This window comes from Aulonocara sp. 'chitande type north' Nkhata Bay, linkage group LG18 (assembly GCF_057382095.1).
Source record: "Aulonocara sp. 'chitande type north' Nkhata Bay isolate Kocher_YH1m ecotype deep benthic linkage group LG18, A_spYH_male_GT1.1, whole genome shotgun sequence".
NCBI classification, from domain to species: domain Eukaryota; kingdom Metazoa; phylum Chordata; class Actinopteri; order Cichliformes; family Cichlidae; genus Aulonocara; species Aulonocara sp. 'chitande type north' Nkhata Bay.
This window is the reverse complement of record NC_141361.1, coordinates 17,888,822-18,102,724: the sequence shown is the minus strand read 5'-3', so window position 1 is coordinate 18,102,724 and position 213,903 is coordinate 17,888,822. Positions and strand designations below refer to the sequence as shown.

Sequence of the window (213,903 nt, the reverse complement as noted above, 5' to 3'; positions counted from 1 at the left end):
TGAACCCAAATAGAGCAGCTGGAAGAAGAAGAAGAGAAAAAGGCTAGATAATAACGTCTGGCTTTGCTTATTTATCTGTGCTGTGAACTAGCAGAATGGTTGGAGAATCTGATCCAAGCTTTGCAGTTTACCTCAGGCCTACATCAGCTTCAAATCCACACTGGGTATTCAGTCTGACAGACTAACTGTATGGTGATGTTCCTATTTAGATGCGTATCTGTGTGCATCTTTGAAAGTCGGTCTGCTTGGAGTTTGGATCATTTCCTGTGGCTTGTTCACAGTTCAGATTTCCTGGTTTTCAAACACGCGACCTGGATCAGTGTCTTGCATCTTAGGAACAAGCCTGTTGTCTCGTGCTTTAATCTTTGGTAAGCGATAGCTTTCTTTAAATAATTATGGCAGCGCTGCCAAGAATGTCACAACTACAGCATGCAGGAAGATTATTAGAGGAAGTGAGGAAGTAATCCATGCCTTTGGAGTGATGACCAGCGAAGCAGAGCATTTGGTATCCAGCCTTGCTGTCATATGACATCATGGGTGTCTGATGATTGCTATCAAACATTGGCTGGTCAGTTATTTTGAGGGCAGAAGCTGAAAAAGCATTTTATTCGACATATATTCTGACACAGGAAGAAGAAAAGATCAAAATGTTTTTAGGTGTTTATTTCAGGCTAGTGGTTTGCCTCCGTAGATTAAAAAAATATTTTATACTTCCATTCTTCCAAAACACAAGGAATATGTTTACATTGTCCTTCAAGGACAAGCATATCGCCTTGCTGTCCTTCATTTTAGTCTGTCATAGGCAAACTACGTCTTTACAAGATGCATGAGCACTAAGGAGATTGTTCCTGAGGAGTGCAAATATCCCTTACTTGGAAGACTGACTCATTTGCACCCCTTTACCTCAGGAAGCAGAAGGAAGAGAAAATCCATCCTCATCAAGGTATCAGGCAACTCTGCGAAGGGCAAGAGGTCTTTTGACCCAACCCACCTGTCCATGTTTGTTTGTTTTGTATCACTGGATTCAGTGGAAATGTTAGCCTTTTCTCACTTTCTTGGGGGCAAGTTTGTGTTTATTGTCACACTAGAGGTGGATCTCTAGGGAAGAGGGGATACAGATGATTTGGCATTGTTATGGGAAAGCCCAGCCCTTTGTTTCACACACAAAGATTGCTCTATGTTGTTTTCTCTGGCAGAGACCAGCATTCCTCAGGGGATGGATGGCTTTTCCAACAACTGCCTGAAGGGTCTTCTCTTCTATGCATTTTCTTCACTCTCCTAACAGCATCTCACTTGGCGAGATCATCTTCTCACACGAAATCCCCTGAAGGCCCCCAGGTAGCCATCAATATGATTGTTGGACAGAAATCACCTGGAAGCCTCCAATCAGGATAGAGCTTTGGGTGTGGCCACCAAAAGCTTATAAAAGGGGTTAGTGACATTTAGGTGTCCTTCAGTCTTGAATTTAGCAGACTTTCCGTTACCCAATGGCGCCAAAAGAGCTGTTTACTGTAACAGACACCAGACTACAGATCCAAAATGACTGCTCTTTACAGCACATGCAGTAGCTTTAAAGAATTTTTGAACTTAAATATAAATTACTTTATGCAACCCTGAAGAATAACCTCGGAGGTGGTTGATTAAAACCTTCTGCAAAAAATGTCAAAGAAAAGCAAAGTAAGCTCCGAGGAAAGTTCAAGGATTGCTTGTCTGCACACTATTATTCAAATCATATGCAAAGCAAATCAGTCCTCCATCACATTTACTAATCCTGATCAAAATTCATAAATGGAGGACTTCTGTCGAGAACAGAAGGCAAACAGGAGGAGCCAAAAGGGCACAGCAGTAAACTGAGCCATATAACTGTGCGTAAAGTCAAGACGATGACACACAGAGATCACAGAGAATTATCAGTTCACCAGTGTTAGGCCCAAAATTCATCAAAAGCCCAAAGAGTAAGAAATTTTCCTTTGCAAAAGAAAAACAGCAGCTTTTAGAGACTTCTGCATTCCACCTGCGCGTCTCTGGCAGCAGAGATGTGACGTATTTATGTTAGGGTCCCTGGGTCGTTGACCCAGTGTTTTTGTGTTTTTGGTTCTTTGATTTTGTTATTTCATTATATTCTAGCTTTGCTTTATGGGTTTTAGGATTATTCTTAGTTTAGGTTCTCTGGGTGGGGTTTGGTTAGTTTTAGTGTTCTGGTTTTCTGTCTGTGTTCCATGTTGCTGTCTCCCCTTTCTGCTGTATCCCCACATCCAGTCAGTGTCTCTGTTCCCTTTGTTATAGTGCCTGCCCGTGAGTCTGTTATGTTTCCTGTTTTACTTTGAAAGTCCAGATTGCTCCCTCTGTGTATTTTAGCCCTGTGTTTCTTAGTGTCTGTGTCGCGATCTACCATTTACTTTGCTGTGTGTTTTGTCATTTTTCTAGTTTAAGTTTGTTTTGAGTTTTTTCAGTCATGTTATATTTTGAGTCTTAAATTAAAGCCTTTTTGAGTTCACGTCTGTCTCCGGAGTCTGCACCTTGGGTCCTATTCCTGCTTGCACACAGCCTCACCTAACAATTTAAAGCTTTACAAGTCACCTTTTATACGCTGTGATACTGTATGTGCAATATTACTTTTTTCCACTTCTGCAGTGTTGCTTACTGTTCTAATGATCACATCCCAAAACCCTGCCCGCCCTGTTGTTTTTAAGACCAATAGCAGAGGTGGTTGAGATAGCAGAACTCACTGCTTGGCTTAGTGCAGATATCAAGGGTCTTATTATCGCCAGCATGTGGGGTGGGAGGTTCCCCCCTTCACTGACAGACTCAGCCAGCTGTCATATTTTGATAAGGTGTCTGATGATTGGCTTTTCCTGTTCGACTGCAGCCTTCCTGCATACTGTAACCAGATATCCCCACCATTTGTTGTCGCTGCACTGATCCACAGTTAGGTTTACATGTATTCACCTTTGGATTGCATTTCAGGGGGCTGTTATGCAACTTATAGCATATGTTAAAATGCTGAAAAACCTACAAACCAATTTTATTCTGGCATTTTAATGAAATCAATTATTGCTAGCTAAGTGATTAAGACAGGTGATTTTTGCTATTAACAACACTACTTATTTTATTACTGACAACTAAAAGATTAGTTTGAACTCTTATCCCTGTGTGGAATTTATCCTGTTTACATTTACACTGAAATATTTGTGCCGTCTTTGGCATTTCAAATGCAAATTTCATCCATCTATTTTCTTACGCTTATCCGATTCAGGGTCACGAGGAGTTTGGAGACCAGCTGCTGTAGGGCAAAAAAGTGCGGTAAATTTTGGACATGTTGCCAGTCTACTGCAAAGGTAGACCTATAACCATTCACACCAACATTCACATCTATCACCAATTTAGAATCACCAGTTCTTCTAATGGGTTTACTGAGCTTGGACTGTGGGAGGAAGCATAAGTACCTGGGTGAAACCCAGGCAAACACAGGGAGAGTGTAAAATTCCACACAAAAACACACACACAGCCAGCTGGCTGGTGGATTCAAATCCAAGACCTTGCTGCCTGAATTGTTTGATTTTAAATATATCTTGGACACCTGGAAATGTGAACATGTGCATTATTTTTGCAAGATGAAAACCAGATTTATGTGCTTTATCTCGCAAATGTGTTCAAAGTCGCTAAAGACAACAGAATGACTGACATAAGAATACTGATAATACTGTGTGAGTGGCTCCTAGGGCGGTGTATTGCACGTTTGCCCATTGAGTGAAAGATCCTTGCTTTGATCCTGGGAGGGGACACAAATCCCTTGGGGTTTGTTGCAGGAACAGCAAAATAATGGGAGCTACCTGCTGGGGTGACCCCTTGTGAATGAGGGGAGCAGCCAACAGTAGCTTTTACTGTGTGACATTAAATACAGCTTTTTCTGTGCTCCCTCTCTCTCTCTCGGTATTGCATCAGGCCAAACTTTGAGCTGTAGTTATCTTTCACTACACAAGAGGGCAGCAGACCTCTGCCGCATAACCTGTGATAAACACCCGAACCAATTCTCTGTGCACTCATGTTTTGCCTTGACCGCAGTCAGAGGGAGTTGATTTAATTTTTTGATTTTAGTTCATTGCGGTCAGCTTTGCAAACTCGGTTCAGTGAGTCTGCTTATATTGCATTTGGCTGATGTAAAGTTTGGTGCTTGTCTGCTGTGTGAATTTAAGACTTACAAACAAGGCTTTCTCTTGTGGCCAAAGTAAGTTGCACTTTCTGCAACAAACATGTGACAGTGTGTCCTTACAGAGCTGTGGCGTGTCTGAAGGTTAAAAAAAGAAGTGTTTTTTGTGGATTGATAGCTATCCAAGAGTTTTTCTCTCTGAAAATGTGGTGCCTCATCGTGTTTTTCACAGAAATTGCGTGCAAGCACGTAAAGAGATATTTTGGTTATTGAATGGAACATTCATCTGTTTTCACTCTTTTACCCTCGTTTTTTCCCTTTCTTTCTCTTTTCTTCTCAGCAAACAGCAGGTCATATTCATCTCGATTGACCAGCTGCTCTCCATATTGGCTTTCTTATGTTTCTTGCAAACAGTCTCGGCTGCGCTTCAAAGGGAATGATTTATGCCCTTAAATGAATGAATGAAAAGCCATATCTTCCATGTTTTCAGATTTGATCGCCTCAGACCTGTGACTGGAGAGTATGCTGCATTCTTTCAGCCTTCTTTTATCTTAATCACAACAATAGCCACAATGATTATTGTAATTATACTGTAACCGCGACTCTCGACTCATTTGATGACATTGTAAAACAATGATAATTCTATTCTAGGTGCTTATTTGTCCAAGCAATTGAAATATTGGGTAGAGTGGCTGTATTTCAGACACGCCCTGCTACACATTCACACAGGAGCTGCCTAGTACAACCACAGATTTCCTCTGTTGGCAACCGACCAGCTCTACTCCAGTGGTTGAGGCTTGAGTGCCTTCATCCACAGCACATCAGCTGAATTTATAGGGAGTAGGGTGTGTGATATTTGCAGCTCTCCAGCTCCTGGTTGTCACTGAATCCCTAAATTTCCTTCCACTTGCTGGGATTCAAACCAACAACATTGGAATACCACATTCACTGCAATCATTTTGTGGCCGCTAAAACCTAGGGAGTGAAGTTATTGGACCCATTTTGCTTAAAAATCGCCTATTCTTCTTTAGGCAGGGGGCGTGAGTGGTGAGCTTGGGAGTGATTGTATGAATATTGCTACTATTAAGCCTCACATGAAACGAGGGCAAACTGATCAACGTGTATGCTTAAATATGTTCAAATCTGCATTATTCTAACATTGTGAGCTGGTTAAAGGGAGAAAGAAAAAGGTCACAGGTAGCAGACAGACACGGATGTTCTGGTTATCTCCCTCTTATCAGTCACCAGCTCCTATTAGGATGTTGCATGTGGTTCCAGGACATTACCCATTTCCTCCTCTGTATATCAAAGCCTCGAGGTGCCCCTCCCTCTAACCCCCTAATTTACTCCAGATGAGCACAATGGGACATTTGATTTAGTGTGCAAAGACACATGTATACAGCTGTGTCAGCTTGCCTCAAACAGCTGGCGCAGAGCTTCGGTACAACTTTTAATCATGCATTTGTTTATGTAATTAAGATTTAAAAAAAAAAAAAAACAGCGCCAAAGACTGTGTCGTATTGTGCTCAGCTGCGGTCCGATCAGATATTTCAGTATGATGTAGGTCCTGTCTCTACTGTAGCTCACATTGCTAGCAAATGCTCATGGTTTAATGACATGCAGGTGATACAAATCAAGTGCAAACTGCCGAAGGTCTTCCAAGAGTGTGTCAACAAACGTGACAGCTCTCCCACTGAATATATTTTTGCTGAATATGTACTTTGGACCCCAAACAAGAGGCTTAAATAACCTGTTGCAAAGACCGCTTGTGAGCTAACATGTGGTCCTTTTTTTTTATCAGCCTTTATTTAACATTTTTATTACAGTGATAAAATGTCAGACATGAGCTGCAAGAATGCAGGACACATTTTGTATATTCACTTCCCGTTTTAGTTTTACAGCCATCAAGTATTGATGCTTGAATTTGCTGCTTGGCACCCTAGTCCTGTGTTAGCTCCAAGCAGGGTGAGCACTGGGCATGAAGAGATATCATATATTTACAACACGTCTGTCTGGGAATGTTGATCTGAAAACCATAAGGGCTTTTCTCTATTGGTTCTCTGTTCACTGTGCTAAGTCTCCTTTGTGTCTTTATGTGGGAAATATTCAAGTTTTTTGTCCTTTAGCAGCCTTCATGGTGCACTACTACACAAATGCCTGTAATTTCCCAACCGCAAGATAATGTATTCTTACCAACAGAGGATGGTCTCAAAGTGCTCAGACAGTTGCAAAGGCAGCTAATTTGGGATAGATGCACAATATCCCTTTGAAGTTCTGCTTTAGCGCTAGCGCTCTAAAATTTCCCCCTTAGAAAGCAGCACATAAGAGCTCCTCTGTTGTGCACTGTTTTAGTTGCTGAAGGGAAAGCAATGTTGCATTTGATTAAGTGGAAGGTTTATTCATTAACAAAACAGGGCGTGCACGTGGAAGTCCAAGTGCAAAGTAAGAAAGTGTTCTGGGTCACCTTGCCAGAATCCTGCTTGTTTCATTTCAAATAACTGCAATATTTTCTTCTTCAGATGAATAAACTATATATTTTTTTTCCAAGATGTATCCAGGGTTTCCTCAGAACTGTTTCTTCCCTGAGCTTTTATTAATAGATAAGGTGTTTCATGCTTACTGTGCGGGGTGAAAATATTGCCCAGCGCAGAGACACAGAAACCCTGTCAGTGTTTTTTTCCACTGCAGTGTTTCAGCGATGGCAGAGATTATGGGAGGATAACACTGCACAACATGGCCGCCCCAAAACCAGATCAAAGCAAAGACAATCAAAGCCAGAGTGAAAGCTACAGCAGTAAGCTCTTTTAAATGTCTGGCTCCCCCCACTCCGCCCCGACTGAGCAAAAGTGTTACCCTCGACTCAACTGTTTCCATCCCCAATCTTTCCTCTTCTGGGGCAGACATAAGCCCCTTTGACTGAAAACTGGACAGTGAGTAGGCCGGACGTAAATCCTTCAAAGCAATGCAAACAACACAGTAAATGACCTATGATAATATTAAACCTGAGCTGTCGCGCTGTAAAGCCTGTGTAATGCCAATACTGATAAGACATGACACTGGTCATAATCATTTATGGTTCAGGATTTGGCTGTACAAGATTGTCATGACAAACGATTTATCATGACTCATGTATGGTTTTACATGAAAGAGTGTAACCATGGGGCTCGTGCAGGCTCCATCATAGCAGAGTTGTCTTGACCCACTTTCCCACAGAACAGATTACGCTATAGAGGATTGGGTTACTTCTCAAATGTAATAAGTCACCCTTTAAAAGTGTAATAACTAATTAAAATATTTTAAGTTCATTTCTAATTTCCTTTCTTCTTTCAAACTGGTATAAAAGTATAAAAGTCCTCTACAGGCTGCAGATGTTGGACATTGAGCATTTTGTGAACTTTTATGTTATTCGGTGTTTTAGCCCTTTTCAGATTTTAGAAGGAAAATAGTGAACAGATACCCACCTTAGTGTGGTCAGCTAGTACAAGTGTAGTAGTCATATTATAAGGAAAGGTTTTTTAAAAAGTTTTTTAAATAATATATGTTTTTAAGCCATAAATACATATGAAAGAGTTCAAATATGTCACAAAATCTAAATATTTAAATAAAAATAGAAAAAAGTCAATATGTTGAAATTAAAGACGGATAAAAGAAAAAGACTCAAAATTCTGAGCTTAAGGTTTTGTTCATTTTATTTATTTATTTCTATCTTAAAAGGGGCTACATAAATAAATCTACTTACTTTTTTTTTTTTCGCAGAACACTGAAAAAATCAGGATTCAGAGATTAAAGTCTTGTTTTCTCCACACTCTGAAAAGTCACAGCAAAGTCAGAATTCACCTTTTCTAAGATAAAAGTCAAAAAAAATTTTTTTTTAAAAAAGGTCAGAATTGGGAGATTAAATTTATATAGATAATAAAATAGATAAATGTACATTTTGTCAGAAATGTGTCTTTTTCTCAGAATTCAAAAAAAGAAAAAATTCACAGCCCCCAAGTTGTTTTTTTTTTTTAAAGTGGCCTTAATCCTTCTCAATAAAGTAAAGTAATGCATTTGAAATATTTAAAATGCATTACTAAACTGCGAAAGTTGCGCTTAAACATTTGTGAGAAACATGTGTTTGCATTTTCCTGTGCTTTGTCATTATGAGCAGCAGGGAGGCGACCGCAGTGATCTCTTTTCCAGACACAGTCTTTTTCATTGCTTTGTTTTGATCGGTTATTACAGAAAAGGAGGCCTTACATAAATAAGTGGGTTGCTATTTTTCTCCGTGTTTTGAGTCGCACTGCTACAGTGAAGCCATTACATGAATCCGTTTTGAATACAGATATGAAGGAATTACATTTGTTGCTTTCTCTTTTTGTGCGGTTTTATTGCAGTTGAATTGCTTTGACAAGTAGAGACTGCATCAAAAGTGGTTACATGTGGTTTGTTGAACTTGCAGAATTGAATTAATTATTGTTTCGGTATTTTTAGGAATTATGCAGGACTGATATCATTTTTCAATTAACTTTTCTTTTCTTTTTTAAATTGAGCACGAACTGTATTACTCCAAATTTCCTCTAGTGGTGCTGCTACCTCCATATGAGAAATGCAGACAAGAGCCAGTGCACATTCAAACAAGAGAATCAATCAATCAGTCAATCCCCACTGATACTATATAACGGTGGCTACAGAAATCTATTGATGCATCACCATATTTCAAAAGTCAGGCCTCCTTAACTTTTCAGCCTTTGACATTTGACCTCCTTGACATTTGCCCATGTGGTTTTAGATTGATGGATGCATTTTTTCTTCCTCGCAGACAGCTACTGGTTTCAGTTTATTTCAGTGTGGTATGAAAATCTATATCAGAGCACAGAGCCTTGCTTGAGAAATTTAATCCGCCACCCTGGGCATTCAGCTTTCTTTTTAGTAGCGGTTGCATTAATGATAATGTATTCTATAAACCTGAATTGTTTTTGGGATGTGTTGAATTGGATGTTACATTAACGAATATTGTATTTTTCTTCTTTTTCATTTCGAATCAAAGGTTCCTGCCAGCATCGCCTAACCCTCACCGATCCGCAGGTAAATAATCTGTATTATCGCACCGCGATACAGTACAATGGGTCAATATTCATAAATATCTAAGAGTATTTGCTCCTATGGATTAACTGTCCAGAGCAAGATTTTAAGCTCTGCAAGTTCATTTTCAAACTGCACTCGACAGTAAACAGTGGCTCCACGGAAAGAATGAAACACATTGATCGGTGTTTCATTCAAGAGTTAGGCATTCACCTTGTAATCGGAAGGTTGCCGGTTCGAGCCCCGGCTTGGACAGTCTCGGTCGTTGTGTCCTTGGGCAAGACACTTCACCCGTTGCCTACTGGTGGTGGTCAGAGGGCCCGGTGGCGCCAGTGTCCGTGCGCCCCAGGGTGACTGTGGCTACAATGTAGCTTGCCATCACCAGTGTGTGAATGGGTGGATGACTGGATATGTAAAGCGCTTTGGGGTCCTTAGGGACTAGTAAAGTGCTATATAAATAAAATACAGGCCAGAAAGATATAGACTCTGCATATGACCTCAGCCTCACCCGTTTCCATTTGCCTCAGAGATAGAGGTGACAGGTACACCGGGAGACCTCTCAGGGAGAGATTTACCGTGTGGATCAAATGTTTTAAGTGGACTTGCAGCAGCAAGGGACAAACTTGTATCAATTAGGAGCATCGCAATGATTACGAGTGAGATCAAACAGCCGACCTGGCCCTGCTTGTCAATTCCACAGACAGCATCTTTTCGAGTGCTTATAATGTCTGTGAGAGCAGAGATGAGCCCGCTGAGGGGGAACTTTCATTTTGATGATGTTTCATCAATCTGTTTGAAGTTTTTTTTTTGGTCCCTTTTTTCTTTTTGGCTGCACTCTTGCTTGGTTTGCAAAAGCTTTCACTCCAGGTGACTCATAGCAGTATTTTGCTATTTTTGCTGTCCTTGAATATCTCCATGGTATCTAAATCTACAATTTAATTAGACCAAACTATGTTTTGGGGGGAGGGTTGGTTGGTTTGTTCCGAAAAGATAGGTCAAACTGAAAATGACAGTGCAGCTGATAATGGTCTTATCAGGTCCATACTGCGGGAAGATTTCTAACTCGAATTTAACTCTCCCAGTAATGCACAAGTTGCTGCTTATTTTTATCTTCAGCCTAGTCTTGTATTATTTTTACTATTAGTCTTATCAATAGAGCTTCTTCAGTTATGACAGTTCAGTTTATAACTTTTCTATTGTTCTATTTTCCTCTTCTTAGTTTCCTGAGTACTGAATAAATTACTTTTTGGCATGAGCACAACAGACTGTGCTTGTGTGTTTCAAGCAAATAAAATGTCTGCTGCCGCTGCTCTAAATATTTAGCCATTGCAAACACGCAGTTCATGCTCTGTGTCTGCTTTAATAAGATGTGACTGTTTCTGGATCTAGCTCCGTTCACATTATTGCAGTTTTCAAATAGCTCTACATTTTTTTTGTCTTGGACATGAAAGAGAGGACACGAGTTCTGGCCCGCGATGCGAGTGTTCAGCAGGGAATGTGTTGTTAAATTGCTTAAAAATCAGAACTGAGAAGTCTGCACAGGCTTCCTCACACATAGCGCTGAAGACATGGTTGATTCCAGGAGGGCTTTCTGATCTCACCATATTCAACTTGACTCCAACTTTCCCTTTATAAATCAAGAATGTGGGAGCGGTATTCTTAGCTCATCTCAGGGGCTTTTTTTTATAACCCTCTTGATAGTTCTGATTCCTATGTTCAACATCTTTTTCCAGCTAAGGTCTGCCTCATACCATTGTAATTAAGACCAAGAATTATCAGACCGGAATCAGATGAAAGGCTCATAAAGCACTGCTGAATTCAGACGTATGCCAGGGGCCAGCTCGGTTACAGACTTAATTCATATTCCCTTTGTTCCTCTCCAGTCTCACAGAGGGCTTGGGGCAGCTGAAGGACTGGTGGGTCTAGTGACAATATAACAGGTATTAAATAGACCATTTCCAGTGTCACCATGTGGTAACCGGAGGCTTCAAAGAGCCACCAATTTGCTATGAAATTAAACCTGGGATCTGTCTGACCCACATGATGCCTTAGTATATCTTTAGCGATCCACGAGTGAAATGTTGTGATTCAGGCACTTAGCATGCACTCAGCAGCGGCTTCTAAACAACATCATTTTCTTGTAGATATTAGTCCAATGTGGCATTCATGTGAAAGACTTCTGTTCACTCACCGTGTGTATAAATCACGATGTGTTTCTAGAGGATGTGGCATGAACTGGAGTGTGCTACATCATCCGTTTTGCTTTCCACTTTTGGCTCAAACCCTCTAATAGGCTGTTTCAAGTCTATTTCTGTAAACATGGCAGAAATTATGCAGCCTAACCTTGCAAGTAAAATGATTCTGTTTGTAAAGCCTGTTTGGTATTCCGGTCATTCCCAACCAAACCATCTGGTGGCGGTCTTTGCACTCTCCCCGTGGAACATTACTCTTAGTGATCTTGTTACCCTATCAGTTGCTACCTCATTAAAATGAGTGATGATAATAAATTCCATAGGCCACGTTCAATGAAATCATATTTATCTGCAAATATGCACACTCGTATCCCTCGTGTCATACATATGAGAGCACAAACAAGCCCGGTGCAAAAGCATAAGGAACCACTCCACTATTAAAATAATTCATTTGAAACCCAGTCTCACTGTGCAGCACCTTGCAGGGACACGCTATAGACACACTATAGACACATAGGAAAGGCTGCTTTTTCTCTCTCTCTTCTGAATCCAAACCAGAGAGGAATGTTTAATCAGCCAAGGTCACTGTGTATGTTGCTATGCTGTGTTGTTGAAGGAGGTTCTGGGAGAACAGAGGGACCATCTCTCATCTGTATTCTCTTCAGATGGCTTGCGTTAGTAGGATCATGCAGATATGGGATTTTTCTCTGAGAATTAAAACCCAGATGTCACGCTAACAGACACACACATCCGCACCACAGTAAAATATTATTTATGGCTCCGCAGTCAGCATAACTAATGCCTCACACTCAGCAATCACTCACAGTGAACAATGCAAAAATAGTCTTCAATTTGAACTTGTTGGCAATAATCCAGTTCCACCCATGTACCAGAATTTATCTGCCCTACTAGCTCCGCTCACACACACACACACACACACACACACACACACACACACACACACACACACACACACACACACACACACACACACACACGCACAGGCGCACTTGAATGTTAAACATTAAATTATTTCACAGAAAGGAAAACAAAACAATGCTGTTTCTTCGATTTTAATCTCACAGCGGCCCGAGTTATTTCTGAAAGTTAGTGTGAGTGTCAGAAACACCGAGCAAAGGGACGTTTGCTGCACCCTGCATAAACACACTTGGTTAGGCTGTTTCTGCAGCACATCCTGTGGCGGTCGTATAATCGCAATGCTGAATGCAAAGGGAGCACACCTCTTTTGATGTTTGAATGTTTTATGTAATGCATGAAAGTGTGAATGCTGTCAATAATAGCGTAATAGTCTGTGCAATATCAGCTTGCCTATTTGATATGCAGGAACACTCGCACACAGAGGCTGGTTACATGTCAGAAGCCTTCCGCACAGAGATATTTAATTTAACATTATGATGAGTTCATATTTGTAGAGCATCACTGTATCTGCAGATAAATGTGACACTATGACATGTCCGTATCTGCTGTTGTTGTGGAATAAATTCCATCCTGGAGTGGCGGCAATTGACTGAGCTACAGATACGAAGTCTCTGAGAGCCTTCTGCTGTTCTACATGAAAAAAACGAGGCTTTGATGTCCCCCGCCGAATTGCGCCGCAATAACAACAGAAGACATCTCAACACATCACAGGTAAAGCAAATGCAACAATATGACAACTGGGTTTCATGCAGTGTTTGGGTATGCTAATGCACTAAACAAATAAGATCCGGCATGAATGTAGGCGCCAAAGAGCAGTTTAATATGTCTGTTCGTTGCCTTTGAGACAAACTACAAGCTACAGAAGTGATTATTGTGATTTTTGATTTACTAACATAGAAGAATATCCCTCATCTTTACCCAACGGAAGCCTGAGAGCCCTTCTTTTAAGACCCCTGATGGGATACGAGCTGCAGCAATGAGAAAAGATAGCACAGATTCACTGTGTGCTGAGAAAAGGGATCAGAGTTTAAGGTGGGCTAGTCTTTAATTATTGAGCTGATAATAAAACATGGAACCTACACAAATAGGGGCACTAGTTTAGCTTACTGAATGGTTTCAGCTGTTTTATGACTATTAAGGTGGTTAAAACAAAAATTATTTTAATTACAGCAGATTAATTCTTTTTACAGATGTCGATAAAACTATTGAAATAAATATATTTAATATTCAACATCGTAACAACCAATTAATTTTATACCAGTATAACATATTCTAATTTCTCTCTTTCTTTCTTTTTCACTGGAGTTGCATTTTAGTTTCTTATTTTGTCATTCATGAAGATAATTTCTTTTTCATTTCCACTCAAAAATAAAAAAGAAAGAAAGAAAGAAAAAAGAACACTGAAGACATTTGGCTTTAACAAAAGTTATCTCGGGTGATCTCACATGCACAATCAATTCCAGGCTGGAAAAAAAGTAGGTGAACCTCTCGGCTAATGACTTTTCCAAAAGCTACTTGGAGTCAAGTGTTCCAGTTAAGGAGCTGACACTGTAAGTGTGGGCTGTGAATACAGACATACAGAGTCTGTTCTTCTCACCAAAGATAGGTCATAACCGTGCCTCACACCAACTTTTAGGGCGCTGTTAAAGAAGCATTACAGAGATGCAAGAAGCTGGAAAAAGATGCATTTCTCATGGCCAGAGAGGTATAGTGCAACCGTTCTTTGTCTTAGATGGTTCTGCACAACCTAAAATCCAAGTCAGAGATAACAGGTGTCACCAACATCCTCTGTTAAGCCAGGCTTTCTGTTTCAGACTTTGGACATGCTCACATTAAAAAAGGAACATTTCACGCATCATATGGCTTTTCTTTTGCAGAAAATAAACCTACTCCAACCAGAGATGTTATCAGATGATAATGACTATGAAAAGGTGATAAAAATCTATTTTAAAAAAATGTATTACCATTTTAATTTCAGACCAGTATGTAAATTGATGGCAGCTAAATTCAGCCAGCGTGTAAAGTTATAAAAGTAAAATGCAACACTGCTGCAAATTAGATAGACAATTAATGCAGCAGAAATAATCTCTGGGTTTAGCGCACAGAGCAGAAAAATAAACATTTTTAACTTGAGTTAATTTTTTAATGCTGCTGGGGTTTTTATTCTAATGCGACAAGTTGCAGATTACAGCTCTGAAAATGTTCTTGATACATTTAAACATTGCAGGTTAGTGTCCCATAATCTAATAGAGGAGACTTAGAAATAGATTTTGTTTGTTGACAAATCAAAGTGAAAGTAATTGTACTGATCAGTTTTTCTAATCTGTGCATTTCCACCTGTAAAACAGACTTAACAGCACATTAGAAGCCCTATATATATATTTTTTTTTTTGCATCACTAGCTGAATGTGACATTGCCACGCACAGTTAATTCACTTTACAGTCAATTATTTGGGGGATGTACATCTTAACAACTTCCACATATATAACATATTCTTACAATGGAGAATCTACATAGTGCTTAAAACCTGCTGGGAAAAAAGGATCCGTGAGTGGCACTGTGCGCAGCATCAGTTACCACGGTGATTTAACCAGGTAAAAAGAGAGCCACTTTCATAAGACATAAAACTCTGACTTTAAGTTAAACAACATAGCTCACTAACCCATCAATCTCATTTTCAGTACACCTTTCTGGTTCACAGAAATACATTTCATGTCAAATAGAGAAAAATCAGGAATTTCGCTGCTCTCCCCAGGTGTGGGCACCTCTGAACGATCACAGAGCACACAACCTGCGGTGTGCAAAGGAGGCGATAGAAGCAAAACACCTTCAGAAATCTTTGGGACAATATTTATGCCTCGCTGAGACAAAGGTTGAACTTTTTTGGCAAAGATCTTCAACGCTTTATTAAATTTGTATCAAGAAATTTTACAGAAAATGTCAGGGTAATGGTCCATGACCTGAGCTTAGGAGCTCTTGGATGGTGTAACCACACGAGCGCCCAAACAACACAACAAAATCAGTCACAGGATGTGAAAAGGGAAAAAAAAGTCAGGTTCAGACAGACTGGTGACCTTAAATAAATAAAGATACTGTGGCATGACCTGAACAGGCTTAGGGTAAATAAAGACAAGCCAAAAATACTGAGAAAGAGACAGAGTTTAGCAGGGAGAAATCTTAAAAATGTTCCTTATCATCATGGTGCAGGAAATATCTAATGGGAGGCTGCTGCTGCTGCTGAAGCAGGTTCTGCTAGATTGATGAGTCAACCCAAAATGTGAATGATTAGTCAGTGGATTTGATTAGGACCTGATATGTACAATTGTCAGTTTAGTGAGGCTGGGTTTTTTTTTTTAATTTAAATGTGGAATTGACTTAGATGAAGAATGAATGAAGGCAGGCTACATGTTGTGAGTAATCAGTGCAAAAATCCTTTTTCCATTTGTTTTAACCACAATAACTACAACTGGTTTGCTTCTATGCAAAATGTGTATTGCAATATAAATGATTGTTTGTTCAAAAATAAATATTTTAATAACTTAATAGGGTTTTATATAAAAAGGTAAAATATTAATATTCAGGTTTCTTATCCTTTGTTTTGCAGGCTGTATGTTGGATGGAAATGCTAATGTAAAAGAGGCGAGGGTATAATTTTAATGTTTTCATTCTTTTTTTGGCAAAACACACACATGCTCTTTGGGAACCCTTTGAGTGAAACCTTTTTGAGTCTGTGCCCACATTATTGCCTTTTCTGTCCCGTCATTATAATTCCACACAACGGAAAAGCGCTCAGAGCCAGCACCAGCCGCGCATACTTAGAGCGGAAGACATTAAATGGAGACATACCTGAAGTGACACAAACTTGGCTGGGCCGAAATAGTTTCCAGATAGTTAATTAACCTCGGTGGCTGGTGCAGCAGTCTTACGTGGCTGGTCAGTCGCAGGCTGTTCGGGGATAAATGCAACCAGTCATGTTGACATGTCAAAGTTCATACATGTCATGTGTGTACTGCCAGCCTTTACACTTTGTTTAGAGCTGAGTTCACAGGGGATTTTCACCATGGAGGAGGGGGGTGAATTTGTGCACAGCCATAATGTTATGCAAACACGCCAGAAGTCTCTGTGTCTGTCCGTAATTAACTCAAGAAGTTTGTAAAATGGTATTTCTACAACCCTTTGTTGAAAATATTATATTATTCATTAGAATTAAACAAAGGTTTTTGACATGAGAGAGGAAAAGAAAAAGCAGTCTTGTCATGTCCCGGCAATGTGAATAGTTTTTGGTTTTATTGCCCCAAACCCCAAAAGAAGGTTAAGTGAATTTTGTTGGTCCTTCAATAAAAAATTGATTTGAAACATTTTAAATGTTTCTAATAATTCAAACAATGTGGACCTGAATATGAGTTCAGACCAAGGTCAGAAAATTAATCTGCAACAATAGTTGACATGTACTATATATATATGTATATATATATATATATATATATATATATATATATATACACATGTATATATATGTATGTATATATATACAGTATATATATACAGTATATATATACAGTATATATATATAGTATATATATATATACAGTATATATATATATGCAATGGAAAGCATGTGGGGCATTTTAAATTTGGTGTAGTTGACTTTTGACCTTTTGGTCGTAAAAGAAATTATTTCACCCTCAACCGGAGGCAGCGGATGGCTGCCCCTCGCCAACCCTGATTCTGCTGGAAGTTTCTTCCTGTTAAAAGTGAGTTTTTCCTTCCCACTTTCACCAAGTGCTTGCTCATGATTGTTGGGGATTCTCTTTACCATATTTTTCGGACCATAAGGTGCACTGTCGATGAACGGGTCTGTTTTCACAAGGTGCACTGGATTATAAGGCGCATTAAGTGAAACAAAACAGTCAGATAACTCAAACTTTACTCAACTGATTCTTCTTGCTTCCTCCACTTCTGTACCATTGATTCATTAATGTTGAATTCTCTAGTTAACTTTTATCAAGTGGAAAAAAGTTAGCATTCATCCTTCAGCTTTACTCTGTTTATGTTATGCTAACATAGCTGTGTCACTAGCGATCATGTAGCACATCATTATGTGCTAGTCCAACTTCAGTAACTCGACAAAAGTCACTACTGTTTATTTTTCTGTCTTCATTTATGTTGGAAGTGATAGCAGAGCTGTCCGTTTAAATTTTTTCAGAAATCTCTCAGTCAGAACATGCTAGGTGGAAACTCGCGAGCTAACTTCCTGCTAATTTCTAACTCTGTTAAATTTAATAAATTCTGTTTTCATGAATACCTGGATTTTAAACTTAATTGTTACACCTGGTAAAGCAGCAACGCTGATCATTTTATTAAAGATAAAAGAATTTAGACAGTTTTTAACTCTTAGTGATGTCACAGTGTTCGTTTGACATTGGGACGGAGTTTTGGACCCAGATTACTCCGTGAGGCTCCTGACTACGGCAGCCATAATGCTCCAACAATCCATCAAGCGGTGCGGCTTCGTAGCTTACCAAAGTCGTGCTAAAACATTTTTTGACAGATTTTTGTGAACCATGTACCACATAAAATCGGTTCGAGGTCTGTAAGCACAACAGAATTCATACATAAGGCGCACTGGATTTGTCGATTTTTGTGAAATTTAAAGGATTTTAAGTGCGCTTTATAGTGCGGAAAATACGGTATTTTCCCTAGCTTTCTAATTTTGAAAAACATATGAGTAGATTTTGAAGACAATTGTCATTTGCAGCCTTACTGGGGACATTTTCTCACTGGAATGGCTAGCGAGTGAATACGTTATTGAGTTTTAAAGCAGATAGGTAGTGAAAACCATCCCGATGCCTGAAGTATTAAATCAGTGTGCTGCATGAGATCCAGATGTCACTCTGCTGCGATTTTTATGGAGAGAAAATGTCAGGCTAGGAGGTGGCAGCCCCAAGTAACTATTAAGTCTATGGAGTGACATAAACATTTATGTGCATCGCTCTCCCGATTCTTTAACGTTTCCATATTTCTCACCGCCATCTCACACGTAGCTACATTTCAGCTAGATCTTTAAAAGCTATGTCCTAATCAGAACGCCTATGACTGAACTGAGGCTGAAACATCTGGACGGTAACACCTCACAGCTTCTGGAGAGAGAAAAAAGGCATTAAAGTTTGCTGAAAGAGATCGCATGTGTCAGAAAAATGGATAAAGAGTCGGTGGTGGAGTCGGTTGAAATGAGGGAACAATGACATGCACATGGCTGCGATTACACAAAAAGAATAGAAAACGGGTGGAATCGGCATGCACCCACTAGGGACACAATTTTATAGTGTTAATTTTTTCAGGCTTTCTCCCTCGGTGAGGAGAATTGTTCTTTTAGACTTGTTCACAGTCTCAGAGCCTCCACGCGGCCTTTCCAGACTCATCCTGTTAGTTCAAACACCAAGGACTGAGACATTTCTATCTCAGGCTCGAGCAAGCCCAGTCACATCAGTGGAAACTTCGCCTCACAACTTTATTCAATTACTCAAAGAGATACTTGAAGACTTTTGTCCAGGCAAACGAAATGAACGCAGTGTTTTGTAGCAATTTGTTGAGCAAACCCTGTCAGTTTGAAGAGATAGATTTGCATGATATTACTGCCAAAAGCAATCATGGTTGACATGTAGGATATCCCAACTTTTTCCCTATATAAGCCTCGCAAACGTCATACCTCAGCGCCTACCGCCTGATTCGTCCCCCGTCAAATTCTACCCTTATATTTTGTTTTAACAGAGCTTAGGTGATTTAAGAAACCCTAACAGAAGAAGACATGCGGTTTGTATTCTCATGGCTGTCTCAGCTTAAATGTCTCCAGATTTTTTATGGAACAGCTTGTAGGGGGTGATTTGCTGACGTTATTTACATGGAGAAGGTTTTGTAGCCTCCCTGTTGGCCAGAACATCAGGATTTTGGAATTTTTTGGCAGTGACCTACATCTGGATTTCTGCACTAGAGGGTGCCCCACCCCCTGACTGCCTCTCACAGAGCCACAAGCCAGATTTTTTTTTTCTCCCTTTCTCCGCGGTTCCACTGCGAGACACTCAATTGTGAATACAACCCTTAAATGTTCTCTGTCACACATATCACAGCAGAGTCCGGTTAAGTCTTAAAACAACACTTCCTCGCTGCATCTCTCTTACAAATGTGAAGCGAAGGAGAAAGAGACACAGAGCGTCCTTCGGGTCTTATTCTTCATGCTGTATGTGGAACAGTATGTGGAGCACCCAATCTGGTTTTCATCCTCCGCGCCCCACCCTGGCTGAAATACAATGGACTGGGAGCAGGCCTGTGACTTTTAACTCACTCTGCAGATTCTATGCTCTGCCGCCAGTCTGGCCAATCTGCAGCCCAGAAAAGCCCCTTGATGTGAGGGCCAAAGCAGCTTTGAATCTAATCATAAGGCCGTAGGTTCCCTTGTAATAGTACGTCCATGTTCCCTCACTTGGACACAATAGAATTGCGTTTGTTCGAAGCGATGTGGAAAAAAGATGAATTGATTTTTTAGTCATCAATCTCTGCTATTGCATGTCAGCAATAGTTTAGTAAACACTTAAAATAGTTTTCCATTTTTTTTTGTCAGTTGTTGAAATTTCAACATAACTTTTACATGCAGTCGAACAGAGCGGTTGGCACTTTGCCCAAGGGCGTGCAATCAAATCTATATTTGTCTTTGTTACTTCCAGCCGTTTATTGAAGCACTGTTTTCCATAATAGGCAAGAATGGGCACTTTAATTAAAGAAAGCTGGGATAAATGAGTGAATGACAGTCTTTGAAATCCCAGTTGTTCATTCGTCAAACTTTGAACCGCCGTACTACAGACTTCTGTGTCTCCGCAGTGGGTTTTGAATGATTTTCTTGTTGTAGCCACCGTACAAACAAAGGCACCCCTGTAGATTTATGTCTCATCCCTCTCTCTCATATTGGACTCTGAGGGCTTTAAGGCTGTAATTAAATTCCAATCCCCACTCTCACTTCTCCACTGACTGTCCCTGTCTCTGTGGGAGGCTGAGAAGCTGGGTCTTACTGTCTGTTGTGGTTTGTTTGAAAGATCCAGAGTTCTCTGGAAACCCCAGCCATTACGATAGAATTCACACATGTGGTGCAGAGAGAGGGAGAAAGAAAAGGCCTTTGCTCTCGCACAGACGCGGGAACTGGTGTGACATCCGGTCTGGTCGAGAAGTTGAGACACTGCAGCATGTGTGCGTGTTTTACCCACATCACCACCTCTGCCTGTGAACTGCAGGATTTGAGCATTCTCACGTCAAAGTCAGGGATTGTCATTCCAACACGTTGCTATTTCATGCATATGATAGTGCTTTCGAGGGGTGTTAAGATGCCCATATGAATAACTCCATCATTGTACCTATCAAAGCCTCGCCTTAGCAGACGGCCACCCACTGCCAAAGCACAGATTGCTGGCATCAGCCCATAGCAGGGCCAACAAACTGGAATCAGCTGCAGCAGCAGGCTGTCAGTTGGGACCCCTGACAGCGATATGAGGGGCTAGGCTGAGCAAGTCCAGTCCGGCGGGGACCAGCGGGAGAGGAAGGATGAGTTCTGCACCACTGATCCAGAGTGACAGTGATGGACAGGTTCAGAGAGGAGAGCTGATGGCCAAGGTTTTTCTCCTGTCTGGACAGTGTTTGAAAAGATGGACATGACGGTCGCAAGGCTTCTGAGTCCAACAGGGCATGTGTGCCTGCGTGTGTGCATGTGCATGAGTGACTGTTCCAGAGTGTTGACGCGCGTGCACACGCTTGTCAAACGGTCAAGCAGAGCAATAAATGTGAAAAGTGACACTCAAAATCTGACATCAAAAACTTGTTTGTGTACAGTTTTAGCTCCATTTCAGGCAGAGCAGTCTATTAAATTATAGAACGTCTTTATTTTTAACTAATTATGTTTGCCTGAGTCTGAAAATGATTCTTGCTGCGTTTGTTTGACTTTCTTGAAGCAGCAGTAAGGACGGGTGCTGCTATTTATTGTATTCTTTTCATAGGCAATAAAGCCCTCCATTAGCTCTTGTTCTCATAGTCCCATATTTATCACTTGGTTCTTTTAATTATTTTAGGTTGATTGGACTCATTTTAAACATTTTTTTAGAGACATCACCCTTGAGTAGAAGTCCAGTTTCATATCTTCGGGCTCCTAAAACCTCCAAAAGAAAGAGAAGCAACAAATATTCAGAAATGAACATATTTGGCATTCGTAGTAAAAAAAAAGAAAAAAGAAACATATCCAAATATCTGTTCATCAGCTAATGAGCTGGTTTATAAAATCACCTCATTTCTGGCCCGGTCTTTGCTCGAGCTGCCATTACTGTAAGCACCACTAGCAGAGGAGCAAATTCCCTCTTTTTCTCTCTTTCTCTTGTTTTATAGAGCAGGGAATCGACTCTGTCTTGTTAAAAACCTGAATTATTTGTCACAAAAGACGCTCCTCTGCAGCTCACGCTTCATCGAAAGTCAAGGTTCCCCCTCTGACAAGTAATTACGTCAAGAACAAACATTCCCAAAGGCAGCAATTAATGCTGAACTCATAACGCACAATGATACTCCGGGGTCCCGGATCTAATATGAACGATGGCACCCCTGGTTGGCGTGTTTACCACATTGTCTGCATCTCACAGTTTGATTTTCTTTTACTCACTTTAAAGTTTTGCTCATCACGTCGAGTGCGTGCTTCAGTCACTCTAAATATTTCCTCTTTGCCTTTTAGATTGTGCATGCTACCATACACAAAGACAAGCAACGGAAATCATTGCTTCCCTCCCCAGGTGAGCTGATTCATTTTTCAGACAGATATATTATCAAATGGTACAACTTAAGGATGCAGCCCAGCTATCCATTGTCTTTATGATGATTTTTTTTTTAACTTCTCCTACAGGACAGATCACTCCCCCATCCTCCCCTCTTCCCCCCGTGGAAATAAACTAAAACGCAACCCCTGTCCTCCCCATTTCTCCTGGATGTCTTCAAGGTCTTCACCATATCTCACAGAACCCTTGTCCAAACTTGAATTATGTCAGTACATTTCTTCCATGGTCAGGAGAAGCTTTCAGAATAAATAGTTGATAGGCTCGGTCAGAGAAATGAAAGTGAAATGACCACTGCCTCTCCGCGCCGAGGAAGATTGACATGCAGCATTTGGAGCCTGGCGGTTTGAGGGACGGCTTCCTCTTTTGCGTGAGGTGGTCAGAGACAGCTCTGGGTTTAGGCTTTAGGGGCTTTGTGAGGTTGTTAAAAATGTTCCTGTTCACTTTTCCAGCTGCAGCCTTTTAACGGTGCATTAAACGACAGTTAACCCAGCCCCCCACCCCCCTCAAAAAAAAGAAAATCCACCAGGGAAAACAAGCAATGCTGTCTGAAAATCAAGGAAGGGTCAAGTACAATCCTCTGGCAACACAGACGTGCAAAGAGAAAAAGCAGATATAGTTTTAAGGTCACTTTAGATGGGAAAAAAAGACATATTAAACCCCTAAGTCACCAACAAAGAGGCCGCAAACAAGCGCCAGTAACACTTTAAGCTATCTGAGGAATTTTTCATCACTTGTATTTTCTCATATGTGAAGATAATTACTCTTATATGAGCAAATGTTTCATATTATTGCACCAGGGTTTAAAGATTACAGCAGGCATGTTTGGAAAATTGTAGTCGGCGCGCTGCAGTGACTTAATGCTAATGCCAGCAGGCTAACTTACCCAGAGTGACAGTGACAACATGTTGACGTTTAGCGAGGACGATGCCGACCATATTTACTATCTTAGCTCAGAGTGTTAGCAGATGTTTGCTAATTAGTCAGGCTGACAATATTTGATTCGCTTTATTAGAATTTAGCAAATCTAATGCAGCTTTACGATGAAGCTGAGCCGAAGTATAAAGAGATCACTGTAACAGCTGATCACAAGGGGGGCAATTATGGGGGAAAAAACAAATCCAAGTTCAAAAGTACCAGGGGTAAAATCATGAATTTCATAACAATGTAGTAGTTATTAAGATATTTTACTAAAAACAGATGCCAGCCGCATGGCGCAGCAAGGGGGAAAGCCAGGGGATCACAGAAATACATAGTTAGAGCTAAAGCGCAGCAACTAAATGTTTGGCGAAGCCAGAGTATGTCATGTTGACATGTATTTTGGCATTTGATTTTTATGCCACAGCAATACAAAAATCAAAGGAAACCACATGTGAAGTTACAGCAAAACACAGCTGGAAACCAAACCAAACCGCCGGCTCAGTCCAGCTCAGTCCAAATCCAGAATCCAAGTCCAGACAGCAGCTTGATCCAGTCATGAGGAATATAAATAAAATGAAAAAAACACAAAATAAGAGTGGTTCTGAAAAAAAAAAACCTAAACCATCATCACTACATACACACAAACACACACAAATAAATACATAAATGGGATAAACTTCAAGCAAAGTAAAAACTTTTAAATTCCACAATGAAGTCTGTTAAACTGCTGTTTTTAAATAAAATGTGAACGTTCATTTCCCATTGTGGTTTTATTGTTACTGGACTTTTTAGACACATTATGTTGCTCGGAAAATTTATTTTTGATTTTTTTTTTTATCAAAAGGCCGATGACCTCAGTATTTGCTGACTGCTGTTAGATCAAGGTAAAGTTTTCTTAAGGTTTTTTAGCAGTATATTTCATAAAGGCATCCTTCAAAATAAAAGTCTAACGGATAAAACACAGGAAAACTTCAAATGAAGGCGTTACATTCTGTTATAATATGAAAACTTCCCATCAACCTGGTAACTTCCCATTTTTCTGCAGTAACATTCAGTAGTTTCTGGGCTATTTCAATCACATAGCCACACTAGCAGCAAAAACTCATCATGTGTGATATTTCCTGTTTTTGAGATACTGGTCAGGTTTGCAGCAGGTAGAAAAATGGGTCACTATCAGGGCAACATGCTGTTTATTAATCTTTCTTTTTTATGAGAGGAGAGAAAACTTTTGCCACCGCCGTGTACTCTTCTTATTCCCACCATCATCTTTTTTCCCTCTCTAAACGTCTCAATACAGAGTATTCACATTCTCGGCACTCTCGAAGCAGACTCGAGTCAAGACCTTTCAGGGTGTAGACGAAGCAAAGCGATAAGGAAAGGAACAGAGGGTTCACTGCAGAGGCCCTGAGCGCAGTGTGGGATTTTCCTTTATGCATTTACTGAAAAGACCCTTCCTGCCCTTTCTTTTTGACTGTGCTGAACAAGATGTGAGTTCTTGAAATGCAGCTAATGTGCTAAAATGCACGTCCATGAAAAAGTTTATTTATGGATAGTAAGGGGGGGGGGCTAGAAAAAAAGAAGGAGTAATGTGACCAAGGCAGGAACAAGTGTTGCTCTGCGCTTTACAAAGACTGAAATGTGAAAGACATGTGGAGGGTGAAAACTTGGGAGATTTTTTTGGGCTGCCTGGAGCTTTTTTGAGTGTGAGCTCACACAGAACAGAGAACACAGAGCAGCAGCTCAGAGTGACTTTCCATAATGGTTTTTTTGCTGTCGGCTTCTGAATGTTTTTTTCTTTCTTGCATTGCACAAATGGAAAAGAAAAAAATAGAGAGATGAAGGAAATGCTTCAGAACAACAGAGAGGATATTTGCCCCTGTATTTATTATTTATTTAGCAGTGTTATATGTCTTACATTTTTAAATCATTCCTCTTCAGGAAAACCAGCAAGACTAGTGAGTCAACTGAGGATACTTGCTTTTCACTAAGAGCTCTGGGTCTCTCTTCTTTTTTTCACACAGTCATTCACCACATGGAGAAACCGTGGAGCCACTGGAGGAGACGTCAAGTGGACTGAACTGCAGGCCTCTTGTCGGGGTGCCCATAGTATGCGAGCAACCTTTCAACGCAACGCTTTTGTCGGGTAAAAATGCAGAATGAATAGTTATTCATGTAGCGTGTTAGGTGGGAAAGAAATACAGCCTGGTTATTTTGCATTAAGGGCTTTGGTATTTATAGTGGTGTGAAATAATGTGAAACACAGTCTAATATCCTCGGGGATTTAGCATAAGAAATACATGAGAAATAAACCTTTTCTTGTGTTTCGTGCACAGAAACTACTTGCTTCAAAACAGCAAAATATTTAGAAATGAAAAAACTGTGGATCCTAATTGTCACTCGTGTCTCTTATTCTTATTGCCTTCTATTGTCAGATATAAAAGACTCAAGCTAAAGTCATATCAGCCCAGCGGTACCAGCAGATTTTCTATGGCTTATTTTACTTAAAAAGTCATCTTTTTACACAAGTTATCCTCTCATTCTGAGCAAATCAGGGTTAAAGACCGTGAAACTAATAGCCTCTCCGCTTTTGTACTCTTGTGCCAGAAAAGAAAAAGTCCCCCCACGTCTGGGGACATGCTTTCTTCTAATTGGCTCGGAGATCTGGGGCTCCTTAGAAGCGAGGCTCACAGCTCTGCATCTTCCTCGCCTTGCTCTGGGGCACGCTGATAGTAGGAAGCTGCAACAACTGAGGAGCTTCCTTCTGAAATTTGATCTGTACCTCCATAAAAGTGTCAGGACGTTTTCCCTGAGCATCAAACCGTGCGCCCAAACTGACTCTGACAGGAAGTTTAGATAACAAAATATTTCCAAAACAAATGTCACAATGAAGCATTTTTATTACTCTGTCCTCATTTTTCTTTTGTTTTAATGCGTTTGCGGGTGGTTTGGAGCATGTGTGTCTGTCTTAACTCCTAAACCAAATATTTTGCTGGAATATGAACCCTTGTTGATGTAGTCTGCATAAAAGGTCATTTAGTGGCTACAAGAAGGCAATAATAAAGCATTTCACCGTGTGTAGTAGCTCAGTTCATCGCAGCTCGGTATAGTTTCAAAGCCAGGGCCAAGCTTTCTTTTTCTTTTCTTTTCTTTCTTTTTTTAAACCCATCACTTTGATTTTCAAACTGGTGGCTCAAGAAAACATTGCTTTAGGCATCTATGTAACTTCAAGCATGACATTGATTATCTTAGCTTCATAATTATCTCCACATGTTACTGTACCACTGTATTTCACATCCAGACTAGGCTGGGCACAATCCTGGGTGGGAATGAAAGCCTTTTTTAAATAAAGGCACCCTGCAGTTTAATGCTATAAAACGTCTCAGTATTCCAACTGCGAAGTTGGCGCCAAACAAAAGCAGGGCACGCTTTCAGTCAGAAAATGACTAGAAATGGCTGCCATACATGAGAAATATATGTGATTTCAAATGAGAACAAGGCTTTAAATGATATGATGAGGAAACAAAAGTTTCTATATGGAGGCTTATATTTGCCACTGGGAAAAAAAAGAAATTAAAAAAAGGTAAGTTGAAATTTCAAATTAGTATTTAAAAATTTTGAGTTTTGAAGTTGACATTTTGAGATAATAAGCTGTTAATTTTGACTTAAACATGATGTAAAAAAAATTTATTAATTAAACAAATGAATGTTGAAATTATTACATGGATTAATTATATTTATTATTTAATAATTAAAAATGAATCTATTTTAAAATAACTGTATGCATTAATTTTCCTGCATTTTTCCATTTTATTTATTTTTTCAGTTCTCCTACTCTGTTATTTTTTCTTTACACTTTCACCTATACAGGGAGTGCAGAATTATTAGGCAAGTTGTATTTTTGAGGAATAATTTTATTATTGAACAACAACCATGTTCTCAATGAACCCAAAAAACTCATTAATATCAAAGCGGAATGTTTTTCGAAGTAGTTTTTAGTTTGTTTTTAGTTTTAGCTATTTTAGGGGGATATCTGTGTGTGCAGGTGACTATTACTGTGCATAATTATTAGGCAACTTAACAAAAAACAAATATATACCCATTTCAATTATTTATTTTTACCAGTGAAACCAATATAACATCTCCACATTCACAAATATACACAGCAAAATCTCCAGTGTTAAATTAACACTGGAGAGTGTCTATATGGGTCCACACCTCTGAGTGTTAATTTAACACTTTTGACAGTGTTATATGTTTAAAAGTAACCTAGTCAGTTTTGAAGATTAACAATGGCTAACACTGAGCAGTGCTGATTTTCTAATACTGGAATATTTCTAACATTTTGAGTTATTTTCCAGTGTAAATAATTGAAATAATTCCATTTCAATTATTTATTTTTACCAGTGAAACCAATATAACATCTCCACATTCACAAATATACATTTCTGACATTCAAAAACAAAACAAAAACAAATCAGCGACCAATATAGCCACCTTTCTTTGCAAGGACACTCAAAAGCCTGCCATCCATGGATTCTGTCAGTGTTTTGATCTGTTCACCATCAACATTGTGTGCAGCAGCAACCACAGCCTCCCAGACACTGTTCAGAGAGGTGTACTGTTTTCCCTCCTTGTAAATCTCACATTTGATGATGGACCACAGGTTCTCAATGGGGTTCAGATCAGGTGAACAAGGAGGCCATGTCATTAGTTTTTCTTCTTTTATACCCTTTCTTGCCAGCCATGCTGTGGAGTACTTGGACGCGTGTGATGGAGCATTGTCCTGCATGAAAATCATGTTTTTCTTGAAGGATGCAGACTTCTTCCTGTACCACTGCTTGAAGAAGGTGTCTTCCAGAAACTGGCAGTAGGACTGGGAGTTGAGCTTGACTCCATCCTCAACCCGAAAAGGCCCCACAAGCTTATCTTTGATGATACCAGCCCAAACCAGTACTCCACCTCCACCTTGCTGGCGTCTGAGTCGGACTGGAGCTCTCTGCCCTTTACCAATCCAGCCACGGGCCCATCCATCTGGCCCATCAAGACTCGCTCTCATTTCATCAGTCCATAAAACCTTAGAAAAACCAGTCTTGAGATATTTCTTGGCCCAGTCTTGACGTTTCAGCTTGTGTGTCTTGTTCAGTGGTGGTCGTCTTTCAGCCTTTCTTACCTTGGCCATGTCTCTGAGTATTGCACACCTTGTGCTTTTGGGCACTCCAGTGATGTTGCAGCTCTGAAATATGGCCAAACTGGTGGCAAGTGGCATCTTGGCAGCTGCACGCTTGACTTTTCTCTGTTCATGGGCAGTTATTTTGCGCCTTGGTTTTTCCACACGCTTCTTGCGACCCTGTTGACTATTTTGAATGAAACGCTTGATTGTTCGATGATCACGCTTCAGAAGCTTTGCAATTTTGAGACTGCTGCATCCCTCTGCAAGATATCTCACTATTTTTGACTTTTCTGAGCCTGTCAAGTCCTTCTTTTGACCCATTTTGCCAAAGGAAAGAACGTTGCCTAATAACCCTGATATAGGGTGTTGATGTCATTAGACCACACCCCTTCTCATTACAGAGATGCACATCACCTAATATGCTTAATTGGTAGTAGGCTTTCGAGCCTATACAGCTTGGAGTAAGACAACATGCATGAAGAGGATGATGTGGACAAAATACTTATTTGCCTAATAATTCTGCACACCCTGTATGGTTTCCCTCGGACCTATTCATGCACGGTTGTCCTTCACAGTGCATTAAAGGGTCAACCTTGTGCCAGTTGCTCCCAAACTCACACTCGCATTTTTATTTTTCAAGGATTTTATTTGGTTGAGATTTTGGCAGATTTGGTCCTCCATACTCTCTGTGCTGTCTTTTGAGAATACTGTTTCTCTGAATTGCCAAATCAAACAACACTTTGAACTGGGACACACAGCAGAATCGACTACATTTTATCTTCACAAATGTATTTATTTTTTCCACGTCTAGACTCCAGTGAGATATGCTTTCTCACACATTCACCTTTCTAGTCCTAGATTTAAAAAAGAAAAAAACAGAAAGAGAAAAAATAATTACAATCATTATGTTTTGTCTCAAATGGCCAAAAAATGTGGGACCAATTGCTTAAATATGGGAAAATTCCTTTCTTGACCGTTTGATTAATGGCAGTCGTGTGTTGTGTTTGTGCCTCCCGGGAATGTATTGATATTACTTTAAGGGAGACAACCCAACCAAAACACAGCCCTCTACAGAGTGTTTACTGTATAATGGGTGTGACAGGCTACCTTAGCCCAATTCTGAGGTCACTGCTGGTGTTTCCTACGAGGTATGACAGTTTTACAACTGCGGGGCTCAGACTCAGATTGTTTCTGACATGTTAGACTGCTGCTGCTCGCCGTCTGTCTCACCATCTTTCCCCTTCGCTTTCTCCTCTTCAGCCTCCCTGACTCGGTCTGAAACACACTCCATTTCTTTCTTTCCCTGCAAATTATATACAGGCTTTCTGAGCCAGCCAGCCAGCCAGCCAGGAAAAGGGACTCTTGAGCATATTTTAAGCCAAAAGTCTTAATCTCTCATAATAGCTTTTATTTGTTAAAGTTGAGTGAAAGCCCATATTTCATTTAAATGGGCCTCTGCTGGGACCGATGAGGGCTAGTTGTGGTAATTTTCTAACAAGCTTTAAAACAACAAACTAGAAATGTCAAGGGGCTAAAATAAAAATAAAAAATTAAAAGAGAATCACAGTATGGTTAAAGTGCCATAAACTGCACAGGAAAAACAGATTTTTCTTTTCCCCACTCCTATTCAACACACCTTTCACATCTATTCTCCACCAGCATAAAAATGCAAGGCAGCTTGATTTCGCCTTGTTTTGCAGGCAGGTTTGTGTCACACAGAGAAGCCGAGTGAGCCAAGGCAGTGCGGCGCTGTTCGGTGGGATGGGTGGCAGCAGATGCAGGAGCGGTTCAGATATTCTTTATCTTCATGCTGCAGAGCAGTGAAATATGGAGGAATGCAAGCTTTACATTTACAGAGGCCCCGAGGACACACAACTCTCCCCCTGCATTGTGGTTGTGATAATATAATCATGCATAGTTTCTGCACTAGCTAAAGAATAAAGATTGCTATCCAAGAATATAAATATTGTCTGCAAGAATGTGTTTTAATTTTAATAATAATGCTCCTCCCTCCTTTCCAAAAGACAGACTTTGGTGGAGTGGGTCAAAAAGCTGTCTCTGTAAACATCCTGTTCATGTTAGCTTTGAGAAAGCTTTGGGGGGGAATTTGTTAAGAAAAAAAATGTACCTCCTTTCTAAGTACTCACACAGTATACAGTATATAGGCAGTCATTGCACACACACACACAAGCACACCACATTTGGCCGAGGCTCTGTGATCTGATTTTGAATGCAGCATCTTGTTTGATGTCTTTTTGATGATGGACATGAAATAATGTCCAAATCACCAGAGGCTGGAACATCAAACAGTTCCAAATGAAAACACGGTAATGTCTTCTCGGACTGAGCCTTATTGCGCCTTCATTTGCCACTGCCCCATGGAAGCTGGGCTTTGACTACGAACAGATAAAAGATGAATTGATAAATGAAGCACTTTCATCTCCAACAAACTTTGACAACTTTTTCATTTGCAACACAAACACTGCATGGCTAATACGCTGCATCATAATATAATCAGATAATGAGAGACGGTAATGTCAGCAGCTCAATGAAAAGTCAAAGGTGGAAGGAATATCTTTGAAGAGGATGAATGGTCGGAAATCATCGCAGCAGGATAAGGAGTGCCCGGGATCTTTGTATGAAGAACCCCACACACGCACACCCCACTCCAACACACGCAGGCAGACAAGCACAAACAGTACAGGATCATTTATATATTGTTCTATTTCAAAATCCAATGTTCTTTAAGATAATGGGGTGAGAGAGCTAATGCAGAGCACAGGTGACTTAGTGATAATGAACCAATATATATGCATCATGCAAAACTGAGCCTTATGCTTGGCAAAGAGAGCTCAGCACATCCATTCATCTCAATTTCGCCTGTTATGAATCACAGGCGGGGAAGCCATCCTCGCAGTTGCATCACGCGTGCCTGTCCCGAAGGGTTCGTCTCGTGTGAAGTCCCGCTGCGAGCTCGTCACGTCCGGCGTTTATCATAAGACGGCTTTCGCAGAGGGTGCGGGCTCATTCCCGGTGAACCGCGAGCAGGTCATCAACTTTGCATTTAATTCGAGTCTTAAGTGAAAGGAAGCAGAGTTTCTGGATGACTTGCAGATGGGTTCGGTGTCTCCCGCGGGGCTTTTTGGATGGCCCTGTGTAAACCGAGAGGCCGATGTTCAAACAACAAGACAGAAAGCCACGGTGGACTCAGAGCTTTGCTTTGGCCTCCGTGTTAGTTCCCGACAGCCTACTGGCACCCAGCTCCAGTTAATAAAGTGCACCACCCAGATCCTGCTGCGACCGTATGTCTGCTGAGTGGGTGTATGTGTGTGGTCAGTACAAGCTGAAAAAGCCACGGATGAAAGACAAACTGCATGCCACATTTGCTAAGTCTGTGATGGGAGTCTCATCCACTCTGTCTTCTCCTCAGATGATGCGCAGCAGCTCAGCACATGGAATGATTTAGACACAGAGGATGATCAAAAATGATTATGGCACGTCTTGTTAAACTTGCATAATTACTGTCACAGCGTATTCTTGCAGTGGCAGTCAGAAGCTCGAGCTGATTATTTTTTTTTGTTTCTTTTTGGTCAATAAAGCCCACAAAAAGAACTACACAGGCCACGAAGCTTCAACTGCTTTGGCGCGATCATTAAATGGCCGCGATAGTGGGCGCAGCTTTTTTAAATCCGCAGTTCATTCCTGCAGCACAGCTCATTAAGTAGTGGAATTTAAAGAGAAGAAAATAATCTAGTGACGTATTGCTTTAGGATGGTCCTGGCAGATTAAACCTCTTCTTTAATGACGATCTCAGATGTATCCACGTCAACAAGCTCAGTGGATAACCTCCAACCCGTTCGAGCCAACTGTCAGGAGCTTCCCAAACGCAAATGTTTCATTTTGTCTAACCGAGTTGGTGTTGCTATAAAAAGAAGCGATAACAGATGGATCTCAATTAGTTCTGAGTTGTGACTGCAATTTATCACACGCTGTCAACTTTAGATTACACCTGCAACTCTTTAGCTGAGTTCTTTTCCTTCTTCCCCAAAACGGATTTACACCACTGGGGGACTTTTTACGAAGCTTCTGCCGCCGCCGATGCTGCTGCTGGACACGGAGCAGACAGGCATTACGGTGAGACAACAAACGTCCCGTACAAAGCTGCGAGATGCAAGCGCAGATGCAAGAAGAGACAGAATGAGGACAGAAACAACATCTTGCTGTGAGAACATCATGGCTGACACACATAAAGGAGATGTTTTTCTCTTTTTTTGTGCACTGGAAGGCTAAAATCAGACAACATGCAGTCTCTGGGTAGAAAGACAACCATCAGACTGTTAGAACGATGCCGATTGAATGTTGCACTCACACTATTTGCACATTTACAAATGATTTTGATAAAATGCAAAACATTTGTCTAGTCTTTTGTCGATGCGCCTTCTTGCCAACAGAGCATGTCTGTGTTGAACGCGGGAGCTCCAGGGTGTCTCCTGTGGTGTCTGGCAGCGTGTCCTTTGGGTGTTTGGGTTTTGCAGGGTTTGGGCCACGGCTGCTCGATCTGATTGGGATTTGGAGGATTTTTTTCTTTTGGATGCTGGGTTAAGACTTTTGGCACTTTGCAGTGTTTCACGTTCCAGTGTTGTCTGGGGTTCAACTGAGGGCACTATCCTGCTGTGTGTGAGGATGCTGCCATCAGGGAGCATCAACACAAAGTGTATTAAAGAGATAATTAATTCAGTTAACATACAGAATATTTGATTCTTTATGTAGTGAAAAAGGGGGATAGTGTGATAGCTTGGCAACCTGTTCAAATGGGCAGCTGGGACAGATTTGAGCCCTCCCCTGCAACCCTGAATTGGTTAAGCAGCTGAGAAAATGCCTGTGTGAATGGAAAAATGTCATGAATTATAAAGTTATCCATGAATTTATTTATATTTGAAACACAATATGACGTCACTAGCAAATCACGTGTGCATTAATCCACCCAAGAAAATACTTCCACACAAATCCACAATTTATTCCCATTTACGCGAAGAAGAAAATTGATAAATGTGTCCACATGTTTATGTAAAAATGCTTGGTTTTTTTCACCAACGATTCTGTAGTTTGGGTCTATTTGTGGGTTTTACCTTCAATAAAAGTGTGAAATATGTCTGTGATTTATTATTCCGAATGCGAATAAGCAACCAAACATCTGCGAACAAGAAAAAATTTCACATTTATTTGATATCAAACAGGAATTGAATTAAATACCAGCTGATGATGGGCTCTTACAAAAAGAAATAAAATGAACCTAATCAGTGCTGCAACAACTTTTCACACTTCCCAACCATGTTCTTTTTTTGTTTTTTAACATTTTTCTTGGAATAATTAATAAATTAATTCGTGTCAAAGGATGAAATGTCCTCAAAAACTGCAATATCGCATCTACGTCGCATTAAAAAAGTCTCAGAAACCCGACAATTTCTTTCAAGTAAAATAAATTACACGAGGATCCAATTTTACTCCAAATCTGTGCATGGCCCGGTGTTAACAAATATTAACTACTGGCGAAAACTCATCATTCATGAAAGCAAAAAGCACTTCACAAGCAGAGACGTGAGCATGATGATTTCATATGGATTTTGCATCTCCCAAAAACTTTTTTTTAAATGATTTTCTCATATTCAAACATACTACAACAAGTCAAGTGTGAGAGGAAAAGCACATTTCCACCATTTTTGATTAGCCTTGTCTGAAGAATCTTATTAACATTGAAAGGGCAAGAACTACTGAATGGTTGCCTTTCTTCTTCTTCTTTTTTCCTTTTTTAATTTCACTTTTTACACTAGTGGTACAGCAAAATATATTTTTTTCAGCTGTTACTTTGACAACAGTTAAATGTGCAATAGAGAAAATATAAGGCCTGAGTCTGAATTAGTGGTTTCTTAACTTTACAGTCCTGACTGTGTAGTGGAGCCACACTAGTTCTAGCTCTGCACTTCTTGACTAAAAAGACCCCGGTTCTTCAAAGCCCCCCCAGGAATACGTCAGGAGTTTCATAGTTCTTAGAGTACTTTCCCCCCTTTTTTTTCTCTGTTTTTTTAACTCTTATTCTTCGATTTTTCTCGCAGTACAACAGAAATGCCAGATTTATCTCGGCCTACGTGTCATTCTCTGCTCCTCTTTAGTCCAACAGCAGAGCCTTCACAGTCCACATTTGTCTGGCCTCAGATGGGATGTGTTTTGTGTGTTAATGAGATCTGTGTGCAAAAGTCATGTATTCATTCATTCCTTTTTCCACCCAACAACTTTTCACTTCTTGTCCTGACACAAAGAACAGAAAGAGCGTGTGAAGTGCGGAGCCAGGCTCGCCGGCTCTCTCCGATGCACCCGTCCTGCTAAAACCTGTGCAAACAAAGCGTCGCCCGCTCAGAGGCTGGTGATGAGCTGCATTTGTCCGTCGGCGGGCGCCTCTCCGTCATGCGCACAGTCTTCGTTGTTGGGTGGGATGATGCACCCGTCGCTGGTGCCCCGGTTTATGTGGTAGTAGGACAGCGGCTGCGGCGCATCGCCGAGCTCAGGCATGCTTTTGTGATACGCGTCCTCGCTCTCGCTTTGAGGTGAGGGGGAGAGCTCCTCCTCCTCTTCTTCCGGAGGGTATGGGGAAGCTGAAGGCGAGGGGGAGTCTCTCAAGTTTGGCATGCTGGTATAAAGGGAGTCTCTATTGTTGCTGGGTGAATGGGAGCCCATGTCCTCCTCTGCGGTAACAGTCTCAGAGCCATGGCCGCTCTGGCCCTCCAGGCACCTGGGGGCCTTCTGGGAGCTGTACAGCAAGGAATGAGTCCTCTGGGGCAGGAGAGGGGCTTCCAGCACCTCCTTGTGGTGGGGGTGCAGGAGCAGCTCCAGGGTGGCGTGGCCTCCTCTTCCGCTCCCTCTCTGCGGGGATGAGGCATCGGCGTGATCTGCCACGATGGCGTCATCCTCGCTCCCGCTCCCACCCCCGCCCCCTCCCCGGTCCACCGTCACCCTGGTCTGCGGAGGCAAGACTCTGTCCCTCTCCCGTGGAGCATCGCGACCTTTGGGAGCCCCGCGGGGCCTGAGGTTGTTGTGGACAATCTCGGATATGATCAACTTCTCAAAAGCGGCATCGTCCAGGTTGAGGCCCCCCAGGTCACCCGGGGCTCGAACGCCCACGGCCTCATAGTCGTCGTCTCGCAGGGAGTAGCTGTTGTTGAAATTGCCGTTGAGGGGGAGGGTGTCCATGGCACTGATGTCCCTGCTGTTGCTCAGAGACTGCTGTCCTGCAAAGAAAGGCGGAAATGAGCAGGTGAGACGCAACGTTTCAGCTTTTCACAGAACAAGGCGGTCTCCACTACATCATCCACATGTGCTTGATACTGCTCAGGACACTTTACTCTTGTACTCTTTGATCTCTTGATTCATTTTAATTTTAAACAAATATCCAAAAAAAAAGAGAAAAGAAAACTTTTAAAATTCAAAGGAGAACCCAATTAGCTTCCCACCACGTCTAAGCTCATTACTGCTGAATATCATTAAAGCCAATCTAAGAGATTATCCTGAACAATATTGAAGAAATGAGAACAAAAGATGGCTTAGAAATCAAAAATATAGTACAGCAACATGTAATTAGGTAGCTCATGACCAGGTAACAAAGCAGCAGGAAAACAGAAGAAAACTGGAATAAAAGAAAGAAAGAAGTACAAGCTGATGAGGAAGTGCAGTGATGTTAACAATGAATAAAACATTCCAGCAAAACTATAAAAAAAAAAAAATAAAATAAAGAAACGAGGGCATAACAAAAGAGTAATGTCAAACACAGATGGCAAACCACCTCTCTGCACTGGGGCCCCACAAGCACAGCAACAAGCCCCAAACACCACAACACACAGGCAGGGTGCAATGACTCACTTTGCCACCACTCACATCAAGTGTGTCTGCTCAGGCTACCTGGCCTAAGAACAGCTGATTTGCAAAGAAAGCAAAACAGATGCTTTTTTTCAATTGAAGCAGAAACAATAAAATCACTCAAATAGGAAAAAAGTGGAAGCTCGTAACATCCATCCCGGATTCAGTTGACCCAGCTGGGATTGTGTCCTTGCGCTTAACTCGAGTTTAGTGCAGAGGCTTTGCTTAAATCGCTGGACGTAGATGGAGAAATTATTTTGTTTACCAATTTGAGCGAGCTAAAGGACAAATCATGGACAACTGAATCCTGGACTCAGCAGGTGAAAGGGTTCAGCAGCAAGCAGTCTTTAAAAAAAGAAAACAGAAAGAAAGTTGACAGAAAAAAAAGAAAAAGAAGAAGTCAAAGAAAATATTTCCTGATGAAACTATTTCTTTCTGAGAAACACAAAATTTTTCCGCCTTTTTCAAGTGTACATCTATCAATTTTACACGAGCGAAACACGCACACAGACGTACACACAACAGATTACTCCTATTCTGTGCAGCCCTCTGACTAAGCTCAAGTAGCAGGATGGATGTGGGGAAAAACAGAGGGAGGGAGGAGGCTGACGGCTGTGTCGTCACGAGCACACATAAAAAGGGGAAAAGGGGGAAACTGCACTCTTTCAAACTTGTCAGAATATGATGATGGTACCTGAAAAAAAAGCTCTGAAAACAACATCAAAGAGATTTCCTTTAAAAAAAAAAAAAAACCCGCAAAAAGAGTGCAGGGTGCAAAAGGACACAAAAAGGCAGTGGTGGTAATGGTGGAGGGATTATTAGACAGTTCTCTCAAAAGGCCCGACTTCCAGATTTGCATTTGTTTATGCTCAGCTGGGCGATTTTGTTGCAGACAGGTATTGTCTACCGGGAGAGTGGGTGAGGGAGGGAAATGATGTGAACAGAATTCAACTGGACACAGAGACAGCTGCACTCTGGGAAGCTTTCCAGCAGAGATTCATCCAAGATGTTCTCCTTACCAATTTTACAGCACCGGATGAGCATCTGTGGAGTATTACTGAGTATTAATACACTTTATAGTAAAAGACATGCTCATCTTTTTCGCAGGAGCTAAGTGTAATGACTCTAGCAGGGGAAATTTAGAATAAGCTTGAGTTAAACGTGACATTCTCTCGGCACTTATTTCATCCTTGGATGGTGATCTTCACACCGGGATTTGACATTTGTGTGTCGCAGTGCTGTCTTCTCTCCTCAAACTAGTTTCCATATGTAGATCCTTACATCCTTTTACTATTATATTTTTGTCTTTTTACTTTCTGCTGCCCTCCTGTTTAAACGCAGCTCAGCAAAGCGGTCCTCTGCAGTGGGATATAAACTGTTTCTACAGGTAAAGTGGAGATTTAAGCTTGGACCCAAAATGATCTGCTAATTAAATATTGCCATTTTTACCTGCCTGCTCTGTTCTGGTGTTAACCTGCAATTATCCAACAACGATTAAGCAGGTAAACATTTTAGGCCAATAAAGCAAATGCTGTCTACACACACACACACACACACACACACACACACACACACACACACACACACACACACACACACACACACACACACGCGCACACAGTTTTGTGTTGAGCTGCTTCGCTGCTGCAGAGCTCTAGAGAGCAGGGCAAAAATATATATCGCAAAAATGTCTTTGAGTTCCTGAACAGACATTTTATGGTCCCAACCCTGCTTCATTATCTCTAAGTGTGAAGTGCACTCATTGTGCTGCAAGCCAGTTTGCAGCACAAAACGAGAGCAGCAGCCGCAACATGTTAAAGCTATATGTTACTGCAAATCTTGCTCCTTATACACTTTTGCCATAGGGCTTGTATTTTTTTAAATATTCTCTTTTATCATCAAATGCGTGTGTATATCTGAGAGCTGTGACTCTGCCCGCATTGCGTCATGTGCTTCTGCTTTCTCCCCTTTGATTAGGTTTCCTTTGCTTTGCCAGTGAGGAACTAGGTCACCATAAACACTAACACAATTTACGCTCGGGTTTTTCTTTAAGTTAGCTAAACAGAATGCAAAGATCTCGTGTAAATACGTCGCTCGTAAATGGTATAAACGATCCGAATCGTCACCAAAAACCTTGCATTCAAGAGAGGGCAATTCTCTTATGACTGCTAAGTGGACGAGATAAGATAGCATTGACGTCTCGGAGTTTATCTCCCTCTGTGTTTACAAAGGAGAAAATTGCCTCGATAAGAACAAACAAAAATACAGAGAAGGTGTGAATGAAGAAGAACAAAGCGAAACCTTGTGTAATTATTCTCAACATTTCCATTCATGCTGTGTCACAACCGCAACCTCAACAGTTTCCATGTTTTTGGTGAATTTAGTAAACAGACTTAATGGAACAGTTCGACATTTTGAGAAATCGTTTCTGGCAGAGGCTTAAATGAGATGACTGGTACCACTCTCGGTATCTGTCTCTCAAATATGAAGCTGCAGTCGGGAGAGGGCAAGCTTAGAATAGCATAAAGACGGGAAGCAGGGGTAAACAATTAAGACAGATCTGTTAAAAGAAAACAAACTCTGGCTACAGGCAACCCTAAAGCTCTCTGATAGACATGTGATATCTGAAATTATTATAATACATGCAAGAACTTTTGCTTAACTCTCTCTTAACCGGTAACTTCCTTTCTCCGCTCGTTGCCTGGGAACTGCTCAGATCAAAGAAAGAGCCGGCAGATGACCTGCCCGGAAGTGGCAAATTGTTGTTCTTGTATGGATTAAACAAATGAGATGGATTAATTAGCGTTAATTAGTGTGCTTTCCAAGTGCTGATAGATCGATGTTGTCACTGAAGGAACTCAGGCTGACTGTTTTGCCACAAAGACTGAAACCTGTTGTTCTTACACGTTTGCTTTTGCACAAATTCAACAGACAGGATAAAACCTGTTAATTAGTAAGTCTTGCACTTGCTGGTTGGCGGATTTTCTTATCATTTTGTGAGGCTAAGCTAGCCATTTCCATCTGTTTAAACCACAGACTGTAGTTAAAAGATGGATGCAACCTCAGGGCTGTCCTGTCAAGTCTGTCCTGTAAAAAGTTCCGTGCATTGAATTTCATTGACTAATAATGTGCAAATATCAAAGAAAATACCAGATGTAGCAAATATGATATCAATGAAATATATATTCATGTATGCAAATTCATTTTTTGCACTTCTCCCGCTGTTGATTAAAGCTGCTGTCGCTCCCTTCAATCCCCCGCCCCCCTTTCAACAAATTAGCTTTTAACCTAAGCCTAGCGTCATCCATGTCGAACTATGTGATGTTGGGAGGACACGAGTATGTTTGCTCTGGTTACAGATCCGTTTGCGTAGCCAAATACAAACATGGTACTGTAAAACAAGCCCTATGGAGGCTGCTGCCTTATTTTGGAGTGAAAAGTGATCATATGGGGCTAAGTTTTAGCTAACGCTAACTTAGCTGGGACAGCGCCGCCATAGGCTATATAAGTATAGATTCTACATTTATGGTTAAACCAAACTCGTGTGCTGACATCCACCCATCAGCCATGGCAGTCGTATCCGCAGTGTAAATAAAATTAATTTTGCACAGTAGTTACAAAGGGTAGTTTTTTATGCTAGAGTGTAAGCTTTTTTTCTCCTGCTCTTCATGCTAAGCTAAGCTAACCTGTTGGTTTTCCAATTATAAGAGATAAAACATTAAAATTAGCAGGCTTTCTAGTTGCAAGCTGGAGGGGTTTCTTTTCTTCTTTTTTTTTACAATGCCAAGCTGTCTATTTATCTCTAGTTTCACTCTTTTTGCTAAACTAAGCTAGCTTTGGGGTTGACTGGCAGAAATGAAAGCCGTTACAATCCTTTTGTTTGTCATTCATCTAAAAATGAGCAACTGAATGAAACATAATGTTGCTTTAAACATAAAAGGAAAAGCAAAAACAAAACAAAGAAGCAGATAAAATGCATAAGAAAAAAGGTGGAGGGCGGATGTGCACCTGGGGAGTGAAAAGCCGGTGGAGAGGGGGTGTTGCACACCACGGTTTCTGCCAGAAGGTTGTTATAAGGGTTAGTGTCGTGGGTTCGAAGGAGAGGGTTAGTTAGGAGGTAGTTGCCAGTCATCCCTGAAATAACAGGAAGAGAAAGACAGAGAGGGAGAAAAATTAGGAGGGGTGGAAAAAGCAGCTGAAGAAGAGAGCCTGAGTCATTGTATCTCATGGTCTGTGGTTATATGTTGGTTAGCTGTCCACATAAACAACGGAGCTGACGTTCACTGTCCAGAATCTCACACTGCAGAAGATTTACAGCCTGCGATCCGTCTGCCTTCTATTATGGACAAGGCAGCCATAGAAACGCCGGTCAAAGCAAACCATTATCCAAACAGTCATCTGCTCTAACTGACAAACAGTATTACTGCGACAAGTGTCAACCAAAAAAGCATAGCTGCACAATCAGCTGCTGTGTTTATATGGAACTAATTCATCTAAACAAACTCGTTCGGTTGAGACAAAAAACGAAACACGTCTAAGTGGCGCGTTGTGACCATGTCACAGCATCCCCATCATCCTCAGCATGCTTGTGTATATCTTTAGGAATGCAATAACCATCCCCTAAAAAAAATAAAAAATAAAAAATAAAAATAAATCCAAACTAATTGAGAATTAGAGCCAAATCTGTGCTGGCGCTGTCTGCAGCCTGAGCTTCATGATGCTGGGATCAGTCCAAAACCTGCTCTGACCTCAGCCTGACTTTGCTCGTCTCCCTCCCCTGCTTTCATGCTGACAATCACCCCAGGATGAAGATGATTTAGAGGGCTGCTGCGCAGTCAGTCTCTCCGCTCAGGGTCGTTATTTGAACTCAAGTCCTCGTCTATAACTTTTTATGCCAGACTAAATATCGCACCTCCTTTCTGTCACTATTTTTTCCCCTCCGTTCAGAGGATCCCGGCGAGCAGGAGCGTAGCGGAAAAAGCTCTGAACTTAAGATACACAAGTAACATTTAATGCTATTTTTTGATTGCTTGGCGCTAAGAGAACGGAGGCATTAAATCGGGTCTTATCTTACTCCTTTCTGAGCTGCCACATAGCCAGGTGGGTCGCATCCATTGATGTGTTTATTGTGAATTCAGAGCTTCATCACAAAGAGAATGGCGTATGTGTCTCGTCTGGCGGTGGCGAAGGAGAGATGGCTGCTTACCCTGGTTGAGTGTGGAGGTGCTGTTTATGTCTCCTGAGATGAAGGAGGACTCTGACTGCTTCCTCACAGTGTCGTTCCACATCCGCCTGATGCGGCTCTGGGTTGAGAAAAAAGGCAGCCACTGATCAGGACTCAACACGGCGCGACTTTTATTGAAGGTTTTTTTGCCCCAAAGGGTTGAGTGGCTATGCGAGTTTGTGCTTCAAACCTGCACTTGTACACAAAAAAAAAATCCAGCTCATTCACCGCTTGATGACATGTTTGTGTTCAGGTACAACAAAGCCCTTCACGTGCTATTGATCCAACCAAAAATGGATACGCTGAGAGTCTTACGGTTTGTAATTTGAGAGATCGGCCCTGAGCAGCATTTTTTTTTCTTTTTTCTTCAGATGCTAAGAGCAGGAGCATCTGCCAAATTCCCAGAGGTGCTCTTAAGATAGCTCTCACAAAGACAAGAAAGAAGATATTACCACATGCATGTATCTGGGTTTTTTTTTTTTTTTACAATTTTCAAATAGGGTCTACCTGTGGCCACGATAACACACATATGAAAGAAGCACTGGCCTTTTCGGGATTTTAAAAAAGGAAAGATTTCTTAACACAAGTGACAAGAAAACTTCAAGTCCATCCTTTGATCACTAACATTTAACATTACACAGCCAAACAATCTGAAAACTACACTTAAGCTACAATGTGAAGGCTGAAATGTGACATAACGCACTGCACTCTGTGACATTTCTATTTCAATGCCCAACCTCTGTAGAGAAGCTTGGCTTTACGGAAGAAAGTGCAAATTTAGCGTTTAAGAATCCTTTTCAACACTTTTATATTTTCAATCAAAAGATAAGAGTGTGTTACTTTGTCTCTCAAACTTCACACCTTGTCTGTACTCATGGAAAAGCACTCAGCCTGAAGGCCATTTGTAGCTCAGTCTTAAAAATGGCTTAGAGTCTATATATGTTTAAGAAAACAGGGCTAAATACTTTGTTTTATTTTGGCCTTCAAAAGTGCAAGAAGGTAGCGAAAAATACTTTATGAAAAGCCCGTAAAATGTTCAGTAATTAATGAATTACTCATTCTCTGCGGTGCAGTCTATTTTAAGGTACAGTTCTCTAAATCCTAAACCTTGATATGCCAGATTCTCTGGTGTGTACCTGAGTAGCGGACGAATAGCGGGCCGTGGATCGAGACGTGGCTGTCTTGGCTGAGCTGTGGGAACCCTCAGACGGCAGCGCCCCGCAGCACTGGGACTGACGGAAACATTTGCTGTACTCTTTGCGTACCTGCAGAGGAATAAAAGATCAGGACAAACTCAGCATACAGACACAGACAGCAGCCCCCCCCTGAGAGATGCAAATCCCAAATCTTTATCAAATGCCATCCAGCTGACAGCAGTTTAAATGTCATATGTGTAAGGGCAGGAATAACAAACAGTGTGCAGCATATTGCAATATTGTAACAAGAAAGCATTTTGACATGAGTGTTGCTACATATGAATATATGAAATACCAGTTAAAAAAAACAAAACAAAAAAAATAAACTGGAAATGCTCCTATAAAGAGATACAAATAGCCACACCTGGAATCTTCTTTAGATTCAGTGACAAGCAGGCAAATCATAGCTTAAATCTTTAGAAAATTCCCCCTTTTAGAAAAGGTGAAACAATTACTGAATGTTTCCTCTATTTAAAAAAAAGACAATTATAGATAGCAGTTAACACACATATTGTTCTGTCTCTACAGCAGTTTAAAATGAAATTAATTTATTACCATAGAGGACAAAGAAAGGCAAAAAAATATCCTGACATTTAAAAACCTGCAACAAGCTGTTCATATTTGTCCTAAAAAGTAACTATAAACCAACTGGGCAATTAGTTAACTAGTTAATATCTCCTCGCTAATTTCCTGCCAATCAACTAATCACTTAGAGTGATTAATTATTAATAAAACTTATTAAACTTGTTTAAGTAATTCTCTTCCTTTAGTTTACAAAATGAGAGAAGACAACTCAAATCATAGCTGTCACAATGTTGGATAATTAAAAGCTACTTTCAGCTGCTCCCTTATTCACAGCAGGTAACTGAACATGTTTGATTTGGCAGTTTTACACTGGATGCCCTTTCTGACTCAATCGCAAAGGCCATTTGTCTCTATGGTTGGAAATGAGTAAACCGCAACATAACGAAGCCACAAAATGTGGAGATACCGGGGACTGAACCCAGGGCCTAATACACTCTATCACTGAGCTACATACACAGATGCCGGGAGTGCAATTATCGTGACTAAACAAATTCCCGCATAAATATTGCATATTTGTCACATGTTCATGTTTCAGATCATCAAAGAAATTAGACAAAGATAACTAAAGTAAATACAAACGGTGATTTAATTTATTAGAAAGCCATCCAAACCGCCCTAGTCTTCTGTAAAAAAGTATTTTTCGGCAGTTCATAGAATATCTTCCCTTGGTTATTTTTTGACGAATGTGAGACGAGCCTTTGTCCTCTTTTTGGTCAGCGGTGATTTTCTTCTTGGAACTCTCCAACTGTAAAATCATGAACTCTGACCTTTACTGAGACAATTGAGGCCTGAAGTTCTTCAGATGTTGCTCTGGGGTCTTTTGTGACCTCCTGGATGAGCCGTCGATGCACTCTTGGAGTAGTTTTGATAGCCTGCTGTTCCGCGTTTTCTCCATTTGTGGATAATAATGGCTCTCACTGTGGTTCACTGGCATCCCAAAGCCTTAGAAGTGGCTTCGTAATCCTTGGCAGACTGATAGATGTAAGTGCCTTTGCTTGTCTGCTGTTTCTTTAGATCTGACCGTAATGTTTGGCTTTCTAAGATCTTTTAGCTTACTTCACTTTGTCAGGCAGGTTCTATTTAAGCGATTTCTTGATTCAACAGGTCTGGCTTTCCAAAACATTTTGGTAAATCAGAGTTAATTCATGATTTAATAAGGGGGACAATTACTTTTTCCACATAGGCCCAGCTAGGTGTGGATAGCTTTTTTCCACTTAATAAATGAAATCATCATTTAAGTGCATTTTGTATCAACTCGGGTTGTCTTTGTCTAATATTAAAATTTGTTTGACAATCTAAAGCATGTAAATGTGACAAATACGCAAAAAACTAAGAAAACAGTTTTTCACCTTACTGTTAATCTATTTTACAGCATATCTGAGACACAGAAGGACAAATCTTACTTTTTTCTGCAGCAGGCAGTGAAAGATGAAGATGAACATCCCTTGCAGAGTGTTGAAGATGGTAAAGAGGTAAGCCATCACTATTGAGGACTCATTGAGAAAGAACAAGCCAAAGGACCACGTCAGCCCCAAAAGACAAAGTAGAGCAAAGGCTCCTAACACCCATGACCTGCAAAAGACAGGAAAGAGCAACATTAAAACAGCAAAAAATCTTAAATTCCCTGCTTCTCCACTCCTGGACAACACCTTTTTGAAACACCGGTTTTTTTGCTTGACAATTTGCACTAGTGGTGGCAAAGTGTAAAAATGCTGATACAAATTTTGCAGACAGCGCACGTTCACTGTCTGACAGTTAGGAAATTTCCTTGGTCTTCCTCTGAATTGTTGTCTAACAAGACTGCAAACACAGCAGGATTTTCCTTGGTGGTTTCCAGAATATAAGATAACTCGACAGTCAGTTTCAGTGGCGATGCCTGGTCGTTACTGACACACAAGAGAGAAGTAAGGCATCCCCAGAGAGATACCACGAGCCTGGAAATAAATGGGACAACAGCATGTTGTCGGTGGGAGAAAAATCACAGTGAACAATGTTGAAAATGACGCCTAATTCTGCTTGCTGTCTAGTGCAGCGAAGATGTTATTTCATTGTTTAACAAGTTCCTAAATTTGAGTCAGAGACCAAATTCATAGCAGATTCAAGTTGGACCATAACAGTTAATGACTACTGAGTACTTATTATAATGTGAGAAATCCAGCATCCATAAATGTGAGTTTTGTCTGTGCAAAAAAATCCAAAAACCAGTTCAATGCCTTATCTTGGGTTTGGACCAAAATCAGAGTGAATGTCTTTGAATCAGACACCCACATAACATATGTTGGCCTGCCCTCAAACATATTGTTGAGCAAGAATCCAGGCATAGAAACGGTCAGAGGCTTTCGTCTTTTCACAACCAAACGCAGCAGACAGAAAACGAAAACACTGAGGCCCCCCTGTTTTTGTTTTAAAACTTCAAATCTGCAAAGATTGCGGTTGAATCCGCCTTTCAAAGAAGCCTATAAACTATGCCAACACAGGAGCAAAAAGATACAAAGGTCAGAATTGCAGTTATGAAGAAATAAAAAAAAAAAAAAGGCAATATACCCCAGCGTAGCGCAAATACAGAAATCATAAAATGAACTAAAAAGGCACCACCTACGGACTGAAATAAAATCTAAAGGGAAAATTACTGGTCTGGTCGGGTTTAAGAGAGGAGAAAATCAAATAAACGTGTAGGTCAGAAGCTGCTTTTGAAATTTCAGGAGGTAGGCAAAAGCAGTAATGGTGCATATTATTTTTCTTCCCACTCCCCCCGCTCAGCAAACACACACACACTCTAACAGCAAGCAGCCACAGCTCAGCCTCCTTATCGACTAGAGTGACACCCCCCCGCCTCCCTCACCTTATACCCCCGATCCTGGACGAGTCAGGTTTCATGGAGGTGGAATGCTTCACCATCTTGTACATGGTCACCACCAGGAAGATGACATTGACCTGTCAAAACAGATGCCACATAAGGGTTAACAGAACGCATTTAGGTAGTCACGTGATTCCTGCTGTTACCACCAACGAATGGAGCAAGTGCTCCGATCCTTTACTGTCACGCTGACCTTGTGTTTGATTTCTTTAATTCTATATATGCAAATAGAAATCTTGAAATTAAAAAGTAGTCAGTGCAGAAAACAGCTCCCTTAACGTTTTACATTTTCAACCAGAATATTTTTTGAAGCTATTCTCTCGCTGGCTCCGTGGCGTGTGTCAACACAAACACACCTTTACCGAGAGGAATATGAAAATTTAATGCCTCTGTGCAGATCACAAAGTACATTGACTTTCAAAGAGGAAAAACAACTGTGAGAGGTTATCGCCTTGGTCTGCTTCACACAGCTTCGATATTCAACATCGGCTACATTCGAAATTTCTCCCTCATGTTTGTCATTACAGCTGATTCCAAACACAGAGTACAAATCCACAAAATAAGGGACGTCTATCTGATGAAACAGATCTAATAAAGTGCAGGCAAGAGCGCCGGGAGAGAGAAAAAAAGTTAAATCTAGTGGGGAAAGTATAGAGTTTGAATGTCATGTTTTAAAAACAAGCTTCACCGAGACCAGGAAAAAAACACTTAAGTGATTCAAGCCATACATCCAGAAAGGTTTCGATGCTTTCAGGATGTCTCTATCTCTAACTCTCTAAGCACTGCAGGCCTGTAGCCACAAAGGGAAAGGGAGGAGATGCACTTCAATTTGGCACGATACCACATTCAACCTTTGAAATGTACTTCTGTTAATATTCAACGAAAAACAAAAAAGAAAAAAATGGATCCGGAGTCTTATCACATGAAAAACTTCTACCCTCAAAAACCTGCTCCGGGCGTGCATTTTTCAAGCCCACCCAAGCGCTTCGAGCGTGAACGGGGGATAATAAAAGGCACGAGTTGGCATAAAAACGGACCCCTAATGATCGAGATGTAGTGCTCTCCAGTTTATCAAATATTTCAGTTTCAATTCTCATTCACAAATCAGCGGCAAGATCCCCGGCATTATCCCGCGTGAACGCATCCCGAGAACACAGGCGGCAACAAAAGCAGGGTCCTAAATGGAAACAAAGAGGCTGTGAGTGGAACGCAGATGGAAACCAACAACAGCGGCGTTGAGAAAGATGGAAGAAAAAGGAGTGGCTAAAAAGACAGAAAGAGGCTTTTAGATCACAGCTTAGAGTAATGCCGTGTTTTGTCTCCCAGCCACAGGGGCCGATTTACGTCTGCTTGAGTCGAGAGGCTGGAGATGCATTTAACACAGCTGTAAGTGGTGACACAGATACGATGAGACAGACAGTGAGGAATGGAGTAAAGGGGGCACTCTGCAGAAAGATGAGGCGAACTGCATGTGCCATCTAAAATTTGTACTTCCCTGCGAAATCAAGAGCATATAACAGGGGCTGCCTACACGGGGTCTGGCGTCCATCTACAGCCTATGGATAGATTTACATACGTGTTACTATATACGCCTATATGGATAAGTGCTCTGGGTCTGCTTAGGTCATGCTGAATGCGTGCATGAGATGCGCACACGTTGTGCGTGTGTCTATGCGCATGGCGAACACCCAGCGCCGTGCATGAAATATTAAAAGGTGAAGATGGAGATGTCTGCGCTCTAGGATTGGCTGGGGATACGTCATAATCCTCAGCAGGGCTATGAGCTGTGGTAATAGTTGTCTGGCCCAACCACTCATTACTTCCATGTTCACCACCCCATCCCCACCCCCCGCCACCATCACCCTTGTTTTCCCACTGAGCAAATGACCTTCATGCCTGAAACGATTTCTCCTCCTGATTGCAGCAGGGGAGTATTCTCTAGATGTACAGCAAGGACCAAACAGCTTCAAGTTGTTGCCGCTCACCAATTCTGATTTCAGAGGATTTCATAGCTGAGTGGACACTGATGTCCTCGTGTCAGCTATAATGGGACCACTTTCCTTTCATGCAAATTGATCTGAGAAAGCAGAGCTAAGAGGCTGCCAGCACAGACGGAGAGAGAGAAATCTATAAACTATTCTCTGAGCTTTTCTTTCAAAGAACAAAAAGTTATCACACGCGTGCACAAATTTACAACTTACCACAATTATGAAGGTTACAGGTCCGATGAAGCTCCAGATGAAATGGTTGTCGACTCTTAACCAGCACCTATAGGGTGTAAAAGGTGGTGTTCAGTTCATTAAATCGTCTCTTTGTGAAAACAAAGTTGCTTCTCATTGATCGGAGCCCAGCAGAGCCGGCTGCATGATAGGCCGCAGCAACAGAATAGAAACTCCTTTGACCGCAAAGAAGAAAACCCGACCTTAAGGGAGTGCTGGCCTCGTGCCATGAGAAGCTGCAGTGTAAAAGCCAGTGGTTACTGGACTCATGACTTCACAGTCTGCAAATGTCTACAAATGTGGGATATCTGTGTGTATGTACAGTACAGTAAACATTGTAATGTAGACAGTTTAAGAATGAATTGCACCTCAGCCCACGTTTATCACCGGGAAACAGAATGGAAAATAGAGTCTGAAAAAGGCGGTTTACTTAAATTCCATAAATTAGAGAGGACTCGCCGTTTTACAAATCATAAAGCTTGCTGCTTGGATGAAGACCAGCAGAGGAGTGCATAAACTTTTAACTGACATGGGTGGCAATTATCCACATCCACAAGACTAAAAACCCAGCGAGCGAGTGCAGCTAGCCAGCACATTCATTAATGCAGCTACTTTGCTCACAGCCTCTTCTTTTAGCAATGACAGGCTGTAAATTTGCCAAGGGGCCAGAGGTGGACTACTCTTTGTGATATTACTATCATTAGCACATACAGTACATGCTGTGTGGGTGTGTCGTAGTGGGGAGAAGGGAGGACTAAAGCTTGTGATATTTATCCCGGGAAGAAGAGCCTCTGCAAAGATCCCACACTTACGCCCGCTGAGTGCCGTAGCTTCTGTAGTCAATGGCCGCTGAGATGCCCACCACCACGGCTGGGATGAGGTACCCAGACATGTAGTAATACTTCCTGCGTGAAAACTCGCTCTCAAACACCTCGACCAGCATGAGGTACAGCTGCACACCCTCCAAACACATCCACACGAACGCGGCCAGGAAGCAGAAGTGGAGAACTCCAGCGATGATGGAGCAGACCAGCTGATGAGAAAATACAAGCAGACGTTACACGCAGAGGTAAAAGGACAGTGAAAGAGCTTATTTTACTAAACCCTGCGCCTTGGATGAACACGCTTCCCTCCCTGCTGCTTTGGAAAGGTTTATTCATGCGGTCAGCTTTCTGCTGTCTGGGCTGAGAGGAATTCAGAGTGTCATAACACCAATCAAAGCAACCATAATAAATGTGTAATTCTATGCTACAAAACAACACTCCTGACCCGGATGACCTTACCCTGCGAAACCTGTGGAACCCCCTGATGGTGACCTTACCTTGTGCTTTTGCCAGCACTTTCCACACACCCTCCATGTTTTTATCATTATTTTTCTATACTGAAAATAAAAGTCAAAAGATAAATAAATAGAAAGATTTTTTTTCCCTTTTTCATTATTACCAAAAATGACTTGTCTATAGTATTTAACACAAATCTGTATGTTTTTGCTTTAGAACGGTGGTTAGTTTAAGTTAGTCTAGTTATTTATTTTTATTAAGACAGGACTAGATGTTTGCAGATGTATGCTAGCAGATTTCTGCATCTTTTAGCTGAAAATGTTTGTTTTTTAGTCCACAGCTTTGTTGTTGTCATTTGTGGGATCAGAAATGTGCCTTAGTAAGACCAAATACATGCTGCACACTCCTAGAAATGATGAAGCGACGCTTTTAGCAGCTTAATAACACTTTCACTGGGAGTCATTGGACACCAAACCAGAGCTAAAAGCATAGCAATGATTGATAATTATTACCTTTATCTTTTAGATGGATGTTAACTGATGCAAAGATTAAGCTTTTTAACATGTTTTGAGATACACATTTCTGTCAAAGTTTGAAATTAAGAAGCTACATATTCAGTGAGTAAAGATGTATTTTAGTCTTTTTATATAAAAAAATATCTAGCAACAAATCAGCTTCATAAATATCAGAATCAGATGTTTGGAGGTACTTTCATTTTTCTATTGATCAAATAGTTCAAACACTCATTTTTCACACTTTATTAGAATTTAAAAATCTGCATCTTCCTCCTATAAATGTAACAGATTCCACAGATCTCAAAGTAGTAAGGTTTCTCGCATGATGTCACGTGCACATTTCTGAAGAGTGTAACATGTGTGGTTGCTGGCTGTCAGGTGAAATCGATCACAAAGAGGATGCTGCACCAAAAATCTCCTTGTGTTAGCTGAGGTATGACTGAGGCAAACGTTCTCCATTTCAAGTTCGTGTCGAGCTTCTTCCAAGTCTCACTGCTGCTCAGCTTTTAGTTAATGAGTGTTTGCAGACAAGTTGGCATCTCCCATGAAAACTACAGGCAACCGCAGCAATGTGAGACCAGAGCAAACACAGACCAGGAAGGAAACATAACTTTTTCCCCCCCAAGCAACCAGTTTCTTTATTCCCCTTTTAAGCTAGTAAACAAAACAGAAATCTTTTACATAAATTTAAATACTTCTGAGATAGGTGAGTGTGAGAGAGAGAGATTAAGCTGTACCTGACTGTGGACCTGATTCAGTGTAAATCTGCAGGCCAACTGCAGCTAGCCAAGTCAAACTGCTCCTCACTCATGAAAGCAGATTTTTCAACTGCAAACTTGGTTTAAATTGAATATTCTGGAGGAATCTTACAGCAGACTAAATTTTTACATCCTCTTAAAATGATATGAAGAGTTATGTTCCAAAACCCAAACCGTAAAATTATAAAATGGTTAAATAATTCCTAAACAAAGCCTTTTATTTACTTTAAAGCTTCTATATTTATATTTTGGAGTTTAAGCCCTTTAACCTCTTGTGTTAGTTTTGCTCTCAACGCAAAGGAAGGCAAAGTTTCAACAACCAGTTTCCTCACAGCCGGGGGCAGGTCATTAACCAGCCTCCAGGCCTGTGTAACTGGATCTTTAGCAACCGACTTTCCCAGTGACTGTCAGCAGCGTCCATTAACCACTCGCCAAAAAGTTGCGAATACACATTTTTGCCTCACGCTCGGTGTTTCCCAGATGGCCCCGGACTGTTCTCTAGGCCGGTGAAACTGGGGGACACTGTCAACATGATTGTCACACGCCCAAAGTGTTGCAAAAGTTAACATCCCATTGTTAGCAGTTACATGTTTGCAAAACCTCAGCAAAAACATAAATAATTTCAGACATCTGTGATTAAATTACAGGAAGAATATTTGATTTCAAATAAATACAGTGGGGCAAAAAAGTATTTAGTCAGCCACCGATTGTGCAAGTTCCCCCACCTAAAATGATGACAGAGGTCAGTAATTTGCACCAGAGGTACACTTCAACTGTGAGAGACAGAATGTGAAAAAAAAATCCATGAATTCACATGGTAGGATTTGTAAAGAATTTATTCGTAAATCAGGGTGGAAAATAAGTATTTGGTCACCTCAAACAAGGAAAATCTCTGGCTCTCACAGACCTGTAACGTCTTCTGTAAGAAGCTTTTCTGTCCCCCACTCGTTACCTGTATGAATGGCACCTGTTTGAACTCATCATCTGTATAAAAGACACCTGTCCACAGCCTCAAACAGTCAGACTCCAAACTCCGCCATGGCCAAGACCAAAGAGCTTTCGAAGGACACCAGGAAAAGTATTGTAGACCTGCACCAGACTGGGAAGAGTGAATCTACAATAGGCAAGCAGCTTGGTGTGAAAAAATCAACTGTGGGAGCAATCATCAGAAAATGGAAGACATACAAGACCACTGATAATCTCCCTCGATCTGGGGCTCCACGCAAGATCTCATCCCGTGGGGTCAAAATGATCATGAGAACGGTGAGCAAAGATCCCAGAACCACACGGGGGGACCTGGTGAATGACCTGCAGAGAGCTGGGACCAAAGTAACAAAGGTCACCATCAGTAACACACTACAACGGCAGGGAATCAAATCCCGCAGTGCCAGACGTGTTCCGCTGCTGAAGCCAGTGCATGTCCAGGCCCGTCTGAAGTTTGCCAGAGAGCACATGGATGATACAGCAGAGGATTGGGAGAATGTCATGTGGTCAGATGAAACCAAAGTAGAACTTTTTGGTATAAACTCAACTCGTCGTGTTTGGAGGAAGAAGAATACTGAGTTGCATCCCAAGAACACCATACCTACTGTGAAGCATGGGGGTGGAAACATCATGCTATGGGGCTGTTTTTCTGCCAAGGGGACAGGACGACTGATCCGTGTTAAGGACAGAATGAATGGGGCCATGTATCGTGAGATTTTGAGCCAAAACCTCCTTCCATCAGTGAGAACTTTGAAGATGAAACGAGGCTGGGTCTTCCAACATGACAATGATCCAAAACACAGCGTCCGGGCAACAAAGGAGAGCCTCCGTAAGAAGCATTTGAAAGTCCTGGAGTGGCCTAGCCAGTCTCCAGACCTCAACCCCATAGAAAATCTGTGGCAGGAGTTGAAAGTCCGTGTTGCTCGGCGACAGCCCCAAAACATCACTGCTCTCGAGAAGATCTGCATGGAGGAATGGGCCAAAATACCAGCTACTGTGTGTGCAAACCTGGTAAAGACCTATAGTAAACGTTTGACCTCTGTTATTGCCAACAAAGGTTATGTTACAAAGTATTGAGTTGTATTTTTGTTATTGACCAAATACTTATTTTCCACCCTGATTTACGAATAAATTCTTTACAAATCCTACCATGTGGATTCATGGATTTTTTTTTCACATTCTGTCTCTCACAGTTGAAGTGTACCTCTGGTGCAAATTACTGACCTCTGTCATCATTTTAGGTGGGGGAACTTGCACAATCGGTGGCTGACTAAATACTTTTTTGCCCCACTGTACGTTGCTGCCATAAAACTCCTGCTTTTAATATCTGCATTAAATTCTACCACTGGCAGACTCCTAATAGAAATATGATATTTTAATCTAATGTGGATTTTTTTTTTGGTTTGCCACTTCAAAGGAAAACTGAAGGGAAAATTCAGGCGTACAAAAGGTTAATTACAGCAGATGAGACTATTAATCAGTAGTGTGAAATTAAAACCTTCTGCAGAGTCACTTCCACGGTACCTTTGGTTCTGTCATGTTGATGCCCACAAGAAAGAGAAGCTCGCCGATGAACAGGTTGAGGCACAGGTTTTTGTGAATGGTGTTGCGGTCACTCTGCAGACCTCTGAAGAAGCAGAAAGTGAAGAGGCTGATGGCCAGGCAGACCAGAGACACAGCAATGCCCATCCTGGTGATGACGGTGAGGAGAACCTCGTGCACGCTCCCGTCCCTCTGCAGACAAATAGAGAAAGCACGGACTGACTTTAAACTTTGCACCTCTCATTATAATGGGCAGCGTTTGAGCACGTAATGAGTGAAGCTGTGCTGGCCTAATGGGGACACACACGCACCCTGTATGTTGTCACTGAATCGAAATCTCTGGAGTGTTTAATCCTCGCTTATTACTGGGAAAGTCGCATCACCTTGCTGATATTAATGATTAGAGCCTCCACAACATGTTTTGGTATTCATATGACAACTTGACTTATTAAAACTCATGAAGTTTCACGAGAAAGTGTTGCAGAAAGTGACATCAACAGAAAAATGCTGCAAAAAGAGCTGTGAACATGTGGCATCCGAGTTCTCGCTTTGCGGTTGAATCACGCTGCGTTTCAGGAGGTCCAAAACTGAGCGTATTTCAAGACGGCCACCTGGCAAAAGTGAAAATAGCAGACACGACCATAAAAAAATATCACTCAAGGACATGGTGGCCTCAAAGTGAGCCAATTCCTCCTGTGATATTTGTAATTTTATTGAGGGCAGGAGTTACAGTTGAGGTGATGTGTAGGGGATTGGTGGGGCTAAGCCTAGCCTCAGGGCTCTGGTTTCAAGCTGTGGTTAAAGTTGAGGTTAAGACAGATGACAGGCATAGAGTTCATGAGTTGGGACGTATTATTAGACGAACCACAAACTTATCCTCTACATTTATTACTGGCTAGGTCCTCGCTGCACATGCTATTTATCATGTAATTGGATTGTAATTGCATTTCGCGACCAAATGGGTCCAACACCACTTCAAGAGGGGTGGAGACACAAGTTAAAGCTGAAGTTATGTTGTTTCCCATGATTCTCTGAGACATATGCACAGAGGGATATTAGACATGGATCACAGGTAGAACATAATTACTTCTGATAATGGTATGGCACTTCCTGACACAAACTCGCACTTTTAAAGCGACAGCCCTGCTGCCTTTTCTCCACTTCTCCCTTTCTTCCCTGCCCTTACCTTCTCCTCCAGCTATAATCTAATTATCTCCACTGAAATGCCATTCTTGTTCTTGCCGCGTGTGCACAAATCTTTAAGTGAGATGGAAGAACGAGTAATTGAGACTGAAAAATAGCTTGAGCGAGCCACAAGGCGAGGGCCACTTACCACATTTCCCCGATGAGCCATGAGGATGGCAAAGTTGGTCAAGTGACTGCACGAGCAAGTGGTGTGGCTCTTATTGGTTTCCAGCAGTTTACAACCCTGAGTGGACCAGTATCCCATCATGCTCCTCTCTGAGTAATTCCAGAAGGAACAGTTGGGATTGTAATAATGTTCTTTCTGCAAAACACAAAAGCAGAGAGGGGGAAAAAATTAAACATTTATGAATATGCGCAGTTAAAGCACGTCAGTCATGTGTTTACTTCTCCTTTTTTTCGATTTTAAAAAAACGTACTCAATTATTTGTGAAGGAGAAAGATCAAAATGGTGCTAATCATCAATAACGGCACACGGTTTCTCCTTTACTGTAAAAGGTATTGCAGTCTATCCTGTTTTTTGACAGCCTGGCTCTATAGTGTGGTCAGGGTAAATCTCAGAGGGAGGCTTACATCCAGGTGCTCCAGTGTGAAGATCACGGGGTCTGCCACAAACACACGGCTCGACTCCTTTGTAATAGAGGCTGACAGGATGTGGGAGTTGACAGTGAGAGAGAGGTTGTGTTTGTTCAGGTCTCCCATTCCCCGCAATGTGGCATTTTCTGTGCTGAGGAACTGACCCAGGTGCTTGTAGAGTACAAATACCAGCTTGGCTACACCTATAGCAAACAATAAGAAGTACAGCATTAGACATAATTTACAGTTATCTACCAAACAGTAATAATTCACTCCCCCAAAATAACACGGCTCACTGCATTTTATATAAAATATATAGATTGTTAAAACTGGTGCCTCTGCCAATGAACACACAGGATGTCGAGCCAGTTAGACAGATGAGGTGCACAACTCATCTGTCTGACTGCTGCAAAGCGCACTATGCTTTACTCATTACAGTGATAATTAAGATTAATTTTAAAATATGAAACATCTGATCCATGTTCTTCATGTTTTGCATGTTTTTAAAACTATTTTTAATGGCAACCTTAAGACTCTTCATTGCAAAATGATGTGCTTTCGCTGCGTTGCTCCAGCAACATCATAATTAATGTCCATTGTTGCCACTAACCGACCATGTCACTGGGAAAAGATAAAAAAGATTAAAAGCCAGGTGCACATGGGAGACATTTGCCTTTGTGGCTTTTTGACCAAAACCATGATCTTTATCTAGACCAGGTAGTTTGGTTCAGCCTAACAATACTCCAACTGAAAGCCTCAACATTAACGCAAACATCAAACAAAGACTAAAACTAATGAGCAGTGAGTTATGGTTATGCGTACAAGCGTCCCAATCTCCTGGGTGAAAGTCCTCTATTTAGTATTCCACCTCACCAGAAACTTCTGAAACATTTTGAGCAGAAGTTCTGTTTTCTGCAAAAGTGATCGTTACACTTTTTCCCCCCTTCCTCGAAATATCAAAATGTTAAGATTAGATCACTAATCTCAGATCTACGTGTGTTTGTTTGTTCACAAACTCCTCCTAAGATCATCAGGAACATCTTAGGCCCCTGTAAGTCTTTTACGTAGTCACTGGTTCTTATCTATATCAGATATTATGATGTTATCATGCTTCCAAGCAACCACCGAGCAACAGGTTTTTTTAAGCCTTTATGCATCGTTAAAACCTTATGAAAGCAACCGATAGTTTTCATTTCAGGACAATAACATCCCATTTATGTCCACAAAACCTGAATTATACATGAATATATAGCTAAAATGCCCAGTGTTTAAGCTTTTAGCATGTGACTGGACAGCGGAAGTAAGACAGAGAAACTGGCAGAAAGACACACAGTAAAAACCCTTGGGGCAGATTTGAACCCAGGCCTCTGCATGAGCCTTGCAGCACACAAGTCAACCGCTCAACCCAGTAAGCTAAACCAGCAGTCCTAGATAACACATATAATTAAAAAAACAAAACAAAAAAAAAAAAACTTTGAGAACAAACAGGTCAAGCAATACTTCAGCATAGACATGCACAAACACATGAAACCTAAACAACGGTTGTTTTTGTTGACCCATATCCAAGGAGCATTGCCTTTTAGCATCGCTAATTCGTTCCAGGATTTATGCTAAGCTAAGCTAATAACCTCCTGATTATATTACCCCATACAGTGCAGTGTATGAGACTCATATTGTAACTCCCGGCAAAAAATAAATAAATCAATGAGCATATTTCACAAATGTCTTACTAATCCGATTCAAAATGCCTTAGCACGTAAAATCACTTTAAGGCATTATCCCAACTTAATTACCCAAATGAAAACAACTATGTGAATTAGGATATGGTTATGAACTACCATCGAACCATCTGATCAGCTAGGTGTTTCTTCTGCAGTGACGTTCTCTCACCGTTTTTGCTGTTGACTTTCACCGTGTTGGAAGACAGCTGAAGAGTCATTCCGCTCTTGCTCGTCTGTGGAAATCTGAAGTCTTGCACCTGCCCGTCGGTGCTTAGCACACACACCTCCAACACTGAGAGATGGCCGAGGTAAAAGGGAAAGCGACAGAGAGATTGAGAGAGGGGGAGATGTATTACTCATAGGCAACATTTGAGAAGCATTACATGGTGTTTAATAGAACTCTATCGCTCAGGCCCAGTGGGGTATGTGTAAAGACTCGAGGTTCATTGTACCAGTAACAGAATCCAGTCTTATTGGCAAAACCCCGTCGAGTGTCATTTACTTAAAAAACCATGTCACTAAGCTGTTGGCTGGCATTGTGAAAGCCTTGGAGGCAGGAGCGGAAGAAAAAATAACAACAAGGGCAACGATAGAAGATGAGCAAATTCAAGCACGCAGCCTACTGCGGCATGAATGTCAAATATTCATAGGATCAAAAATATCATTGAGCTTTTACTTTACTTTTTCTTTCCCCTGTGGGTTCAGATAACTCTGGGCCTCGACGAGCAAATCTCTGAAAATCCTCCAAATTCCTGCAGCCCCTCTCTCTGGTATGCCAGCTGCCGGGTGGTGCTCCCTTTGATGTGTGAAATTATTAAAGGGTCAGGAGGACACACGTATCAGCACACTCCCTCCCATCAGAAACGGCCTCACTTCCTCAGATAGGTGGCTTCTGACAGACGGAGATGAGGAATTGTTCTCTAGCTGCTCCCCCCACCACCACTACCACCCGCCATCTACCTTTTAGCTCCCTTTCTCCCTTTTTTCCCTCGCCCTGCCCTTGATACTCGCCCGGAGATGCCATTTGAGCTTCGAGGAAACTGCTAATTAGAATCAACAATCATTTTCGGCTTTTTTCGACTCTTTTAAGAGAGGTCAGGTAGGCTGTTCTCTGAGGTTTCGTCATATTTAGTTATGTTTTTTTCATTATCTATATTGTGCAGATAAGCAAGCACTTGACAAGCTCATAAAAACTGTCTGAATGCGGTGATTAAATGGCTAATGTGAAACATATTACACAATGTGTTAATCAGTGCTTTTGGTAAAGACAGAGCAACTAGTCCTTATCAGTTTGGCTAACTACTTATTAATGGGAAAGGCTTAGAGGGAACAGATAGAGTGCCATGTGAATGGAGCAGTGCCATTCAATTGGTTTCTTTGTTTCCCCCCCAAGAGGTCTGGACAGTTCATCTGGCAGCACCCATTCAGTGAGGTGACTTTACAATGCGAGAAAAAGATTAAAAATCAATGAGGTATAAGACAAAAAGGGTAAGTGGAGGACCATAACCATAGAAACAAAGAGATACGAGTAGAAATATGACAGTTCACTGCACACAGCTGACTTATATGAATGAGATCATGTTGATAATAAAGTGCCTGCCTTTGAGGGCAAATTAGCTTTTTTTTCTCCCCACTTTTTTTGAGTCAAATCTTTTCTTATGACGTCAGTGAAACGAGATGAGATGTGGCTATTTTCAAAATGACGCTCTTCTTAAAGAATAGCTGCCTGAATGTGAGACAATTTTTACCGCTGTGTTTAAAACTATCTCCCTGAGACTGAAAAGAAAGAAAGAAAAGAAAAGCCATCAACATCACAGACTGTGAATGATGGATGTGCACATGTGGTTTTCTCAGTTACTGGAGAGGAACTTACGGATATTCTCTGCGGGAACTTTCACGATGGCGGGCTCAATGAGGTTTTCCGCGAGGACAAACGCCCCTTCCTCCAGGGTATCCAGCAGCATCGTGGCGGCGTGCGTTTGTTCCGTGGAATTCATGTCTTTCCAGGATTTTAGAGCTTCTGGCCTCAAGAGGTTGTCAACAGTGTCCACAATCGCCTGTATCCATGGAGACAAGACAAATTTGTCAGCTTGCACTCCCTCCACCCCCAAATCATAACTTGAGTTTAATGACAAAGAGCAGGGACTGGAAAACAAATAATAATAATAATTATTTAAAAAAAAGATCACAAAAGCAAAATCATTCCAACTGAAGACATGAAGGTCAGAGAAAGCCATGGGTAGCTAAAATAATAATGACGATGGAATATTTAGTGTGTATTATTTAATATTCTGTTTAAAAAGAATAAAGCTAATCTGGGGAAGTCTCTCGTGGGCCAGAGTCTTTATTGAATGATAATGCAAACATCCTTGAGGGTAAAAAGAAATACAAACCAAATGTTTTGGGATTTTGTTCCCCCTTCATTGAATGCTGCATTTGCCCTTCCTGCTTTAAGCAGCTATTTTTCAAAAAACAAACCAAAAAAAAGAAGAAGAAAGCAATCGTATCCATGGACAATACTCTTATTTCCATAACAGGATCTGACCATAATGACTTGGATACAATTTTCCTTGAGGAAAGAGGGCATTATCGTGAAATCCGTGTTCGGCGTAGTAGTGCAAGTGAAAACAGCAGAGAGAGGGGAGGGTGGTGGGATTTCTGCTTGTTTTAAATGGCAATCCTTTCATTTCCTGCTTTCTGATAAGCAGTATGCGAGCAAAACATTCCACAAAACCTACACAAGTATCATATGTTGATAAAACAAGAGTTTCCTTTGACCCTGGCAGGGTGAGTTCATGACTCCTGGCTGGCACAATTAAGAAACAACATCATTAACTTTCTTAACCCCCCTCGAAAAAAAGACAGACATTTGTACACAGATCTAGACGAGCCCTGGGTGTGATAAATCAGAGTGACAATTTAACCATAGGTGCCATTACCCACAGCAAGACCCACCACAATAACGGTAATTAACCAAAACAAGCCCTTGCTCACTGTACCAATTAGTCACAGCTGTGATTATCCAAAACACTAATTGACCAAGGACAGGATTATCCATTTGCTCGGAATAACAAGAAAGGGAATGAACCAAAGTCTGCACCAATATATGATTAACCGCAACGTTTTAACCACCGAGCTGATGTTAACCGCAGCAGTGATGGCTGCATCCAGACAGAGTGCTCAGCATGTCTTTATATCTTGGGTCCAAGCACAAAAAATCAATCTCTGTGGCCCTAACCTTGCAGGCAACTGTGACTATGACAGGAGTTAAGTGTGTGTGTGGTGTCTGTGTGTGTGTGTGTGTGTGTGTGTGTGTGAGTGAGAGAGAGTGAGAGAGAGAGAGTGAGCAAGAGAGAGAGAAGTGGCGATTATGGGGTTGGAGCCATTACAACCAGACAGACACTAAATGGTCTTCTCCTGCCCCCTGGTAAGCCATCCTCAAAGGACCCATGAAATCCAAAAGAAGGGGGGAAAAAGTCTGTCTCCAATTTGTGTAGCACAGAAAGAATCTGTCTTCTGATTTAATTCATGCCTGGGTGGTGGTCAATTTACAAATCACAAGAGTGCAACCACCAGGGGAGCCCCTGTGGCTGCCCATATCAGCTGCTCTGACTTAAACAGCAATGGACGATGATCAGTGACACTGAAAAATAAAATAACAGCCACATTAGCTTTAAGCTAATTGCTAATGCCGGGATGCCAATGTGCTCAATATGGCAATGTTAGGTTCTGGATATTTAGGAGTTAGTTGTAGGTTCCTCATCTTTCATTAGCATGAGGCTTCTGCACAGAGCTCAGACTTTGGTTTTAAGATATTTAATGAAAAACCAGAAACATAACTTATAACAGTGCAGCCGGTTCAATGCCCCAGGGCCCAGAAGGTAGAGGGGACCAGTCAACATCACTATCAAGTAGTCCCCCCCCCCGGCTTTACACAGCATGCACATATTCACTGTGTTTAGATAAAGGTGGACAGATGTTGCAATATATTGCTTTTATTTCCTGCCCTTCTCTCTTGTCATTTGTGGAAAATGCTTGCAAACCTCCTGACGTCAACTGTGAAACAATTTGTTTGGCAGAGAGTTTCTTACAGAGTAGTTTGTCAGCACAGCCCAGGGGACGACATGGTGGTAAGGGCCCAAAGAAAAATCTGTACGGGGCCAAACATGGTCAGAAGTGTCTGTGACACAATTATGGAAAAAAACAAAATGCTTCGAAATCCAGCATTTATACAGCATGTTGCTCAATTAAATAGTAAATTCTTGCATAAAAGGCTTTTCTACTCTACAATGCCTCATTCGCCCATTAACACAAGCACTTTTTTCTACACTCAGGTGCTTTCTATCTAACGTTCTCACATATTTATACTTCAATGAATGCAACAACTTGAGGTTCAGTATCTTGGCCGAGGATACTTTGGCATGTAGACAGGAGATTGGAGCAACCAGGGATAAAACCACAAAGTTTCTGTTTAGATGACCCTCTCTACCTCCAGAGCTACAGCCCTGCGTTATCCCAAGTCCAATCTCTGTACATTTTCTAAGGTACAGACTTGATGATTTCTCAATATCTCTGTTCTCTATACCTGCAAAATACATCTGCTGAGAACAAAAACGATCCTCCTTGTATTCAGAAGTTTTCTTCAGCAGCAATGTTCAGTGTTTCAGTCACAGGATCTCCTACTAACCAATTCCAGGTACCTCTGAACTCAGATTTCTGGAATTGGGACGACTTAGCGCATTCCAGAAAAAGTGAAAACTAAAACAACAACAACAACAACAACAACAACAACAACAACAACAGGTGATTCAAGTACCACTAGCAACACAATATAACACTTTTTTTATGCTTAAAAACACCGCTGCAGCAGATTCATGGACAGAGCCTGGTCTGCAACTGGCTTGTTCGTTCAGTAAGTCATAAATACACAACAGTGGCAGTGCTGATTAAAGGTTTTACTACTGTTTATGTTCACTGCCGCCATTTTGGATTGTTAACTCTGGGAGGCTGGGGCTGCTTTAACTTTTGGAGGAGGATATTCGAGTATATGGGGAGAACAGACCATAATAATGCATACTTTCAAGCTGCTAAATCTAAACCAAATACGGGCAGGAGGTGTATGGGAGGAACTGCATAAGGAGAGGCCCATCTTTACAAACCATTGTACTTCCAGCAAAGCTAGAGTCTGGGATACAACCACTGGGCACCATGAATATTTGTGTCAATCCACCACTGACACAAAATCTAAACACCATGCAGTGCATCTTCTCCCATGTGTCTACATCACGGCCTTGTCTTCCAGCAGACCCAAGCCCGGGAAAATAAACAGTACTGCACTCCACTAAGTAAAATGTCTGGTGGACAGCCTGCAAAGATCAGACTGGAACACAAACATATTTAATGGGGTTGGAAATTAATCCCACAGATAAATCAAAAAGGGGCCAAGAGGTTTTTTTGTTTTTTTTTTAAAATTTTATTATTCTTATTATTTGCAATGGCGACAGTAGAATTTGTACAATATAAGCAAGTGAAAATTGAGCACATTGCCACTTTGATCACACTTCTGCCTGACAGGGAGGTGCAATTACAACCGTGGGAAGGCAATTATTCACACGACGTGTAAAGAGCCGACAACAGAAGAGATGGAGGGAGGCAAAAAAAAGAGTGGCGGAGGCAGAGGAGGAGGAGAAAGTTTAAAAGAAAAAACGAAGGGAAGATTTACGAGTGAAGAAGAATATGGATGGCGGCATCCTCAGATGGACAGAATGACAGGGCAGCAGACAGCCGAATCTGAGGAAGTGGCCGCATTTTGTACAAACACATCAGCAGGCACACGCTGTAACAAAATAATCAAAGACATAAAGACAGACAGTGCGGCATGCTGCAAGTCAGACGTTAGGGATCGGGGTGAAAAAGGAATGCAGAAAGCCTGGCAGTTATACCTTCATGTACGCTCTGCATGTCTTCTCCCTTTTTTGAAGCTTTTCCGCACAACCAGACGATCAAGTGCAAGAAACGGATTGAAGAAAGAGGAGGTAAGAAAACAGGAAGCATTAAATCATGCCACTTACCATCAATTACAGAGTTAATGAAAAGAAGAAAAGGCACAGGTCTATTAACTATAACCCAAAGAGTAATAAGTGCTTTTCAGGGGAGCTGTGTTTTTTTTTTTCTTTTTTCTAAATGACATCAGAAACAGCAGTATGCGACATTACGTGATGGCAGAGCTTCAGTTCATCCTTTGTCTTTTTTTTTTTTTTTTTTTTTTTTTAATAAATAGGACAGGGGAATGAATGAATGAGAGAGAGAGGGGGAGAGAAAGAAAGAAAACCAAAGGGGAGAAGAGACGGTGAGAAGGGGGGGGAAGAGAGAGAGAAAAAAAAGAACTCCTGGGTCACCTGTATGGAGAAAAAAAACCAAACAAACAAAAAAAACAAACAGAGGAGACAGCAAACAACAAAGAGCAACATAATAATAGAGAAAACAAAGCACCATCACAATAAACTAGCTAGTCATAGATATCAATAGTTACTAAATAATAAACGATATTGTGCAGCACGCAAGATAGACAGCGCACAGTGTGCTTTGAGGCAGCAGCCAAGAAAGCTTTAGTCCGCGTCTGTGAATACCCATGTGTGCATACCTGTGTGGATCAGCATGCTTGCATTCCAAAGGTTTCTCCATGTAATGATCTGCTAGGGAGTGTGGGGGGGCCACAGCCCCGTCCTCCAGGGTGTGAAGCGGGTATGGAGGAGATCAAAACTCCAGACATCCAGAGGCCCCCAGAACACAAGAGACCATGGAAGACCAACAGAGGGGCAGCCGCGCCACTGTTCCAGTAAGAGCTGAGGAGAGTCCCAGATGAGGGCTCGCCCAGCAGCCGCGGAGCAGAAGTCAGGGGGAGTTGCAGTGACGCGCCCGTGAGCTCCGCCGGCCCCCAGCTGCGCCTGAGTGACCGAGCCCTAGGCCGAGAGGCCGGGGGCACCCCACCTCCAAAGGGGCCCGAGCGAGCCCCAGGCCCCAGGCCCCGACAAGCGGCCGCCAAGGAGTGAGCCGGTGTGTACCCGGACGCCCACCCCCAGAAGGGGAGCTGTGTTTGAATACTAAGTATAAATTTGGATCAAGTCAAAGTGAGGGGAGAGAGACGAGAAACGCAAAGCAGCAGTGAGGAAAAAACGCTGAGACCAGATTCTGAAGCTTCCCCATTAGTGATGCTTTAAAATACATTCGGAAGACAAACAATGTGGGATGAGGTCATTTGTATTTCTTGTCATGGAGAAAATAATACAGCGCTAGCTCTCTTTAAAACCCCTTTGTTAGGCTCTTGGCTTTAAATAAGTTGGTGTCTCTTCCTAATTGAGTCAAACCAGAGAAACTCACATATCGTTGCATCAGAATTTGGAAACAAAGAGATAAAAATGTTCCTTGTGTCCAAATTACAACCATACTTAAAGGGAAAAAAAAAAGCACACACAGGAAACCAGAAATGGTTCTTCAACGCAGTCCAGATTGCACCCGTGGACGCCGGCATTTACTTGTTTATTTGGAGGAAAGGGCTGCGTGAAGCTGAAAGCACCGCGTTCTGTTTTTGTTGGGGGGTGTTCTCAGTTCAGCTTTCTTGAATGCAAATCATGTATGCAATACATTTCTTCTAAACATTTTCAAACCCATGTGTGTAGGCTCGGATGTTCAGGCTTCTTCTTTTTTTCTTCTTCTTTTACTGGCACCCATTGGTGTCTATTTATTCCAGTATGGCATGGAAATCATTTGGCAGACAGGTTTCAGTCTGCCTTCTGCATTAACCTGATTTCTTTAATCATAAGAAAGCCAGATTCTATAAATCAGGGCAAGGAATTTAAAAAAGATCTTGATTTTGAGTTTTCTTGGTCTTGCAAATACATGTGTGCATGGCTGAAGTGCTCAGACGGGGGGAAACTGTTGGTGGAGAAGCGCAACGAGATCAAAGGAAGGATAACTAAATTATTATATTCACAATTCCAAGCAGGCTGTTTAAAGAGTGACTTTAAAATCAGGCACGGTAGTAGTATTTCTCTGTCAGATTCACCCCTGGTGTGCTCGAGAGTGAAAGTGTGTTTCATTGCAGCTGCAGAACTGCAGGTACAAACAACAGCTCTGTGACAGGATGTCACAATTTTCAAGTAGTTTTAAGTTGAATGTTGTTGTTGTTGTTGTTGCCTTTGAATTGTTCCAATCACCGCAACAATATTGGCATTGCAGTAAGAAACCTGTTAGCTCTTATCTTCAAATAATAGCGGTGCAGCTGTCTGAACACATGGGCGCAAACAATGGGCGTCATTTTTGGTTGTTTTGGGGTTTTTTTTGTTCAAAATCACTTTGTTTACACAGCAACTGCTCCAAAGTCTGAATAACAATGTAATTTTTCAAAACCGTCACTCAAATCGCCACGGGACTGCCAGCAGCTACGAGATGTAGTTTTGTCTCAGGCCTGCTTTCTTTCCACTGAGCACCTGCATGAGCTCCAGGAGGGGGCACCTCCACACTTGTCAGCAATGAAGAGTTATTCTTTGTGCTGGTTGGGGGCTCGTGGCCATTAGCTCCTTAAAGGTGGAGCTGCCAGGTGCGCCTGTGTTTTCCAACGCTGGTAATTACCAAGGAACTCTAGAGGAATGAGCTTCCCCCGCAGGGTTAGACCTGCCTCCCTAGCCCCCTCACCTCAGACTGCGTGTGTTTGGATGATGCATACGTGCATGTAAGAAAAGCGCAGAGCGGCTTGTGTGCATCTGTGTGTGTGTTTTGCTAATGAATGTCCTGAGTCATGCTGACACAGAACCAGGGCAAAACAGGGACAACGTTTAACGAGAGGTCAGAAAAGGAAAGGGCCAGGGAGGATTTTCACAGCACCTTGTTGAAGCTGCGTCCAGCTGAGTCCTTCTCGTTGGGCTTGAGCTCCTGCAGCTGAGCATCGAGGATGTCCACGAGCTGCTCCATCAGGCGCACCGATGAGCTGACGTCGCCGGCAAACACCGGGCCCTGTGTGTGACGTGCCAGCTCATTGGCTAAATTTGCAGCGTTTTCGCCGCTTCGGATCTAAAAAAAACAACAACAAAAAACAACCACGGGGAGAAACACGGGGGTGTCAGTAAAGTGTCAGTGATGCAGCGCTCAGATCAGAGTCATGCAATATGAACCTGGACTAATATCTCTCACACACATCTGAAAATTCACAGCAAGTCTAGAAGGAATTTGTCTTTGTGTGCAGACGGAATGCACTCATGGTGACTGTATGATTAACCAGGGACGTTATAACATAACTATGTCTTATTAAATGCACAGCAGTACTCTCTCCAAACAGAGAACCACTACAATACTGTGTACATATTTTATATAAAATGTTCAAGGTGTCTTTTGCCACAAACGAATCAATTTTTTGCACTAAAATGCGGCAACAACGACATCAATCAAAATGTGACTTTGAAGTGCCGCTGCCAATTAAACTTCAAATAGAGGAAGCTAATGCAAAACCAACATACCATTAATCCTTGAGCCATTCAGCCTCCAAAAAAATAATTCAGGGCTATCAGAAGTATCTTGTAGCTACATTACAATATCTCCCCACTTACTAAAAAGTACTACAGTGGTGTCAACAAACCAGAAGCATTGCAGCTCTAAGGCCCACCATCGCTGGCAATTATATCTTAATAAAATCTAACATCAGGACTTATACAGCCAATTCAGCCAATTAAACGCTGTTCATATTAGTTTCACTTTTTAATGAGCAAATATGCAAAGCTTAGAACAGATAACTAAAGCTCCTGCTTATTATATGTCATAGCAAGGCTAGCAGTGTGTATAATCGCCTGAGAGTAATGGGGTTGTGTGAGTTTTTCGACTTGGCAACAGTGCGTAAGATGCAAAATGTTTTGTTGGGTTTTTTGTTTTTTTCCCCCCTATCTCTGTGCGTTACTTTGAGGGAAAATACTGTTAACTGAATGCTTCTAAAAATATGCAAAAACATGTTGCATTAAAACTTGAATGACGAAAATTCTGGAAGAAGCAGAAACTGTAAGTGTTGCTAACTTTTGTCCAAACACGGGATTCGGACCTCACTTTCCCAGCTGAAATTCCTCTTTTCTTCCTTTTTAAAGCCTATTACACCTCTGCATTTGACTTCCATTTGTAACTGCTTAGTATTCCTCATCCAATGAGGTCTCCAAGGACTCCACACAGATGAGGAACATGAGTCTAGCTCCCTCTCTAAACTAGAGTATGCTGAAAGGTAATTATGGATTTTAGTCCAGTGATGCCGAAAACATATTGCATACCCCAGTTTTAATGCAGTGTGCATACTTTCTCTATTACACTTCATTTTGCTGTGTTTCTAGCGTAAAAACTGAGCGTATCCAACACTTTTTCACTTACTACTGTTTTTTTGTTTTTGATTTTTTAAACACACAGCTGTTCATTAGCCAAGATGTCTTTCAACAATAGACTGAAACCCTGCCTGAACCTGCAGCATTCTGTAGGTGTTTTTATTTTTTCAAGAGAAACAATAATCTCTTCTTTAGGGTTTGCTATGTTTTACATTCCTGTGCATCTAAGCAACTGTTATCTGCACATCTACATTACATTTCTACCTGCATGACATCAAAGCATAAATGTCACCGCAGAAAGAAACCGTGGCTCTTTGATTCTCACTAACAGACTGCAGTTCTTGGCATTTACTCCTGATGCTTTAGCTCATTTCTTTCTGCTGCCAAACAGCATTTTAGTTACCCTTGAAAGTTTCGTGTACACTTGAAAAGTTCTGTGCTGGAAAAATAAACCAAGCTAGGGAACGAGGTCAGAAATTACCGCTGTATGTTGGATCGCAGCCATTTTACGTGGTTGTTTGCTGCTATATTTTTGTGATCGACAAATTCTCCTTTTACCTTTTGTGCCACTTGAGTCACCCAGTGGGAGGTGCAGTTGCTGAGGTCTGGCCCTTTGGAGCACCATGTCCCTGCCATGGTGCAGAGGAAAGAGGCGATGCCTGCAGTACCACAGAATAAAAACAACAGTTGGAGGGGAGCCAGAATGTTGCTCAGATACAGTTTCTCCTGCTTATCCTTCATTCATGCAGACTCTTCACCCGGAACAAAGATTTCTAAATGATTGAAAACCTAAAAGCTTTGTAGACTGTACAAAAAAGTACAGAAAGGACACTAAAAGACTATTAGAGTTCTACAAAGCTTGGGGGAAAATACACAGAAAAAAAGAAAAGGTGGACGCAGTGGTTTGTTATTGATCGTAAACAAATATTTTAAAGACCTCTTGCTATGCATGTACAAATAAAACACGAATCCTCCAGATAACATGCAGCTTGACTAGTAAAAGCTAAATCTTTTTCCTTTCTCAATATCATCTCCTTTCCCACTTTCTTTTGAGTCTTTTCAGTTGCCAATCTTTGCAACGGGATGTTTAGATGGATTTTGTGAGATTACGGCAGATGATCACCTGCAAAATTAATGGCCAAATTTCTTCATTTGTAGGAGGATTTTTAATCTGGCTATCTAATAGAAGCAGTCCAACATCTTTTTTACTTTTACTTTTGGTCTGTTACAGATAGTTTTTCCCCCCTCTGTGTGATTTCCTTTCAAGGAGAAATGGGCTTCAAAATTACAGTAACTAGGTACATTTCGAAATCTTATTTTTGTCAAAAAGGCTCAAATCCTGCTATAATACATTTTTAGACTGACATGTCCATTTTATGAAGTTTTACAAAAAACAAAAAAAAAAGACAAGTAAACCAAGATGGAAGCGAGACCTAAATAAGTACAGCTAAATAACTCTGCAATTTTAACATGTTTAATTGGGAGCTTTGCTTTTTTTTGCTAAACTGTGATTTGTGATCATTCTGAGGTTTGGTTTATACCTGATTGTTAATGGCACTAATTATTTGGCACTAACCTCCTAGAGAGTAAGGACCAATTAAGGAAATTCAAAGCAGTTGGAATAAGACGCAAAATAAACATTTATGAATTAGTGTTTCAACAGAAACAGTATTTCTGTAAGCTGTAAACTTTTGCAAACTGTCAGAGAAATGTATATTTTAATATATGAAAATATTGTGTATTGTTCCTGTGCCATTGTTTTAATTGACCATTTAAATGAATATTTTCACATTTGTGTTCAAATATCTTTTTGTCTTTATGGTGAATGTTAGACACCATTAATGTCAAAATGTAACTGTTAATACATATCTTTAGACGTGTCATAAAACTAGACCTAAACCCTAGAAACAATTACTTTAGCTTAGCTTAAACTCGGACAAATTGATAGGCAGAAAAAAAGCTAGCATAAAATTACCAAATGATTTTTGTAAGAAGTCATAACAGAAGAAAACACACATTTTTCACAAAACCAGCAGTATATGTCTTAAATAAAACAAAATATAAAATGTTGATTATTAAACTTTAGAGGCAATACGAGACATCTTTAGGCTAGTAAGCTTAGCACTGTTTCCAGTTTAAGCTAAGCTAATAAGCGCCTAGCTCTTGCTCTATACTTAGTTCTTCAGATAAGATAAGAGATGACAGTTTCATTTATTTTGGATTTTCTGTAATGCATACAAGATTACAATCATGCACACAAGCTCAAATATATACATACTGTATACCCCCACTAATATTTGGTCAACTGTCCCTTAGCTAGCTGCACATTGACAAAATGCAACCAATTAACAGGTTTCTGGCATAATTCTGGCTGAATATTTGACTACTCTTCTTGGTAGAGTTGATTTAAATAGGTTAATTCCCTGGCACCGACCCAGCTGTAACGTCCTAGGACCTGGCGTCCACATATGTGGACATCACATTTTGGGTTGTCTAGACCAAAATTCTAAATTTTGTTCTACAGGGGCCTTATATCCACGTACGAGGACATTATACTGTCACTGTTCTCTCGAAATTTAAAACAAATGTCTTCATATGTGGATCTTATTTTTCTCAGAAACAAAAATCAGGTAAAAAAAAAAAAAAATTACGGTAATTCTTTGTTTTTACATTCATCAGGTTCCAATCAGCCCAAATAGCATAGAGAAATTAAAATTGCATGCCATGAAAGAGTTTGGGTCTTAGGAGGTTAAGTCTAGTCCAGAACAGGGCTGAGGTCGGGGCTTCTGAAAGGTCATTCAAAAGCTTGATGTTAGCTCGCTTTATCCATTCAAAAACCAACTTTGATGTGCGTTTGGGATCATTGCCTTTCACGAACACACAATAGTCCAATTTTCACCCATCAAGTTTCACCACCCTCCTTCCACAAGACATTTGGCTTGCCCGTGAGGGCAGCTGCAAATTTTTGTGAAGCTTGAAGGTGTTAATTCTGGAGCTGGGGCTTCCATCAGCCGGTGTTTAATCAGTTTCCAGTTCATGGCAGGCTTCAGCCTTTGTGGTTACTGGTTTGTTTTTGAACATCCTAACCAATTTCCTCTTACAAAGGTGGTGAAACATCCTAATAACTCATAGTTGTATACAATAGTTTGAACCTGCAGTTTTCTAATCTGCAGTTGTCCTGCATATTTGAGTTGGCCAAGACTTTACGCCAGGTACCCTTCCTGACGCAGCTCTCCCCAGTTATCCAGGCCTGGAGCTGGAACTATAGCAGTACACTGGCTGGTTCCAAGACACCTTCCAAACTTATATAAATCTAAAACTCTTTCCCAGTGCTTTGATATTGATTAATCCAATTAGTGCTGCCAAACAAATCCTTTTGATGCTGGCAAAGAGAAATTACAAGTTGTAATCAATTATGACCACTTACAAGAAGTTACTAGACCTTGGTTTTGTCAAGTTAAAATATATTGTAGAACTTTAAGCATCAAAAACTGTAAATGCATGTATATTTTTGACCCTGTGTTGATTAGGAAAATTCAAAATAAATTCAAACTTTTTGAACTGTCTTGTCTTGTTTTTTTCTTAACTTGTTAAAAGTGTATGCTGTATAGTCACTGCACCCAGGAAAAACAACAGTATAAAGAAATAACTAAAAGCCCAGAATTACAGCAACATTCATGCCTATGAGGACTGTATATAGACACACACACACACACACACACACACACACACACACACACACACAGGCAATGGTTTTCTTGTCCACACTTCAGAGGGTGAATAAGTATTTCTTTAAATGTCAGACTGTTCCTCTGTTAAAACCCTATGGTCACAGGGCTGCTAAAAGCTTCAGTGGAATACTTTTACAGAAAAAGAAAAAGAACGTCTACCTCTAGCAGGCACACAGTAGACAAAATGTTGAATTTTCATGTTTCAAGAAAAGTGGAGGAAATACCTCTGGTCCCCTTGGGGCAGGGCCTCTCCACAGTAGTCCCAGTGTGGGTCTGGGGCCAGTCAATGGCTCTCCTCCTAGTCGCCTCGCAGAAGCGTCTGGGTGTTGGAGGCAGCTCTGGGATAGTGGGCTCAGCGGTACTCAAGCCTCGGCTGTCCTCAAACGGATCTCTGCCATCTCTTGGATCTGCTCCTGCCACTGTGGTGTCACCGCGCCCCTTCACAGTGGACGCGGCAGTGGTGGTGGTAATTGTTGTGGTCTTAGGCATGGCAGACGAGACAGAGGCGTCTTCGGTGGTTGGCACTAGAGAGAGAGAGGGAGGGAGAGAGCAGTGACGCTGTTAGAGCTCGAGACATAAACGTCCTCGCCTTGAACCCCTGCTGTTTCTCGCAGTTGGGGGGACTGCATCTGCTTTGAGCCTCATGGTTTGTTGGTATTACTAGAGTTACTGCTTCCCATATTATCTGGAAATAAAAGCATTGTGCGGCTTTCACTCTTTATTTCCACTTTCTCCCCCCCCCAGCTCATTTACTAAAAGAAATCAAGATAAACATGCAAACACAACAGTATCACTTACTATTTTATACTTTACTTAAGCCCATAAATAACAACAACAAAATGGTAAATGGCCTGTATTTATATAGCGCTTTACTAGTCCCTAAGGACCCCAAAGCGCTTTACATATCCAGTCATCCACCCATTCACACACTGGTGATGGCAAGCTACATTGTAGCCACAGCCGCCCTGGGGCGCACTGACAGAGGCGAGGCTGCCGGACACTGGCGCCACCGGGCCCTCCGACCACCACCAGTAGGCAACGGGTGAAGTGTCTTGCCCAAGGACACAACAACCGAGACTGTCCGAGCCGGGGCTCGAACCGGCAACCTTCCGATTACAAGGCGAACTCCCAACTCTTGAGCCACGATCGCCCCTTAAGGCAATGGCAGTCAGGCATCCTTTGACATAGCAGTTTCTTCCCAGCAGAGTCAGTACCTTGGACTGATTAAATATCAACAATGAAGACAAAGCCTGTCTGCATTTTACCTTTTTTCTGCCTTGTTCATCTCTCTTTCACTCAGATAAAGCTGGTGTGCGGAAGGAGAATTGCACTGCTCTGGGCAAAAACCATACATCAGCAATAATGCGATTCCACTGTATTCAGTCCACGGTTACCCTGCGAAGCAAATCTTTGCGTGAATGTGCACGTGTGCACGTGTGCTTGTGTTTGCTCGATTAGTCAGGTGTGTCTCTGTTTAAAACCACTGTGTGCACACAGATGGATATCTGCTGCACAGAGCCTGGAGATAACTGGGAAATGGGTTCAGAAATGGGAAATCTATAAATTTTATACAGTATGAATAGCCAATAAGAATAAAAGGAAAACACATTGTGTGTATGTGCACAGGTCTACGTGTATATACTGGGCTACTTGTCTCCTGCATGAATGATCATACATTTCTGCCCACAACCACTTGATTGTATTTTGAGATAAAAGCAGATTCCCAAAATGAGGTCTGCCGCTGTGAAAGGCACCATAGGGTTGTCTTCAGTTTCCCTGGGAGCTGATGGGAAAACGCAATATCATCCTGTCTGACAGTCCATCATCAGACACATTTCTCCATTTCCTGAGAATGGTGACTGTCTCCACTTTAATCAGCCAGTCAGGTGAATATGTACGTTTTCACTGGACAAAAAAAATATTTAAATATATTAAATAAGTTATATGTGGTGATGCAGGGAGTGGAGAAAAGCATTAGTGTGACAGTGGGTGGAGTGGGGTGTTACTCATTTGTGCCGGAATTGTGACAATTCTCTCAATGACCTTTCCTCCAGACAGGAGCTCTGGGTAATTACCTTACACTCATTTGGTCCTGGTGTGTTTGACACCTGCACATGCACAACCATCAGCTAAGGTGCAGTTAGCAGTTAGCATAGCCTTCAGTTATCAGGACAATGTGCAGAATAAGCTAAAAAATGACGGCCAAAACATACCAAAGCAATCAAAAAGAAAAGTGGACAGACATCCGATTTCCCCCCCCCCCCTCTCTCTACCTTTTGGGAAGATGCATTAAACAAACTTTTATTTATTCCTTTACAGATAAATAACTTTGAGGCTATCAGATAATAAAAAACAATGCTACAGAAAAAACAACAACAAAACAAAACAAAAAAAATGGTGTTTCAAATATATTATATATTGCAGATGAGGATTTTTTATTGACTCAGGAGAAGTGAGATGATTCATAGGCTGACTTGGTTGATTCAATATACGCATATAATGCAATACAAGGGCAAGTGTAATTAGGTTTCAGAATATTAAACCTCTCCATACCTGAGCAAACTTGTGCTTTTCCACAGGCTGATATAAGCTCTAATATGCATCTGGCTGTAACAGCATGCTTGCTTCACCTGATTAACCTGCTCCTGAGACGCTGTTTCTCCAACTCAAGAGACCAAAGCACCAAACTTATTACCCTGTACTGAGAACTATTTAGTTTGCTTTTCGGTATTTATATTCTGTTTGTTTTCCATTTTCATAAACGTTGTTTGTTTTCAATTGTATGATTTAATCAATTTAGATCTGCAGCAAAAAAAAAAAAAGAAAAGGAAAAACCATGATGAGGTTAGGAGAAAATCATTGACAGAATTAATCTGTCAACGATTATTTTAAGCAATGGTTAAGCTTTAAGATGTGATTAAATGTTATGTATTCAAACTGATGGCTCCGATGCTTTTACGTATTCACATCGTGAACCAAAACAGCTCAATTATTTATTTAATACTATTTTATTTTAGCATTTTTACCATATTTTAACATAGCTTTTTTTAAATTAATGCCAATCAGATTTTGTAACAAATCAAACACAATCAATTAGCTCCAACACAGTCTGAAGCAGACTAGCTGAGATTTAAATGTGCAAAAATTCAATACAAATACTCATTTAGTCATGAATATTTAATAATAAGTGCTTCAGACTTATTTCTGTTAATCACTTAATTGATTATATGACTCATCACACAATGCCATTTCAAATATATGAGTCAAAACCCTCGCATAACAATAAAGCATTCCCAGTTCAGTATTCCAACACAGAGCTGTAACTTGATTATTCTTATTAGTGATTAAATTGCTTATAGCTTCCCTAATATAAAAGAAAAATGCCCAAGGTTTTTAAAAAAAGAGAAGATCATCACATCTGTAACGTTGAGAAATTATAAAAAAGGATTCAGAGTTTGTGGGTCGTCATATTCGTTTATGTTCATGTGCATTTTAAATTGATTATCCGGGCACAGGGTGCAAATTTCGACAGCTCTATAGCAGCCGGCATCCCTAAATATTTTTCATACTATTAGATCATATACATCATTTACTATTAGATGGTCATTGTCTCTTGTAAGAGACTGTCAGGGAGAGTCATGGACTCGTATCACTGTAATTAGGAGTGGTACTCTGATGTCAAGAGCGATTTTTATTCTAATCAAAGACGTGATACCATCTTTGTAGCTGCTTATAGTCATCATGTCTTGGGTTTCATATCACAATGTGACTGAGAATAACACCAAGAACATCAAATATCTATTCAGTAGTACATCCAGTAATGTGCTTATCAGATGTCGATGCATCTGAGGGGTTATTTTGATGTCTGTGCACCATGCTCGCTACAATTTTCCTTTGATTGCAAAGAGCAAATTCCCCTCCAGTAAGAGCCCTGTGTCCTCTGATAGCACTCAACCAAGAGAGGGCTGCACCAATTAGCTACCATTTCTCTCGAGAGGCAGCGAAGTCGCTCTTTATGGGCAATCTGACACCAAAGGCATACTGTTGACATATGGTGAATAATACCTCTTGTAAATAATGGAAGAGTTTGAGATTGAATGCTTGAAAAATGACTGTCACCAGTGTCAAAACAGAGTGTGTAAATTAAAACAGAGCTAAAAGGAAGGAAAACCATTATGCAAGATCATCCATCAAGACACTGGAGATGGAACAGAATTAGTTTTATCACTTTATAGCCCCCCAGAGTCATTTACGTATCCGAGAGGAAGATGACAAAAAATATTAAACCATAATCAGATGATCAGAGGTCTAGACACTCTGTTTGTCCTTGCTTTTATAGCTGACACGGCTGTACTAAAACAGCGTGTTTTTGGGTTTTTGTTTTTTTTTTCCATATCAAATTACACACATCGAGCGAGAGCAGTAAAAACTATGTACCTGTCCAGATAGACACCAGAATAAATGCATCATAAGCTGCCTAATACTTGCTATTAAGGGAAAAGCAATGACAGCTGCAGTCAAATCAAGCTGTTTTAATTGCTTTCAGTTTTGAAGCTGAATCACTTACAAGGCTAATCCTCACAGTAGACGAACAAACAGACCCACACAGCTGAAAGGAAATCATTGCCATCGGTTAGAAATCATCCTTGCATTACCAGGATTCCTTTTCGGAGCTATATGAGTTGATAGATTTGTAATGAATGGAAGAAGGAAGCACGGTAAATAATGTACAGTCTGATGGGTAAAAATAAGACTGCAGCCAGCAGCTGGTAGCTTAGCCCACCGTGACTCCATGTGGGGGTCCTCGTGTATCCATGTGTGGTTTGATTGGCCTGACTCCACAGCGAGGGGGAGGAAAAGAGCCACGCAGAAGCTACAGTTGGTTTTTTGCCTCTTTACCTAAAGCCACTGCTGGTAATTAATGACAGAAACAAATCCCAGAAGTCATGAATTTTGCATTAGGCTGTTTATATGCACTAATGCTCTTCTGCCTGATTCAAGCTTTCGTGACTTGAGCTTGGCATGCAGGGTACAAAAAAAACCGCAAAACAATCCATGTGTACTTTCTGATCCGATGCCAAAGTTCATGTCATTATTCCTCCTAAAAGCACAAAAAGTGGAGTTATTATGAAATTGTTGCAGGGCTGACTGCTTTATTGACACTTATTCTTTAAAGAACAGAAGACAGAAAAAGGCTCTGCCCGACATATCCTATGTCTGTGTGGGGTAATTTATGAGGCCTGAAACTGAATACCGTGGAGCAGCAGACATAGCACAGTCACAACCTGACAGTCTGAGTCAGAAGGATGGCAGAGCGGCTCACAATACAGACACATGCATGCAGACAGGAAGATATATGCGCAGACAGAAATACACTCTGAGCAAAACACCCCAAAACCCTCTGTCATATAGGCCTATAAGGTCCACTGAAAAAAGTTTTCCTGTCATAATCCACCAAGCAGAACAATTAGAGCTGTTCCAAATCCCCGACTCATTCTCTGGAGCCCCTATTTCTGTTGCCAAACATCATGCATCAGAGGGTGGAACACAGGCTTAGTGCATGACACATCTATAAATGTCCTCCGTCTTGAAGGCACACCTGGAGGCGTCGTTCTGAGATATGAAAGCAAACCAAAGTGCAGCATGGCGCACAGCTGGATTTAGCCGACAGATATGCGCCGCATGCAGGATATGATAATAATTGTTTTGTAATTTAGCAGAGAGCCCACTTATTGCTCACTGCTACCATGCTATTCCAAGGAGCTAAGCGTTTCGGATAAAGCCAATAATTTTATGCCTCTTGTCTTTAAGACCTCAAATCGATGCTACCTAAAAGACAAATTAATTTTCTGTTTTCTCTCCTTGTTCGCATGAAAAGCTTTCTGCAATTACTGGTCCTTTTGATTGACTTCTGAGCTGTTCGGACTGAAATCCGCTAATGTCTCTGCACATCACAGAGAATACATTACCGCTGTCCCTCTTGGTTCTGTAACTACGGGCACTGAGAAGGTAGACTCTCCAGATATTGACCAGAGCTTTTCGTGTTCTCAACGCATTAGCAGAGCATAGAAGTTTCCTCTAAACTTGCGCAAATTATTTAGAGCAATAGGCGATAGCGATCGATTTGGGGAATGATCCGAGCTAATCACCTCAACCCGGGGCCCGAATTAAGAAACCTGCACTGTTACCAACACAAGGTAAAGGAAATATAGACAAGTTGCTAAGGTCAATTATTTTCTGCTTTGATCAGTTTGCTAAAAAAAAACAAAAAAAACAACTTAATATAAACCCCTAATCCTGCTAGCGTTTCAGCGCCTCTGTAGGATGAGCACTACGGCCAAGGTTGATGCTTCTGACAGAAAAGGACACCGACGTTCATTGTATTACACGAGCTCTAAAAAGGAGAGAGATACATTGGGTTTGGTGTTCGAGGTAACTTCACTCTGTGGTCGATGAATCTTAATGGGCACAATTAATTTCCTTTACGCCTCAAGTGCCCCACAGTTTCAGAGAGAGAGAGAGAGACATTATTTCAGCACCATTAGATTACCCTGCAGAATAGGTTGTTTAATTCAACGGCATATCATGGGCAGCAATAAATCCTAATAGCTACACAGTAAAGAAGTTAAAGGTGTAAATCTGAAAAAAACCTAATAAACAAGAACCAATTATTTTCAAGTGCCATTCACGGGATCTGGCATGCTGCTGCTGCTGGCCTTGGCATCTACAGATGCCTCCTCTCTCCTACTCGAGCTCGCAACATTTCATAATGTTCTCATAAGGCGCACTTAATGAACCACACTGACAAGTTCTGCTGCAAAGACACATTTCTGATTGGATCCCAATAACGGAACAGTGGCAGGAAGCCCGCACTTCGAATAATGAGTGAAATCAACAGCTATGTTCTTTGGGGTTTCTTGATTAAATGCACTGTTGCTGCAGCAAGTGGCAACACCAGGCCTCAGTGGCATTTATGTTTACCGAGCCATTGCAGTAGCTGAGGGAGCACATTAGGCCCTTCATTGAAAATGCTCTGTGATGGCCACTTTTCTCCTCTCCCCAAGACTCCTTTTGAGACAAGGAGGGTAATTATGATAATTCAGTTGTTAATTACATTTACATACATCAGGACGTGAGGAGTTGAGCAGGCAGTTTGCATGCATGACGAACTCATTAAAGTTGGGAGTATTTTTCATATCTTCTCCAACATACTCTTAATTGAGGCTTTGGTTGTTCCGCGACTCAGACACAAACCCGGAGCCTCCCTTGGGTGTCGAGTTATCATGCCGGGGGAGATTCCAGGGAACAGCGGGAAAACAAACAGACGTGTTGACAAGAGGCCAGAGTTCAGGAGCACACAGCCTCCATTGAGACGTCAGCGGCAAACCGCCCCCACCCTACCCCCCTCGCCACTTTTCAACAGCTCAGGTCAGGAATCAGATTTCCCCCACCGCTGTGCGTAGCCCCTCCCGAATATCCAGAAGTTAAAAAATCATAACCTAATCCGGACCACTGCCTGAGGGCAACCTGAGCTTCTAACGTATCGTCGAGTCAGGTCAAGATTCTTGTTTTCCACACTTCATACAGAAGACTTAGAGAAGCCGAGCTTTATGGGATAAGATGGCAGCAGTCAGGCAATTAAACCCATTATCAGCTGGATGTAAGGCCGCAGTGTGGTGACACGTATGTCGCCTCTCCGCACTTCACAGATTAATTTAAGCCCCCCCCTCCCCACCCCACAGCCCCCGAGACGAGATTCTTCGGCGTAATCGCTTTCCAGCCACTCTCCTGCTTGTGATTCACCGAGTGGTACATAAGTCTCCCACACTAGGGCTGGGTATCGTCACTGATTTCTAGAATCGATTCAATTCCGATTCACAAGGTCCCGAATCGATTCGATCCACGATTCGATTTAATTCGATTTAATTCGATTCGATTCGATTTAAATCTGGGATATTTTGACAGTCAGAAATATTATAATTCAGATCAGTACATTTACATATTTTTGTATCAATAAAAAGGAAGCTGACACACGCAAGACTTTATCAAAGGTGTGAGCGTCACAGCAGATACCTTTGTGTCAAAGTAGCTGAAGATAAAACACAGAAAAACATGAAGGTAATTTTCCTGGCCTGGGATTTTATAAAAATATTCTGCAGTACATCAAAAACGAAAGAAAACCATTAATCAACATATGAACATTACCTCTGAAGTTACAGCGGTTTTATTAGAGACATGGTTAAGCGTTTTGCATTTTGAATAATTTTAAAAAGTTTAAATTTGTTCAGTATTGAACAGCAGAAATGAGGTTTTCTTTTCGGAAGAATGTAAAAGGGAAAAAAACAGCGGCTGACAGCGCTGTAAACAACAGTAGACTTGTGCGTAACAAGCAAGCGAATAATGAAGAAAGGGAAACTGTTCTTGAAGTACAGAGATAGAGAGAGAGAGAGGGAGGGAGAGAGAGAGAGAGAGAGAGAGAGAGAGAGAGAGAGAGAGAGAGGGAGAGAGAGAGAGCTGTGCATCGCGGTGGAAGCAAAACAGTAAAAGTCAGAGTGAATACATGACGATGTTTATGTGAATCTTCTTTTGCTGCTGGTTCGGTCAATATTGTTTGGAGAGAGATCAAACTAACAGCTTTAGAATCGGCGCATAAAGGGCGTGCACACAAAGCTTGGACCCGCCGACACATCAGAATCAGCAAGCTGTCGGCTTTCAGCCCCGACCGTGTCCTTGCCGTCGGGTGAGAAAGGCGACATCTCACTGATTCTGATCCGCGGGTCGCGCTGTGTGTTTAAGTCTATGTGCAGAATCCGTGTTCCTGCTCTCATTTACTGTCTTAACTGTTTGGTGGTTCTTGAAATTTTGTGAGATGTCACCAGAGATTCTGGCATTTCGGGCAAAATAAATTTATATTAAAAAAATCGATTCAGGATTTTAATGAATCGATTTTACGTTATCCAAGCCAGAATCGATTTTAATCGATGAATCGATTATAAAAACCCACCCCTATCCCACACCTCAGTCTGGCGATTTTTAAAAAATATTATCCCACAATAGGGTAGCGATTATCTTCTGATCTGTTGCAAAAATGGCCTCTGTGAAGTTGATGAGGTAACCATGGCAACAAATTGAAAACCCGAGGTAAAGAGGGAGAGGATAACCTGTGTCGTACTGTGCACAATACCTCTCAAGCATATTCCCAGCAATAGAGGCGAGTTCAGGAGGGCCGTGTTCATAATGGTTTTGGATAAGGCCCGAGATTAAAGAATTTGATAGGGTCCAAACTTCAGCTGGAAGGAGTGCCTCGGCTTGCCTCATGGTAATAAAGGAGCTGTTTTTTTGGTTGCGATGCAAGCCCCACTGGGAGCTATCCCTCATTCCAAGGTGAATGTGTAATTTCTGTCTGCAAATGAGCCCTTTCCCCAAGTCTAATGCAACGCTTTTTTTTTTTTTATATATCACACCTGACTTGCATCCAAAATTAAAAGGCAGCCATCTGTGACATCCCACACTGCAGCCAAACAATAGAAGAATTAGACAAAGACTAAACAACAATGAAGCAGCTCTCACCTTCGGCGGGATCCGGCGGCCCGAAATCCAGGTCGTAGCGCAGGATGTAAAAGTTATTCCACACGTACAGCTGGTTGTCCCTGGGGTTGTAATCCACAGCGGTGATGTACTGGTACTGGTTGGGGAACAGGATGTCTGTGTACTCGCCCTGGCTCAGCTTGGTGTTGTAGATGTAATCGATTTGGCTCCGGCTCGCCTCACTCTCGTTCTCCTCATAGGTGGAGCGTACTACGTGCAGCACGCCGCATACCATGAAGGCGTTGGAGGCAGAGCGTTTGTCATAAGCCGTCTCCCAGGTGGCTTCGAAGCGGAGCGTGTAAGGGTTGAGCTGGCTCACCACTATGCGGCCATTGTTCTGCTCTGTGGCGTAGATTACCCACAAGCCCCGCTCGTCTACTGCGAGGTCAATGTCGGTCTTGCCACCCCAGCGGTAGGGAGAGGTGTCGTGGTAGTTGGCATTGTTAACGATGGCCTCGCCGCTTTTGATGCGCGTGCGCAGGTCGAACTTGACGATGTTGCGCGTGCGCTCCTTGTTAAAGAAGATGGCGCCGTCATAAGCGACGAAGCCCGTCCCGTCGACACGGTGCGGCAGTTTATAGGTGGTCGTCTGGCGACCATTTTTTAAATCCTCCAGAGAGGCGTATTCGATGAGGGTGTCAGTGCGGTATGGCGTCCAGGGCATGAAGAAAATTTTGTCTCCGGCCTGCAGCGGGTCTTTGCACCACGAGCCGGCCTGCTGCTCGCCTTCAAACAGGAAGGTGGCGGCGCCGATACTCTTCAGAGTCCCGGGACAAATGAAAACTAGTGACAGAGAAGAGAGTGAAACAAAATAAGGCAAGAATTTATATACTTTTGAGAAAAGAAAAAAAAAAAAAACAGTATTATTTGACAGGCATCATTCTCGCTGCTGTGCGACTTGAGTGCAGGACAAAAAAGATCAGGGACTGTGATTTTGGAGGAATCTTTAAACTAGTGCTTTTGTACTACCGCTAATGAGCAGGGAAAAAAAGAAAAGAAAACAAATGCATGTATCAACAGCGATTGTTCACAATGAGAAACGTGTGGTTGAGAGAACTTGCATCTCAGGGGTCTGCTGATACATCCTAACGGGGACAAAACAAAACAAAAATGAGAACACAAAGAAAAAGGAAAAATCCTGCAAACGAAAGACGTGGGAAATGGAAATAAGAAGTAGGGTTCACAGTGTTTCGATTGGAACTTGTTTCGAAAAATACCAGTCTGTTGTGATGTCAAATGGCACACGAACAGCTGGGTATATGGACACACTGCACATGCATACTCACATGACTGAGGTCATAAACCGAAATGATAAGGGGTAACGGGCTTCACGTCTTTCGATAGGAGTGAACAACAGGTTGTTAATGGTGGTGGTGGCGGCAGCAAAGCAGAAGGTAAAAAATGAAAGTGGAGGTTGGAGGGGAGGGGGGAGGCAACAGTGGTAAAGGATTTTCACTACTTCTGTGGCAAAAAGACAGAGTAACCACTGATGGGTGAGGGAGGCCATGGCAAGGTTCCCGTTTAGCTGCTTTTAAATTAATTGGTTCTGGATTTTAAAAAAGCAAAAAACAAAGGGAACACAGTGAATCGCTGTTTGGTTTTTTTTCTTCAAACTTTTTGTTCAGCCTGTGCCAATCTCACTCAGCCATCACTGCTATTTCACATCACGTGCTATGGGTGCAGCAGAAGTTGGGCCAAGCAAACTACGACTGAGCCAAATAAGAATATATACACACAACTAGTGATTCTTCAGGGTTCTGGAACAAATCGACACCGGACAGTTGGTGATTTCTGTCACACTGTCAGGGAAAAACTACGTTTAATGACCGCGGATGTCATTTGAAATTGTGTCCATTTGGACTCCGTGGGTGCAAACAATCCTCCTATGGGTTTAGCATTTGACAGGAGAGGCAATCAGGAGAGGAGGGGGGGAAGACGTGAAGGGGGAGCTGTACTCAACACCACAGAACAAGGAGCCAAAGGAGGGGGAGGGAAGGACCAGACCACTCATTTACCTTTTTGCTCCACTTCTATTTCAGGCATTGGAAAAGAAAGCAAAAAAAGAGTGCAAAAAAGGGAGAGAAAGGTTATCATGAGTCAACTATCAGGTACAAAGAGAAGAATTAGTCTGAGGGAATGACCATGAGATGAACTGCAGCGCTGCTTAGGGAGGAAGAGCTGGAGGAGGGAAAGAAAACAAGGATGTTTGTTAGTGAAAACGGCCTCTCGTCCCTAGGATATAAAAACAGACAAGTTATATGACCAGAGACGAGCTACGCGCCGTGTTTTCCAGTGCATTAAACGTTTCGTTTTCGTCGTCTTTGTCTGCCAACAAAATAATGCACTGGCCACTGCAAAAGCAGAGCAAATCCCTCTAAAAATGCTTCCCCCTAAGTGGCAGGAGAATAGAAATCTCAAAGTTCGGCTCATATTTAGATGGATAACATTCTTAGAGAAACAGCACAGTAATTATTTTTGGCTTGTATTGACTGCGGGTGGAATTTGTTCAAACTTTATAAACACAAATCAAAACTCGCTTCCAAACTCGCTCGCCCACACACGTAAAACATGACACGGTGCTAATGTTACAGACCAAACTCTCAAATGAGCCAAAGAGAGCAACAGCACATGAGATGACTGATGGATATTCGGCCTAATATGGAGTTTCTTTAGTGGGCTGTCGAAGCTGCATATACTGGGGCAGAGGAATGGGGTGGGGGGAGGCTGGAAACAATATGTGAGAGATCGTATGTTGAAAGGAAGGAGAAAAAAAAAATCAAGAGCAAAGAGGTTAGTCGGGGGGATTAGACAGGAGGTGAAAGGGAGGTCTGTTTGAAAGAAGAAGAAGAAAAAAGAGTGAATATTTCTGAATATGTTTACATTTCATCAATTTAAATACGAAGGATTTAAATGAAGCCTGGACTAACTTTTTATAAACTAGTCTATAACACTCTTAAGGTAGATTTAGTTAAACTAGACACCAGAAACAAACCAACCAACTCTCAAGCGATTTAATTAAGCCACTTTCATAATGGAATACTAGAGACACTTCACAGCTGAATACATGAGTTCTGGTTTAATCTAAGAGCAGATGCACATTCATTTTAATTTTTAATCTGCCTCTTATTCAATGTGTTCTCAAATTAAATGACTGAACACACTGTATGAATGCAAAAAACAAAACAAAAGCAAAAACCAGTGTACCCAATTATTTGTAACATCTCGGCGAAAGACAACAAATCTCAAGTTAAGACCGGTGGAAGGTCAGCTCAACGAAATTACCAGTAAACATATTTTCTTCCACACTCCTAATGGTATCGCCTCATGCAGATAGTTTTGGGATTTTATTTTCTTTTTTTTTTGTAGGTGTTTTGTTTTGCTCGTGAAAACTGCTGAAATTTCTGCTAGAAGCCAAATACAAAAGAGACAGTTTTACAAAAGGGGAAAAAAAGGGGGGGGGGGGAACCTTTTACTACGGCTGTTTGTTCAGTGGAAAGTAGTTCCAGTGATAACTCTTGACAGTAAGCGCTGCGGTTTATCCAGACAAACAGCAATTCTGCTCCTGAAAGAGATTTTGCTATTGAAATACTTTAATTACGACTTTTCAGTCCCGCGTGCTGCACAAATACATCACCGCTGCAGACAGGGATGGGGCTTTATATATGGATCCGAAACCAGACTCAAATCTGCTTTTTGTGCGTTGCGTGTAACATTTTGTTTGACCCTGTCAGAGAACGCCTGGTGGACCTCAGCTTCATAAAAGACATTTTTGCTCTTGCAAACTTAACATTAACCAAACTGCCAGCAGTGAGAGTTGCTATTTTATCAGGCAGGGTCAAGTGAAAACAGGAATAAAGCTTCTTGAATGTTTCCCGAATAAGACTAAGGCAGGATGGTCATTACAAAAAAAAAAGAAGCCTTTAATTAATCCAGTTATTTGGAACCAGAGCCAGAATTAGGGTCAAACGGATGTCAAATAAGGTGATTTAAACGTCTAAAACGGCCTGCATGGGTGGATTCCATTAAATGTAATTTCGATTTTTGTTTTCATTATTGGGGTGAACTGGAGCTTTAAATGACCAAAACACTTCATATTTCAACATAACTTAGCGTCATTAATGCTACAATCCCGTTTCAAATACATCAGCGGGAGCACCGTCCGTAAGGGCGAACTGCAAAATACTTGCAAATGATGAGACACAGCGGTTACATCACACCATTTTCAATTGCACACAGTAAGATTTCAGTATGAGATTTGGATAGCGGTACTTACTATATGGAACACACTCATACTGGACCTCTAAGTACTTGTAGGTGCCAGGGCATGGATCGGGAAAGACATCAGAGCCAGTGACAACCACGCACTGCGTACGGTTGTTGCACCTAAAGAAGAAAAAAAGATTGACCAGAGATTTCATGACTACCCACAGCAAGAGCACTCCTCAAAGATAACATTAATAACAAAGATGAGGCCGGGAGGGGGGAGAAAGTTCATCGTTACAGCTACACTGTAATTGATCAAATCCCAGCCGGAGCTGTCACAAATGCACTCAAGTTTAAACCTTTGCAAACAGAGAGAGAGGAATGAAAACATTAAGGAAGAGTAAATGAGCATGATGTGATGAACGACAGAGCGAAAGAGCTGCTAAAGGCATGTTAGGAATTAGTCTTCGCACCGCTATTGAAAGAGAAGACATTCATTAAGACACACGCGACAGGTGGCGGTGACATGCAGTGGACATGAATGGCTGGCCTCTAGTGCAACAGCAGCTCCTCTGCATGGCACGAGAGCGTCATTTCGATGAGAGGCCTTGCAGTGTGAAATGGTGTCCCTAAGTCAGAGTCTGACGTGCGGATTGCAGAGACGGTATGCGTGCATGTTAGCAGATGTTTCTGGGTGCTGAAAAAGTTCGAGTAAATCAGAAGAAAAGGAGGGGAGGTGGGGAAGGAAAAGAACAGCAGTGGATTGAGTTTGTTTAAATACTGCATAGGCTGAAATTGGCTCCACTTCAATCAAGCTCTGCTGAGATGGAGGGATTGAGAATGTCACCAGTGACAGAGGCGAGCCAGAAAAAAGCAAGACAGAAAGAAAGAAAGACAGAAAATGGCACCAAAATAGGACATTAAGCAATTTGCAAGCCTCAGATAAATTTTTCAGAAGGTCTGAAGCACAAATTCAAGTTGGACGTACATTTGAAGACCGGACAAAGAACCATTAGTCATTCGAGAAGCTTCCTGTCGCTGCAAATGGGAGTCGTGCTGCACGGCAACCACACGAAACCATGACAGTGCACTTTTTGGCTCTGGTCGAATTAATGAACGTAAAGGTAAATGTGTGTGCATTAAGAGACAGAGCATGCATCTTAACAACAAGAGCCATTTTCTTCAAACTAATGGATTATAAACGTTATACGGTGTGGGGGTGGGGGCTCCCATTAAGGAGTTAACAAATAGCATCGGCATCATCGGCCACGGTTTCAACATCACTGACACTAACGCTGCCAGCTGCACTTAGGAGAGGTGCTTTTGTGGCTTCACTGCAGTGAATGCTCAAGAGGGCTGCTGCAAAGGAGAAGGGTCACTGCATCAAAATGTGAACTGACTGACGGCAGATAAGAACAACACACTTGATTAAAATGCACCCCAACATATTTGATCTACTTCTACGTTATGAGTTTATGAGCCGGACCGACGACAGCCCCGGTGATAGAGGGTATATTTAATCAAGTAATATGGTTGCAGGTATTTGTAAATTGCTTGTGTAATTCATTTTGTGCTTGTACTTATTTTCAGAGGATTTACAAGAGTATATCAGAGAGATAAAACTACCGTATTTAGGTGTTGCCTATAGATGAGTAACCAATATCAAGTCACTAAAAACATTCACAGCAGAGTAACATATTCCTTGAAAGTGAGCATTTTTCAGTGAGTCATTTATTTTCAATGCTTGCATGCGTTGGGCTTATCATTACAACTTATCATTACGTGCACAGTCACTTTGATGAGTTCTGTCTGCCACGTGGTACAAAATCTTCCAGAGGAAATAAAGGCTTGACTGCACAACCAAAACAGAAACAGGACAGCACTTTTTATTTTTCCACAAATATCAGGAACTTTCCCCGGGTAGCTGAATTAGCGGATGCTGGAAACCCTACCTGGCAAAGGAAACAGGAGTGCAGCTGTCGGAGGAGGCAGAGAATGCAAAGTGATTTAAAAAAAACAAAGCAAAACAGTAAAAGACGAGTAAACCTTGGGCTGGCATTCACTTTTTGGTGAGCACTCCTGGTCTTAAGAGAGCTCAAAAGCAGCAATCAGTGGACATTATTTCTGGGTCAGTAAGTAAGAAAATCTACCTACTTATTACCCAAACACAAGCAGGAGTTTCTAAATGAAAAGCGATCTGCTCTTAAAAGCTGTAGCGTGGGTGCCACTTTTTGTTTTTTTCCCCACTTTTTGGTCAAATAAGGGTAGAAAAATACAGAAACGCCTGCCTAACTACACAAAGCGCTGAAACATTAGAGATCATTTGGTGTCCTTTAAGCGCTGTTTTGGTCTCTGTTACCTGCAGCTATAATTATATGGGTCTCCAGCTGAGGACTTGTGTGTTTCACTGAGTCGTTTGTTGGAGATGCAGACTGTATATAAAAATGGAAGTGCCTTAGCATTGTCTAAAGTGTAGCTGTCGTTTAAACTTGCATTTTGGATAATGGTCGGTCAGTAGTGGGTGATTCCTGGTTGCAAAAAGAGGTCAAACTGTACTGAAATGACCCCGCTGCTCGCTTGATTTATGACCGCAGTAAAAACACTCTCTTAATGAGGCCATGATGGACTGTCTAGGGTGTACCCTGTAGCTGGGATGGGCTGCAGCTCTGCCGTGACCCTGAATTGGATAAGTGGTTAAGAAAATGGATGAATAGATAAATGGATGGTCGATTTCTCTGTCAGATCCAGATCCGGTCTAAGAACGTCAAGATGGCCAAGATGCTCATTTCAAAGCCTCATAATGGGACTTCACTATCATGGTGGCTACTTCCATCATTTATATACAGCCTGTGGTTACAGACAGAGACGTGCAGTGAGTCTGATGCAGTCCAGGAAACCAAAGCCAGGAGTTAAAAGATGAACGGAGGGATAACTGGAGAGTTGGGGGCCGATGCTCTGAAGGGTTCATCGTTACAAGAGAAAACCCTTCACATTGCACATTATCGCTTGATTCATTGTAACTACAAAATATCGATCGGTGTACCTTCAAGTAAAGGATATAAATACTAATGAACCCACTGTGGCATTTATTCAGCTTTAAGTTTTAGTCCTAGTGCTCTGGAGAACAGCAGATGTGTTGCTGCAAAGCATCCTGACAGTCTTCCTCTGTTTTAAACTGCAGCTGAAATCACTGCATGCAATCTTTATTGCACCGAGCACAATCTAATGAAAGTCCTTTAAGTCTCGCATGAAAACGCTGCACCTTTGATCTGGTAAAAGTTTTATTCGGGCATTTTGTAACAGGTCACGGAATGGGCGGCCGTTGAAATAAGGTAATGGAAGTCAGCAAAACAGGCGTATTTTTGCATTTGTGCTGGTGGCCAACTGAGATACGGAGGGAGAAGAGCAGACAGAGAGAAAGGTCAGACATACCGTCCATTTACAGTACATCTCTGAGGGGATGATCACCTGAATATTAAAGTGACCTACAAACCTGAGGTTCCATCAGTTCCTTCATGCATCTTTCATCCAAACACTTTTTTGCGTGAACAACAAAACATTTCACTTGACAAAACACTTTGATGTAGATGCTGAAAATCAAGCCATTTGATTCCTGTTAGTTGGTTTTTTGTTGTTGTTGTGGAAAAACAGGCGGTTGATGAATACTTTCTATCGCAATTTCCAAACTGGCAAAAACTGCCACTCTGTGCAGCAGGCTCCCCACTGTTTCTGTCTCCCCAATCTTGTTTAATATGTTTGTTTATGTCCGTGGAGCTATTGCCTTTTGTTAATCTTGATGATTCTGGCAGGGGAGTCTGTGTCAATGTTGTCTTAGTTGTTCTTGTTCTGGTTTCCTGCAGACTGAAGGAGGGCTGATCAGTGTCTGCCAAAGCTTTGTGACTGCTTTAACATCCCCAGTTATCACATCAACTTTAATTACGGTCAGGAGCCCATTTCCTCTGATCTGAATCATTAGAATAATTCTGGTTAAGGGCTTGTGGTGCAGACTCTTCTCAAAGCCTTCACTCGCACACTGCCTCCAGGGAATCTTCAATTGAGATAAGTTTGAAGTGTAGCTTCGGCGAGTGAGAGTCTGACTTGTCAACAGATGTGGCGCACAGTGTGGCAGGTTGCAGTCAAACCGAGGGGCATGGACACTGTCAGCAGCATGTTACTATGTGAGCGTACTGAGGCGGTGCTGTAAATTTAGAAAGACAGAATAAGATTGCTGGATTTGATCTATCCCTCATGGGAGTAAATACAGAAGAGAGCGAAGCAGGGAAAAATCCCAGAGGTCTGAGATGGTGGGCGATGATGCTCAGAAGCTAGTGCACGGGGGGGGGCAGGTTAAAGACAGAGCAGTGCATTAGAAGATGAACTGTGCTGGTTACTATTTATGAATAGTTCATCCAGTGCCCTTTAAAAACACACACTCCTCTAGGGGTAAGCAGCAGTGGAGCTAAAGTGTTGCTGTGATGTCATTTGACAGAGAGGCAGCATCCTGTGAGAGGGTAACCAGGATAAAAGGCATGATGATGGGCATTGCTCACTACCTGAGGCAAAGCCACTTCAATGCACTACAAGTGTTTGAACAAAGCAAGCCCAATGTTCCAGATAGGGAATTAAGAGGGTGTTCATGTGACTCGCAGTTCTCTGATTATGACTCAAACAGAGGCAACAACGCGCAGCTGGTTTGAAGAGCTCTGCAGCACGGATGTCAATTCCTGCCTGTCAAGAATTAATGTGCGCCCCAGTTTTCGAAAATTTCAAATGCCACCTACATAATCTCGTCAATGGACGAACAAATTACATTTAACAAGGGGTGAGATGTCGATTAATTGTCCGGTATGTAGGTGGCTGCACGAGTGGGGCGATAATTTTAACAGTTCTTTTGTGCGAGGGAATGTCTGGCGCGGAGAGAAGGGGGAACGGGAAGCCTTACTTTTAGTCCTCAGCTCCTGGTTGTGTTTGTGAAATAAGATCCGCCCTTTCATGACAGAGTTTTGTCTTTTTTTTTTTTACCTTTGTGATATAATCTTGTAGGCGTCGGGGAGGTAGCACTGGACGTTCTCCATCTGGAACGGGTCAGCATCGCAGATCTTGTCGTCAGTCCGGCCGTAGTTGGCCGTCTCGATCATAATGACATCACTCCCCGGGCAGCGGAGATCAATTGCATATCCTTCACATGAGAGCTCCCTCCGGACCAGCCCGAAAGGCAAGGCAGCTCGGCTGAACCCTGACAGAGGGTGAGACGCACGGAGACAGAGAAGAAGCACATTAAATCAGGGGGGGAAAAAAAGAACGAGTTAAAAGGATCACTGCTCTTGATACAATAAGACCACACATCATGCAGTAAAAATCCGCTGGCGCAAAATAAATAGGCAACAGCAGTCCAATGTTTACCACAGTTTTAAACAGAAGGGCCATTACACGCGATATAGGACCGGGGAAAGACGAAACAATTCATGTCTCCATCGCTTTGTGGTCTAAGCCTTTTGGCTAAGACATCAAATTTTGAATCACTGGAGACCAATGGTAACCTCATAAATTCTTGAGCAAATACAAAGGCCACAGTGCATCCGGAAGGTCTCCACCTATAGAGAACAACCACCACAGAGCCAAACTGAACTGGACAGAGAATAGTTTGTTTTACGGTCGTTAGAGACCTCCACCCCAGCATTTGTTTCTTTTGCTTTTCTTGCTCTGTAAAGAAGAAGAAGACGAAGACGAAGAAGAAGAAGAAGACGAAGACGAAGAGGAGGAGGAGGAGGAGGAGGAAAAAGGGCAAAAATCCCAGCAGAAAGGAGTGTAATATAATCCATTTTACAGTGCCGGCAATCGAACAGGGGACAGTCTGGAGTCCACACAGGAGGAAAAATCTATAGATGGAGCGCAGCCAAATAGCTCTGCTTTAAGGGGAATATTAACTATTTCATTCAAATCTCTGCCTCCTTTCAGCAAATTACACTGGGACAGGTTATTTCTCAGCATTTCGTTTTCTAACTTTTTTTTCTTCCCCTAAGTAATAAACTGCTGCATCACGAATAGAGTGGAGCCACAGATATGATTTACAAAGAGAGAGGGAACAAAACTGGAGAAAGCAAAAGAAAAAGATCCATTATGTGGGGTTAAAATGATCCGAACTACAAAAAAAAAAAAAAAAACGAAAGAAAGAAAGAGAAAGGAAGAAAAAAAAAAACATAACTGTCTGCAATTTTGAGAAAACAATTAGGTAAAATCTAAGCAGAACATGGAAATGTGTTCCATTTAAGAAGTGCAAGCAGAGCGCTGCATGAACTGCCAATAATCGCCGTTGTTTGCAGCAATGGTGGGCCCCTGAGGGGGCAGCTACCATTTGTATTTTCTGCACTGCTCTCTCCTAATTAGCCCTCCTTTCAGCCTGTTACCTTTTTCCATGCTCCCATTGGCTTCTGAGCATTGTCATGTACTAACACTTACCACCCCGGGTTCACATTGCCCCCTCGCTCTAATTATCCTCACACTTTTGACAGTCAGGGTCTGATGCAATTAGCATTGTCTGAACTGCTCAAAGCTGAAGTGATTCGGGCTTGAAATTCCTACCCTTAAACCCCAACACACACGTCTGCTAGCCATTCCAGCCCGCTGTGCCTGGCCCCGGTTATAATGATATTCTATGTCACTCTGTACATGTCACACCAGCAAACAGACAAAAAAAATAACATCTGTGAAACACACACTGTTGAGAATATAATGTTAAAGTCATTGTGCATTAGGAAAAACTCCTGCACACACTAGAAGCAGTAGCAGGACAGCAAAATATGAAACTAATGGTATAAATTCTCTGGCATTCGGCCACTAGACATTTCATTATAATACCATGATCTATCTAATGGCCAGTAGATTCTGCTTAGCTGGACTGTTTATCACCTCATTAGGAGACGTCATTGTAGCCGAGCCATAAGTGGAGGGCTGCGGGGTCACTCCATCTTTCCCAATAACTACTACAATTACCCAAACCTTTCAGAAAACCTGTCCAGAATGGCGGATGATAAAACACAGAGAGAAGTCGTCGGCTTTGCTGCAAAGACTAATGATCGGTCTGCCTGCCATTCCTCATGGAAGGAGTGACGGGTTTATCACGGCAGCTAGAGAGGACAGACAGAAAGAATGCATTTCATTGGGTTTTAAAATTCTAAGCAGGGAGACGAGTCTTTCGGCTGAAACACCCTCGTGGACACACACACGCACGCACACGCCATCTGCCTTTTGTAACCTCCTTTCTCTGGTTGTCCACTGACTACTCTGCCTATCTATCAGACCGCTATGGCATGATAGCATGCTGTTGTCAACAGAAGCCTAACGATTGATTAGGCCTGTGCCTCGGCGGCATCCTCCTCCCTCGCTTGTATAGATTTCTCTGGTTATAGGCTAACAGTACATCAATTAGGGGGAGTATCTAGACCGTACTGGCGGCCTAAAGAACAAATTGCTTCTTTTCCAAACTGTAGATAGTCTCGGCCTCATTAATGACCGTCTTGTCAACTTGTAATTGGGCAAGTAATGACAAATCTGTCTAAAAAAGTTAAAATACATATAATGGTTTTTATTTTTTATTTTTTTTTGGTACTGTAGGAAGAAGAACAGAGCCGAATTCAAAGTAAAATATTTTCGGTCGACTTAATTGGGTTTCGCTTAAGATCTTAGGATTTAAACACGGCTATGAAGGAAAAACCTTGTGCCAATAAGAGGTTTCTGGGTGTCGGTATCCTTTCGTGTTGATTTTCTCGGTTTAAACAACTTTTGCGAGATTCTGGCGAGGAGGGGGAAGACTGTTTGTGTGCACAAATGTCAATGTCTTAGGGAGGCATGAAAAGCTTTTCATCTCGCGTTCTGTGCTTTGTTTGACTGTTCAACTTTGCAGCAGCTGAAGATTGCGACAGAAGGGCACCAGCTGCAGGAAAAAGAAAAAAGAAAAAAAAAAAAACGGTGTAGAGAAAACTGCAGGAAAAATCCATAACACAAACACTGCAGAGAACAGACTGCTCCAAATGTATCCGTACCTCAGATTAACTTGAAATGGCAAAATTATTGAGAGAGTTGAATTATGTTTAGCCATGGTAACCACTTTGACTTGGCTATAATTGGCTGTGATCTCTATTCCTGGCCTTGTTGACATGAAGTCTTATCATGCATTCTGGTCAGTGAGTGACTGCGAGAGGAAAGTAGCTTTTCAGATTCCTCCCCCTGACCTGCCTGCTAAGCTGTCTATTGAGCTCAAGAGAGCAAAGCAAGGGCTGGGACTGCTTCTCAATATGTTGCATTCTGGGTGATTTTTTTCCCCCTCCTTCTTCTTCTTCTTTGGCTTCTCCAGTTGACAGCCTATAATTCACTGGTGACAATCCCCCTCATAATACATATTTTGTTTTCTATCAACACCCTTGAAATTGGAAGTGGCACTGTGGCTCAGATGGGTGCATCTAAAACCATCCACAGACTTACACTCCGTGGCTCTTAAAACCCTGGAGATGAAGCGAAAAGATAATGGAGGTTTGGTGTCGAGGTATCGCCATTTGGCGACTGCACGCGGCAGACCGTAACACACATGTTCGGGGTGATCTTTGCTGCTCTGAGCATTCCCTCTCAAGAGTGCTGTCGTGACCAACCTTTAACCCTTCAAAGGCCACGGCATCAGGACAGAGAGAGAGAAAAAAAGTTAAGGAATGCCCGATCGGAAAAAAAAAACAAAACGTGGGCCACTTTGGGAGGGTAGACAGAGCGGCGAGGGCTGGCACAGACAGAGAGCAAAGGCGTTGGCTGACGCTTGTCATCCTCCATTAAGGATCCTTTGATTGGCCTTTGTGGTCCGGGAAACGGCAAACAGCTGCATGCAAATGGCCCTGTTTCCCCGAGGCTGGCCCCCATTGTTCTGGGCTTCGGTTTGACAGGGACGCTTTCTCCACAGCATAAAGGAGGGTGTAGCCTTTAGTCAAATAAGAGTGCCCCCACAGAGGTCACAGCAGGAGTACTTCAGGATTGTTTGTCTTTTCATATTGTTTCATTCCCCATACTACTGGTAGCCGACATCTCTGGAAGAAAGAGCAAATCTCGGAGTCAAGCTTTTGCTCCAACGGTGGGAGATGCATCCATAATCCAATATCCGAGTGGTCACAGAGCAGGTTTTGCTCTAGTGGAGTAAAGATATTCACTGGGAAGGGGGGGAGAAAATAATAAAGTCTCATTTGAATTCTTAATATTTTGCCTCTTTTTTTCCCAGCTTCTTTGTTCTTTACTGAAGTATTTCTAATCTGCTCAGGGGAACTTTCTGATTGCTGGCCAAGGAGAGGGAAAAAAATAGCTCATAAAAAAAAATCAAGAGACCACTGCGGTAATTCTTTCATGTATTAATTAAAACACAAGTACCCTTTGCTGTCTATGCACATGCCTCTCAACTAACAAACTCAAAAGTTGGGTCTAATTCAGCTTGCACGGTCCAAAGGCAGCAGGCAAAGTCTTTTTTATTTCCCCATCCCTCAATTTGTGAGGCATCCGGCGATGCTGCCTAAAATGTTCCCAAATGCAGAACATGACCACCCATCAGATGTGAGAGACAAGCCGGGAGCGAGGTGGGAGATGAGAAAGGAGATTTGGGATTTACAAAGTAACACCTGCTTTTCAAATACAGACAACACCCCGAGAACTCTTCGCTGCGCCACCGGCAGATCATATTTCATTCCAACTGTCAAAACGCGCTGAAACACCGGGAAATCAACGTGGACATATGGCACCGTTTCCCATGACACTTAAGTCCCAGCTCTGGTCCACCTTTGCTGGGAAGTGTTTCTAAAGACAGTGTCAGACAAGACCACAAACCACGCCCGCCTTTCCCAGACAACTGCTATCAGACACTCTTGATTCCGATATAAGAATTTTAAAATAGAAACTGGCAATATAGGACCGAGTCCATTTGTGGTTAGATGAAGCGCTCTGAGTCATATCCCTTTTCTCTTTGGTGGTACACGCATTCAGCACTCCCCCTTCAAAAATCTCCACTTTTTTTTTTCTTTTTTGCATTCTTGCTCATTGCCTTTTCTCTGATTCATCTCTTAAATTTATTTCTTATATTGAGGCGAAGAAAGAGATCAGGAGGAGGAGGTGGGGGGAGAAAAAGAAATCACGTGCTCCATGTTGGTGCATGTCTCGTTGAGGGGGTTTAAGGAGAAGGATTTGTCATTTTGCTGAGGCTAAGCGTGACAGACACCGCTGCTGCCTCTTAACTCCTCAGGTGGATCCATTTAGAGTGCGCTAGATCCATATCACACCTGATGCAGCCATGTAATATTTCCTCTGTAACGGGAGCAGCAAAACCATAAATAGAAAAAAGTAGGGTTTTTTTTTTCCTCGCCTCGGTCTTAATTCTCATTAAAAATAAATAAATAACGAAAACATCGTGAAATGCAGACGCTCCGTGTAAAGGTGATGACACCATCGCACTTTTAACATGGAGCAAGACTCCGCTTATGTTTAAAAATGACCTGGCACAAACCAGGGAAGCCAGCCACAGAACAAAATGTATATTAAATTTAGCTGCACAAGAACTTTTCAAGATTTTCCCAGGGTACCCAACCTCTCACCCTTTTGTGTGTGTGAGTGTGTGGGAGAGACACTTGCTGGCAGGATCTGGCTTTTGCATCTTTTGGCCCAACAAGATCCCACAGCAAATAAAACAGAAAACCTCAAAGCTTCTTCTTCATGGAGAAAACACTTACAGTGCATTTACAGTCCCATGCAAAGGATGAAGTCTACACAATGCAATGTAGGTCCATGCACTCCAAAAGACTTCCTTAATATCTTGGCTTCCCATCTTTACCAACTGAAACTTGAACAAAATTAAATAGATTTTTCTTGCTCTTTTCAAAACTAACAAAATCTGTCAACATGCTCACCAAGGACCACTGAATAAAACAATCCTATTTTTAAATCCATATATAACATGTGGAAATGACACATTGTGACTTTTAAAGACAGTTATTGATGTTTATCAATGCCAGAAAGCTGTTTCTGCTACATATTGTATAAAATAATATTATAATTCTGCATTTGCTTTTTTCTGATATCATCCTGCTTGTTAAAACTGACTGTAACATGTAGAGACTAACATGTTCACTCCATCATTTTAACCATTTGCCTGTCCTGGTCTGTCAAAATCATTTGAATTGAATAGAAAGCTGCAGACAACCAGTCATCTGGCTCAAAGCCTCTTTCCCCCCCTCTGTGAATTCAAGGAATCTAAACACAAAACTGGTCCAACTGACCAACCGTGTACACATCTGCAGGCTTTGGTAAGAACAATTTATACACACTCAAGTTAACCATTACTTTATATGCAAAACAAAGCAGAAACGGAGACACATAATGCACTACTAAACTTCTCTATGTGGGGAAACCCCTGGATTAAGTCTATTTTATGGCACTGCGTTTGTGTTAGTTTGCATTGGTATTTGTCTGCACAGAACGCTACGTAACCCATGCAAACATGCTTGTCTGCAGTCCTCCATAAATCAAACAGCATGCAACTGGCCCTGAAACAGGAGCGAGGGAGCAACAGGAGAGTTCACAATAACTGATTTGTGTTGATGAGGATATGAAAGCTTCTCTGTTTATAAGCACTGGCATTTTTTTTTTTTGCTGCTGTTAGCCTCTGTTAGCCTCTGTTAGCTGCTGTTAGCTGCTGTTAGCCAGCGTTAGTGAAACTGTCTTGAAGTGGATCTAACATTTTACTCTGATGTTTACTGAATAAACTGTTATGTGACATAAGAATATAATCAAACTGTTTATCAGGGGGAAAGAACATCCCTAACTGGATTTTTAGCTTATAGCTCCTGTTGTCGTTTAGCTGGCTCATTGTCAGCGGAGATGGGTGGGAGGTTTGCATGTCTAATCTGCTAACAATAAGAAATAGTGACAATATCAGGAATAAATAAGCCTGTTTAGGATTTTTAGTTCTTTGGTAAAGGGAAGTCCTTCTCCGATGGTAAAACATAGGTATGATCCTAAATAGCGTCTGAAGTTAGAGGCACGAGTTTAAATGTCCCTCTACAGCACAAAAACACCTAGGACTTCTTTTCTCTGACTTTGGCCTGCTGCGTATGTGGTCGGTCTCAAGACACATGAGTAAAACGTTATCAGTCAGAAGGGAGACGTCCTTCCTGGCCACTGTATTCAAATATGGTGGGTAAACATGGCACCTTCCACAGACCAACGCTTGCTCCCATGAATTTTTAATAGATTAATTACAAGTTTGTAATTAATACTTAGATTTTTAAGTACGGTATCCTTTTTTTCTGTTAAATAACCTCAAAAAAAATTAACTGACTGTACCTTTAAGGATGTAACTTCTGGCAAAAACAAAATACTTGAAATGCACAGCCTACTTTATTTTGATGTTGCAGAAATCACTCTCTGGGATTACAAAACTCTCAGAAAATGTTTCAGTTTTGCCACAAGTGATGCGAGTCGACATGGTGGATTATTTTTGCCTCTTCAGAACAGCCGGCTCAGCTGCAGAAGACTGCAGATGAAGAATTTCCCTCATGGGGCAAGAACTGAAGAAAAAAAAAAAAAAAAATCAGAAAGTGGAGGCTATAATGACTCTGTCTTAATTTGCCTCAGAAAATCAGGGTTCGCTCCTCAGTCGATTGGTAGGATGAACCCTGACCCCGTGCGCACACATCAAAGACAAGCAGCTCGGGAAGAGGGGGGCATCATTACATTACTAATAATCTGCTAAATGCAAAGAGGGTCAGCGTGTAATGCACGTCATGACAGGGAATTTTCAGCTGGAGAGATGGAACTAAATGGAATGTCTTGTTTTATTTGGTCCATGGATACATCAGTCAGATTAAAGGAAAGCATAATTCGACACCTTGTATTGTCTACTGAGCAAACAAGGCTTTTCTTAGAAATTACAAATAACTGTCACGAAGGCTAAACATTTTAGAAAAAGATGCTTGACTCGGAAGATAGAAAAAAAATCCTATATGCTCCTGGGAGAGTGCCACTTTGACAGAATTAGTTCATTGCTTGTTCAATATCTAACATATTGTTGCATCTCTTCAGGGGAGTTGATGAAACACAAAGAAAGAGAGGTGACTTAAAGCAAGTCTCCCTGGTGCAGCGAGGGAATAGTTTCACAGGTTTGATCTGCCCTGAGTGATGCTTAACTCCCCCTTAAAGCCCATATTTTACCCCTGCACTTAAACCCCAGCTGGATTTTCCACTCAAGAAAATGTCTCGGAGTAAGTCAGGTGCCCCCCTGAGGGTGGGGATTGAGGGGGGGAAGCAGGGGAAGAGAAAATGAAGGAGGATGTGGGATTGTCTCCATCTCATGCTTGTGTCTCTGTTTTTGTTTGCTGTGGCAGAATCTCCCCATTTCTCCCTCCTAATCAACCCCTACTTCCTTCATTCAGCCCTGCCTGTACCGAGCACAGCCCAGGAGGCTTACTCTGGACGTCACATTGACACGGTGTCAGAAAAGGCTGCAACTGGAACACGGATGACACGAATAATGAGTCAAAGAGTACAAGAATGACAAGGGACAGAGATCAGGGCCTTGAGACGATAATGAAGCGACAATTCTGATAAGAGACGCGGAATTACTCTTCACGCGGACTCCCAGCCTGCAGTAGTCTTTAACACATTCGCACTTCTATCACTTCTGTTTGTAACAAGTCCATTTTGGTATTTTCGTATATCTGAAAAAACCCACTTGTGGCGAAGTGGATGGAGTGGTAACTCAGGCTGCGTTTATGCAGATGAGGTGGTGCAGAGGAATTTTAGTACTCGTTTTGGCATGAAATTGTGTTTCTCTGTTTCATCCCAGCACAATATTCTTTTGAGGCTTTTGTTGGTGCATGAGAAAAATATATTTTTTTGAAAAAGCCTTTCATGCATCTTTTATTTTGACATGCGTTTTTCATTTAGTGCAGAGTCAATGCACACTAACATACAGTTTTTAACGCAATTAAAGCTCAGTCTGTGCTGGGTTAGATTAATGGGGGATTTCTTTTTAAATCAGTAATGTCTTCAGCATGCATCCTGAGATCCATTGAACAGTGTTCATCTTGCTAGAGCTCCTACTCTATTTGATATTTTGCACGAGGGCTGGATTGGCACATCAAGTCATCATAATTCAAAAAATGTGTTGGTCACACCCATGTGTGCTTGCAAAATAAAAGCGGTAATATAAATACCGTTGACAGACCAGCACCAGAAAATTTCTGAACATGGGAGAACTCCCACTCGCGGGGTGGTCCAGAATGAAGCGGGCGATACTACTACCTATATGCCAAAAAATGTGACACTGAAGACAAATGACCACTTTCTTTTTAATGCTGTTGTTGTTGTTTAGTGTAAGCATCACTGACCCTCAGCAGCCACTCCACAGCATTCATCATGTGGATACTGCACATCAAATGAGGCAATAGCAAAGAATTTCAAGCTACCAGACACAAGCAGCTTCTTTTGTTTTCTACTGATTTGGGATCAGCACGCTCCTAAACTCTTTTGAAGTTTCTGTTCAGAAATGTGTGCCACCGAGGGGAGTGTGTCTCCCACATTAGAATTCTTAACCCGCCAAGCATGTAATAGCAGAACGCTAGCATTTTATGGGCAACAATGCCTTCCTTGTTAGTATTTCTTGTTTTCACTTCAGTTTTGACATAATATTGATCACCATCTGCAAGGGTCACTGGACGAAAGCGGCAAAGCTAGCAATTTTTAAACTAGCTTATCTGCTGGCATGTGAAGTGCTGGCTCTGCATCTATTGGGGTATTTGGTTGTATAATGCTCTGGCTTGAGGTCTTTTTGCTTTATTGAGTTCTATCGAAAAATTGTTACTTTGACACAAAAAAGAAATGTTTTCTGAGTATTTTCTTCAGTGCCTTTGAGCAGTAACCTCTTTATTGGCAGCCATTACTCCTGATAAAAGATTTCTGGGCGTCGTGGATCTATATATACGTACTGTACTGGGCAACAGAGAAAGCTTTTGTGGCCTTTGAAGCCTTTCAGATTTACCGGGAAAGTCAATGAAAAAAAAGAACACATTCCTTAGCAATAGCCCCCTGCTATCACTGCAACACTGACCACTTTGATTGACTTGAGCGTGATGACCTTGCCCGTTCCCTTCCACCGGCATACCGCTGAATGCGAGTGGAAAACAGGAGCACTGATAAGAGATGCACAGATTGCTGTGGGGCGGTGGGGGTGGCAGGAGGCTTGATGACAGACAGTTTCCTGCACCTCATCTTCGATGAGGGCATTGTGCCTTGCACATTCAATAGGGATATACACTACAAGGAGGAGGTCAATACTGATAGAGCAAGGCAAACAAAAATGTTCTTTGTGCTTAGCTGTTTCTCTGACTTTTTTTTGCAGTGTACTTATTCAATTTCCTGCACGGCAGGAGAGGGCTTCCTTATCTTAGACTGTTTATACCTGCAAATCGGCTGGTGGCCTTTTGTTTGCAGGTGACACAGACCCTCAGCCTGAGGAGATTACTAATACAGTGAATGCAACAGAGAAGCATTCATGGCCTGTAGTGAGAGTAAGACTGCAGGCGCCGAGAGACAGAAACCCCAACACACATCAAACACATTGATTCACATCATATATGACCATTAGCGATGCAAAATTAATTAAATAAGACCAGTGGCAGCGTACCCACTTCCAGGTCATATTTAAATATCGCTCTGACTTCAAAGGACGCTTCTGAAAGTCGGCAAAGGCAGCGAAACGCACAACTGAGCCACGAAAAGCTCGTTTTTACCGAATCCTTTGTAATTTCTTTTATTGATTGCCATCCCTTCCCCACTGTCAACATTAGTTTTAACACCACCATTTACTGTGTAAAGCGGCAGTAACAAAAATGTGAGACCTGAGCTGTTGTGACAGTTCTGATAAGGAGCGACAAAGACAGGTAGAGACAAATGCATCATTTTTGAACAATTTTCACACAGGGTAATTATAATTGTAGCCTCCCTCGCTCTCTAACAACAACCAGGTTTTTGTTCAAATGGCCTTGTTCTGTACATGCACTGCGCGTCGCCATCATCAAGCTGTCCTTAACAAATTAGTGCCCAAAATGTATGCTGTGATAACAGGGGGGAAAAAACGCCTGGAGTGGCAGTGTAAAAAAAAAAAAAAAAAGTTGCAGGTATTCATAGCAGCAACCTGCTTTTGTTGCTTTTGCACAGTCTCCCTTTGGTGTTTAATGCTATATAGCTGCTTTTGTTTTTGCATGTTTGTTTAGCTTTTTGTTCAAATAAATTAGTCCTGACGTGCCTTCCAGCTATTCAGAAGTGTTGGGAACACTAAAATCCGACAGGTTCTTGTTGTCTCCGTAAATAATTTTGTCTCAGATCCAAAACACCTTCTCACATACAAAGAAAGAAAGAAAAGGGGGGGGGGACTCGGCTGCTTTCCTATAGTGTAGAATTGATTTTATTTGAAACCCTTCTGCTTCCTTTCAAGATTAAATGCATTACTTTGTTATGACAGCTGAACCCTCCTGTGAAGCAGCGACTTACACTGAGCAAATCCAAAAGTTTAGAATCGGAGGAAAAGTACTTTGTGGTTGTACGTCGGGCTCATCTATTATTTGAATTAGCCTGCCCGGAGGAAAGAAAACGATAAAGGAAAGAAGAAAGAATACACGTGAAGACAGTACTTAAGAAAGGACGACGTCATGTGGGCATCTGGTCCGCTGTTTATACAACTTGTTACCGTAAGGGGTGTGAAGTGAACAACTCTGAGATGCTATTGAAATTTAAGGCCCGCTTAACATTTGAAATTAAACTGTCATAAAAGCGCAGCTCTCGGCCCCATAAAGTACGTGTTTGTTCGTCGGCCTGACTTTTACAATCACGTCTAAACACACAGTGGAGGAAAGGAGGCTCTCGCTCTCAAAAAACCGCACTCAGGAAATCGCTGTTGCAATAAATCTAGGATGACCCCATCGAGGGCGATATTGTATTTCATTTCCTCTGAGCGAAATCCTGATCCCGAAGATTCATGCGACTCTGGCTCATTTCAATTTCGCGTTCTCCTATGATTTAAAACTTTCCAGGTCCTCGGTTATTATTAAAACAGTATATTGTAATGCTGTGTCGTGCAGAAATATGTCCGCGGCGCGGAAAAGCGAAACGCCGCGTGCACCAGAGATTGTGGCAAAAATGCAGAAAGAATTGTATTAGCAAATGAGAGGGAGCGACTGAGAAATGGGACGATTTATTTGTGTCAGCGTGCCTCTCAATACGAAGCAAAGTCCATTCAATTCAAATGATGAACCCCTGCCTTATTTTTTGAAATGCTTCCAGCTGGCCAAAAATTTCCATGCAAGCCTGATATATCAGTTTTTTTTTCCCTTCCTCTGTGCTTGTTCTCACCACACAGATTGACCAGTCATCTGTGAATCTCCCATGGTTTAGCTGATAATTCATGATCGCCCTACCATGGACCCGCAGCATTCAATATGAATTATAAAATGGCAAGCCAAGCATATCAATGGATGACAGACTGGATGTGTATGGCCCCGGGCCAGAGAGGAGTTGCAGCACAATAGCTTCCCCCTTTCAGTCAACCCCAGGACTGCAAATACCAGTGTGGCACGAAGGAGGGTCTTCCATCAGCACAATGTATGGCGCTGCTTGAGACAAATGTTGAGCTGAGACGTAACATTAACCTTTACAACCTTTTCGGGGGAGAAACGCAGGCATGCTGGTGTGTTCGACTAAGTAATATTTTACAGTTTAAAAAAAAAAAAAAAAAAAACTCTCTTAGTGAGAAGCAAACAGCGAGTGATCCTGAGCAGCGGGGGCTGAAAACCAAAAAGCATAACGTTGCAAAAAACTTTTTTGTTTTAGGGCAGGGAGGGCGACTCCAGTGCACCATTTAGCAGTTTCCTTACAAACGACTCTCGAGTCCGCCGACTTGATTATTCAACACGCTGCATATTAATGCCTCTCGTTCACACATTCGTCATGCTGGAACAATTTCTAGGACCTAAACAAACACTGCCTCTTTGCTCTGATCCTCCGTCTCTGCAGATACGGCACAGCTATCAAACATAAACTACTTAATCTTTTTACATTCCTCTTTTGTGCAATATTTTGATACGAAGGCTGCGCTGTCTGCTCTCCTTTGGTATTCAAACACAACAGCCAACGGAAAGTGTTGACACTGACTACATGACATAATCCCTCCTTACATCTGTCTCTCTTTACTTTAAAGACTTAGATAACTGCTCTCATTCAGGCACAGCAGGCGTGTACCTGTGCACTCGCCCCACCTTCGTGGCTGCTCACTTTGAATCCGGGCGTCTTCTTTCATATCTGCAATCTAGGCGGTTTGAAACATCTGAAACGAACGTGATACCTGCATGCCCCAGTTTACTCCAGCAGACGCGTCATTTTATAGATCTGTTTTATAATCGTGGAAGAAATGCAGGGCGAATTAGGCAAAGTGTGGCGTTTGAAACATTGACACTAGTTCGGTCACAGCTTAGAGAAGTTTTTCTTATTAGTGTTGGAGTAAACAACTGCCTTCACCTAAACACACAAACACATAAGAGATTCACAGGAAGTGACGTGTGGATAAAAGCCAGCATTGCTGCCTTCACGTCTGCCTCTTCACCTCATCGTCTATGGGTGGTAAGAGCCAATATTTAGCCTTGTTTTAGTTTTTTGGTTCTGGTAACTCTGTGTTTGCTGTCTGGGTGGTGAATCAGTGGTTCCTATTGCTTTTTAGCAGCATTCTTTTTGGCCTCTTTTATTAGAGCAGTTAACATTTAACCCTATAACCCCGATCACCATCATCTGTGTTTTTTTAACCCTAATGCCCTCATATGTTTTTGTTTAAGATGAACAAAATGCGAGCCATAAATAGCACAAAAAGGCAGGTGCAGCAAAAATTATGCAAATGAAAACTCATAAATGCAAACTGATATGTCAGCAGGTTCAATAAACAGTCCGTTTTTAGAAAAAAAATAGCATTTCCTGGTAATTATTTCATAGTTCATAGGCTTTTTACAGGGTTAAATTACAGGCAGCTAAACAATAAGCTGAAACATGCAATAAAACTTGATAAAGCTGTGCAGAGCTGCAGATTCAGGAAACAACTCCCTAGTCCCCCCCCCCCATACACACACACACTGTCATTTTATACATTACTATAATAAAGAAATATGCTGTATATAACTCTAAGTGAATGCCACTTTAAAAAAATAATGCTGTCAATTCCATTTGATTCTGCACGAGTCTGCCCGAAACCGAGCTCAACTGGTGTTTTTTCTTCCCCGCTGGCTGAGAAAGTCAATACCAGTAGAGTGAAAAAAATCACCCTCTTTTCAGGTATGTCATCGAGCATTTCAAAGCAAGGGGAATGTTTTGGGTGAAAATCATAACCTGATTATAGCCTCTCCTGGCGAGGGACAGGAGGTAATTATCAAGTGGAGTTTTGCTTGCAGGAACTCTCAGGGAAACGCAGATCATAAGCCCTGGGATGCAAAACCCTCCGGGCTGCATTGGCTGAAGGTGACTGGCATGTGGATAGAATCAGATATTGTTTTCAGATGAACCTACACACACACACACACGCACGCACGCACGCACACACACACACACACATTCCTTTATTGACGGATGGGCAAATATGCATTCTTAGGCCTGAGAGCCCTCACATCAACTGAAACCCAAAACCCGCACTTTCTGCATACCAAAGCAGTATTCCTCTTTAAGAAATTCAACAGGACTATTCAGCTCAGTTTCTAAGCCAGGCCAAATCAGAGGGCTATTCTTCAAGTACCTCAGTAAGACTCTCTTCCATATTATCTAAAATTGCTAATCTACAAAGAAAAAAAAAAAGACTGAAGAGGTAGCCTGCTCTATACTAGACTGCACTGCTACCTTTGTTAATATAAAATAAAAAACTGTACGCTACAACCAGGAATAACATAAAAGTGTAGGGTGTATCTATCACAGAACAAAACAGCAAGAGAGAGAGGGAGAAAAATGAAAGATCCAAATTCAAAAGGAAGCCCCAAAATAATGTGCTTCAGCATCTATGTGTAATCAATGCTTGGCACACGAGCATGCGATTTTGGCTTACTTTGTCTCCCGTTACAATGGGACTGAAACGGGGGAAAAATATAATGATCATCATTAAGCAGACATACCAACATCAGTGGTTTTGATGGGCATGGAACTGATGGGAGTGTTTTGTGACAATACTTGTAATTACAGCCAAATGTACTAATCAAAAGTGAGGGAAGTAACCAAAAAAAATGTCACTGCAGACAATTAAAAACACTGACACATTCCTTCCCAATTCCTCGCTCTGGCACAGAATCAAGTGCCCCGCTTTTGATGGTTCCAAGTACACAGGCTGCTCAGAACAATCTGATTAAGGTGCAAATAAAAAATGCATCAATCCTCTGCGGCTGCAGTGCCTCAAAGTACACTCAAATAATCTGTTACACAGCTCATCCGGCAGAAAAGGTGTCGTTATGAGGCTTTGGGGGAAGGACACACCATTTGAGTTACTGTGGAAGTGAAGAAATGTGTCAGTCAAAGTGTCCGTGCGCTGGCAAGAATATTCAATGAGTTCCATACGAGGTGTTTGAAACACCTTTTTCAAACTTCAAGGGTAAAACCACTGAAGAAGAACTCAGCAACCTTGCTACATAACAGCTCTCCACTTCTCGAGTGTGGCGACAACAATGTGTGCTAATAAATTCAACACATTCATAAGCTGAATAATAAGTGGCTTCTTGAAAGGTTGACTAGCAGCACATTAACGCTACTTTCTGCCGTGCAACTCCATGGTAACTCACCTTGTGAACAGTGAAAGCAAAAGAGAAGGAGCAGGAGGCAGTGAAACACCGGACACCTCCGCAGTGCAGAAGCCATTGTGTTGCTGTATGCAAACGATCCAGGAGCCTGATGGCTAATAGTGCTGGTTCGGCGAGTTGCGGAGGGAGAGCTGAAGGCTGAAGCGACGTCAACGATCAGTAGTTCTTGGAGAAGCCTCGCCAGTCATTTTTTTCCATCTGGAAAAAAAGGGGAGAAAAAAAGAGAGGAAGATTGCATAAAAATGGAGGAAGTTGGTGAGATCTATGAGATCATTAGCGCTTCGCTGGTTTAATTGGCGTAATTTCTACAATCTGCATCCTACACCAGTTCATGTGTGAGTTGCTTGTTAAACGCAGTCAAGCAAATATCTAAACACCACAGGAGGAAAAAAAGAGAAGATCCTGACTGCTGTTTGATTGAGCAAACAGAGCATTTCTCTGATTTCAAGTTTCACAGAAATATTCAAACTTTATTCTCAAAACGATTTCGAGAGCAGCGGCATGAAAGCGTGTAGCGCGCCTGATGCTCTGCGCTTATTTAGCACGCGGCGGCATGTTACGACTAAATGTTTACACTGCCTCATTCTCCCACTCGTCCCTGTTCCACCTTCCCCATTTACTCCCAGGATCCCCGCGGGAGAAACCTTGTCACTCCGGCAACACGCTCGCAAAGGACGCCGTTAGAGACACAGCTGCTTTGAGAGCTACTTTTGTCTCCTTCCTTATCGAGGGGTGGCAAAAACAGGCCTTTGTCTGCAAAAGCAGCGAAAGGTTAGAGCCTGAGACAGACTAACACGGCAGACAGATAAGCTGCTTACCAAAGTCAAACACCGAGGATGGGTGAGTTGTGTCATATGTGAAATTACGCACATACACACACAAAAACTCATATGGACTCATTCATGCACAAATGTACAGCAAAGGACGTGGATACGCACACACAGGAACTTCCACACACCTACACAAGCATGCAGGAAGATCTTGTTTATTTCTTGGCGGTTGCCATCTAAGCATCTCCCCACGACATGCACACATATCCACACAAACTTTGCAGCCGTCGCTATGCAAAGGAGAGCGAATGCTTCCTGCTTCTCAACGCCGCTCCTTCAGAGCCACCCGTCAACCGCCCTGATTGTTTTATAATGAACCTAAATTTGAGCAGCAGAGCAGTCAGCTCTGAGCGCTCTCTGGGCCTCACTAATGCGCCTGGATATTTTTGGCAACACAAAAACCCACAAAACATGGAAAGCTTCCACATTAGCATACTGAGCAATAATTTAAGCCACTATTAGATTCGTTCTATACGTGTCCAAAGCCTGGTGGAGGGATAACAGTTTAACAAAAAAAGCCTCCACCTAGCCTGTTGGAGCCGGATCGTATTTATTTTAATTTGAGGTCATCCTGGCCGAGCAGTTGTGCTGCAGAGTGTGCACCAAGGAAACTCGCACACACACTCACTCGGCTAGCTTATAATTTATCAGTTAAAGTTGGGTGGCTTCGTGGGATTGTGGTTTTATTTGTCTTCCAGTTGTTTACCTGCCAATGGCGCCAAACCAGATCAGGTAAGGGCCACAGTGGAGGGGACTCGCTCTCCTCCATGGGAGAGCTCACACCACGTCTACTCAGGCTTCTCATAATCTCGGATCTTCCACCAGCTCCAATACCGGGCAGAGCATGTGACGTCTTCCACAGCAATTTATCATCCACAAATATGAGTCCTGGGGGCCACGGAGTAACCATAATGGTGGCTGACAGGAGGAGATTGCAAACTGTTGGGGGGTGGAAAGGAGGGGCACCCCCCTGCCCCTATGGCCCGCTGGGCCTGCTGAGCCACTCGGCCCCTCCAGACACCAGGGGGCGAGAGCCCGCCAGGCCTCGCGGCTGACCGCTCGCCCTCACCACCCTGGGGTTCTTTCTCCCGATCAGCCGTCGCCCTGCTGAGTAACATGTCTCCTTTCTCCCTTAAGCTGGTGCAGGACACAGCCATGCTCATCTTCCTAAAAACACAGTTTTGTTTGGTGGGATTTCTGCACTGAATCGGTCCGGACTTGAGATAAAGGGATTAGGCGATTAACACTGAGATGCTTTACACAAGCGCTGACAGACGTATCATAATTTCACATCAGGGGATGCAGCGGGGAAGAGGGGGTTGACGTTTGTCTAAGGGGAAGGGTGGGGGGCTAAGATGATCTCGAGCAGAAAATGATTTTAAGAGGTAAGTGAGGCATCGTTAACCCCTCGGAGATCGTGCCGAGGAATTATGTACACCCACCCCCCACCTCGAAGCCGGGGAATTGAGGTTACTTGTTACTCGGCCAGTGATTTCTGCATAATGATAATCATGCTCCACAGAGGCCGATATGTTAAAAAAAAAGGGAACACAGTTATGACTAACTGTCACCACCTACACTACATCTAATGAGCTCAAATCTATAATATACACCAGGAGACAAATGACACAAAAGTTATTAATTTTCATCTGCGTTTTAAAGCTCCTCTTCCTACAAAAATACAAGGAAATCTATTCCCTGAGGTTTTTTCCCCCCTCTCTCCCTCCCCGTCCTCTATTAACAGTATATCTTTCTGGAAACGAGACAAAAAACTTCACCAATGAAATGAAAAATGCTATGCAAACATTCACGACATCTGTTTTTCTTTTGTCTCTTACACACACACAGTGTGGAGACCCAGGGAGAGAAATCTATCATCAGTTAGGATAATGGAGAAAATCACAGTCCACAGCAAATTTTTCACATCAGCCTGATAGAAATAATAAGCAAGCATTGAAAAAAGGATGGCGAGCAATTAAAACATAATTAAAATAAATGGATGGAAGGAGACAGCCCACATGTCTTCACATGAAATACTAGGCTGTGTGTAACAGCCAGCTGAATGAATGTGAGGCTCCTTTGACAAAGCTTGTATCTGCTTCACTCAAGCTGGAGAGGCGTCCAGTGAAAGAGAGTGGGAGAAGAGGGGGAGTTTGGGAGTTTCTAAGCCGGGAGGGACTAAATAGATGGGAGAGGGAAGAGGAGAGGAGGAGAAGAATGGAAGGGGGAGAAAGAAAGGGGCGGTGGGGTCACCGAGGAGGATTGACAGGCTGTGAGTATGGCCTGACCTCCTGGGTTTGCCTCCAAGTTTTCTCCACAGGCTTAGCGAAGACAAAAATAAAGCCCAGGAATGTTAATTTATTTTCAATTGTCAACGCCGAGAAGAGAGATAAAGAGCGCATACATACATATCAAGTACGAGCGGAACAAAACTAATGCGCAACTCCAAGTGTAAGCTCAAAACCTACAAGTGAAATAGAGCCGCGGCCCTGTAGAGCTGGATCTTCCCAACACAATGATCCGTCTTCCACTCTTTGAATAACTACTAATTTGAAGAACTTTCTGGCCCGCCCCTTTGCCCTACATTCAGGACAAAAAAGAGAAAGGGAAAAAAAAGAAAAAGACACACATGTGAGAGGAGAATTTGAAACATCAGAAAATTGTTGATGAGCTAGAAGTGGAAGATGCGAACTACAGGAACTAAGAAAACAGAGCCTCCAGACACTCGTTTTTTTTTCTGTCCTCGGTGCGCCCTGATGTTCCCAAGGAACTCTTTTGTCATGACAGTCCTGTCAGGGCTGCGCTTTCAACTCCTGCAGCGACATGATGTCATTTCCTTGGCTCCACCAGTGATGTAGGGAAGTTGCCGTCAACTGCCAGAAATAGAGACGCGGTGACACCGGGCGCAGTCTGCAGAGCGTGCTTTATCAACACTGCTGATAAGATAAAGCACTGTTAGGATTAACAGGCAGTAAACAGGGGGGTTTACAGCCTCACACAAGGAAACAATTAAAGACACATATCTCAAATAGAGCCGAATCTTCCTTTTTTTGTCTTCAGCTGCCGTTCTGTAAGCACAACAAGAACTTACAGTTTTCAGCTTTACAAATGTTTGTTCTTTTAGGTGTTTTCGGTGAATGCTGTTCGGGGAGTCGGACGTAGAAAAGCGTAAGAGCAGTTTAAGTACTTAAATATGCTTACGTATATTAGTAAACATGGAGCCGCAGCAATAAATAGTAGCAAAATATTCAGATGATCTCTTAATCGTTAAAGCGCTGGTTCCAGATGTGGCTCAAATGTTGACGTTTGCGGGTTTTCGAAATCTTGTTTTGGCTAAACAGATAAGATTTTTGACGATTCGCCCAGACGTAACAGCAAATTTTTTGAGTTATTTTTTTATCTCTAAAAGCAGAGAAAAGGAAATGATAGAGCGGTAGGTTGCTTTGCTTCGTGACGCACGGATGTTGGGAAGTTTGCTTGAATGTTTTGGCAAATGAGTGTGTTTTCACACGCTAATTTTTTGTGAAAATATGTCTTTGCATGAGTTCCCATTAGGCTGCACGTGCTACTTATTCCCTCATAATTACAACAGGCTCAGTGCCCATAAATAATTCATATGTCAACAGGTAATTTTTTTTTAAAGATGGTTTGCAGATGACGAGGTCAAAAACGTTCCTGTAACATGTAAATATGCAAAGCTGCAATTGAAGGCAGCTCCACTTTCTGTCTTGTTTTCTTTTTGGGATAAATGGCTTCAGATTAAAAAGAGACCTTTGTGGATAGCATGCTTTTAAGTAGAAATGGTCGTCGGTGCAGCTCAAAAAGTGCAAACACACACATATACACAAACACACAAAAAGAAAACCTGAAAGGTGCAAAGCTTCACTATTTTATTGAGAGAGCACAACAGTTGGTGTGTTCAGCGGCTCTTGGCCAAAAGATTGAGCCAGTAGATAAGATAGAGTGCCAGCGGGCAAATGGACATGGTGAAACAGAGAGGGGTGAGCAAAGAAGCTTAGCAAGGTGAAGAGAACAAAGAAGACCCGGGCTGAACAGCCAGGTTAGTGTCAAGCAAAATGAAGAGAGGATGGTGTGTAGCTTTCAAAAAGAGCCGTGCGGGGGAGCAGACACTTGGATAAAGGGTAAAAAGTGGAATCTTCTGTTGACGCCGGTAGTTGAAATCACCTGTCAACAAATAATGACAGCTGCCTAAAATAATTACCATCCCCGGTCTGCTTTGTCTGTCAACGATCAAATTAACACCTAACAATTATTTTTACCACAGCTTATGAAATGTCACCGATAAAAAAAAAAGCTTCCAGTTGAGTCTAACGGTGACGATATTGAAACAAGCAAAAAAAAAAAAAAGTGAGTGATGTGAAGCTGTACACACAAAGAAGAGTGAGGACTTCCAAGTGTCCTGAGTAGATTTAAGATTAGTTCTGTGTTTCTAAAGCGAACAAACAATATCTCAATCGAACAATTTCACTGGGTTTTGATGAATTTGTTTGGAGTATCAAAAGAAAAAAAGGCTGCGAGTAACAGGAGTAACAGAAAATGATGTTTTGCTCCAGTCTGCATGTATATTGCATTGTTTGTTTGGGTCTTCGGGGGACTGTGTGTTTCCACACTGTAATTCTTTAGAAAAATGTGGCTTTGAAAGATTCATTTGAGACAGCGAGCGCTTCTCTTGCTTCTTTCTTCTTAATTAATCTTCATGTTTGAGAAGCTACGGCAGTGCATGTTCAGCATTCTGCTTGATAACCGATTTAAACAACTAATACATTATCAAAATTGTTGGGAGATTCATTTTCTGCCAAGAAAACGGCTTTAATGAGCCATCGCTTCAGCACTGGCTTTATCATCACTGCTGTGACGCTCCCCGATTCCCCCAGTTGACCCCGGATCTGTAAAAGCTACATCATACCACACGTATTTGAAGAGATCAAAGAAAAACAGAGGGAGACAATGACCGAGGTGTCAGTTTTATTCACTGATATCTGGCTACAGGCTACTACTGAGCGCCGTAGCTGTTCCTGCTTGGCACCAAACTGAATAGGCTGACCTCAGAGCAGTTGGTTGAGCAGTAGGGTCGCTGGAGAGGAGCAGAGAGCAGCTTGACACTGACACGAAAAAGAGCGGTTTCTCCTTTCAATCAGTCTCTTCATAAATTTACTGAAGGCCTCACTTCTCACCTCCTCCACGCATAATGCTAGCACTCCGCCCCCCAACCCGTTCGCTCTTTATCCACACACAAACACACCCACACACCTCGTACAGCATTAAAGCTGCATTTCTTTTACGAGGGAAAACGCGATTGGCCTGGCAATATCACCCCCCACCCCTCAACCTAACCTTACTACACACGAGCAGCGCATTCACAACAGATTCATTCACTTTCAGCACGTTTCCACTGGGTGATATGTTGATGTTCACACCTTTTCACAGGGGGGGGGAGGTTGCGCACTGACTCGATGTTAAATTTTTACACACTGTAGCTCCATTCAGACTGCATTAGGTTTTAGTAGGATGTTAACCGCTAACACACAACATCTGTGACATTAATGAACAACATGCAGGCGAGGAGTGACGGCGCAATCAGCCTCCAGCTTTGCAAAACTTCATTCATGTGTTGCCATCAAATCGAAATAATCCAGCATTAATTTCCACATCTGACAACAACTTGTTTAAACAACGAGAAAGGAGAAGAAATCCTACATGTGGCCCGAAGTGATCTCAGCTTTGGGGTCTGGGCCAGAACAGACCGAGGGGAGAGGCACGCTATTTTGCAAACTATCTGAGGGTTGTCATTTCGGATATAGGCCCGGCTTAAGGTGTTATCAAGAGTTTATTTCTACTCGCCACTGGTAGGTCAAACCACTAAAAGCCACACAAGTTACTGACACGGCAAGACTCAGATGGGGCTGAAATATACAGACATGCTCCGTTTTAAACGGCATTTAAGTGAACATTTAATCCGTGAGATATTTTAATATAAGAAAAAGAAGCTGCAATTTTAACAGTATGTCTCGGTGTTTTTACATGATAAATGTGTAAAGAGACAGAAAAAGTTCTGGTAGCCTTGCTATTATAAATGGAGGGCAGCTTAGTGCCCAGCATTTATATGTAATATTTTAACTGTGGATCCACTAAAGTAAAACTAGAAAAACTGGCTTTTTTCTGTCATTTCATTGTTTATTACTACTTTGGCATAGTATGAATGGGAATACTGTGGAGTCTTTATCAACAGGAAAAACTGTAAAACCTCAAAACCTATGCAGTCCTCACATTTTCCAAAGCTTTCCAGTGGGCCAGATTTGAATCTTTCCCAGGCTGATTCTGGCCCCTGAACCTTATAGTTGACACCCCAGTAGTAGATGTTACAGTAAAAGAAGCTTTAAAAAAATTCTCTGGCACTGATATGTTTTTTTATTAAGTGAGATGGCACATGTAGGCACATTTAGATATTTAAATACATCTAACATGTTCCATTACTGCAAATTACTGCATCACTACTTGTTTGGCCAAGCAAAGATAATATAGATTCAGATATAAGCATTTCTATATCAATTTTTATATATATATTATTAAAAAATGTTAATAATAGTATGTTGCTATTGATCAAACGTATGCTTCTGTCTGGTCTTTGATGCCGATCCGTTTTGGCACCTTTTTAAGAGAGAGAATATTTAGAGTAAAATAAAAGAGCAGAGTTCTCAATATTTTTTTTCCTAGCCTCTACTAGCACATCCTGTCTCGCTAGACTACCGATCAGAGAGCAGGGGTGTAGCCTGACAAGTAAAAGTCAGAGCAAAGGTATTCTCTTCATCTCACTCGGGTTTTCTCAGCTGGACTGTCAAAAAGAAAGGAATCATTTTTGCGTTTAAATCAAAGGAAAGACTATAAAAGGGAAAGTGTTTTGACTTTTTTTTAAATGAAAGGAATCATGATTATTGATTATATGTCTACTTTGTCATCTGGCACAGTCGCATTAGTTCATTATTTAGTTTAATTATTACTGAATAAAAAGTTAACTTTGGATTAAACCTCATTTAACATTGATTAAAGTTTCCTCTAATCTGCCAGTGGTGCAGTCCCTCCCTCGCTGTGTTTCACCCACAGAGCTGCTACATTAATGTTCCTCACAGAGCCGGATCTTATTTTTAACACAAGGACATGACACTGTACATCACTCAAACAGGCTGTTATGTCTCTCCTGACATCTTGGTTTACACTTCATGCTCGCTGCATTTTCATACAGATTTTAGAAGCTATTTAAAGTTATATGGATTCTCTCAACTGGGAACAATTTAATGCAGTTCCTGCTTTGCCACAACGAGATCTTCATGGCTCACTACACATACTGTGATGTATCTATCCTTGCGGCCTCATCGCGATCCATGTTTGTCCAATTTAAAGTGCATTTAAAGGGCTTTTTTTGGTCAAAAATTCAGTCTGTTTTGCATAATGTGTGTTTGTTCAGCACATGGTGTGTTTCCCCGCTGTGGGACGTCTGTGAGGTCTCTATTAGATCAGGGTCGTAGAAGTCAGTGACATTCACGGATACACATTGATTTTTTGAGATCATCTTGGAGTTTTTGTTTGTTTGTGTGCTCATGATAGGCAGATTTTTAATCACAAATCAGTTTAAAATCAGGAAATCCATATGTCACAGTCACAAAAAGCTGGTGGTGTTTTCACTACTCGTGTTTGAAAACTGGTTCTTTTTCTTTTCTTTAATGCTCGTGTTAAAAATGCAAAATAAAAAATGAAATAATTATCGGTGTCATTGCCAGGACAGAAAAAATATCAACTTTCTGTGATTCACTCCAGAAGCAAATTCTCTAAAGCGCCTTATTCAATGTAATAACTGAGCTGGGATATATATATATATATTTCTTAGTTATTATGTAAAACACCAAAGTAAAAGTCTGCATTTGTGTGAACCAAGTTAAACAAGAAGTATTTTTGCTCCTTTTGGTTACTGTTTACAGTTTTAAAAGTGACCTTTGAACTCAACTGTGTCTACATTAAAAACTCACTCAAAACCTTTTTTATTCTCAAAGGCTTGCACTTAATAACTATTGTGTGTGTGTGTGTGTGTGTGTGTGTGTGTATGGTAACTTGTATTTCTTTATTTATTCTTTATTTCTTTATAAAGTCTTTTTTGCTGTTTTTTATTACCTTAAGGCACAGTAGAGCCATTCAGGTTTTTATTTTCTTATCTTTTATGTTAAGCGTAACATATTGAAGTGTACTGTGTGAATAAAATTGCCATTTCATTTGCAGATATTGTGAAGTCTTCCTACTCCTATTCCAACAAACACCTACACAATTGCTGTTTTCTGAAATTTCTGGAAACAAAGTCCAATAAACGTACATATATATTTTTTCTGATACTATTACACACTCACTAAACCCCTTTTCTGCATTACAGCCTTTATGAAGTGGGTGGAGGGGGGTTATAACAGAAACGTGCTTTTAGCTACATCCGTTTTAGATAAAAATACAAAAAATAGCAACTCGGTGTAAATCACAATATGACAAGAAATAAATAAAAAAAAATAATAATCTAAAGCAATGAGTCACCTGGCAGAGCATTAACAGCAGGTGTTTTATAATCACTTAATTGTGCTTTTTTATACACGAGATTCAGCAAAACAACACACATGAAACATTTAAAGAAACAATAATGTAGTAAGAAAATTATATTAAATTAAAGGATGCTGAGAATAATTGTTAGGCGCAGCACTAATGTACTAATTTAACCCTAAAATAATCTGATTGATTAAAAAAAGAAAAACAGCTTGCAATAATGAATGTGAACAAGCCAAAACTGTCAAACAATTGCGCTGATATTTAATATTACTGATATACTGACCTACTTTCCAGTGCGCACTCACATAATGCAAATCAAGCACCACATGGAATAGTAAATAACCCTTAAGGACTCCTCTTATATAACTGAAGCTCAGTGACTGGAGACATAAAAAATGTGCTGATATGAGAAAATATTAAGACTATAGCGTGAACGTGTATAATTATAGGACTAAAGCCTCTGACTGGGTGAGAATGGAGGGAGGTGGAAACTGACTCCACACTCTTCTCTACAGGGTTTTCCACAATGTTAAAGGAAGTTTATATCCGGTGACAGGGGAAACCATACCAGGAATTTGATTTAATTCATAAAACCGCCGCAACACGGGGAGCAGCAACAGTAGTCCTGTAAAATTGCCTCATACACCTTGGCCATTACACCACTGTGCGGAGTAATCGTCAGACCTAATGAGTCCCACGAGACGGCTGCCAATGCTATTACGGACCCACCGCCATGTTTAACAGTCGACAGCAGACACATACGGGTTTTCTCTGCAGGTAAACTCATTAGATTTCGAGAAAAACATTTAGCACCGTTTTATTTTGTCTGCGTTTCGATGCCAGGTAGCTAAGTGCAAGTTTATGGCTGAGCACTGGAGGAAAGCGATTTGTGCCTGTTCGAATCATGGTGTGCAACATGCGAACTTACGGTTTAGACTTTTAAGCTGTTTACTAGTAAATATCTCAGTTTTTGTGCTTTTGTTCACATCTGATAGGAGCCTGTTTAACCTCACTACCACATATTTTTTTTTTCCGTCCACGGCACTTTTTATTAAAAGTTTGCTATCTCTTTTTTTTTAGTCCGACTTGAGGATTAGGGCCCGCAGATGGAGCTGTAAACAAAACACTGACATATGACGACCAAGTGTTTTTATTCAATCTGTTAGCAAACAACTGCCTAATTACACATCCAGCAGTTAGAGCCCGGCATTATCATTCATTTGGAGTCGCATTTCTGGCCAATACACCCCTCTCTTTTAGCTCTGCCGTGGTCTCCAAAACTCCCGAGGGAAATATCTGGCTCTTAAGCTGCTAAATGCTCCATTATTGGCTAGTTGCTAAATTTGTCTGTCTGTGGTTTGTTGATGGGCAGGTAGTGTGCGTAGGGTTTTTTTTTTTTTCCTCTTTGGTGAAAAACAACTGTCTGCTGCTGCAGTAAATGACACTATGAGAGCAAGTTGCAGGCTGTGAAACCAACACTATAATCTAAAAGATGCTCAACGCTCAGCAAATTGAAGGGATTTCTGAGCACAAGAGCCCACTTTTGTTTTTCATGCAGTCGTTTGAGCCGCTGTGATATGAAATTTTTGATTATTGGATTGTTTTGACCCATGTTTCTTGCGTTTAAATTACTTCACCACAGTTTGGCTTCTTATTTCTTTTAATAGTTTTTAGTTGTCTTTTTTCAAAAATCAGGAAAGACCTTGAAAACAATGCATTATCGCTACACAACCATAACAGTTATGAACAATACCTGGCACAGTGTTGAACATTAATTTTCTTTTCTGTGCCCAGTACCTGCTAATTCAAGTAATGACTGCTCAGACCTGCTACTTTCATGTTCAAATGTGGTGCTTAGTCTCTTTTGAAGCTGACTCATTACTGTATATTCAGCTAAGCGCCATTCATCAGAGAAGCAACTGAAATTTAGTTAGACTTTAATTGAAAAAAGAGCAAAAGAGAAAATTGGGTATGATTGATGGCATGTTAGTTGTGGCGGTGTTTGAGAGAAGCCAGAAAATATGATTAAGTTCACAGACACCCGGCATGTCCCAAAGGGACAGTTTTGGAGCCGGATATTCTTCTGACTCAAGATCTGAATTTTAATCAATGTTGTTTAAAAGAAATAATAATAATGATCATTTCAAACTCCTAGTAATCTCGACTTTGTCTGTTCAAATCTACCATCATTTATTGAAGACTGATTCCTCTGAATTAAAGCACCGATTAGAGAAATCCTTCTGCAGAGATTCAGTATTTCACCCATGCTCAAGCTAATATCTTTTAGCCATATTGCCCACATTCACAACTTGGCTGTATTGAGCTGGAAATGAGCCATGGACTTAATATGCACATACGTGGAGGCCTGGACAGTTTTTGTGCTTGTTTTCTTCACAAATCCTTTTTTTTTTTTTTTCTCAGTATTGGTTTCTATTAATTTGTCCACCCCCTCTGTCTGTTCCTTTGGAAACAAACTCACAGGCATCAATCTACAGCATTTCCAGTGGGAAATGGAAGCTGGTTGGACTTGTTTTTCTCGTTTTCTTTGTACATAATTGCTTTCTTGTGCTGTTCCTGCCTTCGCTGAGACAGTCTCGGGGTTATTATTCAAGAGTGACTATCGCTGATTGAGCTGTAAACTACTTTAAATTTTCATTGTGAAGACGGACCACCGCAGGTTGACGAATGAATGCAACATGACCTCCAACACATCGAAAAAGACTAACGCAGAGCCTCTAAACAGCTGGATGCGTCTCTAAACTCAGAATAGGATTTCTTGCTTTAAATGCACCAAACCTGCGACGATTTGACAAAAGACAGGCTGCTTTTTAAGGCCAAACTTAAGATTTTTTTGTGGCTGAAAAAAAGCAGACGCTAGAATAAAATCCAAAATGTAGCTTCAAGCACAACGCTGCAGATTTCTGCTTGCTAAATTATACGCTTTACCGGTATTTCCACCAGTTCGTCCTGCTCGCTCCATTGTAATGCAAACACGAGGCCCAGTTGAGAGGAGAGAGAATGAATTGGGACAATGATGAAAGTGCGAGCTATAAGAATCAGGACAGCTGTCAGGTTGTGCGGGTGTACAATTAATGGCTGAGGACTGATTTTACTAGAATGCAGCTACGTTTTCAGTAGAGACAGACACAGAGAAGAGCTCTGTGTGTGCAGCAGGTTACACAGTTTGCCATTAAGGGTCAAATGAACAGCTCAGACCTCACTTTCACCAAAAAACTAATTAAGACTCAAGGCTGTGTGGTTTCTGCCTCCAAGAGCATTCATAAATACTGTTTACACTGCCTTGGAGCAGATATGTACCAAAACCTTGAGTGTTTATAGCCACATTTATCAAATTTGAAACTGTGAGAGGACACAAGGACTTCACATTTGGTAAGAGCCTGCTAAAACCATCCGTTAAAGAACTGATCATTATCTTCGTTTTGTATATTATCCCGTCTATGTTATTCGTTTATCCATCTGTGTGACATCTTCTTATTGCCTGATTTGTCCAATCAAAAGTCCAAAGCCCAAAACACATCGAATTATCTCTGATTACAAGCGAGAGAAAAGCCAAAAACATCCAGCCAGAAACCAAAGAATGCTTTGTGTTTTTACTTCTCTGGGATAATCAATCAGTTATCACTTTTTATTTGACCGCCTAATCAATTAATCAACTCGTTTCTGCAGCCTTACCCGGGTTACAAACTTTATTTGTCCGCTTTTCTCTCCTGACATCACATCCTGTGTTGACACATGTACTAAACTTGAAGCATGTGTTTCTGCAAAAAAGGAAAGAAATCGCAAAAGGCAGACTTCTGTGTGTATCCTTGCAAACAAAAAATACGCGGCCACCACATCACTTTTCAATGCTTCAAAAAAACAAAAAAAAAACAAAGAAAAGGCTTCAGTCGATGCAACGCTTTTCTCTGCTGCCAAATTTCCCTTGTGCTGTGGCTTAGCCCAACAGTAGCGTAAAGGATGCATGCTTCTTTTATTTTATTTTCAGCCCCCTGCCTCCGTTTTTCTTTTCCTCCCTCCAGTACATCATTCCTCTGGGTGTTTGTGCGGTGTCCCTTAGTTACCGGATAAGAGACCCAGCAGCTCAGAGAGTTAAAAGCCTGCCCTGTCCCACTCATACGAACAAGACCATCAATAATTCACCCTCATCGGGAAGCATTATCTAACAGCCTTATAAAAATTTCAAGGTTGTGGGTGACAACATGGAACCAGTGAAGAAAGTGCTCCGTAAGAGAGCACTCCAGGTGCCAACAATGTGGGCAACAGATATGTTCAACTAAAGGCAGAGGTACACTCGTCTGCACTATCATGTAAGCCAGTCCCGCAAGGTTGATTTAACCGTTACACGGAAAACACAGAGGTCCCTCTGAAATAAAGGACAGCCACCGCATATCTCCTCTTGTCTCCACCGTGTGTGTGTGTGAGTGTGTTAGTGTGGCACAGAGGTGGAAGCGTTTGCTCGGCTGTATTAACGCCCAGGCTCATTCTCATTGACAGTGAAATCCCTCTAAGCCTAGATCAATTACATCCAGCTCTGCTGTAATTAAAATGTCCTAACAAAGGTCTTAGGAGCACAGGACAGAAACCTACCCATTCAAAATAAGCTCGGTCCAATCTATAGCAATAACCCCAAGAAAATAGTTTAAAGCTTCCTTTGGTGATAAGCACATGCACAAAGTGTCCACGCACGGCTGCTGCTCGGCTCAAAACAACCCCAGTTTATCCTTTAATGAGATCAAGATATGATTTAAGATGTGAAAAGCACACGGGCTCGCATTAAGCACAGTTAGCAGTAATATTTTTAATCATTGAAAGTACATAGTATAAAATACTAATTAATCCATGAAATAAAAAGCTAAAACAAACCCGTGCACGTGCTTGTTTGGTAGCCCCAACTACTAAGACAACTAATTATTTGTTCTCTTAAGTACATCTGATGCTTGACTATGCTCTGCTGAGAAATGACAGAATGCTTATGAGTCTCCTAATTAAAACTCAGCAGTGGAGTGATTAGCAATCACAACTCCACTCTTCAAATATCAAGATCTGGTTTGCTTGGCTGATCAACAACAGGCTTCCTTCTCTCACTGCAACCCTGAGAGCCTGCAGCCCCTCTCAGTGTGTATTAAGGAGGCTTTTGAAATGTCGGAAATCAGCAAGAAAGGGCTCAGCTGAATTTTGAGTTTTATATTGCTCTTCTTCTCTCTTTTTTTGCCAGAATGCCATTTGCATTTCTTTTTCCTTCTTTCTTTCTGTCTCTTTTTTAATATTGACTGCCAGCAATCACAAAATAGATTACACACTGACGGTGATGAACGCCTAAATGTTTTTGGTTTCACAAGCTAATTCATCATGCTACGAAACCCGAGTAAGAAGAAAAACATCAATAACATCACTTATGGTAACCAGTTAAATTAAACTTGAAAGCTGCTCCCTCATTGCGCCGATGAGGGGACTGTTCCTGACACGGAGAGCGCAAGATGGCTGACTGCACTGACACATTGTGAAAGCACGCCTCGCAATCCTAGGTAATAGATTCTCTTTGCTGTGCGACTCCCACCACTCCTCATCTTCTGTGACAACGCCTGCCAATCAAAGCCCGAGGAACGTTCAAGGGCTTTGACAATATCTCCTCACCTTGAAAATACATTGGCTTCATCACAAGGCACCGAGTGACACCAAGTAGGCATCAAATAGCCATTAGACATGGGAGACAAAGAGCCGGCGCACTACAGGTGATCCCGTGCCTCTCTCCTCTTATTTTTCTTTTCTTTTTTTCACCCAATGTAGCAAAACAGCTCCTTGAAAAATTGGCATTCAAAGTATTCTTTCTGTACATAAAGACACAACAAGAACAAATGCCAGCAATACCGTGGGAGGTGACATTTAAGAGTTGGACAGAAAATGCACTGCATGAGAGCACTAACGGTGGAAGCGTTTTTATGATCATTTGAAGGAATCTGCAGCAAAATTGAAGGAAGTGAAAGAACCCCAATATTATGTTCAATTTAGCTTTGTAATACACTAAGTAGCTTCTCGGGAAGCAAATGCTCCTGTGATGTTTGTGCGAAAGCACTTAATAGCAGAATTCGTGCTGTCCATCACGCGCGGAGGCCATGACGATTACTCATTTGGAAAATAAAACATGGGTGTGGGTGTATACCTGGTCCGATCTCTTTGAGGAATAACGATGTTACCCCACATCAGCTGACTCATTTCCATTTTTATGTGATTCATGAATACCATGAAGGATGAACAAGGAGATCTTTCTGCAGTGAAGCATGGCCTGAGCTTCAATTTCTGGGATAATTATATGATACTATTTAGGAATTTGAAGAAGAGAGAAGCGCTTCCTCGGCTCAAGACAGATGACCTGTCAGATACACCTAATACCAACACAAAGCCTTCAGCCTTTAATCTGCACACTTCCTGTGACCTATACTGTGGCAGAACCAAATAAAGAACCCTATCTTCGTATCCCCCTGAGACAGAGCAGTGTCCTAATATGCTAATGCCAGCCAGTGTTGGAGAAGAAGCTCTGAGGGCTGCCCAGACAGCACAGGTCAGTGCTAATCTTCTGATATATGGAGCTTAAAGACCTGGGACACATCCATCACATGCCGCTGACGGCTCCCCTACTGGGCGAGATCTGCACACTCCAAAGGGTTAACACACACCCCAAAGAGACCTCTGACGATCCATCACTCAAGAACCGGTCTCTGTTTGAGCAGAGTCCCCTAACAACACAGAGGAGGTAGCTTTCTCCGCGGTGAGCGCATCTACAGCCAGCGTGACTACTAGACCTAAGCGCCAAGCCTCTGTTGATCATTAAACATCCATTTTTAAACCAGTGGGGGAAAGTTAACTGTCATTTTAAACGCAGGAGGTGGTAGTATGGGAGAGAATTTTTCTCCCTCAGATCTCAGCGAAAAGGAGCGAGACCATATATCTATCCATCGGGTTAACTACCCTAACACATAATCATTCGTTCCAGTCATCTGTCTCTTTATTTTTGAGGCGAGCCACAAAATGGCTATGATAGGATTCTGCAGCGAGTGAGAAACTCACCCCGAAGCACTTTGTTAAATAAACAAAATGCCCTTTGCTTTCTTCTTTTTAAGCCCACACTCCTCTGTTGTGCATTTTCCTCCCTCCTTCTGGCTAACAGGCAAGAGTACCGCTTCAATGTGAGCATCACCGGTAAATATCAGGTTTGGTGTCAGCCCCTAAGATTCAGACACTACTCTCCAGACCTGAGACCATTTTGCAGCAACACTCAGCCAGGACAAAATCCATCTTAGAAGGAGCACTGATGTCAAATCCCTCCACTGATAGCAACCTCAACAGAGCAGAATGCATGTACTTCTCCTCTTCAGCAGCTTTTTAATAATTTGAAGAACCGGGCTCGGCTCAGCACACCGCAGCATGGTTTCTTCCCCACTCTTGTTTCTTTCCTGACTCACCAAACTCACCACAGTTGCTGCTGCCCTGTCCTCCTACACATACACAATGAAGGCAGCCCTGCTCTCTGAGCTTTGTCAGAAGCCATTGTAGACAACACAGGAGTAAGTCAGTCCTAACAGGGAAGGAGAATTCAACCATTCATGAGAAAAGCATCTAAAGTGTGCTTCTCCACTAAAATGAATATAATCCCACCTGCGCCCCTCTCAGACCTTCTTCCTGTCCATTTGTTTGTCCAACTTTTTCGCAGCGAGCCAGTCAGAGGAACAGAACAAGTCAGCTGTCAAACCCGCCTGCCGTGAGTGAAGATGGCAGGTGAAGTCCTGCTTTATCCACCTCCGCCCCCCCACCTCCTCAGCCTTCTCTATCCTACTCTTTGGTTCAACACGGAAAAGTGGCCTCCTACTCTCGCCTCTTTCACAAGTTTTGTGATCATATTTTGTCCAAACATAGGAAGGAGAGGAAGCAGCGAGGTCTCTCCTCTTGAAGGTTGGGAAGTGGTTGGCTCATGTTATTACCCAGGAGCAGGATGACCACGAAGGGGCCACCGACCCCTACCGCGCTTCCAATGGCATTTCCATTCCCTGTCTCTGTGTAATAACATCTCACACACTGCACTTTCTTTCACTATTAACCTATGCTGATCCTATTTTCAAAGTAAGGGCACGCACAAAGCATAGAAATGGCTTTTTTTCCCCGTGTCTCTCCTTCTTTGCAGTGCAAACGTGCGAGTGTTTATTTTCATCTACTTAACCTGCCTAAAATTGCTGTGAACATTAGGCCACGTATCCTCACACAAAGGGAGGAGAAGGGAAAGGGGGGGGGGAAAAGACGAATCCATCAAAATAAACAGCGTCTTGCCGCATTCCTTCTCTGACAAACAACAGCTGCACAGAATTGGAAATAAATATTATCTCTGCGACAAGAAAAACAACACCGCTAGGTTCTCGAGAGTCGTACACAAAGCTTGAACGCTCCGTGTCATTACATCTACGCTCGCTCGGTTTTGGAATTAAACCATTTAATTTGTCAGAAAGCGACTGAAAGCAAATTGATTTTGGAGCCTTTTTAGATGCAGGCCGCGGTGACCAAAACGGCAGTGAAAAACAAGCAAACATATTTTCAGCAACTTCTGTTCTTTTCTTTTTTTCCCCAATCGCCATGATTGCTCTGATGGTGTCCCATTCTCCTAAAAAGGTTGAAACACAGATCTTTGTTCCTGGTCTACGCTCGCCCCGAGAAATACTGAGCGAAAATGTTTTAACAGGCAAAATCTTTTTTAACATGACCACGTCTCTGAACGGCGTCCAAAATTTCCGCTAAATACGCGGCTTTTGGTGTTAAGCTTACGGCCAGCAAGTTCTCCCAATCCACACTAAATCTGTTTCCAAGACAAACACTTGCCTCTCGCACACACACATAAACCATGACCAACTGCAGTGTCCAGCAATCCTGTCACTAGCTTCCACCAGCAACAGCAGCAGCAGCAATTCTCTATCAGAACAAAACTGCTTAGAGGAAGGGGGCTGGTAGCTCAAGTTCTCCCTATTGAAATGCAGACACTTTGATATGGAAATTGGCAGTTACAAAAACCCGCTAGAATTCACACTAGCATGCACTGAAACCATTTGCGCAATGTGAGATGAGATGGCACTTCCTCCCAAGAAAACACAAGACAAATGGACTAAACCAGCATGTCTGGGGTGGGCGAGAGATGGAGTGGAGGTAGAGACAGGGTAGAGGGAGGCAACAGACCATTTGTCCCCCTCCTCCTCCTCCCTTCCCCTCCTTCTCCTTGAATTCCTACCATTCACTGTCCAAGCACTTGTTTCAAGACACAGACCCCCCCACCCCCCGAACTGAGGCATTTTTTTTTAAGCGCAACATCTATATTCAACAGTAAAGCCTCCTATCGGCAGGGGAGGAAGTGACCTTTTCATCTTCAGCAATCACTGATGGGTACGTCAGTATTAACCAGACGCTCTGAGCATCATCCCAGCCGAGGGAGACTTTTTTTTTTGTCTTTGACCGACACGACACAAAAAAACTTATCCGCCACGGCCCCAAAATATGCCTGGATTTGTCTGGTGGCGAGACAATTAGTCACACTGTGCATATAGCTTATATAATGCTGCAGTTTTTCCTTTCGCTTTTTCCCCCCCTTTGTAGTTCGTGACTGAATTGTGAATTTTGTCAGGTTTCTTTTAAGGCCAGCTCATCCATACTTTTCTGCATGAAGCTGTTATATAAGCATATGAAAGGGAAGCTCTCAGTTTCCCCAACTTAGCTTATATAATGTTGCACCACCATCCTGATCTGGTATAGACAGTATGGATTATGTGCAAACGTTATTTAACCTTCCCACGTCTGCCCAGCACAGTCATGCTCTCCTCTGGCTTCTTGCTTTAGTCTGTGCCTCCCTATCTCTAAAAGCTTCATGTGAGATTGGGAGATGGTGCCTGTAAAAACTGTGTGTGTGTGTGTGTGTGTGTGTGCGTGTGTGTGTGTGTGTGTGTGTGTGTGTACGTGAGAGACAGAGAGTGTGAGTGTGTTTGTGAGTGTGTCCCATCATCACACATGGCTGACTCTGGTCTGTGAATTATACATGCCCTGTGAAATGATCTTATTTTATAGCCGCAAAATGGAGAAGTAAATGGAGACAGTAACTGACATCCAACTACTTAGCTCCTGGTGTCCTGGACTGGGTGGAGATGTTTGTGTGAGCGCTCTCTTTTTTTTTAAATATCACTCTTGAATATCCTATAAATATAAATCAACTTCTCTTTGTTTTTTCCTTATGAAGAAAAACAGGCTTCAGCTTCATGCTAAGGGATTTTCTTGTCATGTGTGAATCTTGATTAAAAGAAAATCCCATTTGTAATGTGAAAACCCAAGAACTGTCATAGAATAATCGTTTTTTTAAAAAAGCACCTCTCAGTGGGCATTTAAGGTAAATTACATGGGATTATATATACATCTCAGTAACTAAGCAACTTCACATTAATTTAAAGTCTGGATGCGAAAGCCACCTAAAAATAACGTCGCCTATACTCTGGGCTTTATATTGATCCCATCACCACAGTTTTAAACTACCGGAGGAGCCCGTGGGCCCGTTTTCTGACATTTGCCTTATCCTATCCTGGGAGTGTAAATAAATGGTATTGATTCAGCGAGACATAACCCAGCATCTCCCCTGAAAGACTCAAAACATCCGCTTTTAAAGGCTACTTACAGAGGGTATACGCCGTGCCAAAATACGGATCCCGGCGCGGAATGTGAATCTCAGATCAACACCAGGAGCCCCCTTCTTCTTCTTCTCCGTCTCTCCCTTCTTTTCTTTTTCAGAAGAGGCCCCCAGAAACTAAACAGCGGGTCGCACAAAGACGGCTGGGGTTCGGCTGCATGCTCCACTTTCCTCACAGTGGAAGAGAAAGGTGGGGTTTCCCGTGCCAGGTATCTATTCTTCTTCCAGCCAACGCGCCCGGGACCGGACGAATAGCTCCATGGCGAAGGGTCTGTTCAAAAGTAATGATCGTTACTCCCCCGCCTCCTCCTCCTCCTCTTGTGCATGCACCCAGGCTCCTTCCGACGGGAGCGCTACGGATAGACTGCATAAAAAAAAGGGATCACTTCAAGGAGACTGAGTTGCGCCCCAGTCTCGTTTAAAAAAATCAAACTCCGAGCTCTGCTCCCGCACTGCTAAGTCTTTCTTAAAGTCTCCAGCGGTCGGGTTCGCAGATAAAGCACGGAGGGGGCTAATAGGACTTCTTCAGGCTGGTTTTCAGTGCGTTCCCTCGGTTGTTCCCTCTGCGCCTTATCCACACGCCGTGCAGACAGTCGGAGCTACAGCCGGACTGGAGGCAAACAAGGCGAGGAGAAACGGCTCACCGGTCCCCTGCTCTGCAGCAGCTGGCTGTTGAGGAAAGCGCGCAAAACCTGGAGCGGATCGCCAGGGAGCGCGCGGATTAGGATCCTAATGCCAATTATGACCGCGCGCATTAAGGCTAATATTAAACATTTATCTCCCGGGTGTTCAGATTTTATGCATGCGTTAAAGCGCGAGCGTGTTCTGCTGTTTTTGCTCCGGCTTGTGAAGATGGACTTTTTAACAATCCACGAAGCGCAATATTTTAATCAGCATTCCCCGGTGTAATCAGGAGAAAGGAAGCAAAAAAGCAAAAGAAAAGTGCAAGACCATTCATTACCAAAATCCACCTTATTCCAGGCATATAAATACGATACTATTTTTAACCCTATTAGAATTTCAGTATTGTGGGCAGTAGTTTTCACCTGGATCATTAGTATTAATAAAAACAGCACAACAACACAGGATAATGAGGCCGGAGCAAGAATTGTTCTAACTGAATCAGGCCAAAGACTGGAAAAAAAAGCAGAATAAGAAACCTTTAAATAGAAGCAGTCAAAAAGAGAAAAATACTGACCACTGACCACCAATGTTACCCCTCAGTCTCCTAGCAGGCACACCTATGGTACTGATTTCAAAATCCTAGGTCGCCTTGTTCTCAAGTCACCGCATTCCCAAGATTTTCAGAAAACTTAGTCTACCTTCAGCTCAAGTTCACTGATATCTGAACTTGGCCAAGACTTTTAGTAGCTACATCTGTGGTATCAATTTGAGAATCGTATGTCCCCTTGTTCTCGAGTTCATGCTTTCACAGTTGAAGGGTAAAAATCAGTTTCTGTACTTCTTCTCTCCTCTTTTAGCTATCATACTCAAGTGTAGACTAGTAAACTACTACAAACCAGTTCCTGGAGCTAACTCATTTAATCATGATATCTAATTAAACAGGGACAGAGTGCATCTACTGAATAAGCAAAGTGTGCTCAAATATGACCAGTTTGCATCATGGAAGAAGAAAAAAATCCAGCAAAAACTACCAAAACTACCAGCGTATACAGTGATATTCAGTCACTACCTCAGAGCAGATGTTGTGCAAACATTCAATATCCATCCATATGCTCGTGGAAAGAAACTGCAGCGTACAGTTCCTCCCTTTAATCTTGTCGACACAGAAAGAAGATGCTCATTTGAAACCTCGGATAATAGAGTAATGCCGCTAATGATAACATCTTCAGGGACGTATTCAAATACATTTAATTTCATTTAGAGTCCATTACGAAATGTCACATGGTAAATTCTGCTCTGAACTCATGCAGTTTGTTTTATGTGACAAAGGATTCCCAAGTTTCACACTTCAAATGTAATATAGATTAGATTAGATAGAACTTTATTAATCCCTCGGGTGGGTTCCTCTGGGAAATTCGATTTCCAAAAAAGCACAGCACCGACAGAAGTTACAGAGTTACAGAATATTATATATATATATATATATATACACACACACACACATATATATAAATACAGAGACAATATAAATAAAATATACGAAGGGGATAAATAGAATAAATAGGAATAAAAATAAAAATACAAGTGAATTGCACATTTCAAGTATTGAGTCTATTGCACCGTTGACTATTTACAAAAGTATTGCACAAGGTATTGCACAGTGAGGTGAAGAGGCACTACAGCTTAGTTGTTCCCCCCTCCTTTGTCCTCCTGTTTCCCCTCCCTCTCCCCTCCAGGGAGGAGTTAAACAGTCCGATGGCGTGTGGGACAAAGGAGTTTTTAAGTCTGTTAGTTCTTGTCTTTGGGAGAAGCAACCTGTCACTGAACAGACTCTTCTGGTTGTTAATGGCCGTGTGCAGAGGATGCCCAGCATTGTTCATAATGTCCAGCAGTTTCTTTAATGTCCTTTTCTCTGCCACTGTCACCAGAGTGTCCAGCTTCATGCCGACCACAGAGCTAGCCCTCCTGATCAGTTTCTCCAGCCTGGATGAGTCCTTCTTTGCTGTGCTGCTCCCCCAGCACACCACAGCATAGAAAAGTACTCCAGCAACCATATATGCGTATCTTTAATACGTATCATATGGAGCATTTAGGCATATGCTCAGCAGGCCCTCTGCTGGGCCAAAACACCAGAGGTCTTACGTCAATAATCTTTAGAGCATTGATCTCTGGTGTCCTGTGGCGTGGGGCACCTGGGTCCTTGCATGCTGCAGTTTGTAGGGTGGGGTCACTAAGGATTGGGTGTGTTCTGTTGCATCTCACAGATGCAAAATCCAGTTGAGATCTGGGTAAAGCTCTTTGTCATGTTCTTAAAGCAGGTCCTAAGCAGGTTTTTATGGTGTGGATGGGCACAATTTAGTCTCAGGCCTGATTTGGAAATCTACGTCGTAACTTACAACGTAACCAGAAACCCCTTTTAAACCTACGCCGTAACCTTCCACATAACCTGACGTGCACCTCCAGAGAACTGTAACGACACGTCAGGTTGACACAGTCCACAACGACTGAATGGAGTGGAAGGTTAGGCAAGGGGTTAAAAGAGGTTTCCAGTTACGTCATAAGTTACGATGTAGATTTCCTGCGAGTCTAAATCACAGTTTAGATGAGGCTGCAGCCTACTGGGAGTGCCACTGGCTGCATGAATGTTAAGTGCACGTAAAAGTAACAGGCACATAAATGCAAGAACCTAGCAGAACATTGCTTTGTAATGAAATGATCAGAGTTATTACATTACGGTTTTAATTGAATCTCCTCCCCGCTTTAATGTTGTGGCAGTGAGAACAGTCATGAGAAAAAGAAAGGACTCTATGAAGTCCTAAGTTTGCCCTTACTGCTTGACTTGGAATTAAGTGAGGGTGTGCTAATCAAATTCAGTTGATGAACAGATCATCAGTAAGTGTGCGCACATCTATAAAAACAGAAGTTTTGGGAATTTGCAGGACTAGTGTGTTAACACAATGCCACAGTCTTCCCAGGAGTGGATGTCCCAGCAAATTCACCTCTGGGTCAGAATGTGCGATCAGAGAAACTGCAAAAAGAAAAACAAGAGCTACAACTCAGCATGTTAAATGTTAAAGTTCATGACAGTACAGTCGGAAAACGACTGAAAAAGCATGACTTGTTTGAAAGGGTTACCAGCAGAAAGCCTTTTGTCTCTAAAAAGAACATTGTGGCATGGCTTAGTTTGAAAAGTTGTATCTGAACAAACCGCAAGACCTCTGGAACAATGTACTTTGGACAGATGAGATGAGATCAAAGATCATAATGCACAGCACGAACACCTCATACCAGCTGTGAAGCACGGTGGAGGAGGCGTGATGATTTCGACTTGTTTTGCAGCCATAGTACCTGGGCACCTGCCAGTCACCGAGTCAACCATGAACTCCTCTGCATGGCAAAATATTCCAGCGATTAGTTCAAGTTATTGCTGTCAAATGTGGTTCTACAAGCTACCAAATCATGGACGCTCCTTAGTTTTTCACAGGGCTGCAGAAATTCCTCTGAAAACTTTTCTCCACTTTGACTTTACACTAGCTTCAAATGTGCAAATGTAAAAGTCCATACTGGTGTGTTGTTTTCCACAAATACAAATCATGTGTATTTCACATTTTTGAAAACAGTGTTAACTGCATATTATCTTGTACTGTGACAGCTTGGCAACCTGTCCAGGGTGAACCTCACCTATCAGCCTATGGCAGTGGGGTTAGGCTCCTGCCGCCCACAACCCTAAATTGATAAAGAACGTGGATGTTTGTTTGATTTCCATTCATCTCTGTACAGCACATAATCAAATAACGACTGGCCCTTGACAGTAACAGCAACAATCACATATTTGGTTTTCGGTGTAAGACATTACAAAAACCCAAGAAAAAGTCGAGAGTTTGTTTACTTATTTTTTATCCTGTATACACAATTGAATGGAAAACAATGCTGCCAAGAGCGAATCAAATGAATAGACTCAGATTTCGAGAATACAATAGTACGGCTTACAAACTGGTTGGCTTGAATGAAGCCTTGTAGACTGAGAGTAATTGCACTAATGATGCAATCATAAAAAAAAAAAGAAAAGATTTAAATCGTTTGTTTGCTCAAAAAGCACATGTGCTCTAAATTCCAGTTTTCACATGAGGCTTCTAAAACACATAACTACATGCTATCCCTGTTGTAATACTCTATTGCAACAGGAGAGAAAAACATCAGGGTGCTAAGATCTTGTCATGCAGGTGCAGTGAAAGCCCTCACTCAAATCCTCAAGAAAGAAGGCATGGAGTTAATAGGCACTGTCTCGAGGAAGATGAATATATAATGTGTAATGTATTGTCACTGTTCCACTGAGACTTGACTAAGAATGATGTACGACGCAGACATTTTCTACTGCATTGATTCTGCCTTCATTTTTAAAGCACACTATACTTGCTCTCTTGGTCACAATGGAGAGGGGGGCAAATTGAATCCTGATTTTACGGTCGCGAGCGGGGACTCGAATTGTAACTGACTTGGCAACCTCCAAAAAACATGAAACTATAACTGAGTTGACTGGAAATGATTCGGCTTTGTCGATGAAATTACACTTCAAAGCTGAAAGCCCATTAGGATTTTACTGTAAGCTGCAAAACATTAGCATTAAATTGCCATTTGCTGACAAATATGATATAATCTTAATGACAAACTGGACAACAGCGAGTTTGTGCACAGCAGATCCCCAATTATGAAGTCATGATTTGTTGACTGCTCTGGATATGCCTGCTGCAGGCTACATATTTTTGTCAGGAACTACAAAAAAAAGGAGATATAAATGGATTTCATAATGTTCTGATTTATTCAGTCATTGCACTAAGGCTATCATTACGAAGCATTACACCCATGATAAGCCAAAGCAACACGGTGCACTAATGGTTCACGAGACGTGTAATATCTACCTGTGCTGTACTACCAGCTGTGTCCTCGATACGAGCAGAGGTGCCTCTGAACAGCAATCCTTCTGCTTAGACAACATGCAATTTTTTTGACATGCTGTCTGAGCTCTGTCATTTTTCCCTCTAAATATCATGCGAAGCTTGTGTTGTTGTCATTTCTCAACAATCGATGCACTGGAAGAAAATGATCTGCCCAGCTGGAGGCAGGTTTATAGTAACATTTTCCTCAGGTTTCTAAAGTTCAGCCACATGCGGCTTTCTTTTGAACATGATGTTATACCGCTCGTAGGAGCTTTCATTCTTCCCCACCACTCCTCCTATTTTTAGAGCCTTACTTTGCAGAATTGTAATAAAAGAGCTACCTCGGTGCTGCAGAATCAACCGAGGGACTTTTTTTTGCATGAGAATATATAACAAAACGCTTGATTGCCAAGTTTGGATGCATTAATATCCGAAATATCTCTTCTCATCTCGTCTTCTCTTGAGCCAAAGTACATAGCTAGGTCAGTGGTCTCTGTTACACGTGGCTTCAATAAAAAAAAAAGAAAGAAACAGTCCCCTGGTCGCACAGGGGAAATGTGAATTTGGGTCAAATTCACCAGGTGTAAAGCGAGAGGATTAGTGCCGAGATCGCATGTTTTCCGAGGCATAGTTTTACATAATAAAGAAAAGCAGAGTAAAAGAAAGCAGATGTAATGATGCTGATCTACTGGCCCATATTTTTATTTAGAGAAACAATGTTTATGTATGGCCTACAACAGCAAGTGTAAACTCTCTATTTCATCTGAACTGACCCAGGAGAGCTTGGCTCGCTGGTGTTTTATTCATTGTGGTCAACGCAGTATATATGTAAATACACACAGCCGGCCCTCGTCTCTGTTTTTTTTCCTCCCCACGTTTTTTCTTTTTCTTTTCGAGGACTGATGAAGTTGTCAGAAAACGCTTGGCTTTGCTTTTTCGCTGGAGCCTGTCGTTCTTGCCCGTATTCAATGTGCAATCAAAGCCCTGAGTTATAAAACAAAAGCAGTAAAAAAAAGAAGAAGAAAGAAGCAAGTCTCAGTGTTGCTGCTGACTCATCTAAAGGGTGTAAATACATTTCACAGTGAGAGATCGGAGCAGTGTCCATGCTGTAAATTACAGGTCTTTATGAATGTTCAGTTTAAGCCAGGCTAAAATTAAAGCAAAAACAATGTGCTCTTTTTTTTCTTTCCTGTATAGGCTGCTGACGTTTTGCCATAGCTTAGCTACTTTTCACTATAGCTCTTGCTTGCTCATTTGCTGTTAATTAGCAAAGGAGAGAATTACTACCATCCAGGCATACTCTGTACACATTACAGGATCGCTCATGATTGCTAGGTTACTGCTTCCCTCTTCAATGCAGCTTAATCAACAAACAAGCACAGGCATGGTTTACTTTGATCAGTACACATACCGTACTTCAGCTTTGTGGTTATGTTGTGTGTATGCATTTCATTTGTTGTTTAGCTGCAACTAATCCGACGCTATAAAACCGTACCTGCGTTGCTGATTTCTCTACTTTAAAATTAAAGGAAACAACGGCATTATAAAACAACCTCAAATCCATTTCCTGCGAATTAAATTTTTAGATGTTATTTTAGATTATAGGAGTGATAATTACATTGTTTTTCCCTTCCAGTGGTAGACTTTTCTGTGGCTTTTCAACCACAGCGACCTCACAGAGAGGCACATTTTAAGAATTCAAGTCCTTCCACCTCGACATCTTTTCTTTGATTTTGTCCTCTCATGCATTCTGTGTGTTCCCTCTCCAAAAGTGCCATTCACATTATGGTGAAAAACCTCATGCAATAATGTGGGGTGTTTCAGCAAACATTCATGCGGTAAATAAGAGAGTAGCTGGGAATGCTGTGGCGAACGCTGTGGTAAATATGTCATTATTAGATGGTTTTACTCATTAAGATCAAAAGCCACAAATTCAAAGGCGATCTCAAACCTTGAAAAGGGAAAAGCTATTTATTGAGAAAAAGAGGAAAAATCAAAGGATCTTAACTGACTTTTTGAGGATTTTCTTCAGGATTTGTTAAAAGCGCTTGTTCCACGCAGACATAAACACTCTCTGTTCTTCCGCATCAAGGAGAAATTCTTTTCAGCATTAATTTCCGAGCTTATTGGACAAACCAGCTTTCTATAGTTCTGTAATCACAGGGCAGCATGAAAAACGATGGGAATTATCACGATCCTCATAATGGCAGTTTCCGTGATGGAAGGAGCTCAACCACAACTGAACTCTACTACATTCATGACAAGACAATGTCTTAATTCACACTGAGGACTAGGACTGCAGTCTGCACAGTGTATTCCTAAACCCATTATTTAGATTGTGCATCCAGTTTCCTATGATTCCAAGCAGCTAGTTTCAAATATCTGAAAACTATGCCACCCGATTCAAAGGAAACATTTTTTAAGAGCATCCAAACGAAAGCAAATATGTAATTTCCAAAATTAAGGACAAGTAAGGTGATAAACCTTTACCTCCATGGAGAAATACAGCACGTGTTTTCAACTTGGTATGGGGTAATGATTCAATTTAGAGTAAGTAGAAAAAAAATGGACATACTGCTGTTTTTCGGCTCAAAGTTTTGGATATTTGAATGAGATGGCAGAGTAAGGGTGATACCAGTTCATTTCAGTTTGATTCTATGTTATTGAATCATGACAACAGTTGCCTCAAGACACTTTACATTGTAAGGTAAAGACTCTACAATAATAGAGAGAAACACCCAAAAGCTCTTTGGTGACAGTGGGAAGGAAAAACTCCCTTTTAACAGGAAGAAACCTCTGAAAGAAACAGTCTCAGGGTGAGGGGAGGAAGACAGGACAAAGACATGTTGTGGGAGAGTTTATATTCTAAAGGTGCATCTGTAATTGAGAGTGATTTTACTTTCTAACTGGGTGGTGAAAAACATGTAAAACTAAATGTACTAAGTAGTGTGAAACTTTTAAATCAAACTTAAAAATAATACTATAATCAACTGTGCATGTTTAGGATTGTTGCACAGGCCAAACTTTATTTCTAAGTAAATACGTTACAGATAAAAGGAAGGTGAACTCTGTTCTTTAGGTGTCATATATATGCGTATATCCCCCTATTCACTTTTATTTCACTGTTATTTCAGCAATTTGGGGGTTTCAGTTTGGATGTAACCATAGATTGGCAACATCTGACAATTTTAGAAGGTTTCATGACCTACATATACTGTGTCACTTCACACCATATTTCTCTCCCTGTGTGAGAATGAAAAATTACTGCAGCAATTTCTCAGAATATACTGCTGCTTCATTTTCTTTGTGGTAGTTTCCATCATATTCAACCAAATCTGCAGACCTCATGACTTTCTGGTGACTTTCCCTTATGAGCATAGTTCTTCTGACTAAAATAAAAATATACATATACTTCATGTACTGTACTTTGGGTAAAAGCCAGAATTTAGACAGGTTACATAGGCTATCATGAATGTTCTTGGTTTGGGGGAGGAAGCCTTCCTAATTTATGTTTAGCAAAAACTTTAACTAAACATAAATTAGGAAGTAAATTAATAGTTTAATGACCTACTTGTAGACCTGCCCTTTACTGGCTGAATGCACCTGCAGGGGTTTACAACAGCAAGTATGCTTCTACTTTTTTTTAGTAACAACTAAGCTTGAACTTGACAAAGGAAATGTGCAAGCAACTCAGCTCACATAAAAATGTCAACTAAACAATTAGTAAAAAGCACACAGGCAGCTGCATATTGTGAATCATAACATAGAGTGACACTCACTCACCGATGCCTTCATTTAGATATATACTTCAAAGGTCCTTTAGAGGAAGCTCTGAGTTTCAGAACTATGTTGTATTCTTGGTAGAACCACAGTGAAACTATATAGTCCTCAGTTGTTTCCCGTGAGACTTGTGTCAGCTGCAAACTCCACTGACAGAAGTTAGATCAAGCATAGAAAGCAGATTCAGCTCTCTACAATAGATAAAATCTGACAAGCAACATGGATCCAGACTTGTCTCCACTCTAGATCTTTTTGGCTCGTAACACTTTGCCTTTCCTCTGTCCTTAGGAAGCCTGTAAAAATGCTCTTATATGGGGAAAAACCCCGAACAAATAAACGTAATGCACCAGAGCCACTGCCTTCCAACTGGGTGAATTTGCTCCAAAAATATCACTGTGTCCCAGCCCAGAAAACAAGGTTATCTGAAAAAGGCATCTCAATCTATAGTCAAGCATTTTTAAGCACTTGGTAAAGTACTCGGGAACATTTTGTTTTAATTTAGTTTCCAATGGTGAATGTTTATCTTATGTGTAGCTGTATGTGTTGTTCCTCTGTTGTGCAGCAAGTTTTTTCACATAGAGACTAAAACGCTGAAAAATGGAAACAGATGCTCATTGTCCCAGCGTGAAAAGGCAGACAGGAGGGGGGGGGAAAGGACAGGAAGAGAAAAAGAAAAGATTTATAGAATCTAATGATTCCATACAACAGTAGCAGATTCAAGATGAGTTACTTTTTTCACACATTTGAGCTGCTGAGAAAACTACGTAGCACTAAAAATATATTTCAAATAACTAGCTCCAAATAGAGGCAGTTTATTCTGCTGTTGTATCATTTAAATAGCAATACAGTAACACATTTTTGAGATATCTTTGCTGACTTTTTAGGGAATAGGGAAATGGGACATCTTTGCGTGCCACTGAAAGGAATCCTGTCACTCAAGCTGCTGTTCTGGGACTGCCTCTATTTTTGGTACCTGAAGCACAGACACATGCCATACGGTTACACTGACACAAACAGAGACGCAATAAATAATAAATCCACCAAACAGGAAGATATTATCCACTCACGGCTTGTTGGAAGTCAATAATTTGCAAAGCAGCTCACAGGGAAAATTGGTTGCAATAAACCCATTATGCAAAAATGCAAAGTGGAATAGAAGCAGGAGGAACACAGCTAGCCTTGAAGTGAGGTGGGACTTTGAGGCAACATCCACCTCTTTCCATGCTAGCTTCGGTTCAATTAGCATCCGCAATTTATTTCTCAAAAATGTGAAGCTTTTATAAGCCTTTCTGAAAAGCTGCAGCATGGAATATATCTGAACACCGTGTCATTTTAATAAGCCCTACACAGGTGTTTTCATTTGGCTGATTAAACTTGGCTGATCCTCATACGACCATGTACTAACTCTGACTCTCCTGCTAGGCTTTCTTGCAGGTCCAAAGACGGCAAAAATAACAACTTCTGAATTTTCCTTTGTATAAACACAATTTCAAATTAGCCTTTTGTCCAACAAAATGAATGCACCTGGCTACAAATATTGGATTGTTGGCTAATTCTGCACAAGAAGAGCAATAATACACAGAGGTGGCAAAGGTACAGACGTGCTTTGCTTAAGTAGAAGCACTGACACCTGTGTTAAAAAAGCACTGATTTGACTTCTTTACTCAAGTAAGTCAGTAAACTGAAAAAGTACAGACTCTGAAATGCACCCAAAATACAAGAGTGAAAAGTAGTTCTGATGATAAACACCACAACTGCTGTGCACCAGTCCATTGCAGTGCTTTACAGTAAATTCAACACAATACAGCAATCTAAACTGTTTATCCTGCACTAAACTGCTGAGCATTTTCATGCAGCCTTTGAATAACACAGTCAGTATATCTCAGTTTGTTTTCCACATTGACATTTCCACCAGCTATTTTTCTGCAAAGATGACTGAACCTTTTATCAGTATCATAATAAAATTATATTAAGACATGGGAATAAAACTTTTTTTTTTTGCCTCCACACCTAAACATAAAGTATAGTCAGGGGAAGATTTAAGCAGATGTCATCTTGGCTGATTTCCACCCTTTACACTGACAGTATACTGCTTATTCTGTCTTTATACTACACAGTATATAAGATTGATTTCAGTGAATGAATTTAACCATCATTAGCTGAAATTGAAATTGATCTCTGCTACACTTGATGTGACCTAACTGGCCATGAACACCACAACCAGTACTGCAATAACAGGATGATAGCAGAAACATTAGTTTGGTTTGCAGGATGTTTCACAACATGAAAAAACATAACTTCACATCATATAAAGATCTGGTGCAAGATTCAAAAAAATGAAGCCATTACAAGCTTTAAAATTCCAGTTTATCAAATGTCACCGAGCGGTCCTTACCTTTAAATCTAACCTCTCTTCTTCCTCTCCTGTCCTGTCTTTCTTACATCTTTCTCCATCTCTGAGTGAAGTTATCGCTCACTCTTTTCTCGCCCTGGGAAATACAGAGGCTGTACCTTAAGCTAGCAGACACACTGTGCATCAAACTGCACACAAACATTTTGTAGGCTTGCTGATATTTGTTGAGCTGATAGAAATGATGCATTTAAAATTACCTGACACTTAAAAAACACATTTTACTCCCTTTAGCTCTTCTTCTGTGGCACTAGCTAGATGTTGAAGTTCTGCAACCACAAATTTCTGCACCAAAAATAAATGGAACTCTAGATCGTTCTGACCCAACCTAACCCCTGAGTAAAGATGATACATAAACTATATGTTTTGCCTCTTTAATCTTAGGTGATGGATACACCAACAGGATTGTCTCTTATGTTATTGTTCCCTCCATTTAGGACCAAATAGCTTTGATATTTGAAGGCTTGTCTTCAACATAAAGTAACGAACACGTTTTGAAAATGTCAAGAGTAGGCAGGAAAAGTAAATCATTTTAAGAAAAATAAATACTCCAAGTAGATACCTGAAAATTCTACTTAAGTACAGCAACAGTGCATTTGTGCTAAATTACGTCCCATCTCTGATAATATATGAATAGTTTATTCGTGTTCACCACTAGACTTCAGCTGAATTAAATGGGAGGTGTTTTGTAGTGTAGCATACACGATGCTAAAGGATACCTCACTGTATTTTGTCATTATATCTGTGATTAGCTCTAGTGCTAACCTTGAACTGACACCAGATAAATAGCCTAAATTAGCAAGTGCTGTTGTGTTATATATTTGGAGCAGTTCATTGCCAAATGAAAACAGACACAAACAAAGAGTGTAGACCTAGTTTTATAATTAACTCAGTAGATTGCATTAGTGGATTTAAATCAGTGGCTTTATTAGTAAAGTATTTGTTATGCTGGTTAGTACATTTCAGAGTGCTTTGCAGGTAATAAAGTAATAAAACTTACAAAATAAACACAATAATATCAGTGAGAGGTGCTAAAATATGAATAAAAATGAATTAATTTGATATAAAACAATATTTTTAAAAATCTTCATAATATATTAGTGTGTCTGTCCCAACAGCTCAGAGCATAAAAACTAAAACAAAAGTTTCTGTCCTGAGCTTTGGAACAACTAAAACACTGCTGCTAGAAGTCCTGAGAGACCATCCTGGTCCATGGTATGTCAGACATGTAGGCTGATGTGAAACCTGAAAGTTCTTTAAAGTAACACAACTTTAAAATCAATACGGAAACTGACAGGCAACTAATGTAAAGACTTAGTGCAGTATGTTCTCTCCTTGTGATCCCTGTCAGCACCTGTGCGGCACAGTTCTAAATCTATTGCAACTGATTTATAGCATTTTGGGGGTAGACCAGATAGGATAGCTTTACAAAATGCTCGCCTTCGAGAAATAAAAGCATACGTTAGTCTCTCTGTGTCACTCAGAGAAATCCTGGTAGACTTGTAAAAGGTTTTATGGGGGTACAAGCACAGATATCTAAACTACATCTAAAAGAAGCATCGGCTGGACCCGTACAGCTGTGAAAAGAAACCCCCTGATAGCACTATCTGGGGATAAAATGCATAAAATAAAAAAAGTAAAGGCCCCACAACTGTTCCTTGGGGAACACCATAAATTATCATTATTTTTTTAAGGGGGGAGGGGTGACTATTAACTGCCAAAGGAAAAAAAATGCAAACCAGCATAATCCTTTGTTCTATTTAAAAGAATTTAGCGATTAACTTTAACTAAAACCAGAGTTCATGTCAAATAGTACCAAGAAAGAAATATAATATTTTAATACGTCCAAGGATTATTTTCTACTTTTAAAAGGACTACATCTGCACCAGGACAGATATATCAGAAATATATAAAACAAATCTAATTTATTGTTAATAAATGAATGTTGATTAATCTAGGCTTTTTTTTTAAACAGACTTCATAAACTTAAATTGTGTAATAAATTAAGTTTTATAGGAAGACTCAAAACTATTAGAACTTTTGCACCCATCCAGTTGGTTGGCATGTGTACATATCTCCTCACCATCTGGGAGATATCATCTGTGTCATAAATTTACAATATGTCTGACCATCCGGATAACTAAAAACAAGATTATACGAGCGGTTCTACCCACTCAGCTGCACATAATAACCATTTAAATGATACAGCATGAATGCAACAAAAAGCCTGCTGTGGAAAAGATATAAATTTAAAGTTGTTGAATGCCCACACAAAAATAAGTTTTTTCTCTACTTTTAAAAGAAAATGATGTTGTAGAAAAGCTTACATCATTTGGAAAAGAATTTCTGAGAGTGGGACAATAACAACTGAATGCACAATAATTTGATTTACAATTTATTTTCGGTCTAGTGTAGAGACTTTACTTGATGATCGAAGGGCTCTCCCAAGTGTGTATTTAGTGAGGTGGCTTACATTTTTGCTTTCATGCTTTTACATTTCTATAAATGGTTCTTTTCACTGCAGTAATTCTTTCTACTTAGTTTTGGATATGGACCCAAAAACCACAATGTTTAGTGTTTTAGTTAAAGTCTACCATCAACGGGAGAACTAGTTATCTTGACCACTGGGTATCAAAAGCATGTTTTCAGTAGATACTTTTCAAGACAGATTAATCAAAAATATGTCAGTTAACACCATATTAGAAATAGAAATGTATAACAGTGGGTAAAATATCTCATTAGCTTTTTCTTTTGCCAAATTGTATGCATCTAGTCAATAAGCGATCCTAATTGGTCAATCAATAACTGCATGAAAACCATCCCTGCCTGTAGGAAGCTTTGTGTGAAAATTACCTTCGTGCTCAAGTGAAATCAAGAAAACAACATGCTTCTTTGACTACCACTCATCTCTTAGAGGCCATCATCTCTGCACAGCTCCTTTCTGTGCAGCATTGACTAAAGTGATAATCACAGCATTTCATAGCCACAGGTCAGTACTGAGTGAGATGCCCTAAAGAGACTGTTGTGGTACAGGTTTCAGGCATCTTGTTCTCATTGCCTGCTCTTGTTGTTATCTGAAGTTCTACAAAAAGATTGAAGCTACATGTACGGTGTGCCACCTGGCATAAACTAATTTTATAGCTCCTCTATAAACGGCACCAATTGGCTTTAACACATTGAGTACCGAATACGGTTGTTCGGCAGCACCTTGCTGTATATTTCTGCAGCCTGTCCTGATTCTACTATCATCATAATTACATTAACGGCAAAGAGCTAAAATATGCATTTTCTATAAATAATCAACTCTATTAGTCTCACTGATGGTTGAGCTGTGATAGATGTGAGGTGGGAGGAAGCAGAGGAGGGATTTACTTTTTTATCTGGTTTTTTCCAGATAAGAGCAGCTAGGATGTCATGGCGACCGTATCAATCTGGACCCAAGTCAAACATGTTTGACATAATTCAAGAATGCATTTCACGCCATGGCATTCGTCCTGAAAGTAAATTGAGTCTGAACAGCAGGCAGAATAAATACGCCAATCACGGCTTCTGGCAAATTCTATGATTTATGCCTTTCAAACAGGATTGTTTCACATATCAGTTTTTCTACCTTTCCTTTCATGTGCATGCCATGTGTTGAGTTCTGTGGACGTACTACTGTGGTAGGATTCAAGCACAAGGCTTCATGACAGATACTTTACACATGCCAGACTGTTAGACGATGGAAGAACTGTGAGACAACGATAAAATGTTCATATTAAAAGCATTTACCCCTCTCCAGGCGCCAGACTGTCTGACACTGGCTCAAATTGATTCTTAATTGGGTTTGTATGGACCCTGGATCTACTGTTGATGAGCACAGTGAAAAGTGGACAACTACGGCTTCGACTCGTGCTTCGCAGAAACGTGATAACACCACGGACCTAACGGAGGGAGAAATTACTTCTTATAGTTCTCGCCTCTCTTTAGAAAAAATGATTGTTATGAAACGGATAATCTGCACATCTTGAGAACAAGTTTAAAAGAATGATCCATCATCCAGACACGGCAGAACAAAGCTACTGACTCAAAGGGATGTCATTACTCATCACAAGTCACAACCAGTTGGCATTAACCAGCTGTGTAGCTAGATGTCTTTTTGGGAGACTTTTTTTGGGGAGGGGTGAGATGCAATAAATCACTCAGAGTTGCTGTGGAATGCAAGCCAGTCCTCTGGAACAGTTTGGTCTTGGTAGAGGTGATTTTCTGTTTCTAGGCTGACATTCCTCATGACCTTTTTTGGCTTGTCGTGCACACTGACTCGTAGAACATGCTGGTTAAAAACTAAGGATTGAAGGGGAGAGGGACTCAAATGCTCCCCAGTGTACCTCTACCACCACCGTTTCCAATGAAGCTCAGCATGCCTCTATTTGAAGAGGAAGGGAGCAAGGTTATCCCTACCTTTCCCTTACTTGTGTTTTTTTTTTCTTCCCCAGTCACAGAAGAGGCTTGTTACCAGAGCAAGCAGACGTAGTGGAGAGCTGTGCTGCAAAGCTTTATTCGAGCTGAGGGGAGAGTCTGCTGTGGATTAAGCCTTGTCCACAGCCTGGTCTGGTCTTAATTTCACTGCTTTTGTTCAGTCAGACTGGAGGGGTGCTTCTGATTACTGCCTATACCTTTGAAGAGTCACTGCAATTAATACATTTCAGGATTTACTAATAATAACAGTAAAGCATTAGTATAGGATTATTTTTAGATTATTTAATGACAGTTTGAAATATCTCATTGGGCTACATTTAATTGACTTACAGGAATAATCAGAATCAGTGGAGACTAAGATACCATTGCATTAGGCTTAAATGCAAACCTATCCTCATACATGTTACATTAAACTGCACATGTCATCAGAATCGATTGAGTCATATTTTTTTGTGTGTGTTTGTAATTAAGCTGAACTTCATATATCTAGAGGTCATAAATTCAACTAAGGTTAATGGCCTGTATCATTGCACGAACTGGTAAATGTGTATTGCTTACTAATACGTGACTAGCATTTTCAGTTTTGAGTTGAGTTGCTGGTAATTGGAGTGGCAGACAGTCAAATAAGCGCCACTGACATGTAATGTATTATGTACCTGGCAGCAGCAAAGTGAAATACAGTTAATTTACTAATTCTTAACATGTTCATTTTTGGCGATGACAGGAAACCTTGGAGACAGCAGGGGGAAGACACAAAGCAAATGGCTTCAGGGTGGATTCAAACCCAGGCCTCTGCAATATCCTTGCAGCATATGAATCGCCTGCTCAACCCAGCAAGCTAGACCAACACCCTTTTTTTGTGGAACTTTCGATTTCAATTCAACACATACTGTGCTCTTATATATAAAATTGATCTGAATGGCCCACCATAGCCAGTAATGAACTGGACTGTAAAACTAATAACGCATAAACCACCTGTGCTTGTCTGTTTGTGTATATATTTGATCCATGTACAATAAATATAAAATATCAATGGACAATAGCTAACATACACAGCCACTGGCCAGTTCATTAGTTACACTTGTTCAACTGCTCATTATGCAAATATCTAATCAGCCAATCACATGTTCGCAACTTCATTTTCCATCTGCTGAAGTTCAATCTGAGCATGAGAATGGGGAAGAAACATGATACAAATGACTTTGAATGTGGTGTGGCTGTTGGTGACAGACAGGCTTATCTGCTGGGATAACCATCTCTAGGGTTTACAGAAAAGGATCCAGAAAAGAGAAAATATCGACTGAGTGGCAGTCCTTAGGGGGAAAATGCCTTGTTGATGTCAGAGGTAAGAGGAAAATGGTCGGACTGCATAAAGCTGATAGGAAGCCAACAGTAACTCAGATAACAACCAAGTACGCAAAAGAGTATCTCTAAATGCACAGTACATTGAACCTTAAGGCAGATAAGCTACAGCAGCAGAAGACCACACTGGGTGCCATACCTGTCAGCTAACAATAGGAAACAGGCATAGTTTGGTGTTCAGATAGATAGATTCATACTTTATTCATCCCCAGAGAGAATTTCAGAAATTCCAACAGTATCCCCAAATATGCTAGACATAAACAATACATAAGTATAATAGCATGCTAATAAATACACATTATGAAGTTAAAAACTGAGTCTTGATTTCCAGTGCAAGTCAGATAGCACAGCTCCTCTATGACAACGTCACCAGTTCAGTCCGATGCACCGCTGGACTATCACCTCCCTTCCCAGTTAGTGTTGGTGTCCACCAAGGATCAGCTCTGTCACCCCTCCTCTTCATTCTATGTATGGATACCATCACGGCCAACCTCCAGTTACCTCATCCATGGTCTCTCCTCTTTGCCGATGACATATTCCTCGCCAGCAAAGACAGAGAAGAGACCCAAACGCCGACTCAGCACTGGTTCGATGAATATGGTATGCGGCTCAACACGAAAAAAACCCCAAATACCTGGAAGGAGGCCCCCAAACTGATGGCACCATCATAATTGACAACGAAAAGTTGAAGAAGACAGAAGAGTTCCGCTACTTGGGCTCAGTCATCAGCTACGATGGAAATATCACCTCCGATGACCGAGCACGAATAAATGCAGCCTGGTTAAAATGGTGACAGGTCACCGGTGTCCTTTGCAACAGAAGAATGCCAGATCGACTTAAGGGAAAAATCTACAAAACAGTGGTCCGCCTTATAGCCCTGTACGGCTCCGCATGTTGGCCCGCATTGACCACACATGAACAGGCCCTAAACACCATGGAGATGCGCATGCTCCGATGGAGCCTGGGAATTACAAGACGGGACCGTGTTACGAACAAAGACATACGGAAGCGACTAGGCGTAGCCCCAATTAAGGAAAAGATGCTTGAGTCTCTGAGTCGCCTGAGGTGGTATGGACACGTGATTCAAAGCGATGAGAACTCTAGCAAAAACAGCTATGACGATCGACCCAGAAGGATGCTGGCCTCGAGGCAGACCGAAGATAGGATGGAGAAAATTAAGGAGGACATTAAGACTGTCAACACATCACCTGAGGATGCCTTGGACAGAACCAAATGGAGAAACCTTTGCCAAAGAGCGGATCCTGCACCAGCGGGAACAACGCCAGGATGAAGAAAGAACCCAGATAGCACAGTCAGAATTTGGCACAAACAGCATGAAAGTGTGGATTTGTGCTGTCTTGTATCAACAGTTTAGGCTCATGGTGATGTAACGATGTGGGTGACATTTTTGGCACACTTGGGGCCCCTCAGTATCAACTGAGCATTGTTTAAACAATACTCAGTATCAACTGAGCATTGTTTAAACAATACTCAGTATCAACTGAGCATTGTTTAAACAATATTGTTGCTGACTATCTCCATATACCCATCTTCTGTTGGCTTCTTACAGCATAATGTCACACAATCTCAAACTGGTTTCTTGACCATGGCATTGAGTTGTATTGTACTTACCTGACTTCCACAGTCAAGAGATTTTTGGGATGTGGTGTAATTGGGAGATTCCCATTATGGATGTACAACTAAGAAATCTGCAACTGTGTGATGCTATCACGTCAACAGGAACCAGAATCTCTGAGGAATGTTTCCAGCACCTTGTTGAATCAGTGCCATAAAGAATTAAAGCAGTTCAGGAGGTAAAAGGGTCCCAACCTGGTACTAGCAAGTTGTAGTAAGCAAACTGGCCAGGGAACATTATATGAAAATAATGGATTGTTTAAAAATGTGTAAAACTGCTTGACAAATATTTGTAGCACAACTTTGAGCTATAAGTCACCAAAAGTGGCCTGGAAGAGTAATAATACATTACAAGACGACACAAGTGTGATTGCTGGAACAGGAATAAAGCAATGTTTTGCCTTTTAAAACAATCAAAAAATGACTCAGCCACTTGCTTTCTGAAGTGTCTACATTGCAATCTCGCCTTGTAGGTGTCATAAATTGGCCCAGGCACCCTGGGCTTAGCTGAGTGACGGGGTGGTCCTCCACCAGCCCCATCTCAGGGTGGGCTAGCGTCAGCCTGCAGGCCCAGAGGGCTCGTCAATGTCACTTTGCTGCTGCTATTCTGGTCACAGAGTGGAGAGGAGTAAGTGGGTGAGTGTTTGGGTAGGACTCAGAAAAAAAGGAGAACCTGTTGCAAGCGAAGGTATGTTCCAAGCACATGGTGGTCTATTCATTTTCAAAGCACTGAGATGCATTTAAAGCCAGAGCAGAGGAATTTACAAGTCGAGACTGCAAAGTGCTTCTGTTTGAGGAATGGGATTTAAAAACTAGTATTGAAAGAATGTCATGTGTGAAATGCAAAAACCTGGAGTGACGGATCTGGTAAACTGGTTGTAAGAGAGTCACAGTCTCAACCACTGATCCCTAAGCCTTCTTAATCAAGACTCACATTTTGACAGCCTTTTGTTTTATCTTTCCTTTAAAATGTTATTATTCTTAAAAACAGTAATTGGATACATATGATTGTTGCCAATAAACAAGATTTTAGTGTTTCCCAGCAATGGGATTTTTGTTACATTACCCAGTATTTAAGCCATTTTTCAACTAGACTAAACAAAGGAGCTAAGTAATCCCAAATGTCCAGATGTTTTAAGCCTTCCATTATAATTCTCTCAGTTGTCAGTGTTGCAGATTTTCAAAAGGGAGGGTGGTATGTTATAACATATTAATTCACATGCAAATAACAAGTAATAAAACTGCCAAAACAAATGTGTTTTCTAAATCAGTTGGAAATTAGCATTAACAAATTGCAAGATCTTATGTGCAGTGCATTTCTTTGAAGTCTGCAGAAAGAAAATTCCTATGTTATGCGATAACCAACACCCTATTGCAGGATGTGACCACTCCTTTCTTTATAACCCATAAATAAGAAGATTGTGATCTATTTGTTCCTTTATATCCCTCTTCTGGTTCTGTGACATTCTTAGATCCTTTGTGTAAAGTCAAATTTGGCTTTCTTTTATACTTTATTGCATTCCTTCTCTAACCAAATTCCTCTTGTGCTTTAATGGGTAGATGCTCCTCTGTATTTTCACTGAGCAAAAGCTGCTCCTGCCAGATTTGTGGCCTGTTGCGGTCCAAAAGAACAGCACCACAGGGAACTTCAGAAAAACTCACTCAAATTTCAGTTTTTGAAATACAGTCGTGCCTGGGGGGCAAGAGCATCTCCCAGCCCAATATTTCAAATGAGAGATGGAGTGCTACTCTGTTCTGAATAGAAGGCACAATGGCCTCACGCAGGATAAAGTACTAAATAACACGAAGCACCATGTAGGATAGGCTAGCTGCGTGGTTACAGGCTGACACTTAAGTAACCCCTTGACAGGTGCTGAAGTCTTACGTGTCTGAATGGCAGCTTAAGAGTTTTCTGCCTTTTACAAGCCCAACCTTGGTTTATTCACCCAACACATGGATGGCTTTTATGGTGCTCAGGCAAATGGCATAGCACAATGGCGCTAAAGGTGCACAGAATGAAAAAAAAATATTCTGCATTTCTGGTAAGACATAACTGTCTACAGCATGAGTTGTTCAGTATGCATTATGTCTCCTAACTTTAACAAAGAATTTATTTTAACCCACCCCATGAGTCCATTTCAGCAAAGCTTTTTTTTTTCTTCTCTAGGCCAAAGCAAAATACCATAACAAAATGAGATGCCTGAAAACATACCAAAAGATACCTGACCTACCTACTAACTATGTGAAGTTAACTTATCTGGCCTTGTGAATATGTGAATATTGTGGTAACAATGCAGGATCAATGCAACCATCTGGTAACAATTGGCTGTGAAGGAAAAATGAATATTACCTGACTGCAAGTGGCTGCTGGAGGACAATGGCAGTTGCTGCAAAGAATTTTCTAAAATCCCAGTCATGCGGCACAACAAATGGGTCAGGTTCTCCAACCAGTTAGCAAAAACTTCCTAATGATCGCTTTGGTTTCTAGCATGTTCCTGTAGTAGTTTGAATAGAAGTGGTGGGCTTTTCTACAAACAATGGCCAGCCACTCTCCGAGCTGTAGTGAAACTGTGAAATGTTGGCTCCAGTGTTGAAGACAAACCTTCTCCATTTCTGGTTTGTGTCCCACTTGTTCAAATTTTACAACTGCTCAGCTAGTAGTTAGGAAGTATTCCATATATAGGTAGCCTTGGCAATCTGCTAGCAATCAAAGCAATCACTTGAAGGTTTTGGATGCAGCACCTTCGTTGCATTGGATTTTACCCAGTAAATGCCAGCAATCTCCAGGTGCCACTGCCAACCAGTTGGGGAATACACAGTGGTTGCATCACATCAAGCGCCTTGAGGCGACTGTTGTGATTTTGGCACTATATAAATGAAACTGAACTGAACTGAATTGAATAAGATCCATTATGACACAACTCTGGAGTAATGTATGCATGATGCCATGTGAGCTTAGGTATGTCAAATCAGAATGGTTCAATGTATCCTGCTAAGGGGCAGAAACAAACTAAGCCCAATTAACTAAAGCCGTTTACTCAATGGCCAGTAGTGGACATTTCTTGAGTTGGTTGTGTAAGTAACCCTCTGATATTCTTTCCAACCAATAACACATCAGGCAGCATATGCAGTGTTTTCAGTCACTTACCTCAATGCTGAGATTGATTTATTGTGCCCACTTTGCGTCACTAAGTTATTCCAGCACAAGTCTTCATGGTGTCACTGTGTCACATCGGTACCTGTCTCTTCCTGTGTGTTACCACTTAATATAAATTTTTTCAAACCACCAAAGAGGCTGCAGTATCATAAAGCTGGAAAGTTTTTTTTTACACAGCATATCGAATTATCAGATGTTTTTGACACATTTCCTAAAAACTATGTTTACACAGAGATTAGAAGTCTCTGTACCTTGCATACAGCTGAGGACATACTTGCTTTCAACAATGCACTGGTGTATACAGCCTGACTACCTCTGCACAGAAACTGAGTAAAGCTGGTGACATTGCTGGTGATATGGCTGTTATCACCAGCAATGTCACCAGCTTTACTCAGCCATTAGTCTCCAAAGAGTGATAAAGTAGTGTGTAGGGTTGACCTACTTTATAATTGACAAGTAGACCAATTTTGTTTTGGCACTCTATATCTAGCTAGCTAGCTCTTAGAAAGCTAATGTTAGCTATGTGTTAGCAAGCTGCTGTAGTTAGTTAGTGACATAATTTCCTTAGGGATTAATAAAGTACTCTGATTCTGATTGATTAATTAAGGTGCTTGCAAACATAACGTTGCCAATAATTTTGGTATTTCAGCTTGACAGAAAGAAATAGCTTTAGCTTTAGCAGGGTAATAATATTTGTTATTATTACGTCTTATTTTTAGTCTGCATGCTAAAGTTTAGGAGTAAAGTTCAGACAGGGATGTTGAGCTACTTGACACATATTGATGTGCTACTTTGTGGCGAGCTACAGAGCTGTGGTTAAGCTAATATAAACACATTAGTCCTGGAAAAATAGAGAATGAGGGTAAATGGCATTATATGGCAGGAAGAAGATGCCAAAAGCATCTCCATGCACAACATGAGGTAAGTCATTAATATGCTGTTGCATGTTTAGATTACTCGCAATGAGAAAATCCTAATCCTCCTAAGTTTAATGTCCACACTGAAATCTTAATGTCACACCGAAGTCAGCCTGAGAGTGAGTCATTTCTGAAGCATTCAAATATTTTGTGTCTGGGACATTGTGAGGCCACAGGCTGTAGTTACTTTGGAAGTTTTTTAACACTTAATGTGTTGCACATGAATAGTCCAGACATAAAGCTGGAGAGCCTCAGAATGACCAGCTGTTATTTTGGGAAAACTTGTTTTTATTCAATAAAACAAGACAAGGCATTACAACACCTTAAAAAGATAGCAGAGAGCTTCACTGAAGTCTGTAGATACATGGACAGAAACAGGGCTGATACACGATTACTGAACTAGATGATATGTTAGAATTTACCAGTCATGTTAGAATTAAAACGCCTATTTAAGTGATCATCAAATGATCACCTAAGTAGCCGTTAGCCAAATTATGCTCAAGGTCAGTCAGGGTCACGGTCATCAGCACATATTTTTATGCCTTTTATGTGCCTGGTTACTATTGACCATGTAACCACAATATTAGGGACCTCAAACACTTTATTTGGTGATGAAGGAATTTAATTTGCCCTGGATGCGGCTGTTTTCAAGCATCCTTGACTTCTCGATGGATTTTAATCCTCACACAACTGGGCATCATTTTTATCTAATGTATTTGTTGTGTTTGTTTCTGTTGTATATCTGTAGGTTTTTGTTTATTGCAGTAAAGCTTTGACCTGCCCAGGGACTACAGATGTAAATTAGCAATTTTGGTGTACTCTGGCATGTTTACATCTTATATTTTTATGTACTGATATCCAAGAAAGAAAGCAAGAAAACATACACCTTGTGAATTCTGATGAATCATGAGTCAACCGGCTATGTTACTGACGTTCTGGTCTTCTTGTTGTTGAGTGTTTACATTTATTCTGCATTACCATACCTTGATCCAGTCTGAAACAGGATAAAGCAGTACATCCTATTACAATCAGTAGCAAATGTACATGCAAGTAAAGCTTGCAGTCATGTATAGACGACATACATTGATTAGTTCCTGCATGGGCTACACTCTCAGCTCCCCCGTCTCTTCTTCTAATGTTGCTCATTGGAAATATGCTAATGAGATTCGTCACGATCGCTGATTCTCTTTGAACTTTTTATTTCGTCACGGGCTGAGTGAAATCACAGAGGTACAGAGCAGGAGGTTTTCTGCCGCAAGCCCATGGCCCCTCTTCTACCATCTGCCGGACCTCATTTCATTTGAATAATAAATGATTGCCTTCTTCTTTTTTTTCTGCCCTCTGCTACACAGAGGCGCTTCGGTTCCTCACATGTTTTTGCGGTCTGAGGAAAGAAACGGCCACCAGCCACGACGAAGAATTGTTGTCTCTCACTGTAAAGCCCTGCCCAGGGTCTACGGGCTACACCATCCCACTGACTGCCATGAACCCAGCGGCAGCACAGAGAATTTACTGTGCGATCCAAAGCTGAAATGTTTTCGTCTAAGCCTCACACCGAAGGGACTGAAGTCTTCCTTTATTTTGAGTAGCTGCGCAGGAATTGAAAAGCCCAGGCATCCTGTTTTTCTTTAAGAACAAAAAGATACTGAAAAATATTTTCATGCTGGGTTAATTCCCTGAAATGAAAAAAAGTTCAGTCCTAAAGAACAAGGACCAGACATAGATTTTATCAGCAGGATATGCTCATATGGTTGCATTCTTGCTATTGATGGCTGCCAAGATAAGAAGGAGAGCCCATTCAGTCATTGTTACGTGACCATTTATAGGCTACCCATTTATCAGAGAATATATAAAATTCTAGTGTCTGTCGCTGCAGAGCTGATGGCAGAGGCTTTAACTTATCTTGCACAGATAAGGTCCCTTACTGTCAATTTACATAGTTCCCAGCTGGAGATGTGCTGAAGCAAATCTAATTCAAACTTTTCAAACCTCAAAGACACACAGCAGTGCTCCAAATAGCAATAAAGCCACTGGCCTCTGCCCTCTGGTATACTTCCCATCGCCACACTTTATAACCCCAGTTGCTGTGTTGAGATTGGAACATGTGCTCACCAATGGATTCAAATAGTCAATAGGAGCCTCTTTCCCCTTCAGCAGTCAGCATGTGGATCTCAAATAGCATGGCGGTGTGATTAGCATGCACATACTTGGTTAGAATTCAACCCATTATAATTTCTACTTCATATGTAACAGAATCGGGATATAAATGTTAACAGGATGCTAATCCGCCTTTTGTCAAAAACAAAACAAATGATGCCTGAACATTACAGTGTATATTTTCTTTAAAGGAGGGAGGGGGGGGGGGGCTGTTTACGGGACTGTTAAAGCCGTGGTATTTATCAGGAACAAACGTCCTGGCCGTTCTGTCAAAGAGAATGTACAGAGAGTACATAAATCTGGTCCCCTGCTGTTTGCCTCAGCCAGCTTTGAGAATGATTGACCTCTGCATGTTTCCAGAAGCCTGGAAATGGGGAATGCCCTTGACTCACTAGGTATGAGGGAGGGGGGAAAAAAGGAAAAACTAGCTGAAACCCAAGGGATCAGTGGGGGCAGTGAAGCAGGTTGTTCCATTTCCCCTTCGTTTAAAAACTACTGCCAAGCTCTGCATAGGCTTGGACCCATGTGCCTGGCCAGGAACAATGGGAGCCTGCTAGAATTAATGAAACAGTTATCGGCAAACCCTGCAATTAACCAGCTCTCCAAATTCCACTCTGCATGAGTTGCTGACTGAATATCAGTTTGGGTAGAGTATACATGGGTGCCATGGTGGAACAACAGCCATTGTAATAGCCTTGGAGGGTCTTTGGTGCCCCTGGGACACAGAGATGCCCCTCCCCCTCTCCAATCCTGTTTCCCATTCCGATCAAACTATTAGTAGTGATAATGGCTAAGCATGCATCCCAGCTGCTGCCTTGTGCCACCATTTCAATTAGCAGTGTTTAAAATCTTTCATTATCATAGCTAAAGTGTGTTCACTGGCCTATATCAGCACTCCCGCGGATAACGTAGCGCTAATCAATACGATGAGCTTATGCCTTACTGTGAAAACACTATGCATTGTCACCTTTGATCAAGTTCAGGCCAGACGTAGGAGAGGTAATCGCGCTAACATGAAACAGCAGGGGTTGCAGGGTGTTGCAGCATTTGCTAGTGTTTTGAATCGTTCCTGATCTTGAAATAGGTTTTTGATGTAACTTGACATTGTGGTGCTGCACCATTGGGTACCTATTAAGTCTAATTTCATAGGCAGTGCAGTTTGTTAGTTATAAATACAGGCATTATAAAAGATGGACATTGCATCTGGGTTGGAAAAGTGAAGCCAACGCCAAAGTGCCTCAATCCGGGATTTTTAAAGGACACTGGTTGAAAAACACTTCCGTTCTGACCTCTGTAAACACTTCCCTGCTGAGTTTATGGTTTCAGTCGCTCAGTTAGGGTCATACTGAATAAAACATTAAGTAAATTGTGGTCATTCTATTGATTAGTCAAGTGAGCCTGCGGTTTCACAGTTGGATACGCCCCTCGCTCATCACATCCGGTTTTAAAATACCGAGATAGGGACGCCGTCATCTCCAGGCTTCGAAAACAGGCTGCGTTGTACGTGATTAAAATTAGCTTAAGACCAAACACTGACTTTTCAACATCTATATTTCAGTATTGCTATATATGTGTTCAGTTATTGGAAAATGGCTTTTGCAGTAGCTAAAACAGAGATAAAATTAAAGTCAAGTGAAAGTTAGCAGGCGAGATGGCCATGGATAGCCTCAGCAGGAGCTAAAAGAAATTTTTCTCATTGTTTTTTCTCCACTGTAATTGCAAAATGTCAAACAACGGTTGTGAAATTAAGCTTTTTAATCCACATTTAACATTCCTGTCACAAAAAATAAAAAACAAGGACCTCGTACCCCAAACAGTAACTACCTCTGAAAATAAAACAAGAGGAGTAACAATGAATAATTAAAATATTAACGCAAGCAGAACAGTGGGGTTTCTCTGTGTACAAAAACCAGCGTGTGTGCACAGTGGCATATTATATACAGTCCAACACACATTAGTAATTTAGAAATAAAGGGCACAATGGGACTTAAAGGCCTCGTATTATGAGTGCTGCAGCACAATCGGTCTGTTCTGGTTCAGTAATTTTTAGAATGAGGGTTAGCGCAATGAGAGAAGTTATAAAGAATCTTGTGGCTTCTCTTTTTTTATTTGTGTAAATTTCAGAAAGGGCTGGGAGCTAGACGAAAATACTAAACTCTTGTTAAAGACTTGACTTGGTAGGATTTAATTACCACTGAATCATAGTTTAAACTGTTCAACTGTAAATCAGTTTATCATCAGACGCACATATTAATATTCGCTGGATAAACTTTTATGAAGAAAAACATTTAATCCATAAACTGGAGCGTGTAATTAATCAAAATAAAGTTTATTTTTTGAAAGAAAACATTTTAGCTTACTAAGTAGGTCCAATTAGACGATAAATAAAAATAACTAGTTAAAATGTATATTTTTATAAGCTTTCATTGTGATTTAAACTCCTCCCAGCCAGCCTGAACACTGAGCCATACCATCATCGATGGTTTATTTGCCATTTATTGACCCGTCGTTTAGAAGGGACAAGAAAAGTTCAAACTCGGGAAAATATGTGCAACCGGATAAAATGTACGACCCTATGAGTCTTAACAATAAACATATGCAAATGTATGTTTGGAAAGATAGTCACATAAAATGTTTTTTGCACAACTGGCTCTCTGTCCTCTGGTCAAACGCGGCTCCGAGCAGAGATTGCATTTACCAATAAACAAACATAAGGACATTACACTTCATGCCGTGCAGTCAAACAACTGTTCAGGTGATTTCGTTTTAACTGTTCTCTCGGGGCAACCCTTCGGTTTTGCTTTTCATCTTGCTTTTACTGTTTGTGATGAATTTGAATATTTGTCTGTTGCGCTGCCAGGTTGATGGTCTTTGTGTACAAATAAAAAATGGAATAGAGGGGGCTTGTGGTGCACTGGCGCACATTTGTCTGACAGTCCAGGATGATGGTAGGCAGACTGGATATGGTCCGTGAGTGGCAAGAAAGAGAGCAAGACAGAGAGGGCGAGAGAGAGTGAGAGGGCCCCCGGCAAGCTGCCCTGGCTTTGTTTACAACAAAAAGCCATTGTTTGATGTGGTCGCGCAGCCGGCTCCAAAGCTCCCGCTCCCACAGGATGTGCTCTGGGTAAAATGCCAGACGGAGGCCACTGCTGGATGACTTTAACCTAGCCATACTGGGACTCTGAGCAAAGTCCTCCCGAGGCCTTCCGAGACTTCAAGAAATACATAAAACAATGCATTTTTGTTCTGTATCGATTACAGGTGAAAGGTATTACAAATATTTGTCAGCAGAGTTCAGGAGTTTTTCAAATGGGGGAAAGTAAATGGAGCCGTATCACCTGTACTGGAAATAGAGATTATCCCTAACTATTTTCCTTAACAGGTCATGTGAGTCAGCTGGAACAGCAGGAAAAGGGACATTTTGAGTCACAGAGTCATATTAAATATCTTTTTATTCAGTCTCCATTAAAAAAAACGTAAACTGTGTGTGAGTTGTGGCTCTGAAGTGACCGCAAGTCGACCCAACCACACACAAATAATCTTTTGGGAGGTTTTGGTGGAAATAATCTAATAAAAGGTGAGAAAATGGTTCCCGAAAGGCCAAATTGTATAAAGCAGCAAAGAAATACAAAAAAGTACAATTTCTTTTTATTATAATGCTGATGTAGCCCATAAATAAGAAGTAAGGGAGGGCTTACAGTAGCAATGCAGGCTTTACAGGTGAAGCATTTCAAGTTAAAGCTCTTAAAAGGCTTCTGGCTCAGCTGGCTGTAAATCCTTTAAGGAGCTCTTTAAATTTCTTGATGTTTGTGTATATTTTTTTATCAGTGGAGTAAGGAAAGGGGGCTTTAGTGGCATAAATATGGAAGCAAAGAGTCTCTTGATACATCAATCAGGATCTGGCATTGCGCCGCCACACAAATGTAGACTCTAAGAGTCGCCAGTGTATGGTGATAATCTGAGCCTAAAGCAAGACTGGGCAAGCACAGAAACATGTGGTGGTGAGTCAAGCTCAAATCCCCTCTGACCTTGCCCCTTTCATGCAGCTAGGATGAGATGAAAGGAAGTGTTGATGCCTCTACTGCCCCACAGAGGTGCTGGTTTCACAGGCAGGAAGAGGAAGCATCTTCAAGGCCGATCTTCAAATACATTACTAATAGCTTAAATGTTAAACTCCACATTGGCTGCAGAGTGTAGATTTTAGATGTATTAAATCCATACAGAAGCCGTTTAAAAGTTTGATTTACTGCTTTTGGACAAGAGAGGATCTCGATAGGAGACTCGCCGTACTGTTAAGTCCCAAATGTTTAATGCAGAATCCTTTCGTTTAATTTTTCATGTCAGTGGAAGCACAGAGCAAGCACTAAACCCCTGAAAAAGGGCCACCTGTAAAGTCCTTAAGGACTCCTAGGAAACAGTCCTAAGTGAACTGTTAGGAAATCAAATATTCTTTCTGTCATTTCTCTTTTCGTTTCTAGTAGAGTTGGGGAAATGTAGAACAAGCGATGATAGAGGGAACAAAAAACTCACTGACACAAAGGCTGCCTAACGATACGGCTATCCTTTTCTTTTTTTCTCCACACAACTCACAAGTTTGTCAAGATAGTTTATGGCCAGCTGTTTCATCTTTCAGCAGTCATGGCTGGAATTAATAGACCCTTAAACACAGGCAGCTGCGAATTTTCTATACTGTGGCTTGTGGCAGAATAACAGTTGTTATTCTGATATGATGAAACCTCCTTCTGCAGCACCGTATGACTGCGTTGTTTCATCTCACGCAGAACAAGGCGGCGGACAGGCCGCACATATGCCGACTCGTTCGAATAATCAGACAGCACTGAGGTGGCTTTGATGGAAGCCGGTAATCTCGCATTTACTTGCCGTTATTAAGTTAGCTGTGAAATATCCTGAGCAATCCACTCGCCATTTTTGTGCAGGCACTGAAAAATGGGAATTAATACAACTGTAAGCAATGTGTTAAGTCAGGGGTTTCTCTTTGATGGCCACCTGTCATATCTAAGTGACCGATTGGCTTTTATGTGTGGCGATATCAGTGACAAGGTAAATCATTTTTTACTCTTCCAGTGATATACAGCAGCAGCATGATGAGTCAGGGTAAATCTATACACTGAATATAAATAAGAATTGTGCCTGCAGAGCTACGGAGCCTCTGTGTGCACCTCCTCGCAGCAGCGGCCGACTCTCCACATGGCACGACCAGAAATGTGAACTGTCAGTGACCTGAGCAGTGAGCAGCTCCGGCTGAATCTGCCCGGTGTGTGTTTGTGTGTGTACATGAAGGGTTTGTACAGCTCACCGGGAGCCTGCTTTGCACCATGCTGCCGAAACAGCTGTTTCTGGAATTGTCATGACAACATCACAGGCGTTTCACCCTGTGATCAATACACCTGGCTGCTGTGCAGATATGAGCGCCACCCTGCACGAAGAGCCAAACTTCAGACGGCACCTGCTGCATGCTCGCTGTATGTTTTAATCCCACATCAAATATATTAATCGTAACTGGTGGCTGCAATTGATGGATTAATTACCATGTAAAATTATATATATATATATATATATATATATATATATATATATATATATATATGTGTGTGTGTGTGTGTGTATATATATATATATATACACACATACATATATATATATATATGTGTGTGTATATATATATATATATATGTATATATGTGTATATATATATATGTGTGTGTGTGTGTATATATATATGTGTGTGAATATATATACATATATATATATATATATATATACACACATACATATATATATATATATATGTGTGTGTATATATATATATATATATATATATGTATATATGTATATATATATGTGTGTGTGTGTATATATATATATATATATATATATATATATATATATATATATCTTTATATGTATGTGTGTGTGTTTTAAGTCAGTTTTGCCATTTAATAAGCATCCTGAACAATCCCGAGGGTTCTTTCCTTGGAAGGTTATGCAGACTATTTTCTTGTAGAGCTGGATTTACGCTTCTCCAAAGACACTTGTTAACATCTCCGTGAACCTAAGCAGAAAAGAATGCTGTGGTAACCAGAAGGCCACAGAGGTTCGCAGAAGAGTTGCTGTGCATACTTCCCAAATCTTAGCTGCATGTTTTGTTGACCTGCACATTCAGTAAGTTTGTTTGCGGATTCGACTTTTGTCTGTGAGGGAGCCGGAATAAACATTACCATATTTCATGCAAACATGAAAGAGGCCGCCATGTGAGTATACTGTATGTACAGCCGATAGGATGTTTTCCTACAAGCAGTCCATGGAAGCTTTACTAGGTATCCGGCTCTTCTTAGTATTCCCCGTGCATAACACAGCACGGTGGCTTCGAATGCAGAATCCTAATGATGTCTGAAAGAATACTTAGCATTTCCTTCTTTTCTGTCATATAACATTACAGCGGATGTCCATGTTAGACAGTGTGAAAGTTTCAAATTTTGATATTAAACATGATCAAATAATAAGGTCAGTGTGGGTAATCCCAGTGAGTCAAAAGCTTAGGCTTCAACTGCTTTAAACAGCCATTCATACGGTGGGGATTTTTTTTCTATTCTTGTTTCAGGTTGAGCAGAAACCATAATAATCTTACAGGTCTGGCTGTGAGGACAGCAGCCCCACCCACCTGTTGTTTAAACCTTTTGTTTGCAACAGACAGCCAATCAGAAGAAAGCTGGATTTAAGGGAGGAGAAAAGGAGATAAAACAGTGGCAGAAGCGAGGGCCTGCACCAATCTATCTATCTAGTTTGTGTTTAGGGTCTGTTTCTCAGTCATTCCTGATCATCCTGTGTTCAAAGCTGATTTCCAAAGGAACTCGTGATTTTGCTGTAACAACTTTTAAATCCGGAGCTGAAGATGTACGTTTTCCCTCAAGCTTTTCGAAAGTGTTGAATATGTGTAGCAAAGTGTAAAACACTGTGGGTTTAAATGTGATAGCTAGATGTCTTTTGAGAGCATCGATGACTAAAAGTCTAAAGCAAGGCTGTTTGATGATGGTGGATGTTAGACCTGAATTTCATTTACCTCACTGAGGGATGTTTATGCATGTTAGACAGATTTTACTCCACTTGTTTTTCTTGGCTAAATGCATTTATGTATTCATTTTGGTCCTAATTGTTTTCATTTAAACGTTTATAACAATGGCAAAAGCCGGTTCAGGTCAACAGGCATAAAAAGGAGACACAAAAACAACAACAACAATGATAAAAGATAATAAATTAAAAAATGCTAAAGTAGATAAATTAGCATTAATGTTTCCCATCTACATCTTTTCTTTGAGTACTTAATTATAGCTTGTCAGTAAAAAGGTAGCCACAGGTGTCACAGAACAACAATGGAGGGCATTTTGTTCAGCTTGTGACATTTCTGACACATTGTTGCGTCTGTCCGAACAGGCTCCTGTGTGCATTATCCTGCATGGGTGTATTTGACAGCTCCACTGCTTTTAAAACTGCGATTAGGATAATTACATAGGACCTCTTTTCAGCTGAAACTGAGGACAACTTTGAATGCAACACCGGAATTTCAATCAGGCCCATTTACTGGATCTCACCTCCGTGTAAAACCATAGAAGAGTCAGAGGCAGAAACTTAGGAGAGAACAAAGTATTTTCGAATGAAAATCACTTTACAGCCAGAGTAAACCAACATCAGACAGCTGGGAATGCAACATAAAAAGAGTTGATGATAAATCTCAACAGAACTGCTTCCATATCAAAGACAATGATTACACGGGCGAAGCCTTGTCTGATTGCAATCGCAGCAGATGAAAGAATAGTTAACCATGTGATGTCTCCCTCTACGCCTTTGAAAAACCTCCACATGTGCCATGGGGGGTGGAGGGGTGGGGGGTGGGGTTGTTGACTGCTTTCACCTTTAAGTGGTGTCACAAAATGTGACAAAGGCACCCGGGAGCCAATTGGACATCGATGTGACACCATTCGGGTGGCAACATTTCTTGCGGGCTGCAAAACATCAGTCGTGACTTCTAGCGTTGATTGCGGGAGGTGGGCAGATGTGGACGTACGCACGTCTTTCAACTAAATTTTCATTAGTAAAAGCGCAAAAAGGATTTAGTAGAAAAGTGTGTTTGAAACTGTAAATTTATTAATGCATTCAAAATAAAAAATATGATGAATTAACCATGAAATTCTTGCCCCTTTCATCCTTGTTGAATGTTGTGACTTTCACCCTCGCTTCCTGGCAACAGGCTAGCCCACCACCAGTGGATGTTTTCCAATACCTGCGGCGAGTCTGTCATCCTGGACTGACAGATCATGTGCTCTCTGTCCTTCACCTTCATTCTTCCTTTTTCTTCTGGTCTGTTATTCTTTTTTTTGTTGTTCTTGCAGTAACTTTAATGTCAAATGTATTTTCTTTGTCAGAGGACACAACATTTACTGCCTCAGTTATTGCAGCCCAAGTCCCTGTGATTCATTCTCTCACTCTTTCTTTCTTTTTTTTAAACATTTTCACTCCTGAGGACACGCTTTGAAAAACATGTGCCTTTTCTTGGGTATCCACCTAAGACACTACTGTTTCTTGAGCCACTGTTTCTCTCTCAAAACAACTGTGCTACCTTTTCTGGGATACTCTCATATATTTCCATACGTATGTGCAGCTAATAGATGCTGCTCTGGCATTGTTGAAGGACCCTGGTATTTGTATGTATTTGTAATCTGACCATTTTTTAAAACCTCAGCCAGAAATTATTGAGCAGATAGTTTCTGCCACTTTATTTCATATTCGATCAGTTTATTAGTTTTATGTCATGTTTGAGAAGACTTTACACCGAGCATTAATTACCTCCAGCAAGGTGGTTATGTTTTTGGTAGGTTAACAATCCATTTACATTTGCTTTACATTGACTGAGGTCTTCAAGGTCACCTCGATGATTCATTGGTTTAAAATTGACAAAAGGCTTATAAACTAACCAAAGTGTTTTATGTTTCTAATGTATAGAAAGTACTGTATACGGATTTAAAATGTGACCTCTGACCTCTCCTTCAAAGTCAATAAATGTTTATGAAGGTCAAAGTGATAATTATGCTCTATAGAGCTATTTAAAACTATTGTTTTTATGAGAGCATGTAGGTGTGGAGGGACTCATAAATGGATATTCTAAATATCACATTATACTGTAGTTTGCATCTAAATATGATCTGAAATTTGACCTCTAATCTCACTTTTGCCTTTGAGATTTGCCTTTCTTTCAAGTCGACTCCAGAATGCATTATTTTTAACTGCACTACAAACTTCTCAAAGCAGGTTTAAAAAGAACAAAGAAAAAACAAAATAAACACATTCCCTTTAAAGTTGCCCAGAGACTGAGCTGCCTTGCTGCAGGTTTGTGCTCTTCGAGTGCTTCTTGTTCTTTGCCGTTTTTTTCCCACTGCCATGACTAACAACTTGTGGCGCAAAAAGCATTTTTTAATTCAAATGACTAATTAGGGGAGCATCTACATCCATACATGCTTGGAGAGGAAATTATGTTTGCGCACGTGTGCAGAATATCCTTGAAAGATTCCAGTGCCATAGAATGGATATGCACATTTCTCCCTTTGCACATACGCAGTCTTCACTCCTGAAAATATGCAAACGCTTATGCATCTGGATCTAGATATGATGTCAAAACATGGGGTCTGCTTTGTGTATGGCCAGTTGTTTATAACAGCACATGTTGAACTGAGAACCTGATACTCAACAATCAGATACAGTGAAGCATATAGTTACACCACTAACAGACAGAATAACATCAGGAGGGAGATGGAAGAGGTAAATGTGCTAGCACTGGTGTGCAGAGGTTCTCCTAGCATACAAAGGGAAAGTTGTTAGTGTTCACTGGCCCAGCAGCTCTGCAGAGGCCTGGGGATAAGCCTTAAGCCAGAGCACAGCAGATAGCCAGCGGTGAGGTGAAAAGCTCAGACAATACCGTTAGGCTCTGAGGCAAGCATCCTGCTGCAATGGCAGACTACACCAGATAATGTGTCACGCAGCAGTATGTTGGTGTCGCCAACAACAAGACCCTTATTCACGCTGTCAGGGGACGCGTCATGGCAAGAATGAAAAAGTACAGAGCGAAAAGTTTGAGAAGGGAAGACCAAAAAGATCGAAGAATGAAAACCTCTCGAGTGGGATCTCATGAATAGGATAGGAAAAGGTGTGATGCGGCTGGCGTAGAGAATAGATCCAAATTTTTCTGTCCTTCCCTCTGTAGGAGTTGAATAGGCTGGCCGGATAATATAATTGGTTCCAGGAGTGGTGAATGATGCTGGGAGGGACTTGAACATATCCTAAGAAACCTGACAGTACATGCCGAAGAAAGAAAAGAAAAAGGAAAACAAAATAAATGCAACTTGACAGGCAAAATGGGGGACAGTTAGGCTTAGTGTTATTACCATGACAAAGAGAAAAGAGCACAGTGTCTGCTCCCTGCATGGAGGGTGAAGAGGTTTAAGGACAGAGCAGCAGGAGATGAGGAAGTGGCACACTGAGCTCTGTGTGTGTGAGTCTCTGTGCTCTTGTATTAGCCTGCGGGTGTGTGCGTGCGTATCTGCGCGCGCTCCCCGTCGCTCTCTGACTCTCTCTGTCATATATGTAATCATACGTCTTGCAAGGCGTAGCACTTTGTCTGCTCTGATATTAATACTGCGCAACTAGAACATAACTGAGGCTGGGTGAGGATTTTCTCCACTTCTAACGACAGAAATGATTAAGTATGTTTGTTATATGCTCGCGGAGGGCCTGAAGTGGTGTTACAGATTGAATCAGCTGCAATAGAGACAACTATCAAAGACTGATCACTCCTAAGGGGCCCTTCAGGCATGCAGGAGACTGATTACTCCTCTGCAGGGCAAAAAAAGTGACATCATCCCTGGCTGGAAGCTGTTAGGAAGAGGGTTAGTGCAGAACATGCTCCTTATACCATCTCCACATGCAGCACACACAGCTCCGAGCATTAGCATGAAGACTGGTTCCTCTTGAATGTGCCGCTTTGCGTCAGTTGACCACATCAAACGGCGCAGGACAGGGTTAATCTCTCCCATGGTAATGCCCAGAGGTTTCTACCGGGATGGATGCAACTTCACAGTTTGCAAGCAAACCTCTGGCAGTAGCCGGCTTTTCCATTTGGTTCATTTAAGACTGAATATGATTTAAGCCTTTAATAAACAGCAAACTATACAAAAATAATTGGATGAATCCGTATCAAGCAGAGAGTTTCGTTCCAAAATCATTTCCACAGAGCATAGGTAATTACTAAACCGCGGCATACATTTCTATCAACAAGAGGGCAACCTTTTGCTTTTCTTTTTCTTTTCTGTTTTCTGATGTGAATTTTAAGCAAAACAAGGTTAGACATACTGCAGAGGTGAATGTGACAAGGATTAGCACATTGGCATTATAGCATTGTCATTAAAAAAAAGCATGCTTTATGACATAGTGAAAATTATGAGCAATGTGTAGCTACCAGCTAACAGTCTAGGCGAAAATGCATCTTATATTTGCATGCATATTTATGAAAACTTGGGAGGAAAGGACAAGTGCTGTGTTGGGAATGTAAGGAACTAAATAGAGTATGAAAAATGTCTTTGATTTGTTTATTGATAGTAATAAAAAAAAACGCCCCTAATTTAATGTCATTTAAAACTAATTGACATTATTTATTCATTCATTCGTTTTTCTTTTTTAAAAAATTTTTTGAGCTCCATAGAACCGCGTTTAATCCAAACTTACAAACAGTAATATTGAGAGTGGCCACTTGTACTGAAAATCTTCCCCCTTGGGTATCTACTATGTTACTGGCACACTCTGGGGGAGGGGCTAACTTCTCTCCATTTGGCAGAGCTTCACACACCTTCATAAAAATATTATGCTGTCAAAATCAAAAATTGCATGGTTATCACCGGCTGTGATGCAAACATTTTACTAATTCGGTTTTTGTCGTTTTCGAGACTCAATTATCTGATTATGCTGTCTTCCTCGGCTCTGCAGAATTAGACCCACCAACATGTGTTATTTTCTCTCGCTGGCTGAGGCTTTTCCTGCTGATATTTTCTACTTGTTTGGATGTTCTTGCCCTCAGAATGAGTCGAGGCAGATCACACTACATCGCCCCAGACAAGCAGGTTATGTTATCCTAACCTCTTGCTTTTAAGCACCATACAGTGCGACAGAATCTGCTCTTCAGCTGTAGAGATCTTCACTAAGTTATCTGCAGAAAGTGAGGAAGAACAGCAAGAGCACAGCTCTGCAGTTTTATAAGAGCCCACTTTTGCTTTTAGAGATTGACCCGTCCATATGATATTCATTGTATACAATAAGCTTAGCACCTAGGGCTGTTTGCATTGATTATACAGTACACACCCGGAGTCGCTGGACACCTATTATAGGAATTATGTTAGTGTGAAAAGGACATGTCATGACAACATCGAGCGATGTGGATTTTTACATAAAGACAGGCACTCGTCGTCTTAACAAGAGAAATGACACTAATAACAGCCAATTGCTGTTTTGCTGTTATCCTGGTCGTGTTCAGGCTCCTAGTGGCTGCATTTCGCTCCTTGTCTTGCTGAACGATGTTAAGTAGAGTTCCCATTGAGTATCCCAACTCAGTTTACCGTGCTGACAGTGCCCAAATGTTTATCCAAACACAGAATGATGGGAAGAACAAACTAAACAGGGTGTACTGGCAAATGCGTTGCGGTGTTATCAACATGGCATGTCACACAGCAGTGGTGCGGTGCGAACTCTACAGCAGTAAGACGTTTAAGAACATAAGCAGAGCAGGGATTATGGCACGGACTCAGGATCACCTTAAGTGTGAGTGTCAAAAGATATTTCGGTCACAATTATTGTGTTGTTCTTATCACCGTTAAAAACTCCAAATTGTTATTTTAACTACCCAGCTTGTAAAAGATTACCTACCTAGCCTTTTTTTTCATGAACTTGTAAGAAAATAAAAGATTTTCTACTGTGTTAGCAAACCGAAAGCCCAAATTAAAGATTGTACAAATTAAAATTAAATAACGAGAAAATACGTAAATATTTCTATGAGCACTTTTGACGTTGACACAGCTAATATTTACTTTATGAAATAAAGGTAACATTTAATTGAAAATAGCATTGAAGAGCCAGAGAAAGACACTGAAACTGATTTAATTTTTTTTTTATAGCAGAGACTGTATGTGACACGTTGTGGTTAATCAGGTAAGAGGGGTTATATTTATCTAACTAACTCCATGAAACATTTTAGAGAAATCATTCTTCATTTACTTGTTCTTGTTTCCCGTTTGTCTTTCTAGCTCTGATTATTCTGACCTCTGCCGAGGCGATATGTACTACTCTTAGATTATTTATCAGCTATTTGTCTGTGAAAGATGTGGTTGTGATTGGATGTTATTGCCACCGGTCATGGTCCTGTGACCTCTCACAGGTGATTTAAAATGATCCCGCCCTATTTTTTATTGTCTGAGGTAGAGCGAGATATTATTTACTATTAGATGAATCAAATGAGGAAATTGAGTTTTACAAACTGTTCATTCTTTTCTGTGTTAGATTTAATCATTTTTCCCAGGACCACATGGTGATGAGGATGTTTATTTACATCTAAAGATCCTTTGCCAGACTTCAGAGGGTTAAAATTTTTGCAGTGGATAATTAGTCCAAAGCCGCTGAATTTATTCCAAGCCTTCACAGACGCTGGCCTTGTTCAATTTAAGACTGGTCCATTTAGTGCTGTGTACATTTATCCATATTAATGGTTTTAATTAATATATAATATTGATTTTTTTTTTTTTAATTTTTATTTCGTTTTCTGTTATGGTAGTGTACAATTATGTGCCTGGTAATGTACAATGTTGTAGGGCATAACATGATTACCAAAAAAAAAAAAACTGTGTATATAAGATGTACACAGTTTTATTATGAGAATTTTCTAACATATAATGTTAGACGTATAATATTGAGTGTACATATATGTAGCACCACTGCTCTAATTAACAGACCTGCAAATGGCAAAAATCATTCTCTACTACTTTACTAATAGACTCCTACTGAAACTACAAATATAGCTGTATGGAAACAGTAAAAGCTAAAGTAGAAAAAAAAAAGTCTGTCAGAGGGCTTCAAGTCTCAAACTGTGTGAGAACAAAAGGTTATTTTCTCTATTTTTGGTTTTTTATTTATAATATAAATGTTAACTAGGGCACAAAGGAAGCAGGCACAAAAGGGGAAAAAATACTGTCTTCTTATCTTTTTTTTTTCTCTGCCTCATCAAGCAAAGGTTAATCTTCATGTGTGGCTAAAGGAGCCGATAGCAGAAATATCACTGATTATTAAAGAAGAGACAATTAAATTCATAACATAGGCAGAAAATTACAAAACGCACCAGTTCGACATTGAGAAGAAAAGTCTGACATTCCTTTGGCTTCCCTGTCGTTCTGCATTAGGTGTGATCTACGCTCTGCGCCTAACTCCACAAAAGCACAGGAGCAGCTTGTGACCCTGAGCGACAGGAAGCAGTCTGACTGTAGCCTACACGAAAAAAAGAAAAGCCTAAAATCAATCATATCAGACGCGAAAGCTTTCCTAAATTTAGGACTAGAGGCCATCCTTCACCCTGTAATCATGTTGAAATAGTCAAGCATAGCCAAACCTTCTGACCAACACCTGAACTGTTAGCGCCGCTTAGCTAGCTTGCTAACAGAGCAAACTGAGAAGCTTTTTTTCTTCCCGCCTTGCAGATATGGCAAACAAACACAGCGACGCTCTGAAAACGCACAAATTAACGGTTAACACCGTTCCTGCTACTTATTTAGCTTTTTGACTCCTGAAGCAGTGTTAAATTAAATCACCATGACTGTACGTTTCATACATGCAGAGGAATGACTGGTTCGGTTTCTTTTTTTATTATTTCTCCTCATCGAGAAGAAAAGCTTTCTCTTTGTGCTCGCTTTCTCTGTACTGTTGCTCACCATGAATAGGATTTCCATGGAGTCCAAGGACTATTGCGTTTGATTCATAGGCATTGTGCCAAGTGCAGGGAAACAGGGGGTGAAGCATTAGAGAAATGAATTCACTTATACAAAAAAATAATAATAATAAAAAAAGCTGTTTAATATTTCACAGTTTAGTTGCTCTGGTAAAGTCCAAAGTCTGTGGCTGTGTGTGCAAAAACATCCTTATTAAATTGAAAAAAGAAGAAGCATAAAAGTTGGAACAGGATCTGTAATAGAAAGGTAATTAAATCATCAGTTAATTAATTTAAAGCTGAAGCTTTTGTTTTGTTGTTTTTGTTTGTTTGGCTTTTACATTTTTACATTTCATGGGCTGCATTGTCAAAGTTTCCAATCCCTGCAACCGGATGTCAGACAAAAGCAGGCGATGGGATGCCGCTTGGCAGGAGGTTCTCCATTTCTGCTGGTATTCCAGACAAATTAGATATGCTGCAGGCCTAGTTTCTCCCCCTATGGAAATGACCCGCATAGTGTAATTTAGGAAACATGCCGTGGACGGCATAAACGCTCCGCATTCCCTGTAAAACCCTCCTGCTGGAGGTTTCTAGTGCAGAGTGAGCAAACTGTCTGCAGACAGCAATAAGGTTCCAGTTCAGAATCGCACGTGTTTCTGAATGGAAACCTGAATAGAAAACTGATCATAGTTTAACTGAGGTTTTCTTTTCATGCAGAAGAAGCAGAAGCAGTTTCTTTAAGGCTAGCTTTGTAAATGTTTTTTTTTTTCATCTCAAGTGAGATTTCAAGGATATTCATCTTTTCAAGAGATATGTTACATCTTATATTAACTACCATGTCACTTGCTGTCATATTTCAAAAAGGCATAGTTTTGGATTAAAGGGAGAAAAGTAGTGAATAGCAGGAATCGATATCACACTAAGCAGAGCTCATTATTGTGTGGCTCTGTATTTAGCAGGAGATAAATTCAGCAGGGTGGGTGCTCAGACTAATAACTATTTCAAGTCCCAATAAAGCCCAAACATCTGATATGACTTAGGGAGCTGATAGAGGCTTGGAGAGGGAGCCGGTACAAAATGCTAAAACCCTTGTGCCTGAACTAAAGAGTCCCTTCAGACTCTTTAGTATATATACATATATATATATATATGTATATATATATATATATGTATATGTATATATATATATATATATATATATTAGGGGTGCAACGATATTCGTATCGATATTGAACCGTTCGATACAGTGCTTTCGGTTCGGTACGCATATGTATCGAACAATACAATTTTTTTTTTTTTTTTTTGTGTCCCGTTTGGATCTATAGCCATCAGAATTGTTGTCTTGAGGCCAAGAAAGATGCCAAGAGGATTTATTTTAAGTGGATCATCATATTGGTCCATTTGATTGACCTTTATTATAATTATGAATTTATTTTATTTTCAGTTGCAAACGGGACAGACATGACTGTGGGATAGGACAGGGGGAAAGAATGAAAGAAAGAGGGGGAGAGAACGAAAGAAAACCAAAGGGGAGAAAAAAAAAAGAACAATACAAAATTTGTAATTTATTTTATCAACTTTCCTTCTGACGATGCTGTCTGTGTTGAGCGCTCAGTGAATCTGCATTTGACTACTCCGCCTAGGCTCGAGAGTGCAGCCTAGGCGGAGTAGTCGAATGCAGATTCACTGAGCACTCAACACAGACAGGATGGTCAGAAGGAAGAGCGCAGGGCAAGCTAGCGAGACAGAAGTGGACCTCCCCACCCTCATTCAGATCTGGCGTTTGGAATTATTTTGGTTTTCATGTGACGTATGACCCTGAAGGTAAGCGAGTCATGGACTAAAGTAAAACAGTATGTTGGATGTGCCATGCAATGCTCAATTACATGGGTGGGAGCTAGTGTGTTAGCGCAGTTAGCTCGTTAACGTGTTGGCCGTCTAGCCCCTCTGTATAGGGTAGCTCGTTAACGGAGATTTGCCGTGTTGTGGCGTTAAGGTTATTTCAACGAGATTAACCTGAAAGCACTAGTGGGAACACAACGAATATGACTGCACATTTACGCAGACATCATCCTAGTGCAAAGACAAAAACAACAAGCATGCATGCTACAAACTTTAGCCGAGTCATTTAGACAGCTGTTAGCACAGGATTCTCCTTATGGAGACCTGATATGTTTAATATGCTGCTGAGAATATAGCCCAGAAGAAGCGGATAGTATAGCTTTTATTTTGGAAAGAGACATTTCTCTGTAATAAACTCTCTTTTCCAAAGATGAGTGATTCCTCAATCAGATACAGGGCTCGCAATATCGCTAGCCCGATGTCCCGGGGCTATCTCTGCCCTGCCTGTCGGGCTATTGTAGGAAGGAAAAATATATGTCAATGCTTTTGCATTCTTTCAGAAATGTAGCTGGGTAATTATGTCATTGGGTGAGCCACTGTCAATATGTGACATATTGAAATCGTGTTTGAATTTGCGCTTGTTTTTTTGCTTTCACTTTGCAATCGCGCGAACTGTGTATAGAGAGCGACAGCACTGATCTGTGAGTGATGATAATTTGTGCACCAATTCCTCTGACATCGTCTTATTAATTGTTAGCTTACTATGCAAACATGACAAGTGAAATCTCCCGCAGCTTAAACATGTGAGAGGTTGATCGCGCAGAGAATCGCTGAGCTTATGTGAGTGCGGCAGGATATATATTTCACTACGATGACCTGGATGACTGAGAACCTTCACAGACAGATATATATTTTAGTTCTGCTGAGCCAAATAAGACAGGTCAGGGTGAAGAAGTGACAGCCAAAGAAAAGCTTACCACAAAACGGAGAAGTTATGACAAATCAGACTATAAGGCAAAAAGAAAGTGCAGCTTTATGGTTTCATGGACAAAAGAATTTCTGTGGCTGCAATATGACGAGCTAAAAAACAACACGCACAAGGGTTAGGGTTAAATTTAAAAACTGTACTTTTGTGTTAAAATATATATTTATAATTTTAATAAATGACAAATTAAAAAGGCATGAACATTTTTTTTTGTATCGAAAAAATATCGAACCGTGACACCAAAGTATCGAACCGAACCGAACCGTGAATTTTGTGTATCGTTGCACCCCTAATATATATATATATATATATATATATATATATATATATATATATATATATATATATATATTGAAGATGGCACAAAATGCCAAATCGCTCACTCTGCCGGAGGTGATTTACCAAACATAAATATGGCAAGAGAGCCATTTTCACCACCCCGCCAACTTTCTCATCAATCAAACCTTTTATTACCTAGATTTGATAATAGGTCAAATGTGGGACTAGTTTTGTTTTCTGGCATTTTTCCATTGCAACCGCCTGCTCCTGCTGCTCTCTTTAAGTAAATAAACACGTGTTCCACTGAGTTGGCTAATTAGTTCGATTGCAAAATTTGGACACGGATAACCTTGAGTATAATATTTTTCTTTTTTTTTTTAGCTGGAAAGAAAAACACAGGGTTACCAGTAAATCCTTTGCACATGGTGAGCGACAGAGTGCAGTGACTTTCACAAAGTCTCATTTTGATAATGGCACTTGTTCGATCATTTTTCACACTTTATTAAAATTGTTAATTTCTCTTTTAAATATTTTCAGGAGGATGTTGGCATCTTTCTGCATCTGCAGCCAACGTGTTTCTGCCCACGCTTTGTTGAAATATTTGGACTGAATAACAACAAATTATGTGGTAACAGCAAAAGGCTTTCCGGAGTTGCAGTGCCTTCAGTTTTTTGTTTCTTTTTATTCAGCCTCTGTGACACTGGGTTGTATTTTGTCACTAAAAGTATGTGCTTGAGTGAAACGTCTAAGGATACATTAGACCTCGAGTGGATTTTAGATCAAATCAGAGCTGCCTCGCACACCACGCACCAACCAATCCAACGGCTCCTCCTTTGTCTCGTGAATGTCTATAGATCTATTGTAAACAGTCCTTACATGAGCCACAGGTATTCTGCACAATGCACACTTGTCCTGGTGGGAGGTTTCACACACATTACCAGCCATAATCCTCTTATTTCCTTTCTTCTTTAAAAAATTTGCCTTTCCTCTCGACCTCATCAGAGGAGGTAGTATTTCCACACTACAAGTCGTCAGGCAGCTGCTGCAAGCTCACACTTCATTTTTGCGGGGGCTCCGTGAACCTCAAGGTCCACAGAAACACAAATAACACATGCTGCAAAAAATATAAAATATCTTTTTCCATGTGCTGCACGTCTGTACTATATAGGATGAATCACAAAAAAAGATCTGGCTGTCAGAGAGAGAGCTTTGAAGGTTTTAGTCATACCCAAATGTGCTGCTTTTCCTCTCATGCGCCTCGTCAGGGTCCTCCCTTGTGCGTCTGGATCGTAGATGCTGGGAGAGGATCTGGTACAAAGAGAATTACAGATCAACTTCAGCTTGACAGTAGATGAATGCAGCCAAGCACAAAGAGCCTAAATAGCATTGCCTGCACCTCAACATAAGCATGAGGCACATTTCATTTAGAAAGAAATGTGCAGAGAAGAAATGATGCTGGTATATAAGAGCTAAACTTAAGAAATAAAAATACTTTCATAACTGGGGCACATCCTCATCAACCGCACTAGTTAGAAAACGGGTGAGAATATTAGACACAAATTACGCAATCCATTAGAGTGCATCTGCAGACGGTGGATCAGAAGCACATGGCTGTGGTTTTCGCAGGACAAAGCAGACAGACTAAGCTTTTCAGACTTAAGCGTCGCTGAGGGTGCTGCTGTGATTGTCCTTGCTGAGCATGATCTTTCCAGTATCTCATAAAAGAAACCACTTTTGCTCTTTTTCACGTATTGGATAACCCACAAACCTCCAGCCTGGCAAAAAAAAAAAAAGAGGAAAAAAGAGAGACAGAGAAAAACAAAACCCAGCTCATTAATGCTCAGGATAGAGGAGCTAGCAGGAATCAAGTGAACTGGTGGAGTACCAGCAAGCAAATAACAGCACAGTGTGCCATTCAGATAGAGGAACGGCACGATGTTGGATATATGCTTAAAATGCCTGCATGTGTTTTTCCCCCCCTTTCTTTTGTTTATTCTTTTCTCTTACCTAAACCCATCTACAGTTTTGTCTTTGAGACATGCACAATTTTGACAATTTCATGATTATTTATGCTGGAACTAATACGGACTGGGAAGCTCGGTTTCTCACATTCCATCCCAATGTTATTAAGCTATCTTAAATATTTCATAAACAACATAAAATGTACCAAATGACTGCATTTACACCAACTGTTTACATGCTCCTTTTTTTTTTTATACTTTTCCAGGCAGATTTCCAGGCTTCATTTTACAGTAAATTATAAGTAAATACTGTAACAAGACTTAAATTGTTTCATGCCCATGTGTATGGATGTGATTAGACCATTAGTCGTGCGCAGCCGTTACACTCCCAGTTTCTCCAATCAGGTGCAGGCTGCATTAACACTGGGCAGATGTTTCTGTTAGTTCAAACCCCACATGTGTAAAAGGTCTTTGTGAATGAAAACGGGCAACAACAAGCCACGATGCATGTGGCAAGAATTAGGAGCACAATCATTAATGATTATAATCAATCATTAAATTCTCACACTTTTCCTGTTAGAGTTAGCAGAATTATGAGAGTGGGAAAATTAGATTTTAGCGGTGAAAATGATCACCTAGAGCACTTAAAGCAAGCAGGAGGTACACACATTAAAAAAAAAAAAAAAGAAAAAGAAAGAAAAGTTACTTGTTGCAGTACATCTTCTGCACTTTGGCTGTTTTGATGCTGAGAGTGATCTGGGCAGCATATTTTACTTAATTAAAAAAATCTGAATGCACCACCTTTAGTCAGAGCATTTCCAAAATTGCTATGTTGTTACTTCCTCGTGCCTCCACTAAAACTGTCCCATTTTCTGCAAATGTTAAAGCCTCTCAACAAAATACCCCCAAAGACTCAAAAGTAGCATTTTTAAAAGTGCCAATGTAACTTACAAATTACATGTGTGGGCCAGGATGTCACATTTCACTCCCTGTCTTTGAGGCGGAAAAACATGCTCTCTGTATTTATCTAAAAGGCATTCTTAAGAGGTTTTTAAGCCATTAACAATAGATTTTGTGGAGAACCTAACAAAATAAAAAAGAGAGCTCTAACATGCCTTGATATATTAATAAAAACTACAGCAAACACAAACCTCAGTTTCTAAAAATCTCACATTTCCATTCCTGATAACAATAGCTGGGTGCATTTCAGAGCACAAAGCCCATCAGCTGCAGCAAAGGGAGTCTGGTCTGCTGCAAGCTGGATGTACTTAATAAAATAGCCAGGGTGTGAGGGGAATCTAGCAGAGGTGTGGACTCGAGTCACATGACTTGGACTCGAGTCAGACTCGAGTCATTAATTTTATGACTTTAGACTTGACTTGAAAAAATGTTCTAAGACTTGTGACTTGACTTGGACTTTTACACCAATGACCTGGGACTTGAATTGGACTTGAACCGGTTTACTTGAAAAGACTTGATATTTCACCCCAAATATAAAATTTAACATGCATATTATATAGAGATTGAAAATGTGACGTCATTCAGGGGTAAACCGCAAAGGATTCTGGGAACTCGTGGCAAGCGGTACTAGCGCACGCAGGCTTTCAATTAAAATCAGTCACACAGCGATAAAAAGAAACACAAAAATGTCAAGAAGCTGTTGTATTATTAACTGCAATAGCCGGTCGCATGACAGCCACGGGAAGCCGACGGGTAAAGAGATCGGTTGTTATCGGATTACGTCGTTGAAAAGAAATTGTTCGAGCCATGTTTCCGAAGTAACAAAGACGCGACGGATGGCCTGGATTGCAGCCATTCAAAGACCAAATATAACGTCCCAGAACACTCCAGCTCACAGGTTAGTCTGCTCCAAGCATTTACACGAAGGCAAGTCTTCTGTTGTAGTTAATACGTCACTTTCATAACATAATTGGTGATATAGGTTACAAGCAAGTCTGGTGCTGAACAGAAATTGTCGCGCTATGCTCCTTTATTTATTGTGCATAAATAGTGAATTGTCCTGACACAATATTGCGTTTCGCCTCTGTTATTATGGTACATTGACAAAAATATATACTTTTATTCACAGGATAAAACAGGTTTTTTGTATCACTAATTGCCCAGTACGATTACAGCATACAATATTGTTGTCACTGCTACATTTCTGTGATGCTACCAGAAATTATTTCCACTACTAATTAATTACCCTTGAGCTCAAAGGTCCTATTAATAAACGGTTAAGGAATGTGTATTTATGAAGACAATTTGTGAGACTGGTAAACTTATGATAGGTACGATGGTCTTTCGTTCTACACGGTGCGTTTCAAGGTCCTGCACCCATCCGGCGGTAAACTGTACCTGGGCTTGTTGCAGTGACCTGAAGTTACTAAACTTCATGAGTGTGTGCACTCACTCCAAGAACCGTATGATTATAAATATGCATATAAATATGCTAAGATGAGATAGCTGACTTCATCTAACTAGCAAATGTTGTCCAGGCTACGTTGGTGATACAGTTTTTTTTAATGTGTATGATATTTTTGTCATGCGATTTTAAAGTTGGTCCTACAACCGCATCCAAGAATAACATGCAGCGTATCTCAGAACTGTCGGTGAAAATTATTCTTGGCGCTAGGTTTAATTGAGCTGCATTTTAAAGAGGTGCAATTTCACAATTTGTGTATATTTTCTAAGTTCACTATTTTGTCATGTGTTGAGAAAAACACAGATTTTAAAATTACATGGTCTAATATTTACATTTAACATATAACTGCAACATGCTTTTTTCATTTTTTTTTTAAAGACCCGAAAGGACTTGAAATTCAAAGTTTCAGACTTGTGACTTGACTCGGACTTTTACACCAGTGACTTGAGACTCGACTCTGACTTGCCTGACATTACTTGAGACTTGACTTGAGACTTGAGGATAAAGACTTGAGACTTACTTGAGACTTGCAAAACAATGACTTGGTCCCACCTCTGGAATCTAGGCCACAGAAGTGTTTCTATTTACCACTATTTACCCCCAGCGTGTTCTCAGAGGGGGAAAAACAGGTGCAGAACCATGTTTCACCTTATGAAAACAATTGTGGAAAATTAGCATTGTTCTCCTCTTCTCCTAGCACCAGAAAAGCTGCCATCAATAAAATCAATCCTCCCTCTGTCATGCTTAAACCACTCACGTAAACAGTTTTAATCAAATCTGAAAAACTTCAATGATTTTTTTTCCCCCTTCAAAGACTCCACGTGGCCTCTTTCACACCTATTTTCTGTTCTCTGATTTCTTTGCATGTCAGCTGCTTCTCTCTGTTCTTCCTCGTGTTTGTCTCTTTTATTCTCCGTCTGTTCTCTTTTATTCTCGCTCCGTCCTTTTGCTCGTCTGGGCTGCAAACCAGCAAAACTTCCACTTTAAGAAAAAGATCGGAGGGGAAAAAAGTGATCATATGGATTTGAATTGTCCACATTTTTTTTCTTCACCTCGGTGGATGATAGAAAAACCATAGAAGACACCTAGTGTGCTGAAGACATTACCAGGAAAATGAAGGGCCTATTTCACAGACGTGGATTAAACTAATCCTGGTCTAATACACTGAAAAAGAGAACTTTGGCTGTCTTTCTGTGAAACCAATCCCTAAATCTCATTGAATTTAAAATGTCTGATATTTCTACACTCTCTATTATTACTTTATTAATAGCATATGTTGTGTCACACAGGCTCCCATGTTGATTTATAAACATGTTTACGAGTCGTGTGTGATATACGAGAAGCGCCGAACAATAAAAGTGGCGCAGCTCTGGAGTTTACTGTGCGTTAGCCTTCAACTTTCCACAAAATTCAATCAAAGAGCGATCTCACTGTGTGCTTTTCCCCTCCTCTCTCACCCCTTTCATTTGCTTAATATATTAATCTATTCCCTTTAATCCATATCAGATGATATCAGGCAGTTGCTGTATCACTGCAGTGGCAGCATATACAGTTATGTGTCGCCACTGTGCGATATGAAGCCGAGGACAGAGAATGAATCACTAAAACACAGTAGTCCTGTCTGTTATGTTTCCTTTAACATGTGAGGCATTTTAGCTGACTCTTCTGCACACATGGGAGTTACGATGAAAGAGGCAAATAGCCATCAAGGGTGCTGTCTTTGCTTTCATCCTGTAACAGTTTCTAAGCAGACCACAAAGGCAAATGCTACATATGCATTAATCGCACCGTCTCAAATGTGTTTTGCTTCCTAAACAAAGCTGACTCTGTGCCTATGAGCCTAATGTGTGTGTAATATTAAGGTTTACAAGCTCTTTGTGATTGTATTACCTCTGTACAAGATATTGCAATCAATACCACAGCATAAACATGATCACTGAATACCACTCTGCTGGATATGAAAAAAATATTAGCATTGTTACCATCAGAGCCAAGCCTGTGATTCCAGGCTCATCTGTCCTTGACTCAAGTGTTGCCTTTATGCTACGTGTCTGGTATTTTTTGATGTGAGAACATTGCCCCCTGCTGATTCCATTTTGTACACTATCTAAAAACCCTTACAAGCAAGGAGCTGAGTGACAGAAGACATGTGGGATTGGGAGGGGGGGGGGTCACACAAATGCTGCAAAGCGATCCATCTTATCTCTGACGCCTTTTTTTCACTCCTTTCTCTGCTCTCTTGTCACAAAGCTGGTGTCATCTTCTTCTGAGCTTCCTCTGCTGGAGCAGGCACGTCAAGTTCTCAGTATGATGCCGATATTTTTATGGACGTTACAAACCAAAAACGAGGTAAAGTCTCAGGACTGTAAATGTTTCAGTAATTTTCCAAATAAATATTTATAACACGGGAAAAACACTAATTGAGTCAGTGCATCTGGGCAACGCTTTATTCTCGCTGCAGCGTTAAGGGTGCTGAAAAACTTGGCTTCGAATCTGACTTAGTTCTACAGCATTAAATATTCATGACTAAATACACAGCATTCAAAGTTGAAAAGGGGAAAACATGCTGAAGTTTTTTATTATTATTATTTAGAGTTTAGAAATTCAAAACTGACCCAAACTGCTCCATAATAAAACTGATTTATTCATGGAAATATTTGACACCACCTTTTGGGTGCTGGCATTCATGTGTATGTTACTTTGACACAGACCGCCCACCTAAACATTGTTGCACACAAAGAAGACCCCCCGTGGCAACAGCACTCCCCCGGAGCAGTGGGGGGGTTTCCTCCACACAGCAGCAGGAACCAGAAGAACCAGAAGAACAAGTACTGACCAAATGTCATATCATATGATTGTTGGGTTTTCTCTGAATCTATTATTGTACGATCTACTGTACAATATAAAGCGCATTGAGGCGACTGTTGTTGTGATTTGGCGCTATATAAATTAAATTGAATTGAATTGAATGCCCACATCCACAGATCTAATGTTATTAAATTTAAGTCATTTGTGATCTAAAATTAAGCTCTAAAGAGGTTTAATATTCTGGCTAACTAGTTTTGATGGTTGAATAAACATGTCATCATGTCATACATTAGACTGAGAAGGTGGATTAACTGCAATCTGCAGTCCCTTTAAGACCCGTGTACCTCCAGGACACTGACAAGGGCCTATAGACAAATCAAGTGTTACAATAACACACATAACTTGCTCAAGCTATAAAAGAATTGTGCACTGGACTCATTACCAAACATTATGCATAATGTGTTACCTATATTTTGCATTTTTACATATTTTTCTTCTTTTTACTCCCATATCTCTAAGTTGTATAACACACATACAGGCATTTGTAATATTCATACCCATCATTTGCACACAGTTACTATAATTACCCTGCATATGCAATCATACACAAACGAAAGAGAAAAACATCCTTGCAGTAAATATTTGCTTTTTATATATTTATCTACATCAACTGTTTGTACCTCACGAAAAAGGCCACACTACTTTTACATTTATGTAACATCACTTTAAGAACTAAGCACTGTCTCTATCAAGAAAACATCATGTCAGCAAAAAGACACAAGTTGAGTAAATAACAGTTTGAGATGCGTCCTATTAGAGAAAACAGGACATTATTGTCTGCAGGTTTTCCAGATTCTGTTCCATATAGGTTCATCTGGCAACTGTGTTCATATCAACTGTTTACCAGCTGGTTCCCTGACAACAGCTTGTATAACTGCATCAGCACAATCTGCTGCCTGTTGTCATATTTCTTGTGCTATTTTCGTGTCTGGGGCTAGCTGCTGTGAGTATGTGCGCATTCTGCAAAGCTCTAATTGGCTGACAGATACTTTGGCCAAACATTTGCATCGACCGATATCGGCTGTGCTGACTGATATCAGACAAATAAGTGGCCGATATTTTAGCTGTTGTGTCACATTAATTTTGTGCTGACTGAAAGGTTCGATGTCACAATAAAGTTTGTTTGTTTTACTTGCACAAAAGAGGAAATCTGAAAAAAATGGTATCGGTATCAGTCAGATTCTGATTTTAAACATTAGTAGTGGTGTATTAAGACTTTCACAATCAGTGCATTGAAAAGACGGTAGCCAATGACTGCAATACCATAAAAGGTTCAATTACTAAACATATCAGAGGTGAGAGCAGTGATTCATGCAAGAGGCAGAGTTGGTAAACAGAAACCAATCCAAACTCTTATAATTTTGGCACAAAAATGTGTTTATGTAGTAATAAAAGCTGAATTAAAAATGGTTCAAATGCCTTTCAGCAACATAAAAATAGTTTGGAAATGAGCAGTGCAAACTGGGCAAATAAAGGAAAAGCTCATGCATGTACTTTACTGTAAATTATATGCCTGGGCCCTGATAAGGCATCATACTGGAGCTGTCAGAAAAATCCGGTTCATAAGTTCAAGCATTTGTCACAGTTATAAATACCATGTAGATCCCATTTCATGTGTCAGCCAGAAAAGCATGAATTAAAATTTCATGTATACGCGTTGAGTCATCCAACATAATGGCTAAAAGATTCTAAATAAACGTTAAAATCGCCCGGTGGGAAAAAATTGGTATTCTAACAGCAGTCGTGCTTCCAAATGATGATAATCTGTATTCACACAGTCTGCCAAGTCAGATGAAAGCCTTCAATTAGCAGTCAATTCTATTCAGTATTTTCTATCATGCCACCACTATTTACATTCCCTGTCAGCACCCAAGGCAGCTCCATGCCCGAACGTTGCAGGAATCACGCCTGGTGAGAATATGAGTAACCCTGCTGTGAACAAAGTGCGAAAACAAGTGTTTTGTAATAATCAGAGACATGGGCTTCTAATGCATGATGCTCCCCACCTCATGGCTGTAGATGTGAGGAGCCATAAGTTGAAGTGTCATCCCTTCAGTCGCAACCTCCGATAAAAAACTGGAGATTGCAGTGGAGAGATGAAACACCTCTGATGCTTTGATTTGCAGCCTCACACTGACAGTGTTCTGCACAGGCCCGCAGCATGATGCTTGTCCTCTCACCAGGTGTTCTTAGTGGAGACGAGCCACTGATTGAATTTTGCTTCGCTACCTATACAACACTGCTGGGCTCACAGCAAATGCATTCAAAACAATACAGTAACTGCCTTCCATTTTAATGCACTTAAATAACAGGGCAGCCACATAGTCTGGCTAAGCTATGATAATATAAGCTTTGTAGTTCCGTGGATGGCATCGTGCTATTATTGTGCACTGACAAGCATTGCCTTGAGAAATTCTTTTCTCGGGGATAATAAAGCATCAGCAGTAGGCCTCATCTTTTGCACTCAATAATCAACTCATACTGGGGTGCTAAGGAGCATCTCAGTCCCTTTGTGTGTGAGAAAATTCATCCAGTGTAGGGGTTTTCTTTCAGTATCATTATTATTAGTATTGTACTGTGTTAGTATGGGGGCCAGACACATAAAAGAACATATTTGAAAGCCAAAAGCAGACCAGTGGGAGTCTGTTTTCAGTGCAAAAAAAAAGAAAAGAAAAAGCTAAAGGCCAGTCTGCAGAGGCCCAGCGTCTACTCACGTGTCTTGCTGGGTCAGCCCAATAGCACTCCAGGTCAGCTGGATTTCTGGAAGACCCCATGCTGGAAGTGACAAATTGAAACAAAAACTTATACTGTGTTTTATAGTTTGAGTTGAATTCATGAAAATATTATGCAAACAAGACTTCTCAGATGTGAGGATTTGCAGCTTTTCTTCGTTCTACGCCACAGTACGGCAAACTTATTTAATTTATGAATCACAGACTGTTGCAACTCGCAGAGGCCCTGAAATTAATATACATGTTTTCTGATTTTGATCCACAACACGATAAGGCAAATAAAGGCAATATCTGTAATATCGATACCAATGCTGGTATCGGTATTGGACTAATACTAGCATGATAGGACCAATACTTTGTTTCTATCCTCTAGGCTCAGTCTGTAGCCCACTGAATTGTGTTGAATAAATTATTGCTTTTAGAAATGAAAAAATAAACCTCAGACATCTTTTTTGTGTTGACTGCCATGTCTATTTTAATTATAGCCTATTGCACATTTAAACAGCAGAATTTGGGCCAAAGTTGTTTAGAGACAGACACATTTACATTCCAGGTCTCCAAAAAACACAGCTTCGAAATATATGAGGAGCTGAATGGTATGTTTTGTTGTGTTTACTCGTTGTTGTGGAAAGAATCACAGAGATTTAGTGGTCATTAAAATGTGTTCAGAATTTATTAATTGTAATAATGAAATAATACATATAATAATCATCTAACTTCTCATTAGATCTGACACAACACCTTCCGTAAGCTGCCTTAATAAGATGAAAGTATCAGTATTGGTATTTACTTGGTAGAGGATCGATACCAAAATGGGCAGTGTCGCACAGCACCAGTGCAGAAACAACTGGGAGCTGTCGGGACATGGTCATGTGGCCTACAGCGGGTGTCTTGTGGTCTTTGACACAGTGGCAGTAAATCCCTTTGTTTGCAGGCTGTGACTGGGAGTTTAGAGCCTGTGTCAAGGCTGATTTGGCTCAATTCTCATAAGAGAGAAGTCAGACTCACCACTCTTCGTGCAGTTCTCAAAACAGTTAATTTTTCATAACAGAGCTCACCTGTGCAAAAGACACTCCAACAATCAAACATTTTGCCATTTGGTAAAGCATGAAGAGTCCATCAATCGCTTCAACACCATTTAAAGACTGAGTATTTGAAATGTTGAGGTTTTTTCTCAAAACCTTACTTACTTTGGAAAGAGTTCTGGAAATGAAATGTGAAGGATTTAAAAAAAACAACTTTATAAAACTGATGAAGAAAAGCAAAATAGTGCTCAGAAACAGAAAACAGCCAAAGAATATACATAGTGAGAACATAGCATCAACTACTGTACAGTCCAGTAAAGTCAACAACATGCATTCAGCAACCACTTTATTAGGTACGCCTGTTCCACTGCTCATTACAGTAATCCAGCATAACTCAAAGCATTTAGAGATGTAGTCATGGTGAAGACAGCCTGCTGAGGCTTAAACCGAGCATCGGAATAAGGAATGTCGGACAGGTTGGTGTGAGTATTTCAGACATTGTTGATATACTGGGTTTTTCCTGCACAACCATCTCCAGGGTTTCTGAAATACGAAAATATCCAGTGAGGAGCAGTTGTCTGCGTGAAAGTACAATGTTGATGTCAGAGAAGAATGGCCAGACTGCTTCGAGCTGATAGGAAGGCAACAGTAACTCAACTCGTTGCCTGCAAACTATGCAGAGGAGCATTTCTATTTGTTGCAAGAAAACCTCTGACAGTGTGTTACTGCATTTATTCTTTCACACATATCTGAAAAAAGTTTAAAGTAATTTGATTGAAAAAATTAATGCAATGCTGGACAGTATTCGGGAAAGCGAGCAATCTAGACTTGTGACAAAAGTACAAACTGTTTTGATGAGCTGTCAGATTCAAGGTAGAAGTGTGTGAACACAGTAACGAATACTTTTAGAAGTGAAGTCTGTCTAGAAACAATAGCAGTGTGTGTAAAAACAATGAGAATGTCAAATGTAAGTGAGGAAATGCGTCACTGATTGGAGCACTGCAGTAAGAGTAGTGAGAATGACTTTTGTGCTGTGAGAATTGAACCAAAGCGACCGAGGGAAACTGTAATTAATGTATTTCTTCTTTAGTCTTCTCATTTGTTTGACACAGCAGGTAACCTGTGAGGAAAAAGGTAGCATGGAATTTTTTTTATTAACAAATCACAACTTGGCAACATTTTCCATCAAAATATGATGACATTGATAAAATATCACCAACACAGAGCAGACTTGAGGGTTTTTTTCTTCTTCTTTGCCTTAACTTTGATTGTTGCTTATTTGTTCATAAATATTTAATTCTTTGGAGAATTGTAAGATTTGAAGCCAAGTTTTCAGGGAATTTAATCCTGCAGTGAGAATAATGTTGCCCAGATGCTCTGACTCAATTAAAGATTTTTCCTTTAAATATTTATTTAGAATATTAGTGAATTATTATTGTTACCCTTCAGCCATTCCTTAGTATTTTCTGTGGTTTGGCTGACAGGGTATGTTGTCCTGCTTGGGGAGTCCATTCCCTTCAGGGTGTGTGATTGATCTTCACTAGTGTGTAAGTGGGTGTCAATATACCATCCATATGAAAGCCAGAACCTAATGTTTCCCAGCAAAGCAGTGCACAGTGAGTGAAAAATAATCAGTGTTATTCATTTTACCTGGTAGTAGTTTTAATTTTTAATTTTTGCCCAGAATCATTAATGTTACCATTTAAAAAAAAAAAAAGAATAAATACATGAATAAGTAAATACTGCTGAGGGAATAAAAGTACAAAGAATTTTTTTTTTTTTAAAAAAAAGCATAAACTCTTTTACTTGTGGATGAAAATGATCACTACTTTAAGTCCCTATTTTTAAAGTGTATAAATAGGATCTTATAAAAGAATATCATAACTGAACGAGTACAATCTCTAATGTAGGTGTAAGTGGATGCAAGTGTTTGCTAAGTTATTTTTTAACCACAACAACTCCTCCTGTTGTTAAACAGCATATCTTTAATTTGCAATAAGAATTTTTTCCATGTTAATTATAAAATGTCATCATGATTTGTATTTTAGCAACATTATTAAAGCCTATATTTTAAAACAGTGCCTCATCTAAAAACATGGAAAAATGAAAGAACCAAGAAGTTAACATATAAACCCCTATTGTTATGCTATTATAAACTTTGTCCCAATTTTATCACAAATACACAAAATAAGAGAGAGAATTATATTGTATTATATTTATCTGATATTTAAATTATGTGTGCCATGTGCACAACACTGTTCTTAATTATTGTACTGTAATTTACATCCTGAACTTAAGTGAACTTTATTTATTTCAGTCATTATAGTCCACTTGAAACCAAAAAACAAAAAAGTAATAAAAGACAACACAAAAATACAATCATCAGTGATTACACCGTGAAATTTTCCAGTGTTTTGAGAAGTAGGAAAACATCACTTATCAGTTAAAGAAGGCACAGTTAAAACTATTATGACCAGATTTTCTGAATCAATTGGCTGACACATTTGCATGTAACCTCCCTCAGCAAAGCATGAAAGGTAGGAACATTACAAGACAACAGGTGCTTTTAAAGTATATAATAGACTGTAATCAAATGATTAAATATTCATAGACTGTCGTCTGTTTTCTTTAAAGCTCCATCAAATTTTTTGTTTCATATATATTTATATATGACTCAGCGTTATTGCACCTACTCTGTGTTCCACTGTTATCGGTCTTCTTTGATTTGCAAAACCCTGGCTCACAGTGACAGATTATAAGTCATTTACAACAGTTTAAATATTATCTGTCACTTTTTGACACGACCGTGCGACTGCTGTCTGTCTGTCGGGGACGGCTGGTGTTTTGCTCCCATGGCTCGCTCCCTGTCAAAACGGAGCGCAGGAAGTGGCACCGTTTTGGACCAATGAGCTGTGAGATTACTGGGACGCCCTACCCAAACAACACAGGCAGCAGAACAAATTGTTGTTGGAAATATGTTTACGATATGACCGACAGGTTGTATTGATTTATTTAAACACTTGAATGCTGTGTTTCGGAAATGACACAGGTCAGAGCAGCAAATTTTAAAATTCAATGAGACGTTGTAAGAGCACAGCGGCGACCAGCATTAGCAAACGTTAGCAAGCTGTCAGATGCTAGCCGAGGAAGCTAACCGGTAGCGCGTTTAACAAGTTATTTTAGAGAAGCTCCTTTATTTGTCGGAGGGTAACGTCACACCGAACACTTTGTTCGTGCATTATTTGTATGGTAAAGAATCCAAAAAACCGATGTGTTTTTATCTATTTGCACCATTGCCTGGTTGAAATTTAAGCTAGCAAAAGGACGTTAAGTTAGCTTAGCTCCGCTCCGTAAACTTAACATCTACCAAACTGGACAAAACATTGGATTTAGTGGGGTTTAAATCGGGCTCGGCGGGTTCGCTGACCCCTCAAAAGAAGATGAAGAAGAGGAAGGAGCTAAATGCTTTGATTGGTCTCGGGGACAGCAAGAGGAAGAAGACCAAAAAGGGCTCCGGTCACCGGCTTCTCCGAACCGAACCTCCGGACTCGGAATCGGACTCGAGTTCCGACGATGACGACTTCAACGGCATGAACGGCGGAGTCAACTTTGGGAAGTAAGTAAGCAGTTTAACGAGATTTTGTTACGTGTGTATAGCATGTTTTTTCCTACGCAATTGACCTCATTAATAAGATGCCTTAAATTCACTTTGAGTTTCTAAAGAAAATCTGAAAGTGAGTTCTACCTCTGAATTCACTTTTAATAACGTGTGCTTGTGTTTTAATGTGTCATGCTTTGGGACTGGCTTGTCACTATTTTATAAACTTCAGGGATACATGGGAAAATGTAAAAATAATAAATATGTTTTTCAGCATCATTTCAACAGTCAGCTCCCATCGAGCACACTGCCTTTATAGTGCAGAGATTAAAAGAAAACCTCTTTATTGTCAGATCAATTCACTCTCCTGCTTCTGTGCTCGGAGCATCAGGAAAATCATTGACTGTATAGAATCTACCCATCCAGATTTCTGAAGCATGATTGCTTACAAATAATCCTCATAATTCCCATAACATAGCACACAGCCTTCTGAAAATATCTCCTTCATTAAAAATGGAAGAATGTGTACGGCTGTAAAGCTGTCTCACGTTACTGTGTTTCTTCTCTTTACAGAAGAAGCTACACACAGTGCTGCAATGTGTGCTATCCCTTGTTTCTGTTCATCATATTAGCTGCCTGTGTCATGGCCTGTGCTGGGCTCATATGGATGCAGATTGCTCTGAAAGAAGATTTGGACTCCCTGAAAGAAAAGCTGCACAGCAGTAAGACTCCTAAACAAACCTTGTTATCTTTTTGTTATCACTGAAAAGAAAAGAAAAAAAAGGTCTTGTACTTTGTACACAAGCATTTTATATGCTAGTTAAACAGTCACATATTCCTTTATTTTAACACTTATGTTGTTTTTTGTTACAGTGGAATCCAGCCAGAAGGTTTCGTCAAGTGAAATACCAAAATTAAGCGAGGACCTGAAAAACAAGGAGAGACAGCTTGATGATATTGAGAACGGTGGCAGAGGCCTGAACAAACTCTGGTCCAATCTGACAGAAATGAACCGAAAGGTCAGTCATAATGTCTGTCTGGAGGTTTTGAAACCACCTCGACATTTACTCAGTCATACATACAAAACTGAGCTGTTAATGATAAGCTACTGAGTGGTAGTTAAACTTAGAGTGAGATTTAACTCAGGATGATGCACTTTTCATACCATGTAGCTGAAAATTGCTTTAGAAAAGTTTTCGAAATTGCAGATATAATGCATGAAATAGAAGTGGTGCCAACAGTAGTAGTTAAAGTATATTTTTTTAATTTGTGGTGTTAACTTGTAAAAAAGAAAATGCATAATTTATGTTCCTACAAATTGGATTGGATTTTTTTTAATTTTCTGAAATGATAGGTAGGAACAAAGAAGAAGATTTTTACATTTATTTAGTCTCTTTAGTCTTAAGTTTAGGTTTGCTGAGATAAAATGATTGAATATATAAAGATGCCAGTTTGTTGAAGTCACCAGACTAAGACGTCAGCTTTTTAGTAATTTATTAACAAACATGTTACATTTTTACTGAAACATTCAAATTCAAAGCAAGATGGACAAAATAACATACCTAGTATAATAATGTAATAGTAATACAGTCCAAAAGCACCACATACATTTGTTTTAAATATGTAAAACAAACAGAATATTGTAACATTAGTGATGGTAAATTTGAGGGATGTTCTATTAGATTGCATTTTTTGTTAGGTGTTCCTAATAAAGTGGATGGTTTGTGTCTTTTATTTGTACAGATCAGTTTGCTGGACTCTGCTGTAAACCATTTAAAGGCCAACTTGAAATCCGCTGCTGATTTAATTAGCCTTCCAACAACAGTAGAAGAGCTTCAAAAGGTGAGAAGAAAAGGGTAATAAAAACAGAAAAAAGATGCCTTGTACTTTTTTCCCCCTTTTAAAAATTTTGTTAGAAGTGACTTTACAAATATTTTTCTTTTCCAGAGTGTTGCTACAATTGGGAGCACGCTTACAAGTGTACAACACGATGTGAAGACTATGCAGGCTGCTCTTGAAACTCAGAAGAAAGATGACGACTTGAAGGAGACAGTGGTAAATTTATCAGTGACATTTGTAATAGTTTGGATTGAACAACTGACAGTTGGTACAACTACATGTTGTGACTAAAGAGCATATCAGATCTTGAAAGCGCTTCCTCCACACATTCACACTTTCAGATTGCTTTTGTACTTCTTGCTTGTGTATGTTTGCAGTTGACTAATTGTACTTTTTCCTTATTTGGCCATTGTTTGCATGCAGTTACATTAATGTATGTTGATAATAAACCTGGGAAAGATTTCAGGTAATAATTACATTAAATGCGCAAACAATTTCTGAAAGCAAAAATCTGAGACTGCTTTAAACACTCAGTTTTTCTTCTTTTGTCTTAGTGTCATGTCAGGGAGCACAGATATCTTTAATATTTCTGAAGGAAAAATGTCTTTTAAACTGAAGCGAAAATGGCTAAAGCTACTTGATTCAGAAAGTGTATATAGGTATAAGCAATTAGGTTTTACGTTTTGTTTTAATTGTTAATTATGCAGATTTAAGCAAACGAGAGAACAGAAAAAATTCCCTTTAATAATTTGCTCTGTGTAGTTACACATGCAAAAAACATTTTTAGTCACTTAAATGTAACTATTTTTATTCTTAATTTTTTACTTTCCTTCTAGAATGTACACAACCCTCTTGTTTGTGTTATTGAGTGCATGTGTTATCTGAGTGCATGTGTTATCCACATGCACTCAGTGACCACTCTATTAGTTACACCTGTTCAACTGCATGTTTAGGAACATCAGCCAAACACGTGGCAGCTGCTTCATGCATTTGGGCATGTCGTTATGGTCAAGATGAGCGAAAGTTCAAAATGAGTATCAGAATGGGGGATAAAAGTGATTTAAGTGAATGTGGTATGGTTGTTGGTGCCAGATGGGCTAGTCTCAGTATTTCGCATATTGTCGTTCTACTGGGAGTTTTCCTCATAACCATCTCTGGGGTTTACAGGGAATGGTGTGAAAAAGAGAAAATATCCAGTGAGCAGCAGTTCTCTGGGTGAAAATGCCAGAGGTCAGAAAAGAATGACCAGACTGCTTTGAGCTGATAGGAAGGCAACAGTATCTCAAATAACCACTCGTTATGTACTAAGAACTGAGGTTGTTCTGAAGGAAAAAGGGGATCCTAGCTGGCACTATCAAGATATGCCTAATAAAGTAGCCAGTGGTTATATATCTCAGTGTGTCTCAGTAGTTACGACTGTTTCTCAATGTTGATAAATTGTATGAGAGGCAGAAGGGTCCATGAGTATAGCCTTCCCAGCAGTTTTTCACAAATATTGAAGGGTTAATGCAGTGTTGGCAGCTGACAACCATCACAGAATAATCAGTAGCTGTATTCCTTCAGAAATAGGATAGGGCTTCAAGCTTTAGTATTTCACATGAGCAAAGCTGAAAAATTATTTTATGAGTCAATGTCAAAGTTGGATTTCACTTATGTTGTTTGACAGCTTGTCTGTTTTTATTTACATCTCTGCTCCCTTCAAATGCTGCTGAAGGCTGCAGATCTTATTTATTATTTATGTATGGACGTATAGAGACAGGTGTGCGCATAAAACAAGTACTGCGCGCACTGGAATGAATGCGTTAAATAACTTGGTGTCCTGCTGTCTAATGTACTTTCAGTCTCACTCAGAATTGAGACATATCTACTCAGACATGACCAAGGCGTTTCAGTCGATGAAATGTTAGTTGATCTGCTTAACTGTTACACAGATCCAAACCAGAAGCTGAGGTGAACTTCGCCACAGCGAGATTAACTTGTTAAACCACAAATGCATGCATGCTTTTGCAGTTCTTGTCAAGCTTACATTGACGGAGTTGCTGGGTTAAGAAGGTCCTGTCATTTCTTGGATTCATGCCTTGTGTTTCCATCCATAATACATGAAACAAGTGCCAATCTATTTTGGGAGCTTAGATGCTTTAGTTTGCAGAGTGAAACTAGGTCAAATATCCGAGACGACTGCAGAATGTTTTCTCCACATTATTTTTCATTAGCACAACAGGAAGATAAAAGACACACAGAAAGTAATTGTACACTTCCATCTACCTGATACCATGACTGCAGCAGTCATATGAGGTACACTGTCAACCTGAACCTGTTAACACCTTGGTATAAAATCTATTTTCCCTTAACTATGAGATGGTTGACATGTTCTTTTTAATCATTATAGGACATAACAGACCTGAGAAAAGCCATGAGTGAGGTTAACAAGACAGAGGAGCAGCACCACACATGGACTGATGAGCAGATCCACATCCTCCTCTCTACAGTGGCAGATCTTCATCAGAGAGTGGCCTCATTAGAGAACGGCTCAAAACAAAGCGTCAGTAATATGATGAGCCTTTTTTTCCCTTCCCTTTGATGATTTTGTGGCGTTGTGTTGATACCAGGATTTACAGGAACACTGTAAGCACTTTTTATTTTATCTTCTGCTGTACAGTTGAACAACAATGACCCAGCACCTGAAGCAGCAGTCAGCAGTGAAAGTCCAGCAACTGAGGCGGTGAACGAAGCTACAACAACCAAAGCAACACCGGGGGATGTGCAGGGTAAAGTGTAGACAAAAGGGAGCTCATATTTGCCCCGTGTTGCATTTTAATGCTTATTTCTTCTTTATTTATGTATTTTCTGACAGAGATCACCACCCCGCTGACAGAGCCACAGACGAGCAGGCATCCTCCCTTTTTAACTGCAAACCGCTCGAGGAGACATATTTGGACAAAATGTCCAAAGACTGTGTCACTGCCTGGCATCGGTTCTCTGACAGGTGCACTCTAACACTATAAAATACATATCTCAGCATTCATAAGAAAAAAAATCAAAATATTGGGAATTACACACGCTGGCTTTATTGTGAAGTTAAATGAGACGATTGATTCTTCGCTGTAATGAAAGGAGTCTCTGCTTGTTGCCTGGCAACCTTACCAAGATGATAAGACTACCTTTCAGCCAACAAATAGCCCAGCGCATAATCCCCTAATCTTATTTTGATACTTTTTTTGCATTGATTCAGCAAAAGGGATACATTGCGTTAATGAGCTTTCGAGGCGCTGCAAGAACAAAACCATCGCAGTCCTTTCATATCCTTGTAGTACAGTGAGGCTAAATCCACACTTATATGAAAATGATCTGTTGTCAGAAGAATGTTTTAGCATCTCCACACATACTAGCAAACCTAATATCAGGCATTTCTAAAAGACTCAGTTGTAGGGTTCCTAATGCTAGAGTGGTGCGGAAATGCATTTTTCTTAGAAAACTGTAAATGTGTGGACATGCTCTAAACCTATGAAATTAGATTTCTGTCAAATGTCCTGGCATGAAATGAAACATAATTAAGAGCAAATAATTGAATTTCATGAGTGCAGGTATTGATTGCAGGACGGAAGAAGGACACTACTGTGAACGGTCACTTTCTAAGCAGTGATGCCACAACCTCTGGATTAAACAGGTTCAGTTTTGTGTGGTAAACTGAGCCACACCATGGCAGTTATATACCATATTTGTTTACAATTAGGAAATTGCAGTTTGCATTTCCACCCAGTCACTATATGTGCAGTACATGTATCTGCTGAAGACTGGGCAACTTTTTGTTGGTGGTTGTATATGCCTTGTATTTCGGCTCTAACTCTAAAATCATAAATGCTGAATCCTGATGTTCTTTATGATTTTTTTTTTCTTTAAATCTTAATAAGCTATGTGATGTTTTAAAACAAACTAACAGGACAGAAGTGAGGAGGCTCCAGAACTTGTTGCTTTGCTTTTAGCAGAAAATTAAATATTTCCAAAGTGTACAAATTTTGTTTGTAATTAAAATATTTTTTGTTACAGACTTGGAACGCATGTTCCAGCAGACAGATGCTGAACAAAATTCATTGAGTCTGACCTACGAGGACCTGAGGGAAATATTTGGAACATCAACACCCAGCCATCGTATCGTCAAGTGCTTTGACACTGACGGGGATCAGAAGTATTCGCTGAAGGAGCTGAGAGCTGCTTTAGGTTTGTGAGCACATCATCATCACCGAGAGCAGTGAACAGTATTGAATACCCAGCTGGGTCTGTGGGGTTTGGGTTTTCCGCCTCTTTTCTGTAATTGCTGCACTTTCCTGAACTGAATATTTATCTTACTGATTGTGGAAAAAGTGACACTGACATTCCCCGTACTCGCTCCCCATCCTCGAGTCCATTTCGACTTAGTGTCAGCCCCAAAGCATCTTAAATTTTAACAGCAATCCAAATGAGTATCTGTATATAGAACATCCAGCTCCTATGTTAACAAACGGCTCGGTTTATATTATTAATCCATGGAAAATAAGTGTGAATTATTTTGACTCTCTTGCTTTACCCTGAATCTTAAGACTTGCAGTGTTCATGTACTTGTCTTTATTTGTTGGTTGGTTTGTTCGTTCCTTGGACCAACTGTCTCATCTTGATGTAAAGTTTTTGTGTATTTAGCTTTTACTGAGGCTGTAACTGTCAGTGTATAGCAGACTTTCCTCCTGCCGGCACCTGGTACAACTCACGTAAACTTTATTTATAGAACATGAGATAGAATTTTATGAATGTTTACAAATGACTACTATAAACAGCTTTGTCAGGCTTTTGTTTTGGTTTTAGACAATTTCCTTACTTCTCCAAAAACATACTTTTGTATGCTATTTTCTACGCTGGATACAAGTTTGATTGTTCCTCCTCATTTACCTTATTCAGATGGTTTGGATCATGTATATTATCCATCTGTACATGTATATCTAGTGACTGTGGTTCTGTTTTATGCATTTTCCTGATGTTTTGCAGATTTGAAGGGCTACGAACACTTAAAGTCACGTAAAAGATTTTTAAAGCCGTAACTCATGAGGCATATGTAGCAATAACAAAATGATTTAGATGTTACCTGTGTAGAATTGCAGTGGAAAGGCAGAAGACATAGCTCACAATATGTAACAGGTAGTATAAGAAGCACTGATCGTCACTCTGGACTTGACTCATTTTATGCCATTTAAATGGCCTCATAATGTTGTACTTACATCATAAATTTGTCATATTCAGACTTTGTTGTATGCTGTAAAAATGTATTCTAATCTAGTTACCTTGTAAATGGGGTTGGGATGATAAAAAAAAAAATTGCTTTAGAGACATAATCCAACATGTTGCATTTTTTAATTCTGTTGTGCTTTGCATGTTCCTTTTTATGTAACATGAACGCATTATTTATAACTTAACGTAGGCGACTAATTGTTTTTGCGGGACATGGGTTAGCTGGCTTTGGTCGCCATTGCATAGGTTTTGGGTCCATGCTGCTACTGTATGTAAATGAGAGATTTTATGAATGTCTTTGTTTGAGCACCAATGAATAAACATACAGTTAAAGGTTTGATTGTTGGATTCCCATGTGTCATAAGACAAAGTGGCAATTCTCATGTGTCTGTGGCACTCAGGTCTTTTACTAGAATTATATCCAATCCAGTCTGAAATATACAAAGGGAGAAAGATTTGATAGACATTTTCACAAACTTCACAGTTTTTGGAAACTGGAACAAATTGGCATCCACCTTGAGGAAGGCTATAACAATATTCTGAATAAAACTGAGGTCAGTCACACATATCAAGAGAAAGTCAGGCCAGAGCTCCTTTGGCTCTCCAGTCCTGCGACAAAAGCCCCAGCAACTCCTCTTCATTCTCCTCCTCTTCTTCTTCAGTGCTGTCGCCAGTGTCCACTTGTTCCTGCTTTCTGGGCAGAGACTTGCTCTTCACCACATCCCGTCTGTCCCTCAGTACTTCCACCCTCTTGTAACACTCAATTTGTTCATCAATTTCATCAATCTGACGTTCAAGTCGCCCCTCCTCGTCTTCTTCTGCCACGATGGCCTCAGACTTTGTGTTCACCTGTCGGATCTCCTTTTGAAACTCTTCCCACTCCTTGTCCATTTGATCCTTTGGAGCGTCCACGTTGCGCACTTTGGCATCTCTAACCGGATCGTCGAAGAAACCCTCCGGGAGCGCCTCGGCTGTGTTGTCTTTCTTCTCTGGGATCTTTTCCTGAACGTCTGCTTTGAGGATGGAGCCTGAATGGGAGATTGCAGGCGTGGGTGGGATGGAGCTGTCAAAGAAGTCAGCTGGTAGTCCTGCAGCTTCATCCTTCTGAGCAGGCGGATGTGTGGCCACCTGTTCACCTGTCAGAATCAGAATCAGAAAGGGTTTTATTGCCAAATGTTGAGCGGGTTTACAACATTAGGAAATTGCTTCAGTGCAAACATACTGTTATGTTTGTATGTCTCCCCAGTAGCTTCATTATCATCATCATCGTCCTCATCATAGACTCCAGCCAGCAGGCTCAGTCCTGCAGTCTTCTGTGAAGAAGCAGCTGCCCTCTCGCTGGGTTTCTCAAAGAAATTTCCTGGCAGTCCTAACGAAGGCTGACCAGGAGCCGCTGCGGGTTTCGCCTTTTTTCCTTTAACGTCCTCGTCGTCGGGTGCTTTCCGCTTCAGTGGCTGACTCTGCGGTGTCACCGGTTGAGTTTTTGCTCCCTTCAGCTCAGCAACCTTTTCTTTGTGCTGTTTCCCAAGAACATGCGCCGACCACAGCAGTTCGGACTTCACCTGCACATTGCACAGGGTACAACTGAGGTGGCCGAGACTGTTGTATTTAGCAAACGGAGACTCGACGCGTTTCTTGTCACTGGCTTGCTTTTGTTTCTCCCTCATTAGCCGTCGAAGTTCCTCTTGATTAACAACTTTCTTCCCTTTCTTAGAGGTCGCCATTCTTGTAAACAAAAACAAGCTCGTTAGCTAGCCAGCGAGTTGCTTCTGGAGAAGTACGCGCGTCTCATAAAGATGACGCAATACAATAATCTCGCGAGATCTGTCAGTTGCCTGCTAACGGGGTTAGCAGAGATGTTAGCTGAGGCTCAGTATTGTTGTATCGCCCGATTCTCCTGAATTCAGCCGCAAAGCGTCGATACCGTTTTAAAACCTGCATCCGAGAGACGCGGTAGAAGAGACAACGATGTAGTCGTTTGCTCTTCTTTCTTATTATCCCGATTCATTGTTTGTGTGTGTGGTTTTTTTAATGTTTGTCATTATTTTTTGTTTTCATCGCCGCACCCATAGATAAATCAAACCATATTCATTTTCTTGCAGCTAGCTAACGTGTCCTAGGAACCGCGTACCGCTATTTTAATAACAGAAGCGTTGCGAAAAAGCGTCGCCGTTAGCTCAAAATTTCTAATAGGACTGAGCATTTTTCATATTTGTGGAGTTTTTGCTAATGCCCACTACCATATCGCATCTTCACCATACGTTAGCCTCGTGTGTAGTTCACCAGTTACCGCACGATAGACATCATGACAGGTGAGAAGATACGCACCATGAGAAAGGACCACAAGAAACCGAACAAAAATGACGAGATAATGGACACGTACGATGAGACCTCCAACGGGACTATCTCTAACGGCACCGGTAAGCATTTCAAGTCCAACAAGGCTTTCCAGAAGTCAATCAAAACCTCGGCACAACAACAGCAGCAGCTCAATGCCAACAACATCAACGGTAACTCATCAGTTGTCAGCGACAACAACAAGAACCCAATAATCCTGACCAGTGACGACTTGGAGTTCCCTGTGCATGAATGCGTGTTTAAGGGAGATGTGCGTAGGCTCTCCTCTCTCATCAGGACCCACAGCATCTCCCAGAAGGATGTGCATGGTAAGCTTTCTGCTGTCATGTTTCCATTTCCATTTCCAGTGTTTGTGCTAGAGGCTGATATTTACTTGATGTGTTTATTTTTTTAATTCCAGGAAACACACCTCTTCACTTGGCTGTCATGTTGGGCCACAAAGGTAATGCTGAACCATAGAGTAGTAAAATGAAATAACCTCATTTTAAAATTGTTATTATTATTATTGCCTTGCACTGGATTAAACAAAATTACCAAGAGCACTCTGAAAAAGTAATCTTCCAGTATCTGCTTAAGCCCAGGAAATTTGACTAAATCTGCCGTGCTCTCCGTGGCCTAACATGGCTTTATTAAAAGAGTATTTTGAATCCTCATTAAAAGCCCCCTTTGAACGCAGCAGTTCCCTATTCCTGTGTTGGAATAGCCCACATACCCTTTGTGCGCATAACCGTGTCTTATCTGACCTCTGCAGAGCAGCGATAACATAATCTTGGTATGACACATTAGTTAGGCTCAGAGAAATCCACATATATCAGTAATTGCATACAAAGAAGCCAATTTATGGGCACAGAGACACAATTTCATTTATGTGTCAATTATAACACAAATTTGACTCAAAGCTCTTTGTAGTCTGTGTACCACGCAAAGTCCTCTAGTCCTGAAACCTTAATTTGATACAGATTAAACTGAACTATTAGAAAAGAATTTGTTTCTTGCCCTGGCGACCATGCAATTAGTGGACAACTCGCTCTACCACCTGAGCCACAGCTGCCCCGTACCTACTTCACTGTTTAACAAAGTGGCTGTCTGATGCCTAGTTTGGCATGCCATCAAATGAAGACAGAACAGCTGCCTCAACTTAATCCAGATGCAGACAGCTGTTTCACAGTCTGCCATTATTTCCTTGCTAGAGCCAAATCTGCCAAGTATAACTGTAGGAATGAGTAAAGTCAAGAGTCTTCATGCACTCCTGTCATTTGAGTAACTGAAGACCAAGTGTACTACTTTTAGTTTTTATGGCAACTCCGCCGACATGCAGGAAATGTTTAGCGTAAGCATGTGTCTGTCTCTAATGTGGCCAGCATTACCATCTGTTTGCTTCTCTCCTGCTCTCTCTGCGCCCATGCACTGTGTCTTTATAGAAATTACTCTAAATTGAAGCTGCTCTGATGTACACTTTGTTATTTCAGTTGTCAAACAGTGACACAAACACAGCCTGTTATGACTAATATCAACCACATGTCGCTTTCGAGCCATTTTTGAACCTGCTGCTCTCTGCTGTTAAAACCCTGACATTGTAATGGATGAGATTACATTCACATAAGTTAAAGGCAATGGTTGTGGTGTGATTTCAGCACCCACAGCTCTAAACATGTTGTCAGGCCAGCTCACCGATTAAAGCAAACTGTTTTGGGTTTTTTTGGGAGAGGATCCTTAAAGAGAAGCACTTTAGTCAGGAAGTCCACAGAGTGCTGCAGCAGTATACAGCATGAGAAACATTATTGTGGGTAAACCCGTTTTACCAACCCTTCAAATCATGGTCCTGTAAATGAGCGCAATTTGAGCATGTGCAGAACACTATATAGTGGCCTTTTGCAAATATTAAAATTGTTTCTAATAACAATGCATGTAGTGATAGTGCAGCAGTAACAGAACTGTAGAACTAATCACATTTGTCACTCATTGTTTGGTTGTTTTCTTCTCTTTTTCCTCCTTTTCAGAGTGCGCTCTCCTCCTGTTGGCCCATAATGCACCTGTAAAGATAAAAAATGCACAGGGATGGAGTCCTCTAGCAGAAGCCATCAGCTACGGCGACAGGCAAATGAGTAAGCCTAAAACTACTCTGAATAGCTGTAGACTGACTTGAGCTTTTCATATTTGGATCTGTTTGTTGCAATCTCAGTGTCACACCTGCAATCATACACACTCCCTGTTTTGACAGTTAGGCTGAGTTCTGCCTATCTGAGGGTTATATAGATATACAATGTGTTCTTTAGACAGTATTTGTGGGTTATTCAGTCATATCGGTAATTGGGAAGGTGTTCTGTATGAATGTTCATATTGTAGTGGTGTTACTGAACATCAGCTTGATAGCTGCAGTGTTTTGGTTGGATTTTCTTTCCCCACATGCTTTGCACTGGCATCAGGAATCAAATGAGTTACTCTGATTATAGATGAAATCTTAAGTTTCAGAGAACATGTCTACATTAAATGAGGGTTAGATCAGTGTTTCATTTTTTTTTTTGACAAATAAAACTTGTGTAATAAGGCTGAAGATGTAGAATTTCTAGCAAATTGTCTCCTCCAGTATTGTCGTAAGGTAATGAGATAAGTGTTAGTATTCAAAGGATCATTTGTTAGTCATGTAAGTGTTTAACCACAACAAGTGCTGTCTGGCCATCCCATCTAAAAAGCTATGGTGGGGATTTTCTCTGAGCACTCACCATCCAGATGGGCTGGAACGCTGCCTTAGCAATGGCTTAGTGTTAGCCCCAAGCTTAAAGCTTGCCACTGCCCTGCTTAACGATGCTACCGCTTTTAGGTTCGACATCTAGTGAAATGGGTCAAATGACATGTAAAAGGTCCCAGCTAATGCTTTGGAGATATATTCGCTCCTCTGTCCTTGTAGGTTTTGGGTTAAGTTAATGCGATTTGTTCAAGCTAAAGTAACATATAAATTGTCTGCTAAAAGGGCTGAATAGTAAATAATTTATTTTAGTTTCTGTAGCTGTGCTGAGCTGCACATTTTTAGTTCTTGCTTTTGGCTCTATAGATGATACGAGTGAGCTATGAGCATCATTTTCTTACACAGCCTGCGACAAAGCGTTTGAGGCCTGGTAGTTTGAATAATGACCCTCAGCCTTGTTAGTATGCGTCTCGGCTCTCTGTGCTTGCTGTGGCAGGCTGTCTTGGGACTGGGACCGGGAGCTTTGCTTTTGAGAAGGTCACATCACTCACAAGGGTGAAGGGGTGGCAGAGGGGCAGAGAGGGGGCCGGGTGCATTTAAACCATGCATAGAAATTCATAATCCAGTGACAAAGGATATTTAGATTTAAATCTTTGGCTAAATTACAGCCGGTGCACAGCTGGTGTTAAAGAGAGACAGAGAGCAAGGAATAATAATGGGGTTTGCCAAATGTCAAGTGTCTATTTGTGTGTGTTATAGCTTGTCACAAAGCACTGCAGTCTTATCATTGGTCATCAGCTTTCACTTTTACACATGTGCCCATCGTGTCAGCAGCTCGCTATCTGGACGTGCGATTATGAACTACCCGAGTGCAGCAGCGTGTGCCTCGTCAGCACTTCTCTCCTCGGTCACGTCTATTTTCTGCCTAATATTTCCCCTGGCTGAAATAACCAAGGATACGTGTGAGATATGCTGAGATATAATTTTTTTTCTTCTTTTTTTTTTTGTGGTTCATTCTGGTATCATTGAGAGGACGCTGGTCAGTTTGTGAGAGGAAGTCGTGCACTTCACGAGCCAACGGGTTACATCAGCCGATCCAAACACGGCTGTGGTGTCTGCACAGTTATATAAATTATATAAAGCTGGGTGGGATTCAGTGTTTTTGTGTTATGTAATAATCTATGAAAATCACACAATTTTAACTGACGCGTTGTGGCAATCAGTGTGTCGGGGTTTGGGTGACAGAGTTCAGTCCTGTGGACTGGTTGTGAAATATGCATATCCTGGCACTCATATCTCCCTCAGCGCAAAAGGTCATCTGAAAATGCTGGAAGAGAGGGTGACCACCATAAAATATTTGTGGCTTGTGCCAATACTCATGCTTTAGGGGTTTAAAAATGTATTAATAACATGCACTCAGCAGCTCCTGTTAAAATGCACAGTTGTGACTTTAGATCGGGGTCAAACATAAGGCCAGGTGGCCAGAATCGGCCTGGCAAAGACTCCAGTCTGGCCCACTGGCAGGCTGAAAATGTGAAGGAGGGCATACATTTTGGGGACCTTTAACTTTATTTTTATATGTTTTACAGTCTTGGTAAAGATAGCCTTATGACCATTCATGCAAACCAGAGGAATTAAGTAATAGCTGAACAATGAAATCATTTAGAAAAACTGAGACATGCTGTTAAAATTGCCACTGCTTTTTCTTATATTAAGATATTTCAGGGGTTTAATGTGTAGCTAAACATCTTTACGCTGACAGAAAGGACAGTTTCGCCTGCCCGGCCCACTTAAGATCACAGAGGCCTGTATGTGGCACACAATGTAAAAAATGAGTTTGAAAGTCATACCACATTTTTATAATACACATCCATTATGATCCATCCCTGTTGTCTCCCCCCAGTCACAGCAATACTGCGGAAACTAAAGCAGCAGTCGAGGGAGAGTGTGGAGGACAAGAGGCCAAAATTACTCAAAGCTCTCAGAGAGGTGAGACTCATTTAAACACTGTGATGACAAACTCAGGTTTTCCACTGACATCGTTAAACCTTTAGTCCCATAAAGTTTGAAAAACCTTCTCTGTATTGATTTGGTTAAATGTCTGCTGACTACCCGTGAGCATGCAATATCAAGTGATGATGCACGTATAATCTGAACTTTCTGTTATGTTGTGCGTTGACCTTTTGATGTGTTTGAATGCTTTGGTGCAGCTCGGTGACTTTTATCTGGAGCTGCACTGGGACTTTCAGAGCTGGGGTGAGTTTTAACTTTCACACAAATGTGAAATTTTCTGCAACATATTCTCACACACAGCTACAGCGTGTAATAGTTTGAGGCTGCTCTTGATTTTTAAATCCTTTGAAAATTTCCGGAGCTGTAACCTCACCCAAAACCCTCCATTAAGTGCGAACACAGCAGGAAGTCACTATTGAATAAATGCACGTCTCATCTGTTGTAGTGCCTTTATTGTCCCGGATGCTGCCATCCGATGCCTGTAAAATCTACAAGCAGGGCATCAATATCAGGTAAGATATAAATACTAGCTAAAGTCTGCCCCCATCTACACCACTGTGTGTTTAATGTAGCATGTTTCCTATTGAGGTCGAGAACTTCTTTTAGCTCTGAAAAGTAGGACGTAACTATCTTCACACACTCTTCCTCCTCTCTCTTGATTTAGACTTGACACCACTCTCATAGACTTCACCGATATGAAATGTCAGCGCGGCGATCTTAGCTTCATTTTCAACGGCGACGCCGCACCGTCCCAGTCCTTTGTGGTTCTGGACAATGAAGCAAAAGTGTACCAAAGAATACACCACGAGGTAACTGGGGGGGCATAAGGAGACCTCTGTTTCACATCATGTTATCAGAAAGATGTGAAAGAAATGAACAGCAAGAAGTTGACTCCGTGTTTTTGCCCCAAGGAGTCAGAGATGGAGACAGAAGAGGAGGTGGATATTCTGATGAGCAGCGACGTCTACTCTGCAACCCTTTCTACCAAGTCCATCACTTTCTCCCGTAGTCAGATCGGCTGGCTCTTCAGAGAGGATAAAACAGTAAGGCTTATTTCACAGTATGGTTAAAGCAAAAGCCAGAGGGGCCGATGGCGCGATATGGCAGCCTCGCTTCTGTCAGTCTGCCCCAGGGCAGCTGTGGCTACAACTGTAGCTTGCCTCCACCAGTGTATGAATGTGAGAGTGAATGAATAGTGGTATTGTAAAGCGCTTTGGGTGCCTTGAAAAGCGCTATATAAATCCAATCCATTAAAAGAAATGGGACAACATTAGGAGGAAGAAGGGGGGAAAAAACATATTAAAGGAACTTTGGGGTTTTTAAGCACCGGGACCTTTCCCATTTTACAAAAACAGTTGCCTCGAGGCGTTTTATAGTGTAAGGTTAAAAATCCTACAGTATTCTGGAGAAAACTGAGCAACCACATTACAACAGTGGGAATTAAACATACTTAGCCCTTAGGTTTTACCTCATGACCCCTTGAAGGCATCACAAGCCTCACTTTGATCCTCCATACAGCCTGTGCAGCACATCCCAAGTTTGAAATTTTGTTTTTACTGCTGTTGCATTGGAAGTATGGCACCATCTGTTTGTTTCCTGTACAGGAGAGAGTTGGAAACTTCCTGGCTGACTTCTATGCAGTGAACGGTCTGGTGCTGGAGTCAAGGAAACGGCGGGAGCACCTAAGTGAAGAAGACATCCTGAGGAACAAAGCCATCATGGAGAGCTTAAGTAAAGGAGGCAGCATCAGTGAGCAGAGTTTTGAGGTGAGAAGGAAAGAATTCAGGGCCGTGGCTTCATCCGCCAGCGGTGAATGGTGCTAACACTGACGGATGTTTTTCTGCCCTCCAGCCCGTGAGAAGGCAGTCCCTCACAGCTCCAGCACCCAATACAATTTCATGGGAGGAGTACATAACCGCGGAGCACGGAAAGTAAGCACCTTGTGTTTTCTACGATGTCATCAGTCCTCACTGTAATTAGGAATTTATTCAGGGCAGGTAGAAGAAAATATGTATAACTGCTGAGTGTGAAATAACATCTTTTTGTGTTCGTCTGTGCCTCTTCTCACCTTCAGGCCACCTCATCTTGGCAGAGAGCTTGTTTGTAAGGAAAGCAAGAAGAACTTCAAAGCTACTGTAGCCATGAGCCAGGATTTCCCTCTAGGCATTGAGTCGTAAGTACATCCCTTGCTCCTTAGATCTATTTGCGAAGCTTTCTGTGCAGATTGAGCCTGGGTGGATACACTTGGGATACTAGAAAAGGGTAGTGCAGAGATGAGATGAATCACATCAGATAATTGGGCCAGGTAGACAAAAGGGCTTCAACTGGTTGTGGGAGAGAGCCACTGATGAGAAGATTACAAAATTCAAACACTCCCCCACCTTCACCACCCTCACCAAAAATGTTCTTTTGCTCAGCTTGGCCACCATGGGAACCCGGCACGGTTTGTTTGAAGTTAAAATTTCTTATTCGCTTCTTTTCATGCCTTACTGTATGCACCTGTAACCTTGGAGCTGCAAGGCTTTCGTGTGTCGAGACTTGTTCTCAGAGTTGGGCCAAATGATGGGCCTGGCTGATAAGAGTTTTTCAGTTTTAAATCTTTTTTTTTTTTTATATATATATTTTAAACCTTGTTTTTTTCCAAGAGTTGATAATAAATTTTGGAAAAGATTTTTCCCCAAAAAATATTTTATCTGACTTGGTTAAGTCAGTGTAGGTTCTTCTTTTTAGTCTGTGAAACTTTCACGTCTCATTCAAGAGGCTTAATTAGCTCTAAAGCCACTGATGGGAGGCTCCCAGGTATTTAACAGGTGTTGGGGTTTGTCCTGAGGATTGTTGTCCCTCTACTAATCATGCAAGTGTTCAGATGAGCCAAGGTGTGAATCCTTGATAAACTGTTTTGTATGTGTCAGGAAATTCTTCAGGAACTCTTTGGAATCATCTTAATCCCAAAGATACTTTATTATCTTTGGGATGTAATGAACAAAACCATCCTTTCAGTGCATTGCATGTTTGTGCATCAGAAAGTTGGCTTTTAATTCCATCATCAATCAACTACATGTTTCATGTCTAAGAAGCACTGGTTTCAGTGTTATTGCTGCACGTTCCCAGCTCCCCCCCCTTCTGTTCTGGTTTTGTTTGCGGTCACAAGTAGTCTTTTGGCGACTGTGTACGAAAGAACTAATAAAAAAAGATCCAGCACTTTAAAAGATAATTTCACGTTGCCCTCATTTGGGATTCAGGCGGGATGTGGCTCGGGTTTAAATATTACGGGAACTTAGTAAAGGCAATAAATTGCTTTATCTTGTCTACTGAATGAACCTTAATGGAGACAGCAATAAAAACCTCTCTTTATCAGAGCTAATATTTTTTTAATGTAATTTTTCCCCTTTGCATATTTTTCTTTGTAATGTTTAATATGCTATGTTTAGTATTTGATCGTTTTCGGTTTTAATGTCATAATGACCCAAAATAGACAGTGCTCTAGTTGTTGATGATAAATAATATAATTTGTACGATAAACCTTTTGCACTTCTTGCATCATTTCCAGCCTTGGTGCTGGTAGTTCCCCAGCCCGCTTACCTTTCACTCTAAACTGCATGTGTGTGTGATTTGTGTGATTGATGAAATAAAACACTGGACTATTTTCTTGTGAATCGGTTTGGGGGTTCACAGAAACTGATTTATTATCATCACGGGCAGCCATCAGTGTCACTCCAGTGTTTTAGGTTTAACTTTTACATGAAAGGCAGTTTTAGTCATGAAAGAGAAAAGACCTGGACGGCTAACTTGTAGCTACCGCCACACATGGAAGTGAGGTAAAGTTGATATGTGCATGAATGAATGAAGGGGTAAATAAAATGGGAGCGTTTACTACCTGTTAAATTGTGTTATATTATCGTGCGTTTGTCCTAAAAATGAGTTAGTATGCACAAATAACTTCCTGAGTCTGGAAATCTAACATTCCTTAGACTTCAGCACAAAAAAGTACTTCACAGAAATTAAAGCCAGGCCGATGTAGAATTTTTAAGGCTGATAGTTTGTAATAAAAAAATCCGATATATAGGACGATATTTTTTTTATATTTCTTTCAGACATTAAACACAAAGCATTCTATTATTTTTATTTATTTATTTATTTTTTATTAGTCCTTACTAAGATAAAATGACAAGATAAGAAGATTATTGCGACAAGTCATGGATTTCTCGTCTTGCCAACAGGGAAGTTGCAGAAGGCCCTCTAGTGGAGAAACTATGAAACATCAACACTCATAGCATGCTTAAAGGTTATTTCTCCCGCCTTCCCTTTACTTTTTAAATGCCGATCACGGCATATCGGCAGATAGCCGGTATCAACTATCCTCTTGTTATTTATGTGTTATATGAAACTATATAATATATGGAAATTGTTAACCTGAAATATAAAGTCCATAAATATATAAGATCTTTAAATTTTTGTGTTCATTTTACAGGATTACCTTTCTTGTTCATACTGGCATCACTTTGTTGTTTTTAAATTTATTTAAGTGATCTAGTTTCAGCTCGGGTGTAATCAAAGGGTCATTTAGAGCCAATGCTGATGCTGGAATAGTTTCATTTAGACAAAGCAAGTGAATATTTCTTTTAAAGGGGAAATGTTCTTTCCTTAGAATGCCGCTTAGGAGCGCGACGCAAAGACTGCAACTTTGAAATGACGAAGAAATCTTGTATCAGCAGGCGAAGTTATTACAGCAAACCAGGCAAAATCTGCCTTTCATATGACATCGTGATCAAATGTGAATCTGTCTGTTATGAATAATAAATTCAGAGGATCACCACTTAGAATGACTTGAAAGTGTGTGTGTGTGTGTGTGTGTGTGTGTGCTGAAGGTCGAGTGGAGAAAGTGGCTGAACCTCTACCAAGATTTGCAATTCAGTCAAAATCTCGAATTGCATTGAATCCGTTTTAATTTTTTATTTATTTTTGTAAGAATTTGTGAGGTTCTGATTTACTCTCTTCTGCTTCCAGATTACTGAATGTGTTGGAGGTCATAGCTCCGTTCAAGCACTTCAACAAACTCAGAGAGTTTGTCCAGATGAAACTTCCGCCTGGTTTTCCTGTCAAACTCGGTATGTGAAGCGACCTGTCGTTGCATTCCTGTGAGTAGATGAGTTTCAGGAGCAGGATCACCAATAACCTTTTTTTGCGTGTGTTTCCTGCCTCACAGACATCCCCGTCTTCCCCACGATCACAGCGACCGTCACCTTTCAGGAATTCCGTTACGACGAATTCGAAGAGTCCATTTTCTTCATCCCCGCCGATTACAAAGAAGATCCCAGTCGTTTCCCAGACCTCTGATCTGTAAACGGGGATATGGCCAGCAAGTTTGGGAGTGCAGACAAAAAAAGGAATATTGTGTTGTTTTATTCTGTATTTATTAGCTGTGAAAAGGAAGGGGCGGGTGGGGGCCGGTCTTAGTGATCAGTTGCTCTGTTGGCTGATGGATCCAAAGCAAATCAATGCAAGCAGGTGTTAGAGCGCCACCTCACATGTAGATGCTTCGGGAGCCGTTTTTGTGAAATCGATGATAGCTTTCATTGTACTCGCTGTTCAACAGAGCAGTTAAACCCACTGCTCCATGCTGCTGTTCTCTACTCTGAAAGCTGTCAGACTTCATCGTCACTATTTAAATATTTCCCCTCATCTTCAAGGACAGAGAACTGACTTCCCATTCTTGAAAGTGCACTGACACCCTCGTCTGTAAATAATTCACGTCTGTACTTCACAACAAAAAGAATAGCAGATATAGCTATATCCTCAAACTGTGCTTAATATTCATTTATATATTATCTATAATATATAGAGAGAGATGGACTCAAATGAGTAACACTGTGTAGCAATACATTTCCGGTACTTAAGAATGTTTTTAACCAGCTGGGATAAGGTTTAGCATTAAAGAAGACCTCCATTGTTACAGTACGATATCCGAGCCTTTTCCCTGCGCAGGGACGCAGTCTCCTGCATCTTCAGGTTAGCTCATGTTACCTCTCGGCTGTCTCTCCATGTCTGTCGTGATCGTATGTGCTCAGTGTGTGAGTGAGTAACTGTACTGTACCAGGGGTTGTTGTGTGTACGTTTGTGAATGGGAGAACCCAGGTGAGATATCAGGTAAACTGTTCTTAGTTTAACACTGCACTGATAAGAAGTATATTTAAGGCATGCTCTGGCTGTGTTGGCCTCCTGGATCACATGCTTCTTTAAAGGTATATTCTCTGTTCTACTACCTGCAGGCTGGCTGGTACTTAAGGAGAAACTGGAAATTAGAACACTGACTCTTAGAAAATGTTTTAGTGCTTATAAATTCTCCTTGATTGTTGTCTGCATATGATTATCTTTTTATATATATATATATCTATATGTATACATATATAAATGCAAGTAGAGGGAACTAAGCTGTGAAGTTGATCGTTGCTGGATCTCTCAACTCTCCAGATAAGACATTATCTGATCCATTGAGCTGTCTGGCTTCAGCTAATATGTACTGCAACCATACCTACTTCACTTCCCTTTAAATAAAGCACCAGCATCATCTTTCAACTGACTGCGTGTTTGTAATAAAAATTTTATGAGGCTTCCAGAGGGGTGGACAAATATTTTGATATATTGGGGATTCTTATCGCTTCAGTGGGTATTTTAGGTCAAATCTGGCGATGCTTCAAGACAATATTGTAGTCTGTTTATTAAAGAGGTGAGGCTAAGAAGGGAGAGCTGGTTTTATCCCAAGATACTAAAGATTATAAAATTTCCCCTGATTTATCGTCAGTGTGTGAAGACGCAATAAACTAGCAGAGCACTGTCCGTTTGGCTTCAGTGTTTAGTGCAGACATTGGAAAATAAAACTCGTCATTTTATCTGAAAAATATTTAATTTCTCAGAGCCTGGGCTTCTTTTCACTTTAATATGAAAGATTTAATATATTCAACATCCTAAATGTCTAGAAACCTATGCCAGATTAGTCCAAGTTAGGGTTTTAGACACAAGTCCCAGAGACCAGAATTAGCCCAGCAAAGACTCCATTCTGGCCGAGCTTAAGAAAATGTGAAGGTATGCTTAGATTTTCAACTTTTACCTGTCTTATCATCGGTTTTACCGCTTTTCCTGTTGATCAAGCCACGACACCGAAGTACACAAGCATTTTCTGTGAATTCATGAAAACCATATGTTCTAAATTTATAATTACACAACTTTATTTAAATGGTCCTGCCCACTTCACATCAAAGTGGGCTATATGTGGCCCACATGTAAAATGATCTAACTGAACTGGAAAATTTATGTTTAGAAATCCTCCATCAGCATTAGTTTTATGCCAATAAAGACTTTATGTAGTATTGCTGCACTGGACCTACGTGATGCCAAAGGTTAGCATTACTAATTTAGGCGCATCTGCCTTTGACTAGTTTGAAGGCAAAATTGTCTCTGTGATCAAACAGCTGAACCATGTCTGTGATTTAAGTGTTTTTAAACCAGATGTGAGGATTTTCATATCTGTATCATTAGCCCCCCCAACCTGAGGTGGAAGTTATAAATTTTCACAGTCTTAGCTCTTTAAATAAGCTTTAATATATAAAAGAAATCCTTGATAAAACAATCAGTACTCTCAGATAACAAGAAGCTAAGCTAAGAAGCTTGCATTTTTGGTGAAGACAAGAGACCCGTGCATCACACCACCCCACACAACAGAAATGAAAAAGGTTCATATGTAAAGACAAATAAAAAAAGAAATCTGGTAACACAAGCTAAAGAAACGCAAAGCAAGCCTACTTCCAGTTGTAATCTATTACATCTGTAGCAGCAAAGAGCAGAAAGACCACTTACAGTAAATGTGACAAACCGAGAAAAATGTCAGGGCAGACGATTTTTAGCATCAAACATTTGCAAAAGGGCACGCTTCCCTCCTGTGACAGAAACTGATACATTTCAAACAATTCACATTTTCAGATTCAGCCCAGTAGGAAGGGGGGGAAAGATGTAGCTTTTTCACAACCAACATGGAGGGAGAATGTGGGAAAGGACGGGACGGACGAGTCAGTCACTGACGTCCATGTCCTCTTCGTGGCGATCATCGGCACCGTTAACTTTGGCCTGCTTCGCGGAACGTGCTGTGCCATTACCTTCTACCGACCGAGGAGACAAAGCAGAATCGTCCGAGTCCTTCCTGTCGCCTCGCTCCTTCTCGCTGTCGTATCCTTGCTCTTCCTCATCGTAGTCTCTGGTGATCTGGGAAAAGAAGCCGATGCATGAGACACCTCGAAAAAAAAAGTAAAAAAGTACAAACTCCCTCCGACTGGCTAACATTAGAAGAGTGATGCTCACAGGGTCCAAAACCACAACACACCAACCTTAACATCTTTCTCTGCATCTGATTTCCGGTCACGTTCCCTTTCTTTGTCTTTACTCTTCTTTTTCTTGCTGCTGGAGCGCTCCCGTTCTTCACGGCCGCGCTCTTTATCGCTCCTACGGTCCCGGTCCCTTTCCTTCTCCCTCTTCTTCTCTTTTTTGTGTCTGAACAGGATGGAAAGTGAAAAGTCCAGAATAAGATTAGTAATGGATATATGTTTACTTCTCCTTTAAAAAAAAAAAAAAAAATCATTCAGGAGAAACTTAAAATACACATTCAGTGCAGCCAGAAGGTATTAAACACAGACAACCTTCGAGGAGATGGAGACGGGGAATTTTTCCTTTTAGGAGACTTCTTAGGAGAACGGCTGGCGCTGCGACTTTTCCTGCGTCTCCTGCAAACAGAACAAAATAATTTAAGTTTTGCACATACGCAGGATATTAGAAGCAGCTGAAATAAATACATTTGACTGAAAACCAAAAATCTAGTATTTCATTAATAACTGTCATATGCATTAAATCGTATTTCCTGTTAAAGCATTAGCAGCTTTATCGTGATTAGGGAAGTACTATACTTAAAAACGTACGTTTAACTATTCTGTTCCTGTTGATTTTGTACTTTGGTAAATCTGACCATAGAACAGTCATTAAATTCTCTTAATATTAAAAGGTCTTTACCAGAATAGAATTCAAGCACTTGTCAGCTGAAGACCTTGGCTGTACTCACCGGCTCACACTGCGTGACCTCCTCGCTGTGCTGTAGCTTTTGGGTGGTGTTTTGGATTTCCTTCTCCCTGCATCTTCTTTCTTTCGCTCTCTGTAGATAAAAAGAAAACATGCATATAGATTTAGATCTCAGGTTTCCCAGCTGCAGACCTCAGAGTACAGGTTCGAGGACAGGTTTTTACACAGTTAGCACACCTGGATCTGCTGGGAGATCTCCTCCCTCTGTCTCTAGAGTGGGTGTGTCTCTTGCGCGGGCTTTTGGAGCGTCTTCTGCTTCTCGATCTGGATCTGCGCCTCGACCTGCTTCTGGTTCGCCTGAAACCATTCATTCACAACATTTAACTTTGCTGTTCATGTGAAAACAAACAAAACAAAGTTTCCTCATCTCAGCTCTGCAGATGATAAGTTTTAGTAAATCACCTGTGTCTTGAATGCGATCGGGACCTCCTCCTTCTGGATCTGGACCTGGACCGAGAGCGCTTCTTCTTTGTCTCCTTATCTGCACGTCAGGAAAATGAAATACAGGTCAAGTTCCAGTACTCTGTGTTTTATCCTTTAAGACCTACCATAGAACCAAGTCCACCAGAGTTATCTTTATATTTTTACATGCTGTAGTGCCATTTTTGAGAGCATTTCAAGTTGCTATACATCAATACAACCGTTATAGCCCAAATTTTAATGAGATGTAAGCATTAAGTCTATAATAACTACATAAATTGCAAAAAAGTGCAATAAACTACAAAAAATTGAAAATTGTTTTTGTTTGTTTTGAGTGTCTTCATAGTTTTATTTTTGAGATACACCAATTTTTATATACTGCTGGAAAAACAAAAATAAATATTATAATGCAAATTTGCAAAGAAAACAGCACGTGCATCAAAATAAACCATTTCCAGCAGTGCAATTTGAGTTCTAAGCATCCCAGAAACTATTCAGAAAAGCATGAAGTCAAACATGACTTTTAAAAACACCAGTATAGGCATATAAGGCCCCGAAGGTAAAAAACAAAAAAGAGGAAATGGTAAAAAAAAAAGATGCCACTTCCGGTTTCAGCCAGGTAATGGCGGACATACGATAGTTCGCGCTGACGTCTATTCCAACGTAGGAAGTGTTATGAACAGCTGATCGAATTGGCAAAGCGTGTTTCTGGAATATTATGTTTTTGTTGCTGCAAGTGCTTTTTATGCTGTTTTTTGCAAAACTATATGTGGAAGGAAACCGTAATCTAGGACGAGCTGATAGCATAAGAAGTACGTACAACTCCTCCGGTTTCATGTGCAAAAAAAATTATTGCTAGCTTACGTGGTTCCGGTTCTACAGGGATTTAAGAATAGTTACGCAAAACGGAGCGTGCCTGCTCCGTCCGGTTTTAAAGGGTTAACAAACGTTTTTTCTTAACACTGAAAACAAAAGCAAAAACAAACTATTTGCAAACATGAAAACCTGCCAAGGAAATCATCTGAGGAAGTAAGCTGACCTAATAAGTGTTTGTAATGACAGCAGTGCAGACAATCCAGACACTGTTTTATACCGCAAAGCCAACATCCTAGCAACAAGATCTTCTGAACTTTAATGTACTCACGTCCGGGTTCGATAGCAGCAGAAATGAGCGACTGGGCCTCTCTGACTCTCTTCATTGCCTCTTCGATTTCTTTATTAGCTGCGTCAGCCTTCAGCCCAGCATTCAGGTTTATTCCAGCCGCCAGGGGATTCAGTCTAAACAAATAAATATTAATTAGTTGACTCATTACTACAAAACACCAAACAACTGCTTCTTTCCTGTGCCTCAGTTGTTCTACAGTGCCTGGGAAAAATAACAAAAAAAATAACAAAAAACCCTAATGCACAGCATTCAAAGAAGAATCTTTAAAGAGACTTACTTTGGATCCGTCATCAATTTCAACAGCTGATCAGCAGCCTGTGTGGAAACGGGAGGATAAAGACTGTCAGTTCAAAACATTCAACATCAACTTCGTTCACTGCCATTTCAGAAAACCTCTCACCTGGGGATTCATACCAGCTCCGGGGAATCCAAACGCTGCCATTGCGTCTATATTGGGTGCACCAAAGGGGTTCGCAAGCTGGAATAAACAAATTTATGTCAGGCCAAGAATATCCAGATACGAACACCTAACAAGTGTTTATGTAATTATATTGGTGCTATCTGATACACTGGGCTAAAAATCACTGTTTATGTGCAGGAGACTAATTTCTCTCATTAGTAAATGGCCAGCGAGGCATGTAAAGATGTGATGTAAGCAGACACGCTGTACATTAACCGATGCTGATATACGCTTTCGACTTGAAATGACAGAAACATGGCAGAGCCGAAGGAGTAACTGATGGATATGCGAGTGGATGAAGGAAAACCATAGACAGGATACTACTTGGTCACAACTTGGCAAGAGACCTGTAACTCGGCAACATGACTGACTGCTTCAAACCATTTATACTAAAAGGATGTGAATGAGCACAATACAATTTTGCATTACCACAATCCTACAAATAACCAAAAAAACAGAAATACAACACAGGGAGAAAAAACAGATTTAAAGAACTATACAAACTACCAGATGGACTTTGAAATGATCCAACTTTAAAACAAAAATAAACAAAAGCCAGTTTATCTGTGAGTCGTATTTTTATGTTATCTTACACTCTGCTTCTGTATGTCTTTAAATGCATAATTACTTTTTCAAAAAAAGGCTTCAAGTTACATTTTGTCATGTCAGAGCAAAAATGTTAAGACTTTTGGTTATGTCACCATGTAACATCCAACACAGTTAAACAGTGAGGTCTTACAGGTGGATTGGGGATGGGATTAGGCATCGGAAGAAGGCCTCCCCCTGGCAGAATTCCTGCAACAGCATTTGCTGGCGCCAGCAGTGACAAAGCTTTAGCCTCATCTGGAATAGATCCTACAGGGATAAAGAAAAAGGCATTAGGAGAGAAGAAAGGTTTCTCACACTCACACACACACACACACTACAGAGAAGACATTTTGGAGAAGAAAAAAAAAAAAAGAAAAGTGTTCACATTTCTTCACATGTTTACCTCATACATCAGAGAAGAGTTCCCTTAATTCAACATAATCATTGCAGTGACTTAACTATTGCTGGAATAAATCACACTACTCCAATGAACACTGCCAAGAATAGATCACCTGAATGTGTTTTTTAAGTCATGAACCAAACGTTAGCAAGCACAGCTGCTTCTCCAGTTCGGTGTGCCCTCAATTTTCATTTTTGACGTTTACTGAAACAAGCGATTCACGTTGGCGGCTTCGCTACTAAAAGCACACAGAGAAAAATTGAGATACACACACAACAGAGAGAATTTTAGGGATTCGGCAAGAACACTATGCAAACCATCAGCGTCTACTCACCACAAACACATTTCAGAGAATTAAGTAGTTTATATGCTAAATGGCAATAACAAAATTCAGGCTAGATGCTGCCTGCATCATTATCTCAGTATCCTTACCTGTCACTGCATCAATTAACCAAACCTGGACAGAGGATGGTGGGCTGTTTATTTTAAAATGCAAAATACCTCCAATTTTATCTTTTAAATAGCTCATCATCATCATCATCATCATCTCACACTTAATCCATTCACAAAGAGACATCACCTAAATACAGACACACAACACTTAAACACAAGAGCACACTGGAGAGAGAAAATGCTGCAGGAGACAAAACGGTTGGATGGTATTTTCAGCAGGGCCTGGTATACAGGACTGGCTGAGCCAGGAAAAAGAACTGTAAAACACAACAACAAAAGAAAACCACTGTTAAAGAGGATACTGGACCAACACTACGTCATGTCGGTCGCCTATCTCAGAGGATTTATACCAGAGAGTTTTAGTTCCATGTATTTATTAAATCACTGACTAGTTTTCCCCTTGTCAAGTCTGAAATTACATCGTGAGGTTAAAAAAAATGTTTTAAATCTACTCTGTGCAGAGTAGGCTACTTTGGCATTAGTGTGTTTCTGTATTAACTAAAAAATAACCCAGACACCTGACATATACAATTATTGCACCAGAGCCAAATAACTGGTGTCACTCCCAAGTTGATGTTTTTTAAAGCCATTTTAAAAAAGGATGAGGCTGGAAATATTCTTGTTACTGTCCACAAATCTAGTGAATACCATCTCATGCCTGATTTAGACTTCTGTGGGGCTACAACACAACCTACACAAGTGGTTGCGTTACCAGCATTTATGCTAGTGCTGTAGCATTATGTGTAAATTACTGTGTAATCATGTCCCCGTGTTTTACATGCAGTCCCAGCTGATATAAAAGTGTAAAATTCGGGGATCTTTTCCCCCTCCTGGGTCTCTGTTCTTTGTTTAGGTCATTATTAAATCACATGCAAACATATTTTCCCTCCAACTTCTGAAATGCACAGGAGGAATCGGCGGTGCTGAACAGACCAACTGCCGTACTTGCGGCTGTATTTCATTATGTTATCATAACATCATGTGATAGCATAGATTTCCGACACAGATTTCCAGCTGATCAGGTGTAAAACTTTCAGAAATATATTGTCTGACTTCTATAGAAGGCGAAGTGGTTTCTTTAAAAACATACAGTAAACGTAAAGTACTGTGGTGTTATTCAAACAACTGTCCATCTGCTGGGGACTACTTCCAGCTGTTGTTTAAAATCTGTTTGCGTATGCTAGTGAGCTTTTAAAAGAGCATGATGGTGCCTGAGGCACCGACTCTAAATAAACTGCATCAGCTGCAATTACCCTAATGAACAAACAAGCATTTACTAGTCTGTGGACTTGAATGGCCTCTGTGTTTTCATGGGATTTGTTGACATTAAAAAGTGATGAATACAGGCAGCCTTATCTGCAAAGGAACCGTTTCTTAACCATAAAACACTTGACCAAGCAGCCCTCAAAAGTGTCGTTAAATAGTGCAGAATTTGCACAGTTTCAGGTTATGCCCTAGAAATCTGAACTTTATTCTCAAAACCACCTGGGAAAGACAATTTAGACAGAAGGAAAGAAAAAGATAAGGCAGAGAAAGAAAAAAAAGGAGACAAAATGAGAAGAGAGAGAGAGTGGTGGGGCTTGTATGCTTGCTGGCCTTTGCAAATGTCTACAATTCCCTGTTGGCAGGCAGAGGACCACTTTCAGCCATCAACGAGGGGGCTGCTTTTGCCTTCTTCACTACAAAAATTACACACACACACATACACACACACACACATACACACACAAATAACAGAGAGAAGTTTAACAGGGGGTAGTCCAATATATGGTGAGAATAAAAATGCATTTGGTTAAGCATTTCAAGTACATCACTTCTGAACTTTGACGTGCCTGTGGTGCCCACAGATGTCCGTGTCCTGGTGTGTAAAGCAGAGTTTGGTACACTGAACTTTCTGAGCGCAGAGCACATTACTGTTTTAGTCAGAGACAAACACCTCACTATATCCCGAACAACTTAACTCCAGGTAACAAAGATCTGTTTAAGGGCTGTTGTGCTAAAACAGATGTGCAATGCGCTAAAACAGTTCACCACAAATCTGACAGCAGAAGTCTGCTTTAAACACACGAGCCATGGGAGGAGAATGGCAATACCACTTTCATTCAAAATTATCTTACAAAGCTCATATAAGCATGCCAGGGTGAATTCACAGGAGACGGGAAAAACCAACAACAACCTTTTTACAGTCTTGCACCATCACAATTCATTCAACAATGAGCTTTTATACAAACCTTCAGCAAACGGGACCACTATCAGCGCTCTGTCCACAAACACCGTGTTAGTCAGATGCTGAGACACACCAACAGACTCTGGCTCCTGGAACTTCACAAAGCACACCCGGGATGTCACCGGCATCGGCGAATCACTATAGAAGTGGTAAAGAAGAATGACGTGAATAAACTGCAATAAAAAACATTTTTACAAAATCTAAACATTGCTTTCTTCAGCCTCTTTTGACATCCCGATGTAACACTGAAAATGCAAGGAGCAGCAATAGCAAAGGTAGAGGAGTATAAATGCCTGGTATCAACCGTCCAAATCAACGGTTCACAAGTGAGGTGGAGAAAAGATTGGAGCAGGGTGGAGTGGATCGAGACAAATGTCAGGGTGATTTGTGACAGAAGGATGGTGGCGAGTGTGAAAGAAAGAGTACATAAAACTGTAGCGAGACCTGCTATGATGTATGGTTTAAATACAGTGGCACTGACAAATAGACAGGAGGCTGACGCTAAGATGTTAAGACTTTGACTTTGAGTGAGCAGGATGGACAAAATCAGAAATGAGTACATCAGAGGGACAGCACATGGAAAAAAGGATTAGATGATTTGGACACATCCAGAGGAGGGACAGTGGATATATTAGACAAAGGATGTTGAATATGGGGTTAACAGGCAGGAAGAAAATTGGGAAACCAGAGAGGGAGTTCATGGATGTAGTGAAGGAGGACATGCAGAGGATTGGTGTGACAGAGGAGGATGCTAGGGATAGGGTGAGATTGAGGCAGATGGTCAGCTGTGGATCCCTAAAGGGAGCAGCTGGAGAAAAATGTTCTGACAACCTGATGTGGTCCAGTGGCACCCACATGCTGTGTTAGTCACTTAAGTGTGGATTTGACACACAACAAATATATGCAGACAGAGTTTAAAGCAGATTTATAACATACACTTTAAACAGAAATAAATACAAGTACCCAGGCCCT

At 41.0% G+C, this 213,903-nt stretch overlaps 5 protein-coding genes and 1 pseudogene across 11 annotated transcripts in view; 3 read left to right on the top strand and 3 right to left on the bottom strand.

The window, feature by feature from the left end:
- Positions 1-33,186: 33,186 nt before the first annotated feature.
- adgrl2b.1 (adhesion G protein-coupled receptor L2b, tandem duplicate 1) lies at positions 33,187-126,391 on the bottom strand. Of its 7 annotated transcripts, none has more exons than XM_086273519.1 (23): positions 125,758-126,391; positions 105,601-105,816; positions 89,756-89,969; positions 84,804-84,913; positions 80,513-81,313; positions 71,167-71,466; positions 67,770-67,870; positions 65,743-65,928; positions 62,802-62,840; positions 58,733-58,916; positions 57,029-57,151; positions 55,136-55,341; positions 54,693-54,866; positions 53,342-53,551; positions 49,093-49,313; positions 48,263-48,329; positions 46,047-46,138; positions 44,608-44,776; positions 42,560-42,688; positions 41,406-41,502; positions 40,208-40,333; positions 36,203-36,256; positions 35,438-35,574 (listed from the first exon to the last, which is right to left on the bottom strand). In XM_086273519.1, the coding sequence occupies exons 2-22, from the start codon at positions 105,674-105,676 to the stop codon at positions 36,219-36,221; spliced, it is 3,663 nt and encodes a 1,220-aa protein (XP_086129645.1). In that variant the 5' UTR covers positions 105,677-105,816; positions 125,758-126,391; the 3' UTR covers positions 35,438-35,574; positions 36,203-36,218. The 7 variants fall into 7 exon arrangements, with proteins under 7 accessions (XP_086129637.1, XP_086129639.1, XP_086129638.1 ...); XM_086273516.1 differs by having other exon boundaries at positions 35,486-35,574; positions 36,218-36,256; XM_086273511.1 differs by lacking the exon at positions 36,203-36,256 and having other exon boundaries at positions 33,187-35,574; positions 125,758-126,390.
- Positions 126,392-143,693: 17,302 nt separating this feature from the next.
- LOC147308342 (uncharacterized) lies at positions 143,694-144,631 on the top strand (annotated as a pseudogene).
- A 38,610-nt stretch (positions 144,632-183,241) lies between these two features.
- On the top strand, positions 183,242-191,378 carry efcab14 (EF-hand calcium binding domain 14). The gene is made up of 9 exons (XM_086272247.1): positions 183,242-183,964; positions 184,520-184,668; positions 184,820-184,965; positions 185,690-185,788; positions 185,894-186,001; positions 188,175-188,327; positions 188,445-188,553; positions 188,640-188,771; positions 189,833-191,378. Exons 1-9 carry the CDS (start codon positions 183,789-183,791, stop codon positions 190,009-190,011), a joined length of 1,251 nt encoding a protein of 416 aa, XP_086128373.1. The 5' UTR covers positions 183,242-183,788; the 3' UTR covers positions 190,012-191,378.
- znf830 (zinc finger protein 830) lies at positions 191,146-193,602 on the bottom strand. Its single transcript, XM_086272248.1, has 2 exons — positions 192,264-193,602; positions 191,146-192,177 (listed from the first exon to the last, which is right to left on the bottom strand). Exons 1-2 carry the CDS (start codon positions 192,763-192,765, stop codon positions 191,621-191,623), a joined length of 1,059 nt encoding a protein of 352 aa, XP_086128374.1. The 5' UTR covers positions 192,766-193,602; the 3' UTR covers positions 191,146-191,620.
- On the top strand, positions 192,872-204,732 carry LOC147308339 (ankyrin repeat domain-containing protein 13C-like). Its single transcript, XM_086272245.1, has 13 exons — positions 192,872-193,707; positions 193,800-193,841; positions 195,400-195,504; positions 197,989-198,074; positions 198,296-198,341; positions 198,544-198,610; positions 198,763-198,907; positions 199,010-199,141; positions 199,703-199,864; positions 199,950-200,029; positions 200,173-200,271; positions 203,106-203,206; positions 203,305-204,732. Exons 1-13 carry the CDS (start codon positions 193,347-193,349, stop codon positions 203,433-203,435), a joined length of 1,557 nt encoding a protein of 518 aa, XP_086128371.1. The 5' UTR covers positions 192,872-193,346; the 3' UTR covers positions 203,436-204,732.
- Positions 204,733-205,674: 942 nt separating this feature from the next.
- The window catches only part of LOC147308338 (uncharacterized), a 9,091-nt gene continuing 862 nt past the window's right edge, over positions 205,675-213,903 (bottom strand). The window contains exons 2-12 of the mRNA XM_086272246.1: positions 212,936-213,069; positions 210,003-210,118; positions 209,204-209,281; positions 209,081-209,118; positions 208,783-208,916; positions 207,621-207,699; positions 207,396-207,515; positions 207,202-207,291; positions 206,786-206,869; positions 206,477-206,639; positions 205,675-206,354 (exon numbers count right to left, since the gene is read on the bottom strand). Coding sequence (XP_086128372.1) covers positions 206,163-206,354; positions 206,477-206,639; positions 206,786-206,869; positions 207,202-207,291; positions 207,396-207,515; positions 207,621-207,699; positions 208,783-208,916; positions 209,081-209,118; positions 209,204-209,281; positions 210,003-210,118; positions 212,936-213,069 — 1,228 coding nt within the window. The 3' untranslated portion in view covers positions 205,675-206,162. The remainder of the gene's footprint in view (positions 206,355-206,476; positions 206,640-206,785; positions 206,870-207,201; positions 207,292-207,395; positions 207,516-207,620; positions 207,700-208,782; positions 208,917-209,080; positions 209,119-209,203; positions 209,282-210,002; positions 210,119-212,935; positions 213,070-213,903) is intronic.

Coding starts and splice junctions, on each gene's coding strand:
- adgrl2b.1 (XM_086273511.1), bottom strand. CDS start 105,676: ATGGCTTCTGCACTGCGGAGGTGTCCGGTGTTTCACTGCCTCCTGCTC. Junction 49,314..53,341: donor TCAACATGACAGAACCAAAG/GTACCGTGGAAG, acceptor TTTTCTCATCAG/CTGGTCTGCTCCATCATCGC. Junction 46,139..48,262: donor CTGTAACCTTCATAATTGTG/GTAAGTTGTAAA, acceptor CTGTTTTGACAG/GTCAATGTCATCTTCCTGGT.
- efcab14 (XM_086272247.1), top strand. CDS start 183,789: ATGAAGAAGAGGAAGGAGCTAAATGCTTTGATTGGTCTCGGGGACAGC. Junction 185,789..185,893: donor CAGTAGAAGAGCTTCAAAAG/GTGAGAAGAAAA, acceptor TTTCTTTTCCAG/AGTGTTGCTACAATTGGGAG. Junction 188,328..188,444: donor AGAACGGCTCAAAACAAAGC/GTCAGTAATATG, acceptor TCTGCTGTACAG/TTGAACAACAATGACCCAGC.
- znf830 (XM_086272248.1), bottom strand. CDS start 192,765: ATGGCGACCTCTAAGAAAGGGAAGAAAGTTGTTAATCAAGAGGAACTT. Junction 192,178..192,263: donor GGAGACATACAAACATAACA/GTATGTTTGCAC, acceptor TGATTCTGACAG/GTGAACAGGTGGCCACACAT.
- LOC147308339 (XM_086272245.1), top strand. CDS start 193,347: ATGACAGGTGAGAAGATACGCACCATGAGAAAGGACCACAAGAAACCG. Junction 199,142..199,702: donor TCTTCAGAGAGGATAAAACA/GTAAGGCTTATT, acceptor TTTCCTGTACAG/GAGAGAGTTGGAAACTTCCT. Junction 199,865..199,949: donor TCAGTGAGCAGAGTTTTGAG/GTGAGAAGGAAA, acceptor TCTGCCCTCCAG/CCCGTGAGAAGGCAGTCCCT.